Source organism: Podarcis pityusensis (genome assembly GCF_964106645.2).
Source record: "Podarcis pityusensis genome assembly, chromosome: 17".
Taxonomy (NCBI): Eukaryota; Metazoa; Chordata; class Lepidosauria; order Squamata; family Lacertidae; genus Podarcis; species Podarcis pityusensis.
Genome location: NC_138042.1, coordinates 4211198 through 4434971, shown reverse-complemented (window position 1 = coordinate 4434971; position 223774 = coordinate 4211198). Strand labels below are relative to the sequence as shown.

The 223774-nt window shown below is 46.5% G+C and overlaps 5 protein-coding genes, 3 long non-coding RNA genes and 1 pseudogene across 46 annotated transcripts; 5 read left to right on the top strand and 4 right to left on the bottom strand.

Moving 5' to 3' along the window:
• Positions 1 to 2509: 2509 nt before the first annotated feature.
• FAM3A (FAM3 metabolism regulating signaling molecule A) lies at positions 2510 to 21062 on the top strand. Of its 5 annotated transcripts, none has more exons than XM_080987502.1 (11): positions 2510 to 2690; positions 6090 to 6211; positions 6459 to 6569; positions 9318 to 9341; positions 10371 to 10484; positions 11555 to 11678; positions 11917 to 11975; positions 12077 to 12127; positions 16981 to 17065; positions 19715 to 19841; positions 20134 to 21062. In XM_080987502.1, the coding sequence occupies exons 2-11, from the start codon at positions 6199 to 6201 to the stop codon at positions 20227 to 20229; spliced, it is 804 nt and encodes a 267-aa protein (XP_080843628.1). In that variant the 5' UTR covers positions 2510 to 2690; positions 6090 to 6198; the 3' UTR covers positions 20230 to 21062. The 5 variants fall into 5 exon arrangements, with proteins under 5 accessions (XP_080843628.1, XP_080843632.1, XP_080843631.1 ...); XM_080987504.1 differs by having other exon boundaries at positions 2551 to 2570; XM_080987503.1 differs by lacking the exon at positions 2510 to 2690 and adding an exon at positions 2780 to 2877.
• On the bottom strand, positions 2884 to 5127 carry LOC308466610 (adenosine 5'-monophosphoramidase HINT1 pseudogene; annotated as a pseudogene). The gene has a single exon. The product of its transcript is annotated as an adenosine 5'-monophosphoramidase HINT1 pseudogene (transcript).
• A 103-nt stretch (positions 21063 to 21165) lies between the features above and the next one.
• On the bottom strand, positions 21166 to 28333 carry LOC308466613. Its single transcript, XR_013980913.1, has 3 exons — positions 27588 to 28333; positions 23020 to 23160; positions 21166 to 21506 (listed from the first exon to the last, which is right to left on the bottom strand). It is a non-coding gene; the product is annotated as an uncharacterized lncRNA (long non-coding RNA).
• Positions 26234 to 30473, top strand: SLC10A3 (solute carrier family 10 member 3). The gene is made up of 2 exons (XM_080987501.1): positions 26234 to 26569; positions 28554 to 30473. The coding sequence occupies exon 2, from the start codon at positions 28756 to 28758 to the stop codon at positions 30046 to 30048; it is 1293 nt and encodes a 430-aa protein (XP_080843627.1). The 5' UTR covers positions 26234 to 26569; positions 28554 to 28755; the 3' UTR covers positions 30049 to 30473.
• Positions 30474 to 33740: 3267 nt separating this feature from the next.
• On the bottom strand, positions 33741 to 39921 carry LOC308466611. Of its 2 annotated transcripts, XR_013980910.1 has the most exons (3): positions 39783 to 39921; positions 37220 to 37408; positions 33741 to 34015 (listed from the first exon to the last, which is right to left on the bottom strand). It is a non-coding gene; the product is annotated as an uncharacterized lncRNA (long non-coding RNA). The 2 variants fall into 2 exon arrangements; XR_013980909.1 differs by having other exon boundaries at positions 33741 to 37408.
• A 130-nt stretch (positions 39922 to 40051) lies between these two features.
• Positions 40052 to 47797, top strand: UBL4A (ubiquitin like 4A). The gene is made up of 4 exons (XM_080987508.1): positions 40052 to 40246; positions 43896 to 44001; positions 46206 to 46411; positions 47525 to 47797. The coding sequence occupies exons 1-4, from the start codon at positions 40199 to 40201 to the stop codon at positions 47633 to 47635; spliced, it is 471 nt and encodes a 156-aa protein (XP_080843634.1). The 5' UTR covers positions 40052 to 40198; the 3' UTR covers positions 47636 to 47797.
• A 9310-nt stretch (positions 47798 to 57107) lies between these two features.
• Positions 57108 to 122605, top strand: LOC308466563 (uncharacterized protein). 30 transcript variants are annotated; one of them, XM_080987391.1, is made up of 7 exons: positions 57110 to 57630; positions 58011 to 58166; positions 59704 to 59823; positions 60233 to 60288; positions 77028 to 77085; positions 77487 to 77604; positions 78323 to 78723. In XM_080987391.1, the coding sequence occupies exons 1-7, from the start codon at positions 57607 to 57609 to the stop codon at positions 78457 to 78459; spliced, it is 669 nt and encodes a 222-aa protein (XP_080843517.1). In that variant the 5' UTR covers positions 57110 to 57606; the 3' UTR covers positions 78460 to 78723. The 30 variants fall into 30 exon arrangements, 9 of the variants coding, with proteins under 9 accessions (XP_080843515.1, XP_080843517.1, XP_080843514.1 ...); XR_013980899.1 differs by lacking the exons at positions 77028 to 77085; positions 77487 to 77604; positions 78323 to 78723 and adding exons at positions 59551 to 59609; positions 60368 to 60439; positions 67122 to 67250 and having other exon boundaries at positions 57108 to 58166; XR_013980882.1 differs by lacking the exons at positions 77028 to 77085; positions 77487 to 77604; positions 78323 to 78723 and adding exons at positions 59551 to 59609; positions 120624 to 120681; positions 121079 to 122605 and having other exon boundaries at positions 57109 to 58166; positions 59704 to 60017.
• A 113-nt stretch (positions 122606 to 122718) lies between these two features.
• On the top strand, positions 122719 to 125015 carry LOC308466565. The gene is made up of 2 exons (XR_013980903.1): positions 122719 to 122769; positions 124628 to 125015. It is a non-coding gene; the product is annotated as an uncharacterized lncRNA (long non-coding RNA).
• A 21499-nt stretch (positions 125016 to 146514) lies between these two features.
• Positions 146515 to 218919, bottom strand: PLXNA3 (plexin A3). Of its 4 annotated transcripts, none has more exons than XM_080987383.1 (32): positions 218642 to 218919; positions 210425 to 211663; positions 209727 to 209909; positions 200888 to 201016; positions 199595 to 199695; positions 197816 to 197939; positions 196288 to 196438; positions 194231 to 194330; positions 191386 to 191500; positions 188217 to 188417; positions 175761 to 175857; positions 174506 to 174696; positions 173870 to 174015; positions 171800 to 171920; positions 171414 to 171550; positions 170293 to 170466; positions 167782 to 167875; positions 166601 to 166840; positions 165642 to 165785; positions 164743 to 164977; positions 163279 to 163421; positions 162200 to 162456; positions 161539 to 161605; positions 160713 to 160859; positions 159745 to 159934; positions 159357 to 159460; positions 158493 to 158589; positions 157032 to 157225; positions 152818 to 152987; positions 150900 to 151112; positions 148983 to 149133; positions 146515 to 147496 (listed from the first exon to the last, which is right to left on the bottom strand). In XM_080987383.1, exons 2-32 carry the CDS (start codon positions 211604 to 211606, stop codon positions 147401 to 147403), a joined length of 5694 nt encoding a protein of 1897 aa, XP_080843509.1. In that variant the 5' UTR covers positions 211607 to 211663; positions 218642 to 218919; the 3' UTR covers positions 146515 to 147400. The 4 variants fall into 4 exon arrangements, with proteins under 4 accessions (XP_080843509.1, XP_080843510.1, XP_080843508.1 ...); XM_080987384.1 differs by lacking the exon at positions 218642 to 218919 and adding an exon at positions 217709 to 217732; XM_080987382.1 differs by lacking the exon at positions 218642 to 218919 and adding an exon at positions 217218 to 217321.
• Between the last annotated feature and the right edge of the window lie 4855 nt (positions 218920 to 223774).

The following is a 223774-nucleotide window of genomic DNA, read 5'->3' as shown; positions in this document are numbered from 1 at the left end:
TCTATAGGGGCTCTTGTGTACCCCATAAGGAAATAAGGCCAGATTTTGTTTACAACACCATAAATGGTAATGGACAACAGTGTTGCCACTACTTTAGGGTTGCTATACGTCCAGATTTTCATTGTTTGAAATATAGCAACCCTACACTAGCTTTGGATGTGTGCTTTTTTTTTTACTGCGGCTCTGCCCTCTCTCCACTTACGTGCTGGGAATATATATAGTGCATGTTGCAATACCACTATTGTGCTGGCATAAATGTCCCTCCTCCATTGTGTAAGTGGAGTAGAAGAGCCTGTGCTTGTGGCAAGGTGAGGGGTGGGGAATGCACAGATGTTTAGACCTTATGCCAAACCAGTGATGGGGATTCTGTGGCCCTGCAGATGTTGTGGGACTAAAACTCCCATTGTCAGAGATCATTGGCCATGCTGCCTAGGGCTAATGGGATTTGGAATTCAAAAATATTTAGAATGCCACAGGTTCTCCATACCTGTGCCACACCACAGGTAAATATGGTTACTTTTCACCTTGCCCACCAGCAGCTCTAGCCTTGCACACTGTCAGTATGCTGCCTCCAACATATTATCCCTGAGGGAATGTGGCCCTCACTGGAAAAAGAGTATCCTACCCTTTTAGGAACTAAATCAGAACTGCCTCTTCCCTGTACAAACCTACATGAAAACTTCCTTTCACTTTGGAGGCTCTCTTCCCTGCCCCCTGGCCATCAAAGATGCAGTAAGTGAACAAGGGACCCCCCCTCCTCAGCTGTTGCAAACTGGAATCCACATTGTGGAATAGCTGCCCCTGGCCCTATTACTGGTGACCCCTTAAAATATGGTACTGAAACTGAGCTTGCAGTGAAAAATGAAATCTGAAATTTGGAGGATAAAACAATGCAGCTAACACCAGCTACAGTACCAAATGCATGTGTATAATAAAGCTACTTTAACTTGCAACACCCTTGACAAAGTTCAGCATGAGTCACCCAGATGTCACAGTGCAATATCTTAGGTAGGTAGCACTATAAAATTTTAGGTTGCACAAGCATAGCAGATACACACTCCACAGAAAACCAATTCTTCACCCTTCAAAATTTAGGAAATGTTCCCTAAGAAAATTGTGTCAGCATCACCCTTGAGCCAGTGCCACCAACTGGACTCATCCACTTCAGCCCCGACTGGGCGAGCTGGGTAGCACTTCCAGAGACCACCTTCTGCATAGGAACAGGTCAAAGTGCTGTGGACTCACAGCTTAGAGCTGTGAGCACCGGATTCACTTCTACAAGAAGACAGTCGTCGCACAGCAGAGTCTAGCAGAGTATATAAACAACTCGGAGAGCAGCTCTGTAGAATATCTTCTTTATTCTATCCACAACTATTATACAACTATATACAGAGCTAAATAGGTCTAAGCATAAATGAATGCTGCACTGCACTGAGTGTCTGCAGCTGCTCTTAGCAGCAACCTTATCTCTACACACGATTTCTAACACTCAGTCTCTCTCTCTCTCTCTCTCTCTCTCTGACACTGACTGACTGACTGATTTGGTGCTGGAGCAGAATAAGTAGAGAGCAGAACACGCCTCCTCCTCTCTGGAGAATCAGCAGACTCCTCAGGAGATTCTTGGATATGGGAGGGATGAAATCTCCTCAAATTGCACCTTATTTTAACACACAGAACAATCCCAAAAAGCCATCTTGGCTCTCCTGATGACTCTAAATATTTCCTCTATAGAAGAGAAACCTTTTCCAATAGTTCTTTCACTTACAAATCCCACGGGCATAATTGTGGATGAATAGGGTAGGCCTGTGACCTGGATTCAAGAACTAAAGCATTTACCATCTCAAAAGAATGGTCAGACTGCCCAGGTAATGTAATGTAGACCATGTCCAGTGATGTATGCATGATGCCTTGACGGTGGTCTTTGGCTAAGGGGTTAGGCAATGTCTTTAAAGGTTCCTGCACACTTTTGCTCTGGGTTGCTCACCTCCTTGCAAGAAGGTGGGGGGACTCTGTTGCAAACAGAAAAAATAAAAGATCTGCCTTGCTTTCTATGGATCTTGCCGCCATCCATTCATCTCTGACCCATCATGGACTTAGGGGACTCAGTCCCTTGGAGAATTGGGCAGCAAAAGCCACCCCCCCCTATTTTCCCTGCAAGAATAGCTATGCGACTTATCAACATTTATTTATTGGATTTTTTTACTGCGTTTTTGCCAAGGCACCCAAGGCAGTTTACCATTGTAAAGCACTGGTTATATATACGTTATATAAAACGTCGAGAGACGGAGACCTCTCATGCCAGCATTGGCGCCCTCCCTGCCGCCTTCCCTCAGGGCGCCAGGTAGCGGCAGCCTCAGGTGAGGTGGGGGAGCAGCTGCCCCGGGACTCCCGCGGTTGATGGTCCCGTCAGGAGCAGGGGGTGTTATGGGCGCCGCTCCGTGGAGCTGCCGCCTCTGCCTGCGCCGGCTGCCCCGGGGCGCTGGGCGGAGCCGGCGGGAGGAGCCGCTGCCGCTGCCGCCGCCGCCGCCGAGCTCCAGTAGCAGGAAGATCCTGCTGGAGGCCGGATCCGGGTGAGGCGGCGCAGGAGCGGCGGGATTCGGAGGCCTCTCGGAGGCGCTTTTCCAGGCCGGCGCTTCAGGGCGAGAATCGAGGGGCGCCATGAGGAGGAGATCGCTGGGCGGAGGAGTTGAGTATGTGGGCCGCTGGACTTGAGAGACGGGGGGGGGCTGCCTTGGGGTTTGGGGGCGGGCGGAAGGGACGGGGGTGCGCGAGGGGTTGTCGGCGGATGGTCGAGCGAGAGCAACGGGGGGAGCCGTCTTCTCTCACGACGAGCGCCCGGCGTCCTTTCCAGCGGCGCGGCAGGCAGAAGTGCAACAGGTCTCGCTTCCCCGCAGCATCTTCTGCGTAGCGACTGGCGGGCGGGAAGGAAGGAGGCTTCAGGAGCTGCGCCGCTGCCGCCCGTGCAGCTGTTAAAGGCTCGGGGCCCGCCTGTCACCTGAGGGGAGGGAGGGAGAAATTTTTTTAAAAGGTTGATTTTAGAGTAACGTGGGGAGGGTTGAAGAACAAGATGGGGGGTTGAGCTCCGCTGCCCCAAAAGGTCCAGATTGGGGGGAAATCCGAGCAGCTTTAAATTCTCTCTCTGTGTGTATCAGATTCCCTTCGAGGGATGAGTGGATCATTGGCTCCCCAGCCCCAAGCTGTAGGGAGAGAGGTGATCCAGGACAGGTTAAAAGGAAAAGAGCCCCAGGGTCAAACAAGGAGCGGTTCACTCATGGCAATTGTGGCAGGGCAGGCCCCACCACCATATCCTGGGCTCAGGAAAGATATCGAGGTCAATTCAACTCCATAGAATTCAGGGGGTTGTTATTAACTACAGTACTGTGCAATTTCTTTGAGGTGATTACCTTGTTTTGCCCCTGTGGCTTTTGAGGACAAATGATGATGTGGAGCAAGAGAGGAACAGGATTAGCCAAGATCCCGTGACCAGAGAGATCATAGTGGAGTAGGAACTTGAACCCTAGGCCAATGCTGCTAATATACAGTGGAAGCCACTTCAAGCCTGGTCTGCAGACAGGCAGCAGAATGAGAGGGTGATAGAGAATTCTGAGGTTCTGCAATGCATTGTACCACTTCAGTCACTAGGCCAGAAGCCACATTCTTTCCCCAAAACTCTCCATTGTAAACAAGCATGTGAACAGAAACCACCTAAAAAAACTAGCAGAATGGGGGGGGGGCGTTCTAGCCCAGGTCTCCCTCACAGTCTACTGTGCACCTGTTTTTTGTTTAATGTGGGAGAGCATTCAAAACACTGCTCCCGCCAAAAAGGGTACAATCCATCCTACCACCTCGTTTTGCTGTAGACCAGGCCTCACTGCTGTCCAGTGCGTGGTTTGACAACATTTCTGGGACATTCCTCAGTCACGGTATCTCAATTGTAAAACATCTTTACCATGGTGACTTGCTGAAGTTGTTGGATTTTTAAACAGGACAAAGACATGTTTAAAACAGAACACAGTTGTTTGCACAGCTAGCCATAAAGATTCCTGCTGTGTTTACTTTGAGATTGGAAAGTGTCCAGTAGTTACAACCGATTAAAAAATGTACCGGTAGGTGCAAAACTCTTGTTTTGTAGTATAATACCTACTTTGAAGGAGTTGCACTGGTTACAGATAAGTTGTCAGGTGCAATTCTTGCGCTTATGTTGACCTTCAATCCAAACCCACTGATATATGACTAAGTCCCATGGAACGCAGGGAGACTAGCTAGGGTCTTGGGTATCTGGAGACTGGATGTATCTGGATACATCCAAACCTGCCTTACAGGTTTAAGAGGAAGTCCTATTGGACATACTATTGTACTTTTTCAGGTTTGTTCTTTTTGGATGAGCTAGCATGCCTGTAACTTTATTGACCAATAATTGCACAACTTCAATTGTACTCACAGGAAAGTTTCAGTTACTGAAGTTACTGATCATAGTTGGGTTTTGAAAACATTTGTTGAGGGAGTTTGGGGGCAACATTCTTTCTTGCCCACCTTCTTAATCTGGAGGCCAACCCATCTGACATGTCCAAGGACATGGAGATGCACTTGTTAGACAGACTGACCACCATCTGACCCTTCATTCACCACTATTCGGTATCCCCTCGTCAGCCCTAATTGAGTTGCACATTTATTGCCCACAATAATTAAGTATCCAAGAAGAGCGTCATCAAAATTTTGATCTTGAGAGAACTGAGCAATAAGATTCTTGGGAACCACTAGGAAATGGGTTGGAGCTTGTGGGGAAATGTCACGGAACGCAAGGCACTTATCGTCCTCGAAGATGATCTTCCCTGGGATCTCTTTGTGGGTGAACTTCCCAAAGATAGTGTTTGTGCCTGGCCGCACCACATGTGCTTTGCTGATCTTGTCGGCCATCGCTCTCCCCACCGCCTCACCTGCTCACTTTTCGTATGTTTGATTGAGGAGTATTGCAAATGTTGGCTTAGTAGCTCTGAGCTGGAGAGAAAGAATTCAAAACTCATTTCTGTCATGCTACCTTTAGGGGTGCAACAAACGCTTCTGACGCTAATACAAGTCCAAGGATAAACACCCCCCCCCATTTCGGAGCTGGGGTAGAAGGCAAGGATGAGACACTTCATCCTGTTGTAACATAAACAAAGGACAGCATCTGGGACTAGAGTAGGCAGGGGTTTCACCCTGAATTTTTGTCTAGCTCCCAAGTCACTCAGAAAGCAGTGAGATGCTAGGTGCCTCTGAGGTCAGGGAAAGCCAGGTCTGTTTGTCAGTCATACACCATTGAGGAATTGGCAGGTATAATTGTGGTCCCTTTATGGTTGGCAACAACATGATTGAGGGTTGTGATGTTCCAGAAATGGAATTCCCCTGATTGGTCTAAATACTTAGGAAGTTAATGAAAACTATTCATTTTTAGAAGAGGATTTGGATAATAGGTTTAGCACAGGGTTGGGGGAGTTAGTGTCCTCCAGGTGTTGGACGCCAGCTCCATCATCCTTACAGCAGCCAGCATGGCCAGCGGTCAGTGAGGTGTAGTGGTTTGCGTGTCAGACTATGACCTGGGAGACCAGGGTTCCAATCTCCACTTGGCTATGAAGCTCACTGGGTGACCTTGGGCCAGTCTCTGCCTCTCAACCTAACCTACCTCACAGGGTTGTTGGGATTAACTGAGGGGGAGAACCTCTTTGTGATATAAAAGCAATAAAGCAATAATGATGGGAATTGTAGTCCAACTACACCTGGAGGGTACAGGTTCCCCTTCCCTGTGGGTTGATGGGGTTTTTTATGCAGTCTGATGTTGATATATTTTATTTATTCATTTCATAAAATTTATATATATATACCACTTGATTGTAAGAAAAAGCCTCAGAACAGTTTTAAGTAAATGAGGGTTTTGTTAGTACAGGATTGTTATCTTGGTTGTCTCGTTGGGTGCTGTGAAAGTAGTACTTTAATATTTGTTTGACATTTTTATGTTTATGTCTTTTTGAGTAGTGCAGACTACAGTATGGGCTGTTTGCATTTTAAAAATTCTTTGGGCTGATTCAGATTACCATTTCTGATCTTTGTAGTTTGAAGGGTGCATGTGACTAACCCATCTCAGAATCCCTCACCTGCCCTGGCACTTCAGGAGCCTAGTAGCATTGGATTGTCGCTGGTTCCGGACACCCTCAAGGGGCCATGAGACTAGCAGGTGAGTTTTAGCTTGAAAGAAGCATTGAAAGTTTTAGCTTGAAAGAAACATTTAGATTTGGTTAAGACACAGAATTGCAGCACTTAGCCAGTGATATCAGATATGCCTTTTGGAGCCCTTAAGCTCCTGGGACAACAAGGGAAAGATGTAGTAAGGAGGACTGCATTATGGCGGCAGTTAGGTTCAATCATTCAGGGGTTTGCTGGTGTTGTTGCAGATCTGACTTTGTCTGTCTTAACCATCTCAGGTCCCCTTCGTGTTGTTGTGATCGTCTTGACAGCAGGACTGACCTGGATCCTTGTCAGCGTCTTGTTGGGTACCCAGAGTGGCTTCTCCCGCCTGCAGCAGTTCCTCAGGAGTAAGAACCAGAACAGCTAGGAGTGGGGATGGGGGCTATGGTGGGGAAGGGTTGGAGCACTGGGTCATGGCGGAACAGTTGCCTTTGCAGCTGCCACTGCCTTACCTGTGCCTGTTTCTCCATGCTTCACTCCCAGCCATGTTGTTGGGTTCAGGAAAAGGAGAAAGTGGACAACTATGGTTGTTAAACCTGGAGCAGGGATTGGATCTGTGGCCCTCCAGATGTTGTTGGACTCTGATCATCTCTGGCCATCTGATCATCTCTGATCATCTCTGGTTGAGGCTAATAGAAGTTGGAGTCCAACAGTCTCTGGAGAGCCACAGGTTCTTCATACCTGATCTAGAGGTGGCTGTGTGGAACTGGCAGCAGAATAACTGGAAGGCTAGGGTGATTTTTAGATTAGCATTGCATAGGTCTAGTAACGGCTATTAGCCATGAGATCCAAGTGGATCTTTTCAGACAGTGTAACTCCAAATACCAGCTGCTAGGGACGGACAAGGGGAGAAGGCCCCTGCCTTCATTCATTTCATGCTTGTCATCTGCTCCATGAGGGCTGCATGGTGAGCTGCAGAGAAAGTTCCACTGTGCTTTGAGCATATTGTATCTGTGAGTGTTTCAGTGTCTTGGGCTAGCCCTACATGGCCCTAAAAAAAGAAGTGAGATTAGAGACCTTTATGGAGCCCAGTCGCAGGTCACTAAAGTCTCTGTGCCTATAACATGTGACTTTAGAAGAGTAATTAGGCTTAAAACAGAAGCTCCCTCATGGCAAAATCTTCTGACATTTACTGAGTGCAATTTATTTTCTGCTGATGTTTTCACACTTACTTCCTCAGACATGAGATGTTACTCTAATGAATAATTCCAAGAGTACTAATTATGTAACTTCTGCAGAATTTGCACTTACTGTTCCAATGCAGTTTATTTATTCCCCCCTTTCCCTGCCTTGCTAATTTTTGTAACCCAAGGGAGTTGAGGGCCATGTACATGGGCTTTAACACTTCCCCCCCCTATCAATGTCCCTGTAAAGGAGGTTAGGCCAGCCTTGTATTTAAGCACTTGTTTGTTAGCCATAGCATGTAGGCTGGTAGAAGATGGACAGGGTGCACCATCACGCCTCTGAACCTAGCATGAGATCCAAGCAGGCTGCTGAGGTGGGGGGCAGCTGTCTCCTTCATGCCTAGTGCAGAAATGCTGGAGAATATACAGAGCTTAATAATATAGATAGATATAGATAGAGATATATCCCAGCCATCTGGCTGGGTTTCCTCAGCCACTCTGGGTGGCTCGCAACAGAATTAAAAGCATAATAAAACATCAAACATTAAATACTTCCCTAAACAGGGCTGCCTTCACATGTCTTCTAAAAGTCAGGTAGTTGTTTATTTCCTTGACATCTGATGGGAGGGTGTTCCACAGGGCGGGCGCCACTACCGAGAAGGCCCTCTGACTGGTTCCCTGTAACCTCACTTCTTGCAGGGAGGGAACCGCCAGAAGGCCTTTGGAGCTGGACCCCTCAATTCCTCCACTGCAAACCCCCAGCAGGCTACTAAGAAATTTTGAATGCTTCTAACTTTTTGTGAGCTTGTTTACTAGTCTGGGTTGGATCAGACAGAAAGTGATGGACTTAGGGTCACTGAGTGAGCTTTGTGACAATGTAGGGGAAAGATGGGGAACCTGTAGCCCTCCAGATGTTGTTGGACTCCACCTCCCATCAGCCTGAGCCAGCATGGTCAGTAGCCAAGCCTGATAGGAGTTGTAGTCCAACACCTGGAGAGCCACAGGTGCCTAATCCCTGAAACATAGATTTGGACTCTGAAGACCCATGTTGAAGTGGATAGTGTCAAACTTGATCACATTTATTTATTTATTTATTTATTTATTTATTCATTCATTTGATTTATATACCGCCCTTTATCACAGCTTATAGTGTGGAAATGCAGGAGCCATCCCATATGGTGTTTTTTTAACTGACATAATTAAATTTTACTAGTCAGAGTAGGGGTGGGAAACCTGTGGCCCTACTGCTGCTGGACTACAACTCCCATCATTAGCCTGGGGCTGATGGGAGTTGTAATCCAGCATTGTCTGGAGGACCACAGGTTCCCCATCCCTGAGCTAAAGTGTGATCTACATTTTTTTCTGGCACCTGAGATTTCACTCCTGTTAAATGTCTAGACCCTACATCTAAATCCTCATTTGCCTAGTTCTTATAGTGCTTTAGAGATGTTACACATTTATTTCTTCAGTGATGGAATATATGTATGCTCAGGTAGCCTTTGGCACCCTTGGTTGCTTGGCTGGGAAGTTCTAATCTACTTTTCACCATAAAGAAGCTGATTTTTCCCCTGCAAAGCATTACACTGTTATTTTAATGATGAAATGGAGACTTGTAAAAAGTGATTTTGCAAACTGGATAGCTCAACTTAGTGATACAAGCCACATAATTTCCAAGTTTGCAAGAAGAGTGTTTCTTTTCTTGCTTTTTGAGTATCGCCTCCAAGCCTTAGAATTTTATATATATCTCCTGACCTAGTATTGCATTGTGATGATGGGTGGGATAAAATACTTTAAATAAATAAACCGAAGAGGATTTAAATCAGTTCTTTGGCACCTGTCCTGTTGGGGTGTTTTGAGGAGTAAAAGAATTTTAATCTTGACATATTGCTGCTACATCCTTGAAGTGATGAGGCAATGCACAAGATCTGGAGTGGATTTTGCTAATACTGCTGTTTCTTTGCTTCCTTGCAGGTCCTGAGAATCCTCCTACATCAGGTAGATGGCTTTGGCTACATTCTTATGGGGTCTACACTAACACACACCCGGTTTGCAAACCCATCGTTCACTCTGACTTTGTTGGAAGCAACACAGGTTTTGGAGCTTGGGCACTCTTAAACTGTGTTGAACTGTTCTGCCACTTAATGGAGAGACTTTTTAAACTTCCCATAGTGTAACTGAGATAAACCAGAGAGATCCTGCTTTTTTCACAGTGCTGATTGTCACTTTGGATCAAGGAGAAGGCAAAGGGAAAGAGCAAGGAAATCCTCAGGGGGAAATGGGGAGATTTATCTCATCATAGTCCATCATACAGCATCACCAGCTGAGGGATATACAGTTTGTCATGTAGCACCAACTACCAAGCAGTGGTGGGAGACCAAACAAAATGCACACAGAAATTAAGGGGGTGGCAGAAAGAAGTCTTCATTGGCTGTCTAGGACAGTTCTGTGCTGTATTGCAGTTCTCAGTAGCTGTCTGATAGAGTGGGGTTCAGTTTGGGGTGGCTTTGTGGTATAGCTTAAGATAAAGTGGAATCATTAATTTCCCTTAGCAGCAGATGTGGTGGTAGTGACTCCCTGCCACTCCACTGTGGTAGGAAATGAGTTTGTGGTGACCAGTTCAGGAGGGATTATGTTGTACTGTGAACTCCAACTCCCATCATCCCTGGTCGTTGGCTATACTGGCTGGGGTTGATGGGCATTGGACTCCAACAGCATCTAGAGCAGAGTTTTCCAAACTTTTCATGTTGGTGGCACATTTATTACATGCATCATTTCACGACACAGTAATACAGTTTTACTAGCAAACCAGAGGTTAAACTAACCCCTTTCCAGCCCTGGGAGAAGCACAAGGAGCATTTGTACGACGCGCTGACACACTAACTTGTCATGACACACAGTTTGGAAAGCTCTGATCTAGAGGGTTTGCCCATCCCTGCTTGTTTGGGTAAGTGGGAAATGAGGGTTCCACATCTCTTTTTCTTCTGCATCTCCTCTGGCTCTTTATGTGTGTTTTGCCATCCCTAGAAAATACTGGTTTACCTCAATGTCCTCGGGTTATTCGCCAAGAATTGGCCAGCATGCTTGATGAGATCAGAGTGGTCACGGCAGAGAAAGCAGGCAGCAACAGTAGACACCGCAGTGAGTTCAGATGAGCTGAGAGAGTGGAAGTAGAGGATAGTACAGTGGAGCATGTGAAGGCCTGTTCAAAGCAATACTTATTCCCAGCTTTCTGCTTTTGGTCATGCTGGCTGGGGAACTGATGGGAGCTGGAGTCCCAAAGGAACACCCAGAAAGCCTCATTCCTACTTTAAGAGCAGGTTCTGGCCTGCCCTAGCTGTCAGAAGAAGAAGTGTTATCATAGTTCAGTCATAGAGCACGTGCTTTCCATGTAACTTTCTGCCGTCTTTGGGTTTAAAATAATGTTTGCTTTGATGTCAGGAAAATCCACAACCCGGCCTCTTGGAGAGCTGTTGCCGGTTCCATGCAAAAGTCTCCTTTAGTTCCTGGCAACAGCTTTCCTTCAGCTGGTCAAAAAGTGGCTATCAGTGGAAGGGAGATGTCCAGACATGGGGTGTCTTCCTCAAGACAGGCAGGGTTAATTGATGCAGCTTTGAAGACTGTGGCAGGTAGAGAAGGCTTCACCCTGGTTCCTTCCCTGCCTTGCCCAAGTTCAGATTAGTTACACTTGCCTCTCTTGGCCTTTTTTTTTGCCTGGTCCACTCTTAAGCCTTTTATCTTTCTTGTCTAGTTTTACCTTAAAACTTACTTGCCTAGTCAGCCTACCTGGGGAGGAGTGAGACAAAAAGCATCACTTAGCCCTGTGGCATTGGCAGCCATCACAGAATCTCCCGCAAGGCATTCCCAGAGAGGATTGCCCCAGGAATTCCATTATTATAATGTATAAGGTGGGCAGGATCTTTTAGGTGACGTTCACTGTTGTAGCTTGGGGCTGGATGACTAATCACTGTTGTGCCTCTCCTCATCACCGGCAGTTAAGAGCAATGCAGCAGTGTGGGGTTGGGGAACCTGTGGCCCTCCAGATGTTGCTGGATTCCCATCCTTGACCATTGACCCTGTTGGCTGGGGCTGATGGGAATTGGAGTCCACAGATTGCTCAGCTCTTCACAGGACAAGAAAGCATCCTGTTTGGCGCAAAATGGTACTTGTAACGATGGGGCTTTAGGATTTCTTCTTTGCTGTCTACTTAGAACCTAGGCCTAAGAAGTACAAGTGTGGCCTTCCTCGGGCCTGCCCAGACAATTCGTTCGCCTTCCGGATCATGAGCGGTGCAGCTAATGTCATTGGGCCCAAGATCTGCCTTGAGGATAAAATGTGAGTCATTGCCACTGAGGAGGACTGTGGCTCTCAAAGCCTTTCTGTAACCAACCTGACTGGAGGTGGTGATGCTCATGGGCTGCATCTACTTGCTCAGGTGCAATCCCCTATGGGTGGCTATTGGAGTGGGGGAAGAAACTAGGGGAAAGCCTTACCAACCAGATGTGACCCCACTCTAGCCTCACTTAGATCTCTTGATGGGACATTTTCTGACCAGCCCTGATCTTCCTTTCAGGCTAATGAGCAGCGTGAAGAACAATGTAGGCCGGGGCCTGAACGTTGCACTGGTGAATGGTAAGGTGGGCTTTTGAGAGGGTGGTGGCCATGAGTGATGTTGTTGTAGGGCAACATAAAAACGAGTCACCAACACTGTCCTGTTCTGCTCTGCTTTGCAGGAGTGAATGGAGAACTGATTGATGCAAAGTTCTTTGACATGTGGGCAGGAGGTGAGTGTGCTGTGTTGGTAGGAGTTTGGTACTCAAGATGGGGCAAAAAGAAGGGGAGATACAGGGATTATTTGAGAAATCTTAAGGATGTGTTCCAATATGGTTATGGGGGCACAAGCAGACTTTGGATTTGGAGGAAGGCAAAATAATTTTAATAATAATAATAATAATAATAATTTTTATTCATTTTAAAACATATTAATTGTCATACATTCCACAAAATTTCACCTCTTATACAATCTTTTGGACTTCCATCAGCACCTCTGATGATCTCCCATTTTTATGATTTCTTCTGCATTTCTTAAATTCATATTGCCTTTAATTATCATAACTAACGTCATCCTTTTCGTTCAATAATTCAAATTATTCCCCTTACAAAACTTCCTGCAAACCTACAAATGTAATCTGATCATCACAATTACTTTTCAAATAGTCCATAAATTTACGCCAATCTTCTGTGAATGTCTGGTCCCGCTGGTTTCGAATTCTTCCCGTTAGTTTATCTAGTTCTGCATAGTCCATCAATTTTAGGGGGAAGGCAAAATAATTTCAAGGAAGGTTGCTGTAGTGGTTCTAGGGGTTGCTCGTGCGTAAGCCGGTGCAAACACCTGGCTGGGTTGCCTGAGTGAACCTTTTCTGTCCGGACAGCCACTCACCCGTGGCTGTCTCAATCGCTGGCAGAATCCATCAGTGGGCGTTTCTTAAACTTCTTCCAGCAAAGAAGCTCTTTGACGCCTAGTCTCCTCCTACTCTCTCTGCGTGAAAGCCTTCTGCGCAAGGAGGGCGTAGGCAGCAGAGGACCTCTACTCTCCCCGCTGGTCCCCGGCAAGGAGTCATGGGACCGCCTCGCCGCTTCCCCCATCTGCCCCCCTTCTCCACTGGTGCTACGCTGATTCTCTTCCCCAGAAGATGGGTTGCCTCTCCCATTCCCGGGACGCTCTCTGGAATCCCTCTGGATTTTGCTCTCTCCCTCTGGCACTGCTGGCAGTTCCCTGACATCCACCTCCTCCTCAGGACCCCCACCCCACCCCTGGCGCGATTTTCCGGTACAACCTCCTCTCTCTCCTCGGTCGACGATGCGGGGAATCCCCTGAAGGAACTGTCATCATCTTCTGAGGATTCAAAACCAGCCTCCCATCCGCTCGGATTTCTTCCCGCTGGTTGAACCTCCCAGTCTGATCCTTCTCCCTCGGACACCTCCCCTCCCTCCTCTTCAGAGGCAGGAAAACCCACAAAGTCCCCTTCGTCGTCTGTGGGTCCAAATTCTTCCTCCCAGAATCTAGCTAATGGTTTGGGCTTATCCGGGAACAAACCGTGGAATTCTTCCACCAGATACCCGTCAGTGATTGATTCAGCAGGGACCCAAGTGTTTTCAGACCTAGGTTCCCCCTCCCAGGCTACCAAGTACTCTACCTGGCGACCTCACCACCTTGAATCGAGTATTTCCGTGGCTTCGTTACAGTGTTCCCTCTCCTCTACCCGCGGGTGGGTGGTAACCCCTCCCTCCCGTCCCAGGAATTCCCGCCCCTCCCTGTAAGGTGAAAGTAGGGACCTATGGAACACCGGATGTATCTTCATGCTGTCAGGCAACTTGAGTTTAAATGCCACTGGGTTAACCTGCTGTATTACCTCAAAAGGCCCTAGCCGCCTAGGCTGCAACTTCTTGCACCCTCCCTTTAGGTGCAACCCTTGGGATGACAACCACACCCGGTCTCCCACCGTATGGCCTCCCCCTCCCAACGGTGCCTGTCCGCCTGCCTCTTGTAAACTTCCTTGGCACGCTCCAAGTTCAGCCTGAGTTGCTGGTGTACGGCCTCCATTTCTTCCACCCATTGCTCAGCCGCAGGTACACTCCATCCTTCCTCCCCCCGCCCCGGGAAGGCCCTGGGGTGACACCCGTAATTGGCCATGAAAGGGCTCATTCCCGTGGACACGTGTTCCGCGTTATTGTACGCAAATTCAGCCAAAGCTAATTTCTCTACCCAATCGTTCTGTCTCTCGCTGACATAGCAGCGTAGGTATTGCTGGAGCATACCGTTCGCTCTTTCGGCTTGTCCGTTGGTTTCTGGGTGCCTCGCCGTCGAGAAGCTCACCTCGACCTGTAGCAAGCTCATGAGTCTCCGCCAGAACCGGGAAGTAAATTGTTTCCCGCGATTCGAGATGACCCTCAATGGAGCCCCATGCAGTCTAAAAATGTGATCCACAAACAGCCTGGCTATCTCCTCTGCCGTTGCTGCATGTGAGCAAGCTACGAAATGGCACATTTTAGTCAGTAGATCGACCACTACCATGACCGCTGTCTTTCCCCTTGACTTGGGCAGATCTGTCATAAAATCAATGGACACCACCTCCCAGGGCCTTTCCGGTGTAGGTAAGGGTCCCAGTAGCCCTGCGGGGGCAGCTCTTTCCCCCTTTGCCCTCTGGCATCGGTCGCACCCTCGTACATATTCTCGTACGTCTTCCCTCACCTTTGGCCACCAGAACTGCCTGGTGACAAGTAGCATGGTCTTGTGCTGTCCAAAGTGCCCAGCTGTTGGGTTGTCATGGAGTTGTCTAAGTACCTTCCCCCTCAAAGTCTCCCCTGGTACATACAGCGCCCCCTTATAGTACAGTAGTCCTTCCTTTTCCTCAAACCCTCCAATGACTTCCTTTCCGTCCCTGAGTTCCCTGATTTTTGTCTGAGCAAACTCATCGTCTTTGGTGAGCCCTGCCAGTTCTCGTTTCCCAACCAACGCTCCCCCACACACCCACCGGTCCTCGGGGAACACGTGCCTGGTCTCTGGTGGCCCCTCTCCTTCCATGTACTCTGGTTTCTGGGAGAGAGCATCTGCCCTTACGTTTTCCTCTACCAGCACGTATCGGATCTCGAAGAAAAACTTGGCGAACTCCTGGGACCATCTGATCTGTCTCTGGTTGAGCACTCGCGCGGTCCGCCAGTATTCCAAGTTCTTGTGGTCAGTTCGGACCTGGATCTTGTGTTGCGCCCCTATTAATAGATGTCTCCATTGCTGAAATGCCGCATAGATTGCAAGCAGTTCTCGGTCATACACCGTGTAGTTTTGCTCCGACTTGCTCAGCTTCCTAGAGAAAAAGGCACACGGCCTCCAGTTCTGCTTGGCCCCGGGCTTCCCCGGGCAAAAGGACCGCTCCAATCGCGCGGTCGGACGCGTCCGTCTCCAGTCTCATGGGCTTCTCTGGATCCATGTGCAGGAGCTGCTCTTCCGAGGCGAACGCCTTCTTCAGTTTTTCAAAGGATTGCTGCGCATCCTCTGTCCACGCGAACTTCTTTTTGCTACTAAGACAATCCGTTATGGGCGCTGTCAAGTGAGCGAAGTTCTTTATGAACTTCCTGTAGAAGTTGCTGAAGCCTAGGAACCTCTGCACATCCTTTCTGTTTTGGGGGGCTTTCCATTCCAGCACTGCCTTCACTTTGCCTGGGTCCATGGCTAGTCCTTTGTCTGACAACCTGTACCCCAGGAACTCGACCTCCCTGGCGTGGAATTGGCATTTTTCCAGCTTGACCCACAACTGATGCTTCTTCAATCTCTGTAGCACCTCCCTGACGTCTCTGACGTGTTGCTTTTCATTGTCCGAATAGATTAAGACGTCATCCAAAAAGGCTACACAATTCTTGTACAGCAGGGGCCCCAACACATGGTGCATGAAGGCTTGAAAGCAGGCGGACCCCGATTGTAATCCAAATGGCATGACTAAGTACTCAGAAGCCCCCAGGGGGGTGAACATGGTCATTTTCCATTCGTCCCCCTCCCTTATCCTAATCAGATTGTATGCTCCCCTGAGGTCCAGCTTGGTAAAAATCTTCCCCTGCCTCACATGTGTCAAAATATCGTCAATCGCCGCTTCCCCCATCTGCCCCCCTTCTCCACTGGTGCTACGCTGATTCTCTTCCCCAGAAGATGGGCTGCCTCTCCCAATCCCGGGACGCTCTCTGGAATCCCTTTGGATTTTGCTCTCTCCCTCTGGCACTGATGGCAGTTCCCTGACAGTTGCCATGTTGACTAACATGCACTGGATTACAGAAGATAGAGGCTGCCTAAGAAGAGGCTGTAGCATAGGGTTGCTGTCACTCTATACTGCTTTTTCACCAGGCCAAGAGCTCTGGGCAGGAGGCGGAACAACAGTGGATGGATTTGCAGGCTAGGTCTGTGTGAACAGGGGCGCCTGAGGCTGTGCAAATAGCTTGTGGTGCTGGTGCATACTGGACCTGAAAGGAGACCAGAATGTGCTTTGACACCCAGCACAACTCCGGATGCTTGATGGGGGGAATGGGCCCTGGGTCAAGCAGAAGACCCAGTACAAATGCATGTGCTGAAGGTTCCTCAAAGGTCAAGACACTGTAAATGCATCAAGAGGGCACATCCAGATTGCAACATATTGATGGTGTGGAGGGCATCCCTTGCAAAGGAACAGACTTTAGGGGTCATGGCCATAAAATAATTGCTTTGCACATTGATCACGCTTGCATATTTTCTGTGTTGATACTTACACCCTTTTTTGCACAATGTATTCCTAATTTGTCTCTGCTAGTACTGGGGAAGGGCTAGAGGTTAAGCAGATTGCTGAAACCTCACACCTAACCCCTGAGAATTGTGTCCAGCCACCCTTCTATCATCTAATAATTCAACAGGCATTTCCCACCTGCACTTTGGAGCAAATCTGCCCCAACCACTTTAAAAACCCCAAAGTTAAGTTTTTCATAATGCTGAATCCTACACCCTATGCCACCATCTCTGCAGAATTGTAGCATTTATGCAAACCTTTGGTCTATGACACTTGGGAGGAACAGTTGTTCTGAGATCTTCCATTCTCCTCCTCTCTCCCTACCCTTCCAGATGTGAACGAGTTGTTAAAATTTATCCGGCCACTGCATGAGGGGACGCTGGTGTTTGTGGCCTCGTACGATGATCCTGCCACAAAGTGAGTGTTAACGGGGACAGCCAGCACAGGTTATGCTCAACTCATGTAGTAAAAATGTACTCAGCCTGAAAGAAAGCTACCTAACTTATATTAAACTAATGGAAAGCGGGTGTTGGGGAGCCTGGGGAATCCCCCTCTTAACAGGTACTCAAGTAAAATTGGGAGTGTATTGAGAAAAGACAGCCGTCCGTGGCATCTGTTTTTTGATGCCTAGCATTTGAGACTCTGAGATCCAAAGTTGGTCTCCTTCAGATGACTGAGAGGGTGGTCTATCCTGTATCTAGCATGGGGGCCACTGAGGGCTTATTCAGACCTGCATGCCCATGGCTTGATTGCTTATCCTTTGGTTACTCAGCCTTTTGTGTCCTGAACCACTGGCCCAAAGGAGGGATCATGGGAGTGGTTGAGTGCAGGTATCCTGAAGAAGGATGTCAAAAACACCAGAGTGCTTTATTAAAGAAAGGAGTAGACTTATTGCCTGCCAGGTCTCCTAGCCGTTACATGTTCAAGACAGACACAGCAGCAGGGAGATGGCTTGTCTGCACCCAAGCAAATGTGCACACATTCTTTATATACAAAGCAGTACATCACTTTGTCTAGAATTTCCCATCACTTCACCAGCCCTGATGAAGGCGTAGCTTGGCAAATATCCAAGTCTTACAGATAGCTCCCCTTTCTGGGCTCAAAGCCCAGTACCCTAAACCCACAGATAACGAGAGCATCAAAGCAAGCCAATTAGCTTATATCAAAGCAAGTGAATATAAACAGTGCTTTTTTCTATAAAAACAGGTTCAGGAATGCTGCCCTGTCCTTCCTGCTTCTGCACCAGTGGAAGAGGGAGGGCTGCTGTGTGAACGGGCAGAGATAATACACAGGGAAGAAGCCTCCCTGTGTGGCTGCTCTGCAAGCTGCCCTGTCCCCCCTGCTTCCGTGCACAAGCAGGAGGGGCAGGGCAGCTCTATGGAGGGGGAAGAGCAGATGAGCAGAGAAGCTTTTTCCCTGTGTGTCTGCTCTGCAAGCTACCCTGTCCCTTCTGCTTGCTCGTGCAAGCCGGAGAGACAGTGCGGCTTGCAGAGCTAAGGCGGGGAGGCTTCTTCCCGCGCATCAGCTGTTAGCCTGGGAGGCTGAAGAGCCTCATTAAAGCCCTGGTGCGCCTCTGGCTCATGAGAAGACCCTCTCCATTGCCCATAAAGGATGTCCTCTTTGCGCTCCAGGGAGAATCTTCTTGTGAGACAGAGGTGTGGCAAGAGGTGCCAGAACAATTTTTATTTATACCCCGCCCATTTGACTGGGTTGCCCCAGCCACTCTAGCCATATAAAAAACATAACGAAACATTAAACAATAAAAAGTCACTATACAGGGCTGCCTTCAGATGTCTTCTAAAGGTTTTTAAGTTACTTCTCTCCTTGGCTCGGGAGTTGCATAACTCCATATCGTCCAACATGTGTTACTTTGTCGACCACTTCACCTACCCAAATGACAGCATAGGTGACAAATACCCAAGTCTTACAGATAGTTCCCCTTTCTGAGCTCAGATCCCAGCACCCCAAGCCCACAGAGAAGGATAACATCAAAGCAAGCCAATTGTTGTTGTTGTTTAGTCGTGTCCGACTCTTCGTGACCCCATGGACCAGAGCACGCCAGGCACTCCTGTCTTCCACTGCCTCGTGCAGTTTGGTCAGACTCATGTTTGTAGATTCGAGAAAACACTGTCCAACCATCTCGTCCTCTGTCGTCCCCTTCTCCCTGTGCCTGCAATCTTTCCCAACATCAGGGTCTCTTCCAGGGAGTCTTCTCTTCTTATGAGGTGGCCAAAGTATTGGAGCCTCAGCTTCACGATCTGTCCTTCCAGTGAGCACTCAGGGCTAATTTCCTTAAGAATGGATGCGTTTGATCTTCTTGCAGTCCATGGGACTCTCAAGAGTCTCCTCCAGCACCATAATTCAAAAGCATCAATTCTTCGGCGATCAGCCTTCTTTATGGTCCAGCTCTCACTTCCATACATCATTACCGGGGAAACCATGGCTTTAACTATACGGACCTTTGTTGGGTAATGAGATAAGTGTTGGAAATATGAAAACATGAAATATGAAAGTTCCATCTGATTGGTAATGACTCCTCCACACAGGCAATGTGTGATACTTGATGCTGCAATTTTCAAACAATGGGCATGCACGTATGAATAAGCTTATAAGAGAGAGGGTTTGAAAATTAAGATATTGTGACTTTATATTATGCTTTAGGACAGAGATGGGGAAGCAGGGGCCCTCCAGGTGTTGTTGGACTCCTAACTCCCAGCAGTCCCAGCCAGCATGGCCAGTCGTTGGGCATGATGGTAGTTGTAGACAAGAAACATGGTGGGGGCACTGGTTCCCCATCGCTGGATATTGGATCAAAGGGAGATTGCCAGACTTGGTGCAGGCCAGGGCTTTTTCACCTGAAGGAATAACTTGTGTTTAAGTACAACTTCTCACAACACTACAGCATTTGGATGGGAGAAGAAATTCCAGTTGAAAGTCTTGTTCTGTACAGTAGTTTCTTGGCACCACACTGAACTTTTTCCAGAAAGAAGTATGTTTTACTGTGTTGATGGGACCAGAGGAGTGAATAGTAGAGGTTTGTTTACTCACATTTTCTGTTCCCTCTAGGATGAATGAGGAGACCCGTAAAATCTTCTCAGAACTGGGCAGCAAGGTTGCCAAAGACCTAGCTTTTCGAGATAGCTGGGTTTTTGTAGGAGCCAAAGGGGTGCAGAACAAAAGTCCTTTTGAACAGGTACTGAACCATTTTTCCTTTTCACAGATATCACCTTGAAATGTCTGTATTTCAGAGAAATCCTGAAATCACTAGCTCACACATGAGGGAAACTGGAGCACTCCAGATATTGTTGGTCTCCAACTTCCATTGATTCTGACTTATTGGCCATGGTGGCTGGGCTGATGGGAGGTGGAGTCCAACAATATATGGAGGGCTGGAGGTTCTCTACCTCTGCCTTAGATAAAATCTGGGAGGAGAAGCAGAGGAGTGTGAAATATCCATGTAAACCCTGATTTTGTTATTTTCATAGCACGTCAAGAACAAAAAGAGCTCCAACAAGTATGAGGGTTGGCCTGAAGCACTTGAGATGGAAGGCTGCATTCCACAGCGAACTGCTGAGGTCTAGCGATGACCTGTTTCCTTGAAGCCTGCGGTGTCTTTTTGTGGTGGGGGAAAGGTCCTTGCTTGTCCACCTGTTGTTGTCTTCCCATATGGTGGCAGCTATCCATTCTCCTTCTCTCCAGCAGCCTCTGCCTCAACTAGGCAATCAAGTTTTCCTTTCCACAAGGCACGTCTGGCCCAAACCCTGGGAAAGGAAGTGAGGTATATTTGAGGCCACCCCCCCAACTCTCCCCTAGTGCCTTATTTTTCTCTTGGTTGGAAGAGCTCATCCTACTTCCCCTTTGCCTGTTGCTCTGAATGTGATGAGCAGATTGGTGCCCTTTGCTCAGAACCTGTGCTCAGAGGAAGCAAGTGTATTTATGTGACAGTCTTTCTTTTTCCACAGTGATCTGCACACATGGTGGGGAACCTGTGGCCCTTTGGATGTTGCTGGACTCCAGCTCCCATCAGCCCCAGTCAGCCCTGCCAGTGGTTATTGGGTGATAGGAGTTGTAGTCCCAACTACATTGGGAGGCCCACAAGTTCTTCATTCCTGCGTTAAAGGGACCACTACTTTTCTACAATAGTTTATGTGGTTAAAGTTAGTTCTTCCACTACTACAGACACTAATATATAGGAGGAAGGGGATTAAGGACAATCCTTTTTTTGGTTTTGGTGAATCTCTTGAAAAATGTCAAGTTGCTGTTTCCTGAAAGACAATGTTGGTACTTCAACTGTGATGGGAATTGGAGATGGATCACTGTTCATACATTGTTGTGGAAAGGAATCAAAGCTGAGTTACTTTTTTTCAGAACACTTGTTGATAAACGGTATCTCCAATAAACAATGTGCACAGCAGCTGTTGGTTAATTGTTGTTCTTTCAAGAGCAGAACCGGTGCTGTTCCCTTGGGATCCGCAATTAGTGGCCAAGAGAGCGATTGCACTCTTGTAAACTCTTCCATTCCTGCTTTAGGTAGAGTCTGCAACTAGCATTTTGGCCTTCCACTGCAGATAACGCCTAATCTGCCCTTGGGGAGTGGGATCCTAATTTCTTTCCTGTTGCAGTAGGAGGACCCAGCTCACACATTCTTGGAAGGAAAGGATGCTACCTATGTCTGAACCTGGGCTACTGCAGCTCTTTTAATAGCTGGGGTAGGGAACCTTAGGGACTGAAGACAAATGCTTCCCTTGGGACTCTTCCCAGCCCTACCCCCTCCTAGTCTTGTTTTGTGCTCTCCTTGAGTGTTTTTGTCTAGCCTGGCTAGAATGTGTCCTTGACTCTGATAAAGCCTCTTGCTTCCCTGGATGGAGGGAAAACAAAGAAGAGTGTGAGTAGAAACTAGCCTAGTGTACAAAGGTAAAACTTTACATTCTTTGCTCTGCTCACCTTTGCCTCTGGCTTTGCACACAACTGAGTTGCCTAGAGCTGAATACAGCTGGTAAGGTTCTCTAGCCCTTTTCCAGGATTTGGGCTTAATATCTTCTCCCTCACCTGTTCCCCTGCTTTCTCCCCAGCATGTACCTTGTCCAAGGTTTTTCATCACTGCAAGCATAATGTAAGACTGTGCACAGAGTTATGGTGATCCAAATCATGTTGCCACCAGATGGGCTTATCCACACCTTAGTTTGCCCCAGCACTTTCCTCAGGAAAACCCTCTGTTTAGCCCTGAATTGTAACAAATGGCAGTCAGGTTTTCTGTGGGCTGCCTTTGTTCCAATTGAGCGCTAAAGAGTAGGATTTCCAGGGGAAAGTGGCAAAGGCAAAACTGCTCAGACTTGTGCCTAGAAAGCACAGGACAAGCAGCAGGGTGGACAAGCCTGTTGTCCTCTGTAACTGGGAGCAACATCCAGAAGGGGGAAGCACTTCTACCAATCTCACAATCACCCTGATGCTAGGGACATACCTGTGTCTCTGTGCTGAAGACTAAACTGGATTTTACTCACACTTCTTTTTTAAAAAGCTTCAACTAGCCACTTAAGTTGAAGAAAAAGTAGCCACTGCCCCACTCCAGTATTCGCTTCTTATCATATCGTTTTTTTCCTCAACATCACTGTGCCCTTAAAGGTGCTGTTTGCATTCATTGGCACCTTTGAGCGTAAATAGCAGCTGAGGAAGGTGACTTAGGTTAGGAAACTGGCATGGGACCTTGTGAACTGCCCTGAGATCTACAGCTTAAGAGCAATATGCAATTTTAATAATAATAATAATACTGGGGCCCCAATCCAGATCAGCAGCTGCTTTTTCTTTAAAATAGTGGCCACGACACATGTTTCTAGAGTGTGAATAACATGTAGTTTTTCCTTGGATCATGTCCATAAAAGCTGGGCTGGCTGCATCCTATGACTGTTGTTGTGCAGTTTTAATAGAGCATTTAGGGAAGCCTAGCTTAAACTAATCACTTTTGCCTGTTGAACAGAGAGCAAAAGGTGTCCGCGGACAGTACCTACAGAAGAAGTTCCAGGTAATCTCAACTTTTGCCTGCCCGGGATGGTGATTCTTCTGGATCCATAGGTAGCCATTCTTTCAAGTATTGCCAATACCTGGGGCAGCCTTCCCCAGCCTGGAGTCCTCCAGATGTTTTGGACTCCACCTCCCAACTGGCCAGTGATCAGCAATGATGGGAGTTGTAGCCCAATGATCTCTGGGGAGTACCAAGTTGTGGAAGGCTGACCTGGGTCAATCACTTTCTGCTGGAAAGGGGGGAAGGAAACAAAGATATGCTGCCTTGGGTTTACAGGTGCTCTTCACATACTTATGGTCATCTAAGGCACAGATTTGCAATCAGTTTTCGTTAGTAAAGAAACAATACCTACCATGCCATGCCTTGTGCAATAAATTCCTTGTGGGATGGGAATGGTTTGAGGAACAGAACTTAGACAAGTTCCTTGAGCTGCAGAAAATCAAGATGCATCAGAGGAGCAAGACACAGGAGCATGTCTCATGGTCAGTGGAGCCTGGTGCAAAAAACAGAATTAAGAATATGCTGGCTCTGGGCCACTGCTGAACAAATGGATTTAGTTTAAGTGCCAGAACTGAGCTGAGCTCACAGTCCTTCCATACAAAAATCCATTGTTATTACTGTTAAACAATAGGGAGTCAGAAACCTTGCCAACTTCTCACCCAGTGATTTACCAATGGAGCTCGCTCTGCCTTCTGCTGGTGTCAGTGACCAAAGTAAGCACACTGGAGAGAAGGAGCTGCCTTGTATGGAGTTGGACAACTGGCACATCTAACCCCTAGAACAGTTGATCTACTGACAGGAGCTCTTCTGGGATTTGACCAGGGGTTTCTCAATTCTGCTTTCCAAGACTAGCCACAGGCTCTAGGGTGCTCAAGGCACCCCTAAGCTGTCTCCCTCTCTCTGTCCCTTCACACTTTTTGCTATTGACACGTACTTGGTAGTCTCCCTCAACTAGGCTTTGTTGCAGCTTTGTGACTTCTGAGTGGGCACCAACAAGCAATGGATTGAAGTAGTTTGTCTGCATGGTAATATTCCTTTTGTTCCCCTGCCCCCTTTCCCTGAAAGCAATTTTAAAGCAATTATTTTGGCCCACCAGAGTCCCTCATCTTTGCTCACAATTACAGTGATCATTACCATGCAGACAAAATACGTAAGAAGAACCAACCTAGATCAGACCCAAGGCCTATGTAAGCTGGCATCCTGTCTCCACAATGACCGCCTTTGGCAGGAGGTGAAACTAGGCTTTATTTCACCTGAGCCAAAGACCCTGTTTGGAACAAACACACCCCATGTGCATTTGCACACACACAGGCTGGGAGCCTCAATAGAGTCCCTCTGGAGGCTTCACCCAGGGCAAAAAAACAACAACCTGGCTAGCCTCCCCATAGTAATGGCTCTGCTCTTGGGAAGTCCACAAGTGGGATTTTACATGCAGGCTAAACTCCTGAGTGGTATGAGATCTCGGGGATACCAATACCTTGAGTGTGCTACCCTTAGAAATAAGGATGCTAGAGACACATCTTTATAGTACATGGTTTTATTTACACACATCTACAGGTTGAGTATAAGATGGAAAGGTTCATAGCATTAGCACTCAAACACATCATGCTCCACCATTAAGTTTCCAGACTTCCACAAAAGCCAAAGCTGACCTAGCTGATGATCAACTCTCCTCCGACATTCACTGATGACATCACCTCAAGGGTGGGGCGGCGGCAGGGAACCTGTCCACTTTTTGCTCAGCTTCTGAAAGCATCTCCAGTCATAGTTTCTGCAGCAAATTAGTCACTTGGACTGCCTAGTCATGCAAAGAGATGCTAAACAGGCCTGGCTAGAGCTATTAAGAGACTGGTTTGACTACTTCAGTAGCCTTTCTTTCTTCAGAATATCATTTTACAGATATAAAACTACAGGCTTGGAGGGAACCTACAGACAGGGTCATACCTAGGGGTCTGCTAGGTTGGCCCCCACCCAGGAAAGGGTGCAAAAATCACACCTCTCCACACCCAAACATCTTGCCAAAGGTGCACATGACTGTGTGTGTGTACCAATGCAGTTCCTTGCCAAGGACACAAGGGAGCCTAGGTATGCCTCTGCCCACAGATGATATCCAGACCACCAGTCCCCCCAGTCCTATGACAAGGGGATGAGGGCAATCACCCCCTCCTGCTGTTCTTCCCCAGTGACTGGAACGCAGATGCACAAAGACTAGAACTGCAGCAATCAAGCTTGCCAGTCATTAAGGTGGTTAAATTGGTATACTTGTTACATCTTTTGAAGGCCTAATCATAGGAGCTTTTAATAGGTGATGGGACTACAAAGCAGGAGGGAAATATCTTGAGCTGGAGCTATAAAACAAGGAAAATTATGATTGCAGTCCCAATCATAATCCCTACAGATGTTAAAATTTAAAAAAAACACAGACAGGTAAACCATGTGTTTTGAAAAAACCTCCATTGTTATCAAGTGCCATTTGTTCCACTTTAATGTGGTGGTTTGGAGTGAGTTACATAATTTAGCAAGTTGAAACAATACAGTCTTGTGGCTAATAGTACAATCCTATTTCATATCATAGCTGTCAACTTTTCCCTTTTCTTACGAGGAATCCTATTCAGAATAAGGGAATTTCCCTTAAAAAAAGGGAAACGTTGACAGCTATGTTTCATATATATTTAGAAGCAAGCCCTGTTTAGTAAAATAGGGATAGCACCCAGGTAAATACGTACAGTATTGCAAAAGACATGATGAGTAAAGTGCTTTGAGCAATCTGAAGTGGTATATAAACCACAGAGAATCTTAGAGTTGGAAGGGAGTCCCAGGATCATCTACTCCAACCCCCTGCAATGCAGGAATCTTTTTGCCGAATGTGGGGCTCAAACCCAAAACCCTAAGATTAAGAGTTTCATGTTCTACCAACTGAACTATCCCAGATCCTAAATATTAAATTCCATCCATTATCTTCTATCAACCTCTGCTTAGCACATCCTCTGGTGCCATATTGTCACTGAGCTGACAGGAAATGGCATTGGGAGGACTCTGCTTGCTTTTTGGTTTTCTTCCTTGCAACATTATCTTCCCCACAACATTGCACAAGGGGAACAATGATTAAAGTCCTCCCTCTCATCATCCCTGAATAAAAATAATAATCCCAAACCCTCTGCTTGAGCACAGGAAATACTCTAACTAAATGCATTTAATTGATACAAGTGAATCCGTAATCCCAGCAGAGCAAAAAGCCTCTCAATCCCATCAATCCGAGGATAGAAGGCCTTTAAATTGCCCAATCGAATAAAAGGATGAGCATAATCCTTTCCATCACATCACCGCCTAATCCCATTGAGATAGTTAGCGGTGGAGTGCATCCGTTTCTTCCAATCAGCGCTCAGCGAGTTTCTGATCCAGCCAACCAGGCAAAGGGTTTTTGCTAAACGGAGCAGAATGTAACTATTAATCTCCCATTTAGGACAGACGTGGTTGTCCACTTCCTCCAATCAGAACCCAGAGTGCCCCTATGATCCTATTTATCGAGGCACAGAGGGAGCTTAATGCCTCCTGCTGCTCTCTGAGATTTAAAAACACACACAAGCCAGCCAACCAGCGCATGGCAGGGAATTCTTCTTGCTTATACCAGATCCGAAGTGTTTTTCCTGTTGTTCTCTGCGCCTAAAGAGCATTTATTTATTTTTTGCGGCGGAGACTACAAATCCCAGCATGCCCTGCTAAACTCCCGGGGTGATCCAGCCATGAATTCGCATTCAGTTGGTGTGGGCGGGGCTATGATTGTGATGCGCCGCCACCCCCGGGGGGCGGAGTCGGAGAGGAAGGAAGGAAGAAGGAAGGAGGAGAACGCAACCAAATCCAGCGGCCAGTTCAGCTCTGGGCGGCGGCGGCGGCGGCGGCAGGTGAGGCGGTGGGAGCGCGATAGAGGCGGAGGGGTCAGACCAGGGCAGATTTTCGGGCTGAGGATCGCGGCTTCCCTGAATGCTCCTTTGCAGAGGACTTGTTTAACTGACGGCTGGGCAGATAATCGAGAGGGGGGCAGCTGCCCAAGGCTGTTGCTGGATCGTTGCTGACTTTGGGGGGGTCTTTCTTTGGTAAGACTCTTGTAGCGGGTTTTTTGGCAGGGGGAGGGAGAGAGGGAGATAAGAGGACGCACTGGGGGGGGTGTGAAGGGACGGGCCGCCTCCCTTTCAGGGAAAGTGGAATCGGTTTGGAGGAAAGTGTTGCGAGAGGGCGGCGAGCTTTTCCTCTTGCCTAAGAAAAAACGGGGCAAGAGAGAGAAAGCAAGTTTTGTGGCCAGCGGGCTCTTTCCCAACAGGTGTTTATGGCTCGGAGAGAGAAGTGACTCAGCTGAACTGCAGGGGAAGCAGGCGAGCAAAGCGGGGGGGCTGCTCGTGCCCTGCGCCTCCTTCTCCCCGGCATCTCCCTGCCCCCTTCTCGCTCACACGCGCGCCCTCCCTCTGCCAAAGGGGCCACTGAGTGCAATGGGTGGTGGGCCAATTCCTGTGGGAAACACCTTGCCCTCGTGGGCTTTAAAAATGTTTGAGGAGTTGGAAACACTTCAGGCCTGGACAGAGCAGCTTAAAAACATACACACCTCAGATATAAAGGGAAATTGTAGGAGGTCAAGCCAAAACAAATGGAACACACCTAGAGCGAGTACATTTATGGCAAGCCTGGTGCTATTTAAAACAATCCTGAGATGGGAAGACAGGGGAAATCATTGTCTTTCTCTGCATAGGGGAAGTGGCAAGGTTCTCTCTTTTTAAAACTATCTGCTGAATTTAAAAGGGAGGTTAAGGGAAAAGGTACTTCCTTGTCAGGTTTTTAAGAAAAGATAAATTTGGGGCTGCCCCGTGTATTATCGCTGCCCTAGGCAAGTTGAAATGTTGACACACTGATTGTTATGCTTGTCTTTACCTTTAACACAGGGCAGCCAATGAAGGTCTGAGGGTTACTGGGCTGCTGCCTAGCTTGAAAGTGCAGGCAGGTGCTTCTTCATACCATTGTTTAGCTATGTGGGGCAGGCACCCCTGAAATTTGGGTGCCCCAGTGGGTTGCCCAGCTTGCCTTTTTATTGGATTAGCTCTGCTGAGCAAAGGGTTGCATAGACTGGGAGCACTCTGGCAATCCCTCTGCCCCTCTCATAATCCTGATTATGTCATCCACCCTCCCGTATTCAAGCCAGCCTGTGAAATTGCCCCCAGATGGGGTTTCCTGGCCATGCTCATTGTCTCAGCACCCACTCTGTGGGCCTTCCTGCCTTAGGGTCAAATGAATGAGAGCCCTCCTTGTTCCAGTTGTTGGGAATGGAGGGAACAGTGGAACAGGAGGATCTGTGGCTGCAAGACTGTTAAAGATTAGAGGGTTCTGCAGTTTGTATTATGACAACCCTCACTTGGGATGCTCTAGGCCAAGAGTAGCTAAACTCACTGGCCGTTGGCTGGGGCTGATGGGAGTTGGAGTGCAGCAACGTCTGGGGGGTGTCACATTGCTATAGGCCCAGAATACCCTTCCTTGGGTTAGGACATGGGTAGGCAAATTAAGGCCCGGGGGCCAAATCCGGCATAATCGCCTTCTAAATCTGGCCCGCGGACGGTCCGGGAATTAGCATGTTTTTACATGACTAGAATGTGTCCTTTTATTTAAAATGCATCTCTGGGTTATTTGTGGGGCATAGGAATTTGTTCTTTTATATATATATATATAGAGAGAGAGAGAGAGAGAGAGAGAGTCCCCCCAAGAGGTCTGAGGGACAGTGGACCGATCCCCTGCTGAAAAAGTTTGCTGACCCCTGGTAGGAGATCAGATGAAGTGGTTTACTTGGTCATGGTGTGTGTGCCTCTTAATTTAATTCTTAATTAACCAATGTTTATTTCCTTGTAGGTGAACACTGTGCAGTGTGCTTGAACACTCTGCCTCCTTATCCACTCCCTGATTAGGTTGGATGCTTCTGCGCCATCACTGTTGCATCAGCAGAGGGTGCCCTTGGACCGGAGCCCAAAAGGAGAATGACCCCTGCCCAGTGAATCCATGTTTTGTCCATGCTGGAGAGGGAAAGAAGTTCTGCATGGAATGAATCCTTTACATGACTTTGCCAGCCAGCTGCGCCATGGGTGGGGCAGCCCTCTTCTTTCTCCACCTGCTGGTGGCTGGTTGGGCTCAGGGAGCGACTGCTGACAGCCCTTACCTTAGTGTGGGGGACGGGACAGCGTTGGAATTTGACTTCCCTGCAAACAGCCGTGGTGTCTTGCTGGTTTCCTGCCGCTATTCAGGGCCCAACGCTTGGCTGAGCGCGGAATCTCTGGAACCTACCGTTGTTGCCATTGAGAACGTCAGCGCTTCCTGGGGAGGAGGTTTTATGGTTGGGTTTCAGTCCAGCTTAGCTGGCCTAGCTCCTCTGCAGCTGCAGCTGCTGGAGCAGAACCGACTTATCGAGAAAGCCGATTTCCAGATCCGTGTCAGTGCTCCAGAGCCGGTGGCATCGTCGGGGTTGGGCCACTTCTCTGAGAACCCCATCCTCTATGCTCTCCTGCCTCTCATCTTCCTCAACAAATGTGCATTTGGCTGCAAGGTGGAAGTGGAGGTTCTGTGGAACTTGGTGCGCCAACCCCACCCAGTCATGCTAGGCATATTAGGCCAGTTTGTGGTCATGCCACTGTATGGCTACCTCATGTCCGTGGCCTTCTCCTTGCCTAAGCCGCTGGCCTTGGGACTGGTCATTTCTTGCTCTTCACCTGGCGGTGGCGGCGGCTACCTGTACAGTCTGCTGCTGGGTGGCGACGTCACCGTGGCCATCTCTATGACCCTCCTGTCCACAATTGCAGCCACGGGGCTGATGCCGCTGTCCTCGACATTCTACGGCTGGTTGCTGGGTGCCCACGAGACTCTCCACGTCCCCTTCCTCAAGATCTTCATCACCCTGCTCTTCATCGCTGTGCCCATCTCCACTGGCATGTTGGTCAAGTGCAAGCTGCCTCGCCTCGCCCGCCTCCTGCTGCTCCTGATCAAGCCATTCAGCTTCACCCTCATTATAGGAGGACTCTTCATGGCGTACCACATGGGCGCCTTTATCCTGGCGAATGTGCAGGCCCCGATTGTGCTGGCGGGCGTCACTGTGCCCCTCTTTGGCCTGTTGTTGGGCTACTTGCTAGCTTGGTGCTTAGCGCTGCCTGGGCCACAGCGCCGGACGGTTAGCATTGAGATTGGGGTACAGAACAGCCTGCTGGCTCTGGCTGTGTTGCAGCTCTCCTTCCAGCGGGCCCAGGCTGACTTTGCCTCGCAGGCTCCTTTCATCGTGGCCCTGAGCAGCACTTCAGAGATGTTGTTGCTGGTTTTGGGGAACCTGGCATACAACAGACTCTGTTCTGCTGGCTCCTGAGTGCTCCTGGGTGAGGGGAGGCAGATACCAAAGATGTCAAAACATTGGCTGTGGCCTGCAAGAAGAGACGGATACCATAGGCCTTAGAAGCTGGTCTTGGGGTGCTTTCCCCCATCCCTGGGGTGTGGATTCCAAGGCCTCAGCCTCTCAACCTTCCAAGGGGTGGCTTGGGTACCAAAGGGGCCCTTTGAAGTGAGAAGCACACACCTCCCAGAGGCTGCTTGTGTGTTAGGAATCCACATCATCTGGCCTTTTTGTTTTCTTTTTTCTTGTCTACTTGTTTTTCTACACAGCGAGTGGTGCCTCTGGAGCTTAGAGCTAGAGCTGTACTGACTGTGAGGTGGAAGATGGGGGGTGGAACTGACCCATTTCTTCTCTCCCATTCACCAGGGATACAGGGTTTGAATAAAACGAAAGAGATAATATGTTCTGTGTGGCTGTCTTTCTTCTTCTTATTTCCTTCCAGGAGCTGCAGAAATGGGGCTTTGTGGAGTGATGGGCAGACATGGAGGCAGCCTAGGAGGATTTTTTCACATTTTTTTAAAAAAGCTAGTGCCCCTGAAATGTGTTTGAAGGCTTGGCTGAAAATGTCAGAAACAAATAAAAACTCCAAAATCCACACTTGTGTGATGCCTTTTATTATGGCCAACCAAAATGTCACTTGTAGGAACTAATAAAGGTGTTGCCCAACTGTGGATTTTGGATTATTATTATTGTTTTCTTATAGACTGAGATAATGAAGTAAAAAAAGTTTGGAGTTGGGTGATTGTTTTTTTCCAGAGAATTACAGGGAATATGAGAGGGACATTGTAGTCTCCCTCCCTGTGTGTGCATAAGTGTGTGTAAGAATATATATGCATCCCCTCTACTGTTGTCTCTGATAAACAAATTTCTTATTAATATTTTTGCAGTGTTAAACAAGTTTTTTAAATGGAGGCAGTGAGGAAGAGTATATGCAGACCATTCTGTCACTCAGCAGTCTGAACAAAAGGAACTCTACCTCTGGCCTGTGAAGAGCCAGCTCTGCTGCGTCAATATTCAGTATCCTCCTAGTACAGCAGGCACTAACCTGTTGGCCTCCGGCTCCAGCATGGCCAGTGGTCAGGGATGAAGGGAGCTAAAATCCAACAACAGTGGGAAAACCACACGTTGGCCACCTCTGAGCTAGTTCAACTTCAGCTCTCGCTACTCATGCGGAATGCCTGCTGAGTATAGATCACAGTCTGCTGCCTTTCACTATTTCCAGGCTGGCTGTGTCTGGCATACCACAGGGGACATGGTGGAGAGTGGTGACATTTGTGCCCAGTCCTCTTGTCCAGCACAGTTTGTTCTGAGGGCAGTGATCGTTTGCTGCGTTGAGTGTCTCAATTAAAGGTGTTTGATCTTGTGCCAGAGGAAAACAGTGACTTTACTACTACTAAACTGCCCTTCTCACCCGTCAGCTTAAAGAGTTCAATCTACTTTTTCAACTATGGCCCCAAATCCATTTTGTGGACCACTTTCCCTTTCATCACCCCCCTCACCCTCCCCTGCACTGCCTGGTTGGGTGGACAGTGCTGGAGATGGATTAACAATCAGGCAGAGAATGGAGTAGAGTAGGACACACACACACACACCCCTAAACTGAGAGCCCCTTCTGTGTTGTAAGTATTAAGGAGACGTAAGGAGACGCCTGTTCTGTTCTACGCTTGGTGGGGAGAGGCATGTTCTGCTCCAAAAGTCTTCATGGAATGGTTTGTTTCATTGTTTGATAGGGCAGTAAGAATGAGTACTAGCTAATGTTTGCGATCCTACCCGCACTAGGGAGTAGGTCTCATTGAAATTCAGTGGGAATTGTTTCTGAGTAAATATGCATAGGATTACATTGTAAGTTTGAGTCATGGTCGGGGTGTGCGTGATGGAAGTTGTAATCTAGCTTTGAAGAGGAAGTTAAATGAAAAGGAGAAGTGGTATCATAGATGCATTCTGGAAATGGTCAGGGGGGTGGGGTTTCAACTAATGAAAATTGTGGGATTAGCAGGATGTTCATAACGGTTCCACATCTGTGGATGAGGGTTGCCTAAGGGCATCAGATGTATAGAATTCAAATTCAGTCGTCGTAGAGCTCCCGTATCCTTTAATCCATTGGTGGGCATTATCTTTGTCGATTTGCTTGGCTATTTCCATTACTTAGAGGTGGGTGTTGGAGGACGGTTACTTTCCACTCTCGAAATAACTTCTTTGTGGTCAGGTGTCGTGTTTTTCTCTCCTCCTCGCATATCCCATGTCAGCCCAGATAGAGCTGCTCTTCCAGGATGTCTGCATCAATTTTACCAACACCTCCACTCAGCAGCCCCGTTGGGTAGCCGAGCTGGAACCTGCTGACCTAAGAGCTTCTGGGCAATGTCTTTATTAACATAGGCGTCACAGATTAAAAAGAAAAAAGTGTTGGCATGAAGGCCACTTGGTAGAGCCCACCTACAGTGCCAAGTGTACCCAAAGGTAGGCTGTTGAAGGGGCAGAACTAGCAGGACTGCCATATTGTGCTTTGCGAAGTAGAAGTGGTTGACTAATACTTCCCCACCCCTGCTGATAAAAGAAAAATCCCATATCCTCTAAACTCCTCTACTTCCCGTGAAGGGAGTATGAGATAGGGCTTGAAAGGCAAGATGGGGGGACACTCATGTGTTGGAATAAAAGTTTTTATTGGGGAAGTTTTTATGAGGCCGTTTTTATTGGGGAAGTTTTTATGAGGCCTTTTTGCTTATTTCCCCCCTTTGATATCTTTCTTAGTTCCCACAGCGTTAGTGGTTGTGATGTGTAGACAGCCATTCAAAGGAGGTTGAAATTTGTAGTTTGGCTTAGGAGTTTCTGTGACTATGTTAACACAAAAACAGTGGTTCCATATAAGTATATTATTATTAATTCCATATCAGCATCTGTTTCTACAAATAAATAAAATGTGTAGATTAGCAATTGGGAGTAAATGGCTGAAGGGCATAAGCGGCTCCTGCCAAAGCCTCTGTGGCTATTTACACAGGGGAGCTACAAAGGTGAGGAGTTCTTCTCAGGCAAGATATTGCCCAACTCATTTCAGGAGGAATACCTTTGAAAGCGCAGGTCAGGGCTGGGTACACACCATATATTCAAAGCCCCCACACCCCAAATCCTGGTAACTGCAGTTTACCCTTCGCAAAGCATCTTAACAAGCTGCAGTTCTCAGGATTCCTTTACATGCAGCCCAGTTTGCACTTTCAGAGCACTGGACAGCCTCTTAAATGAGGTGAGCTGACTGAGGGTACTGATCAGACTGGCTGACAGCCAACCTGATTCATGTTTTCAAATGTGTCCCTCTGGCCACTGACCCATGGGGGTGGGGAATCAAAGCTCCTCATTGATTTTTCTTCTGTAGGTTAAGGAATAAGACTTATTTATCTGAAGATAAGCATGCCCACATTAAAAACTCTTGCTTCTCTCCCCATATTCTACACCCACTCCTAAAATCTTGAATAATGTGGAATATCCCATAATCAGATGATGACCAGTGGATGGTTGATAGATTGTGGGGGAGTGGCTCATAGTTTTAGAATAGTTCTACAAATCTCTTCATCTTGTACTCCCCACATGCATAGAGCTTCAATGGTCTTTCTCAATCCCCAGCCTACAACTGCTGAGCTCTGATTTTTCAATAAATGAAAGCAAAAATATAAACATTTTGTGCAAATACATTTATTATGCATTTGTAAAAGGTGCAAGAAACCCCATCAAGCTTTTCTTTGGGGGAAGTTATAGAACCGTAATGCTTATTTCTGAGAACCGGACTTCAAGGTGGTGGAGCTTTACCTCAGATGTTCTTTGGAGTGGTATTGCCAGCCAGGCAATTGGATTGGACGTTGTATCGTGGCAATGCCTCCACTTGTTTTTAAAACTAAGAAATGCAATCATAACATGTCTAAGTCTGGCATTTCTTTTTCTTTTGTTGCTTTGCCTAAGATATTGAATCCAAAAATACAGGCTATTCAGCACATGCTCCCATCATGCACACAGATAAATTATCCACAAATACCTATATATTATTATCCTTTGAGTCAGGTCAGAGGCAAAAAAAAGGAAAGAGAGACTGATAAGTGGAAAGGAATGAAGAGAACTAATTTGAGGGCAAGGTTAATCTAACTTGACAGGGCAGGTGGAATGCAATCCGCTCGACACACCTGTGCGTGCATGTACACGCCTGCCGTGGCACTGTAGACAGGAAATTTCCATGAGATAAGATCACACTCCGTAATTACCTCCAGTTTACAAAAGAAAAAACACCTTATCCCTCTGTAACTAGAGACATATATGCCACAACAGTGGAAGATTATTCCGCAATATCAGCAGCACTAATGGATGGAATACAGTGAGACTCACAAATAGCAGATTGGCTTTATTTCTGAAAGAATAAAAACACTGTCCCTGTCTGGCCACTACAAGCATCTCCTAACACATGAAAAAAATACAAAGGGGGGGGGGGACATTTCACTAGATGTGAAACTGGTTAAATATCAGTCTTTACAGAGGTTGCCAAGCTTTTGGAGCATGTGGACACATTTGCAAAGTGGAGAAACCTCGCATACAAGGCAGCCTATTGGGGAAGGACCATCGCTCAGTGGTAGAACATCTGCTTTCCCAAGTTCAATCCCCACTGGCATCTCCAGGTATAGCTGGGAAAGAACCCTACCTGGAATCCTGGAGAGCAGCTGCCAGTCAGTGTGGACAGTACTGAGCTAGATGTACCAAGGGTCTGACTCAGTAGAAGGCAACTTTCTGTTCTATTGACCACAATGAAGTGATTGTTTCAAGGTTAATTTCAGCAGGGAGAGGGTAGGTGGACACTGGGCTCCAGAGAAGGCCTGGGTGGTCTTAGAGGAGTACTGGGAGGGCCCAAGTTGGCGACCCTGCAGGTATTTCAAATATCAGTTTTAAAACTCTTATTCCTCTGGCACAGGTATTTATGTGCAATGCTATTTATTGATGTTGAAACTGTCTCGATTGATTCACTTGTCAATTGAATCAGATCAGAGATGTTTGTTTTTTAATCACAATAGATGTGTTAATTAGCTGATCAATATGCTACAATGTCTGTGACTGAAAAACTTTGTGTTTCAGATTCCAGTATCTTTTGTTCCAGCCCAAGTTTCACCCCTCTGCAGATATCTTTCTGAAGTACTACCTGGCTGTGCCTTCCTGGCAGACAGCTGTAGCAATATCCCAAGGGACATGGCTAATTGTGGTAATAAGATTTTACCTGCCTCAGATCCCAGTGCTGTTACCTTCCTGTTGTTCAATCCATGTGTTAATTAGCTCGCCATGGCAGACAGAATAGGCTTGAACTGGTGAAATGCCAATTCAAATCCTCACATAGCCATGAAGCTCACTTAGGGCTCATCTACACTTACTTTTGCTATGCACTTTCCAGACAGAGGTCTGGGCTTTCCAGGTCTGCGTCTGAGCAGGATTTCCCCCCGGTGCTTTCCCCAGGAAAACCAGCATTTCACTGCTGAATCATACCAAATGGCAATCCATGGAAACATGGCACAAAAGGAAGTGTGGATGAGCCCTTAGTGGGCCTTTGATGACCAACCAACTAGAAAACTACAATTTAAACAGCACCACTAGTTGTTCTGCTGGGCTTGGGATTTATGCAAATAAAATGTTTCCTAGGCCCTCCTTTATATCTATGTTGTGAACTTCTCAAAACTGCTGATGCCATGCTGACAGCAAAGTATTTTCTAGAACATGGCAGTAGAACTGGCAATGGCAATTTGAAAAGTCCAATATGAAGAAAGGAAGGTCGTAGGAAGTTGCCTTATACTGAAGCTGCATACATGTCATACTTTTGAAGCACATTTATATTACATGGCTTTCCCCAAGAATCCTGGAACTGTAATTTGCTAAAGGTGCCGGGAACTGTAGCTCTGGGAGGGGCACATTACTGTCCCCAAGATTCTTCAGAGGAAGCCATGTGATTTAAATATGCTTAAAATGTATGGGGTGTGTGCAGTCTCGGTATAAGGCTGCTTCCTATGTACCTATGATCCCTCCTTCCTTCTGTTTCAGTCTGGTATTCAGAAATGCTGCTTGTGTGCAGTGTGTGCTATAAGGGGACTTGAACCCCTGCCCCTGTAGCAACTGGGTTACTGCTGCCTGTTCCACTGGACTCTTGGGAGGGTTTGATTTATTTTTTAAAAAATGATTTTTATTGCAATTTAAAATTCCAGGTACACATCAACTTTTTCTTTACATTGACATACATCTTCTACTTTATTATTCTATACATCTTTGAATATTCTAAATAATTATTATTGATTCCCCTCTACCTCTTAACAGCTTGTGAAAAGGATCTGGGGGCCTTAGTAGACCACAAGCTTAATATGAGTCAATAGTCTCATGCAGCAGCAAAAATATCTTCTACATCAATAGAAGTATAGTGTCAAGGGAAATCATAATAGCACTCTATGCTGCCTTGATCAGCCCACACCTGGAGTACTGTGTGCAGTTCCAGGTACTACAGTTTAAGGATACACAGGTAGATGCAGAGATATAAATAGAGACCATTATTTGTTGCTCAACACCCCTTTTGCTTGTATTTATTTTTGATTCAGATTTGTCATGGCCAATGGCTAGTACAATAAAGTTATTTGGATTAGATTGGATATCGATAATCTGAAATAATAAATCAAGATAATAAAGGGTCTGGAAACCAAGCCTTATGAGGAATGGTTGAGGGAGTTGGGCATGTTTAGCCTGGAAAAGAGGAGATTGAAAAGAAATATGATAGCCATCTTCAAATGTTTAATGTGGTGTCCCATGGAAGATGGAGCAAGCTTTTTTTCCTCCAGCTCCAGAGGATAGGACTCAAACCAATGGCTTCAAGTTAGAAGAAAGGAGATTATGTCTAAACATCAGTAAGAACTTCCTAACAGTAAGAGCTGTTTGACCAATGGAACAATCTCCCTCAGGAGGCTGTGAGCTCCTTTTTTATAAAGAAATACTGTATTTACATGACCCAATCCAAAAGGAAAGAATTAGGGCCATTTAAGTGTGGTTGTCCTGTTCCATAATTAGTGTTCTCTCGACTGAAGCCAAAGGTAAGATACGTATTTCCAGAATGGCACACTGACCAAGGGAAATATATAATATACAGTCATACCTCGGGTTTCAGATGCTTCGGGTTGCACGATTTCAGGATGCGCACCATGCCAAACCCAGATGTACCGGAACGGGTTACTTCCAGGTTTCGGCGCATGTGCAGAAGCGCCAAATTGCAACCCATGCGTGTGCAGACGCGGCGCTGCAGACGTGCTTTCCGTACGGATCATGTTCGTAACCCAAGCGTCCACTGTACAATATATAAAATACAAAACCAGCTCACATTGCCAGTCTAACAGCAATTGGCTATAAATAATGTATATAACAAATCACCTAACAAAGCAAATCAATTAGTAATATTACAGATTCACTTAGAGCTATTACAAATTCCTGCATACAAGTTATCACACAAACATCTGCTTTACAAAACATAAATCAGGTTCCCACCAATGATGGCTTTGGTGGAAACCAAAATGGAAAGTGGAATTTTTATTTGACAGTGTCCAAAATTATGAACAGGAGACATACCCAGAAAATGAAACCACTAACATGGACATAGGTATGTTCCTAGTAGTTGCTCCAGTCTTCATAGACCAAGTTGTTCTGGTTACCTGTATCTAGTTCTGGATCTCTGTGATCTCGTTTCTCTGCTAACCAGTGTCTTAACGTTATTGGAGAGATATAACAATCTTGCCAAGTGTTCCATGCTGCCCATATTTCCAGTGCAATTAGCACACTCAGAGTGAAGGGGCTTAGGAAACGAAGCAAACTTTTAAAGCAGGGCTGAGTTATGTTCCCATTTTGTTCAAGTGTTTTGAAATAACCATGCCCGTTCACTCCCAAAAAGTTGTATCGCTTGCTAGAGGAGCCTGCTTCATCTTTGGTTGTTAAGAAGAAAAGGTTTTACGGAGAAAAAGGCAGCCCAATTTATCAAAATGGAACACTTCCCCATGAAGAAAGGCTATATAGGTGTACTTTGGATCCTGAACGCCTTGCAAGTTGAACGTTTTTGCTCCCGAAAGCCACAAACCTGGAAGTGAGTGTTCCGGTTTGCGAATGTTCTTTGGAACCTGAATATCTGACGTGGCTTGCTGCAGCCAATTGGAAGCCATGCCTTGGTTTCTGAACGTTCTGGAAGTCGAATGGACTTCCGGAACAGATTCCGTTGGACTTCCAAGTTACCACTGTAGTACCTTTTGGTTTATGAAAAGTAAGTAAGAGGGGTTGGGATGGATGATAACAGCATGAGAATCATAGAACTGTAGAGTTGGAAGGGACCCCAAGAGTCATCTAGTATAACCCCCTGCAATGCAGGAATAAAAAAGCCTTACCGGATCATGCTAATGCCTTATCTAACACAACATTCTGTTTCCGACAGCCACTACATACATGCCTATGGGAAGTCCGTAGGCAGGTTATGAATACAACAGCTTGCTGACAATGCTAAAGTTGGTATTATTTATTTATTTATTTATTTACTTACCTGCCTTTTTCCCTGATGGGACTCATGCATGAAAACTTTAAAAAGAAGCACTTGCCTGGCCAGCAAAAAGAGCAGATGGCTTGTAAAGGCAAAATTATAGATATGATACATGCTTTCACAAATTAGAACCACCAGTTTTGTAGGCAAGTGCACAGGCGAGTCCACTGAATGTGCTCTGGTGTGTGTGTCAGGGACCCCTTTGTATTTTTTTGTTTTTTGGAAGGGAAAAAAACAAAACTCAATGTTTTGCTCTCTCCATAGCAGAGGAAAGAAAGTCGGGACCAACCTACTGAAGTTCATCATTAGTGTTTTATAGACACATGACAGACACACGATGTAAAGGAGTGTCAGCCTGGCTCTGTGAGTGCTGCAGCGTCCATGGTCCTGGCACTGAAATTTGTGGGTTCCCGGCCCCTTCACGTGGAATTTTATGGGTGCTCCCAGGACATTGGCACCCCTGTGAGTGAGTGAGCCTGCCCAGAGAGAGAGAGAGAGAGAGAGAGCGACACAGTGACATTTTCTAGCTTCTTTTGTGCTTTGAGAGGCAGCACACAGGCCCAGACGGAGGGGTGGCCATATGGGCCACATGGCCCGGGCCTCCGATTCCAAAGGGGGCCTCGGTCAGCATATTTATCTATATTTTCCATTTTGTCTTTATATGCAGATACGGTTCAAGCCTTGAAAGAAAATTATTTGTCAGAATAACTCTTGTGAAAATTATTTATATACTTACTTATTTATAAGACTTCAGTTATCCCCAGGGTGAAAAAAGGGAGGGGGCACATTATCTGGCTGGCTCGGGCCTCTGCCTGGCTCTGCAAGGCCCTGGCGGCACAACTACTGGGTTTATTTCAAAGCACTTCAACGAAGGAAAGCTTCGAGTCCGCCTGGATTTCGGCCTTTTGTATTGGCTCCTCCTCCTATTGGCTTCATTTCTACGGATTTCGCCCCGCGCTTGGCAGATTTTAAGAGCCGCGATCTACAACCTGAAATCAATCAACTAATTTTCATAAATTTTACACACCCCAAAAACCCTCAAAGCGGTTTACAAAAAGATAAAACAACAGAATCGGGGAGGGGGCTCACAACCCTACTTTAAAACATACACAAGTTAAAATACCGAAAATGAAAATAAAATTACCTCCGCTTTCTAAGCATCTTATTAAAGTCTCTCAGGCCGCGACCCCGAGTCGCCCTTATTCCCGCTCTACCCCACCTCCACTCTATGGTTAATCACTCCCGGGCACGTGAGCCTTTGCATCATAGAGTTTCATATGACGTGAAAGAGGTTGGGTTTCGCCGCGCCCGCCGCCTTCCGGTCTCTCGGATGTTGCGCTCCTCCTACAGACTCAACTTCCGCCTCTCTGGCCGCTTTCTCTCTCTGGCAGCTTCATTGCGCGTGCGGCCCCCGTCGAGATGAGAGGCCTCGGCGGCTTCCTTTCGCCTACGTAGCTTCCCTTCGCCGCGCCGCTCTGTCTTCCGGACAGCTTCTTCCGCGCGTGTCTATGGTTCAGTTAAAGGGGCCGCTTCTGGCTTTCCGAGCTGCGGGGTCCCGAGATGCTGCTTACGGTGAAGGCGCTCCAGGGCCGGGAATGCAGCCTCCAGGTATCCCTCGTCCTGCTGCTCCCGGGCGGTGGGATGCTGAGTCAGGGGCCGAGGCCCGAGCTGGGTGTGGGCTGCTGCCTGGGTGTAGCCCTCGCCCGCCCCAAGCCCAGGGGCGAGGCGGAGAGGAGCCACCGGGAGGACCTGGCCTGGAGGAAGGAGGCCGAGGGCGGCAGGAGCGGGTGGGGGGTCGGAGGGCAGCGAGGGGTCCCTTCCAGGATGAAGAGAGCACAGCACAGGCTAAAATAACCTCTCAAAGGCCCTGCTGATGGCATTTTACCATTGTACACTGTGGAGAGGGTATTAACCTAGGGTCTGTGTGTGTGGTTTGGGAGCTGCACGGTCAGGGGGAAAACAGTGCTGTCCAGGGTTGTAAAGACTGCGGAGAGAATAATTGGGTGCACTCTTCCCACCCTGGATCAAATCTACGCTTCCAGGTGCCATAAGAAAGCTGCAAGATAGCGCAGGATAGTGCGCACCCTGGAAATGATCTCTTTCAGCTTCTGCCTTCTGGAAGAAGGTACAGGGTTTTAAAGACTAGGACTAGCCGCCTGAGAAACAGTTTCTATCCAAATGCGATTTTGGTTTTAAACACAGTGTAAGGCAGTCTCTAAAGGAGTGTATTGTATTTAATTATGCCAACCTAGCGGTTCGAAAGCATGTCAGAGTGCAAGTAGATAAATAGGTATCACTCTGGGGGGGGGAAGGTAAACGGTGTTTCTGTGCGCTGCTCTGATTCGCCAGAAGTGGCTTAGTCCTGCTGGCCACATGACCCGGAAGCTGTACGCCGGCTCCCTCAGCCAATAAAGCGAGATGAGCGCCACAACCCCAGAGTCGGCCACGACTGGACCTAATGGTCAGGGGTCCCTTTACCTTTACATTTAAGGCAGTCTGTGAAGGAGTGTATTGTATTTTATTATGGGGTATGGAGTTTTTAGGGGACTAACAAGGCTGGGATAGCAGGCTTGTTGGGTTTTGAATGTTTGATGTAGATTTTTTTCAATTTTGTTGTTCTGTATGGAACAATGACAAAGATTATCGTATCGTATAGATGGCTGTGAAGGGATCTCATGCACTCTGGGGACTCCTGGGCAGATCTGACACCTCCCGGCCCTCAGCTGTTTCTCCTGCCGCCTTTTCCTTTCTCTGTTTACGAAGTCGAATTCAGCTCTGCCGCTGGAATATTTATTTTCATAGAATGGTAGAGTTGGAAGGGACCCCGAGGGTCGTCTCGCTCTTCACCAGGCTAAACATACCCAGCTCCTTCAACCGTTCCTCATAAGGCTTGGTTTCCAGACCCTGGATCCTCTTGGTCTCCCCCCTCTGCGCATGTTCCATCTTGTCAAATATCCTTCTTAATTTATGGTGCACAGAACTGGACACAGAGGTACTCCAGGTGTGGTCTGACCAAGGCAAAATAGAGTGGTGGTATTGCTTCATTTCATAACATGTATACACAGCTTGGTTGTAATAGACAAACAAACCAAAAACCTCAAAAATACGAAATGGCAGAATCAAGTTAAAATGCTAAAACGGATTAAAAGTGGCATCAACTTCTAAGTATCTGGGTGGGGTAGGCTTGTCTAAACAGCCTGTACCTATTTGAGATCAAGCAGGAGCCCTCACTATAACAAAAGGAGTACAATGAGGGCTCCTGCTTGAGCTCAGTAGGCAGGGAGTTCCAAAGTGCAGGCGTGGGCATGCTAAACAGCCAAGTTCTTACAAATGTGGAATGGGTACGGCACCTGTAGTAGTGCCAATTCCATCCACTGGATGAGTTGATTAGGGTAACGCGATCTTATAGGTAAACTGGTCCTAAGTTCTTAAGGGCTTTATAGTGTCTGCTATCACTGGGGCTCACACCCACGATCTGGATAGAGGAAGGTAAGTGTTTCTAACCATGCATTCTGTGCCTTCCCTTTGCAGGAAAGTAACCACATGCCTTCGGGTCAGAGTTAAGGGCTCTTAATACAAGGTTGGGGTACCTGTGGGAGTTGGGAGACCAGCAACATTTGAAGGGTCAGAGGTTCCCCACCCCTGATTTAGCACGTTTATACCCCACATTTCTTACATAACGCTCAAAGCAGACCAGACCTAAACCACCTCAGCTTCAGCAAGTGGTTGCATCATGTGGGAGGGTTGTTGTACTCGTGTTCTGTTTGCAAACTTCCCACAGGCATCTGGTTAGTCACTTTGGAAACAGAATGCCGGACTAGATGGTTCTTTATCCAATCCGGCAAGGTTCCTCTTGTGCTTTTATATCCCTTCAGATTGTACCTTGAAAAAAGATTACTTCCTTCCAAGGTTGGAACATCCAGTAATGTTAGAAGTACATAAAAAATGTGTTTCATTTTTCATAAATCTCAAGGGATTTAACAGTAAAAAATCAACAACTAAGACAGTTTCTCATATAAGAGCAAAACAATCTCCACTTAAAAGAACTGTTGAAAAATCAGAAGGTCTTCAGCAACACCAAAAAGACAATAGAGATGGTGTCTGTCTGATGTGCAGTAGGAGGGAGTTCCAAAGGATAGATGCTGCCACACTAAGAACTCAGTTCCTACATGGTATGGAACAGAGATAAGTGTTGAGATAAGTGTTCGCAAGAGGCCCTCTCCTACCGAGTGCAGTAGTTCGTTGGTTATATAAAGGGTGAGACCGTCTTCTAGGACCAAGCTGTATAGAAGGCTTTGAGCACCAGGACCAACACCTTGAACTTAATGTGCATAGCTCTTCCTAAGCATTGCACACATGTGAACATGGTTGTTCTTATAACAATTGCTTAAGGCATCCCTGTATTTATAAAGATATCAATAAATGATAATAGTATTATTGTCATGTTACAGCTGGGGGAACAGACTTTCAGTGGTTTCAAGGGAAAACAGAGATTTTAACTATGAATTTCCAGTTCATACCTTATACAGTCAAACTTTGGCTCCTGAACGCTTCCATTTTGGAACGTTACGGCTTCCAAACACCAAAAACCCAGAAGTAAATGCTCCGGTTTTCAAACGTTTTTCAGAAGCCGAATGTCTGACACGGCTTCCGCTTGAGTGCAGGAAGCCACTGCAACCAGTCAGAAGCCGTACCTCAGTTGTCAAACATTTCGGAAGCCCAGTGGACTTCTGGAACAGATTACTTTCACCAATGAGGTTTGACTGTACTTTCTACCTTCAAGTGATATCAGCATTTTCATGCCTGGGAGAAAAAGGGGCCAACACTAACTTAAGTTGAAAAACACTATATGCCTACTTAGTAATATTATTTAACAACTACCTGGAAAGCAGAAAATATTCATGCTGTGAAAAGCTGCACTTACTGATCTTCTACCTTTCACAGGAGCTTTGCCAGAAGGAGGAAGATAAAATTCCAGCCATTAATTTAGCATAGAACAAAATTATTTCCTGTGGACCAATTTGTCAATGGGGCAAGCTTCTTAGAGCAACTGGAGGGGGGTGGGAATTCACTCTGAAAAGGACCTGAGAACGGACAGGTACAGTAAGTGTAGTGTATATTACTGAACAAAAGGTTTGTTCAGCTCTTCTAGTTCTGTGCTTGACCAGGGTCTATATTCTCCAGCATATGAAAGCCCTTGCTCTGAGCCTGTCAGCTTTGGGGGGCAGCCCCACTTCATCACATTCTTCCTTCTCAGGTCTCCCCAGATGAACGGATCTCCTCTCTCAAACGCTTGGTCTCCGAGAAGTTGAATGTCCCAGTATCCCAGCAGCGCCTGCTTTTCAAAGGCAAAGCTTTGGCAGGTGGGTGCTGATGGCGGTTTGGTGTGACTGTGTTGCTGGGCCTCTATGTTAGAGTATGGCAAGGCCAGTCCTATCATTAGGTAGAATAGCTGCCAGGTGAAATCGTTCCTCTTCAACCAGGCCTTTGGGTAATTGACATCTGATACCCTTTTAAAAGGGACGCGGGTGGCGCTGTGGGTAAAACCTCAGCGCCTAGGACTTGCCGATCGTCAGGTCGGCGGTTCGAATCCCCGCGACGGGGTGCGCTCCCGTTGCTCAGTCCCAGCGCCTGCCAACCTAGCAGTTCGAAAGCACCCCCGGGTGCAAGTAGATAAATAGGGACCGCTTACTAGCGGGAAGGTAAATGGCGTTCTGTGTGCTGCGCTGGCTCGCCAGATGCAGCTTGTCACGCTGGCCACGTGACCCGGAAGTGTCTGCGGACAGCGCTAGCCCCCGGCCTCTTAAGTGAGATGGGCGCACAACCCCAGAGTCGGACACGACTGGCCCGTATGGGCAGGGGTACCTTTACCTTTACCCTTTTAAAAGTGTGGTGGGAGAGGGGTGTTATTGGTTTGTTTTTCTTCTTATTTTTATTATATATTTTGTGTTTTTTATATTGCAATTTTATGTTGTGGGATCTGCAGATGAAGGGCGGTATACAAGCTTAATAAATAGTAATAATAAAACAAAGCAGCTGTCTCGGGCGGCAGAGTTTATTGAAAGGGTAGTAAGAAGTTTATTTATTATTATTGTATTTTACTCTCAGAGTGAGGTGTTTGTGGGATTTCCTGTCTTGGACCAGACCTGACTGTGTGTGAGGGAAGGAGGGCATCTTTGGATAGGAATCAGTGGGATTGGTTTTGGGGCGTGTAAGTGGGGTTGTAAATGACCTGTATGTATATGTAAGAGATTTGCATTGATAGAGGAAATGCAATGTTTGAAATTCAAGAAAGCTTTTATCTGTACTGAAAGTATATTTTCTTATGCTTGCAACCTTTCTAAAAAAATTGCTACCTACAAATGGAGCTTGATGACTTCCTTTCATTTCCCTAATGTCTTCCCGAAGCATCCCAGCTATAGCTCTGATTTGTGCTGTTTTTTGTCTAAGCCTTTTCAAATCTCATTAGCCCTTATTTCATTTTGAGACTCATGGCAGTGAGATTTGTGACATGTTTCATAGAAAAGAATAGTCTCTTAAGATTTGCCAATATGCCCGCAAAAAACCCTGCTGTGGGGACTGTGGGGACTGGATGTTCTGTGACAATATGAAATAACCTGGTTTTCATAAGCCAAAACACAGATTTATTTTGCAGCAGATATTAAGAATCTATAATCTTTGCCTTTATGGGGGGCATATATTTTCTGCTGTGAACTCACAGCAAATGATGTTTTGACTTTTAATGCAAATGGAGATGTGACTAGCTAGGATTGTTGGAAATTTAGCACTCAAGATGAACAACTCCCATAATAATAATGATATTAATTCATTGCATACCCTGCTCATCTAACTGGGTTTCCCCATCCATTCTGGTCAGCTTCCAGCATAATAACAGCACAGCAAAAACACCAGACAATAAAAACTTCCTGATACAGGGCTGCCTTCAGATGTCTTCAGAAAGTTGTGTAGTAGCTTACTTGTTTGACATCTGATGGAAGGGCCTTCCACAGGGTGGGTGCCACTACCAAGAAGGCCCTGTACCTAGTTCCCTGTAACTTCACTTCTCGCAGCGGGGGGGGGGGCACACTCCTGATCATTGGCTATGCCTGCCTGGGGCTGTTGGGAGTTGTAGTTCAGCAGCAGGGATACCAACTTGAATAAAATATTGGGGTGGAGGGAGCTAAGCCCCACCCCACATAATTGATCACATAACACAACACACACACACACACACACACACACACCCCATTTGAATGACAATGCCCATGAACTTTGTGGGGGCGCCAGGCCCCTCAAATATTTTATAGAGGGAGCTGAAGGAACCTCGGCCCCTAAAAGTTGGCTCCTACATACAGCAGCATCAGGAAAACCAGAGGTTCGTCACACCTGCACTAGCTGGATGCTTTGCCCTTTAGTTTTCTGTAATAAATTGTATCCTTCCAGTCCGTGCAAAGCTATGGCTGGTGTGAGACCATAGCTTTGTGGCCCTGTGGAAGTTCTAGTTGCCAGAGTGAGGCCTCTTGCTGGCTGGCACCTGGCCTTTCAGCAGCTTGTGCTTCCTTCCCAGATGAACACCGTCTCTCTGATTACTCTATTGGACCCGAGTCAAAACTGAACCTTGTGATCAAGCCGCCAGAGAAGGCATCGCCTGAGGAACCTGGCCGCAGAGCTGGACCCCCACAGAACCCTGTCATCTGGCACACACTGGCCCAAGTCCTAGGCAGGCATTTCAGCGTAGCTGATGCTGAGAAGGTGTTGGAGCAATTGCAAAAGGTAACTTTCTAACAGGAGTGTCAGGGCCGTCTTAAGCATATCCGGCGCCGTGGTGCAAAGCTCCCTCTGGTGCCCCCCCCCCCCGGTTTCCCAGAGTTTTTTAGGGAGGACGGTGCTGCCGGCGGGACTGGAGGAGGCGGGCAGTGTCTGGAGGGTGGCTCCGACGGGGAAGAGGTGGAGGCTGGGTGCGATGCTTCTTGGCTCAGCTGGCCGCTTTGTGCCGTGGTGGCCACCGCAGATGGAGGCTCTGGAGGCGCGGCATGGCGGGCGAGGGCGGTGAGCTGATGCCAGGAGGTGCCGCATCCAGCCTCCACCTCTTCCCTGGTGCCCTCCAGAACTTGGCATCCTGTGCCAATGGCCTCTATGGGTAAGACACCCCTGAGGAGTGTAGGTGGGAATCCCTCAGGTTTGGCTTATTGGTTCCTGTGACCCTTGTGCAGCCTGATCCTAAGTGCCTTTCCTTGGAAGTAATTCCTACTGAGTTCAGTGAGGCTTAAGGTGCAGTCCTAACTATGTGCCGTGGAGGGGGGCGGGAATCTCATTAAACTCAGTGGGCTTACACCCAGGCAAGTGGGGTTAGGATTGCAGCCTTGATCTTGACTGAGTGTGCTTGTGTTTGCAGTTTCAGCCTGCAAAACATTATTGCTGTCTTTATCTTATTCAGGCTGCAGTTCTGTACCCAGTTATCTGGGAGTAAGTCGCATTAAACTCAGTGGGATTTACTTCTGAGAAGACATATATAAGCTGTTGTACTGCCGGTGTCCCAACAGCTCCTTGGGAATAACCTGCTTTTATTTGATGGCAGCGGGAGCTGAGAATGAGCCAGGCATCTGATTCATTCACACACATGCATCAAGTGTGTATGAATCAGACTCCAATGACTTGCCCAAGATCACCCAATAAGCAGGATTTTTAACTTTTGTCTCCCACATCAAAATCTGTCACTGTATTTTAAAAGATTGCATTGGCTAACCTCCTGCAAATCTACACACACAGCAGTTTCTCATTGGGACCCTTTTAACTACAAAATGTCTGACTATCTGGCAGGTGTGCTTCTGAACGCTGTGTTCAATTCTCTCTTTCTCTCTCCTCTCCCCCTCCCCCCCATCCCAGGATTATGAGCGGAGCCTTCGATTACTGAGCTTGGATGACATTGAGCGCTTGGCCACACGCTTGCTTCACCCTGAAGTGGCTGAAGCTGTAGAAATGGGCTTTCTGGATTAGCTGGTGAACTTGGGGACTGAGCCTGCCTTTTTGGACAGAGAGCCCCTGGGCAGGGCCCAGCTTGGGGCTTAATGGGAGCGATCCCTCTGGACTGCTGTTAAAGGGGCACAGAGCATCTGTAGCCACTCCCCGTCCATTAAAGGTGGTGATGGGTGAGACTGATCTACTCTGTCTAGTGTGTTCGTCCGAAGTGGGGGAATGACTCTTGGGGAAAGATTGCTTGCCCAGTACTGAGAGATGCAGCTGCCATTGGGGTTGGGTGCTGCTGTGTTTAATAATATGGGGGGTTTCTTTTTCATCACCTAAGCCTGGTTGCATCTAATAGATTCATATTTATTGTTGTATCCAAAGGCCATCCTAAAAATAAAGTTTACCAAAATTTTCAGATGGAAAATCAAATCTGAATAACCCAAATTTAAAATACAAGTTTTGAAAACCTTAATATTGATGCTTTTGTGTGTGTGTGTGTGTGTGTGTGTGTGTGTGAGAGAGAGAGAGAGAGAGAGAGAGAGAGAGAGAGAGAGAGAACCAGACTTGCATTGTGCTGGGAGCAGAACGATGTTGCCTTTTTGCTAGTAGAACAGCCACTGAATCCAATCCAATATATGCTCATTGGAGGAGGAAAAACGCACAGCCCAGAAAACACAAAAACAGGAAATCAACAAGAGATGCTTACAGCATTCCTGGACACCCTACTAAAAACCATTAACCAGGGACTGTGCTGGCACTGCCGCCTGTATAATGCTTACCAGAGGATAGAGGCAGCCATTGAAATCACCAAGGTGCATACATGTTCTCATCACACAGCCCTCCATCACTGCACACATAATGTCAACAGTAATGCCAGCGTGCCCACTTTCCATCAGTTCCTGTAGCACAAACAGCAGTGGCCCCAGCAGCACTAGTCCGTGGGCATCCCTATAATCAGAGGTTTTAATATTCTGATGCTCCTTATGAACACAACACACAAACGCACAGAGCGGAGAGAGGAGGACCCACATAATGAATGTAGCACCTCCATAGTTCCTTGGGTAGGGGTCCTGCAGGAAGTATACTTGGCCCTCCTATGGACAAGGGTTCAAGACCTGCCCAGGGTGGAGAAGATTCCTTTGCCAAGCAGCCAAAGGCAGGGGCAAAGACACACTGGTAGTAGCCCCCATAGGCTCACTGCATGGGCCAGAGGGGCTGAGAAGCAGGAGCCAGGAGTGTGAGCCCCATTAGGAGGAAAGGATAACTATCGTCCTAGTTGCCTTCTGAATGCCTGTGAAGCAAGGGAAGTACTGTATTTTTTGCTCTATAAGACGCACCTAGCTTTAGAGGAGGAGAACAAGAAAAAAAATATTCCCTCCCTCTCTGCGCAGCGCCCCTTCAGCGAAGCGGCACCTCACGCATAGAGTTATAAATGAAGTATTCAAACAGCATGGTAGATCCTCCATCTTCAGGATGCCACAAACAAACTCTCTGAAGATGTTTAGTTGTTGCTTATGTGGCTGTCAGAGGCAATTGCTAGTATTTCTTTGTGTGGTGTTTCTGGATGGTGGCCAGATAACCAGCTCAAGGAAACTGGATCTGCCTAACGGAAAGGCACCCCAAATCAAGGCTGTATAATATATTCCAAGATTGTGCAGAAGAAAGAGACACTGTTCACTACTGGCAGGCCGAAATGGACATGATGCAGGAGATCTGGGACTGAACCTCCAACATTTTCTTTTTCACTTAAAAGCAGCTGCAGAGAGCTATGCATGTCATCAGAGCCATGGCTCTGGGGAGGGGAGAGAGTGACCAGCCCCTACCCCACCAGCAATGCTGTCAGTTCTAAATCTCCCTGCCCAAAACGTGCTTTGAGCATCCCTAGCAAGAAAAGGCAAGCCTCTCTTTCTCCCCTCTTCAGCATTGTGGGGATCATAGCATCTTTGGTGTTTGTGTGTCTAGATAGGGTAATTTAGATCTGGGAAACAATCTCCTATTTCTCCCAGTATCTTTGCTTTTTAAGTAGGTGAATAAACACACAGGAAAGTCCAGTCGTTGATCTCTTTGTTTCAGGCCTTACTTACAAGTTCTACTTACTTACTTACAGTGTATAGCCCAGGGGTCAGCAACCTTTTTCAGCCGTGGGCTGGTCCACCGTCTCTCAGACCATGTGATGGGCCACAAATAACCCAGAGATGCATGTTAAATAAAAGGACACATTCTACTCATGTAAAAACACGCTGATTCCCGGACTGTCCGTGGGCCGGATTGATAAGGCAATTGGGCCGCATCCAGCCCCTGGGCCTTAGGTTGCCTACCCCTGGTATAGCCCATACTGCAGTGGGAATCAGGGCTAACATCTGCCACTCCAGATGTTGCTGGACTCCAGCTCCTATCATCCCTAACCATTGGCCTCATTGGCTGGGGCTGATGGAGTCCAGCAACATATTGGGGGCAGAGGAGAACCGATTCCTCACTCCAGATCTACGCCAAGATGTTGCCACTTGGGTAATCAACACCATAGACGGATGTTGGCACAATATTATTAATCTATGCTCTCGGACTTAGACAATGAACAATCTGGATTCTGCAAGGTATTCATGAACATTGTTCCTGTGAAGTGAAAAGGCAACAGTTCAAGTTCAGATTTATTTGGATTAAGGCGCAAGCCAATTAACCATGCCATAAACTTAAAATATAGCACATTTCACATGAAATACTTAACTCTCAGGCATAAGGTCAGGCCAAGAGAGCCTGAGAGGAGGAGGAGGGGGTGGTGGTGGTGGCTAGCAATAACATAATTTACAGAGATGTAAGATTAGGGAGGCCGGATACATCGGGGTGTATGTGAAGCAGCAGCAGCAGCAGGCTGTGTCTGGGAGCTATGGACTGAAGAGAGATGTGCCAGCAGTGGCATCAGGGGTTATGGGAGAAAGGGCTGGTGGGGTTTCTCTTGGCCCTATGACCCTGCAACTAGTTTTAACAGGGATTATATTTTGAGTTAAATAGAAGCTATCAAAACAGTTGGCTCTGCCTCTTCATTCACTCCCATCCATGTGAACTAGAATGCAAACAGACAGTTCTTTAACACCTTTCTTCCCAGTGTTGGTAGCAAACATCCTTGTTAGAAAAATAAGCTTCCTTTAATTTTGACAACTCTTTTCCCTTTTTTGTTGTTGTTCATACTGGGCGGGTGGGATGATCAAGTGCCCTTTGCCAGTAGGCTTTGGAAGAAGCAGCTGCTGTGTGTGTAATAAAGTCAGGAGATGCTCAGGGCCAGTTGGAGGCTCTGTGCTCGCCCAGCAATTATTTTTGTTACGTGGCCTTCAGTGGTTCCCTTCCAAAGCAAAACAGCCAGCTGTTCAGTCCTGAGTTGCTGTCTTTGTGATTGCTCTGCACCCTGATTTCTGACGTGTGCAGGCAGGCTCAGCCTAAACAATGGGGAGGGAAATGTGTGCTGTGTACATTCAAAGGCATATGCTTGGCTGCTGCTGTTGTTTGGTGGGGGAGGTTAAAATCATATTCTGCACTGAGCCCTGCATCTCAAGGTTAGGCACTGTTGGGCTGGCATCACTGCAGATATTGGAGTCTAAAGGAGGGAGGTAATTCTGCACTAGTAACAGAAGGCAAACCTTTGCACAGCTCAATAGTGGAAGAGAACTGGGAATGATGGTTCTGCTAATGGCTAGAGCAGGGAAGGGGAACCTGTGTCCTCTAAGATGCTGATGAGCTCCCAACGGCCATCAGCCCTGCCACCATGGCCAAGTGGTCAGGGATGATGGGAATTGCGGTCCAACAACATGTGGAAGGGCACAGGCTTCCTCACTCCTCAGCTAAATGGAGCCTCCCTATTCAGTGGCAAAATACCTCTGAATACCAGCGGCTTGCGGAGCAATGGTAGGAAATTGGTGTTGTTGGCTTCATGCTTTGCTTGCAGGCTGCCCAGAAGCAGTTGGCTGGCTGCGTTTGGGAAGAGGATGCTGAATTATAGAGAGCTTTTGATCGGATCTAGCCGGTCTCTTCTCATCATTCTATTTCTGATGTTGCATGCTGTGAGTGCTATTGTTTATTGTATCCTAAACAGCATCTCTCCCCCAACTAAGAGAGAGGTAGCAGCAGCCTTTTGGGAACCCAAGTATTGCAGAAGTGCACAAACCAGGGACAAAAAGGCTTGGGAATCCAGAACCGTAGGACAGAGCATGCTTTGTGGCCACATAGGACTGACTAATTGTTGGGGGAGCTGAAAGCCAGTGTGGGGAGAGGGGGAAATAGAATAGAGTGGCATGGATGAGGGTGGGGGGGAGAAAGAGACACAGTCATAAAAAGTTTAGAGAGCACCATCTCATTGTCTGGAAAGGTCAGTTCCTGATTCACACTGAGATGCTATTTACAAAATTCCCCAGGGAGGAACGGATGCGAGAATTGCCCAGTGGCGTAAGTGGAGAAATGAAATGATTGTACCTGGCGTTGAGGACAAGCATGTCTATCACATACAGAGAAAATTAAAACGCAGAGAGAAAACCCAAATGGAGACGGGGAAATCCCCCAAACAGGTCAAAGAGGATTCAGCATGCCCAGTGGCCACGAAATGCCAGCTGAGTGTAGGGGAGAAAGGGAATTCTGGGGCCTGGGAATTCTGAACAGGGAATCCTCCACAATTAAATGTGTGCTCTTCAAATGAATGAAACGCCCTGGCTGCAGAGGAAGTGAATGGAATTTTCTTCCTTGTTGAGGATCTAAATGAAAGGAAGAGCTATAGCACCTACACAGCCATGTTTTTTTGCAAGCTTGCTTTGAATACTGAAAACCTTGGCTTTCGTTATACAACAGTGAGCTCTAAAACGAAACTTCTAGCCCAGCCCAGACGGCTTAAGGAAGGAATAAACGAAAAACTTCAAATGGTATGCAGCATGATGTACCCAAAGCTGAGTGGGCAACTCCATTTTCTCTAATGAAAATGGTTAAAGGCAAAAATCTAGCAAACACACGCTTCCTTCTGATTGCTGTACTTACGTGTTTTGCATACACACAGTGCATTTTTCTGGGGATACGCACACCCCTAAACACTTTGTGAATCTTTGTACTTTTGTCCATTTGCTGTATTTATTTTCCCTGATTTGAACTATAAAATGGTGATTTTCTTGAGTCAAAATGAGAGTACCCCTAAACATTTTTAGGGGGGAAAGCACTGCATACACATATTGCAAGGATGGCATATCACTGACTATATGAGCCAAGGAGGCAAGCAGATTTCTCCTGGAAACTCATTTACTGAAAAGCAAGTTTCACAATAATCAATGGAGCCTCCAGGTACAGGTTGGCACCAAGTACAGGTTGGCACCTCTGTGGCATCCACTGTGAACTTGCATACAGAATAGAATCATAGAATTGTAGAGTTGGGTATGTGTCTGCACCCTCACAGATCAAACTCTACAGGCAGAACATAATTATTTGCAAGCATTTAAAGCACTTTAACAGTCATAGCTTTCCCCCAAACAATCCTGGGAACTGGGAATTTGTTAAGGGCACTGGACTCTAGCTAAGGGCAGGGTTTCCTAACAATTCTCAGCGCCCTTAATTCCTAGTATTCTTTGGAGGAAGACTTGTTATGGTAGTGCCTTAAGTGTACAATGTAAATGTGACCACTGCAGTATGGATTAGTGATTACATGTGAAGAGCTGTCGCAGGCAGATAATCACAGACGAAACCTTTTTTCCTGTAGTCATCCATGCATTCTGCTGTAAGGCCTCAAAAGCTGGGGCATACGTGTTTTCCATTTGAGCACTACCGCATCCCGTCATAACTTGCATGTATGAGAATAAATAAGAATGCAGCCAGAACTTGCATATCACCTCCACCACAATGCTTTCAATAGAGGTGGGCAGTCAGCTTATATCTTCAGCTGCAGAGAGCTTGAGTTACCCACCACTGATGTGTATACATGTGTGAACTGAGTATACAGTTAGGAATGATGTGTAAGGCATTGTCGTAACTTTAACATCCCCATTATGAATCTAATGCTGAACTAAAGATGTTAAGTTGTGGGCGAACATATCAGACACAGCGATTCTTCAAACAGCTCTTGTTTATTCAGAGGCCAGAACAGAACTGAACTGAAGAGCTCAGTCAGCATGCTTATATAGAGCTCCAGAACAACGTAACTGTAGCAACTTTCTAAAACTATCCAATCCCTGAACGTCACTTTCGATCCTTCATTTGCATACAAACTATCCAATCACTGAACGTCACTTTCGATCCTTCATTTGCATAACTATCTACAGTATCCCCCTGCTGGCCCAGGGTGAGAACTTCAGTACATAACAAAAGATATGCCAGTTCTCGTGCCACACCTAATGCTGCCAACCACCCTCTTCCTGAACAACTACATGCCATGCATAAATTCAGACAAGCACTGTTTTCTTCACTGGCACATCCCTATGCCAGCAAACACTGCCTGTTGGATTGCTGCCTGCTGTACAGCTGTCAAAAGCTCAGGACGTGGTGGCAATTCTGTTGCCTTCCCCATTGGTTCAAAGAGTCCTGATGATGAGAAAGGACTTGGCACATCTCCCAACATGCCGGGAAGTGTTTCTTGTAATACAGAAAAGAAACCAAGGCACAGAGTTATAGATAGTTTGGGCCCAAAGGGGAAAACAACAGATGGCATTTGAGGGAAGGTGGATTCCGGTTAGAAACAAAGATAGCACATTGCTATGTAAACTGATGATGTTTTATTTATATCGTGTCCTTTCCCCAGGTCTCAGAGCAAGTAGTAGCATATTTGTTTGTTTCAGGTGAAATCCGTAAAAAGCAAGTTTTGACAAAACAGAAAAGCCCCCATATTTCTACACTATCAGTCCAAAAGAAGATGTTACCATGTCTAGGTTCATGTGGTGGGGACTTGACTCCTGAAACAAGTATTTAGTTTTGTAGTTTGCTTTCAGGACTGGTACACACACAAATATTCATCACCAGATCACTGCAACGCCCAGCAATAAATTTCACCTGTGAATGAACACCACAGACTGGACTTTTACCACGCTTCAAATGCAATATTGTTTCCCCTCAATGAAATCTGTTTGCACATTCAGCAGGTAAATGCAGAGAAACCAAATTATGGAGAGGGTTTTTATTTTAATTATAAAGTGTCTAATGTTTTCTAACATTTTCTAAAACAATGCAAGCCCTGCTCACAGACTTACGGTCTTTCCTTTGTTTTCGCATGTCTCATATATGAACTTAAACCCAAGACAGCTGATTCACACAAGCAATTCATCCTCTAATGTTACAGTGTCTAGCGACAAACATTGTGGGAACAAAACCACAGTATTCTGAGGTGTGAGTTGTTGTTGTTGGCCTACAGCTTCCCTCATCCCTGCTGCCTGGGGCTGATGATGGGAGTTGGCTTCCAACGTCTGGAGGGTCACAGCTTCCCGGCTCCTGCATTAAGGACCAACCATGCACATGTTGTGTGAACAGGCCTGCCAAGAAGAGGAAACAAAAATGACTGGTTACTTGTCTCTCCGTTGGTCCAATGGTTTGCAAAGCCCCATCCCGGTAGGGAAGAAATGGTGCAAAAAAACTTGTGTACCATTTTGGCAAAATAAACGACCAAATAAATAAATTAATTCTGAAATCATTACAATTGGTTATAAACTAAACAGGGATCTGGGGCTCGCATTTTTTGGTTCTTGCGGGGGGGAGGGGGAATCTGAACCCCAATATTCCATCTTTGACCATGGTCTCTTTTGACAGTCACTGCCAGAATGGAAATAGCTGTCAGGTGGGAAATGGGGGGAGGCCCTCACTTCACGATCTTGGTTTTACCCAGGTATGGGAAATGGCACAATCTGGGAGTTTGAATCAACACAGCAGCGTGATGATAAATGGGCAGGGTAAGAAGGATAAATTTCTAAGTTCATGGTAATTGTTCATTGATTATATCAACAAATTGGCACTGTTGCTATGACCACCTGCCATGGGTGTAGCCAGGATTTCTTTTGGGGGGGGTAAGTTAGGGTTGCCATATTTCAAAGAGCAAAAAAGAGGACGCCATGAAGATTCTCATTTTAAATACTCCTACTATACGTAGGCTATAGAAGCTGTGATATATTGCTGGGGGGGGGGCAGGAGAAGAGAAAAGATGGGGAAAGCAAGTCTTCACTCACCAGTCTTGTCTGGGACTCATCCAGAAAGTATAGCCAGAGACATTTTGGCAAATTTTTAAAATGTTACCCCTGAAAAAGAGGATGTGTCCTGGAAAAAGAAGACACACGGCGACCGGGGGGGGGGGCAGAATGGAGTTACCAGAGACACAATTGGTCAGTTAAGTATTTTTTTTATTTACTTGATTGGGGGGCAGTTCCCCCCGAACCCCCGGCCACACCATCTGCATCCAGGGGCGGAGTAAGGGGGGTGCGATAGGTGTGGGGCCGCCCCAGGTGTCCCCACTGAGGAGGGTGACAAAATGCCGGGCGGCACTCACCACGGGGCCTGCAGTGGGCCCAAGGCTCTGTGCTGCCCAAACGGTCCGCCCACTGCCTCCCCCCCCCAGCTGTAGGGCGACTGAGCAGGAGGAGGCAGGCAGACTCTGGAGGCCCCACGGTGCGCCCTGCCCCTATGGATGCCTCACCCCGCCCTCACCCAGCCCCATAAGCAGCTTGCACCCCAGGCGCCCAAGCGGCTTTCTCCGCCGCTGACTCTCCCTGGCAATAATACTGGTTTTAGCCCTCTCACTGGTCAGAGCTGAAGTCGTTATTTACAACTTTAAAACGAGATGCAACAAATTTTCCCTTGTGATCTCCATAGTTGGCAATTTTAAATGTTGCTGAGAGAGAGAGAGAGAGAGAGAGAGAGAGAGGTAGATAGCTTTAACAGTTTCTTAGCATTTTCTTAAAGCGATAGGCTATCCATTTTGGGGGCCCTGGGGCCCCTCCCACAAGGAGAATCTCCAAAAAGGCACCCTGTGGAGGAGAGTTTCCTGCTGTCACTCAAAGAAGAATTCAAACTCAGGCTGCAGTGTCTACCAAAATCTTTAATGTTCAGATCAGTGCGATACTTGGGGAAAATGTCATTAAAAGGCACAGCACATTCTACAAATAGCCAAGCAAACAAAGACATGGATCCAGGAATGACACATACCCTGGCTTAGGAGCTAACTTCTCTTAAGACCGCACCCCAAAAAATATTTGAGGGGCCGGGAACATCCCCCCAAGTTGATGGCCATCGCCATTTAATTGTGTGTGGTGTGTCATGTGACTATGTAGGGCAGGGCTTAGCGCCCCCCCACCCCCCATATTTTATTCAAGATGGCCCCCAAGCAACCCTGTTATTAGGGAGTGATGCCGGCACTAATTTCTCATCCATGCGCAGTGATCCCATGTTGAAAACAAACCCATTTGTATCCACTGTATTAATACGCCAAGGGACTATTTTATGTGTCCTTATGACTGACAGGTGGTGGAAGGAGCGAGCCAGAGTCTAGTGAGTGAGACTGTCCCTGGCTATAATACTGGTTTTAGCCCTCTCACGGGTCAGAGGTGAAGCTGTTCTTTACAACTTTAAAAAGAGATATAACAAATGTTCACTTGTGATCTCCATAGTTGGCAATTTTAAATGTTGCTTGTAGATGATAGACAAAACAGACAGACAGAATATAAATAGATTCAGCAACTCCCTAAAAGGTGTTAGGAGACGCAATACATTTTAAATTTAAAGGAAACTGAAAGAAAACAAGAAGACCAACAAAGAATTAATCATAGTAAAACAGGGAGAGTAAATTGTGGACAGATGCTGGACTTTGAGAAAGGCCCCAAAAGAAAGCTTAGCCAAGCCAAATTTAAACTGAAAACTCATAAAAAACACCAAGATGAAGATTATAAAGAGAATCAAGAAAAGAAGATATACCTGATGACTAGAAAGGCCAAGGGAAAGCAAAGATACATGAAAGAACGTGAGGGGCAAAATCAAGTTTATTTCCCTTTCGACCAACAAGTCTTTGGATGTACAAAGGAGCAGAGGAAAGGGTAGGTGGATATGAAGCCTGCTTCAAGCCAAGTGAAGAATAATTGCAGAAAATAGAAGGCTTTTCTTTTAAAAGGCAACTGGAGAAGCCATTTCATAAAAAGAAGGCTGGCGTTTCTGTTGCCGAAGTTATCATTATCATATTATTGTTATTATTTATTGAATTTCTATACCGCCCTTTACCCAAAGGTCTAATGGCGGCTCACATAAAATATCAAAAACACCAAATCAAAACCAAAAGAACGACCCAAGAACGGGTTCCCAGAGCAGAGACAGCAGGAGTCAGGCTATCCGTGTCCAGAGAGGGGCGTAGCTGGGCCACCAGCCGAAGCTGATGGAGGGCACTGGGGGTCACTGAGCGCCTTCCCTTGTCTCTCGACAGAGGTGCAGGGAGACCAAGGCCGTTTCCGGGCCAAAAGCAGGCCTAAACCCTGATGGAAATGGATCCAGAAAAGCAGCTTCTTCCAAGGGCCCCTGGATCTGGTCTGCAACCACTCGCTCCAGAACCTCGCTCCAGAAGTTGGAAAAACCAAGACGGGTAAGATTTTAACACAGGTAAGACTTAGAAGTGAGAAGGGTAGGGGGATCCAGGGGGAAGGAAAGCTGTGCATGTGATAAGGAGCAAAGCAGAGGCGCAGAAGACAACATTGTTCCATTTAATTTCATGTTAGCTCAGGTTGCCTTGTTGACAAAAATGCTTTGCAGCCATTTTGTGATAGCTTTTTGGCGACTATAGATAAGCTCCTTTGCTAATGGGCAGAACTTAATTTTATGTATATTGTGGCTTCCAAGGAGAAGAATAACAAACCCTCTTGAGCAGCTGCTTAAAAGTGGTGGCATTTGGCATATGAAGCCAAACAAATTGTACTTACTGGGCAACTGCAGAAGAGGGTCACCAAAATATTGTTGAGTTTTTGTTCCTTCTGAAGTGTATAAATCCAAAAGGTTCCAAACATACCAGCATTTTGCATCCTCGCCAGTAATTCTGTTCCTAAGGTAGAATACCGATTAGAATACCCATTTTAAAAGCTGATGCATCAAACTGCTTTTTTTGTCTGTAACAGTTGCCTTGCTGATTTCAGTGTGAAAAAGCAAATAAGGCATTTTGAGGGTGAATCTACTGATGGCAATGGGAGAGGCATCGGAGTGAGTAGAGGTTTTCACTATTTTGCCAGCCATTTCTAAGCAAAAAAAGTCCAGCAAACGTTTAAGCACAAACATATTCACAAATTAGGAAGGATGAGCCGTGACCATTTTTTCCTGTACATAAAGGGCAGAAAATGTTGTCTGCTAATGGTAAGGCTGAAATGACACAGAAAATATTTGAAATCTTATGAATCCCTGCTCTCTGGCCATTTTTACTCATACATAAGGGGGTGGCTGATTGTTCCACTAATGACCAGAGCGGGGCCACACAAAATCATAATAACCCACATTTGTGAAACGTTTTGGAATAGGGGTCTGTACCCTTCAATCCTGTAGATAAAGGAGGCATGTAGCTCCCAATTTTCTTTGCCTGGGGTACATGTATGATTGTTTAATGCAGGGAACATATCCATAAATGCTGAGACTTTATTAGAAATTTAATTTGACCCAAATTGTATTGCTGACTTTTTGGTGAAAACTTGCATGATAGGGTTGCTGGGTTTCCAACAAATACTAAAATCAGGATCCTCACCAGTTCATCTGTTCCTAAGGCAATATATTTAAAACCTGGTGTGGCAAACTGCTTCCTTTGCCTGTAACCTCTCACTTGGTTACCTTCAACTGCAATTGTAGCTTCTATTAATAAAACTTTTGAATTACCAGAGGTGGCGATAGGCACTAATAACTAACAAGTGATCTCTAAATGCTCCATCGTAATTATAGCAGCCATGCAGTTGTGTGTCTTTTGTGTTCTGCCTGCAACTCTTTGTACAAAGATTCTTTCAGGTCTCAGTGAGGGGGACCATTCAAGCACCCTGAGCCTGTTGGAGAAAAGGTAGGCTCTAAATGGAATCACACATCAAATATGCAAACTAAATCTTCCAAAGAGCTTGTATTTAACAATGTTGGTTATTCAATCCCTTTTTCAGAAGAGCTGCGAACTCGAAAGCCTGATGCAGTCGCTCTGCGTGCTTCTACCTGGAGGGACTTCTCGTGTCGGGACACCACTGCAGGGGAGGCCCCTTCCTGTGCCATCACCACACAATAAGGTACATCTTTGGGTGGGACAGCCAGCCTTGTTTTGTTCCAGCTCTTTTTTTTACAGACCTCACAGAGCTACCGGTGCCGGGAGCAGATCTGCTCCATTGACAAGTAAGAGGCAGGGTCAGAGCTCTTGATACATCAAGTGAACATCTGCAGTGCAGGATTGACAGACACCTGCGTCTTGACTGCGCTGCTTTAGGTAACTGGCTGTTTTTGCTCCTGTGTCTGGAGGGGAGGGCTGCTGAAGACCCTAGTCTCTTCCAGGTGCATCTCAGTGACACCAGAAATAGAATTTTGCAAGCCTTCAGGAAACTTAACGGCAAGTGAACTTCACACTCCACAATTCAGTGATCTTTTTCAGTACAATCCTTTTGTGCTGGCTTCTCCATTTCCCCCCGCTTGATCTCTTCACAGTTCTGTCCCAGAGCCCACCACACTCAGGTGAAGCCAGCTCTTCCTGCAGAAGTCAGGTCAGTCAGAACAGCTGTGTTCCAAAAACATTTCTCTGGAATTGGCGGGAAAGGGCCGGGGACAAACTAATGAGTCCAGATTGCTTTTCACAGACCAGCAGAAGGACCTTCCAGGCCCATGAATTCACACTTCAGAGGGACAAACAAAAAGGTGATCATAAAGGCAGAGTTTGAAGACTGGAACCAGTCTCTCTGTTCTGCCCTGCAAATTAATGGCAGTCAACATGGCACTCTGTGACTTAAACACATCAAGGTGAATATCCCTTGCCAATGGCGAGGGATAAAACCTCGATTGTGTTCTGTCTGCAACTTCATAATTCTTAAGGGTTTTCTTTTTTCCTGAGAGAACATTCTGTATTCAGAGTGTTCTCTCAGGTTTTGCTTTTCACCTTGTTGCATTGGCCAAAAAAAAGCAAAAGACGCTGGTGGTTGGCGCTCCTGGTTTCCAGGACGGGGTTCAAGCCCCTGCGGTGTCCCTGCTTACTTCCAATGCAACCTCTCTCTCTCTTTCTCTCTCTCTCTCTCTCTCTCTCTCTCTCTCTCTCCCCCCTTAAGAACTAAATGAAGCAAGGTGCTCCTCTAATGCTGGTGTGTCACAAGGTGGATTACATGGATGCTTCCCATTCTAGCACTCCTTGCCATAGGGAACAAAATACTTACTTCTTTTATATACTGTATAAAAGACTGCCTCTTAATTTTGCATTGTTTGTTTAGAAAGTAACCTAAATATACAAGCAAACGGATCCTATTTAGATTATTCAGAATGTGGAAAAGGCCGGGATAAAAGAGGAAATGGCATGACATTCACTCATTAGCAGAAGAGGAAAAGCAAATATAAGATGCTCAGGTGTCCTATTTTACAGAAGACAGTCATCAATTTTCAGGGCTATCAGAGGCTTAAGATGTGGACAGGTGACAGTTCTCTGTATGAAGATGTCCTCTATTTGAATGGCCGGGCATTCCAGGTCTGGCTGAAAGATACAGAAGGAAGAGCAGGGGCACTGAAGTTGCCCATCAACAGATAGCACTTTGGCAGCAGACTAAGCACAGCCACCTAGGCCACAGTCTTCTCCACTACAGTGAGATGTATAATATTCCCATGTAGAATTATAGGGTGACCTAACACATCAGTCATACTCAAGGTAATATATTTTCAGCTAAGTCAGTGGTTCTAGTGACTATGACTTAGTAGGATACAAACTACTAATATTTTTATATGGGCATTTACACACAGCATATGCAAATTGGTGTCCATTCCTTTGGCCAAGTGTCAATGGCCACTCTAAGCAAAGACGTGTCCAATTTCTGCAATTGGGGTTATCTAGGTTTAGGCCCTTTTGTTTTCTCCTGATCATGAGGAATGCAGTTTGACCCTAAGTAGGTTTACTTTGAAGGAAGTCGGAGTGCTTCCATAGTCTTACTCCCTAGTAAGTGCACGTTGGGATAGGGCTAGAGCTCCATTTCAGAGTGCATGCTTTGTATGCAGGAGGTGGGGTCCCAGGCATTTCCAGACAGGGCTGCTAAGAAAGATCCTTCCAGAGCCACTGCAAGTCAGGGATACCCAGGCATTAGAAGATCTATCCACCCAGATCTTCAGGAGGGCCAGAATTGCATTTTGCAACGTTTTCCACATTAGTTTGTGGAAATTTCTTTCTTTCTTCAGGGCGGTATGTTGCTGGAGGGAATGGCACACCTTCCCCTACAGCGAGAATTCCTACAAACACACCACACACACACACACACACACACACACACACACTGTATATTGGGGAATGGAAGCAGCAATGACTCACAATTCCTCTTCCAATATTTATTTTAGTGTGTGTAATTCCCCTTTGAGAAAATTCCAATACTACTGCATTAGAATGAAATGCATATGACACTAAATGTGACACTCATTTGGTACCAATGTTCTGGGCCTGGTTACATGCCACAGAAGTGCTCTGGCCTGGCCAGAGAACAACTTGGAAAGTTATACATGATTCTATAAACCATCATGTTCACCATAAATCTGCAGCAGTACTCATAAACTTCTGTTTTGTTTTTACAGCTTTCTCAGAAAATCAAGCATGTGTGAAAGGTCATAGCCACGCCATAGATGCAAAGCACATTTAAAGCACATGGTCCCACCCCCACACCCAGAATCGTAGGAACTATAGTTTATCCCTCACAGAGCTACAATGCTCAGCACATTTAAGAAACTACTGTTCCCAGAATCCTCTGGGGAAGCCATGTGTTTTAAATGTACAGTGGTACCTCAGATTAAGAACTTAATTCGTTCTGGAGGTCCGTAATTAACCTGAAACTGTTCTCAACCTGAAGCACCACTTTAGCTAATGGGGCCTCCTGTTGCTGTCGTGCTGCCAGAGGACAATTTCTGTTCTCATCCTGAAGCAAATTTCTTAACCTGAAGCACTATTTCTGGTTTAGCGGAGTCTGTAACCTGAAGCGTCTGTAACCTGAGGTACCACTGTATAGGGTGAATGGGACCAAAGTTCCATCTGCATTTTCTTGTGTCCCTGACAGAGGACAGTGGTTTCCTTGCTGCAACCCGTTTCACTATGCAGAGGTCTAAAATCAGCAACAAATTAATTACCATTATGTGACCCCCACCCCCGCCGCACACTGCAAGACTCCCAGATTACAGGTGTAAAAACTGGGGAAAGTGAATTCAAGTTAAAAGTGTATGCAGATGACCTAGTGATAACAGTGGAAGAACCTAAAACTTCACTCCCTAAAGTAAATTCAGAATTTTGGGGTAGTGGCAGGATTTAGGCTAATTAGGAATAAAACTAAATTATTAGTTAAAAACATGAAGGAAGAAGAAAGAACCGAATTAGAACAAAACATTGAGATTGAAGTCCATAAAAAGGTTAAATATTTAGGGATTTGGTTAACATCAAGAAATATAAACCTATTTAAAAATAACTGAAAAAATTTGGCTTGAGGTAAAAAGAAATTTAGAAATATGGAGCAGAATGAATCTCTCAATGTTAGGAAAAATATTGGCGATTAAAATGAATGTGTTGCCAAAAATGCTATTTCTTTTTCAATCAATACCAGTCATGCTGAAAGATGAATGCTTTAAAAAATGGCAGAAAGAGATTTCAGGATTTATCGGGGGGGGGGGGGGCAAAAGGCCAAGGATAAAACATAAAATACTTACAGATGTAAAAGATAGAGGCGGGTTTGCCCTCCCAGACCTTAAATTCTATTATGAATCTGCTTGTTTGGTATGGATCAGGGACTGGATGAGATTGGATAAGCAAGAGGCATTAGAACTAGAAGGACATGACAACAGATTTGGCTGGCACACATACTTATGGTACAGGAAAGGGAAGGTTCATAGAAGTTTTTACAACCATATAATCAGGAAATCACTAATGAGAGTATGGGAGAGATACAAAGACTTATTAGAACAAAAGACCCCATCGTGGCTCTCACCACATGAAGCATTACTGCTCAAACCACTTGGAAAGAAAGGAAAATGGCTCACATATGCTGATTTATTAAAGGAACATGTTGGAAAATGGAAATTAAGAGATTATGATGAGATCAAAGACCACTTTCAGAGTTGGTTGCATTATCAACAACTATATGAAACACATAAAGAAGACAGCAAGAAAGGATTTAGTTATACTAGATCTAGGTTTCAAACGGAAGTGATTGAAGGGAAAGTGAAACTACTGAAGGCCGCATACAGCAGACTATTAGAATGGGAGACGAAAGATGAAGAGGTAAAATCAGTTATGATTAAATGGGCACAAGATGTAGGTCACAACATTATGATGGATGATTGGGAAAAATTATGGAAAACTGACTTAAAATTTACAGATTGTTCCCTATTGAAGGAGAATTACATGAAGATGATGTACAGATGGTGCACAACACCAGTGCAGTTAGGGAAAATGTACAAAACTAGTTCAAATATATGTTGGAAGTGTAAGGAAAAGGAGGGGACATTTTATCATGTGTGGTGGGATTGTAAAGTAATTTTAAAAATTTGGGAAATGATACACAATGAATTGAAGAAAATGTTCCATTTAACATTTGTTAAAAAACCCGAGGCATTTTTGTTGGGGATTGTAGGGAAAGACCTGCCCAAAAAGTTGAAAAACATCTTCATGTATGTGACAACGGCCGCGAGAGTTCTGGTAGCACAAGGATGGAAGACTGAAGAAACCCCACCGAAAGAATCATGGCAAGAAAAATTGATGGACTAGGCAGAACTGGCAAAACTGACGTATAAGCTACGGGACAAGGATAACTGTGACTTTAAAGATGAATAGGAACCCTTTACAAAGTATTTGAAGACGCAACAAAGCGAACTGGACTCCTTGGCTGGTTTTGAATAAACATTCACAAACTTTTTATTGATAATAATCAGCTAAATAGTTTGAGCATCTATACAACTTTGTAACATGCAGAAAACAGCATTCTTAGAGAAACCAAAGACTGGAACTGAGGGAAGTCGGGGGGGGGGGGTTCTGTGTTTGTGTGGGGGGGGGAAATAAGGATGTTATGTTTTTGGATAATATGTCTTGTTATAATTTTGAATAATTTTTTTTTTTTTTTAAGGAAGACTCCCCCGTTGCCCAGCTCAGCCAGAGGAGGGTGCCTTCCACAAGGTGGCAGAAGGGGTGGGCAGAGCGCTGCCTCTTGGTTTTTTGCCCCTGAAGCGGGTGCTTTGCCCTGCCTCCGCAGTGGGCCGGCTCTGATTATGTGGACCAGAAAGCCCGCAACTTAGGCGGGGCTTGTGTTGCGTGTAGTCAAAACACGCACTTAAAGCCAAAATCGCGTGTAGTCAAAACACATTGGGTGCAATGGTGTGCCAGATTGCCAAAGTCTTTCCCCCCAGATCCTTTCAAACCCTTTTATTAAACAACAACAACTGATGAGCGTAGAAAGCTGAATACATGCAAATTAAATGCACTTAAATCGCGGGATTGCTGTACTTTATACCAAAAGTGATTGGCCGATTGGCAAGCTATGCTCCCGAGTTTTGCTTTTGTGTTTATTGCTCTTCTGCGGAAAAACCCCAACCCTCCACACATTGGGCGTATTTCCCTATAATATTCATAAGCGCCTGTTGCTCGTCGCCAGCTCCTCTCTGACGCTGCTACAGCTAAGACGGGTGGATTCCGAAGGATCCTCCCACGTGGGCCGGCCGCTCCCTGGGATCCACCCCCAGGGGAGGATGGGGAGGCGGCGGCGGCGATGGAAGGAGCGGCGGCGGCGACCGGAGGGAGCGCTATGTCCCGGCCAGGCCTCGCCTTGTATCCGGCGGAAAAGAAGCAGCACTGCGCCCCGGAGGAGGGGGCGGGCTGGGCTCTCGGACGCCTGGGTCCCTTGGAGGGAGGCATCGCGGTCCCCCCCCTTCCTTGTTTTCAAAAGAGGCGGGCATTCCTGCTGGGGCCTCCTTTCCTGGGGGGGGGGGCAGTAGTTTCCCGGACTAGGTTGGGGGGGAGGACAGCGCCGGGATCGCGGGGCGAGGGGGGGGGGTCAGGCCCCCGGCTGCCTCGGTGCGCCCTGATCCTGCCTGGAGGAAGCGGGAGGGGCAAAGGCGCTTGAAATGGGTTTCCCCGCTTGCAGATCGAAAGGGGATTTCAGCTCCTGCCCAAATACCCGCCTCTGACGTGCCAGAAGTGCAAAAGCCTCGCCCAGTCCTGCAACTGAAACCCGGATGGACACCGTAAAAATAAAATAGAAACGGGTCCTGGGCTGTAGGTTCATATGAGAAGTGCGATTAGGATCCGGAAGGTTGAGCACTCTTGCTGGGGGGCGGGCGGGCGGGGGCCGGAGTCCCTGCTCACTTGCAAGGGTGTTGCTGAAGGGACTCTAAGCGCAGACCCACCACATGCATTTGAATGAATTGCACATGTGCTAAGTTGCATTCTGAATGGGACGCGAGTGGCGCTGTGGGTTGAACCACAGAGCCTAGGACTTGCCGATCAGAAGGTCGGCGGTTCAAATCCCCGCAATGACGGGGTGAGCTCCCGTTGCTCGGTCCCTGCTCCTGCCAACCTAGCAGTTCGGAAGCACGTCAAAGTGCAAGCAGATAAATAGGGACTGCTCCGGCGGGAAGGTAAACAGCATTTCCGTGCGCTGCTCTGGTTGGCCACATGACCCGGAAGCTGTACGCCGGCTCCCTTGGCCAATAAAGCGAGATGAGCGCCGCAACCCCAGAGTCAGCCACAACTGGACCTAATGGTCAGGAGTCCCTTTACCTTTCCCTTTACCTAAGTTGCATTTCTAGAGCTGCTGGGAAATCAAGGTGATGGGTTGCTAGGGTTTCACCCGCATAGTATTATGGGCGCTTTGTGAGGGGTAAGCTACAGTGCCCAGGATTCCTTGTGAAGAGAGAAATGGGGATAAGTTGCCCTTTAATGCTTTTTGACCCCTAACTGCAAATAGGACAGAATGGTGACTGAGTGGGGTGAAGGGAAAGAGGTAGGAAGGCCTTGAATGAAATCCACGTGCCCTGGGCCCCTTCCTGTTCTAGTTATAACACATTTCCCCCTGCTTCCCCCTCTTAAAAAAGTAAACGAAAGAGGTCGGCACAAAAGTGGCCCCCTCTGCCCTCCACCCTGCAATTTGAACATTGGTCTTGAGTTTTCTCCCATCCACAGTCATGGATAAGCAGGGATTCTAATCCGTGTCAGAGTTCCACAGTCAAAAACCAGGGACTAGAAGCTCTCCCAGAAATATTAAACATAGAATACAAAGGTGACTTTGAATAAGAGAGAGTGTCTCTTGTTGGAAAGGTGGGCAGTGTGTGCCTGTGGGGGGGGTATTGTACATTTTATGCTCCTTATCGCTACCCCCAACATCAGTGAGCTGAGGATCCCTTTCCCATCATCATCATTGGCCCAGATTGCGCTGGGCTCCCTGGCCCCTGACCCTGAGCCCCGCAAAGAAGGGATCAGCAAGGAACTGGACGTGACGGAGGACATCTTGCATGTGTGAGTATTGGCCAGGCGCCCCCTTCTACAAGAGGCAAGGTGTGGTGGCAGTCAGGGCAGATGGTGGGCTCTGAGTCCTGGGTGCAGCCTGCTGGAAGGTCTCCTGCACAAGCTGCAGGAGGATGAGAGACAAGGTGGCGCCGCAATGGATGGCATGCTGGACTTGAGCCAGGGTTTAAACAACAGTTTTATTATTTGTACCCCGCCCATCTGACCAGGTTGCCCCAGCCACTCTGAGCAGCTTCCAATAGATATAAAAATATAAATCTATACAGGGCTGCTTTTAGATGTCTTCTAAAAGTTCTATATTTATCTTCTTGACATCTGATGGGAGGACGTTCCACAGGGCGGGCGCCACCACCAAGGAGGCCCTCTTCCTGGTTCTCTGTAACCTCATTTCTCACAGGAGGGAACTGCCAGAAGGCCCTTGGAGCTGAACCCTTTTGAATGAGTCTGTTTCTTGGCCTGACCTACCCTGCAGGGCTGTTTTGAGCATAACTTGGAGGAAGAGTGGGGTGCAAGTAACAGGAAGTGGGGTGCTGAGCAAGACCTGCGTTTGGATCCTTGTGCTTCTGCACACAGGACAACTTCCTGGCGACGTAGGAATCTGCCTACCATCCATTTAGCACCATCTGCAGTTTTTCAGGGGGACAGACAGGCGTAGCTCCCAGACCGACCAGGGATTGACCATCTGCATGCAAAGTGGCTGCTCTCCCGCTGAGTTGGGCCCCTTCTGCACCCCGACCTTCTGTTGTCTCCCCTTGCTGACTTAGCTGCCAAAATCATTCATCTCTCTCACCACTCCGATAACATGATGCTCATCCCTTGGATGTATCACAAACGCCTTGCTCTTGCCTTCAGAGCCCTTTGTGGCCATGCCCTCCCATCCTTAGGACAGCATTCTTGTATCCTGATATGTCTCTGCCTGTGATCTTTGCTCCTCAACATCTAGACGTCTTCTGTTCCTCGAAACAACTCTGCCTTTTCCTCCCTGGTGCCCCATATGCCTGGTACCACTTCTCAGAACCATTCTGTGCACCCTCCTCGCTTATTTCCTTCAAGCCCTCCCTCCCATCATCTTTCCCATGAAGCCCTTGGAGCAGGGACACTGCAGCAGCCAGGCCTCTAACTAAAGCTCACTGAAAAGGATATATCAAGAACTCTGGCCAAAAGTTTCAATATAAGGAATAATTCCTACTCAAGAGTTGAAATGAAAAACGTGTGTATTCTGCTAAGAATAACAGTTTGAAGCTAGTAGTAGATTTAAACACAACGTATAAGTATGATAGTTTTAAAGTAATGGTAAGTTTGGATACAACGTTTAAGTGCAGAAATAATGTCGTTTCAAATATACAATGATATAGTACAAAGGTACATGAAATACCAGTGCACAACAATTGTTTTATACAAGTCTCAATAGCAGTCAAAACGAGTCCACATTATATAAAATTAGAATAAAGAATAAAGAATGAAGGATCAAATGGGGCCAAAAAGGAGTATCCGGAGTGTGAATCAGATGTACGGTTCAGTGGTGGTAACCAGGACAGGGCCCTGTTTCGGAGTACACGCCTTCTTCAGCTGGTAATATCAAAAAATATGTCAAGATAGATCAAGGTGCTTCAATCCATAGATAATAAATATAATAAATATAATAAATTATATACATTATAAAGTATGTTAACACATATTATGATATTTGGTTCCATACCTCGGTTTTTTGACGACTATAAATCTGTTGGGAGTCTGTATCATTTAGTTCTTTTATGTTTCTATTTCGACATGCGTCTAGAAATAAGGATTTCCAAGAGTTATTATTTCCAGTCAAAATATTTGTGAAAAACGGACATCAGTTCAGTGTTTTCTCACCTTAGATAATTGCATCCAAGTTTTCTTGCGTTTCTCTGTGCGTTTTCTATTAGGGAGTGAAATCATTGTCTTATATGTGTGTCTGTGGGAGAGGGAGGATAGGCTCTCCCTTCTTAAAGGTGTAAACAGAGAAGGGATTTAAAGTCCAAGGCCATCTATGGTGGTTGATTAGAGAAAAGAACTGTAGTCTTGATGTTCATTCAAGCCCTTGGGGGACATCGTTTCAAACGTTGATCTAGGTTGAATACTAGTGTTCATGGATTTCTGCATCCATGGGAACACATGATCTGATTCGTAATCCCTACGATCGCGTTCAAACTTCCTTAGTTTCTCAATATTTATATTATCCAAATAATTCTTAAGTTCTACTTGTAATTGTTTAAATTTAGATTCAAACGTCTCCAAATCAAATTGTTTATGTAATTCCTCAGTGATTCCAACAGCTTCTTTGTCCAAACGTTCAGTCTCTTTAATTGCAAATTCTGTGATTAAAGTCATCAGGTCAAAAGAACATCTATTTACAATGGACATCCATTTAATTTTAAATTCTTCATTATTGGAAAATAAAGTTGGAGCTTTTTGAATGCGTAATCCTCTGGGTATCCTCTGAACTTTAGTGTAATCGGCCATGAGTCTGGCGTGTAGGTTGTATCTAGTTTGTCTTTTTAGAATATTTAGATAAGTGTTCCAATCATTGTTAGGTTTGATAGGAGTTTCATTTGTAATGTATATAATTTATTATATTTATTATCTATGGATTGAAGCACCTTGATCTATCTTGACATATTTTTTGATATTACCAGCTGAAGAAGGCGTGTACTCCGAAACAGGGCCCTGTCCTGGTTACCACCACTGAACCGTACATCTGATTCACACTCCGGATACTCCTTTTTGGCCCCATTTGATCCTTCATTCTTTATTCTTTATTCTAATTTTATATAATGTGGACTCGTTTTGACTGCTATTGAAACTTGTATAAAACAATTGTTGTGCACTGGTATTTCATGTACCTTTGTACTATATCATTGTATATTTGAAACGACATTATTTCTGCACTTAAACGTTGTATCCAAACTTACCATTACTTTAAAACTATCATACTTATACGTTGTGTTTAAATCTACTACTAGCTTCAAACTGTTATTCTTAGCAGAATACACACGTTTTTCATTTCAACTCTTGAGTAGGAATTATTCCTTATATTGAAACTTTTGGCCAGAGTTCTTGATATATCCTTTTCACTCTAACTAAAGCTCAGCATTTGTCAGTCGAATCATCGCCTCCTTCGCCTGCCCCCACGTCCCTTTCCTTTCTCTGTTGTGCCAAATTTTAAACTGTAAGCCTGTCAGGGCAGAGATCTACCCCCTCGTATTTTCTGTAAAGTCCTATACAAGCTGATGATACTATATGGAGGAGGAGGATAATAAGAATAATTCCTCCCTTCCTCTCTGTTCTGTACTTTACATTCAGGTAGTGCTATAATAATAATTAAGTGAAACAGTATATTTTCTGGCATCCAAATGTATTGGACCAGGTGCCCAGTGTCTGCCAAGAGTAAAAGGGAAGCACAAGGACTGGAATAGAATGAGGATATTGGCGGAAGGAGTGGCATGTTCATTGGACTCTTAAGTGTAGTGCAAGTGTTGACATTTTATGTTCCAGTCTGCACAATATATATATATATTATATATATATATATAATTTTTTTGCAGTCGATGGAGAGCGGATGAAGCCCGGATTCTGCGTGTGTCCATCAGCTCCTTCCTGGAGCATCTCTGCTTGGTGGTGGAAACGATGGACCTCTTTGGGCCTCCTGTGGCTTGACAGATGGTTGCAACAGGAAGCTTCCCAATAATCTTGGCTGGACTCTGGACTTGCCCGTGGGCTACTGATGTCAGAGGAGGCGCTGAACATGCCATCTTTAGAGCCAAGATGTCACTTTGTGTTCTGGACATACTCTTGGACATTGATAGATTTTGTGTGCTGAGAAGCAGGCAAGCCTGGGACTGCCTTGATATAAGACAATGTACATAGAATCTGTTGCTTTAATAAATTGTCCAGTGTGCTTTACTTTTAGTCTGCATGTGTTAACTGATTATATATATTTGAGCCAGCTCACCATATTGATTAATCAATTACACAAACACAAGCAAAATCTTAATCATAGTGTTTCTCCAGGTGTTGCTGGACTCCAGTTCTCTTCAGCCCCATCCAGCATGGCCGAGGGTCAGGGATAAAGGGAGTTTTAGTCTTTGCAGCACCTGGAGAGACACAGGTTCCCCATCCCCCTTGCTGCGTCTCTCTGTCTCTCTTGCCACCAGGGGGAAAGCAGCTAATAGCTGGCAGTGAGGAAGAGGAGGGGGCCAAGTGGCAGAGGAGCCAAAACGGATGGCATGGCCTTGAAGTCCTATTTATATAGTAAGATTTACTTTCATTTTTTCTTTCTGGCATGGCTCCTACTTGTTAAACAGCAAGCAAAACTTCCCCACCTCGGTCACCATCTTTGCATTCTGGTGAAAGCTTCACCTGTTGGATTTCTGTTTGGCATTTGTCGTAAGTTACACTTGTAGCTTGCAGCTCCCTCTTGAAGGCACACCTGCTGAAACCTGGGTTTGTGCTTGTGTAAAAAGACCCAAGAGCGCTTCTTGCCAGCCATTGCTGTTCCTGAACCAGGATCGTCTTGCCCAGTTATCCATGCTCTGGTAACCTCCAGAGTGGGATTACTGCCATGCGCTGTAAGTGGGGCGGTCCTTGAAGACCGTTTCAGAAATAACTAGTGCAGAAAAATGTACTTAGTTTTGTAGTTTGCTTTCAGGGCTGGTACACACACAAATATTCATCACCAGATCACTGCAATGCCCAGCAATAAGTTTCACCTGTGAATGGACACCACAGACTGGACTTTTACCATGCTTCCAACGGCTTCCAGCGTCTGGAGGGTCACAGCTTCCCGGCTCCTGCATTAAGGACCAGCCATGCACATGTTGTGTGAATAGGCCTGCCAAGAAGAGGAAACAAAAATAATTGGTTACTTGTCTCTCCATTGTTCCGATGGTTTGTAAAGCCCCATCCTGGTAGCGAAAAAATAGTGCAAAAACATTTGTGTACCATTTTGGCAAAACAAACAAACAAACAAATCCTGACATCAACATAATTGGTTATAAACTAAACAGGGATCCATGGCTCGCATTTTTTGGTTCTTTGGGGGGGGTGTGGATCTCAACCCCAATATTCCTTCTTTGACCATGGTCTCTTTTGACAGCCACTGCCAGAATGGAAATACCGGTAACTGTCAGGTGGGTAATGGGGGGAGGCCCTCACTTTACGAACTTGGTTTTACCCAGGTCTGGGACATGGCACAATCTGGGAGTTTGAATCAACACAGCAGCGTGATGATAAATGGGCAGGGTAAAAAGGATAGATTTCTAAGTACATGGTAATTGTTCCTTGATTATATCAACAAATTGGCACTGTTGCTATGACCACCTGCCATGGGTGTAGCCAGGATTTATTTTAGGGGGGGCAAGTTAGGGTTGCCATATTTCAAAGAGCAAAAAAGAGGACGCCAAGACAATTCTCATTTTAAATACTCCTACTATATGTAGGCTATAGGAGCTGTGATATATTGCTGGGGGAGGGGGCAGGAGAAGAGAAAAGATGGGGAAAGCAAGTCTTCAGTCACCAGTCTTGTCTGGGACTCATCCAGAAACTATAGCCAGAGACATTATGGCAAATTTTAAAAATGTTACCCCTGAAAAAGAGGATGTGTCCTGGAAAAAGAGGACAAACGGCAGCCGATGGGGGGCAGAATTGAGTCACCTGTGACACAATTGGTCAGTTAAATATTTTTATTTACAGTGGTACCTCGGGTTACATATGCTTCAGGTTGCATACGCTTCAGGTTACAGACTCCACTAACCCAGAAATATTACCTCGGGTTAAGAACTTTACCTCAGGATGAGATCAGAAATCATGCAGCGGTGGCACAGCGGCAGTGGGAGGCCCTATGAGCTAAAGTGGTGCTTCAGGTTAAGAACAGTTTGATGTTAAGAATGGAGCTCCAGAACGCATTAAGTTCTTAACCCAAGGTACCACTGTACTTGACTGGGGGGGCCCCCAGCCACACCACCTGCAACCAGGGGCGGAGTAAGGGGGGTGCGGTATGTGTGGGGCCGCCCCGGGTGTCCCCACTGAGGGGGGTGACAAAATGCCGGGCGGCACTCCCCACGGGGCCTGCAGTGGGCCCAAGGCTCTGCGCTGCCCAAACAGTTCGCCCGCTCCCCCCCCCCGAAGGGCGACTGAGTGGGAGGAGGCAGGCAGACTCTGGAGGCCCCACGGTGCGCCCTGCCCCATGGATGCCTCGCCCCGCCCTCGCCCTGCCCCATAAGCAGCTTGCTCCCCAGGCGCCCGAGCGGCATCCTCCGCTGCTGACTCTCCCTGGCAATAATACTGGTTTTAGCCCTCTCACTGGTCAGAGCTGAAGTTGTCATTTACAACTTTAAAAAGAGATACAACAAATTTTCACTTGTGATCTCAATAGTAGACAATTTTCAGTGTTGCTTGTAGATAGATAGATAGATAGATAGATAGATAGATAGATAGATAGATATAGATATAGGTAGATAGCGTTAACAATTTCTTAGCATTTTCTTAAAGCATTTTCTTAAAGCGATAGGCTATCCATTTTGGGGGCCCTGGGACCCCTCCCCCAAGGAGAATCTCCAAAAAAGCACCCTGTGGAGGAGAGTTTCCTGCCTGTCACTCAAAGAAGAATTCAAACTCAGGCTGCAGTGTCTACCAAAATCTTTAATGTTCAGATCAGTGCGATACTTGGGCAAAATGTCATTAAAAGGTACAGCACGTTCTACACATAGCCAAGCAAACAAAGACATTGATCCAGGAATGACACATACCCCAGCTTAGGAGTTAACTCCTCTTAAGCCTGCACCCCCCAAAAAATATTTAAGGGGGCTGTGAACCCCCCCAAACTGTTGATGGCCATCACCATTTAATTGTGTGTGGCGTGGCGTGTGACTATGTAGGGCAGGGCTTACCGCCCCGCACCCCCATATTTTATTCAAGATGGCATCCCGGCAACACTGTTATTGAAGAGTGGGGCCGGCACTAATTTCTCATCCATGCGCAATGAACCCATGTTGAAAACAAACCCATGTTTATCCACTGTATTAATGCGCCAAGGGACTATTTTATGTGTCCTTATGACTGACAGGTGGTGGAAGGAGCGAGCCAGAGTCTAGTGAGTGAGACTGTCCCTGGCAATAATACTGGTTTTAGCCCTCTCACGGGTCAGAGCTGAAGCTGTTATTTACAACTTTAAAAAGAGATACAACAAATGTTCCCTTGTTATCTCCATAGTTGACAATTTTCAATGTTGCTTGTAGATAGATAGATAGATAGATAGATAGATAGATAGATAGATACCTTAATTCAGTAACTGCCTAAAAAGTGTTAGGAGAGGCAATCATAGTAAAACAGGGAGAGTAAATTCTGGACAGATGCTGGACTTTGAGAAAGGCCCCAAAAGAAAGCTTAGCCAAGCCAAATTTAAACTGAAAACTCAAGAAAACACCAAGATGAAGATTTTAAAGAGAATCAAGAAAAGAAGATACATCTGATGACTAGAAAAGCCAAGGGAAAACAAAGACACATGAAGGAACACAAGGGGCGAAATCAAGTTTATTTCCCTTTCAACCAACAAGTCTTTGGATGTACAAAGGAGCAGAGGAAAGGGTAGGTGGATATGAAGCCTGCTTCAAGCCGAGTGAAGAATAATTGCAGAAAATAGAAGGCTTTTCAACTGGAGAAGCCATTTCATAAAAAGAAGTTTGGCATTTCTGTTGCCCAACTGAATATTATCATTACTGTTATTATTTATTGAATTTCTATACCGCCCTATACCCGAAGGTCTAAGGGCGGCTCACATAAAATATCAAAAACACCAAATCAAAACCAAAAGAACGACCCAAGAACGGGTTCCCAGAGCAGAGACAGCAGGAGTCAGGCTATCTGTGTCCAGAGAGGGGCGTAGCTGGGCCACCAGCCGAAGCTGATGGAAGGCACTGGGGGTCACTCAGCGCCTTCCCTTGTCTCTCGACAGAGGTGCAGGGCGACCAAGGCCCTTTCCATGCCAAAAGCAGGCCTAAATCCTGATTGAAATGGATCCAGAAAAGCAGCTTCTTCCAAGGGCCCCTGGATCTGGTCTGTGACCACTCGCTCCAGAACCTCGCTCCAGAAGTTGGAAAAACCAAGACGGGTAAGATTTTAAGACAGGTAAGACTTAGAATTGAGAAGGGTAGGGGGATCCAGGGGGAAAGAAATATGTGCATGTGAGAAAGAGCAAAGCAGAGGCGCAGAAGACAACATAGTTCCATTTAATTTCATTTTAGCTCAGGTTGCCTTGTTGACAAAAATGCTTTGCAGCCATTTTGTGATAGCTTCTTGGGGACTATAGATAAGCTCCTTTGCTAATGGACAGAACTTAATTTTATGTATATTGTGGCTTCCAAGTAGTAGAATAACAAGCCCTCTTGAGCAGCTGCTTAAAAGTGGTGGCATTTGGCATATGAAGCCAAACGAATTGTACTTACTGCAGAAGAGGGTCACCAAAATATTGTTGAGTTTTTGTTCCTTCAGATGTGTATAAATCCAAAATGCTGAGACTTTATTCAAAATTTAATTTGACCCAAATTCTATTGCTGACTTTTTGGTGAAAACTTGCACGATAGGGTTGATAGTTGCTGGGGTTCCAACAAATACAAAATTTTAGATCCTCACCAGTACTTCTGTTCTAAAGGTAATATATTTTAAAACCTGCTGTAGTGAACTGCTTCCTTTGCCTATAACCTCTCACTTGGTTACCTTCAACTGCAATTGTAGCTTCTGTTAATAAAACATTTGAATTAACAGAGGTGGCACTAATAACTAACAAGTGATCTCTAAATGCTCTATAGTAATTATAGCAGCAATACAGTTGTGTGTCTTCTGGCTGAAGGTCAACTACGTGAGTAGCTTGTGCTTGGCTGAGGGGAAAATCTCTGTTGTGTTCTGCCTGCAACTCTTTGTACAAAGATTCTTTCAGGTCGCAGTGAGGGGGACCATTCAAGCACTCTGAGCCTGTTGGAGAAAAGGTAGGCTCTAAATGGAATCATCCATCAAATATGCAAACTAAATATTCCAAAGAGCTTGTATTGAGCAATGTTGGTTATTCAATCCCTGTTTCAGAAGAACTGCAAACTCAAAAGCCTAATGCAGTCACTTTGCGTGCTTCTACCTGGAGGGACTTCTCTTGTCAGGACACCACTGCAGGGGAGGCCCTTTCCTGTGCCATCACCACACAATAAGGTACATCTTTGGGCATCCTTGTTATGTTCCAGCTCTTTTTTTTACAGACCTCACAGAGCTACCGGTGCCGGAAGCAGATCTGCTCCATTGACAAGTAAGAGGCAGGGTCAGAGCTCTTGATTCATCAAGTGAACATCTGCAGTGCAGGATTGAGAGACACCTGCGTCTTGACTGCGCTGCTTTAGGTAACCGGCTGTTTTTGCTCCTGTGTCTGGAGGGGAGGGCTGCTGAAGACTCTAGTCTCTTCCAGGTGCATCTCAGTGACACAAGAAATAGAATTTTGCAAGCCTTCAGGAAACTTAACGGCAAGTGAACTTCACACTTCACAATTCAGTGACCTTTTTCAGTACAATCCTTTTGTGCTGGCTTCTCCATTTCCCCCCGCTTGATCTCTTCACAGTTCTGTCCCAGAGCCCACCACCCTCAGGTGAAGCCAGCTCTTCCTGCAGAAGTCAGGTCAGTAAGAAGAGCTGTGTTCCAAAAACATTTCTCTGGAATTGGTGGGAAAGGGCCGGGGACAAACTAATGAGTCCAGATTGCTTTTCACAGACCAGCAGAAGGAACTTCCAGGCCTATGAATTCACACTTCGGAGGGACAAACAAAAAGGTGAGCATAAAGGCAGAGTTTGAAGACTGGAGCCAGTCTCTCTGTTCTGCCCTGCAAATTAATGGCCGTCAACATGGCACTCTGTGACGTAAACACATCTAGGTGAATATCCTTTGCTAATGGCAAGGGATAAAACCTTGATTTGTTCTGTCTGCAACTTCATAATTCTTAAGGGTTTTTTTTTCCCTGAGAGAACATTCTATATTGAGTGTTCTCTCAGGTTTTGCTTTTCATCTTGTTGCATTGGCCAAAAAAAAGCAAAAGACGCTGGTGGTTGGCGCTCCTGGTTTCCAGGACGGGGTTCAAGCCCCTGCGGTGTCCCTGCTTACTTCCAATGCAACCTCTCTCTCTCTCTCTCTCTCTCTCTCTCTCTCTCTCTCTCTCTCTTTCTCCCCCTTAAGAACTTAATGAAGCAAAGTGCTCCGCTGATGCGTCACTGGTGTGTGTCTAAGACAAGGTGGATTACATGGATGCTTCCCATTCTAGCACTCCTTGCCATAGGGAACAAAATACGTACAGGTGAAACTTGGAAAATTAGAATATCATGGAAAAGTTAATTTATTTCAGTAATTCAACTTAAAAGGTGAAACTAATATATGAGATAGACTCATGGCATACAAAGTGAGATATGTCAAACCTTTATTTGTTAGAATTGTGATGATTATGGGATACAGCTGATAAAAACCCCAAATTAACAATCTCAGAAAATTAGAATATTGTGAAAAGGTGCAGTAGCTATTCAATCCACAACACCTGCAATGGGTTCAGTAGGAAGCACAATCATGGGGAAGGCTGCTGACCTGACAGTTGTGCAGAAAGCCATCATTGAGACCCTCCATAAGGAGGGAAAAGCCTCAAACGGTAATTGCAGAAGAAGTTCCCAAACTTTGTTCCCAAAGTGCTGTATCAAAGCACATTAATGGAAAGTTATGCGGGAGGGAAAAGTGTGGAAGAAAAAGGTGCACAAGCAGCAGGGATGACTGCAGCCTGAAGAGGATTGTCAGGAAAAGACCATTCAAACGTGTTGGGGACTTTCACAAGGAGTGGACTGAGGCTGGAGTTAGTGCATCAAGAGCCACCACACACAGACGGATCCTGCAGATGGGCTTCAAATGTCGTATTCCTCTTGTCAAGCCGCTCCTGAACAAGAAACAACATCAGAAGCGTCTTGCCTGGGCTAAAGAAAAAAAAAGAACTGGTCTGTTGCTCAGTGGTCCCAAGTCCTCTTTTCTGATAGGAGCAACTTTTCCATCTCATTTGGAAACCAAGGACCCAGAATCTGGAGGAAGAATGGGAGGCACACAATGCCCGATGCTTGAAGTCCAGTGTGAAGTTTCCAATGCCAGATGCTTGAAATCCGGTGTGAAGTGTTGATTTGGGGAGCCATGCCATCAGCTGGTGTTGGTCCACTGTGCTTAAATGACCTCGCCCCGTTACTAAAACTGGTGGATGCTCACAGCCGTAAACTAAATGCATAAAAATTACCATTCTTCTATATGCAGATGATATGATTCTGCTCTCACGAACTAGAATTGGCTTAAAGCGTTTGCTAATTGCCTGTATCGACTATTTGTCTAGCATGAAAATGAGCATGAACTTCAATAAAAGCAAAATAAAGGTCTTTGGAAATTCTTGTAAGATATATAGTTGGGTTTTTGGTGGGAAACACATCCAGCAGGTATTCAGATTCAACTGTTTGGGGATCACTTTCCATCACAGGCTCTGGTGCACTGCGCAGTGGCAGTAAATGCCAGCAAGCTGTCTATGCAGGCCATATTGCGCTTTTTTGCAACAAGAGGTAACCAACACATCCCTTCTGCCCTAAAGGTTTTTAATGCTAAAGTTAGAGCCAAACTGCTCTATGGAATTTAATCTGGATGTCAGGGTTTACCCAGTCACTGGAACGAGTGCAGGCAGCCTTTCTATTGAAGATTTTCACTGTCCCATGCTATGTACCTTACGCAACCTTGAGTCTAGAGGGAGGCCAACATAAGCTAGAGACAGTTGTCTGGACGAGTTTTCTTTTATGCTGGCTAAACATTTGTTTTTCAGCAGACAAAGATACTTTACTTAGCAAAGTTTTGTCAGACCCCTTTCCTTCCCTTCTCCAGGGCTACAACTGTTTTGCACAAAGTTGGGGCAACTTGGGCTTTCAGATGATCTCCTGGGTGCTGGGGCTTTTCCAATGGCCAAGGCCATGTTAAAAGTTAAAGAAAGTGAGCAGTTGGGTCCCACAAGGATCAGAACCGCTATTATTTCATTCATTTTGTGATCTGGAATTAGTGCTGGAGACTATTGAAAAAGGAACTATAAGAGGGTAGCAGACATGACAGAGGTTAGAAAATTAAATAAGATAAAGTGGTTAGAGAGAACTTTTCATCACTCTCCCAAAATACTGACCTCAGGGGCACCCAGCGAAAGGAAGAACCACTTTATTCCATGAGAGATGAAACTGTGGAGTTACCTGCATGAAGATTTGGTGATGGCCACAGGAAAAAAATATTATTGGGACAAAAATTCTGGCCCACTGGTCTTATGTACCCGTTTAAAATTAACTTTGGGAAATTATTCCAATAAAAGAAACCATGCCAATATCTAGAGCTTTCTTAGTGACATTTCTGAGCAATTGCACAGAAAGGTAGAGACAGAGACACTGAATTAAAGCCGATCATTTATCATTTTCCTGTATAATTTTATATACATTTGTGCCAAGAGAAAGGCAAAATGGTTAGAACTAGCAGGATACACACAGGTGAAGGAGAACTGAGAAAATCAGAGCTTGGGTTCGATATTAAAAAACTATAATTTAAACATTTACTTAACAGTCACAAAGATCAAATATGCACAACTTTCTTTTGCAGAGGTCATCCTGCAATTAACTCATGCAGCCTTCTCCTCTGTCTGTCCACATGCTCATCATATGGAGACCTGAAAGCATAATACAGAGAATTATATGCTGAACATACATTCTTCATTCCTCCTTTCATAACAACTTTCCCTAAACATTTGTCTGAACTTTTAGGAAGATATTTCAGGCTTTAGGTGCCATCATAACACTAATGTTTCAAAAGTGATAACAACAGGGCACTTTTGACAACTGGAAAAGGCACTTCAGGTGTGGTGTGGTGGTTATGAGCGGTGGACTCAGTGGCAAAGCTGCAAGCTCTGGCACTGGGGGCGGAGAGCAGGTGAGGGCGTGGCTTGCACGCATCCCAGGAGGCATGGAGTGCGTCCCGAGGGTGTGGTGCGCCGCACGTGGGGGTGTGATGTGCATCCCGGGGGCATGGCGAGCATCCTGGAGACGTGGTGTGCCGCCAGTGGGGACGTGGCGCCTGGTGCGCCAAGGGAGCGTGGCACATGTCCGGGGGTGGCCATGATGGCACCTCAACAGAATGGTGGTGCCTGGTGTGGTGGGTTCACTCCACACCCCTTCCTCTGCCAGTGGGTGGACTCATAATCTGGTGAGCCCGGATCTCTTCCCGGCTCCTCCACATGCATCTGCTGGGTTACCTTGGGCTAGTCACACTTCTCTTGAAGTCTCTCAGCCCCACTCACCTCACAGGGTGCCTGTTGTGGGGGAGGAAGGGAAAGGAGATGGTTAGCCGCTTTGAGACTCCTTAAAGGGAGTGAAAGGTGGGATATCAAGTCCAAACTCTTCAGGCTGCTATTATTGCACTAAGATACACTGTGGGACGAACAGATACTTCACTTTGTTAACGGAGAAATCTGAGGGCTCCCTTGGACAAAAAACAAGGATACTAGCCAGGAATACCAGAGCAAAACAGCAGCCGGTAGGCTTGGTCTTTATTGTAGACCGTCACGACAGGACCCCCACCTGCCACAAGGTGGAACAAGATGGAGGCCCCGAACAAAAGAGCCTCCAAACTTTTATTAGCTGCTAATCTCCATGTTACACCCCCCAAACTACACCTCTAATACATCACGGTTACATCATGAAAGGGGAGGTCTGGTGGCAGTAATCTAAGCATCTTAGACCCTTCCCCATGGTTCTCCTTGCCCTCCACCAAACACCCATCAAGTGAAGCAAAAGAGATATTTGCATTTCCCTGTTTCCCAGCCAAGTTAATCACACCCTTTTCTCTTCATCTGGATTTGTTATTTCTGGAAGGGCTACCGGTCTGGCACTCAGGTTGCCAGGAATTATCACTCAGGCAGAGGGGCTGCTGTGTAGCTGAGCTCACATGTCTATATGAATTTCTGAAGTTTTCCCAGTGAGCCAGTACATAGATACATTTATCAGTGAATTGTTACATTTGGTATTGTGCAGCAGAGGCCCTTTGAATAGATAGGAAGAAACTGTGAGGAAGTGTTTTGTGGGGACAAGTCACAAAAGTGATTGTGCTGATTTTGGTAGTGGGCTGCATGTGCATGATATCTGCTGGAGGGGCAACCCCCCCCCCAACCTATGCATAAATTCCTGCAACAACTTAGACTGCACTCTTCCCCAAAACTGGACTGGAAAAAGACAACTGCAACATGCTTAGGTCACAAGATGATGCAGGTGTTTCCCCAAAACCATCTGCGTTTGGGTGACTCAAGTGGACTCAAACATTGACATGAGACAGCCATTGTAGCATCAGAGTGGAGGTAACTAAAGAAAAGATGATCCTTAATTGGCAGAAATGACTGGCAGAATCCGAGACCAGGGAGAAGAGTCAGTGAAAGAAGACTGGAAGAAATTTAAAGATTATTTACAGAAATATTGTAAAATTAAGGAATCTTAGAAGGATGTTGGATAGAAACTAAGTGGTTTCCAGCTGTAATGCTTTAAGAGATACGAAGAAAGGCTTACAAATGGGTAAAAGCTTAATGGTAAGGATTTGCTGAACTAACAAATTGAACTGGAATACAAAAAAGGGAGGTACGAGGAGGTCCGGGGAAATAAGAGCAAGGAAGATAGGTTATGGAAAATTAACGTGTTTTTAACTGTTTTATTTTGTATGTTTTTTGTTTTTTGTTTACTTTTTTGTTATATCTTAAAAACTTTATACTTTTTTGTATTCTGTATTTTCCTGTATTTTTTGAAACTTTAATAAATATCATTAAAAAAAAAATAAAGAAAAGATGATCCTTGTGGGGGGGGCTAACAAAATCTGCCCCCCTTCCCACGCATCTATCTGTGAAGATGTTGGTGTGCTGGCAATCAAAAAATGTGTGGGGAGGTGAGACAAGGTTTTTTCTTAGCTATACATGCAGGGAGGGAGCAAAACTCCAGTAGAATCATGCCAGCACCTCAGTGGGCTTCCCTCAGCCCAACTGGCTGCAGTGTAGGTCTGTGAGGCCCTCACTTCATTTATAGTCCCCTTTCTCCCCAGTGGGGACTCCAAAAGAAACACATCCTTCTCCTGACCTCTACTTGGTACTTACACCATGCCGCCAGTTCTAGTGGTGCGTCCAGCACCTCAGGGGCTCCCCTTGGTTGCTTATGAGAAGAACAGGCTCTACATTCCAAACAAAATGGTGGTGTGCCTGCTGTTAGCTACAGGGACTGAAGATACTTCCCCCCAGGTTTTGTCCCTGATCAAGAATCAGTTAAGCACTTCCATACCCCATGCCTTTAAAGTGCAGAATAAACTTGGCCCTTCCATGAATCTCATTGAAATCTATAACATTACTTGGTTGTGTCCCAGCATATTTTTGGGAAATGTCACAATTATAAAGAGTTTGGAAGAAGAGCTTGGACTTGATATCCCGCCTTTCACTCCCCTTTAGGAGTCTCAAAGTGGCTAACAATCTCCTTTCCCTTCCTCCCCCACAACAAACACTCTGTGAGGTGAGTGGGGCTGGCCATGTCAGGAGTCCTTTGCTTATGTGTTCCAGCATGGCAGGGGGTTGGACTAGATGGCCCTTGTGGTCTCTTACAGCTCTATGATTCTATGATTTTTATGGTTCTATGACACTAGCTAGTACACTGCACTGTTCCATTAGATCAGGCATAGGCAAACTCGGCCCTCCAGATGTTTTGGGACCACAATTCCCATCATCCCTGACCACAGGTCCTGTTAACTAATGATCTTGGGAGTTGTAGTCCCAAAACATCTGGAGGGCCGAGTTTGCCTATGCCTGCATTAGGTAGATATTGTTGCTATTTTTTAAGTTTAAGGTTATGTATACAGTAGCTGGCATCTATTCGTCTTTGAGCTAGCGTGGTGTAGTGGTTAAGAGTGGTGGACTCGTAATCTGGAGAGCCAGGTTCGCTTCCCCGCTCCTCCACATGCAGTCTGCTGGGTGACCTTGGGCCTGTCGCACTTCTTTCTGAACTCTCTCAGCCTGACCTACCTCACAAGGTATCTGTTGTGGGGGTGGAAGGGAAAGGAGATTTTTAGCCGCTTTGAGACTCCTTAAAGGTAGAGAAAAGCAGGATATAAAAACCAACTCCATGAATAAGAATTCTATGGAAAAGGACCATCCCTGCCATGATGATGAAAACTATGTGTTTAGATTTTGCTGTATTATACCAACCTGTGGAATATGACAGTTCGCATTTTCAAAATCTCTTTGGCCACAGTGGATTGACAATCTGGACACACAAAAACCTCTGGAAGATCTTTTGAATCAATGCCTATGCAAAAGCAGTCCTTGCAGCTTCCTTCACAGTAAACCATAGATTGGTCACACTCACCACTGGGCTTCCTGAACCCTTCCTTCAAAAAACATAGTGACCAGCTGCCTTCAAACAAGGTAGGTAAAAGATCTGAGCAATAGGTTAGTGTATCCTTCCATCCCTCTGGGCATGATCTAGACCCAGTAATGTGACTCTCTTTCAAGCTTTGTCTCTTTGTGGGAGGAGGAGTGGCAATTTCAATTGGAATATATTTTTCTCGTCCTTCAAGATAGGTTTTCCCAGTGTAATGTATTATTTCTTTTGCAATCCAGGGTCTAATGGCGGTCATATCCTTTTGTGTGTACTGTAATTGGGCAGCAGAAGCAATCAGATGTGCAATGGTACATGCGAAAGGACCGCAGTCACTGGAATTACCTTGCCTGGTTATATCAGTTGGTGCAAAAAAATGACCAGTCCGCAAAACTATAGGGACAGTCTGAATCCATCTTATACAGACATGCTAAGAAGGATGTTATTGCATCAATCACAGAGTGGTTCAATCCATGGTTGGAATCTAGGTAGAGCATGGTCTTCCTTTTAAAAATGATTACTACCAGTATCCAGTGGACTCCACTGTCATTTACTGGAATAATCCAAACAACTTTCTTTAGCACTCCAAATTTCAAACAGGGCTTTCACTGACAATTTTTGACACATGAGGGTCTGAATGAAGAGGCAACTGAATGGGAAAATTGTTCCATCGTGACCTAGCTCTTTGGTCATGATCACCCTGGAGGCAAGAAATGCATCTATTATGCGGTCATTTATCCAGTTCGATCCTTTCAGTGTGTCTATGTCATAACCATACACACAGGTGTTGGCAACTGAACCCACAAGTTCCTTGGTTTGTAGACTGAGTGTGTTGAAGGTACAGTTGTGCCATGGGGGAACTGATGTAGAAATCATTGATTTGCCCAAACACTTCTAATTTTGCGTTGAGAATATGGGGCTTCTATCAAAAGAATAAATATTGGTCACTGTCAAATCCTCTTTCCCACTTTTTGGAGTGGAGGTCATCTGAGGAGCAATCTTTGGGGAAAAGACGGACAACACAAGGCTTTTCCTTACTACCCCTTACCACAAATACACCAAGCTATTAAATTGTTCAGTACCGTAAAGCCCTCTAGTACCATTTGACAAACTGATGGTGCCTTCTCATAGCTTTCATCTTTCTTAGGCCGCGGAAGTTCTCCCCTTTGTACAAGATCCATGATTTGTGATGGATCACAAGCTATATGAGGAAAGACTGTATGTTCTGGTGATCTTGAGTGTCTGATAAACTGAGGCCACAAATGAAGGTTTCCAGTGTTACATAGTCCACGCAAAGTTTCTCTCCAGTAAAAATTTTGTATTGCATATAAGGATAACACCATTGCTTCCATCGTCATTTCTTTCCATTGTGAAAGTCTTTTTAGAGCTGCATGAAAACTCTCAGAGACATTTGTGGTCATTCCACTTTTTTCTTTATATATGTTCAGTCTCTTTAGAATCCAGGCCCCAGCATGATTTATTATTGCTTGGCGCAGGTCTTCCTGAAAGTAGTCCAAGAATGCTTTGCTCCAACCTGTACTGAGTTTATCAAATTTGAATGTGTAGTCTTGCTCAGAATTTGACCTCAGAAGATCAAAAAAGTCAGCAAGGTATGCCTTGGTATCCTCTGAACTGGCCCCATGTTTTTTCAGCCAAAACACGATGTCTCTGCGGATGTGACTCCACTCTGTGGCTCTTGAGCAAAACATAATCCAAAGCCTTTTCTATTCCTTTTTCTCTGTCAGACATTATGACAACTTTTTCTGAATTGAGCAATGGACACTGATTTGGAAGGGTTTCCAAAAATCTCCTGTGATTGTCCTCTCGCCTGCTGTCATGCATCATGAACATTACAGGAATCAGTGGTGATTCAGCGAAAAGCACATTTTGAAATAATAAAGTAGATAGGAAGAAGTCTCCAAGTTGAAAAGTTGTGTCATATGAAAAAAGCATAGGTAAATCTCTCTTCAGTGATGTTATTTTCCCAATTTCAGACAAAATATCCTGTAGGCCCATAACAACAATCACTGTAGGAGAGAGAGAGATATCATGGATGAAGCCTTCAAGGAGTTCTGTTAATTCAAAAACACTGTACAAATCATCACGACTGATTTGTGAACGTTGTCTTTCAAGCTTGTTTGTTTCTTACCTAAGGAAACAAAAATCAAAATTATATGGAATGCTTGTAAAGTACAGTGGTACCTCTGGTTACATACTTAATTCGTTCCGGAGGTCCGTTCTTAACCTGAAACTGTTCTTAACCTGAAGCACCACTTTAGCTAATGGGGCCTCCTGCTGTTGCTGTGCCGCCGGAGCACGATTTCTGTTCTCATCCTGAAGCAAAGTTCTTAACCCAAGGTACTATTTCTGGGTTAGCGGAGTCTGTAACCTGAAGTGTATGTAACCCGAGGTACCACTGTAGTCATGAGAGGTCATTTCATACAACAAAATGCTGTTTAAAAAAAAAAAAAAAAAAAGAGCCAGGGAAGCAAGGAAAAAAGAAATTTAGGAAGCCATATCAAAGAAATAAACCGAATTAGGAAAAAACCCAAATAAACAATCCATAAAACAGGCAAGAAAATGATTACAATCACAGCATTCAATGATAATCAATGAAGAAATAGCATGGAAAGTTAAAAAAATGAAGCCGAAATTCTTTGAGCATGCAAACAAACCCGGAAAGTTGTTAGCATGGCAAGTAAGGAGAAATCAACAGATGAATTATATATATAGGTAAAATTCATTCCAAAGGGAAATTTCTAGATAAAACAAAAGAAATAAGGGAAGCCTTTTAAAAATATTTTCAAAATTTATACAAAAGAGGAAATGAAAAAGCAATCAACATACAGGAATATATAAAAAAGAGTAAACTGCCGAAGATAAAACAAGAAGAGATAGTATTCTTAAATACACAAGTAACAGACCAAGAAACCTCCGAGGCAATAAGGCAAATAAAGGTGGGCAAATCACCAGGAACAGATGGATTATCTGCAAAGTACAATAAAAAATTTAAAGAACACCTTGTAAATCCAATGAAAGATATAATGAATGAAATATCAACAAAAGGGGAAATTCCAGAAACATGGAAGCAAGCTTATATTACCTTGATTCCAAAACACGATACAGATTTGACCTTGGTCAAAAACTATAGACCTATTTTATTTTTGAACAATGATTACAAGATATTAGCTAACATCTTCGCTAATAGATTGAAAAAGGTCTTAAATGTTTAAATACACCCAGACCAAGCGGGATTCCTTCCAGGTAGGCAGATGAAAGATAATATAAGAAATATTTTAAATGTAATAGAGTATTTAGAAGTAAGAAATGAGAAAAAAGCAGCAGTGATGTTTATAGTTGTGGAAAAAGCTTTTGATAATGTATCTTTGGACTTTATAAGGAAAGTGATGGAAGAAATGGAATATGGAGAAAAGTTTATAAAAGGGATACAAGCTGTATACACAGAACAATGTGCAAAACTAATTATTAACCAGGTGATAACGAATGAATTCCAAATTGGAAAAAGGAATCATACAAGGATGTCCGTTATCACCTTTATTATTCATTCTGGTCATGAAGGTTTTGAACAGAAACCTAAGAGCAGACAAACAGATTATGGGAATAAGAACGGGGGGGAATGAATTTAAGTTGAAAGCATTTGCTGTTGGCTTGGTAATTACAATTGAGGAAACAAAACTATGTCTCCCTAAAGCTTGTGAGAAAATAAAAGTTTGGGCGAGTGGGAGGATTTAGATTAAATAAAGGAAAGACAAAAATACTAACCAAAAAAATGACGGAACTGGAGAAAAAAAATATATAATAATTATAATAATAATAATAATTTTTTATTTATACCCCGCCCTTCCAGGTTCAAAAACCGGTCTCAGGGCAGCTAACAACAAATTTAAAACACTTAATTATAAAAGCAGCATAAAATACAGTAAAAAAAAAAGGAATAACAATAAAATTCAAAATTCAAAAATCAGTTTAGGGGAAATAAGCATTGGATAATCCCCAGGGCTAGCTGGCTGAATTGGTCCTACTTGGGCCTGCGAGGAGGCCAGGGGAGAATTAGCTGTGGGGTCTCAGAGCAGGTGATCTTCATAAAAGGGGAGGGGGAGGGAAGAGAAGGGAAGGGACATAAAAGATCAGGCTGAATTCAAATCAAAGGTCAGGCAGAATAGCTCTGTCTTAGAGGCCTGACGGAAGGAGGTTAAATCCCGAAGGGCCCTAGTCTCATGGGACAGAGCATTCCACCAGGTTGGAGCCATCACTGAAAAGGCCCTGGCCCTGGTGGAGGATAGCCTGACTTCCTTAGGGTCCAGGTCCTCTAAACTATGGTTATTCATGGACCTTAAGGTCCTCTGCGGGGCAGACCAGGAGAGGCAGTCCCATAGATACAAGGGACCTAAGCCACAAAGGGCTTTAAAGGTCAAGACCAGCACCTTGAACCTGACCCTATACTCCACTGGGAGCCAGTGCAACTGGTAAAGCACTGGGTGAATATGCTCCCATGGCAGGGACCCTGTGAGGAGCCTCGCTGCAGCATTCTGCACCCGCTGGAGTTGGTGGGACAGTTTCAAGGGCAGCCCCATGCAGAGCGAATTACAGTAGTCAAGCCTGGAGGTGACCGTCACATGGGTCACTGTAGGAGATTACAAAAATAGAAATTCATTAAAAAGTCAAATATTTAGGAATTTGGCTTGATAATAAAAAATTAAATTTATATAAAGACAACTATGAGAAAGTTTGGAATGAGATGAAGATAGATTTGGAAATTTGGAAGAGAATGAACCTCTCCTTGATGGGAAGGATAGCAGCAATAAAGATGAATGCATTATCAAAGATGTTATTTTTATTTCAGTCAATAGTGACAATAGTGACAAAGCAACCTTGTCTGATATATAATGAATCTGGAAAAAAATGTTTAAAAATACTTTTGGTAAGAAACCAGAAGAATTACTCCTATAAATTGTAGATCAAGATATAAAAAAAGAAAATCAGAAATTATGTATGCAGCAACAGTGTCAATAATTATATTAGCACAAACTTGGAGGGCAGAAGAAATACCAACAAAAGAACAATGGCAAGGGAAACTTATGGAAAATGGAGAACTTGCAAAACTATCAGATAAACTACATGAAAAGGACAGCAAAGTCTTTAAAAGAGAAGGGGGACCATTTTCAACATATACGAAGAGGCAACATAAAGAAATGCACTCCTTGGCAGGGTTTGAGAAAACAATCACAATTGTATGCAGCAAAAAGTAAGATAATATGCATTCTGTGAAATTTGGGGAAAACAACATGCAGGGTGAACAATATGGAAAAAAAGCAAAATAGGCGTATGAGGGAAGTCCAGGGGAGGAGGGTGAAAATATGAAAAATTGTTAAAGATATATCATTAGAAGAAGTATACATGGAAAAATCAATTAAAATATTTTTTAAAAAAGTTTGTTTCTTACCTGCTCCAGGTTTCGTGGCTGAGCTACAGGTATATGAGCTGAGCTGGTTACAGGGTCATTACAAAGGTCTTTATAGATTTTTGAAGGCTTAGCACTTGTATCTGAAATCTTTCCTATTACTGAAGGCATTGTCCGTACATGTGGTCTTAGCAAATTTCTCTTTCTGTCACCATGAGGAAGTGCATGGAATTCCCTCTCATTTCCAATATAGTGTTTCAGAACCATTTCACAAGAAGGCTCTAGCAGTCTATAACTGTGCCTTATGAAGTTGTCTGTTCTTGAACAAGTTTTGATTTTATGGTGAAATTTCCTCAGCTTTGGGTTAATTCTCGGCCATCGTCGGACACCACAGTTGATCCAACAATATTGATCACAGCGCCAATCATTTATTTTCTGAGGAGAACCTTTGAATGAATACAGAAAGACATCATCACCAATAGGCTTGCATGGTGGATCATTTACAATCTTCTGATAATCAGGATGAGATAGAATATGAAGGGCTTCTTCCACCGTAAAAGGAGTGGATTTCCTGCAGTATAAGATCATTGTGAAAAGTCCTCCACTCTACATAATTGTGAAAGCTTGTTGCATAAAATATTTTTTAAAAAAACAAACATGGACCACGCAGCTCCAGGTCCTTGGGGGGACTCTGTGAGTCCACTAGGTAAAGAGGATCCCCTGCGTTCAGAGATTAAAGAAGCAGGCACTACCAAGGCAAATTGTATAGGAAAGAAGTCTGACCTTTACTGTAAAAGCAACTGCTATAGCAGGGTCCGCACTCCTCTGGCAGCGAGATGAGTCAGACCTCGAACAGAAGGTGCCCCCCACTTTTATTAGTTCCCCAAATTCCCAGTCCCACCTTCAATATTTCATCATTGCTACATCATTGATGCATCCCACAAGGGGAGGTACGGGGCAGTAGCTGGGTAGCAGATAGCTGTCTTTTCCCACCCTTTCCCCATCTCCTGACACCCGTTAACACAAGACACTAAAACTATTTACAGTTCCTGACCCCTCTGGTCAAGTTCCTCACAATTCTTTTGTCCCCTGGAGTCCAACTCCATTTCAGGGTTACCCATCTTTGTGATCTGCCTGGCACTTGGGTTAGGTGTTTCCTCCTGCGGTGAGGCCATTTGCCTACTGACTCCTGGTAAATGGCTCTCTTTAGTCGCCCTTTAGGCCTACCTTTCCCTGTACAGAACAGGACTCATGGAAAGAACAGCTGTTTTCTAATGGATTCCTAAAGTGTCTTGTACAGTTTTTATTATACAGTGAACTTTATTATACATGAACTTTCACACTGTAACATTCTAACTGCCTGGGAGGATACCTGCATTCATAGAGGCTAGTTACAGGTAGGTAGCCGTGTTCTTAGAGACCAACTAAGTTTGTTATTGCTAAGAGATTTCATGTGCATGCACACTTCAGATACTTAAGGCTGTCACTGAAGTGGATACATTACATTTGGCTGTGGCGCTGTGGGTTAAACCGCAGAGCCTAGGACTTGCCGATCAGAAGGTCGGTGGTTCGAATCCCCATAACAGGGTGAGCTCCCGTTGCTCGGTTCCTGCTCCTGCCAACCTAGCAGTTCGAAAACACGTCAAAGTGCAAGTAGATAAATAGGTACCGCTCCGGCGGGAAGATAAACGGTGTTTCTGTGCGCTGCTCTGGATCGCCAGAAGCGGCTTAGTCCTGCTGGCCACATGACCCGGAAGCTGTACGCCGGCTCCTCGGCCAATAAAGCGAGATGAGCGCCGCAACCCCAGACTTGGCCACGACTGGACCTAATGGTCAGGGGTCCCTTTACCTTTACCAGCTTTACATACTCTAGTTGGTGCTGTTTGCTAACATTCATTGGTTGGAGCTTGACAGGTCATTTAAACAGACAATTCAAAGCACCAGGTCTATTCATTCACTAGATGTGATAGTGCAGTTTTCTCGTTATTCTTTGGCTGTCTTTATTAAAAGGGCCAGTAATGCTTTTTACTGTGTACACTCTATCTAATGGTTTCAGGTAAGTAAACATGAAATAGCCGATACCAGAGAATTGTTTGATTGCACGCACGGCAACTGTACTGACCGTGCGCCCTCGGCCGCTCTACAGCTGGGGGGAGGCAGCGGGCCATCTTGTCACACACACCCTGAGGTGGCCCCCGGGGTAGGGGTCACACTTAGTACACCCCTGCAGCCAATCAAATGTACTGTGACCAATCTGAAGTCATGCTGGGCACAATTCACCACTGATCCTGTCCTGTCCACTTTCTGAAAACACGTGGTGGATTCCAGGAAAGTTGTCAGCAGGCCCATGGGCACCACATTGGAGACCCCTGATTTCCATGTTTGCACTGTTGGCAAGAAAACTTGCAGTTAAACCTCCATTTATAATTCCCCCCCCCCAAAAAAAACTTTTGTCACAAAACCTTTTGTAGTTTAATTGACGCAAGACACATTATTGCTTTTCATGGTTACTTTGGTGGTCTCCATCTAGTTGGTTTGATATTTTACATTCACAGTTAATATCATCACCATCTCTGCCTTTGATATTCTTCAAGGTTGGCAGCATCAAAAAATTTCCAGGTTCAGTTCTTTACAGTGGAAGCTATGGATATGAATGTCACTTTAATACAGTGTTCTTGCTAACGCAGAACCATTTCAGTTTTTATTTCACACATTCCATGGACATTGGTGTGATCTAATTTGGTGGAGTCTATTTAACAATCATGACGATTCCTTAAGGATCAAAGTATTTCATATATTGTTTGTTCCTTGGCTGTGCTCTGTGGTTTTTGTGGTTCATTCTGTGGTCGGTCACATACATGGTTACAGGAATTTCAGACATTAATCGTGGGCGGGACGGGAGGCCAGGAGGCCCCATGAGTACACACTTACGATGAAAATAGCACAAACATCACCCACCCACCTAAATGCTTTTCCATGGCCCGACTAAATTGTTACAATGTATCCAAATCAATAGACCATGTCTGATTAATCAACTGTTTCCGCTTTTGAGTGAAAGTGTTTTTCTTGCTACATAGGACCCCATAGCGTTTTCAAGTATTCATATAAAATAAACCACACCACGCATCTGCACCATTCCGCTTTTGATTTACAGGAGGAGGGCTGCCAAAGGAGGGAGGTATGGAACACGTGACTGGCAGCCATAATCCTTTCTGCAAGAAGTCATGTTTGCAGCAATCTCCCCTTCCTGAAGATAAGGTCACACGCAAGTGCCAGACTGCTCCTCATTGACTTACTGTGCTGGTCCCGTGGGTTACCCGAGAGGTGAGGTCCAAGTCCAGTCCGTGGTCAAAGGTGCAACGGGGAGGCAGTCCATAGTAGCTGAAGCTGGGTGCAGGGCAGGGAGTCGGGTGAAGTCAGGAGCAGGCTTGCAAGCAGGGATCCAGGGCGGGTCAGGAGCTCAGGCAGGCACTAGCAACCAATAATGTTGCTCCCACAACTTGGGACTGGGGCTGGCCGGCTTTTGTCTGCCCTGATGCATAGGGCGGCCCCGGTCCTCTGGTGACTCGCCTCTCCTGGCCTGGAGGCAAGCACTCCTCCTGCGGGAACTTAGTTCCCTCTGCCTCTCTGCCCTGAGCCTCTGCAGCTCAGGAGAGGCTGGAGGGTTACCGGCCCCAGAGGCAACCCAGAAAACTGTGAAGCCATTATATATATATATATATATATATATATATATATATATATATATAAAATTTGTATATATATATACAAATTTAGGAGGATAGGGAAGTACAGAAAGGGAAAGGGAAAAGGGGGAGGGGATAGATAATATTGATAGAGAGATAGAGGGATAGAGAGATATAGATAGGTAGGTAGATTAGAAATTTAAAAGACCTATAAAGATTATCAAATCCTACAAAGTACTGAGCGCAAATATAACAGTGAATCACAATGGCACAAAATAACTCAGCAAGCTGACATTTCCCAAGAGTTAGACAAAGGTTAGTGTACTAAATATTATTTACAATTCTTGGTAGTTTGCTATTAGAGAAATACCAGATATTTCTTCAACACCTCAGGACGGACATATTTTCCACTGGATTTTGATGAACACCAGTTCGCTTATAGGAGAAAGAGGTCAACAGATGATGCCATAGCCACAGCTTTTCACCTTGCACCGAGTCAACTGGAGAGACCGGGGAATTATGTTAGAATGCTGTTTATTGATTATAGCTCGGCTTTTAATACCATTCTTCTGGACATTCTTATTAAAAAGCTGATGGACCTGGACCTTTCCCCTACCGTCTGTGGTTGGATTAAATACTTTCTGAGGGATTGCACACAAATAGTGAGGATTGGGCCTGTTACATCTACCTCTCTGAAGCTCAGCACTGACACCCCACAGGGATGCGTGCTGAGTCCCTTCCTGTACTCGTTGTCTACATATGACTGTATTTCATCTGATCCATCAACTGCAATCATTAAGTTTGCAGATGATACCACCATAATGGGTCTAATTACAGGTGGAGATGAATCAGCGTATAGGGAGGAGGTTCAAAAAGTTTCCACATGGCACCTAGAGAATAACTTGCACCTAAATATCAGCAAGACAAAGGAGATGGTGTTGGACTTTTGGAGGAAGAGAGGGGAACTAGCCCCGTTGTATTTCAGGGTGGGTTGTGTGGAGAGAGTCTCTTCCTTTAATTTCCTGGGAGTTTACCTTAGTGAAGACCTCACTTGGAAAATCAATACAACCCCGGTGGTTAGGAAGGCCCAACAGAGACTCCATTTCCTCAGGGTCCTGCAAAAGAACAAGGTCAAACAAAAACTGATGATCTCCTTCTACCTGGCCACAATAGAAAGTGTCCTTTCATACTTTATTACAGTGTGGTACTCTGGTTTGATATACATCTATATCCTCTGCAGCCAAAGATGGAGAAGCTCTATACAGTCAGCAAAAGCAAGACCTGGAGCTGACTGTGGCTCAGATCATCAGCTTCTTATAGCAAAATTCAAGCTTAAACTGAAGAAAGTAGGAAAAACCACTGGGCCGGTAAGATACAATCTATTTTTTTTAAAAAAAATATTTATTACTTTTCCAACAATTTAAACACTACAAAAAAAGAAATAAACAATACAATACAATATCAATCAAAATGTTTATTCGGCTTTACGCCCATCATAAAGCACAACACACAAAACAAATCAAATAAAACAGCGGTCTCGTACAAGCCACAAGTAATATAACACAATTCACAGCTCACAAGGACAAATATTGGCAAATCAAAACAGAAATTTAAGATTAAAGTTAAAAATTTAGGCACTACGCTAAAATCAATATCTGATGTCAATATCAAAAATTCTTATAACTATCAATAATCAGCTAACATTCCATTCCGTCTCTTGTACGAGAGAACGGCTGTTAGGAATTTAGCAACCTGTAGAGTAATATAAGGATCTACATCTTGAAGAACCCAGGCAAGCTGTAGGTCTACTGGTTTGTCAGCCATAGGCTGGATTATGGAGTTTAGTATACTAGCACGAGCTGAACTGTACATAGGGCAGATAAACATAACATGATGTAAAGATTCAGATGTTTTCATTTCACAAGCACACATTGAAGGGACTTGGCCCTTAGTGAATCTATGTCTCAGCACGTTTGTTGGAAAAACATTGAACCTGGCTCTAATGAAGGCATATCGGTGAGATGCGGCTATAAGCGATGTTAAGTAGGACGGAGCACGATAGATAGGGGTTATGCCGAGATTTAACGGCGAGCAGGCTCCACCACCAGCTAAGAAATTTTGGTATAGCTCCACATCATCCAGCCTTTGATTTATACACCTTTTTGCCGCGTTTAGATCCAGTTTGAGCAATTCCGTGGGCGAGATCTCATAGGACAGCAATTTGGCATGGATTTTTCCTGACCACAAATTTGTGAAGTCATCCCGCCACATGCATTGAATGAGATAGTGGTTCGGGAGTTTATGCCATAGGGATATCCAATAAATCAAAACTCTCCTCCATAAAACTAACTCCACTGAGGGGATCTTCATTTCTAAGCGAATAGCCGCATTACTTACGCATGTTGGTAGTTTTAAAAGTCGGCGTAAGAATTGGCTTTGAAGCGACTCTAAAGGTGAGAGGTTTGCAAAGGCAGCCCATAAAGGTGCAGCATAGGCCATTGTGGCCATCACTTTGATGCTATACACTTTCAAGGCCGCAGGGATGAATAAGGCCCCCTCAGAGTAGAAAAAACGGAGGAGGGAGTGTGATAGGGCTTTTGTCTTGTTTTGAAGATATTCAACGTGCGCTTTCCACCCTAAATTATATTGAAAATAAATTCCTAAATATTTAAATTTATGTACTTGTTCGATTTTCGTGCCCTCCAATTTCCATGAATATAATTTTCGACTCCTTGAAAATATCAGTACTTTGGACTTGGTGTGGTTGATAGACAGATGATTAGAATGGCAATATGATGCAAAAATCTTTAGTGCCCTCCTTAAACCCACTCTGGAGTAAGAGAGTAGTACCGCATCATCTGCGTAGAGAAGTAAAGGACAACGATAATCTGCTATACGGGGGGTGTGGATAAATTTTTGTGAGTCGATTAATGGGTTCCTCATATCACTGATAAATAAGTTAAAAAGAAGAGGCGCTAAAATACAACCCTGGCGTACACCCTTATTTACTGGCACTGGGTTAGTTAGGTCTCCAGCAGGGGATATTCTTACCCTGGCCACGGACCCGGCATGAAGTTGGGAGATAAGCCACAGGAGCCTTCTATCTATTCCCCAGCAGGCAAGTTTATCCCATAGTAATTGCCTCGGAATACTATCAAACGCAGCTTTCAAATCTATGAAGGCTGCGCAAAGTTGGCCCCGTCGAGGTGTCGAGTATTTCCGGGCTAAGTGATAAAGAATAATTGCCTGATCTGTTGTGGATCGGTTTAATCTAAATCCAGCTTGCTCATGCCCAATCAGGTCAGCCTCAGCTGACCACTTCATCAGCCTTGCCAGCAAAAAACGGGCATATATTTTCCCAATGGACGATAGCAGACTGATATTCCGGTAATTCCCTGGGTCACCGGGAGGGCCTTTTTTGTAGATAGGAATTATAATGGCCTCCTTCCACGTTCCTGGTATTAAGCCCGTGGCATTTATTGCGTCAAACGTTTTAGCTAAAATCCCTGCCCACCATGCAGAATGTAGCTTTATAGCCTCAACAGGGACCAAATCTGGCCCAGGGGCCTTACCAGTTTTCAGCTCAGCTATCAATTCTAGGATTTCAGCAGGGTCGGTATTGGGCCAGACGGGAAGGGGATTAGAAGGTCTCCAGTGAGTGGCCGGAGCTTCTGCCACTGAGAAATATTTTCTCAGGAACTGCTCCCATGTAGGGGCCGGGATCACCGTTAAGGGGTATTTCGTGTTTCTTCCCTTTATTAAGGACCAAAATTTCCGGGAGTTATGAGATTTTGAGGCAGAAATTATAGTCTGCCAGCGATTTAAATGCCATTCCCGTTTGGCCGATTTCTGGGCCTGTTTGTATGCTTTTTTAGCCAGGGAATAAGATGGAGGTAAGGCCAGAGCGCCGGAAAGTTTATAGTCATTATATATTGTATGTAGATGGAGTCTGGCTAGTTTACAAGCAGAGTTGAACCAAGGGGCGCCAAATTTAAAATAATCGTTTTTAACTCCATAGCTTGGAGAAGTAAAAAAGCGAGTTAAAACTTCTATCAGGCAAGAGAAAAAATTCATACAGGTAATAGGATCACGCGGGACTATTCCTACGTCCGGCTGATCACCAGGAAACTTTTCTCGGATAAAATCCGTATATCTATGGGCGAGGGCAGGGGACCATCTAATCCCCTTTATTTTAGTGGACGGCTCCACAATCACCGGGATTGGGTGGGAGCGCTCGAGCAGGTGCCAGTCAACACATAACTTGGTTGTCAGGGGAAGATGGTCACTAAATTGGGCATTATCAATTTTAAAAGAGGTGACATTCAAAAATAGATCCCGGGAAACCAATACATAGTCAAGAACACTGTTTGATTTTAACCCCAGATGGGTGAACTCTCCTGGTATATCTGGAGGACACCTGCCATTTAATATAATTAAATTAAGGCGTAAAGCCATCTGGTAAAGCATCACTCCCGCCTTATTGACTTTTACATCCTTTGATATTCTAGTGGGGATATATACTAGATCGTAGGTTTGAGCGCCGGGGTCGACCCACCATTTAGACTTTATAAGAGCCTCCCGATTTGAGGCTATCCGAGCGTTAAAATCGCCTCCGGTAATGGAGGGGACATTAGGATATTTAAGATAACAAGAAAGTAAAAAATCCTCTAGGGATTCCCATCTAGAAGTAAGATCAGCTGCTAACCCTCCCGGGGGGAAATAGACATTTGTAACCAATAAAGAGAAGTCTCCACCAGAGATCAGTCCGGTAATAGCATAAGGCGGAAATGCGTGCACTAGTGAAAGTTTAGCCCAAAGTTTAAGGGAGATACCAATTGTAAGGCCACCTTTAGGGCGGCCACCATTCATTGACGGGCTAGCAGGCAGACATATAAACTCAAAGCCATTTAACTCAATTTCCTCCTCCACCCAAGTTTCTTGTAATAGTATGATAAAAAAGGAATTAATATATTTTTGGAATTCTGGATCTGATTTTTTACTTTTCCATCCAGCAATGTTCCAACTTAATATTGAAGGCTGGGGTTTCCTCGTTCCTCCAATTGACTGTCATTCGGAAGGTTGGCTCAACTTTAATACGGGAAGAGGGGAGCCAATAAAAAAATCAGTTATCTTCCTCTGATGAAAAACCTCTCGTAAAAGCTGAGTGGGAGGATTTACAAGGTTGTCTGACTGTTGAACTTGGCCACTCGATCTACTAGGAGTAGGACCTTGAGCAGGGGCGGCCCCCTTTTCCAAAAGAGTTTGGTGGGCCACCCGGTGTGGTCCATCTATCTTGTCAGAAGTTTGGTCTCTCTGTAGTCTGCTACTGGTCTTTTGGGCTACTTGATTTATGTGGCCTGTTGGATCTTCAATCAGTTCCGTCACTGGTCTTGCTGTTGAATCCATAATACTCCGCAAAGAGGAATAAGGCTGGGCGAGTGGGCTATTTGGGAAGGTTGGCAAAGGCACCTCTTCTCTTGATTGGTCAGTGCTATAAGAAGGTTCCAGGTCTGGCATCGATGAATGTGTAGAAGGGGATTTTTCCTGTTGTGTGCTGCTTTCTTCAGGTATGTTTATCAAGGGACGGTCATGTAAATCTATTAAGAGCACGGAGGGTTGTTCTGGTTGGAGGGAAGGACTGGTAGTTGCTTCTTGGGGTTGTATCTTATCCTCCATTACCGACATACATTTAGCATTAGATATTGCAATATCCATATGAACTGGTTCTTCTAGGATGTCATGCTCGCTGTACATAGGTATTCTGGTGCTGAGCTTCCTGATAAGTTGGGTTTTAAGCGATTCGAGTCTATTAATAATTTCTTTTTGTTCCACCGCTGGTAAATCTGCAAAGGAGGCAATGAGTTCGATCTCTTCTGGTGGTGTCAGGCCACTTTCCGGATGGTCATTGTTCTTTGCTAGGGGAGTGGAGGCCACATGACTCATCTCCTGGAGGAGAACACCCACTCCGGTGGCCACTGGTGGATCGGGTTTAGCAGATTTTAAGCCCTCTTTGGTTATTGCCTCCAACAGTAGGGGTTTAGGCGTAGGGTCTATAAAGGCTCTCGTTGGTGCTATACCACAGCGAAACAAAAAAGCTTTCCTTCGTAATATGATAGTGGGAATTTTTGTGGATTGGAACGCAAGCAGGACTCTCTGTGATTTATGATGATAGACAAGGGGGAGGACTGCACAGAGGTCAATCTGTGTTGCCTCCATATTTAAAAGCACCATTAGGAGTTCCTTGGCACCGCCCAGAGTTCTCCATCTTGGGTCCCCATTTTGTATAGTTAGGCACACTTTCCTTGGTGTTAAAATCAAGGATTGATGACCTAATTGAAGGTTAAGGTTGTATTTAAATTTGTCAGTACGTTTGTTATTTAAGGACAAACTCCTCGTCCCCTTCCTCTCTTCAAGAGACTTAACACCGGCTGACGCTGGAGAGGTAGTAACTAGCTTTTGTTGGAGGCTGTGCAGCTGGGACGAAAGATCATCTAGTCTTTTGAATATACAGTGCAAAGTTTTGATTATTAAATGGGACTGTTCAAATGTCATATGATTGGCTGTGCCAAGGACCAGTTCCTCCTTCTGAGGAGAGGCTACACTCTTACTGTTGCCCACATTGCTTGTTATTTGAGGTATTATTCGCTCTTCGTCTTTAAGTGCTGACACGCAATCAATCAGAGGGTTAAATCGGTTCTGAGTTTCTACCGTGTAGGAACAATCCAGTAGATTACTCCCTTCCTTAAAGTGACATGGTTCCACCCTTGTTTGCTTTGATCTCGGAAAGGGAATGGGGACTGTCTCCTCCGAATCTCTAAGACGTTTCCCATATCCCATAATTCAGATATCGAGTAGAGGGGGGATAGTATTTTAACGTCAACTAAATATTTCCTTCAAGCCTGCCAGCACTTGCAGTGGGGGTATATTTCACTGCCTGTTCATATGAAAGTCGGCGTCTTCACCTTCACCCTCACAGTCCGGCAATTTAGTTCGACAAGGAGACTACCGGTAAGCAACACAGACCATTCCTTTGAAGTCCTACTGAAGCCTTATTTACCTAGGGATCCATCAGCCACGCCATCCCCGGACCTTGGAGGGAACAAAAGTACCAGGAAAGCAAAAGCTTCTTTGGAGAAAAAGTTTATTGAAATCTGTGCACAGAAACAATATCTGTACACAGAGACAACCAGCTGGATAGCTCCTGAAAATATACTGGCTGTAAAGCAAGACACTTCAGCAAACTTTCTTATACTCTCTGAGCACTCTTCCCCCCTCCCATACCTTCTCAAATTATTCCCTTACATGGCACATCTATATTGCTTGCTAAACACATTTTATTGCTTGCTAAACATTCCTTCCCCTCTCCTTCGTACACGTGTCTTTTCTCATCTTTGCATTAGTAAGCATAAGACAGGAAAAGGGGCCTCTTTAGCAGGCCTGGTTAAATCTGCACTTTTGACCCGCCAGCCAAATTTAGCAGGTCTGGTTAGTTATTGCTAACAGCAGCGGTTTCTTGCTAGCTGGCTAGGCAGGAAACGAACTTTTGACCTGTCAGCCAAATTTTGCAAGCAGTCACTGTCGGTGTGCTAACTGTCTGGCCAAAATTTGCAGAAGTAAGATTAGCACAGGATTAGCACAGGAATTTACTGCAGATAGTATTTGAGAGCAACCTTTCTTAGGTACAGAGTTCTAAGCACAGAAAATATTGAGAGAAACCTTTTCCCATCTCCCTTTACTCCCTCCTCTTCTTTTGAACAATCTATTACTTAGATTCGTTCTGGGGTAGGGGTCTATATTCTCTCATTACAGCAATCACGCGAGGTCCCATCATGCGAGACATCATCTTTCCCATCATATTCTGCAAGCATTGCATCAAGCAGGGAATACAAAAGCAAAAAAGCAATAGAAGCATTATTGGGCCTATCACCATACTAACCCTGTTGGGTGGATTGAACTCTCGTGCTGCCTCCCTACTGACCAGAGCATATGGAAGCTGAAATCCTGGGGTGGCAATTCTTACTGGCACTTGTTTAGCAATTTCAATGCACACCTGGTTAAGGCTCCCACCCCTGCAATACTTGCATTAAGATAGGTTCCGTCCCATCTAACGCCTGGATTAAGATTAGAACCTGGTCCATCAGATGAGGTTGGTATAGTAACCTCATCAAACCCGTTTCCAGTAGTCAATGAGCACGCCATCTCTTACCACCGGCAAGACGAACCAGTCGTAGCAGAGGCCAGCAGGCCAGTAAGGGCGGTATGGCTCGGTAGGGTCAGGGCTGTGGGGCATAGAGCAAATCAATACAGAATATAACAGAAAAAAGGAAAAGAGAAAGTCCTTATGAAAGTATTAAATGTCCTGGTGGACTTCCTGGATCAGTCCCGGCACGGGTTTTCACGTTGGGGACGCTGCCCGCGGGCGTCCCTCCCATCCATTTCTTCAGCTGTGCGTTGAGATATCAGCTTCCGGTGTGATATCAGCAGAGCGGTCCTCAGCGGAGGGTCTGGAGATGGTCAGCCGAAGGGGTTAATCAGGATTTAACTGCACAGTTCAATCTGTAGTGGTCACTCTGGTGTGGTGGACCCAAGGGGTGATGCCGGCGAATTTCACGGCGGTGGGTGTGGAGAGCAGGACGGTATAAGGTTCCAGCATGGTTGTAGCTGCGTCCGTGCCCAATCGTTTACCCACACTTCATCACCTGGCTCGAACTGATGCAGCCAACACACAGGGGTTGCGAGCCTGGGTCCACCTGTCGAGACAAAAGAAAACTCGGAAGAATATCTGGACTTAATTATTCAATTGCATATCCTGACCAGCATGTGGGGACAACATTCTGACATATGGGACCGGTCTCCCAAGCACAATTTCAAAGGGTGACAGGTGGGTTCGCTTTGACGGGAGACTGCGGACCCTGAGTAATGCCAAGGGCAACATGGTCACCCAATTAGACCCGGTTTCCTGTGTCAGCTTGGACAGCTGATTCTTTAGAGTCCTGTTCATTCTCTCTACCTTTCCAGAACTCTGGGGTCTATAAGCAGTATGCAGCTTCCAGTTGATCTGGAGCGCTTTTGCCAGTCCCTGTAGGACTGCATGAACAAATGCTGGTCCATTGTCAGATCCTATGGACCTTGGCAATCCATAGCGAGGGATGATTTCCCTAAGCAGGCACCTGGTTACTTCAAATGCCTTTTCAGTCTTTGTTGGCCATGCTTCGGCCCATCCGGTGTAGGTGCACACTGCCACCAGCAGGTAGCGATATAGTCCACAACGGGGTAATTCAGTAAAGTCCACAACAAGATCTTCCATAGGTGCAGTTCCACTATGCTGAATTCCTGGGGGAGCTAGTGGTCCGGTTCTGGGGTTATTCTTTTGACACAGCAGGCATTTCCTGGAAATCTGGGCTGCCAGTTGGTAGAGGTGGGCTATATAGAAGCATTTCTCCAACTGCTTGGTTGTAGCATCTGGTCCTATGTGGGTTGAATCATGGTATCTCTGAGTAACCTGCCGAGAAAGGGACTCTGGAATTCATATCCTGTCATCAGGGGTAAGGTACCATCCTTCTTTGGACAATGTCAGCTCCTGAGCGTCTGCAGTGTCCTTTTCCTGCTTTGTGTAAGCTGGCTTGTCAGTGGTGCTTAAAATTTTTTCTGGGACCAGTGCTCCAATAACCGAGGCGGGGGCCAGTTCTTGGGCTGCTTCCTTGGCCACTCTGTCTGCCAATCGGTTTCCTCTGGCCACTTCTCCTGGTCCAGTCTTGTGTCCATAACAATGGATAACTGCCACTGCCTCGGGCTCCCATACAGCATCCAGAAGGTTCAGCAAGGCTTGTGGGTGGGCCACCTGGCTTCCTCTGGAGGTAAGCAAACCTCTTTCTTTCCATAAGGCTCCATGGGCATGTAAAGTCAGGAATGCATACTTAGAATCTGTATAAATGTTTATCTTCTGTCCCTTTGCCAGGCTCAGGGCTCTGGTAAGCGCAGTTAGCTCTGCCAGCTGGGCCGATGTTCCAGGCGGGAGTGACTTTGCTTCGATCACCTGGTCTTCCAGGGCTACCACTGCATAACCTGCCTTCCGGTGTCCAGCCTCAATGAAGCTGCTTCCATCCATAAACCATGATGGCCACTGGGGGTCTGCTTCATCTTTAAGGTCAGGCCTGCTAGAATACACCTCATCCATTACTTCAATGCAATCATGCGTGGGCTCCTCACCTACTCCTACCGGTAATAGGGCAGCTGGGTTGAGGGTTGTGGTGACTTGGAATTTCTAACGCGGATGTAGTAGCATCTGACATTTCCTCATTTTAGCCTGGGAGAGGAAATAGGTGCCTTTCGGCAGATGGCACGCTGACTCTTTCCTAAGCGGCCTCGCCCTCCTCTTCTTCTTCTAATGGTGGACCTCCCGTCTTCAGGGCCATCAACTTCTTTGCCTGGTACTTCTCCTTTTTTCTTCTGGGCCTCTTCCTCTCTCTGATTATAAGTGGTTTGGGCTATTTTCTAACATCCATTTCAGGGTGTGGCCCATCTGGATTTTTCGGCAAATATCGGGCGCTGCTTGGGCTACAAAGGCAGTTTTTATGATAGGGGCATGGATATACTGGCGGTAGGCTTCCTTCAGCTTCTTTAAGTAGGCTCCAGGGGCCTCCTCTGTTCCTTGCACTATTTCTCTGGCCTTCACAAAGTTGGTGGGTTTTCTGGCTGCCCTCCTCATGCCATTTAAGACATTCTGGCGATAAGTGGTGAGGGTATTTTGCCCTTCAATGGTCTGATAATCCCAATTCAGTGTAGTTTCAGGATATCCTGTTGCAACAGCTTGATCTCCTGCCCCCTGCGCTCTCATGTGTGCTCGGGCTTCAGCATGAATTCGCCTATCCTCCTCTGTAGCTAGCAGGGCATCCATCAAATATTGCACATCATAAAAAGTGGGGTTGTATGTTTTAAAAAAAATTCCCTCAAACAGCTTAATGATTTTGGCAGGGTTTTCTTCAAATGAAGGGTTTTGGTTCTTCCAATTACAAACATCTGCACTAGAGAAGGGGACATGTTGAACTGTATAAGTTCTATTGGGCACCACCCCGTTAGGTCCCGCGGGGGCCGGAGGGTCATACACTCTATGGAGAGGCATCACTCTGGCCGCGCCCTCCTCCTGTGTTTTATGTGCCCTATGGAGGGTCACTCTTTTCACTGCCTTCCCCACTCTTTCTGCCACTTTCTTCTCTGTTCCCCTACACATCCCGCTGTTTTTAACATATGGGGACTGACGTCCACTTCTCCTGCATAAGGTTCCACATACTTTCTCAAACGTTCTGCCTGTTCTTATTATCACCTATCAACTTAACTAATCTTTTTACAAATTCCTCATCCTCACCATCCTCTTCTCGTTCCTCCCTTTCTCCATCCTCGCCCAGGTCTACCAATGCATTGTCCACGGGATTGGGGCTGGGCCATCTGTTCCCTGTGGCGGGGGTGGTGCCAGGGCTGTTGCCGGGGCATGAGGTGGTGGGGCATCAAAACTTTTATCTTCTTCCCTCTCTGAATCCTGGAGGACTGGGGGGTTGTCCTCCTGTCTTCCTGACTGAGCAGATACGGCTGCCTGAGACTTTTTGGCAGCATGACTTCAGCCAGGAGGGGGGGGGGGTCTGTTCCACATTGGTCTTCCATGTGGAAATGTAGGGGATTTGATCAGGGTGGACATTCAAAATGTTCTGATATAATGGATTAATGAGTTGCAAATCAAGGGTCCTGATGGACGGCCAATTTGTTATTTTGGGGTGGGCCAATCTAATTTACACAATGTCCTCATCCTCCCCTCTCATCAGCTTGAATCCCCAAAAGCATTTCAAAGGGGTACTTTTACTTTGGCCAGAACCCATTTCTTCCAGATACTTCACACACAACAGACCTACAATCGCTCGGCCAAGGGGACACTAAGCCCTGGCCCACACTTGACAATTCAGCCACTAGAGTATCTTGACATGCAACATACAACATACAAAACACACCAATATAATTTCAACATGTAACACACTAAACACACCAAAATAATTTCAGCATGCAATACTCAAAACACACCAAAATAATTTTCCCTCCTTCTTCTGTTCCAAATTTTTTTGCTGGTGGCACTCTCCTGCACAACCAGTCCCCTTTATTCCTGGTGGCTGGCACTCTACTGCACAACCAATCCCCTTATTCCTGGTGGCTGGCACTCTACTGCGCAACCAATCCCCTTATTCCTGGTGGCTGGCACTCTACTGCCCAACCAGGTGAGGCTGATCAGACCTCGCCCCCCTTTTCCTTGGGGGCCCACGCCCTTTCCCTTGGGCTTACCTTTTTCCGCTGCGGACCTGTCCCCTCGGCGCCGTCCTCTTTGTTTTTCTCCCTCAACAAGATGTCTCCACTGCAGGACAGTGTGGCTGGCTCCCCCCACGAAACAGGTGGGGTGCGCACGGGAGCCTGCAAACGCTGCTGAGCTGTTCACCTTGGTTGAGCCTGGCCCTCCGGTCCGTATTGGGGAGAGGGCTTATCCCGGACGAGCCCCCAAAGAAATGAAGCCTTATTTACCTAGGGATCCATCAGCCACGCCATCCCCGGACCTTGGAGGGAACAAAAGTACCAGGAAAGCAAAATCTTCTTTGGAGAAAAAGTTTATTGAAATCTGTGCACAGAAACAATATCTGTACACAGAGACAACCAGCTGGATAGCTCCTGAAAATATACTGGCTGTAAAGCAAGACACTTCAGCAAACTTTCTTATACTCTCTGAGCACTCTTCCCCCCTCCCATACCTTCTCAAATTATTCCCTTACATGGCACATCTATATTGCTTGCTAAACACATTTTATTGCTTGCTAAACATTCCTTCCCCTCTCCTTCGTACACGTGTCTTTTCTCATCTTTGCATTAGTAAGCATAAGACAGGAAAAGGGGCCTCTTTAGCAGGCCTGGTTAAATCTGCACTTTTGACCCGCCAGCCAAATTTAGCAGGTCTGGTTAGTTATTGCTAACAGCAGCGGTTTCTTGCTAGCTGGCTAGGCAGGAAACGAACTTTTGACCTGTCAGCCAAATTTTGCAAGCAGTCACTGTCGGTGTGCTAACTGTCTGGCCAAAATTTGCAGAAGTAAGATTAGCACAGGATTAGCACAGGAATTTACTGCAGATAGTATTTGAGAGCAACCTTTCTTAGGTACAGAGTTCTAAGCACAGAAAATATTGAGAGAAACCTTTTCCCATCTCCCTTTACTACTCCCACCAGGACTAAGACTAATATAAAATTCTCCTTCGGAGCTTATCACAGGGCCCACCGTGGGTCGGTCTCAGATAAAAGGGAAACTCCCGAAGGCCTCACCAGTAGTGTTGGTTTGACTTTCTTCCTCTGTTTGGCCAGCGCTCTGTTCGGAGGTAGATAGTGGCTTCCCTCGACCTGCTCTGCTCCGCCGTACTCCAGTAAAACAATAAAAACAATAAAACAATAAACTAAAAGCAAAGGGAAGCGAGGAGGTGATAAAACCGCTGATAAGACGTTAAAACTGAGAGTTTAAAACCAGGAAGTGGCTAAAAACTACTTTAAAAACTACTTAAAAGCTTAACTAAAAGCAGAGGAGTCTGACTAGGCTGCTGTGTCCGTCGCCATCTTGGCTCCTCTGACAATACAATACAATACAATACAATACAATACAATACAAAAACAATACATAACACTAACACATTAAACTAACAAAACAAAACAAAAACAGTTTAAAACACATCAAACGGTTTCAATATCTTATCTTTCATTCACTTATTTCAATGACCTCCTCACACCTCCCTTTTTGTATTCCACTTCTATTAATTGTTTCAGCAATTCCTTTCCATCTTCCTCTGCTTTCTATCCTATAATTATCCTAACACATTCTAACCTTATTTTTCCCTTTAATACTCTATTAATCTATTTATACTTAATTCCTTATAACATTTCTACTAAAGCCATATAACTTCATTCCAACATTTTTCTAACATTAATTAATTTTACAGTATTTCTGTAAATAGTCTTTAAACTTTTCCCAGTCTTCTTCCACCGACTCTTCTCCCTGGTCTTGGATTCTGCCAGTCATTTCCGCCAATTCCATATAGTCCATCAACTTCATCTGCCATTCTTCCCGGGTGGGTAAATCTTGTGTCTTCCAATACTTCGTGATGAGTATCCTTGCTGCTGTTGTTGCATACATAAAAAAAATTCTATCCTTCTTTGACACCAATTGGCCAACCATGCCCAGGAGAAAGGCCTCTGGTTTCTTCAGAAAGATATATTTAAATACCTTTTTCATTTCGTTATAGATCATCTCCCAGAATGTCTTAATCTTTGGGCATGTCCACCAAAGGTGAAAGAATGTACCTTTAGTCTCATTACATTTCCAACATTTATTGTCGGGCAAATGATAAATTTTTGCAAGCTTGACTGGTGTCATGTACCACCCATAAATCATTTTCATTAAATTTTCTCTTAGGACATTACATGCCGTAAATTGCATACCTGTGGTCCATAACTGTTCCCAGTCAGCCATCATTATGTTATGTCCAACATCTTGTGCCCATTTAATCATAACTGATTTCACCATTTCATCCTGAGTGTTCCATTTCAACAGCAAGTTATACATTCTTGACAAATTCTTGATTTTTGGATCTAACAATTCTGTTTCCAATTTTGATTTTTCCACCTGGAAATCAACTTTTTTGTCCAGATTGTATGCCTCCATTATTTGATAATAATGGAGCCAATCTCGCACTCTGTTTTTCAATTTTTCAAAGCTCTGCAATTTTAATCTGTCTCCATCTTGTTCCAGAATTTCCCAATATTTCGGCCATTTGGCCTCCATATTGAGTTTTTTCTGTGCCTTCACTTCCATTGGTGACAACCATCTTGGGGTTTTCTTTTCTAAAAAATCCTTATATCTTATCCAGACATTAAACAATGCTTTTCTAACAATATGGTTTTTAAACGCTTTATGTGCTTTTACCTTATCGTACCACAAGTATGCATGCCAACCGAATACATTATTGAAACCTTCTAGATCCAACACGTCAGTGCTTTCAAGATACAATCTAAATCAAATCCCTTATGAATACACAGTGGAAGTGAGGAACAGGTTTAAGGATTTAGATTTGGTGGACAGAGTGCCTGAAGAACTATGGATGGAGGCTCGTAACATTATACAAGAGGCAGCAACTAAAACCATCCCAATGAAAAGGAAATGCAAGAAAGCAAAGTGGCTGTCCAACGAGGCCTTACAAATAGCGGGGGAGAGAAGGCAAGCAAAATGCGAGGGAGATAGTGAAAGATACAGGAAATTGAATGCAGATTTCAAAAAAATAGCAAGGAGAGACAAGAAGGCCTTCTTAAACAAGCAATGCAAAGAAATAGAGGAAAACAATAGAATGGGAAGAACCAGAGATCTGTTCAAGAAAATTGGATATGAAAGGAACATTTCGTACAAAGATTACCATAATAAAGGACAAAAGTGGTAAGGACCTAACAGAAGCAGAAGACAACAAGAAGAGGTGGCAAGAATACACAGAGGAATTATACCAGAAAGATATGGATGCCTCGTACACCCCAGGTAGTGTGGTTGCTGACCTTGAGCCAGACATCCTGGAGAGTGAAGTCAAATGGGCCTTAGAAAGCACTGCAAATAACAAGGCCAGTGGAAGTGATGATATTCCAACTGAACTATTTAAAATTTTAAAAGATGATGCTGTTAAGGTGCTACACTCAATATGCCAGCAAATTTGGAAAACTCAGCAGTGGCCAGAGAATTGGAGAAGATCAGTCTACATCCAAATCCCTACGGCAGTGCCAAAGAATGCTCCAACTACCACACAATTGCATTCATTTCACACGCTAGCAAGGTTATGCTTAAAATTCTACAAGGCAGGCTTAAACAGTATGTGGACTGAGAACTCCCAGAAGTGCAAGCTGGATTTCGAAGGGGCAGAGGAACCAGAGACCAAATTGCAAACATGCACTGGATTATGGAGAAAGCTAGAGAGTTCCAGAAAGACATCTACTTCTGCTTCATTGACTATGCAAAAGCCTTTGACTGTGTCGACCACAGCAAACTATGGCAAGTTCTTAAAGAAATGGGAGTGCCTAATCACCTCATCTGTCTCCTGAGAAATCTCTATGTGGGACAAGAAGCTATAGTTAGAACTGGATATGGAACAACTGATTGGTTCAAAATTGGGAAAGGAATACGACAAGGCTGTATATTGTCTCCTTGCTTATTTAATTTATATGCAGAATTCATCATGCAAAAGGCTGGGCTGGATGAATCCCAAGCCAGAATTAAGATTGCCGGAAGAAATATCAACAACCTCAGATATGCAGATGACACAACCTTGATGGCAGAAAGTGAGGAGGAATTAAAGAACCTCTTAATGAGGGTGAAAGAGGAGAGCGCAAAATATGGTCTGAAGCTCAACATCAAACAAACAAAGATCATGGCCACTGGTCCCATCACCTCCTGGCAAATAGAAGGGGAAGAAATGAAGGCAGTGAGAGATTTTACTTTCTTGGGCTCCATGATCACTGCAGATGGTGACAGCAGTCACGAAATTAAAAGACGCCTGCTCCTTGTGAGAAAAGCAATGACAAACCTAGACAGCATCTTAAAAAGCAGAGACATCACCTTGCCAACAAAGGTCCGTATAGTTAAAGCTATGGTTTTCCCAGTAGTGATGTATGGAAGTGAGAGCTGGACCATAAAGAAGGCTGATTGCCGAGGAATTGATGCTTTTGAATTATGGTGCTGGAGGAGACTCTTGAGAGTCCCATGGACTGCAAGAAGATCAAACCTCTCCGTTCTTAAGGAAATCAGCCCTGAGCGCTCACTGGAAGGACAGATCGTGAAGCTGAGGCTCCAATACTTTGGCCACCTCATGAGAAGAGAAGACTCCCTGGAAAAGACCCTGATGTTGGGAAAGACTGAGGCCACAAGGAGAAGGGGACGACAGAGGACAAGATGGTTGGACAGTGTTCTCGAAGCTACCAGCATGAGTTTGACCAAACTGCGGGAGGCAGTGGAAGACAGGAGTGCCTGGCGTGCTCTGGTCCATGGGGTCACGAAGAGTCGGACACGACTAAACGACTAAACAACAACAACAACAACAACAACAACAACGTGGAGGCTTTTCCGCAGAAGAAAATAAACACAAAAGCAAAACTCGGGAGCATAGCTTGCCATCACCTTTCCCATGAAGCCCTTGGAGCAGGGACACTGCAGCAGCCAAGCGTCTAACTAAACCTCAGCACTTGTCAGTCAAATCATCGCCTCCTTTGCCTGCTCCCACGTCCCTCTCCTTCCTCTATTGTTTCAAATTTTAAACTGTAAGCCTGTCAGGGCAAAGATCTGTCCCCTCGTATTTTATATAAAGTGCTATACAAGCTGATGATACTATATAGAGAAGGAGGAGGATAATAATAATAATTCCTCCCTTCCTCTCTGTTGAGTCCTTTGCATTCAGGTAGTGCTATAATAATAATAATAATAATAATAATAATAATAATAATATAATAATAATAATAATAATAATTAAGTGAAACAGTATATTTTGCGGAACCAAAATGTATTGGACCAGGTGCCCAGTGTCTGCCCAAGAGTAAAAGTGAAGCTCAAGGACTGGAATAGAATGAGGATATTGGCAGAAGGAGTGGCATGTTCATTGGACTCTTAAGTCTAGTGCAAGTGTTGACGTTTTATGTTTCAGTCTAAACAAAATAAATTTTTTTTATTTTTTTGCAGTTGATGGAGAGCGGATGACGCCTGAATTCTGCATGTGTCCATCAGCTCCTTCCTGGAGCATCTCTGCTTGGTGGTGGAAACGATGGACCTCTTTGGGCCTCCTGTGGCTTGATAGATGGTTGCAACAGGAAGCTTCCCCATAGTCTTTGCTGGATTCTGGACTTGCCCATGGGCTACTGATGTCCGAGGAGGCGCTGAACATGCCATCCTTAGAGCCAAGATGTTGCTTTGTGTTCTGGAGACAGCGGGGAACTCTCTGCTCTCGGATACTCTTGGATATTGATAGATTTTGTGTGCTGAGAAGCAGGCAAGCCTGGGACTGCCTTGATATTAGACAAAGGACATAGAATTGGAGCTTTAATAAATTGTCCAGTGTGCTTTACTTTTTATTCTGCATGTGTTAACTGATTAAATATATTTGAGCCAGCTCCCCATATTGATTAATCAATTACACAAACACAAGCAAAATCTTAATCAGAGTGTTTCTCCAGGTGTTGCTGGACTCCAGTTCTCTTCAGCCCCATCCAGCATGGCCGAGGGTCAGGGCTAATGGGAGTTGTACTCCTTGCAGCACCTGGAGAGACACAGGTTCCCCATCCCCCTTGCTGCGTCTCTCTGTCTCTCTTGCCACCAGGGGGAAAGCAGCTAATAGCTGGCAGTGAGGAAGAGGAGGGGGCCAAGTGGCAGAGGAGCCAAAACGGATGGTGTGGCCTTGAAGTCCTATTTATATAGCAAGATTTGCCATTTTTCTTTCTTTCTGGCAGGGCTCCTACTTGTTAAACAGCAAGCAAAACTTCCCCACCTCTGTCACCACCTTTGCATTCTGGTGAAAGAGGAAACAAAAATAATTGGTTACTTGTCTCTCCATTGCTCCAATGGTTTGTAAAGCCCCATCCCATAGAATCATAGAATCATAGAGTTGGAAGAGACCACAAGGGCCATCGAGTCCAACCCCCTGCCAAGCAGGAAACACCATCAGAGCACTCCTGACATATGGTTGTCAAGCCTCTGCTTAAAGACCTCCCGGTGGGGAACAAAATGGTGCAGAAACACTTGTGTACCATTTTGGCTAGCTAGCTAGCTAAATAAATAAATCCTGAAATCTCCATTGTAATTGGTTACAAACAGGCATCCGTGGCTCACATTTTTTGGTTCTTGAGGGGATCTGAACCCCAATATTCCTTCTTTGACCATGGTCAGTTTTCTGATAGCCAATGCCAGAATGGAAATAGCTGTCAGGTGGGAAATGGGGGGAGGCCCTCCCTTTACGATCTTGGTTTTACCCAGGTCTGGGACATGGCACTATCTGGGAGTTTGAATCAACACAGCAATGTGATGATAAATGGGCAGGGTAAGAAGGATAAATTTCTAAATACATGGTAATTGTTCATTGATTATATCAACAAATTGGCACTGTCATTATGGCCAGCTGCCCCGGGTGTAGCCAGGATTTCTTTTTTTGGGGGGGGGGGAATTAGGGTTGCCATATTTTGAAGAGCAAAAAAGAGGATGCCATGAAAATTCTCATTTTAAATACTCCTACTATATGTAAGCTATAGAAGCTGTGATATATTGCTGGGGGGGGGCAGGAGAAGAGAAGAGATGGGGAAAGCCAGTCTTCAATCACCAGTCTTGTCTGGGACTCATCCAGAAAGTATAGCCAGAGACATTTTGGCAAATTTTTAAAATGTTACCCCTGAAAAAGAGGATGTGTCCTGGAAAAAGAGGACAAACTGCAGCGGGGGGGGGGGGGGGCAGAATTGAATTACTTGCGACACAATTGGTCAGTTAAGTATATTTTTATTTACTTGATTGGGGGGGCAGTTCTCCCCCCGAACCCCCGACCACACCACCTGCAACCAGGGGCGAAGGAAGGGGGGGTGCGGTAGGTGCGAGGCCGCCCTCAGTGTCACAACTGAGGGGGGGTGACAAAATGCCGGACGGCACTCACCACGGGGCCTGCAGTGGGCCCAAGCCAAGCGTCTCTCCTGGGAGATGTGGTGGCTTGGGCATGCGCAGGCTCCGTGCTGCCCTAACAGTCCACCCACTGCCTCTCCCCCCCCCCCAGCTGAAGGGTGACTGAGTGGGAGGAGGCAGGCAGACTTTGGAGGCCCCACGGTGCACCCTGCACCTATGGATACCTCGCCCCTCCCTTGCCCTGCCCCTACGGGCAGCACCCCAGGCGCCCGAGCGGCTTCCTCCGCCGCTGACTCTCCCTGGCTATAATACTGGTTTTAGCCCTCTCACTGGTCAGAGCTGAAGTTGTTATTTACAACTTTAAAAAGAGAGACAACAAATTTTCACTTGGGATCTCAATAGCAGACAATTTTAAATGTTGCTGATAGATAGATAGATAGATAGATAGATAGATAGATAGAGGTAGATAGCTTTAACAGTTTCTTAGCATTTTCTTAAAGCGATAGGCTATCCATTTTGGGGGCCCTGGGGCCCCTCCCACAAGGAGAACCTCCAAAAAAGCACCCTGTGGAGGAGAGTTTCCTGCTGTCACTCAAAGAAGAATGTCTGCAGTGTCTACCAAAATCTTTAATGTTCAGATCAGTGCAATACATGGGCAAAATGTCATTAAAAGGCACAGCAGGTTCTACAAATAGCCAAGCAAACAAAGACATTGATCCAGCAATGACACATACCCCGGCTTAGGAGCTAACTCCTCTTAAGCCCCCCAAAAATATTTAAGGGGGCCGGGAACCCCCCCCCCAAGTTGATGGCCATTGCCATTTAATTGTGTGTGGTGTGTCATGTGACTATGTAGGGCAGGGCTTACCGCCCCCCACCCCCCATATTTTATTCAAGATGGCCCCCAAGCAACCCTGTTATTAGGGAGTGGGGCCGGCACTAATTTCTCACCCATGCGCAGTGATCCCATGTTGAAAACAAACCCATTTGTATCCACTGTATTAATGCGCCAAGGGACTATTTTATGTGTCCTTATGACTGACAGGTGGTGGAAGGAGCGAGCCAGAGTCTAGTGAGTGAGACTGTCCCTGGCAATAATACTGGTTTTAGCCCTCTCACGGGTCAGAGGTGAAGCTGTTCTTTACAACTTTAAAAAGAGATACAACAAATGTTCCCTTGTTATCTCCATAGTTGGCAATTTTAAATGTTGCTTGTAGATGATAGACAAAACAGACAGACAGAAGATAAATAGATTCATCAACTCCCTAAAAGGTGTTAGGAGACGCAATACATTTTAAATTTAAAGGAAACTGAAAGAAAACAAGAAGACCAACAAAGAATTAATCATAGTAAAACAGGGAGAGTAAATTGTGGACAGATGCTGGACTTTGAGAAAGGCCCCAAAAGAAAGCTTAGCCAAGCCAAATTTAAACTGAAAACTCATAAAAAACACCAAGAAGAAGATTTTAAAGAGAATCAAGAAAAGCAGATATGCCTGATGAATAGAAAGGCAAGGGAAAACGAAGATACGTGAAGGAACGTGAGGGGCAAAATCAAGTTTATTTCCCTTTCAACCAACAAGTCTTTGGATGTACAAAAGAGCAGAGGAAAGGGTAGGTGGATATGAAGCCTGCTTCAAGCCAAGTGAAGAATAATTGCAGAAAATAGAAGGCTTTTCTTTTAAAAGGCAACTGGAGAAGCCATTTCATAAAAAGAAGCCTGGCATTTCTGTTGCCCAAGTGATTATTATCATTACTGTTGTTACTACAGTATTTATTGAATTTCTATGCCGCCCTATACCCGAAGGTCTAAGGGCGGCTCACATAAAATATCAAAAACACCAAATCAAAACAAAAAGAACGACCCAAGAACGGGTTCCCAGAGCAGAGACACCAGGAGTCAGGCTATCCGTGTCCAGAGAGGGGCGTAGCTGGGCCACCAGCCGAAGCTGATGGAGGGCACTGGGGGTCACTGAGCGCCTTCCCTTGTCTCTCGACAGAGGTGCAGGGCGACCAAGGCTGTTTCCGGGCCAAAAGCCTGGTGGAAATGGACCCAGAAAACCAGCTTCTTCCAAGAGCACCTGGATCTGGTCTGCGACCACTGGCTCCAGAACCTCGCTCCAGAAGTTGGAAAAACCAAGACGGGTAAGATTTTATTTTATTTTATTTTTAAAATAATTTTTATTAAGTTTTCAGTAAAAGATTAAACAGAAGAACATAAAAAAGAAATACACAAATACACAGTACATAATCCAAAGAAGAAAAAACACAGAGAACAAAAAACAAAAAAAGAAACAGAACAATTAAAAACAATCACCTTTTCATTTCCGTGTTTAAATTTACTGATTTTCTGGACCTCCTCATACCTCCCTCTTTTGTATTCCAGTCCAAATTGTTTGTCCAGCAATTTCTTTTCCACTTTTTTAATCCCAATCTTTAATCTTAATATAATATAGCATTAAAATTTTACCTCTTAAAATACCAAGTTTCCATTTCCTTAAACTTCTTTAATCCTAATCTTTAATCTTAATCTATCTATAACTTTAAATCCTGTACAGCTGGAAACCACTTATTTTCAATCCAACATCACTCTAGCATTCTTTAATTTTACAGTGTTTCTGTAGATAATCTTTGAATTTCTTCCAATCTTCCTCCACCGACTCTTCTCCCTGGTCACGGATTCTGCCAGTCATTTCAGCCAATTCCATATAGTCCATCAGTTTCATCTGCCATTCCTCCAGCGTCGGAAGTTCTTGTGTCTTCCAATACTTTGCGATAAGTATTCTTGCTGCTGTTGTTGCATACATAAAGAAAGTTCTATCCTTTTTTATCACCATTTGGCCGACCATGCCCAAGAGAAAGGCCTCTGGTTTCTTAGGGAAGGTATATTTGAATACCTTTTTTAATTCATTATATATCATTTCCCAGAAAGCCTTAATCTTTGGGCACGTCCACCAAAGGTGAAAAAATGTACCTTCAGTTTCTTTACATTTCCAACATTTGTTATCGGGCAAATGATAGATTTTTGGAAGCTTGACTGGGGTTATGTACCACCTGTATATCATTTTCATAATATTCTCTCTTAAGGCATTACATGCCGTAAATTTCATACCTGTGGTCCACAACTGTTCCCAGTCAGCAAACATAATGTTATGTCCAACGTCTTGTGCCCATTTAATCATAGCCGATTTTATCGTTTCATCCTGAGTGTTCCATTTCAGCAGCAAGTTATACATTCTTGACAAATTCTTAGTTTTGGGTTCTAACAGTTCAGTTTCTAATTTTGATCTTTCCACCTGGAAGCCAATTTTCTTGTCCAATTTAAATGCCTCCATTATCTGAAAATAATGAAGCCAGTCTCGCACTTTGTTTTTTAGTTTTTCAAAACTCTGCAATTTCAGTCTATCTCCATCTTGTTCCAAAATTTCCCAATATTTCGGCCATTTGACCTCCATATTAAGCTTTTTCAAGGCTTTCGCTTCCATTGGTGACAGCCACCTTGGGGTTTTATTTTCTAACAAATCCTTATATCTTATCCAAACATTAAACAGCGCTTTCCTGACAATGTGGTTTTTAAATGCTTTATGTGCTTTGACCTTATCATACCATAGATATGCATGCCATCCAAATACATTGTTAAAACCTTCTAAGTCCAAAATGTCAGTGTTTTCAAGAAGTAACCATTCTTTCAGCCAGCAAAAAGCTGCTGATTCATAGTAAAGTTTGAGGTCTGGCAGGGCAAATCCACCTCTTTCCTTTGCATCTGTTAGTATTTTAAATTTTATTCTGGGCTTCTTGCCCTGCCAGACAAATCTAGAAATATCTTTCTGCCACTTCTTGAAACAATCCACTTTGTCCACAATTTGCAAAGTTTGAAACAAAAACAACATTCTAGGCAATACATTCATTTTTATCGCAGCAATACGGCCCAGCAGTGAAAGCTTCAAATTTGACCAAATTTCTAAATCTTTTTTCACTTCCGCCCAACATTTTTCATAGTTATCTTTAAATAAGTTCCCATTTTTTGCTGTCATGTTAATCCCCAGGTATTTAACTTTCTTAACCACTGTTAAACCTGTCTCATTCTGAAACCTCTCTCTTTCAATCGGTGTTAAATTTTTCTCTAAAACCTTAGTTTTTGACTTGTTCAGTTTAAATCCTGCCACTTGACCAAATTCTTGAATCAGTTCTAAAACCCTTTTAGTACTAGATTCTGGCTCCTGTAACGTCAATACTAAGTCATCTGCAAATGCTCTCAATTTGTACTGTTTAGTTCCGACCTGTATACCTTTAACCAACTGGTCCCTTCTAATCATATTCAGCAAAACCTCCAGGACCGAAATAAAAAGAAGTGGGGAAATTGGGCAACCTTGTCGTGTCCCTTTTTCAATTTTAAGTTCTTCCGTCACAACATTATTTACAATTAGTTTAGCCTTTTGTTCTGAATAAATTGCACTTATACCATTCTCAAAACCTTGGCCTACCCCCATACCCTGTAGATTCTTCTTCATAAAGTTCCAAGAAATGTTGTGAAAGGCTTTCTCCGCGTCTACAAATATCAAAACTGCTTTAGTGTTTATGTTCACTTCTAGTTTTTCCAAAATATCAATTATATTCCTCAAATTGTCAGACAAATGTCTTCCTGGGAGAAAGCCCGCTTGGTCTTTGTGAATCTCTTCCACCAACACTTTTTAAAATCTCTTAGCTAAAATATCTGCAAAAATTTTGTAATCCACATTAAGTAATGATATAGGGCGGTAGTTCTTAAGCTGTGTCTTTTCAGTCTCTGTTTTCGGTACAAGTGTAATATATGCTTCTTTCCACGACTCTGGTGCTCTTTTCCCCTCCATTATTTCATTGCAGACCTCTTTCAAAGGTTGAATTAACCATTCTTTCAAAGATCTGTTGTATCTAGAAGTCAAGCCGTCTGGTCCTGGAGATTTACCCAGTTGCATATTTTGAATGGCACCTTCTATTTCCTGTTCAGTTATTTTATGATTCAAAATTAATTTATTTTCTTGAGATATTTTTTGTAATCCATTTGTTTTCAAAAATTGATCTAAGTCTGTTTCTTTCAATGGCCCTTGAGTATATAATCGTTTAAAATACCTCTGGAAACAACTTCTAATCTCTGCAGGGTTCTGTATGTTTCTTCCTTCCACTTCTAAGTTCGTAATTGTATTTAGTTTTTGTCTCTTTTTCATTTGCCATGCCAACAGTTTACCACATTTATTGGCCGACTCAAAAGTCTTTTGTCTCATTTGTTTAATTTTCCATTCTATTTCCTGATTCATCATTTTCATATATTGTACTTGATGTAACTTTAACTCTCTCAGAATCTCTTGAGATTTTGGGTTTACTCTCAGTCTTTTTTCACTTTCCTTTATTTTGTCCATTATCTTATCCTTCTTCTCATTTTGAATTCTTTTCTTTACTGCATTCTGTTGTATTAAGAACCCTCTCATAACCGCTTTACTTGCGTCCCAGATTACTCTTTTCTCGATGTTGGTACTGAAGTTTATCTCAAAATAGTCTCTCAAGGTTTTTTGGGCCTTCTTAAGTACTTCTTCATCTCTAAATAAGGTGTCATTCATTTTCCATCTGAAGGAGCCAGTTGGTGTTAGTCTCATTTCCATCTTAACAGCATTGTGGTCGGAGCAAGTTTTTGGGCAGATTTCCACCTTTCTTGTCTTTGGTGCCATTCCTCTAGTTATCCAAATTTGGTCAATTCTTGCCCATGTCCTTTTGGCTTCAGAAAAGAAGGTTCCCTCTTTAGCCATTGGGTAAGATTTTAAGACAGGTAAGACTTAGAAGTGAGAAGGGTAGGGGGATCCAGGGGGATCCAGGGGGAAAGAAAGCTGTGCATGTGAGAAAGAGCAAAGCAGAGGCGCAGAAGACAACATAGTTCCATTTAATGTCATTTTAGCTCAGGTTGCCTTGTTGCCTTGTTGACAAAAATACTTTGCAGCCATTTTGTGATAGCTTCTTGGGGACTATAGATAAGCTCCTTCGCTAATGGGCAGAACTTCCTTTCATTTATAATGTGGCTTCCAAGGAGTAGAATAACAAACCCTCTTGAGCAGCTGCTTAAAAGTGGTGGCATTTGGCAGATGAAGCCAAACAAATTGTACTTACTGCAGAAGAGGGTCACCAAAATATTGTTGAGTTTTGGTTTGTTCAGATGTGTATAAATCCAGAAGGTTCCAAACATGCCAGCATTTTGGATCCTCGCCAGTAATTCTGTTCCTAAGGTAGAATACCCATTTAGAATACCCATTTTAAAAGCTGATGCATCAAACTGCTTCCTTTGTCTGTAGCAACTGCCTTGCTGATTTCAGTGTGAAAAAGCAAATAAGGCATTTTGAGGGTGAATCTACTGATGGCAGTGGTAGAGGCGGCCTGGTAGAGGCCTTGAAGTGATTAGAGGTTTTCACCATTTTGCCGGCCATTTCTAAGCAAAAAAAGTCCAGCAAACGTTTAAGCACAAACATATTCACAATTAGGAAGGATGAGCCGTGACCATTTTTTCCTGTACATAAAGGGCAGAAAATGTTGTCTGCTAATGGTAAGGCTGAAATGACTGAGAAAATATTTGAAATCTTATGAATTCCGTCTCTGGCCATTTTTACTCATACATAAGGGGGGGGGGCTGATTGTTCCACCAATGACCAGAGCGGGGCCACACAAAATCATAATAACCCACATTTGTCAAACATTTTGGAATAGAAGTCTGTACCCTTCAGTCCTGTAGATAAAGGAGGCATGTAGCTCCCAATTTTCTTTGCCTGGGGTACATGTATGATTTTTTTAATGCAGGGAACATGATCCATAAATGCTGAGACTTTATTAGAAGTTTAATTTGACCCAAATTGTATTGCTGACTTTTTGGTGAAAACGTGCATGATAGGGTTGACAGTTGCTGGTTTTCCAACAAATACTAAAATTTGGATCCTCGCCAGTTCTTCTGTTCCAAAGGTAATATATTTTAAAACCTGCTGTAGCAAACTGCTTCCTTTACCTGTAACCTCTCACTTATTTACCTTCAACTGCAATCGTAGCTTCTATTAAAAAAAACTTTTGAATTCTCAGAGGTGGCGATAGGCACTAATAACTAACAAGTAATCTCTATATGCTCTATCGTAATTATGGCAGCAATACAGTTGTGTGTCTTCTGGCTGAAGGTCAACTAGGTGAGTATCTTGTGCTTGGCTGAGGGGAAAATCTCTGTTGTGTTCTGCCTGCAACTCTTTGTACAAAGATTCTTTCAGGTCGCAGTGAGGGGGAACATTCAAGCACCCTGAGCCTGTTGGAGAAAAGGTAGGCTCTAAATGGAATCATCCATCAAATATGAAAACTAAATATTCCAAAGAGCTTGTATTGAGCAACGTTGGTTATTCAATCCCTGTTTCAGAAGAGCTGTGAACTCGGAAGCCTAATGCGGTCGCTCTGCGTGCTTCTACCTGGAGGGACTTCTCTTGTCAGGACACCACTGCAGGGGAGGCCCTTTCCTGTGCCATCACCACACAATAAGGTACATCTTTTGGTGGGACAGCCAGCCTTGTTTTGTTCCAGCTCTTATTTTTACAGACTTCACAGAGCTACCTGTGCCGGAAGCAGATCTGCTCCATTGAAAAGTAAGAGGCAGGGTCAGAGCTCTTGATACATCAAGTGAACATCTGCAGTGCAGGATTGAGAGACACCTGCATCTTGACTGCGCTGCTTTAGGTAACCGGCTGTTTTTGCTCCTGTGTCTGGAGGGGAGGGCTGCTGAAGACCCTAGTCTCTTCCAGGTGCATCTCAGTGACGCAAGAAATAGAATTTGGAAGCCTTCAGGAAACCTAACGGCAAGTGAACTTCACACTCCACAATTCAGTGATCTTTTTCAGTCCGATCCTTTTGTGCTGGCTTCTCCATTTCCCCCCGCTTGATCTCTTCATAGTTCTGTCCAAGAGCCCACCATACTCAGGTGAAGCCAGCTCTTCCTGCAGAAGTCAGGTCAGTAAGACCAGCTGTGTTCCAAAAACATTTCTCTGGAATTGGCGGGAAAGGGCCGGGGACAAACTAATGAGTCCAGATTGCTTTTCACAGACCAGCAGAAGGAACTTCCAGGCCCATGAATTCACACTTCGGAGGGACAAACAAAAAGGTGAGCATAAAGGCAGAGTTTGAAGACTGGAACCAGTCTCTCTGTTCTGCCCTGCAAATTAATGGCAGTCAACATGGCACTCTGCGACTTAAACACATCTAGGTGAATATCCCTTACTCATGGCAAGGGATAAAACCTCGATTGTGTTCTGTCTGCAACTTCATAATTCTTAAGGGTTTTCTTTTTTCCTGAGAGAACATTCTGTGTTCAGAGTGTTCTCTCAGGTTTTGCTTTTCACCTTGTTGCATTGGCCAAAAAAAAGCAAAAGACGCTGGTGGTTGGCGCTCCTGGTTTCCAGGACGGGGTTCAAGCCCCTGCGGTGTCCCTGCTTACTTCCAGTGCAACCTCTCTCCCTCTCTCTCTCTCTCTCTCTCTCTCTCTCTCTCTCTCCCTTAAGAACTTAATGAAGCAAAGTGCTCCTGTGATGCATCACTGGTGTGTGTCTAAGACAAGGTGGATGACATGGATGCTTCCCAGTCTAGCACACCAAGCCATAGGGAACAAAATACTTACTTCTTTTATATACTGTATATATATAAAAGACTGCCTCTTAATTTTGCATTGTTTAGAAAGTAACCTAAATAGACAAACAAATTGATCCTACTTAGATTATTCAGAATGTGGAAAAGGCCTGGATAAAAGAAGAAATGGCATGACATTCACTCATTAGCAGAGGAAGAAGAGCAAATATAAGATGCTCAGGTGTCCTATTTTACAGAAGACAGTTGTCAATTTTCAGGGCTGTCAGAAGCTTAAGATGTGGACAGTGACAGTTCTCTGTATGAAGGTGTCCTCTATTTGAATGGCCGGGCATTCCAGGTCTGGCTGAAAGATACAGAAGGAAGAGCAGGGGCACTGAAGTTGCCCATCAACAGATAGCACTTTGGAGCAGACTAAGCACAGCCACCTAGGCCACAGTCTTCTCCACTACAGTGAGATGTATAATATTCCCATGTAGAATTATAGGGTGACCTAACACATCAGTCATACTCAAGGTAATACCATATATCCAGCTAATTCATGCTCAGAATCACTCAAATCAATGGGTCTAGTGACTATGATTTAGTAGGATATAAACTACTAATATTTTTAAATGTGCATCTACATGGAGCGTATACAAATAGAGGTCCATTCCTTTGACCAAGTGTCAATGGCCACTCTAAGCAAAGACGTGTCCAATTTCTGCAATTGCGGTTATCTAGGTTTAGGCCCTTTTGTTTTCTCCTGATCAGGAGGAATCCAGTTTGACCCTAAGTAAGTTTACTTTGAAGGAAGTCAGAGCGCTTCCATAGTCTTACTCCCTAGTAAGTGCACGTTGGGATAGGGCTAGAGCTCCATTTCAGAGTGCATGCTTTGTATGGAGGAGGTGGGGTCCCAGGCATTTCCAGATAGGGCTGCTAAGAAAGATCCTTCCAGAGCCACTGCAAGTCAGGGATACCCAGGCATTAGAAGATCTATCCACCCCGATCTTCAGGAGGGCCAGAATTGCATTTTGCAACGTTTTCTACATTAGTTTGTGGAAATTTCTTGCTTGCTTCAGGGCGGTATGTTGCTGAAGGGAATGGCACACCTTCCCCTGCAGTGAGACTTCCTACAAACACACCACACACACATACACAGAGTATATTGGGGAATGGGAGCACCAATGACTCACAATTCCTCTTCCAATACTTATTTTAGTGTGTGTAATTCCCCTTTGAGAAAATTCCAATATTACTGTATTAGAATGAAGCGCATGGGACACTAAATGTGACACTCATTTGGTACCAATGTTCTGGGCCTGGTTACATGCCACAGAAGTGCTCTGGCCTGGCCGTGTCAGATCTCCTCAGTCAAAAACCAGGGACTAGAAGCTCTCCCATAAATAGTAAACATAGAATACAAAAGTGGCCTTGAATAAGAGAGAGTGTCTCTTGTTGGAAAGGTAGGATGTGTGGGCCTGTGTTTGTGATTTTCTTGTACATTTTATGCTCCTTATCGCTACCCCCAACATCTGTGAGCTGAGGATCCCTTTCCCATCATCATCATTGGCCCAGATTGCGCTGGGCTCAGCAAGGAACTGGACGTGACGGAGGACATCTTGCATGTGTGAGTATTGGCCAGGCGCCCCCTTCTGCAAGAGGCAAGGTGTGGTGGCAGTCGGGGCAGATGGTGGGCTCTGAGTCCTGGGTGCAGCCTGCTGGAAGGTCTCCTGCACAAGCTGCAGGAGGATGAGAGACAAGGTGGCGCCGTAATGGATGGCATGTTGGACTTGAGCCAGGGTTTAAACAACAGCAACAGTTTTATTATTTGTACCCCGCCCATCTGACCAGGTTGCCCCAGCCACTCTGGGCAGCTTCCAATAGATATAAAAACATAAAACATTTAAAACTTCCCTATACAGGGCTGCTTTTAGATGTCTTCTAAAAGTTGTATAGTTACAGTCATACCTCAGGTTAAATACACTTCGAGTTGAGTGCGTTCGAGTTGCGCTCCGCGGCAACCCGGAAGTAATGGCGCACGTTGCTTCCGGGTTTCGCCGCTTGCACATGCGCAGACGCTCAAAATGACATCACACGCATGCACAGAAGAGGCAAAAAGCAATGTGTGTGTGCGCAGACGTGCTGTCGCTAGTTACGTTTACCTCTAGATACGAACGGGGCTCTGGAATGGATCCCGTTCGTATCTAGAGGTACCACTGTATCTCATTGACATCTCATGGGAGGATGTTCCACAGGGCGGGCGCCACCACCAAGGAGGCCCTCTTCCTGGTTCTCTGTAACCTCATTTCTCATAGGAGGGAACTGCCTGAAGGCCCTTGGAGCTGAACACTTTTGAATGAGTCTGTTTCTTGGCCTGACCTACCCTGCAGGGCTGTTTTGAGCATAACTTGGAGGAAGAGTGGGGTGCAAGTAAAATAAAGTGGGGTGCTGAGCAAGACGTGTGTTTGGATCCGTGTGCTTCTGCACACAGGACAACTTCCTGGCGACGTAGGAATCTGCCTATCATCCATTTAGCACAGGATCATCTGCAGTTTTTCAGGGGGACAGACAGGCGTAGCTCCCAGACCGACCAGGGATTGACCATCTGCATGCAAAGTGGCTGCTCTCCCACTGAGTTGGGCCCCTTCTGCACCCCGACCTTCTGTTGTCTCCCCTTGCTGACTTAGATGCCAAAATCATTCATCTCTCTCACCACTCCGATAACATGATGCTCATCCCTTGGATGTATCACAAACGCCTTGCTCTTGCCTTCAGAGCCCTCTGTGGCCAGGCTCTCCCATCCTTAGACAGAATTCTTGTATCCTGAGACATCTCTGCCTGTGATCTTTGCTCCTCAACCTCTAGACGTCTTCTGTTCCCCAAAACAACTCTGCCTTTTCCTCCCTGGTGCCCCATATGCCTGGTACCCCCTCTCAGAACCCCTCTGTGCATCCTCCTCGCTTATTTCCTTCAAGCCCTCCCTCCCATCACCTTTCCCTTGGAGCAGGGACACTGCAGCAGCCAGGCCTCTAACTAGAGCTCAGCACTTGTCAGTCAAATCATCGCCTCCTTTGCCTGCTCCCACGTCCCTCTCCTTCCTCTGTTGTGTCAAATTTTAAATTGTAAGCGTGTCAGGGCAGAGATCTATCCCCTTGTATTTTCTGCAAAGTGCTATACAAGCTGATGATACTATATGGAGGAGGAGGAGGATAATAAGAATAATTCCTCCTTCCCTCTCTGTTGAGTCCTTTGCATTCAGGTGGTGCTATGATAAGAATAATGAAGTGAGACAGTATATTTTCTGGCATCCAAATGTATTGGACCAGGTGCCCAGTGTCTGCCAAGAGTAAAAGGGAAGCTCAAGGACTGGAATAGAATGAGGATATTGGCAGAAGGAGTGGCATGTTCATTGGACTCTTAAGTCTAGTGCAAGTGTTGACGTTTTATGTTTCAGTCTACACTATATATATTTTATTTTTTTGCAGTTGATGGAGAGCGGATGAAGCCCGGATTCTGCGTGTGTCCATCAGCTCCTTCCTGAAGCATCTCTCCTTGGTGGTGGAAACTATGGACTTGTTTGGGCCTCCTGTGGCTTGATAGATGGTTGCAACAGGAAGTTTCCCCATAGTCTTGGCTGGATTCTGGACTTGCCCATGGGCTACTGATGTCAGAGGAGGCGCTGAACATGCCATCCTTAGAGCCAAGATGTTGCTTTGTGTTCTGGAGACAGCGGGGAACTCTCTACTCTCGGATACTCTTGGGCATTGATAGATTTTGGGTGCTGAGAAGCAGGCAAGCCTGGGACTGCCTTGATATTAGACAAAGTACATAGACTCTGGTGCTCTAATAAATTATCCAGTGTGCTTTACTTTATAGTCTGCATGTGTTAACTGATTAAATATATTTGAGCCAGCTCACCATATTGATTAATCAATTACACAAACACAAGCAAAATCTTAACCATAGTGTTTTGGGGTGGGGTTTTTCTTTTTGAGGCTCATGAACTGAGATGATATCATAAGAGAGAAAATTCTAACAAAAAGACAGATGCTGATGTTCATTGTTTAGAAAAGGGAAAGCCATCTGTTTTCTAGAAATAGAAACAGGAAAACCATCAATTCTTTTTCGTCAAATTTGTCAAGAAGGCAGTGCTCTGAGGCTTGAGTTTATAAATTGTGACTTTGGAGTTAAATGAAGCTGACAGATCTATGCTTCTCTTCTTCCGTTCTGTTCTCTCCTACATCAGCCATGGAAAACCACATGCACTCCAGGTGTTGCGGGACTCCAGTTCTCTTCAGCCCATCCAGCATGGCCGAGGGTCAGGGGTAATGGGAGTTGTAGTCCTTGCAGCACCGGGAGAGACACAGGTTCCCCATCCCCCTTGCTGCGTCTCTCTGTCTCTCTTGCCACCAGGGGGAAAGCAGCTAATAGCTGGCAGTGAGGAAGAGGAGGGGGGCCAAGTGGCAGAGGAGCCAAAACGGATGGTGTGGCCTTGAAGTCCCATTTATATAGCAAGATTTGCCTTTTTTTTTTCTTTCTGGCAGGGCTCTTTTAAACAGCAAGCAAAACTTCCCCACTTCGGTCACCACCTTTGCATTCTGGTGAAAGCTTCACCTGTTGAATTTCTGTTTGGCATTTGTCATAAGGTACACTAATCATAAAGATGCTTGCAGCTCCCTCTTGAAGGCACACATGCTGAAACCTTTTTGCTTGTGTATAAAGACCCAAGAGCGCTTCTCAACAGCCATTGCTGTTCCTGAACCAGGATCGTCTTGCCCAGCTATCCATGCTCTGGTAACCTCCAGAGTGGGATTACTGCCATGCGCTGTAAGTGGGGCGATCCTTGAAGACGGTTTCTGAAATTACTAGTGCAGAATGCAACTGTCAGGTCCCAAATTATAATAGAGCACCAGACCTGACAGCCTTGCACTGGTTGCCTTTGTGTGCCTGACCCCAATTCAAGGGGTTAAAATTGACACATAAACCTTAAAAGACTTGGGACCCAGATAACTGAACGCACATGAGTCTCTTTACCAACTTGCTCATGTGCCTAGATTGGCAGGAGAGACCCTGGACTGGACATAAGGAGGCCATAAATCAGGCAGGCAGGCGGGGACTGGCAGAGTTTGGGGGGCAGAACCCTCTTAGCCCCAGTGGACCAGCCTCCACTTTCTCCCTGGGCTTAGAAAAACAGGGAAATAAACGGACAACATGGCCCAGAGTGACCCACCTTGTAGGAGGGAAGCTAAAATCAAAGGCAGTAAAGGAAGCCGCATTCTTGGGCCGTCTAGCATTTTTATTTGCCTTCAAGATGCTAAGCGTGGTCTGAGATGACATCAGCCCCGTCCATCGGAATGGGGCGATGATGGCATTTCTTGAGGGGCGGAGGGAGGTGGCTGATCTGGCTTGTCTGCGAGATCGCCCTCCCCGGACCCGCCTCCTCTCCCCTCCCTTTGGCCTCCTGCCACCGCGCACAGCTCCCTTTGGCCCATTCCTAAAAAGGTTTCGTTGCAGAGATATCAGGATTCCAGCCGTGTGAATCATCCCGCACCGGGTCTCTCAGGGGTGCCAATTATAGGCTCTTGCCCCCCCTCTTTTCCCTTCATTTTTGGTGAGCCAATGAAACTCCCTCGCTTTCCCCCTCCCCCTTGTTTATTTCTCTGGATCCTGGCATTGCTAGATGTGCGGCTTGGGGGGAAAAAAGGCATTTTCCATTAATCGCTTTTGCGCCTCCATCAATTATCCCCATCTCTGGCAGCGCCGCGGTTCCTGGAAGTGGGGTGCGGGGGTCGGGGGTCCAGAAAGGGATTAGAATTGGGGCTGGAAGATCCGACTTCTCCCTTACTATAAAAGGAGCGTGCCAGGGAGGGCAAGGCGGCTGCACGATGGTTCTCCAGCGACAGATGAAAGGGAGCAAGACGCCTGCCGGGGAAGCAGAAGATTAGCTCGGCTCTGCGCGAGTGGAGCGAGCCGGCCACCAGATGGCGCCCTTCCCCCGCCCTTGGCCGCTTCGCCTCGGCTCTCCAAAGCCCCCTTTTATTTATTTATTTTTTTCAAATTTCAAATTAATTTTCCAAGAATTTTTAAGACAAACAAACATGCATCCTACTTGTACCGTAATTAAACCAATCTTAATAACATTGTTAAGTGACTTCCTCAAATCGCCCTGGTTGAGTTTCACTGTATATCATTTTAACAGTTTTCCAAAATCAATTTTCTCTAAAAATTAACTTGATCACTTAACATCTTTCATTCTTTCTAATTTAGCTTTAAACATCTTAATTCCTATCCTTACATATTTAAATCCTAAGCCTATCTGGTGTTTGCAAGCTTCCAAAGCCCCCTTTTAAAGGAGACGGAGAGATCATTCCGGGCACATTTCTTTGCCCACTGGCCTCTTGCACCCCGCCCGGCCTCTGGCGCTGGCCTTTGCTGCTCCGGCGAGTGGCTGGCAGCTTCTCCTCTTGCTGGTCCTTCCCCAGAAACAGCTGCATTTCTGCATCAGTACAGACGGCGATTCCCACTCCATCCCATCATCACCCCCAGTTCTAAGCAGCTGCTGAAGCTCTTGCGTGCCTCTGGGGAACCATGAACGCTCTCTTCTTTGCGATGGCTAGCTTTTCTCTCCCCCCCCCCGCCCATTTTTTTTATTTTAAAGGGGGAGGAATCAATCACATCTGGGCTCTGCAAAACCTCACCCTGAGTGGCTCTTTATTACCCCCCAGGGATGAGGGGAGGCCAGGGCAGATGGTCAGGGAGCACGTGTCTGTGGAAGCAGGAGAAGGGGCGCCCCAGCGTCCTCCAGACATCATCTGCAACCCATTTCCTCAGGCTGAGATCTCCGATTGTGGATTTGAGGATCTGGTGGTGGGGAGGAATCGAACTGCTACCCCCTTTCTTCTGCTAGACCACTGAATTGCCTTCCACCCCCCACCCCCCGGCTTGGCAAAGAACCCCGGAGTCCTGGCTGCAAAGATGGGAGAAAGTTGGGAGCAGAGAAGATGCAAACACCCTCCTCCCCACCTTGGGCCCTGATTCTTCTTACTGATGCACCTCACATACTTCAGCACGGGGGGGGGGGATAAAAGGGAAAAACAGGGTCCAGAGAGTGATCTCAGCTACCTGGCCTCGTTCTGAGGAACTGCACTGCCAACCTGCAGTCCAGAACCTTTGGTTTGTTTCAGTGGGAAAGACTTTTGCCTGGGAGAGCTGATTTGCTGATGGCATTTCTACCTTTTGCTGATTATTTTCAGATCTCCCAAAGCAGGGGAATTGAACCACGGGCATAGCCAGGATTTTGGGTTTGTTGTTTTTTTTGGGGGGGGAGGCCTTTTGTTTGAGGAGTGGCCGAACCTATGTATTTTTATTGATGGGGGGCTGCCCCCCGGCTACGCCCATGCATTGAACCCATGCATCCTAGCAAGCTCTGCATTCCACCCCTGCGCCTCCAGTGATGCCACAGATATCTTTCTGGCTCAGAAGATTGAGCCTAGGCATCTCTACTGTGCTCTCCCTGGTCTGAGGATGCAGTTGGCATACAATGCCACTTCCGTACGCGATTAATGTGCTAAAAGCCCCCTGATCGTAATTAATCTTTATGAGGCTGCTCTGAACTTCTATCCGATTCGCATTATAATCTTCCTTTCTCTCCACCCAGAGGCAGAGGGTGTGTGTGTGTGTGTGTGTGTGTGTGTGTGTGTGTCAGGGCTAAAGATTTACAGGCAGACACAGGCAGGCTCAGTGGAGTATGGCTGTCTGAGGCCTGGTTCTTGACTGGCTTTAAATGAGAGGGGAGTGTTAAATGCTGCTCAGGGCTCCTTGAAGACCACACCCAGGCCCCCCCAGACTGGTGCTGCTCCAGCAGGGTGTGCGGGTGTATTGTGACTCAGTAATAACGCATTGGTGGCAGATTTATACTGGAGCATCCACATGTCGTTTTGCTTTATTAGCTGTTCTTTGATGCTAACCCAACATTACTGCATGATTGCCACCCAGAGGGGCACAGGAGTGAGTGCAAGAAAGCAACACAAAACCTTGGAACCTTTGTGCTATGAAAAGTTACAAAGATTTCAGCAGGAAGCTGGGGAACACACACGGAACGGAAAAGAAACTGGAACTTTTGTAGGTGAAAACAGTATTCAAAGCAGGATCAAATAATCATGAATGCACAGTCAAAATGACTCTTGGAGAAGCTGCAGCTGAGGATGGGAGGAGAACAATATTTTTGAGCACTTCCTTACTTTTTTAAAAAATCTCCCTGCAAGTAGAAAATTAGCACAGTGCTAATTGCACCCCAGCTTCTGCAACCTGCAACCGTACAACTTGAGTTCTGAAGTCACCTCTCCCAGAGCGCCGTGTTCGACTGAGGCACTAGAATTCTGGACGGTGCCATTTCCCAGAGGAAGGGCTGTGGCTCTGTGGCAGAACAGCTGCTTTGCATGCAGAATGTCCAGTTTCAGTCTCCCAAGTGGGGCTGGGAATGTCCCCTGCAGAGTTGCTGCCAATCAGTGTAGATAATTCTGCACTAGATGAAGTAACGATTTGACCCAGCATAAGAGCTTCTTAGGTTCCATACTTCAGGGGGCACCAGAACAAGGCTGCAGAACGGAGCATGAGAAGCGGGGGCGTGCCAAATTTTGACGTTACACCGAGTGCTGCTGAAATTTGAGAGCCCCGACTGCTACTGCAGGAGCCCAGAAGTATTCCACCATGTCAGTCTACCACTTTGCTCTGGGTTATGTGCACAACTGAAGGGACTGAATGGGGAAGCACACAGGAGAGAGGGAGGCTCCCAGGATTCTTGCTAGCCAGAAGTGCTCTCTCTTCCTGGATGGGGTGGGTGAGCGGCCTTAAGGGGGCTGCAAAATTATGCCTGTCTCCTTTAACAAGCACATGCATGTTCACATGCACACATGCACACATACGAAGCAACTCCTTTTATTGCAGAATCAATCCTTTCAGTGTTTGCTGAAAGGGATTATTATTATGGAAATTCTGACCTGTGTTAGGGACGTGGGTGGCGCTGTGGGTTAAACCACAGAGCCTAGGGCTTGCCGATCAGAAGGTTGGCAGTTTGAATCCCCCCGACGGGGTGAGCTCCCGTTGCTCGGTCCCTGCTCCTGCCAACCTAGCAGTTCGAAAGTACGTCAAAGTGCAAGTAGATAAATAGGTACCGCTCTGGTGGGAAGGTAAACGGTGTTTCTGTGCGCTGCTCTGGTTCGCCAGAAGCGGCTTAGTCATGCTGGCCACATGACCCGGAAGCTGTACGCTGGCTCCCTTGGCCAATAAAGCGAGATGAGTGCCGCAACCCCAGAGTCGGCCACAACTGGACCTAATGGTCAGGGGTCCCTTTACCTAACCTGTGTTGATGGTTGAAAAATGAAGGAGTAGTTCTTCCGGCTGAACTAAAGCAAAAGGTACGAACAGGTCTCCTATGTGGAATATGTTTCTTCAGAAATTATTCCTCCATTAAAAAACACCAGGCAATACCATTTGAAGGTGTTGCATGTGCGGCTGTGACTTAAGGTGTGTTGACTGTGAGCGTGAAGCCTGCAAGAACATTTTCTTGGCTTAACCAACTGCATCCTGCTTCCCCTTCCCAGATTTGGACTCCAAAGAACCTGGAAATTTTGATACATTTCAACACAAGAAGAAAACAAAACAAAAAAACCCGAAAGTAATAGGAAATAGGAAAAAGAAAATTATGTATTACATATTCTATTACATTAAAAAATAAAAACCCCTTTCCAAACTTTTCATGTTGCTGACACACTTTTTAGACATGCATCGTTTTGAGACACAGTAATTCAGTTTTACTAGCAAACCAGAGGTTAAACTAACCTCCTTCCAGCCCTGGGAGGAGCGTTTGCCCAACACACCTACACCCTGCAGCCGACAGGACACCGAGTTTGGAAAGCCTTGAGCTACAGCACAGGCAACAAGTTCTGAGCAGCATCATTAACCGCCGCTCGCTTCGCTCTGGCTGCTGCCCCCAAGCCTCTTCTCAGACAAGGAAGCAATTAACAATGTTAAAGGCTTTATTAATGCTGCTGGAAGCCCACAAGGTGACGCCTAATGAAGCAGGAAGCAGGCGGGCGGCAGTGGCAGCTGTGGTGGAACTGGGGGTTAGTGGCAGGTTTCACTAGCAAATCAACAAGACTTCTTACCGCACAAGGTCATTTAGAATTTGGGCTGAGAATCAATAGTTGCTTGAAAGCTTTAGCTGCAGAATCCAAGCTTTCGTTTCCTGGAGTGAATCCTGGGAGCCCAGTCAAATGGGTTTGGCGTCAGCATGCAGACCCTCAGGTGGGTGTTGGGCCCATAACATGTGCCCACCCTGCAGCTCTGCCACTGTATTTCACCCCCTTCAAGAGCCACCATTTTAATTACCCACAATGCCTCCAATGTATCCTCACTCTGGAGCACTATGGGAAAAATTAAATGGCAGCTTTCAACCACCGAGTGCAGGTCGAGCATGCTCCTGTGGCCACACGTCATCGCTAGTGGCTAAATTTGCTAGGGTGCTGGATCTGACGTAGGCCCAGCATCCTGAAGTCAGCCCTGGATCAGATCCAGCTCTAAAGGGCTATGGCCCTTTTGTGGTTGCTCATTCCATCAGGGATGCTTCATATACAGTCATACCTTGGGTTGAAGTAGCTTCAGGATAAGTATTTTCGGGTTGCGCGCTGCGGTGACCCGGAAGTAACAGAGCGCGTTACTTCCGGGTTTCGCCGCTTGCACAGACGGTCAAAATGATGTCACGCGCATGCACAGAAGTGGCAAATCGTGATCCGTGCACGCGCAGACGCGGATTGCATTCACTTCTGGATGCGAACGGGGCTCTGGAACAGATCCCTTTCGCATCCAGAGGTACCACTGTACTGTATTAGGTCTGTGTGAAACCCACAAGTGCCTCTCCCTGGGAGCAAAAATGCAACAACACTAAATAACCTCTTCATTTGCCGTTCTTTCATGAAACTCCAAGTCTACCACCTGAGGCATCCATCCACCTCACACTGCCTGATGGTAGCCCGACCTGTTGAGAGTGAAGAAATATTCCCAAATAATTTCTTTGTTTTCTGAATTCTGCCGCATTTTGCCAAACCTGGGCAAACACTCGCTGCAGCTTAGTGATGGTCTGTACTCTCATAACAGCCGTACTCTCAGGGCATTACTCCTCCAATCGTACAATAGCTTGTGACACGACTGTTATGGCGTGAGAGCAAAACTGCATCCACACGGTATCAGCCAGGGTACGGTTCTCTGGGATGTCTAGACCTTCAGTCTGATGCCAGGAGCCTAAGGAAACAGTACGGCAGATGTATCCAAGATGCGCTGTGAACTGGGGTGCGCGTGGAAAGGTCATGTGCAGTCGCAGATGGGAAAGTGTGAAAAGGAAGAGAGACGCACCCAGCGCCAGTCGGAGCAATAACATATGTGTGCAGCAACATGATGACAACTGCATTTGTTTCTTCTTCCTTCTCATGTTGGGTTTCTGCTGTGTTGTTTTAAAAATTTTTCAGCACATGTAACTTCATCTAATCTCTCTGCAATGCAATTTGTTTGTAATTGGTATTTTGCTTCATTTTGTATGTTAACTTTTGAGAACTACTTTGGGGGATTTTGTGCACAAAAATCAGCAATAATTAATAAATTAAAAATAATAATGTTTTAATATGACATCATCCTCAGGAGAGAAAATTTGGGCAGGCCAGGCCCTAATGTGAATTAAACAAAAAGCACCAAAATTAAATTAAAATGCAACTGCCCCTACAAAAGGCCCCTTTCCCAGGCTCCGTTAAACCTTTTCCCTCAAGGGCATCCTGGAACTCCCAGCCTGGCCAATGGTCAGAGGTCACTTCCAGACCTGTTTATCAAACTTTTATCCTAATTTGTTTGCACAAACTTTGCGATATGATTAGGGGATATTAACTCTCATTCAACACACATTCTAATTTGTTTGCGGGGAGGTTACATGATAATGTCTTAAGCAAGTGTTATCCCACACTTCCCAGTGTATTTCCCCATCACTTTCCTTATTGCAAAAAGGCTGACCTGGCTGGGGAAGTGTTGTGGAGAGGTTGTTGTTTTTTTTGCACAGCCTGAATTTGCCAGTATGTGATTGAGCCTCACTCATAAACACAACTGCCTGGAATCACCCAGAGAGAATATAGCCCAGCAACATCCATGAAGGCCTCTAGAGAGCCAGTGTGGTGTAGTGGTTAAGAGCGGTAGACTCGTAATCTGGTGAACCGGGTTCGCTTCCCTGCTCCTCCACATGCAGCTGCTGGGTGACCTTGGGCTAGTCACACTTCTTTGAAGTCTCTCAGCCCCACTCACCTCACAGAGTGTTTGTTGTGGGGGAGGAAGGGAAAGGAGAACGTTAGCCACTTTGAGACTCCTTCAGGTAGTGATAAAGCGGGATATCAAATCCAAACTCTTCTTCTTCTTCTTCTCTGGTTTCCCATCCTTCCACAAGATGCCTGAAGTCAAAGAGTTGTCCAGTTGTTTCAAATCAGCACATGAGCTTCATCTGATCTCTGACTTCCACAGCTCCTGGTCACACAGTGGTTCTCCGCACCACTCAATCCTCTTCCACTGTACAGCACGTGAATTGGGGCCACTGAGCCTTCTCCTCCCAGACACAGACTGCGTCTGCACTATACATTTAAAGCGCATTCGAAGCACATTTCCCTCTCAAAGAATTCTGGGCACTGTAGTTTGTTAAAGGTTCCTGGAAATTATAACTCTGTGAGGGGTAAACTACCACTAATGTGAGAGCAAACCCCAGTGAATTCAATAGACGTGGCTGGGATTGTGCTGTAAATCGTTTTTCCTTCCAGTACTGGTCCAAGATGTTTCGTTGCCTCAAGCAAACCTCTGAGTGCCCCCTCTGCCCACAGGCAAGGGCCAAAAAATTAAACATCCCACTGCACCATTCCAAAAAGCACTTCCTGCCTTCCTCTCATCCCCATAAATTTCGCAGTCACCTGCTTGGGCCGGCCCCAACAACGGCCAGCAGTTAAGATGTTTTAAATGGTGCGGCAGCTTCCCATGAGCGGCAGCCTTTAGTGGCCCCATTGGCCTCTTCCAATGAGGCCAATGCGGTTTCTACCACCTGCTTCCCTTTAAGGCAGGAGTGGGGAGCCTGGAGCACTCAAGCCGTTGTTGGAACTCCAAATCCCATCAGCCTCAACCAGCACACCCAATGGTGAAGGATGATGGGAGTGGTAGTCCAGCAACATCAGAAGGGCTGCATGTTCTCCATTCCTGCTCCACAGCTCGTTCTGTCTTAGTCTCTGCCACTGCAGGTGAGAGAAGATGCAAGACCAGTTAAAGGCACTTTCCAATTTCCTTGTAGGTGGTGTTGTGTTCAACACTGTTTCAGACAGTGGGTACCCACAGCTGCCCTTTCGCAGCTCCCACACCTGCCCTCTTCCCTTGCCCCTTTGTCCTTGGCCTGGGTTGAAGAGGAGAAAGTGACCCTCACTAGACAGATTCTCCTTCCCGGGGAAGGAAATGGTTGAGTTGCAGCTGCAAAAAGTGGCATATGCAAGTCAGACAGGAGAGGGGAGGTCAGGGGAGGGGATGTACAGAATGGCAGAGAAGAGAAATAGCCTAGGAAACGGAGGCGCAGCCACAGGGAGGGAAGTGAGTGCAGTGTAGTCAATAGGGTATTGAACCAGGGACCCCTGAGTCACATCATTTATTTGGTTGGCACCAATCAATCAGAAATCATGACATTTTCTCTCTCTGGAAATGGTGTCCATCTGACTTTTTGGCCATCTGGGTTCCTCCTTCCCTGCTCACAGCCACCTTTCCTTTTCCTTTTTTAAACATCAGGCAAGAGGGTCTTGCCTTTGTTTCGCCCACCTCACTGTAGGGAACTGCTTGATCATCCCAGGCTGGGCCTGGGAGCAGTTAGCGCTGCCAAGCCTCTTGCTGGCTTAGATGTGCATTTCCCAATGGGTTGCAAGGACTGGCTTGTTGGGTTTTTTAGCTGCGTCTGTAGTAATCTGAGCCTCTTTGGGGTTTGGATCGCTGCTCCATTGGTTGGAGCCTGTCGCAAAATCAGGCTGCCTCCATTTGGGGTTGATTTTGAGAGCCTCCTGTGCTTTGCACAGAAAAGAAATTTCTTCTAGCAGCGAGGTTTCCACTCTGGCCCACTTTAACCCATTCCTCTCCCAGAAGCGAGACTTCTGTCCCCTTGCTGAACCGGGGAGGGTTCCTTAATCCCCTCTCCTCAAATGAGCTATGTCTGAAAGGGTGGGAGAGAGAACCTTTCCCTTCCTCACCCCCCCCGCCCCCCTCAGACTTATTCTGAGATCATTGCCCCCCTCCCCCTCCTCAGGATTTATATCTTGGCTCTTTTTCTCTCTGGACTTTTTTGAGACAGAAACAATAAAATTTCATTTACGAGGCCATTAGCGGCGGCTGGCGGGTGAAATCACCAACTTGCGGAGGGGAGAGGAAGGGTGGCTGTGACAGGCCCTGGGTAGGATTGATGCTCCCCCCGCCCGGCACTCTGCTCTTGATAAAAATGTTATGTGGCGCTGCCAGCCACTAATGGACACCAGTGACTGGTGATGGCATGAATCACACATCGTGGCAGTTCGGGAAATGTTGTAACCGCACAGCAACGCCCCCCCCCCTCCACTACTGGTGATGTGTGGGAAGCCTATTCTGCGATGTTAGGGGGTTACAGCAACCCAAGTCATAGGAACTGAACCCACCAACCATTACGCTTTCCTTGGCACCCCCCATGCCATTATTCTGTTGTCTGCACCTCCTTGGGCTCTGACCCCTAAAGGAATCTATTCCTGCAGGTACATTCAGGAGTGGGAGTAATTAACCTTCCTGCAGAGTTTTCCGTATGCAGGCCTAAGCTCATGAAGGCTGGAGGGGTACTTGGGGGGTATGACAGTGTGCCTTCGCCTATGGGTGCGCATGCTCATGCAACCCCCCCCTCCAAGAGCCCAAATAGGTCTAGTGAAATTTATTTGGCGATTACACCTTCCTCCGATTCAGATCGCATGCAAAGTAGGCCAACAATTTGGTCAGACCTGCAAATTCCCAGCTGGATGGTAGCCCCAATTTCTCTTTCTCAATTTTTACAGGAGCTCTGTTCTGTTTTCAAGTTACCACATGGCCTAGGGCTGAGGAGGAGAGCGCTCCCTGCGCTACAGCCCAAAATGACTGAAGCTCCCTTCCTGCTTATGCTGAATCCAGGCAGCTTTTAAGAGAGAGGTAAAACCTCCTTTGGGCAGACTGGCTGTTTGTTTTACACTCACTAAAGAACACATGTCCAGTTTTAAAATGGCTGCCTCCTATTTTCTATTACAATTTAACTATTTTTACACAAAAAGAAGTCAAAAGATTAAGTACCCTTTTAGTGTGAAAATGTATGAAGACACCACTCCCAACTGGGGCATCCTTATTGATCTGCAGCATTTCCTCCAAATAATGGTAATATTTGAAATCTGTTGCATTTGCTGGTTAGAGCTTGGAATTTCAAATATGCAAATAGGGGAGAGTAAAGGGAAAGGATTGGTCTACTGGTTGGTGACATCACAGCAGCCTTTCAATAGCTTCTGGGTTCAGCCATGTTCTTAGTGGGGTGGTAAAGTTTTGGGGACTCCCAACCAAAAAGGAAGAGTCAGATTCTCTAAACATGCAGATCAGTATTCAGTCTCAGAAGAGGTCAAATATCCCATCCAGTTTGCTTCATACACTAGGCGAGCAGAGAGTTTTGAATCTGGCTTTCCCACAGGCGCCCATTGCCCTACAATGTCCAGAAGAGCATTCTCTTCCATCTAATACAAAATTATTCTGTCTGGGCTTTTTAGACTGTCAGCATATGGGTGGGGTGGACACAGACCGTGACTGGAACAGGTAGCCCAGATGACAGATTCCTCACTCCATGTTGCTGAGGGATCTTCTGTACTTAAACCACCCCCAACCCTAAGCACCTTACACTAGGCCCTGAATCCAGCTAAAGTAATCCTTACTAAGTCCCATTAAAACCAATACAAGAAGGTATTAATGAAGCTGATCAGGGCTTTTTCCAGGTGGGTGCCACTGCCATTATAAGAGAACAAGGGAAGGGTTGACAGTTTCAGCACCTCTTTTTCTAGAAAAATAGCGCTGAAACTGATGATGATGTTTGCAAGCCCATGTTCAGCTTTCTCGTACCATTTATTGCGTCCTGGATTCTTGGGGTCTAGCGTGAGCATGTTCATCCCCTTCCATCTCTCCACCCTCACATGACCCTGGCAGATGGAAGCAGCAGAAACGGAGGCACACACACAAAGAAGCCTCTGGCCACTGCCTGCTCTGCTTGATTATTCATTATTCATCCCCCTCTGTGGGCAAGCAGCTGACACAAGGTTAATGGATGGAGTCAGCGGTGGGATTCCCTCACCTTCCTCTCCCCACAACCTACATAAAACAATTGCCAAAGAGTCAACGGTTTGTTGGTACTACACAGTGTGGCACACCTGGGAGATGGGACTCCCAATTATTACCAAATCCTCAATCCCCGTTTTCACAAATATTGCTCTTTGGCAAATCACCTGTAACATAACATTTGGGATGGAAATGTTGGGCTGGCCTAGTTAAATTCCAAGTGGCTAGTTAGGAAGACCCTTCCCAACTGTGGCACATATAAATCATATGCAAAAACTCAGGGATGGAATTGGAAAATGCCACTGCACTTCCCATAGCTGTCAACCTTCCCCTTTTTTGCGGGAAATTCCCTTATTCCAGCGCCATTTCCCGCTGCTTCCCGCTGCTATCCCGGATTGTTAGATATCCCGTAGACTGTCCCTGGGACAGTTGAGGCTGCTGATCCCTTATTTTCAAATCTGAAAGTTGACAGCTATGCGCCTTCCTTCCACCCAGCAGAGAACCAGTGGAGTGGAGTGCCAGATTGGGAGGCCAGGGTTCAAATCCCTACTTAGCCATGAGGCTCACTGGGTGACCCTGGGTCAGTACCTCAGCCTAGCCCATCTTGCAGGGTTGTTGTGAAGCTGAAGTACAAAGGAAGGGGGAAAACCACGTAGGTCTCTTTGAAAGAAAGAGACATAAACAGAAAGAAAGTAAATAAATCCTTCTGCCATAAAGATCTAGTTTAGATTTTTTTCCTGTGAATCAACATGGCTTCTTTTGCTTTTTGTGTGCCTTGGGAGAGTACAGATCCAGAAGAAAATGTGAAAGTGTTTGGAGTTGCAGCTGCACTGTAAACAAACCCATTGTGATTAAAGCCTATTATAATGACCTAAAAAAGAATCTCAGGGTGTTTCTTGGGGTCAGTTTAACACAAAGCAGGCAGGGGAGGCCTCAATAACATGTAAGGATTGTGTATTAGGTGTCTTGGGGCAGGGGATACTAGCAAGCATGGGCAAGTCTGTACATTTCAATTTTGTTCATTTTCTCATTTTTCCACCCTTTGCACTTCCGTGCCAGCCTGTGATTATTATTTTTTTAAGTCTGCATGAAAGTTCATCAGCATTTTAGGGCAAATTTATCCATATGCGCACATTTTTGTATGCTGTTTTGCCTAATATGATGCATCTGCATATCTGAAGAAGTGTGCGTGCACACGAAAGCTCATACCAATAACAAACTTAGTTAGTCTCTAAGGTGCTACTGGAAGGAATTTTTTTATTTTGTTGCATCTGTATAAGTTACTTTCACTAAATATATGCATTTTTAATGCAAACTGTACCCTAGTATAAGCATTTTCTTAACTTGGCTGGGTAAGTGTATAGGGGGAATGTGAATTGTGAAGGACGGCTGTTTTTCAATTCTTTTATGGTTTCAGAAAGTGCAAATATGGGTAAATTTGCCTTTAAATGCAACCTGAATCGCCTTGCTCCTCCATCCCTGGGTATAGACCAGACATTGATCCTTCCTGTGGTCCCTCTTTTTGTCTGTGGAAATGTTAAAAGGGCATGGCATTAACAGTTCCTTACATTCACCATGCAACATAGGTTATGTTCTAGTAAGAAAGGTTTATGGCTTGCCCCTTAATCCATAACATAGGCTAGCTGTAGTTACTCAGCAGAGAAGGAAGAATACTTTGCCTATGTGTAGGGGCACTCTCTCCAAGGCCAGGCTGGCTGGGGGAACAAGGTCCCAGAGCTCAGCAGTGACCTCTACCTAAGGTGCAGTTTTGCTCTGCTGCCACGAGGCAGGAGGCTTCACCAACTGCGTAGAAAATAACTTCAAAGGGTCCGGATTTAGACAGCTCCCATGGGATTAAAGGCAGAAAGGCTTTTTCCCCATAATAAGGGATCATCTTGAGGGTGGCAGGGGTGGAGCTGCAGAGAGACGGGAGGAGAGGGCCTGTCAAGGATGGACTGGGAATGAGAAAGAAAGCAGAAGAATTTAAATTTTCCCTGCTCTGAAGATTATATATCATGGATGATGGGGCAGCCAGGGGGGTGCATGGAGGGAGAGACAGGCAGACAAAGAGCCCTTAAGCAAGAAAGCAAGAAAAGAGCTGTGAAGAGGCCAAGGTACATGTGGGGGGCACGGATAAGATGTGGGGAGAGGCATTGCAATGGGAAGGGCACACTTGCCGCTCGACAGCAGGATTCAGCTGCTGCCTGTCAGAGAAGCGAGTTTAATGGGACCGGGCATTTCATTTCCCTGAGTGGCCCTTTGTGGGCTGCGCTGTCAAGGCTGATGGATCCAGATTGAATTAGCTGGGGATGTAGATGTGGCATTTACAGCTCTCCTCCCCCCCCCCTTTCTTTTTGAAAGCCCCAGGGTAAGAACCACCAGACACTCCCTTCTTCGCTTAGCCTTTTTTTTCCTGGGTGGGGGGTGGGGAGACCCCAATTACTGCCCTCTGCCCATGGCTGAGTGACTACTAGACAATAAGATCAGCGCTGCTGCCAACTATGAGCATCTTACATCCCTGCTAAGCCATCAGTTGTGCTGCAGTCAGGATGCAGCCCCAACCAGCCACTAGCCCTATTTTGGCCTGCCATTGGCAAAAAGCGCAGGAGCAGTAGAATGCTGGAGAGAACTAGATTCAGCAGAAGGGGCAATAGCTTCTCAGCCTGTGTGAAGACTTTAACTTTGCTATATTATCATTTATTATTCATTGCATTTATACCCTGGCCTTCCCTCAAAGGAGCTCATCGTTCTTCCCCCATCACCATTTTATCCTCACAAAAACCCTGAGAGGGAGGTTAGACTGAGACACTATGACTGGCCCAAGGTCTCCCAGTGAACATCGTGGCCAAGTGGTGATTTGAACCCCCATCTCCCAGGTTCCAGCCCAACACTACACCTCTGCTATGTGCTGATGGTGTTCCCTTTTAAGGTCTGCTCTTTAAACTCCTATTATAGTTGTTCCCAAACTTTCCCTCCCCCCCACTACAGAGCACTTGAAAATTGCTGAGGGTCTTGGCGGACCTACATTATTATTATTTTTCTTCCAGCTGTAGCAACTGTAATGCACCATGCACGATGCTATTTGATTCTAAATTATACTTTTATCACTTCTTTTATTTCTTGTATATCATATTACAATTTGAATTTCAGAGAATGCAAACTGTAATACAGTAAAATACAATCCGAGAAATAAAAAGATGCAATAAAAATACAATTAAAATCAAAATGAATATTTAATGTGATGGATGTGCCATCTCTCATCTCTAAGCAGAAATGCAGAGATGCCACAGACCACCTGCATGAACCTCTGCTCTATTGCACCCGGCTAAAATCAAGCTTCCTTACCTTGGTACCTATTACAGGTGACAGGGCAATCCTTTACATGTCATATATACCAGTTTCTATAACCTCCACCAGTTAACAGTTAAAATAAACAAAATACACGGATTATTGCTCTTGTGAAAGGTGACTGTGCTGACTTTGTATACATTTAAGCTCTACTTGAATTGTGAGACTACTTCTAATTCTGGCTTCTACTTTCCCCCCTCCACCCCATTGCACCCATGTGTATATATACGCCTCTCAACTGCATTCAATGAAGTCCATGAAAGCTTATGCAGTAAACCAGTGCATTAATTTTTAGGTTGCACTAGTGCACTTCTGTTCTTCCGCCAAGGATCCTTACTAGCTGAGGTGCCCCATCCGCCTTAAAAGACGCTGCTGAGGGTGGCTCTCCAACTCCTATGGGTAAAGGCAAGTGCCATATTGTATTGCCTTGAATAAAAACAACGAAATAATTAGAATTTATATCCCTCAGCAAGTTAACAGTTGACAATGAACTTTGGCAGCTGCACAATCTGAAGTGGCAAACTCGGGCACACACTGATCATGTTTGAAGAAGAAGAAGAAGAAGAGGAGTTTGGATTTGATATCCCGCCTTTCACTCCCTTTAAGGAGTCTCAAAGTGGCTAACATTCTCCTTTCCCTTCCTCCCCCACAACAAACACTCTGTGAGGTGAGTGGGGCTGAGAGACTTCAGAGAAGTGTGACTAGCCCAAGGTCACCCAGCAGCTGCATGTGGAGGAGCGGAGACGCGAACCCGGTTCCCCAGATTACGAGTCTACCGCTCTTAACCACTACACCACACTGGCTCATAATTTGTTCATAATTATTATTCATAATTATTAAGGCAGGGGAGAAATTCAGTGTAGCCGTATGGCCATCGTTCTGTCCGCACAAGCGTCTCATATCCCGCCCCCCCATGCACTGTTCTGGGGTTTTCCTGAACCAATTTTTTATGGGGGGGGGCGTTCACAGGAGAGGAGGGAAGCCCATTGTTCTAGCAGGTCCTTGCACTAGCTCCCACTAGTTAGTAGGACTTGTTAGCCCCAATATTCCCAGCTGACTAGAGTTTATCAGGAACGAACATGGTGCTGGTCAACACTGCCCAGTTAATCCCAAATTGTTCATCCCTTGGCAGGGGCAGGAGAAACAGACCAGTATGCTACTGTTAAGCTTGGCTTCCTGTTGCATCTGAAGATGGAATCACAGTTTGTGGCTCCCTATCAAGTCATGATCACTAGCCACAGCCTCAAAACCAGAGTTTGTTGTTAGATTACAGATCCCGTCATGTTAGGAAATGACAAACGATGACCCCAAGTTTGGAGATAACAGGAAGTGATGCTTAATTGCACTTCCCTGGTCTGATTCTCCCAATCATGCTGGGGTTTGAGGGGAGTGAAGAGGGAGCGATCAGGCAGTGTGCATGGCAAAGTTAAACTAGTAATCTTTTGCCATTGAGCTATGGGAACTCTATGACTGCCCGTGCATGTTCCTATACACATGCCTTTATGCACTACAGCTGAATCAGAGTGTCTCAGAGGAAGGGGCCGAGATCTGAAGAATGGGAAATTTCACGAAAATGTCTGTAAACTAAAGTTGGCAAAGAGAAGACAGGGAGCAGTGGTTTACAAAGAGAAAGTACCTTCAAAAATGGAACAATCCCTAGTAAATTGGTACCAATGGACTCTGAGTTATCTGTCAACTCCAGACTGTCACTATTTTGTGGGCGGGATTCCCATCCTGTATTGGAAGTGTAGCTGTGTATAATTAAAGTGAATTAAAGTACTCTATTGCAAACGGATCCGCTTTTTAAAAAGACAACTTTTTGCAGTTAGGGAAGTTACAGGGAAATTCACTAAAAAGTGTGGGATAATGATGGACTGACAGGAAGACAACTCCCGTCACCACAATTAAAATCAGGGCAAATGCTCAATATATAAAATCATAATAACATGAAACATTAAAAAACCTCCCTATACAGGGCTGCCTTCAGATGTCTTCTAAAGGCTGTATATTTAGCGCCTTGGCTCGGGGGGGTCACATAAATTCATACTCTCCAACATTTCTCTGATGAAAACAGGGACGTTCTAAGGAAAAGCGGGACATTCCAGGATCAAATCAGAAACCAGGACGGCTTCTGTAAATCCAGGACTGTCCCTGGAAAATAGGGACACTTGTAGCAAACATTTAAGAAAGTGCTTTCTCTGTACAGTGGTACCTCTGGTTGCGAACGGGATCCGTTCCGGAGGCCCGTTCACAACCTGAAAAGAATGCAACCTGCGTCTGCGCGTGCCATGATTTGCCACTTCTGCGTATGCGCGTGACGTCATTTTGCGCATCTGCGCGTGCACGAGCGGTGAAACCCAGAAGTAACCCTTTCCGGTACTTACGGGTCGCCGCGGGACACAACCTGAAAACGTGCACCCTGAAGCAAATGTAACATGAGCTATGACTGTACAATGGTACCTCGGGTTACAGACGCTTCAGGTTACAGACTCCGCTAACCCAGCATTAGTACCTTGGGTTAAGAACTTTGCTTCAGGATGAGAACAGAAATCGTGTGGCGGCGGCAGCGGGTGGCCCCAGTAGCTAAAGTGGTACCTCAGGTTAAGAACAGTTTCAGGTTAAGAACAGACCTCCAGAATGAATTAAGTTCTTAAGCTGAGGTACCACTGTATTAGCCTTCCCTAACCTGGGGCCCCGTGATGTTTCGCACCACAACTCCCATCAGCCCCAGGGGTGGATCAGGCTGCCCTACATTACAGTCATGCAGACATTTTTTGACCTACATCCCTTCTCTCCCCCCCCCCCCTTCCCTAGTTTATTCTGGCAGTTAAAAAACTCCTCAACTCGGTAAGTCATATTGATGCTTAGGAGGCACAAAACAAAGCCCCCTCCTCCCCACAGCTACTCAGCACCCGGAGCTCCTGCTAATGAAGGCCCCTGATGCAGCCATGACTTATTCATAAAGCTGCCACCAAAACTTTCCTTTTATCTTATTGCTGCCTCCCCTCCCAGGCGCTGCTGGTTTGCCTCACTCCCACATCAAAACACACACACAGGCACACAAGACACACACGGTTCTCTCCCCACCACCAGACAGCCACAAATGCCTGGGGAGCCCACAATGCCTTCTTTGCTCCAGCCCCTGGGTCCTTTCCTAAACACCAGAGTCTGAAGGGTGGGGGAAATCTCAAGGCCACAAGAAGAACTCCCTCTCTCCCTAAGAGGAAGGAGGATGCTGACTGCTCACAACTCCAGGGGACCAAACCTACTTCGAAATGAGCACCTTAAAAAAATGCAGTCCAGCTTAATGCAGGTCAGTTGCTCCTCTTCTATGCAGTTTAACCCACATCTAGGCACACAGGGCTTATCAACTCTTCCTGCTTTCCCCAGGAGAGGGGGGACCGCTGTTTAGCGCATAGTCAGGTTTCCTCCAGATTACTATTTGTTTCAGACTACATGCTAAAGAGGAGGTTTTCCCTTGGAAAGGAACAGATCAAGGGGAAAGCCGCTCGGATACCCATGTTTTCTAGGCATGGCACAGGAGGAAGCGTGGACGAGCCCAAAGTCAAAACGCTCAGAGAAGAGTGGAAGACCTGGTTCACCCTTTCCCAGCCACAGTTTTCTATGTATAAAAGTTGGAATAAAGTGGAGATTTTAATCTACATAATTGCAAATATGGAAGCAGAGGGGGTGGGTGTTGCAGAATAAGCTTCTTGTGCAAGTGCAATTGCTAGCTGACAGGCAGGGAGGGCAGGATAGACACATAATTTGCTTTTGTCTTTTTTCCTTATTAGAAAAAATAAGCAGCAGTGATGTTTCTCTTCCCCTTCAGCCATTTCTTGGGGTGGAGTGTGGTTTTAATGCACTCTTAGGTGAATAGACAGCTGAATGGCTGGGTTTTGCCCCAGAATCCAGAATATTTCTAGAGAGCTGTATGTAAAAAATGGAACATCTGCTTGTCTGGTCATTAGTGTGTGGGATGTGTGGGAAGGCAACCCCCTTTGACCAGCACTTCATTTATAAAAACAAGCCCATAGCTTTGTTCTGCATTTTTCTCACAGAAGCTACAACTTTACAGCTGCCCCAGATCTTTGGATCTTCAGTGCTGGGATGCACAGTGAAATCCCCAACCTTGGGTGAAGAAGAAATAAAGTGTGGGCTGTTGTATTTATGTGGTGCTCCAGCTAAGGCGAACTATAGCTAGTAGCAGCTGTTTTTGCCAAACCTTGCTCTGTTGCCATTGCATTCTCTCCTCTCCAGCTATCAGGTTGATATAAGAATGCTCTTTGGTTTGGGCACCCAATCCTCCTAGATGAATTGAAGGAGACCCGGCCACAGTACAAGGAGCAGGTGCATGCAGGAGGAGCAGCATTTGGTCAAATGGCATGGAGGCATGCCCAACACATTGGCTCAATGAGATGTTTATGCCCAGACAATTGAAAACAAAGGGTTATTAGTATACAACAAACTAAAGCGTTTCCACGATGTTTAATTCAGTGGAAACTGAATGGGCATAGGAAGAGTTCTGAGCATCTGCTCAGAGTGGAAAGGGACCACAAGGCAAGAACATCAACGTGTGCAACCAAGACCGCAATATGCTGATGCTAGAAAGTCCTGGGCTGCTTCCATACTTGATATTTTCAGGACTCCTGGTGAATCAGCAGGTTTAGAAGACTCCAGGCCACCAGATTTGAAGAGAGAAGCGGCAGCCTAACATTTTTACAACTGGAGACCTAATCTTATGGGGCTGGCCTTTAATGGAAGCAGGGAATGGAATAGAAGTTGCACCAAGTTCCATAGAACTGGGGAGAGGAACAAGTGAGATTAGCCTAGCTATGGCAAGGACTGCTGTCTGCTTGTGTGGTGCATGCTGAACTTTGACTAAGGTAGGACACTAGTTGCTGCTTACGGTCAGCTGGGATTGGGGGAGAACAGGGACAGGGGGCTGGACTAGATGACCCTTGGTATCCCTTCCAACGCTACAATTCTATGGAGGAGTAAAAGAGTTTTTAAATTTTTGGTTGACTGTGAAAAAAAATGGCCTTCCGCTATCTATGATTCTACATTTGTCTTAATTTGTCAAGGGGCAAGGCACTTTTCTTGCAGCAAACGTATGTGTGAATATCACATTTGCCTTCCCAAGAACCAGGTACACATGCCCAAGAATCCCAATTGTACAACAAAATCACGCACACAGGTATTTAAGGATGTGCACATACGTTTGCGGCATGTACTGCAGTGTTTTTCAACAGCAAACAAGACTGCTGGGTAAAAGGTGCTGCTCCTGAAAGAAACTAAAAAATATGATGTGGGCTGATATATCTGCTGGAATACCAACAACCTGACTGTTAAAATACAACAGCAACACACACACACAATTTATTCCATGTGAAAAAAGAGCCAGCATTAGCCTGAGCTTGGGGTGCAATTCAAAAGAGAAACAAATATTGATCAGAGGGATTGGTTCTGTAGACAGATGGACAGAGGACTGCCATAGGGGTGCTGCAAAGACCAGACTATCCTTGTATCAAAGTGAAATGCAAGTGTTTGCCCACTTACACAGGATTCTTCTCTTGGGACACCCCCCACCTTGCCGATCCCCACATGACAACAAGAGGAACATTTTTCCACGCTTTTATTTAGCAAAAGAAAAATTAATTATAAAATGAACCAATAAAAAGCCCATGCAGCTGCAGGGACATATCCCCCACCCCAGCTCCTTAACCCCAGTGGGGGATTTAAAAGTGTAGTTTTCTTTTATTTTTGGGGAGGAGTGGGGGACCGATTCCCTCCAGGCTGCAGTGCAAATATTTACACAGACTCGAAGGATGCGGATGGGGCAGGGAGGAATGGAGGACTTTTTACACTGAAATCTCTACACCCAGGGAATGGAATCATTTACAGCCAATAATCTTAACGAGATGCAATAATAAATTAATGAGTAAGGCACTGCACCCGGAGAGGGCACAACAGGTGGGGTGGGGGTGAGAGGGTGGGGGGGTTTGTCAGGTAAGGATTAAAAATATCTGATTGCCATGGTTACCAAAAGAAAACAGAACAAGGGCAAATTCCACCAGCTACCAACAAGGAGTGGGGGGCTAGGGAATGGTCTGGATGATTAAGGGGAGGGTCCACAAACATTTGGGGTGAGGGGTCTCCATTTAGCTGCCAGCTTGAGGGGGGCATTATCTGGCTGCACCCCAACCTTATTGTTCACTCTGAGTTGCTCCTCCCAATTCAGATGCTGAGGAAAGGGTGCTGGTTATTGCTTCCGGGCTGAAGGTAGGGAGAGGGTGGGCACCACAGCCTCTTTCTGAAACCCCAGGATTTCAGCCTTACAGGGCAAGAGGTCACACGTCTCTTGTTGACAGGGAGGTTAAAAATGTCAAGTCTGTCACCCTTGGGGGGCCACAAGTCAAGGCTGGAGGTAGAGTCCTTTTTTCTGATACGTCTATCCTGGATGCGTGCCCCCCCTGCCCACTCTCCCTCCCCCCCCCCCATCACTCTCAGCTATTTCCAGAAACGAGAGTGATGACTTGTTCAAGCTTCAGCCTCAATTTGTGTTTTCGGCAGGCGGCATCACGTTCCAGCGCTGTCAGGATCTGATGGGTGGACAGGCCATGGGTTGGGAAAACATGAGGGTCCGGAATAAAGGGAAGGAAAGAGAAAGGTGAAAAAAAAGGTCAGGCGGGACTAAGCCCCAAACTTCCAGGAGCAAAACGGGAATAAGAGATGGGCCCTAGGATGGAGAAGTACCTGGTAAAACTGGGAAAGGGGCAGGAGACAAAGAGAAAGGCTTATGGGGTCTGTCCTGTCTCCTGGAATCAGGCAATAGTTTTAAATCAGAGCTTGCCGACGGCGTTCCCGTGGGAAGGGCTTCGGCTAGAGCATCTGGCTTGCATGCAGAAGGTCTGAGATTTGGTCCTTGGCATCTCTAGGTAGGGCTGGTAAATATCCACCAAAACATTGCAGTGCACCAGAGTTTTTGCTCTTCCTGCTCAGTTCCTGTGAACATTTGCTCAGTCTCTCACCTTGGAATGTGTCCCCTTTAACATGGACACATTTTGTGGGATGCCAGGATTGAACACCCACCCATCCACTCCAAACAGAGGAGAGGGGTGAAGAGCTTGTCTCTATGAGTGAGTGCAGTGGTGACCAACTTTTCCCCACTAATGGGAAGGCATGCCCATGCGATTTTGTGGTTGTTTCTTTTTCCTATGCAGTTGCCATGTTTTGTTGTGCCACCCCCAACAGCAGCTCAGAATTCCATATGTGCTCAGTGGCTCAAAAAGGTTGGCGACCCATGTTTTAAAGAGTGTCATAATGCACTTTCAGAGAGACACGGTTCTTTTGCCCTGCCCACTGCCACTTCTGGTTTCGGAAATAAAAAGCAGGAAGAGCGGACAACACTTTCTTATTGAAGGTGAGAGTGCAAGGGGTGTGCATACAGACACACAAGCAGCAGTTCCTCTCAAAATGCCTTCAGTTCTTGGTGGCGGCAGCAGGGGATCTCTGTTTTCTCCAGCATGCTAGGTAAGGAACAGATTTATGGCATGAAAGCTCCAAATGGGGGAAATGTGTAGGTGAGAGGGATAAACATGGAGCAGAGGTCTCCATTTGTCATTCTACCTTCTCTGGAGTCCTAAGCCAGGTGTGGGAAACCCGTGGACTTTCCAGATGTTGTTGGATTCCAACTCGTCTTCTGGAACCACTGGCCATGCTGACTGGGTCTGATGGGAGCTGGAGTCCACCTACATCTGGAGGGTGTCCAGATTCCCTATCCCTCTCATACACTACCCCCGGCTATTGAGATGTAGGGTGTTATTAGGAGAGTGTCAAGGGCTAAACAGAAGGGAACAGGATAACCAATGAGGCAGTAGACGGTGGTGCCTTAACTTATTACGGTACCTTAATTTCCTCCCCATGAGCAATTTAATTACAGAGGATCTGCAGTAGGGTCCAAATTAGGCTCTATCCTCATCAGATTTATAGCATAGCTGAATAACAGGTTGAAAACAATGTGAGAAAATTGTGGTGAGAGAGGGGGGAAAAACAAATAGGAAGGAAAGAGTTGGGCTGGAGCCTCACCTCATCACGGTACCTCCCCACGTAGCTGTAGAGCTCCCCCAGGGCACCCAGTGTGTTAAATTCGCCTGCGTGCTGCCGTGATTGCTCCACTAGATAGGCATCCATGTCTTGGTCACTGATGGAAGCCATCTTGGTGATATCCCGATAGTACCTGGTAAACATATGCATAGCTTTTGGATTCCTTGGAGAGAAGATTGATCAACACTCCCACGTCAGCAGAGGATTTCCACACAAACCAAAGTGAATAAATGTGCATGTTTATTGCATTGCAGTCCCTCCTATGAATGGAAGCTATAAATGAAGGCTCCAGATTTTGCCATGTTGAATACAGAGCCATATGGCTCCTCCAGATGACCTAATTAATTAATTAGTTTTATATCCCACTTTTCCTTCTATAGGAGCCAAGGGGGATATTTACTGAGCATTCATCCTGATTTGCTTGCACAAAGCTTACATGGTGATTAGGCTACAACTGGTGATTATTGAGAATTTGTTCTTTCTTGAATATTTGCGTTTCCCTGCCACTTTCCAAATGGCAAAAATGTTTGGGTTTTTTGTTAGAATTGTATTTGTTGCACCAGGATGACAGAGCCCTTTGATCCACTTTGTGCAAACTTAAAAGTTTTGGTACGTACTTGAACCTCTTAGGCCAAATACTTACAGCGTGGAGGCATAGACAACTACATAACCCCTGTCTTATCATGGCTTATATGGGGCTTCAAAACGTGAGCTGTGTTCACTTCAACACTGAAGGAACCCATGTGTGGAGGTCAAACTCTGGCTTGGGAGAAGCCGTAGCTCTACAGCAAAGCATATGTGCTTTTCACACAGAAGGGCACAGGTTTAATTCCAGGTACCTCCAGCTAAAAGGATTTGCTAGCAGGTGATTAGAAACACATCCTGGTGAAATGATTAACAGGTGGGTATGATTTGGGGAAAATGTGCTTGCGGGCCAAGACTACCCCTCAGTCTAGAGTAGGGGTCAGCAACCTTTTTTAGCTGTTGGCCGGTCCACTGTCCCTCAGACCATGTGGTTGGCCAGACTGTATTTTGAAAAAAAAAAAAATGAATGAATTCCTATGCCCCACAAATAACCCAGAGATGCATTTTAAATAGAAGCACACATTCTACTCATGTAAAAACACGCTGATTCCTGGACTGTCTGTGGGCCAGATTTAGAAGGCGATTGGGCCGCATCCGGCCTCCGGGCCTTAGGTTGCCTACCCCTGGCCTAGAGGTTGATGAACAGGTCCTTGCTTCCTCCAGGAGCACCCTCCATTGCCTAGTCAAGAATCAGCTAGTGCTTTAAGGAGACTGGCAATAGATTAGGGAGGTCAGTTTAGAGACAGAAGTGGCAGACTCACTATGCTAGCTTCATTGCAGACCACTGTTGTTTACCGAGGGAGGCAGCGTGGAAATCAGTCTGGTGCAAACACACTGGCAGGAGGGCTGATTTGATTCTGCCAGTGCTTTTGCGCCACACTGCCCTCCCCCACCCCCACCTCTCTCCCTCACTGGTAAGCAACAGCAACCCACCTTCAGGATGCCAGCACAGCAGCTCTGCCCCATCCAGCGTGCCGCTTGTGTGTGTGGAACAGCAGCAGTGGTGATTTCTCCTTTCCAAAGATGCTAAGAGAGGCCGAGGTAACAGAGTCCCCCCACCCTCAAAGACTCCTGCCCTTCTGACTGTCCTGAACTCGTGGAAAGCCACAGCATTCCTTTTTCAACCTGTTGGAGGATGGCCCTCTTCCAAACACCCCCTCATTCAAGGAACCAAGTTTCAGGCAGGATCTTGTTATCCTCGTACAGTAAAGACCTACCAACATTATAATGCCATGGGATGATGTGCTGAGGTCAATCCCACCTCTGCAGTTGTACAGGCAACACAACTTGACGTGACCCCTCTCTGTAGCTCACCTTTCCACCCAGCCTTTGTAGACAGGGATGTCCTTGGCATAGAGCAGCTTTGTTGAAGGGGAATCCTTGCCCAGGCGGTGCTCAGAGGTGGAGCACGAGTCCATGAAGGTCTGGGCCACCACAGAGAGGCAAGCATCTGTAATGCTGCTTTTGTGGATATCAAAAACAAATTGTGGGTTCTTGATGACGTTCACCCAAAACCTCAAGGGCAGGCTGCAGTGGAAGAAAGGAAGAAAGATGAAGCTTCAAAAGACCCACTGTCACACATGAGAGGCAAAGGGTTAGATAGGGATAGGGCAGTGGTGGTGAGGAAATTACAGAGGTTGAAGCTCAATACTCATGTTTTGTTGAGGGTTTTTCATTTGTTTGTTTTGATACGCTGGGAAAACACAGAGATCAAAGCCAATGGGTTGTATCCTGAGTAGTGCTACGTGAAAGCTCATGTCAGTGCAAGGATTTCTGCACAAAAGAACATTCACCACTAGATCCAAATTGGTCTAGGGGTTTCTTCAAACCTCTGGAGCAGATTTGGGAGAGTATAGGGTGCAGGGGCGCTCCTCTGTTATTCTTGTGCAAATGGAGCGAGTGAACTGGATACTGCCCCTTTAAAGGACTCCTACAGCCCATTTCCTGTAGACAGCACTTCCTTGTTTGCCAGACTGTGCTCCACGAAGGTAACATCCCACAGCTGAGAGTCATCATGGCCTTCCTCCATCCCGGTCAAGGGTGCTCCCCAACCAAAGGAATGCACATGCCAAAGAGTTAACTCTTTGTTGTCAAAGGTAACAGAGTCATTTCTACAGCTCTGTAGAATAAATACACACACCAGTTTAGCATCTAGGCAGCTATTCCCAGATCCGTGCTCTAGGGAGCAGTTGCAGCAATGGGGGAACATTCCCCCTCCACCCATTTATGTACCTTCCCCTGACAGGCTGCGCAAACGTAGCTGGAGACTACGTCTGCATGGAAACTTCCTCTGCTGCTTAAATTATCTTCTGGTTCTAGGAGATGGTGGTGCAGAAGAGGATGGGAAAGCACCCGGCCCTTCACTTGCCTGGCCTGGCTCCTCCTCCAGCTCTGAAGCTTCCCCTACCTCCTATTCTTGCCTCCTGGCTGGTACAGGTCTCCACAAACCACTGACCCCACCCTCTCCTGAGCCCCACTCCAGCCCCCATTCCCTTGGTGCACACTCATCAGTGTCCTGCCAGCCCCTGACAATCCCTGAAGTAGAGGAATGGAGCATTAGCAAAGTCCTTGGGGTCATGGGAGGTGGGGGAGAGTTGGCTGGCATCAAACACTTAGGGGTCATGAGCACTGGATTCCTTGGGGCGAAAATTTCTTCCTAAAGAAGATTTGTTCAATCAAGGAAGGGTAGGACAGAGCCTGGAAAAATGAATGGCTGAAGGCTGGCCAAGAGCAATACACAAAGCCAATCTGGTAGTAGCTGTGCAAAGATTCCTTAGGGCTAAAAAATCTTTCCCCATCTGCTTAAATATGATATGCCAGCACCAGCTGTCAGTTACCCACAGCCAGGATAGGCACATTGGTTGCCAGATCCCTACCATTACCGACAAGTGGGAAACACTGGCCAGCGAGGGCTCCAACTGGAGAATAGCCTCTGCCAAAGGTGTCATGGACTTTGAAGAAGCACAAACTCAGGAAGAAAAAGAAAAATGAGCTAAGAGGAAGGCACATTTGGCGAATCCTCAACATGATCAACACCCGCTCAGAAACCTATGTCCCCACTGTGGAAGGACGTGCAGATCCAGAATGGGCCTCCACAGTCACTTACGGACTCACTGTTAAGACCACATTCATGGAAGACAATCTTACTCGGCTACAAGTGATCACCAAAGAAGATGATTTATTACTTTAGGGTACTGGCTGGTGGCCAAAGGGCCAAAGCCAAAGGTCTCACCAGTTGCTTTTCCAGGTATGTCGCACGTCAGGGTCCCCAATCTGCCTTCGCTCTGCCTGCTCATCCAGGAAGTCAAACATGTATTTGATGGGCAGGGGGAGTGCACTGGCCCGGTGTGCTGTGCTGAACACAGTCTCAAACAGGTCGTCTACAAACTTCTGCAATGTGCCCTGAAGAAGCAGAAGAGAACAATTTCTGGGATGGATGGATGGAGAGAACAACTGCCAACATTTGGAGATCATGGGGAGCACTCCCACGGAAAATAGCACCACCCTTCCATCTTGCAATTGTATACATAATATTCACAAGCACATCTAATCCCTTTTGTTTCCCTAACTATTCTGCTCCAGACACTGTCCCTGATTTTCTTGAACTCTCCTATTGCAGTAGCCTTCCAAATCATCTCTGCCATAGTATTCTTGATTTGGGACACAGTCTCAAATAAGGGCACATCTACACTTCATTTTAGGCCAGTTTTACACGAGTTTAAATGGTTGCCACTTCTCCTGAGGGGACCATTCAATTGGAAGCTTGACACCAATCTCATTTGCAGAATGGATAAGCCTTAAGAGATACAAGCAACGACCATTTTGCGCCAGGGTTCTGTTCCAAGCTCACATGTGCCAAGCCCCATCCGCCCTGCCCCATTCTGCCCCCCCACTCCACCCCCGTTCTTCCCTCTTCTGGGTCCAAAAGGACCCACACCTCATCAATCGCACGCCCTGTAGATGCAGTGCTGGATTTGCATATAAGCTAAACAAGCTGTAGCAGAGGGCCCCACTCTCTTGGGCACCCCAAAAAAAAATTAGAAGAAAAAAAACCTACATACAACAACAGTGGCAAATGGCTTTAGATACCTATTAGGTCCATAAATTACCATATAGAATATATTCCAACACAAAAAACAACAATTTGTTGTTGTGAGTCGAGGACCTGCCACCCGCTTAGGGATAAATAAGACACAAAGACACATGTATTTTAGGTTAATGGGGTAAATAAGGCCACAACTTTGTTGGTTACAGCATGTGAGTGGTATTGGCTTAGGCATTGGATCAAACAATCTATACATGACTCCACCCCGCTCAGCGGGGAGTCATTCAAGGGTTAACAACCAGTGGGAGGAGCTTGTTGATGCAAATACAACTGGAAGCTTCCCCTTTCCCCGGGGTAATGCCATGGCCCTAGCCACCAGTAGGGCATCAGACAGGATCCACGACCGCCGGATCCCTTTAATGGAATACCCAAAAGGTGAGGGGTAGGTGATGGCCACAACCTGCCCTCCAACACACCACACATATTCCAATGCCTAACTGCCAATACCCGAAAAGTTGTGACCATTTGCTACGAGGTAGGTGAAAAACCAAGAGGCTGGAGCCAATTAGCCAAATGGATAAAAATTCCTACCAGGCTTCTTGGCCAACCAAGGCAACCAACCAAGGTCCATAGCCATGTCAAAAGCGTAGAGATGACCTAAAGGGAGGGTGGGCGGGTGATCCGTCAAATTCTGGAAGCAAAGTGAGGGTGCAGCACTGCCGCGGCTGCTTAAGTGTGGCTAGACCCTGCCCCCAAGCCAGGCCAGTTGGCTGGCTGAAGGGGCGCGGGAGCTGGAAAGTGGATGCAGGGGGCTGAAACGCCCCACTGTCAACATGGGAATTGGGTCCCACTCACAACCCCTCCCCTCGGGTAGGAGGAGAGGTCTTGACAAAGGACAGCTGGACATATAAAGGGCCCCATTACCTTCAGTAGCTTAGGGCCTCATCAAACCTAAATCTGGCCCTGTGTAGATGCGCCTAAAATGGTAGCTGCCTGTATTTGAAAGACTGTGCAAGGCAACTATTATTATAATGTGAGCAGATGATGTATTGCTGAGAGACAGTCGTTGCTAGGGGGGAATTATTATTTGCCTCTTTATGTTCTTCATTCCGAGTAATATTTTTTGTTGTAATCTAACAAAATCAATGAAAATATTTTTTAAAATAAGAATTATGCAAGCAGACCTGCAGAGCTGAAGGGACGCACCCTCCGCCCTCTAACACAAGCCAGGGGAACAAGGGTCACTTGGAGGTTGCATCTTCTGGCTCCCAGGAAAAACATGATGAAGGGGAGACAACTTGGCCCCATCCATTGGCCAGTGAAGAAGCAGCTGCTCCAGTGCTTTTCTCTTCCCTCCTCATTCCTTTTCCTTTTGTATCTATTCAATTGTGAGCCTGCAGCCAGTGACCCTCTTATCTTTTAACATAGGTACAACTTATGGAAATCTTAGGCACTGGGTTTGTTTTTATTATAAATAAAAGGGTACTGATCGCCAGTTTAAAAAGGAAACTGTACACAATAGTAATATTACTACCACTTAGAAATTTTGATAATTAAGTGGTCTATAAATCATGTTCATTAAATTACAACTGACATTTGTATTTGTACTTTATCTCAATAATCCCTGTAATTACTCTGTAAAGTTGTAACAACATATCCCCATTTTGCAGATGTGAGGACAGTGACTTACCTTACACCATTAAAAAAATTCATGGTGGAGACAAGATTTGAACTGAGGACCTCCTGGTTTAGTGTTTCTTATTACCATAAAAAGATCAACACCCCACTCCCTTTTTAAAGGAAACCAGAGCAATGAAATTAAATCACAACAATAAAACCGTGTCAGCCCACTCTTAGCCACTACACCAGAGCAGCACCACAAAATGCTACTAAATGTATTACAGTCAAATACTGGAGTAACATGATTAGAATAGAATGAGCAGAATGGTAGAATACAAACAAAAATCACATGTGTATGCACATCACATTACACAAACAATCTCACACAACTCAGACCCCAAATGACACATTCTCTGCATTCCTTCCTCACTGTCAGGTAATGTTTTGGTGACAGTGGCATCACATGCCATGTCCATAAAGTATCTGTGCTGTGCTTAGATGTCAGCTGGCAGACACTGGAAGCTGCAGTGAGTTCGCCACAAGGCCCAGGCCAGAGGCACCAATGATCACACCCCTGCAATCCAGACAGGCTGTGGTTCAAAGCATGCCCTGCCCCAGGAGACGAGTTCAGGCCACCTCTGTGAAGGGTTGACCGCTGTCGGAACACAGGAAGCTGCCTTGTGCAGAGTCAGACTATGGATCCATCTAGTTCAGTATTGTTTACACTAACTGGCAGCAGCTCTCCAGGGTTTCAGGCAGGGGTCTCCCAGTCAGACATGAAGATGCCAGTGGGGACTGGACCTGGGACCTTTCGTATGCAAAGCAGAGGCAGTGCCACTAAGCTACAGTCCTTTTCCAAACTAAACAAGGCCAGAAACATGAAGAGGACTGTGGGGAAATGTCTCCCCCAAGACAGTGTGAGATCTACAGAATTTGCCCTAGGAGGCAAAGGCTGCACTGCTGCCTTCTGCTCCCTTCTGCAGGCTGCTGTAGAAAGGTCTGCCCTCCTTGTCTGCCCCAGGAAGAGGAAAGCAAGGAGCAACCCAGGAGGGACAAAGGGAGAAACTCTCCTTGTGTCATCCCACTGCCGCTGGGCTCCTCACCTTTCTCTTCCTGGGGTGAGCAAGGAGGTGCCCCTTTTACAGCCAGCCTCCTCCTCCTAGAAGTGGTGAGTAAGCTGCAACTGGCCATAGAACAGCTGCCCCTCAAGCACACATTCAGTGACTCCTTGCATTCCTGGCTATGCTTTACTTATTGGAAGAGGTGGTTGGTTGGAATGCAAGGACTTGCCATGCAAGTGCCCGGATGGCTGTTTTGGATGCTGTTTTGTGGGCCCCCTGTACCTGCTGCCTGAAGCACGTGCCCCCTCTCACCTCACTCTTAACCTGGGCCCACTCCAATAGGGCTTTGTTGAAGACTAGAACTACAGAGATCTGTAGGTTATATAATGAAAGGTTGGAAGAAGAAGCTCAGTGCGTTTCATATACCAAAGAGAAAATACCAACAAGGCAGAGGAAAATAGAGTGATAATTCTTCAATTGTTAAAAAGGATATCAGGGAGAACTGCAATGAGGTTCTTTTAAAACAAAAACAGGAACAGGAAGTCACTTTTAGGTTAAGCACAAAAAAAAATCTTTTCCCTGGCAGTTTTCAAGGAAAAATGTCTGCCGCGGATTGATTTACAGATTGGTACAGAATCTTCTGCCTGCCTGGTTTGGGCAAGGAGCTTTTAAAACTAGCCAAGCCCCCATTTCAGTGATTCAGTTCCTTTCATGACATACCTTGGTGGCAAGGAGCCTTGTGAGGTAGATCTCAGACACCATCTTGCTCCCTCGTTCCCCCTCCTTAGGGTCTCCAAGATGCTCGTGGTTCTTGACTAAATGCCAGAGACGGGTACCCGAATCTTGATCCGGAGTGAGGATGGGGGCTCGTGAGCGCAAGCTCTCTGGACTGCTAGAGGTGCGGAGCAAACTCTCTGTGGAAGATTGGGGGGGGGGGATGAGCAAGAACTTCTTATGAGCTTTCCCCATGTCAGCCCTCAAGACCAACCCTCAAGAGCCTGGGTTCCATGCACCTCCTTTCAATCTTTGCTCTACACCAGAAGCTCACCTGAAGGACAGGTTTGCATTTATTCAGCCTTGAAGAGTGCCTGCACCCAAGCAGGCACTGGTAATACCAAAACCACCAGGCTCCATAGGCCAAGTGAACCACTCCCCGTTCCCCTCCAACCACAAAGCCACAGAGTGGGAGTGGCAGTAAAATTACATGCATTCCAGGCTTGGAATAGCAAACATAATTACAGCCAGGCCAGGGTGGTGCTGGAAGAAAGCTTAGGGATAAGAAGTTTGGACGTGGCAATAGCCCTCCTTGAAAGGCCACCTGGCTTAGGTGATAATAGGGCAAGCCACAAAAGGCCAGAGGCTTGCTGTGTCACACAGTAAGAAAGGACACTTCACTTGTGAAGGACAAATCTTCTTACGCTCCAGTTCACATTGTATACAGCAGGGAACCAGGTCATATAGATGGACAACAGGAAAATGCTGCCTGCACAAGGTTGCATTCTCGGCTCAGGAGGGCTCAGGTGAAACACTGACAGATGGCATTGCAAAAGAGCCAACAGGTCAGGAAAGAGCTGTGACCAGCTCTATGGACTCTGAGAACAAGGCCAAGGACACAGCACCCCTGTGTGCATTAATTCCAGCTTCGTGGACCTGTGCATGTGCTGTGATTCAGCAGGAATGAAGAGGAAGCACAAAACAGGCAACACGATGTGCAGAATTCAGCATCAGCTTTTAATAATAATTATATTGAGGAAGTGCAGCTGAATAAGAGTTCCAGTGGTTGAGGGCAGTGACTAAACCCATGGCTAACAATGAGAAATTATGAAAAATGGAAGAAGTATGTAAATTTGCATAAATTAGTGTATATAGACTGAATAATCCAAAATATGGATTGTCTGAGCACAGAATTAATTTGGGGGGGGGGGGACAGGAGGTTGAAGATTCTTGTATAGAGTGTACAGAAGGATGGAAGATGCATTTTCATCCTCTCAAACTTTAGGGGCAATGGGGTGGGGGGTGGGGAGCTGAATTCAACTCCACCACCACCCAAAAAACACAGCATAACTTTGCACAACATTGTGTTACCTTGTCAGAGAGAGAAAGGCAGGAGCCATTGGTCACTTAGAGCAGCCAAGCATTAGAGGGAATGGGGAGTGTTGAGCAGGATGTGTCATTCCTTACCATAGCGGCTCAGCGAGTGGGTGAAAGTGAAAGAGCTGGCTATATTGTAGCCCGATGCCTGCCTAGGAACCAGCGCCACTGCAGAGCCATCTGCTACCTGCACATTGAATGGCAGGGATGGCAGGGGTGGGACAGGTAAAGATGGGGTTAAAAGGGGGGGGGGGAGAGAACAAAAATTGACATAATAATAATAATAATAATAATAATAATAATAATAATACATTTGCCATTTTCAATGCATTTTACCTGCATTATCTTTGTAACAGCCTTGTAAAGTAGGCCAATATTATTATTATATGGGAGGGTGTGCAAGCATATGTGTTTGTGAACCTGAGAGAACAGTGGCTTGGCTTAAGTGGCCAACATAGTGAATTTATGATGGAGACGAGATTTGAACAGGGATCTTCCTGCCTTGAAGTCTTAAGCCATTATGCTACAATCAGCTTCTTTCTACCTCAGCACACAAGAAGAGAGCTAGGATAATCCCCCAGAATACAGTTTGTCACTGAAGCTTCCAAACAGTACGGAGTATGACTCCTCGAGTTGTATTCTTGAGGTAATCCAGTGTTCTTTGCTTGGTCAAGACACTCACATGCACGGCCCCCTCTTCCACCCCCCTCGCAACCTCCTCTATTCCACTCCTCAAATCTTCTATGGCGTGCAAAGCATTATTTATTTCCTGATTCCTGCCAGAAATATTCCTAAGGAATACAGAACAGCCCTCACACCTTGTACTGCTCGGAAGCGGCTTGCTCCCAAACTCTACCGCGTTTTCCCATTTTCCCCAGGCTATGGTAAACATATTAGGAATCCAGGGTAGTTCATCTAGATGGCCCTGAGCTGGGTGGAAGGGAAACCGGTTACCTGATAATGCCCAAGTGTATTGAGCCGCTTCCAGTCTCCTTCAATCTTGCTTGTGGCATCCTCATCCTGCAGAATGGTTCGCCCCCCACTGCCTTGACACCATTCTGGGGTGAAAAAGGAGGTCAATGAGGAGAGAGCTGGCTTGGTATTATCTCTCCCAGGCTCCCCCCCCCCCCAATTTTGTTACAACTTAAGCCAGGGATGGGGAGCCTGTGGCCCTCCAGATGTTGTTGTTACTGAAATTCCCATCAGCCCCAGTCAGCATGGCCTGTGGTTAGGGATAACGGGACCTACAGTCGAAGAGCCTATGCTGGAACCAAGGTTCTCCACCCCTAGCCTAAGCCCAGTGGCTAATAACCAAGGTGTCCATCCATGCTCCCAGCCCCACCTGCTTTCTCCCACGTTCCTGCCTTCATACCCAGCTCCATGTCTTCGGCACGTGGGCGTTGGGAATAGGGCACCCCACGGTACACAGCGTCCAGCAGCTTCTCCTTCACTTGCGTCACTGAGTCACAGTTTAATACCTTGACAGGCACAGCAGGGCCCCCAGGGGGCTCAGGAGGGGTACATAACAGAGTCTGGAAACAGAGAAAAAACCTGCTAACGTTGCAATCGTCACAGTTTCAAGGCTCATGCATCCCTAGTTACATGCGCCCAGGGTCATACCTGGAACATTTTTCAGCTCTGGTCATTCCTCACATCCCCAACAACCATTTGTGAGCAACTGCAGTTCCAGCATTGCTGCATTTGGGGTCAGTCCAATGTATGAAATTGGAGATATTTTGATAACCTTTTTATTGCCAAACTAACATGGAGGTCCAAGAGCAGGTTGCCTAATCTACGCCAGGATGGAAACAGGGGAAGGCCAATTCTTTTCGCGGTCAGCCAAAAGTAAAAAACAAACAAACCAAACTTTTATCCCTACATAGAACTGTAGGAATGGAACCCTGTTTTGCCCCTCCCCCAGCTGCCTGTAAGCAGAACCTAGTGCCTCACCTTAGCCAAAGTCCAGCATGCACCACACAGGCACACAGCAGTCTTTGGCATCACTGGGCTAATCTCACCCTTCCCTGTTCCTCTCTCCAGTTCTATGGAACTTTGTGGAACTTTCTTCCTTTAAGGCAGCCCCATTTGAGGCTTAAGTAGGTCAGCCCTATAAAGTTATGTCTCCTGCCATTAAAATGTTAGGCTGCTGCTTATCTCTTCAAATCTGGTGGCCTGGAGTCCTCTAAACCACCAAGACTGCAAGCCAGACTGGCCTACGCAACAGCAACCCCCCCCCCCCTTCACAGAGCGAACTAAACTGTTCTCTCCCCAGACTACGAAGAGGCGTGGCACAGCCCCTAGCATCCTCACCAAGGTCTTGTAATCTATTTGCTGGCGAATGAGCTTGTCCTCGCTCAGCGAGTAGCGAGCCTCGCCTGTGATGGAATCTATGGGTCCTTTCTCCATCTGCTGCTTGATGGCACAGAATAGCATAAATAGCGGCTCCCCAGCACATTCCTGGGGTGGGGAAGAAGAGAGAGGTTCATAGGCAAGGAACATAGGAAGCTCCCTTATCCCAGGGTCAGTTGATCATCCATCTACTTTGGCATCAGGGCCTCTGGCAGAGAAAGGGGCTCTCCATCACCCAGGAGGCAAGGAGTCCAGCAGTAGGCATAGGCAGTGACAGACGCAACCACAGCCAGTGAGAGGCAGAGCCAACACATTTGAGTTCCTCCTCACTCCCATTCCTCCTCCCTGCTGAATAAGGAGGTGGCAGGCGGCAGGCAGGGCCACACACTCCTCGACCGGTTGTAAGTAAGGAGGGCAGGCAGCAGGGCCAACCAAGGTGGTAGGGACGCAAATTGCTTGGCCTAATGGACCAGCCACGGCTGCCATCCCCTGCTACCTGGTCATTTTTCAAACTACAGATCCTAGAGATTGAACATGGAAGCTGATGCATGCAAAACATTTCCTTCCCTAACCACATAACTCTCATTCCCAACTCCGTATCCCCAGGACAAAGACCATGGGTAGAAAATTCTGGATCTTTGGCCTCTAGTTTCCCTCAGCCCCCTTTAGATTCCTGCTCTCTGCCAGAATAAGGGCCAGGACCCAGATGTCAGAGGCCCCGTTCCATCTCTCTCACTTCTCTCTCTCCCCCTGCCTGCCCCCCTCTCTTTCGCTTGCATGCACTCACCTTGAGGAACCTGTGCAACAGGAAAGTAAACCAATTTGTCAACATCTTCTCAGCTACGGACTCCGTCCTGGGAAAACAGAAAAAGAGAGAGCACAGACAGCTGAGTTCCCCACATGTGGGAGGTGGAGGGAATCCTCAGTGCCCCCCCCCCCACACAGCTGTGAAGAGAAATACACATAAATCTGGGAACCCCTTTGCCATGTCACAGGGGCTAGAAACTTGACCTCCCTACTTCCTCTGCCCCAACAATGTTCACTCCAACAAATGGGATGCTGCTGCCCCCAGCCCCTGGAATTACAGGGACATTTGGAGGGAAGGAAGAGACACACAGCATCAATTCAGTCCACCAGACTGGAAAGATGGGGAGAAATTCAGCAGGGAGCAGCACAGAAGTTTGCATGTTAAGAGGTGGAACATGGCAGGGCTAGCAGGGGCTGAGGACCCATAGCAGCTCTGTGTGGAAGTGCTGCAGAGGGGCAAATGTAGCTGACTGTACCAGCACGATGCTGATACGTGGTTCCCAGCCTTAATGGGGTCTGGCAATCTCTTGTTTAGAAGATGGGGAGGCAATTGAGGGTGTTATGGCACTTGTTTGGTGGCAATGTGAGGGTTAAAGGCTTATGGCATTAAGTGGTGGGGAGGAGCAAAGAAGGCCTCTCACCGGCGGAGCAAGAGCTTGGGGTGCGCACGGTTCTGCAGGTTCTTTTCAATGAGGTCTGCCAGCAGCTGCTTCAGCACACCAGTAGCATAGTCCAGCCTGCCTTGCAGAGCCACCATAGTCAGGGAAGCAACAGCCCCCCGGTCCCGCATGGAGAAGCCACGCTGTCCCTCCAGGGTGTGGATGAAGGTCAACAGGAAGGGCCGCGTGTGCAGCAGCTGCCCGAAGAGGCGGAGGCCTTTCTCTGTGCTCGGTGGCGTCTGTGGAGGGCAAGAGAAGCGAGAGAGACACACCCCTTGAGCTAGCCAGGACACCTGGAAAATGGTCATGCACATTAAAAACATTCCCATGGAGGGTCCTGAAACTTTGCACATGTCTTTGAGATGCTGCTGCTCACAAGATGGCCACTGGGAGAGGAATGTTGTCATCTGCACTATTGACTCTTGTCTCTTCTGCATAAGAGCATTAAAAGAATAGGAACATCCTTTGCTGCTAGATCAGAGCAAGGACCCACCTAGACCAGTTTCTTGTTTCCAACAGCAATGAGATAGGTGTCTTTGGGGGCTGACAGGCAGAAGACCCTTGCTGGATGAGGCCAAAGGCCTCATCATAGTACAGCGTCCTGGTCTCACAATGGCCAACCATGTGCCTATAAGGAAGGCCAGAGGCATGACCCGAGTGCAACTGCACTCTGCCCACTTGTGACTGATTCCCAGCAACCCATCTACAGAGGCACACCTGCTTCCGATTGATAAGGCAGGACATAGACATTATGGTTAGTAGCCATTGATAGCCTATCCTCCATTAATTTGTCTAAGCGAGGCCAAACAAGTAGTTCAAGAACATGTACCTCAATGGAGGAAATACCAAAGTGGGGCAGGGGACTGACCTGCACCCAAAAGCTAGAAGGCCAAGACTTCAACATGCAAGAACCCCACCACTATGGACTTGGTGGTTCCTCCATGACTTGGTTTGTGTCATATGGAGATCACAAAACACCAGCTTCTGATCTCCCTTTTCTGCCACCTGTAAGGCAAAAACCTTTGCCAGGTCCCTGTCTCTCCCCCTGCATTGCAACTTACACTGGTCTCCTGCAGCGCTGGGTGCTCATCCACCCCTGGAAAAAGCACACGCCTTGCATAGGTCCGATAGTCCAGGAAAGGGATCTTCACACCATCCATGTTGTTTGTCAGCTCGTTAATATCTGTCTGCAGCTCAGCAAAAGCTGAAGAAGGTGGAAGATGGTCAAAAGTGTTGGAGACCATGCATAACGGGCAACCTTCTCCACTGTAATTCCCCCCCCCCCAAAAAAAAACCACCCCTAGGCTTTTGAAACCTAAGGGAGCCAAAGAATTTACAGACACCTGGGTTCCTAGGGTTCTCCAGAAGCTGCCACATTTCTCATTAAGGACCATTCATGGCAAGTGCCTTTTCTCTGAGCCCACCAAGCTGTATCAAGCACAACCTTCTCAACATTTCACACAAAGGAATGCTTTTGTGGATTTTTGACACATATTTACACCAGAAATTACTGCCTAAGATGACTGCACTCTTATTGCTGAAGGTTCTTCTCTTTCTGCTCTTTGTTCTAAACTGTTTTCTAAGGCAGGGAATGTGTGTCTATTGGGACAGATAGTCATGGTGTGCAGTAGTGGGAAAATGGGGGGGCGGGAATCGTACCTTGGCATTTTGTGCCTATGCCCATGTCTTTGCCATCTAGAGTTTAGGTGGACCTTCTCTGCCCTTCTTGCCCAGCCACCCCCAGAGAAACACCAGAGATTTAATTTCGAGACACCCAAGGAGGGGCTGAAACCTAAACAAATCTTCTGTGAATTAATACGTTAACAGAAAACTCCCAACACTCAACTATTTCACAAAATGGGAACAAAATAGGCATGGTTGTGGGATAAACTGACAACCAAAGACTTTTGTTACCTATAAACCAAATACATTTTGTTACATGAAGCATAACGGCAAATCCCACCCCCAATCATGGCCATCTTGAAGCTGGCCAAGTTATTCTGGCAAATGAGACAGAAAATCCCACAAGCATCTTTCCTTGCGAGTGGAGATACTATCAGAAATACCTTCAATAACTCCTGGGTTCCTGTCCCTTCATGACACCCAGAATTAGCTGTCTGATGCAGCCATCCCACTCTCCTGAATGGTTGGGCTGGCCTTGTCGCAGTGTTACAGGAACTGGTGACTGCCACAAACTATTTGCTGTGAAAAGAATATGGAGCCCATAATGGCTGCACATCTTTCCAATCTACAAAAGGAACTATTCCATACCCTGGGAACCAGTCCTGATGCATCCCTCCCCAGAGGGAGCTGGACCTCCACACTCCATGTTGGAGGCTACAGATAACAACTAGAGAAGGCACCTTTGTGCCCAAAGACCTACATTGGCACCAGTCTCCTCCTTAGAGAGGAGATGCCAAAGATTACATTAACACGTTCCAGCAACAACTACCAACCTTGGGCCCAAAAGGCAATGTTGCTGCCCCCTACATTCACGTCCCTTTATTTCCCAGCCCCCTAAATACCTTCCTTGCACTCCAGGGCCACGCGAGACTCCAAGTTGTCCATCTGCAGCTGCAACCGCTTCAGAGTACGGTCAGCGTCCCGAGTCTTCCGCTTGTAGGCCACCAGCACCCCAATGATAGCGCCCAGAAGCAGACTTCCTCCTGCACCTAACCCAACAAGAGCCGGCAAAGGCAGGGCTGTCTCAGGGTAAATGTGTAAGGTCCCAGGGGAGAACGAGAGACCCCCCACCAGGATCTACAAAAAGAAGAGCAAGAGATTAAAGCCAGGTCACACAGGAGAAGCACCCCTGCTGCATCAGGCCAAGGGCCTATTAATACAGTCCACCATCATTAAGACAACAGCTCTCCCATCCCCTTGTACATTTAACTAACTGGCATCTGCTGTTCAGGATATGTGCTGTCTCTGAAAACAATGAGGTCCAGCAGCTTAGCTCAGGGGAACAGCCCTCAAATGCACATAGGGCATATCTTTTTGGACATCAGGACTTGTTCTTGGAACATTGTTGACCTCTTTGTTGGTGGCAAGGGGAAAAAAGGAGAATTCCTAGATGCCAAAATCCAGGTTTGGGGTAAGTACTATTTGGTGAGAGAACCCTAGCATATCCCACACTCTTCAACCTAGATGTATGGCGTGCTCTGTTCTGCAATTTTTTTCTTTTAGTTGGGCAGGATGGGCAGGTCTACCCACCAGCTGTGTACCTACACTTGCCGGGGAGGGGCGGGGATGACATTACTCAGGCTAACACATGCATACTACTATGTCACATCACCAGGACAAATCACTCACTGGACAACCCCTTACATGTCCATAGCATTGGCAGTTCTCCCTGGAATGGGCAGACTGGTCCCATCTGCTCCACATCCCCCCTTCCCTCCCTGACTTCCAATGATAGGTGTACCGTAACTGGCTGTTCCCCGGTTTGGCTTGGTGAATCACACAGCAGTTGGGTCTCTGAGATGGTCAGGATGCAGGGCTCTCCGCCGATTAGGACTGTATAGTTGAGTCGTGCGCTGCCCGATACTGCTGGGATCAGGTTCCTGCCCTGAAAGACACAGGAATATGAGTGAAGATATGGGAGCATTCTGTCACAGGACCCTGAATCTAGGCATGGAGAAGAGTCTCTTGAGTCCAAGCCCAGGGCTCTCAAAGTGCAAATTGGGTACCCACTCTGCACAAAGTCCATTCAACATAGCACCAAAAAGCACATTCATTCTCTGCAGCCAGTACAGAATTGTATATTTCTCTTATCCATGGAGAAAGGCAAGGATCTAAAACTAAATTCCTTAATCATTGGGAATCCTCCTCAGACCACCTCAACCAGATTTCACCAAACAAGTCCTATATTTACTCACACCTACTTTGCTGTCATAAGGTCTAGAAAAAAGTTTTTAAAATATATATGAAAGAAAACTAAATTCTCAATTTCTGATCGAATTCTGTACAGTGGTACCTCGGGTTACATATGCTTCAGGTTACAGACTCCACTAACCCAGAAATAGTACCTCGGGTTAAGAACTTTGCTTTGGGATGAGAACAGAAATCGTACAGCGGCAGCAGGAGGCTCCATTAGCTAAAGTGGTGCTTAAGAACAGTTTCAGGTTAATAATGGACCTCCAGAACGAATTAAGTACTTAACCCGAGGTACCAATGTATTTGAATGCCACAACCATAAAATAGGCACTCCTTTCTTTTTTGGAATGCTTATCTCTAACCAAAAGGTAAAAAGCTACATCATGCTGGACAAAATAATTCTGTCATGGTTTTTATTCAGTAGGCTTTGAGCAGGCTATCATTTGATTGGCTTGAGGGTTTCAACCATTAACGTTTTAAAAGCCCTGACACAAACTGCTTCAGTACCTTGAGGACTACATGGGATCCAGGCTTAATCTCCAGGATGCCGCTGGGACCAAACGGCTCAAAGCTGGGGTCAGGGTAGTAGGTAAAGGCTGAGCGGTTCAAGGTACGTGCGGCTGCCACATCATCCAAGAGGAAGCCAAACTCGTCAGGGTGAGCACCTGCAAGGGGCAGGGCCTGCTCCCCAGGTATGATGCCAGGGGCCTTGCACAACATCACCGAGTCATTCTGCACCTGGCAACTCTGCAAGGAAGGAAAAACAGACACCCCACAACTGAGGGGGAACAAAGAATAATCCGCTACACTTGGCTTCTGACCTTCAACACCCAACCGCGCATACCTACTCTGCTGTCTCAAAGACCAGCAGTCCTTACTTCTGACATGCAGAGTCTTGGCTTTCACAATTAGCTCAAAAAGTATGTTGCCTTTTAAGGGCTTGGAAGGGAGGACTATTCCCTCCCTCCCTCCCAGAATGCTTTGGGCCTCCTAATCTTTATCTTGGATTCAAGACAGAGACAGATATGTTTAAGAACCATTTCATGGTTTTACTTACAATTTTATGGTTTACATTTTATGGTTTTTACTTACAGAGTCTTGGGAGTGGAAATACATGATTAAGAAAATATATATCACATTATGGAGTTTCCTTCTGAACTTCACCATCCAGAATGAAAGTGGGAGATCATATGTCTGAATAGTTCCTTAAGCTACAGACCTTCTCTCAGACGGTGGAGGGAGAATGTGCAGTGAGTTTATATACAGTCAACTCGCAACTGGTGTGCATTCAACTTATGCAATGACAGCTTTACACACTTGGCGGCTGGCCAGCTACAATCACACAAATTTAATGCACAAAAGATGGACAGTTTCAAAGCGGAAGTGAAAACCTGGCAAAAGTTTGAAGTTAAGAACTACAGGTGCAATGGACATTCTGCTCTTGAACTCCAGGGTATGGAGGACTGATCTGTAGATCAACAAACATGTTTTAAGCCAAGTGATAGTACTGGTTGATACACAATATGGGTGAGTGGTATATTGTTTCTTAGAGCAGAGTAGCTAACCTGATGGTGCAAATCCCTTCTCTCTCCCTCCCTCCCTCCCTCTCTCCTCTATGTCTGTCAATTGCCTCTTTTTTGCAGCACACTCAGTCTGCATCAGTTTAGCCCACTCCACAGAAGACTCACATTGATGGTTTCTATTCCCCCATAGGCAGCTCGAACCCGGGGCTCCTGGATCGTCAGCAGGTGGGTCCCACTCACTGTGAGACTGGTACTACCACTGTAGAGTGGGGGCAAGAAAAGACAGAGGGGGAGGTAAATGGATTCAGCCCACAGACACTGTGGTGGTGCAGATGATAAAGAGAAGACCTTGCCAAAGAAAGGGAAACTCATGACTTTGGTAAGACCCCATTCTCATAATGGCACCCACCAGGCATGCGGCAATGGCAAGGAGACCAGGGATACAGTTGCATGGAGAAGACCAGGTATGCTCAGAATGTCACAGGTGCCTTCCTATGCAGATGAGCCAAGGGAAGTTCACACAGGATCAAAGCTAGTGCGCTCCCTATGTGTGTTCCCCCTCCCTTTCCAAAACTCAATTTCCCCAGTGTTCACCATTAGCCTTGAGCATAGAAGTCAACTCCTAGGGGCTGAGGTCCCTTTGACCCCCCCCAAAAAATATACAGTTCGTAAAATTAAAAACATGCATACATATATACTAATAAATCAGTACAGTGGTGCCTCGCAAGACGAAATTAATCCGTTCCGCGAGTGTCTTCGTCTAGCAGTTTTTTCGTCTTGCGAAGCAACCCTATTAGCGGCTTAGCGGATTAGCGCTATTAGCGGTTTAGCGGCTATTAAAGGCTTAGCGGCTTAGCTGCTAAAAGGCTATTAGCAGCTTAGCGGCTTAGAAAAAGGGGGGGGGAAGCGAAAAAAAATCTCAAGACTCGCAAGACATTTTCGTCTTGCGAAGCAAGCCCATAGGGAAATTCGTCCTGCGAAGCAACTCAAAGACGGAAAACCCTTTCGTCTAGCGGGTTTTCCGTCTTGCGAGGCATTCGTCTTGCGGGGCACCACTGTATCTCTTTTTGGCTTAACTCCACTGCCTGTAAATGTTGTCCTCTCCATGCTTTTAAATTTGGAAGATGTTTCTATAGTACAGGAATATCATTTTTCATACAGGCATCACCCCACTTATGTGGTGGTTAAGTCCCGTCCCCCCCGCACATAAGTGAATATTGCATGAGTGAGGAGCGCCCTCTAAAAAGCCTTGGAATACCTGTTTGTTCCAGCTCTCCAGCTCTCTCTCCCCACAACTTTCTCCAGCTAGAATTGAAGCCCTGGGACCAGCTGGGATGATGCCTGGGTAAGTGGTGGCTGCAGCGGCTGCTGTGCTACCCCATGCGTCAGCTATTAGGGAGGGAGGCTGAGCAGCTTAAACAAAGCCCCACTGTGCCTCTGGTCTCTTTGGGGCTTCCTCTGCTCTCACTGACGTCCTCTTCAAGCTACTAGAAGGGTCTTCTCATGAGCCATGAGGACTCTCCAGCTCTCTCCTGCCATTTCCTGGTTTGAATCTATCTATTTCCCAGCACCACACATATACACGGTTGTGTGTGATTCAATCATGTGTATGTAGGGGATAGGGCAGGGCGATATATTGATATATCGTCCAATACCGGTTTCTAGATCACATCACAATAACTGTCTAAAAATAATTGACATGGCAATGCGTCATGAATCACAGTTTGTGTGAGTCTTCAGTGTGGATTTATCTGGAAGCAGCTGGGAGAAAGCATGGTTTCATGAAGCCACTGATGCTGAGACGCTGACTTCCCTCACAGACGCCACGAAATAAAAAAACAAAAACCCACCACATTGCCCTGTGTTCTTCAAGCCTCTTTCCTTCCTTGCTCCCTTCTGTGTGTGTGTATGCCTGATTTGCTTCCTGCAAGCCTGATCTCCATGCTTCTTTGCTCACTGGCACACCCAATCTCCATGTTCCTTTGCCCAGCCACACACCCGATCTGCACCCCCCCCCCAACCTGCATGATCTCCACAGACTGCTCCTTCACCCAACCTTCACCCCCCTACATAGTTCCAAGTTTCAAAAATCATGATATATCACTAAATTGTGGTGTTTAGCTGGTGATATATCACAATGTTGAAAACCAGGTATCGCCCAACCCTAGTGGGGGGAATGCCTGTATTAGCAATATTGTCCTTGGAACAGGGTAAGGTGTGCGTGTCTCTAAATATCTGTCTATCTATTGGAATCTAAACAAATTGCTGGCCTAGAAGATGAGACTGTGTTGGTCAAACATGGGTCCCCAACTGTAGTTGGACTACAACTACCATCATCTCTGACCACTGGTCCTGCTAGCTAGGGATGATGGGAGTTGTAGTTCAACAACAGCTGGGACCATAGTTTGAGAAACACTGAGATGGGAGACAGATTGAATAAACGAGACAAAGCAGAAGTGTCTAAAGTAAAACTTTTTAAATGTGGAGGATGGAGGGCAGCCCCCAATTTTCCTCTCTGAGTCATGAGGGGGCGGGGAAGCAGTCATGGGGAAGTTGGGGGGAGAGCCTTATTTCCTCAGTTACTCCCATCTACCGATTTGGGGCCTGGGCACCGTCCTGTGGGAATGAGAGATGCTTAGTCAAGAAGCTTAGAGCTGTCACAGGCTCATCACTTACTTGGCAATGCTCCAGGCAGGCTCTATCCCTGTGACAACCGGGTCAGGGCTGTAGCGGAAGGAGACTGTGCCGTTGGTGCTGATGTTAGCACGGTCAATGCGAAGGCTGAGCTCAGCGAGGCCTGGGCCTAGGGCTGAGGGGGGAGACAGGCAGACAATCTCCCCTGCGCTACGCCTTGGGAGAGGGAAACTGAGAGTTATTGCCCCTAAAGAAACAAACACAGCCTCCTCACAAATAATCTAACCTCAAAAATTATGCTTCCTCCGCACCCCATCATTCAACACCTTCCACTTTCCCCTCACCCACGTTGCACTGTCCAACGTAAACACAGAGCTTCCCTCCTCTGTGCCTGGCCACCTTAGGTCTCAGGCCATGGACTTGTTTCATTTTTATCCTGCTCCAGGGCAGCACACCTGATTCTCCCCACCACCACCACCGCCCTATTCTATTCTGAGGTAGATTAAACTGAAAGGCAGTTAACAGGGTCTAGGAGCTTCATGGCTGAGTGGGGATTTGAACGTGGCCCTCCTCAATTCTGGCTGGATACTCTGCCTGCTGCACCATGCTGACTCTCGGTTCATAGCTTCTCCATACCAAGGAGCTGCTATGCAAAAAATAAACAGGCCTAGGGATCATCCAGACTTGTGCTTGTCCCTTGCCTAGAAAGCATGGGGCCAAGCAGATTTCCACTTGTCCAGTGCTTTCTAGGCAGTTTTGCGCCCTTGCCCATGGTGCCAGGGACCCCCTGCATGGGTGAAACAGACCTCTGGGGTCTGCAGACTACCAATTGGTAACCACTGACCTAAAGAGTCCTTTCAGCCCAAGGGCTTCTGCTCGCCCAGCGGAGCTTTCCCCTCATCTCCTCCACTTGCGCCCACCCTCCCCCCCCCAAAAAAAAGGCTTGGAGGGGATTTCAGGTCAACTCCCAGAACAGAGCTTGGGGAAGGAGATGGGGGGGATTGTTCCGCCTGCTGCAATGCTTGTCCTGAATGGACAGTCACCTCAGCGCGATGCTGACTTCCACCCAATTCCTTCCCCCACCCAAACCCAATTTAATATTGAGCCTGTCCAAGAGCTCCCAGCCAACTCCACTGAAAGCTGAATGGCACCCCAAACAATACCTTATCAGCTGACATGGGGCTCCCCGGATCACAACACTGACATTGCTCCCAGCATCCAGATGCGTTCCCAGGAGGCTGATTTTCGTCCCGCCTGAGGCAGGACCTCGTTCTGGGTATACCCCATGAAAACTGGGGGTCTACATGAGGAAACAGGTAGAAATTAATAATGAAGATACACTTCACGAACAGTCTCCCCCTTCCCTCAAGCTGATTAACATGGACACCCCTTCCAGAACCAGACTACTTTTTGGGTCTGGGGCTCAGAAAACACCCCTTCCCACAAATAAACCCGCCCACAGTTTGCAAGCAAGACTTCTACCATGTACTTCATTGCTTATCATATAAGCTAAATATGCCTATTGAGCCCTAACCCCCACCCTGATTACCACAAAAGTGAAGGGAGTATCTGACTGGGTCCGGTAGTCAGCACTGCAATCGCCTACGCACAGCTCCACAGGCCCGGGGGGAGGGTCAGGCAAAAGCGATGGCTCCAGTTCGCATACCAGCCTGAGGGGAGAAAGGATGATTTGTCAGAAGAATATGGCTTCCTCCCCATCCCATCGCCACCACACCAATCCCTGCAGCCCCACTGAGTCCACCACATCCCTTCCCTTCGCAAGGCCACCACTTGCTTCTAATTCTTCATTCCACAATGTTATAATTTATTTTTGCACAGCTCAGCTCTCTTTGTCTTGCCCCAGACTGCAGGTTTGTTAAGGCCTTGCAAGAAACACTCCTTGAACAGAATGACGTTTGCCTGGTAAACCTTTTAGTCTGGTCAGTGCTCTTCCCTGGGGAGGGAATGACTCCTCATTTCCTCAGGAGTGCCTGTTGGGTCAGCAGCATTAGCCTTGGTCAGAGAGGCCTTCAATGCAATCGTCTAAATTTTCCTGGCATCTCTCCTAGCTGCCCAATGAATACTTTTGGCCTAACCTATCTTTCCCCCTCAATCAAGGCAGCACCAAAATCCTTCTCAGCACAAAATACAGTGGAGCCTCGGGTTACGTTGCCTCCGGCTTACATCACCCTCGGCTTGCAACTGGCGCAAACCTGGAAGTACTGGAACGGGTTACTTCCAGGTTCGTGCCATTCGCGCACATGCAGTCGCGATAAATCGCGTCTGTGCATACACAGAAGCGCTAAATTGTGCTGCGCACATGCGCAGACACAACACTTTGGGTTGCGTCGTTTTCAGGTTGTGGCGGGGCTCCCCACCGTAACCGAGGTTCCACTGTATAAGGAAAACTCAGAGGTTTCTGCAATAAGGGACTAGGGACACCATTGGGAAGGCCCCTTCCACCCACCGCTCCGCCCAAACAAGATGCACAGAGGAAGCAATAAATTCATGATCATGGCAGATCTGAGCCTCCCACCTGTTAAGCCTGAAAAAGTTACCCATCCATGTGCTATTGAAATATCAAAGTCAACTTTGGCCTACCTAAGAGCTTATCTACACTTTCCCTTTTGCCCCTCTCTTTCCAGGCACGGTCCACACTTTAAAGTTTTGTGTCCAAGTCCCCCTCCCTTTTTTTGCTCTGGATCTTTCCCCAAGAAAACCCTGGAGCAAACGGCAATCCATGAAAAAGCTAAACTGAATGCTAAAGCACAGATTTTTGCAGGGAAAGTGGGAAATAAAGCTTAAACACAGAGCTCTTTCCTGGTGCCTGGAAAAAACAGAGCAAAAGTTAAGCGTGGCTAACCCCCAAGAAAACCCATTATTGGTAGTTTAGACCAGTTTTACCAAAGTGAGAGAATCTGGGCATGGGAACCTTGTTTCTGGAGTTTAAGAGGGAAACATTTAGACAAACATGTCTAAATTCAAATGAGTGGAACATGCAGGGATGACACTGGGGGCGTGGGGGGAGGAAATGACTAATTTATTGTCCTTTCTTGCAACATAAATCTTTCTGGTCTGATCAGAAAGTGTGAAGATTAAAATGATAGCTTCATCAAGTACAACTGTGTGCTCATTAGCTCACTGTATTGGCTCCCTTTCATTCTTCCGATTTTGCAACCCTGCAGCCTCCCTTCTTAGATATTATTTTGTTTTTAGTTAATATGACAAACCTGCCTGGAAGCCCTGGCTCACAAATGCACGAGAACCAAGTGCTATAACTAAAAGGCACTCTGCCATAAATTGTACTTTATGATCCTGGGCTTGTTCCAAAGCTGCTGATCAGAGTTTCTTCCATTCTGGGAAAAAGGGATACTCTGGTTAACTGGGGACTTCCTGGTGTAAGTACAAAGGGAGGAGCGAAGGAGCTGCATTCACAGAGTTCTGCCATTAAATGCACCACCAGGTCCAGGAGGTGGTGTTAAGTGAGAGACCATGAACCACACAGTTGTTTTTGCAGTTTTGCTCCTACTCAGATTCCCTGTTCTATACCTTCCCATGACAGCACCCCACAGGCTCCTCCTCCACCAGCACCCAGTGTTTTCAGAAAACCCTCACCAACCTCTCAGCGCTGATGTATTCAGCAGAGAGAGAAGTGCAGCGCACGCCTGCCACACGGACCCCCACCTCGAAGAAATGAAGCCCCAGGTTCTCTCCCCAAACTGTCACTCGTGTCCCACCTTCCTTGGGGCCAGTCAATGGCAACACCTGCAGAGAGATTGGGGTGGGAGGGGAAGAGAGAGGAAGGCTGCTCATTGGGGGGAGGGAACCCAGCGAGGTTTGCAGGGGTTCCAAAAAAGAAGGAAAAAACACCACAGTGAGAGAATGCGGATGGCGCTGTGGGTTAAACCACAGAGCCTAGGACTTGCCGATCAGAAGGTCGGCGGTTCGAATCCCCGTGACAGGGTGAGCTCCCGTTGCTTGGTCCCTGCTCCTGCCAACCTAGCAGTTCGAAAGCATGAAGTGCAAGTAGATAAATAGGTACCATTCTGGCAGGAAGGTAAATGATGTTTCCGTGTGCTGCTCTGGTTTGCCAGAAGCAGCTTAGTCATGCTGGCCACATGACCCGGAAGCTGTACGCCGGCTCCCTTGGCCAATAAAGCGAGATGAGCACCGCAACCCCAGAGTCGTCCGCAACTGGACCTAATGGTCAGGGGTTCCTTTACCTTTAAGAGAACCGCTAAGCAGTTTTTCTTACCTGGGTGATGCGGGGGTGGGTGCAGCGGGCCCCCCGCCGTCCGGGTGGCACCCAATTCTGCCGGGAAGTAGGGCAGTGAGGGCGCAAGAGACAACGGCGTTCTGGAACACACCAACCACACTCATAGCGCGGGTCTGACTTGAGGCAGAGCCCGCAGCTGGAGCGCTGGGCTGAACACTTGTACAACAGAGCTGGGGAGAGGGAAGAACAACATGGAGATGAAATGAAAGGAACTTCCTCTCTTCTCAATGCACCAGATTGTCACCTCCCTCAAAGATCCCTCCACCTATGCTGGCAATCTAAACCATGCAGTGTGGGCCAAGATTCAGCTGCATGCTTAACATGGCAGAATCACCATAAACGTTTTAGTAGGTTAGCTTCTTGATGCTACTGTGTCTTTGAATGCACCCGGGCTGGAAGTTATCACACCAGGGTCAACCAAGATGCAGGGCTGAAGCTCAGGGGTACAGCATCTGCTCTGCGTGAGTAAAGTCCCAGGTTTAAATCCCCAGCAGGTCCAGACAGGCTAGCGAATATGTCCAGTCTAAGACCCTGGGAAGATTCTAGCAGGAAGTGTGGACAAAACTAAGGTAGATGGACCAACAGTTGGATACAGTTTAAGGCAGCTTCTCTATCTTCCAGAGATGGCTTTACCATACATACATCAGGGTTAAGTCACTTGTTTTAGGCAGCACCGGAAGTAGGGAAGGAGTGACAGATGAAGGCAGGAAATTGGTGACTGAAGAGTGTAGTAAGACTTTAAAAAAAAAAAAAAAAAGGGTTGGCCTTCGCAGTGCTGGTGGGTGGTGTTGAGAACAGAGGTGGAGCAAGGTTGGGGGGGGGTCCGCCCTGGGTGTCATCCCTGGGACGCACACCGCCACTAGCTCTGCCTCTGTCCATCCCTATGGGTGCTGCGCAGTGCACCCCGTCCTTAGCCCCTATGCGTGCCATGTGGCGCAGTTCACCCTGCCCCTATGGGCGGTTTGCCCCACCCCTGGGCACACCACCCCAGGTGCCCAAGAGGCTTCCTGCACCACTGGTTGAGAAGGGGCATTTCTGTTCTTCAGGCTGCAAAAAGTTTTGGGACGGCACTGACGTGCCCTGGCGCACTGCATTCCAACTATCACTGTGTAAGGTTTCTCCGTAACAAAATGTTCATTTTAGAAAACTGGAAAGTGATTCATGAGAAATCAGACCTAAGGCACCCCCATTAGCACAAACGGTAATCTACACACTCTGTATCTAGAGCTCATACCTTTGAACCCTGGTGGCTTGTCAATGGCGAAGTCTCCATCCCAAATGACATCAAAATCCAGCGGCAGTTCCCCCAGGTCATCACTGTCATACCAGTACTGTGGGAAAGAGATGGGTCACAAATGTATGAGAGGGCAAAATACTAGGAATTGATTCACCTGTCAATTTCCGTTTCTCATTTTCCCAATCTTAAATTGAGTTTTCCACATTTTTGCAACAATAATTTGCATTTAAAAATGAACCATCGTGAAAATTTGTCAGCATGTTAGGGTGAAATTCTCCTAAAATATACCTTTTTGTATGCAGTTTTGACAAATATACCAATTTTTAAAAAGCAATTCCCCCAATATAATGCATTTTTATATGTTGTTCTTTAATGTAAACTTTTCTCTAATATATGAATTTTCACACACACTGGTTGCTAGGGAATGAAGAAGAAAAAGAGGAGTTTGGATTTGATACCCCACTTTATCACTACCCTAAGGAGTCTCAAAGCGGCTAACATTCTCCTTTCCCTTCCTCCCCCACAACAAACACTCTGTGAGGTGAGTGGGGCTGAGAAACTTCAGAAAAGTGTGACTGGCCCAAGGTCACCCAGCAGCTGCATGTGGAGGAGCAGGGAATCGACCCAGTTCACCAGATTACGAGTCCACTGCTCTTAACCACTACACCACACTGGCTCTCAATGGAGGCACAAACTTTGGAGAAGGGTAAAGTTCAAAGGATATTTGTGTGTTGGTCTGTACATTAGTCTGAGAAGTGCAAATCAGGGAGTTTCTCATTGAAATGCAAACAATATCAAATCTCTCTCCCATCCATACTGAGTATGACTGTAGTGATGGGAATCCCTATTCAGAAATACACATTGGGAAAACCTAAAAGAGGGCCCCTCCCCAGAATCAGACAGAACACCAACTGCCTTGCCACCTAGGAAGCATGAGCTGTACTTAAGAGCCTGCCAGTCCCCCTTAAGGCTCAACTTTCAGACTAGGGCAGCAGCCACACACCCTACTTTACAGAGGGTAGTCCTCTGTCTGAAGGGCTGCCTGCTCTGAGTTCTGCTTAAAGACAAAGACCTAGATGAAATCTCCCTTCATATGCATCTTTAAATTGGACTTGGAGAGGAATGGCCTTGAAGTTGCCCATCAACAGCGAGCATCTGGACAGCACACTGAGCAAGCACACAGGTCAACCCGGCGATCATCTTCCCCAGTATGGAGACATGCATTGTAGTTCTATTTAAACTGTAGTGATCATTTTGATATTTGCACATTTTATTTAGGTCTGTGTCCTCCTTTACCCTCTTTGTTGGCGTTGAGTAAACAGTCACCCTAGGTGGAAAGGACCTACCGTATTTTTTGCACCATAACACTCACTTTTTTCCTCCTAAAAAGTAAGGGGAAATGTCTGTGCGTGTTATGGAGGGAATGCCTACGGGTGGCATGCCTACGGATTTTCCTCCTCTAAAAACTACATGCGCGTTATGGTCAGGTGCGTGTTATAGAGCGAAAAATACGGGTACTTGCTAATCTACTGAATCTGGATCATAACCCCACTTCTTGCACTGTTAGCACTTCCTGGGTTCTCAGCATGTGAGTTGGCCTCTGTAGGGATTTATCGACAGCTGCCAAAAGAAGCAGAAGCTTTTCCATAATCCCCATATTACATATTTATATTGCACGCATACACAGAACCTACAGGCACAAACCAGGAAACCTTGTTTGGAGCAGGACCTGTAGGTCCCTCCAGAAGTTGGTCATGCTGGCTGGGGATGATGTTAGTTGGGAGTCCAAAAACATCTATAGAGCCTAGAGCAGGAGTCGGCAAGGTTTACCTCACCTGGGCTGGTTCACTCCAGCAGAAATCCCTCTGTGGGCCGGATTGCGCATGAGCGCATGAATGCGCACAGCCGCAATTTCCGGTGTCTGCGTAGACACAATTTCCGGCATCTGACCATGCGCAGATGCTGTGCCAGTTTAGCACAGCGCACGGGGACTCGCCGAGCGGGCAGCTCGGTTCGGGGGCGGCTTGTGGGCCGGTTAAATGACCCCTGTGGGATGCCTTTGGCCCATGGGCCTTAGGCTGCTGACCCCTAGTCCAGAGGTATGAAAGCCCTAGTGGGAGGAATGGGGAATTTGTTAGGGGCAGGTCCTCAATCCCCCCCCCCCCGCAAGCTTTTGTTTTCTTTTAAAAGGATAAAAACAATGTTTAAGCAAAGGTGTTCATGCATTTAATAGCCCCAAATGATTTCTAGAACTGTGTAACAGAAAGACTTTTACATAAGACTATGTACAGTATCAGATCATTACAATTTCTGTACACTGAGGACAAGCAATTGCTGAGCTGTACACTGAGAGTACGACCCTGAAATGCAAGAGCCAGACACATTTATGTTTCTTGGAGGGAACTGCCATTATCACAAGTGACAGAAGGAAGATTTAATTCCTTCTTTACTTGTTGCCTTCCTCTTGTTGGCATACTTGCTGGCTCTGTTTCTATCCTCCCAAAGGATTGGAGTGGCAGAAACTATAGAGCAGGCATAGGCAAACTCGGCCCTCCAGATGTTTTGGGATTACAACTCCCATCATCCCTAGCTAACAGGACCAGTGGTCAGGGATGATGGGAATTGTAGTCTCTAAACATCTGGAGGGCTGAGGTTGCCTGTGCCTGGTATAGAGCAAAAACGTTTTGCTGCCAAGCTTCGTTAACTAAAAATCCCAAAATATGGGACCCCCTTGAAACTGGTGCCATAGTTTTTGCAGTCGTTTTGCAACACACACACACGCACACACCACACCCCCCCCCCCCGCTTTTTGCAGTGCCCCACAAATTGAGAAACTGATACATCAAACCCATGGGTCAAAGGGTCACCCAAAAAGCCAACGTCACTTGATTCACTCCAAATCAGCGCCAAAGTTTGGCAATGTTTTGCAGCACCCCACCAATGGAGCAAAAGACCCTCAAACCCAAGGGTCACTCCAAAACCCATCACTGTCAGATTTACTCCAAACTGGTGCCACTGTTTGGCAAAAGTTTTGCAGCAAAAACCCTGTGTTTTGCAGCACTCCATAAACGGAGTACAGTGGTACATCGGGTTACATATGCTTCAGGTTACATACGCTTCAGGTTACACACTCCACTAAGCCAGAAATAGTGCTTCAAGTTAAGAACTTTGCTTCAGGATAAGAACAGAAATCGGGCTCCGGCGGTGCGGCGGCAGCAGGAGGCCCCATTAGCTAAAGTGGTGCTTCAGGTTAAGAACAGTTTCAGGTTAAGAACAGACCTCCGGAACGAATTAAGTACTTAACCCAAGGTACCACTGTAATAGACCCTCAAACTCGGGATTCATAGGGTCTTGCAAAAACCCAAAATTCATTGTCTGAATCAACTAAGCTTCTCATATTCCAGGCGTGATAATTCTATAGTAAACTAAGTTATACATAACACATTTCCCCCAATTTTTTCCAGCCCCGCTCCATATTTACCCCCATAGCTTCAGAATTTCCATAAATGTTATTTTTTTACAGTTTTAACAGTTTCTTGTCGAGGTGTTGAGCTCCGTCAGCCAAACCATCTCCCTGCCTAGCAGATGAGTGATGAGGACTGGGGAGGGCAAATGGTTCTTTTCCTGACTTGGGAAGGGGAAGATGGGGCTTGCTTTGATCACATCAGAAAGCCAAAAAGTCCTTTCTAAGATGCGCTGGCCAGAACTCCACAGGCTGTATTGTAATCCTACAAAGACCCAGCAACGAAGGGATGAAAACTTTTAAAAATCAAAGCAGGGGTTTTCCCAGCTCCTGTCTGAACGCGCTGCTAACAATCTGAACTGAAAGTAAAACAAAGCTAAAGCAACTGCTTTGCCCCTGACCGGGTGCTGTAAAACTACCGTATTTTTCCGTGTATAAGATTATGTTTTGTTGCTTAAAAATTTAGTAAAGCATTGGGGGTCGTCTTATACACGAATGGTTTTTTGGCTTGGGCTGGCTGGAGCGCGCATTCGGCGGGGCGATTGGGGGTTGCAGTTTGCCCGCTTGGACAAAGAAAGCTTAACAACTTTCATGGCGGTCAACCAAAAAAGCTCAAGAACTTTCCGCCGCCACTGACCATCCCTGGACATGGCGAGCGAGAGGAGCCCGGCAAGCTCAGGCCAAGCTCCCCCGGCGGCAGGGCCCTGCGAGATGAAGATGGTGCTTCCCCAGTAGCTGTCACTGTTTGTTCGGCAGCAGTGAGGCGATCAGCTCCACCATTTAAACCCCGGGTTGCAGCAGCAGGAGGAAACAACAATTTGTAGCAAAACCCACCACCAACCAAAGCACTGCTGCTGCTGCCGCCACCAGTCTCATCAGCCAGCCAAGCATGGTTTTGGCAACCCTAGTTTAAAATATTGATTTCTTAATTTGGGGTTAAAAAAAAACACTGGAGTTGTCTTATACATGGTGGTGTCTTATACACAGAAAAATACGGTATGCAGTTCGGCAAGGGAATAGCTTGACAGATATTGCCCAGGATGCAAAATGCACAGTATTCAAGTTCTGGCTGCTTCACTGTGTTCATAATACTTTTTATCCCTTTCTCAGGATTCTCCGGCAGTTTTTAGCAGCTACAGCATGTTGATAATTTTCCTGAGTACAATCTCCTTTCCCCAGTGGGAAAACATTAGTTTTAAACTAACAAGCACACACCTAAATAAAACAACAATACCCAGGCATGTAATTTTATTGTGTGCACTTGTTTTATAACTTTAAAATTTTATTTATATTTTGATCAATTGTATGCCTATTTGTTTGTCGGAGGGTTGATTTTATTGGTATTTTCTTATGTAAATTCCATATTGCTTTATGTGCACCACTCATGGTTTTTTGTTGTTGCTGATGATATAAGTGGTATATAAATCTTGTTTAATAAAATAAATGAACATTAGGAGTCCGAAGGTGGGGGCATCCCTTGCACCATATCCAGCCCCCACAACTGCCTGTCCTGAGGTAAGAGGGAGGCATGGGGGCAATGGCCACAAGTGTCGCTCCCCAGTCTTTTCTCCAAGTACAGTGGTACCTCGGGTTAAGAACTTAATTTGTTCTGGAGGTCTGTTCTTAACCTGAAACTGTTCTTAACCTGAAGCATCACTTTAGCTAATGGGGCCTCCTGCTGCCAGTGCACTTCTGCATTTCTGTTCTCATCCTGAAGCAAAGTTCTTAACCTGAGGTAATATTTCTGTGTTAGCGGAGTCTGTAACCTGAAGCGTCTGTAACCTGAAGCGTATGTAACCCGAGGTACCACTGTAGTTGAAGTAACTTGTTGACTAGGACCACAGATGTAGAAAAATAAAATATTCCCTGCATCACATATATAACTTTGCTGCTATATCAGCCCTCTGTGTTCTCAGACATCTTGTTCCTCAGCCACCTGGTTTACTTTTATTTTTATTTTTGACACATCTCTGCAGCCTTCTTTGTACTTTGCCAGCTGGAATTATTCTGCATCGCCTGCAAAACATTTGAGCCTCTTTAGAGTCGGTCCATCCTCTCTCACATCATTAATGCATGTTAAAAGTAAACAGAACAAGTGCCAACACAGATCTTCAGTAAGTCCTGCTGTTTATTTCTGCCCCAGCCAAAAGAAGAGACTCTTTAATCCTTATTAAAAAAAAAAAAAAAGCAACGTGGAATCCTTCATTCCATTCCGTCAGTGTTTCCATACCACTTAACTTATAGAAATGCAACAGTGTTAATTAAGTGGAGGGGAAGGTGCGAAGGAAGATAAAGCACCCAAAAACACCATTAATCACTCCTTCTAGACTTGCTGCCCTGAAATGAGCCAAAAGGAAGGACATCCATTCACCACCTGCCTCAGACTTCCATGGTACCCCAATACTGAGAGCAGGTGAAGCTCTGTGAGGTGCCTGCAGAGCAAATAGCTTAAATTAACTCAGACAAGCAAGCCAAGCCATGTACTGATGCAGTTAGCATGCTACAGTTTTGGAGGAGAGTTGTAAAGGGGTGGGGAGGGAAAGGAAGGTGGCTCCCAACTTACAACCATTATAGGTAGATTCTCACCATTCCTACAGAAGTAATTTTGGCTTGTGGACCTGGCTTTGGGAAAGCTCTGACATATTTGTATCTCAGTTCACCATGTTCCGAGGTGGGGGGGACCGTCAAAAACCAAGGCCACAATTTGGATACAAGAGCTCCATTTTGCCGGCATAAACAGGGGTGTACGACTGCACCTGATAGCCTAACCCTCAGCATCCCCACTGAGTCTACCCCAAAATTCTCAGCATTGGGGACTAGTCACACATTCACCTGAACATACAAACAACAATAATCCTCCCCACATGTTCAACCAAACATTCAAAGAATCATCCATCAGACTTTCCTGCTCCACATGGGAAGGCTGGTGGTGGACATGGAGGCAGACCCCAGTGGCCACAGAGCCATGTGGGGTGCTGCTCACAGTTTCATGCCACCTCCATCCACCTTTATGCCCATACATGCTCTTTAAATGTATGAATAAGGCAAAAATATCATACATACATCATGCACACGGCCTAGGGTTTGGGCATAGCTCCATTCAAAGGTGTGCATTGTAGGACCCTATGTCTGAACCAGGCAATCATGAATTCCAAATGGTTTGAAAACCACCTATAATTATTATCTATGAATTTTTATCCAGATTGGAGACCAGGGCGAAAGCCAACACAGCACTAAGTTTTTGTTTTGTCAGCTCCTTTCACAACCAAACATTCTCCCAATCTTCCCCCCACAAGCAGCCCCTAAATCTGTTCCAACCCTCTGGAACAGATTTGGGCAGGGTACTGGGTCTGCGTAGGGGGACAGAGGGCAAGTCCCCTAGTGCAAGAGGAATCCTTGTGCAGATGGGATGGAGTAGCTGGTATCAGACTCTGATGAAAAGCTATCCTCCTGAAATTCTCTGCGCACATATACTACCACCACCACCATCCAGCTGCTGCCCAAAAGTGTCTGCGGATCGGATATAAGTCAGTTTCCCAACAGTACTCAACACCTGGCACCAAACCAGCCCGTGTTCCCTTTACTGCAAAGCACCACAGGGATCAGAACCTAACCCCAAATGCAAAACACACATAAGCCCTCTCAGTTTGATCACCATCCCTCAGGCTGAAAATGCTACTTCAGCAGCTACAGCAGAAATGTATGCGTCACCGCGAAGAAGACTGTAAAACCTCACCAAAAAAATACATGACAGCCTAATCTCACGACAATGAAATGTGCAGAAGTGAGGTAGTTTCCTGCCAAATGCCAATATTAATAGAAACAGAAGTCACCAGGAGGAGAAAATGCCAAACCCCACAGAAGCAACCCAATAGGAGAGCAAAGGAAGGGGGAGATCTTCCCCACAAACACATACCAAATAATCCCTGATTATAAGATGATTGTTTGTTTTTCGTCTGTCTGTCTGTCGCTAGAAATTCCAATCTAAAAGCCCAACTTCTAGCACTTACACTGGATCTAAAGTGTCATCTAAGTTGGAGAAGATGAGAGCAATTTTTACTGGTGAAGTGCTTGGCAGATAAATCTCAACAGGCTACCAAGGGTTCATTACAATCACCCTGGGGACCTAAATGCAGAAGATTTCTGTCCACTCAACACTGGCTCTGCTGAATGGCTCAGCAGAGATACAACAGTGGCAGAAAAGTAGTTTTTGTTTGCTGCCATCGCTGCCATGAGGGAGCCTCTAAAATGAGCTGTAGCCTGGATTTGCTCAGTCTCATTCCAAGTTCCTCTCCACTCACATTCCAGCAAGCATCCCTATTGCTTCATCACCCCAACCTCCTCTGTATTCCAGGAGAAGGGCTGTCATGAAACTGCTTGGATTCATCAGCTTTTGGAGTTGGCCCAACCTCCTTGCCCCCTTTCTCACTCCACTCTTGCAGAGGACTGGAGTCACCACCAGGTAGTGATCTGCCCATGGCTGGGAAACAGCCAAGAAATCCCTCAACGCGAGGACCGCTATCAATTCACCCTCAGCAAAGAACATCACATGAAGAATATCAAATGAATTGGGTACAAAACATTCTGGGAATAGCCTGGTGGTTCTTACGGGTGCCGTAAGGTCCTGAGCCTCATCACCAAAAGTCCAAGACTACCTCTTCAAATCAGGCAAGGCAAATATGAGGCAGCAAGTTGGGTGGTCAGTACACTAATAGAACCTTTGTTGTGTCCCAACCACCCAACAAACACTCAGAATGAAGGCTCTGCAATACATGAACCTGGAGAGGAAGATGGAACTCTTATAGACTGCAATAAATCCTCCTATTTGACCTCCTTTTGATACTGAAACGAGATTCTAGGAGGACATAATTGAGATGAGCTAGCCTAGCTTGCCTCATCTGGATTGGAAACGCAAGCCAGGTTGGTCCTTTGTAAGAATATAAGAGCCCTGATGGCCAATAGCCCATCTAGTCCAAGGGCTCACAAGGGCCAACCAGATGCCTATGGAAAGCCTGATTGCAGAACCTGAGTGCAACAGTTCTCTCCCAGGAACTGGTATTCAGAAGCATACTACTTCCAACAGGTAGAACCTGTGGTGGTCTGTGCCCACCGAGACTAGTAGGGTGGAAGCCAGGGAGACCAACAGTGGGTGGAGATAGCACCAATGACAGACAGAGCCAGCTCATTCTAGTTTTGACGCCATCATCTTCCCTGCCGGGTTCTACAAGGGCAAAACTGAGTCTAAGGAGGAGGAAACTGACTAGCAGAGCCACCCCCTGAAAGAACGCCAAATAAAAAGGCAGGCAAAGAGGGCAGACTGAGTATAGTCTTAGATCAAGTCTCAGATGACAGCTCCTTCTCCATGGGTCAACTTTAAGCATTTAATTTCAGCAATCTCAGACTCAAGGGCACGTTGATATGGGAACCTGGGTGGTCTTGGATAGGAAAGGGGCAGCGGCTGGGGGGGAAAGAGGAGTAGCTGGACCCCAAGGAGAAGCAGTGAAAAAAGGAGGATGCTCACCCTGTTTCCATTGCACAGCAGCCAGAATCCCCTTGACCCTGTTTGCAGACCGAAATCATTAATAGCCCAGATGTTTTTGATACTTTCAAGGTGTTGGGGCAAAACACACACACACATTACCCCAAAGATGGCATTAATCTTTGGGACAGGTAAAAATCCAGAACTTTCAGCTGGGTGGGTTATCGTAAGCATGAAGTGGCCAAGAATTTGTTTTTTGTTTAAGCTTTGCTGCTGCTTCAACCAATAGCTCTCCTGCCCTCAGAAGCCCAGCCCGGCAAAGTCTCTTCTGTAATATGGGATTCATCATCTATAGGGTAAGCCCACACCCATTGGGAAAGTTCTTCCAATTTGCCCACTCACCCAAATTTACCAATATTCCGCTCCTAATTTTTGTGGAAGACAAATGGTCCAATATGCGGGGGGGGGGGGGGGAACCAACCTTTGTTAATAATAGCCATAGGGAAAGGATTACAGAGTGCAGTATTAGCTTATAAACAGCAGAGGGAAACCTCGGTGGAGCATCCAGTGGACGCCCCACATAAACACAGCCAGTTTTGATTAGGAAGCAAAGGTGAGGGTGGTGGGCCTGACTCTGGCCAGCTCTGGAAGTGGGTCCTACAAAGATTGTTGGAGGATAAATCTTCATGCTTCTCTTCACTCTTTTAGTATAGCTAGTTCAAATCATTATTCATTTAGATTTACACTTCTAAATCTCACAACACAGGAACTACTCAACAGTGGCCAGCCAGCCAGCCAGCCAGCCAACCTGACAGATGCTTCTGGGAGTTCAAAGGCACTCCATGAGGGCAGCAGCTCATTAGGCACTGAAAGCAAGAGTTCTCTCCTTTCGCTTCCGTCAAGCACCTGGCACTCAAGAGGCAAAAGCCCTGCTGGATTAGACTAAAGGTCCGGCATCTTGATTTAGCCCAGCACCATCATCCCCATAGTGGTACAACTTATGGGAAGCTTACAAGCAGAGCGTGGAAGTAATAGCCCTCCTGTGCAGTTGCTCCCAGCAACTGTCATTCAGTGGCCATTGATAAATTCATGGAGGATAAATCTCCCTAATCCCCTTTCAAAGCCATCTTAACGTAACTGCTATCACCACATCGTGTGGCAGCAAATTCCACAAGTTAATTATGCATTACACAAAGAAGCAATTCCTTCTGTTTGTCCTGAATTTACTGTCCATCTATTTCATTGGATTACCCTGAATTCCAGTATTACAAGAGGAGGAGGAAACAGTCTCCTTCACTCACCCCCACCCCCACTTTCTACACTCTCAGGGCGTAATATGTTCTTGCAGCTGTTTGGGCTGCCATTTAATCTGTGTAGTCCACTTGACATTACCCTCAAATAATGTCATTCTCAACGCCTTCCACCTGTAAAATTTGGGCTTACTCAGTAAGGGAAAATCTGGCAAGTTGGGGGAAACTGGGCTCCAAACTGCTTCACTTGGGTTGCAGATTATTCCTTCTGATGTTTTGGGTAGGTGGATCAATAATCATCTTCTGTTCCCCTTCCCATGCCTACTTCTGCCTCAATATTTTCGCGTGCTTTCCAGCTGCGCTTGTAACTACTTTCACTCTTGAGCAGAGGACAAAGCAGCCAGGCACACACACACACACACATACACGAGGCTAAGGCTATTTCTTTTGATCCCTCAGATTTTCAAAATAAAACCCAGAGTACAACAGAAGTGTTCACTGAGAATTTACAACTGCCTGTGTGCTTTTGCAACTTCTTGCTGGGGATTTAAACAACAGCAGCAGCAACAGCATACCTGCAGCTATCTATGTACATGCCCTGATGGTAGTTAATTGGCATAATAGAATCAAGAAATTAGAAGGCAGAGACAAACACCAAAAATGAGAACACCTACAGGTATGAACAGGAAAGACTAAAGTTGCTTCTCAATATACAAACTCAAGTAAGTGTAGGTATGAACTACTACAGTCTAATTGAAAGAAGGGAAAATGGACTAACAACTAAATACTGCTCAAATGCTGACAATGCCCTGAATTTCATTGGGTTCTAAAATTATTTGAGAGCGAAAAGGGAAATCTCACTATCCATATGCTTTATAGTTAGCTTTATAAAGCTCTTCCGTAAATCCCCTTTAGCTTTGTGCTTCAGTCAAGTTAATGTTTTAGTTGTCCTTTCTCAACCTTTTCCAGATGTGTGATGTCCTTTTTCAGATGGAGTGATAACTCCACACAGTATACTACAGTAGTTGCAGACTTATTTTCAGTCCCTTTGCCAGTTCTTAACATCGAATTAGCCTTCCCCCTTTCCACTATTTCTGTACACTACAGTGAAGTATTAAGTACATTTTCCCACTGTGATTTTAAATCTCTTTCCTAGATACTCACAGTCAATTTAGTCCATCATCATTTATGTGGTTATATTTTATTTATTTATTTTGACCCAACATGCATCTCTCTAGCTACTCACCCTAAACTGCAGTTCTGCTTGCAGCCCATTTTGTTAAATTTTGTTGAGAGTTCACCCTGATTTGGTTTCACTGGCAAACCTTCCTACCTCACTGAACATACATGGGTTTGGGCAACTCTACTCACGGGGCAAGAGCAGGATGGTGAGCCTGTGGCTCTCCAGATGTTGTTGGACTGCAACTCTCTTCATCTCCTGCCAACATAGCCAATGGTTAGGGATGGTATGGGGGTTCACAAAGGAGAGAGTTACTGTCTTTTTTTAAAAAAAAAGAGGGATGCTTTTTATACTTTGGGAGCGTGCTAAAGCTCATATGCAAAAATGTAAGCAATCTAACGCTCAGTGTACAGAACGCTTTGTGTTTTGCACCTTATTCATCATTACAGGAGTACAATACTGTTGATTAGGCTACTATTACCAACCTAGCAGTTTGAAAAGCACGATGTGCAAGTAGATAAATAGGTACTGCTCCTGCGGGAAGGGAAACGGTGTTTCTGTGCGCTGCTCTGGTTTGCCAGAAGCAGCTTAGTCCTGCTGGCCACCTGACCCAGTATGCCGGCTCCCTCGGCCAATAAAGCGAGATGAGCGCCGCAACCCCAGTGTCGTCCGCGACTGGATCTAATGGTCAGGGGTCCTTTTATCTTTATTACCATTATACGAACAGACAACTGAGGCCAAGAAAGTTAGTCATTTGATGGTGTGTCAAAACAAGTCAACAGCAAAGGCTTGAACCCAACACTCCAACCACTGGGAGGGGTTCTGCTGGGATGGGTTCTGGTCGTTGCCCTTAAAACCTGTGTGCAGATTGTGCCACAGTTGCAGAAGGAGGCATTTTACAACTGTTAAGAAGCAGGGGAAGTGAAGCACAGGGAAGAAAAAACGGTGGCAGCCCCAGAACAGCGAGACACTGAATCTCCTTTTTCCATTCCAATGTTTCCAGCCTTCGCGGCTGCAGAATGCTGTGCAACATGGGAAAGAGGTATTCAAAATACGTGCGTAAAATGTGCGGCTGCCTCACCGAGGTGTTCTGGCACTGCACACTGCTTGAATTGAAGCGCACGGCTGGGACTCTCTGCTGCCGGCCTTGGATGCCCAGGACGCACTCGTAGTTCTTCTGTCCTGACTGAGGCTGAGGAAGGTTCTTGGCACGCAGGGTAATGGGTTGCAACACTCCCACTGGGATCAGTATCTCACCACCAGGAAGCAGCTCAGGGCAGCCCTACAGGAGAGAGGCAAGGCATTTGCATGTGGTATTAAAAATGACACATTGACTGACACCCCCCCCCTTCTTGTACTGTTTCCATGCACTTTTGAACGTTCCCAGTGCAGAACTGAAAGCAGAGGAGATATATGGGTCTAAATCAGAGGTCGGCAACCTAAGGCCAATGGGCTGGAAGCGGCCCATGAGGGTCGCTTAACCGGCTCATGCGCTGCCTCCAAACTGAGCCACCCGCTCAGTGAGTCCCCCAGTGCTGCGCTAAACCGGCACATCACAGCGCGGGGACTCTTCTGCAGCATCGGAAATCGCTTCTGCACATGCCCAGATGCTGGAAATCGCGTCTGCGCATGTCCGCAGTGCCGGAAATCGCTTCTGTGCATGCCCAGACGCCAAAAATCGCTTCTGTGCAGGTGCAATTTTTGGCATCTGGGCATGCACAGAAGCGATTTCTGGCATCGCAGACATGCGCAGATGTGATTTCTGGTGCCACGCTGTGCCGGCCCAGCCCACAGAGGATCTCCACTGGAGTGATCCGGCCCATGCCCGGTAAGCCTTGTCGACCCCTGGTCTAAATTATAACCAGTGTACATTTGAAACAGCAGACATGAGAGACTGGGGCGTGTGGGAGGGAGAAAAGTAGCTCCCCCCCCCCCCGCCTGCTCCAGGCAGGCTTACTTACAAGTAAGCCCACTGGCTTACCATTCCACTGATTCCCAAGTATTACTAGGGGCACAACCTTGGCTCCACACACAACCTTTTCCACGACGAGAACTGAGGCTCTTTCTGCCCCCACCCCAAAAACATGACCTTTCCCACCCCCAGAGACCCCTGTCCTGAGCACAGGATAAAACCCAGGAGTCTGGCTTCCATCTCCTCCTCTTGCCTGGGGCAGCCGCGGGAGAAAGATGGAGATGAAAGAGCCTGCTGGGCGCTCTGAGTTGCCATGGAAACCAGAGTCTAGTTAATTGCTCCTTGGTACCAAAGGAAAGGGGGGGGGGGCGTGCTGCTCTGTTTACATGGCTAGCAGGGAGGTGGGGGGGGCAGTGACGCCAGGAAGCAATAGAGGAAATGTGGTCCTGACCTAGAGAACAATCAAGCCCTGGGTGCAACTTCCTGTCCAGACCCAAGACAATGGGGTCAAGACAAAAGGCAGGGCCAGCAGAGAAGAGCGAAGCACTAAGTTCCCTCCCCGCTCTCTCGCTCAGTTCTAGTGTGCAGCATGCGCGCGTGCGCGCGCGCACACACACACACACACACACACACACACACACACAGGTCCTCCCGAGCGCACACCCGTTTTGCCAGTGCTAATTCAACCCCAACTGTTACACTGAATGCTCTGCTTCCCAGAGCCTCTGAGATTGCTGTCCAGGCCACTCCCAGCTCCAGCCACCACATCCGACCGCAACCCGAACGCTGGCCCCTCAAAGGGAGCTGCTATCAATTACCTACCCACAAAGAGCCCCGGGCGTCTCTAGGTCTATTGATCCCGCCGCCTGGGCCAGACGATTGATTATGAGCGACTGGCCCCACTCCCAGCAAATACCCTGGTCCTTCCTGCCCCCCACCAGCATTGATCCAGACCCCCGCCCCAGCACAGGCACTTTAGTGCTATTATCGGCTGCCAATGCCGTCGATCTGCCACCTGCTGACTTTCCTCTGACTGCTTGGGATTCCCTGGTCTGTGGAAACGTACATTTGTACCAAAGATCCCATGGCAGAATCATAGAATTAGAAGGGACCCAATGGTCATCTAGTCCAACCCCAGCTAAAGAATCCATGACAGGCAGCCATCCAACGTTTGCTTTAAAACGTCCAAGGAAGAACAACTCTTCGCTTGCATGCTACAACACAGGAAACAGCCTAAAGACAGTCTAGACTTCCACAAATCTCGGTTCTCTGTTCACATTTCAAATAAAATTTCTAGAGCTCATGTCATCTGAAGATATGTTGTCTTGCCGGGGCAGCATTCAGCGGTCAGGTAAAAGGATACCTTTACCTTCCTGTCCCACCTCACAACTCTTATTCCTCCTTTTTTCTGCCTGCACTACCCCAAGCAATACACTCTGAATTCTGCAAAACTCCAAAATATTACAACGTTGTTAAGGTGAGCTGGGTGGTTATTTAATGTATGCAAAACTTTGCCTGCATTCCATATGTGTCCATACATTTGAAAGCAAAGCATCACTTGTCTTGCAGCCATTTCTGCTATTGTGCAGAAACACAGAACCCTCAAGAGAACAAGGAAAGCAGGTGATATTCCGGGTTGAAGCCACACGTGGGGAGACCTCCCCTCCCCTCCTAACCCCTCAGGCAGCAGGTATGGGAAGGGAGAAGTCCCTGCCTATCAAATTGAGTCTTGAGTATGTCTGAAGGAGTGTCTCCACCCCCATCATTCTACCTGGACACTGAGGTCCAGCTCCGAGGGCCTTCTGGTGGTTCCCTCACTGCGAGAAGCCAAGTTACAGGGAACCAAGCAGAGGGCCTTCTCGGTAGTGGCACCCTCCCTATGGAACACCCTCCCACCAGATGTCAAAGAGAACAACAACTACCAGACTTTTAGAAGACATCTGAAGGCAGCCCTGTTTAGGGAAGCTTTTAATGTTTGATGTATTATGGTATTTTATTATTTTGTTGAAGCTGCCCAGAATGGCTGGGGAAGCTCAGCCAGATGGGCAGGGTATAAATATATTATTATTATTATTATTATTATTATTATTATTATTATTAAGGAAGCTTCTGACCCACCATACAAACTCCTATGGATTTCTCCAACAAGCAAAGGGGAGGTTGCAGGGGACTACATTGAGTGGGGAGGGTAAAAGGGGGCATGGCTTGGGGTGGGTGGCGTATTGGTATCCCTGAATGAAGAATGGAGGTTCTCTCCAGGGCCTGGCAGGCATTCCCACAAGGTGCAGCGGGGCAAGAGGGAGCAAAGAACACCTTACACTGCCAGGACTGCTCTCACCTCCGTGGTGTTGACTCGCCCTTCCAGGAAGAAGCACTTGGCAACGTTGTGGGTGCAAGTGTGTCTATATTTACACCAGTGGCAAGGGTAGTGGCTGCTCACACACGACAAGCATCTGCAGGAAGAATGGAAATAAAAAGTCAATACTGTAAAGGGAAACAGCAGCAGAAGAAGAAGCAAGAACAACAACAGGTGTGTACCCACATGTACCCTGTCCCACAAAAGCCACCCACCCCCTTCTTTCCTGGACCTTTTATTCCCTGTTGCCATTGTTCTGCTTGAGGATATGGAGTTCATGGGAAAGGGGGGGAGGGGGGAGGGACACTGATTGAATCAGCTCCCAAAGTCCTGCCAAAGCCATCTGCTTGCTGCAGAGACAAGCCCGGGGGGCGAATGTTGACTGAAGCCATTGCCACAAATGGACTTGGCGGTGTATAAGGCTGGGTGCCCCAGAACCGAGAGGGGAAAGCGCTTCTTCAAAATTAAACAAGAGATTGTATGTGACTTCTTATTTTAGAACGGGGGGGTGGGGGTGAGGAAACAAGGAAGGAAGGAAGCGTGTGCCAAGCCATGAGAAAGGACAAGCAAGGCGGCAGATCGAGAGCTGCTGCACAGGCACCTTCAGTGCTTTGTTTCTAAAAACAAGAGGCGAACAAGGCCCAGACTCGCCCAGCCGCTCTCACCCTCTGCCACCCACCACCACCAAACCCCTGCTGCAAATAGAGCTGCTTATGGGTCCTGGTAAAGGGGAAAGCACTCTGCACATGCTCAGACATCCTTTGCATTGGTTCAGATGCCCCAATTCAAGAGGAGTTCTGAGACTAAAGCCTAGAAAGTCTTCCTGCCTCTCCCCTGCAGAAATATTCTGAATTGGCTCTCTTTGGGGCTGTGTGTGAGAGAGAGAGTGTGTGTGCGTACATACTGATGTTATTGTGTTCAGCATCATGTACAGTCATACCTCGGGTTACAGATTCTTCAGGTTGCGTTTTTTCGGGTTACAGACCGCCAAAACCCGGAAATACCAGAACGGGTTAGTTCCGGGTTTTGGCGCTTGCACTTGCGCTTGCACAGAAGCACTAAATTGAACTTTGCACATGCATAGAAGCACCGAATCACAACCCGCACATGCGCAGACACGGCGCTGCAGGTTGCAGACACTGCGGGTTGCAAAAGTGCATCCCGCATGTATCACGTTCGCAGCCTGAGCGTCCACTGTACTCTGGTGACACTCTGTAAATCAGAGGTTCCCAAACAAAATTGTTTGGAGTTCCCCTGGAAATCTATCTTCTGAACAAACTGAACAAACAGAAAGATGCAGTAACAAATGGGCGTTCTTTTATGTATCTATATTTCTACCTACTTCCTACAACATAGTAAAAAAGATGTCGTAAGTAAGACACCTTGAAGTCTGTAATTATAAATTTATTAAAATCAACCATAGTAACATTTGCATTACACACACAAAAATTAGATAACGAAGGATAATATGAAAATAAAAATTACAAATAATATTAAAAATAATAGTAATGAGGAGGCTGAACCTGGTGCACTGCTATCAATTTATTAATGTTGGAGTCTATTTTTGTCAGCAGCATTCTTAAATTACCATGATTAGCTATTTGAAGTCAGTTTCATTTTTTTAGTTAACAGATTTGTGACCACACTGAAGCCATGTTCCACTAAATATGATGAAGGAAATGCAATTAAAAACGTTTGTACTATAGCTGCAATCCACTTCCCAGGCCTGGGTGAAGCCAAAAAGTGTTTAGCCAAGCCCAGGAAAACCCCGCTGGATCCAGGGGAGGCGTGGTCGCCATCCTGCAACGGTGCCCAACCTGGCGGAAAGTGCCATGTACAAATCATTTTTCAAAATTCTCTTCTTTCTTTATGCCTCTACCACCCTTATTTTTATTCAATGCCCCCCAATAGCATCCAAGGCTACTACCACCCCGCCCCCTGGATCATTCCAGCGCCCCCCAGGGGGCGATATCTCCCACTTTAGGAAACACTGCTGTAAAAGATGGTAGAAGGAAGCCGGGGGGGGGGGGGCGGAGCACTTGCTGAAGAGGGAAAAGGTAACAACTCAGCCTTTACATTAGTTTTCCTCCTTGTTTGCAACCCACCTTTAACCCAAACATGCATTTGGGGATCCACTGATTATTTATTCACCATATATTCAAATTTTTTATTATTATTATTATCATCATCATCATCATCATCATCAATACCCCAGCCACTCTGGGTGGCTTTCAGCACATATCAAAACTTATTATGTTAATAATTTAATAATAATAATTTATTATTTATACCCCGCCCATCTGGCTGGGTCGCCCATTTTAGATTAGCCCATGATGCAAGTCGTGGGACCTGGCTCCCCAGCTGGAGTTCACAGATTATTATTATTAGTAGTAATAGTAGTAGTAGTAGTATTTTATTTATACCCCGCCCATCTGGCTGGGTTCCCCCAGCCACTCTGGGCAGCTCCCAGCAGAATACTATTATTATTACTATTTAGTAAATTTATATACTGCCCTTCGTCAGAAGACCACAGGGCAATTTACAACACAAATGTAATGTCATATAGACGTCCTTAGCAAAAGGCATGCAACATGGGTGCTTTATGGGTAAGATAAGACTTAAGCACTCCTAGGAGCGTTTGAGTGGCCATTTTGGGCAGCAGGATGTTGGCTGGATAGGCTTTTAGTTTGCCAGATCAGAGCTCTTCCTAAAGGGAAGAAATAAAGACTAAGGAGCGTTGTCTTGGGGCGAGGGGACAGTTGCTCAAAGCTGGGACCAGGTCTGGGGTCTGAAGAAGGGAGATTATGGCCCCAGGGTCAAAACTCACGTGCGCAGAAGGCTGCAGTCGTAGAAGACAAAATTAGTGCTGGCGAATTCAACCCCCGTCTCCTTTGAGAGAAGTCGGAGTCTAACAGTGCGAACATCACCTGAGTTGGTATTGGGTGGGTGGGGGTTGGAAAGGAGAGAGATCAGTAAGCATCTGTTTGCAAGATCACATTCTACATTAACTTGAAGTTACACACTCAAAATTAGGAAAGCAGATGAAGCTCCTCTCTCATAAGCATAAGCATCCGATTTACAAAGTTTGTGTCTGGATGCGGGCGGAGACGGAAGAATTCTGTTCAATTACCATTTTCTGAACACCTCTAGCTGCAAATGGGAAAGGAAGCACCAGAGTGGTAGCCAGTCTGTACTGAGTGATCTTGACAGCTCAGCCCATGAGTGCAAGCTCATGATTTAAAGAGGGTCCCCTGCTGAAGTCATAGAATCATAGAGTTGGAAGAGACCACAGGGGCCATCGAGTCCAACCCCCTGCAAAGCAGGAAACACCATCAGAGCACTCCTGACATATGGTTGTCAAGCCTCTGCTTAAAGACCTCCAAAGAAGGAGACTCCACCACACTCCTTGGCAGCAAATTCCACTGTCTAACAGCTCTTACTGTCAGGAAGTTCTTCCTAATGTTTAGGTGGAATCTTCTTTCTTGTAGTTTGGATCCATTGCTCCGTGTCCGCTTCTCTGGAGTGCTGTTTGGGTCCCAACCTTTCCTCCATTTTAGCAGCAGCAGCAAATGCAGCACATTCTGAAGTGCTTCACATACAAAATAGTGTTGTAATCATTATGACACTGTGGTCACAAGCACACCATACATTTAAAGCACTCTTATACTACTTTGAATAGCCATAGCTTCCCCCAAAGAATCCAGTGATTCGTTAACGGTGTTGAGAGCTTTTATGAGACCCCAATTTCCCTCACAGAGCTACAATTCATAGAGTGATTTAACAATCAGTCACTCTTCCCAATGAACTCTGTAAGCTGTAGCTCTGCAGGGAATACGGTCTCCTAACAATTCCCACCACTCCTTGGAAACTTGGGGGAAGCCATGACTGTTTAAGGTGGTATAAGAATGCGGGTGGCGCTGTGGTCTAAACCACTGAGCCACTTGGGCTTGCCGATCAGAAGGTCAGCGGTTCGAATTCCCGCGACGGGGTGAGTTCCTGTTGCTCGGTCCCAGCTCCTGCCAACCTAGCAGTTCAAAAGCATGCCCAAAAGTGCAAGTAGATAAATAGGTACTGCTCCAGTGGGAAGGTATCGTATTTTTTGCTCTATAAGACTCACTTTTTCCCTCCTAAAAAGTAAGGGGAAATGTGTGTGTGTCTTATGGAGCGAATGCAGGCTGTGCAGCTATCCCAGAAGCCAGAACAGCAAAAGGGATCGCTGCAGTGATCCCTCTTGTTCTGGCTTCTGAGATTCAGAATATTTTTTTTTCTTGTTTTCCTCCTCCAAAAACTAGGTGCGTCTTATGGTCTGGTGCGTCTTATAGAGCGAAAAATATGGTAAATGCCGTTTCCGTGCCCTGCTCTGGTTTTGGTGTTCCATTGCGCCAGAAGCGGCTTAGTTATGCTGGGCACATGACCTGGAAAAACTGTCTGAGGACAAACGCCAGCTCCCTCGGCCTGTAAAGCGAGATGAGCGCCGCAACCCCAGAGTCATCTGCAACTGGACTTAGTTGTCAGGGATCCTTTACCTTTTTAAGAATGCTTTAAATGTCTTGCGTGGATGTGCCTTGTAAAGCAGGTCAGTGTTACTGCATATCACAGTGAGAAAGGGTGGGGAGTCAGGGGCTAGGATAGACAGTGGTTACTCCATAGCCACCTGTTGTTATTATTAATATTATTTATTTTTTTGTACTGCCTTTCATCCAAAGATCATGGGACAGTTCACAACATTAAAATACAAAATGAGAACCAAAAAATATGTAAGAAAACAAAAACAAACCTAGGTAGCATGTTCATGCAGATTAGAAACTTCCTCCCAGCTCATAGCTCAGTCTCTTAGAACCACTGTGCTTCACCAACTTTCCCTCCCCACCTCCAAGCGCTCACCGTATTCCCCAGGGGGCTCATCTCTCAATGTAGGAGAAAGGCATCGGATCCCTCCGTCCACCTGCAGTTGCCCCTCGCTCTCTCCAAGGCTCTCAAAGGAGCAGATCACACCGGCCGTCAGGTCTGGGGCATTGTGGACAGTAAGCTGAAGCTGGAAACACAGCCCAAGAGAGGGCAGTCACTAGACAGTCACTAGACAGATTAAAATGTTTGGGAATTATATCCAAGGGAAGGAGGAGGGCACCATGTGTGTATTCTCTACACTAGGGGTCACTTTTCAGCCCATGAGCACATTTGCAAACTGGATAAACTGGCATGGGCACCACGCAAACACTGCAATCAAGGACATTCTGCCCCCTGTTCTATTGGCTACAACAGAATGCTTCGTTCAAGCTGAATTTCAGCAGGGGAGGGGAGGGGAAAGAGATCTTCTGGGTGCCAAGAAAACCTTCTGTGGGTGCATGTGTTGCATTGGTGACCCGTGCTCTACAGGCCCCCTGACACATTTTATGCCACAAGATAACTCTGCAGCATGCATAAATTATAGTGGTGAAGAAGAAATTTCCATGTCTAATTATCTTAGTTCGCAAAACACTTTCTGCAAACGTTAGTATTTTGCAAAATTAGTTTTGTTTCTATGAGCTGGGTTGGGTGGCACAAAGCAAGACGCTATGCAGGGCACTGAAGGCCTGCCCTCCGACTGCTGGAAACCTTATTCAGTGACTCACCTGGAGATCCTTATGAATCTGAATTGCATGGCCAATACCATGTTCTGCAGTCCCAGCAGCCTCACGGCCTTGGCCCCAATTGGCATAAAGCACAGAGTGTCTCGGGTACAAACCTGAACAGCTGGTACCAGAGCTTGGAATGGTGGTGAAGGAAAGTGGTAATTAAGCCACACACCAGTTGTGGGGCTCAACCAATTAAGCTAGCTTACTGGTGCAGTTTGCAAATAATTCTGTAGTCAATGTAGTTGGTGAGTCATAAAAGAAAACAATTGCCAGCAGACTGTCTGATGACTGTCTTCAAAGGGCGTCACGAGTACAACTCCAGGCTAGGAAATTGAGCCTAGTATTTACATTGGCCATTTTGGATATCTTGGGCCTAAACTGTGAAGTGCTTTACAGGTCCTAGCCAGCACTATGAATTGTGCCCAGAAACAGACTGGTAGGCACTGGAGCTGCTGTAGAACAAGGGAAGGGTCTGCGCCCTCTAAACACCTCTGGTCAACAATCTAGCTGGAGCTTTTTGGGCCAGCTGGGAGTTTCTTAGCACTTTTCAAAGAGAGTCTCACATACAGCAGGTTACAGCAATCGAAACGGGATGTAGCTCAGGACTGTGTCACTGTGGCATATATTATTCAGAGAACACAAGCCTAAGGAAAGGACCCCTCCTTAGAAAGAGGGGCAGGATCAATATCTTCCCACTTCACCACCTGCAAACACAGAAGAGGTTCCTTGCCAAAGAAACACAGGAGAACGGAAAGCCAAAAATCCAGGCGGGCGCAAGGGGTGTACACAGGACTCACCACAATGCTGGGCTCTGTCACCGAGATGTTGTTGGGCTCAACAAGCAGCCGCACACATTGAGTCAGAGATGCTGTGAAACGGTGAGGCTCTGCGGCACGGGGACACTCGCTCTCTCTGCAACACCTGAGCGGCAACAGAAACAAGGCAGCTTGGGGAGGAGGGAAAGCAAAGGATGCTTTCACTGCCTTGCATTCTGCCCCTCTCCATAGCCTTCGGCCACTGATGCCACCAATGGGACTGGGCTGAGTGTGGGGAGAAAAAGCTCACAGGGACCCGCTACTAGAGGAACAGAACTTCTTATCAAAGCACTCAGCGGAGCAGACTATCTTCTGATCTGGCAACTGAAAGCAGCACACATGGAAGGAGCTTTTGGCAGGGGAAAAGTTGGCAAGGGAGATGGGGGTGGAAACAGAAGCCAGAGAAGGCTCAGCAGTTCAGGTGTGTTAGGTGTGCACACGCGTGCGGGGGGGTGGGGGTGGCGAGGAAGCTACTGCTTCCCCTCCAGGGCTCTGGAGGCTTGTTAGGCTTGTCAGTGCTGGAAGGAACCAAAGGAGCTTGGGGAGCTGGGGATGGAGATGCCTGCCTTGAGGAAGGGTTTGTTTGTTTGTTTATTAGATTTATATCCCGCTCTTCCTCTCCAAGGGGCTCAGGGAGGCTAGAGTGAAATGCTGCCCACCCCCCAACAAGGGTTGGCAGGAGGGAGAGTGAAGCGAGCGAGCAAGCAAAACTCACACTGCCAGTCAAGGAAGAGAGAGACCATGCTGGGTAGTGTGGAAAGAGGAATTTTCTGCCCTCTCCTAACTCCCTCCGTGGCTGATTCAGAGAGCAGAGGATTGCAAGTGGAGGGAAAGAATTGGCTCAGGAGTGGAGAAGCAGTCCTAAGAGAATCAGCAGCTCCCACTACTTCTTATTTCTCTTTCTCTCTCTCCCTCTCCACTCCCCAAACCCAATACTACTGTGTGTGTGGGGGGGGTGTCACCTCCGTTCTCACTCTTTCTTCACCCCCTCCAAGTATTATCACATAATTCTATATTAAGCTAGGAGGTGCAAGTTGCTGCGCCAGGTGCTGAGGCAGTGATAGGGAATTGGGAGGGAAGAGGGAGGGTAAAGGCAGGAGGGAAACATCTGCTAGCAGAGACACAGCCGTGGCTGGCAGGGTGGGGTTGCCCTCTGCCCCATCTCCTCCCCCCGCCCTGCTCTGGCTCCGCTCTGCCTCCTGCAGGGTGGGGGGATATAAAACGCAGGGGAGACAGGAGGCATTGTTGCTGCAGGGAGGGAGGATGAAACTCAAGCTTGCTTTCAATGGGGGTGGGGGCTCAGAAGACACCCCATGCTCTCCCCCCTGCTGCCTTGCTCAATATGCCATGGAGTGATGGGTTGTGGGAGTGGAGGAGAGCAGGAAATAAAACCCACCACCTCCCACTCTCTTGGAGGGACAACCGCTGCTATCTTCTTCTTCCCCCTCTCCCCCTCCCCAAAACCCCCTCTAACTCTTCCTCCTAGTCAGCTCAGTGCTGGCAGATTTAATAGGATTAAGGCTCCTGCAGAGTCTAGATAAGGGGGAGGAGGAGGGAGGGAGGCCACAGTAGGAGGGAGGAGAGAGGGGGTCTCACACTGGGCTGCCACCTCCCTACTTGATCCCCCAACATCGGGCGGGAAAATAAAGCAGCATTTTTGAGGGAAGGGGGTGCTGGTGTCAGATCATGGATTCTTCGCCTGCCAGCCTGTACAAGGCTTCTTCCGGGGGGCCGGCAGTGCGTGTTAGGAAATTCTCTCACCTGTTGTGCAGGACGCACCAGCCGCAGTGTGGGTCTCTGGAGCCCAGGCACTCAGCACAAGACGAGTACTGTTCACAGTTTTCCACGGGGAGCCGGACCACCTGAGGGGAAGGGCTAAGTAATTAGACAAGGCCTTCCTTCTCCTCATCAGAATCACTAGGTATCAGGGTTGCTATTCCTCTCCACCGCTGCCTCCAGCAAAGCGTCTGTGCCTTGAGCAGATCCACAACAAAGTCAAAATCCAGCAGGTGCAGGTTTCTGGTACTGGGGAAGGCACCTGTTGAATTTCTGCCTGCTGTTAAACTGCACAATACTCTGATAAAGAGTGGGGGAAGCTGGCAGCTCTGCACAGCACCCATCCTCCCAGTAGCCCTAACCCCAACTCCTACAAGGCTCTTCCGCAGAAATCATACTCTTAACCTCAGCATCTGATCCTGTTTCACAGGCAGCATTGTGATTCCATTCCAAATGTCAAATTTCACAGCTCCCTCCTCCACAAAAAAAGCAGGTTTTGCCTCTTTGCACTTTCAGGGATCTTGTCTCTCCGGAGAAAAGTTTTGCCAAGAACCACACAAACCCCAAACACCCCTTTTCCACCTGTTGTCCCTAATAATGCACTAGAGATTTCCCCTCCCCTCTTAGAAGGATAAAATACCAACTAGTTCCTCTTAATAGGCATGTTTTAAACACAGTGAAATATATGCAGAGTCAAATTGCCCTGCTCTTAGCACTGAGTGCAAAAAAATGTGTCTGGGATGTGTGCCTTTTATAAGTGGGAAGACCCATTTCTCTAACCCCAGAAGTGTTGGGTGCTGGTGGCTGTAATTGCTCAGAAATGACTCTGATGGAAAATAATTATTCACAAGCCTTCTTGCACTCATCGCCTAATGTTCCAGCATAAGGCCTGGATCAAATTGAAAAAAAACAGTACCAGTTAGATCAGGAGTGGAGAACCTCAGGACCAGGTCCCAAACGCAGCTCTGCAGCTCTTGCTCTCCCCACCCACCACCCCTCCATGCCGTCCTTGAGGGCCTCTGCCCTGTTGCTGAACACTGACAATACCTCTTCCTTGCCTGTGATTTGAAATGTAGTAGGAAAGCAAAAGTCAGGCCTGTTGCCCCACCCCACTTTCCCCCCTGACCGCACCCACTTTTGCCTCTGGCCCCGCCCACCACTGTCACGTGGCCCCTGGAAGTTTGCCCACAAGAGAACGCGGCCCCCTCAGGGGTCTGTCCTCTCAGCTGCAGTGCAACAGAAGCCACTCCATCCCTCTCCCCTCTCCCTGAGGCCGACCTGTCTCTGGCTGAGCAAGTAGAGATGGCGCTGGTCCGGACTCAGGACCATGTCGCGCAGCAGTGGCTCCCCAGGCATCACAGGAACAGACTCGTAGAGATGTGCCTCCTTGGGGTTGTCCACACGGACCTGAGGAGTGCAAGCGCATGAGCAGCTTTAAGCCAAGTCTAAAGGGTATTCTTCTCTTCTCACCACCACAAGCTTCCTCAGGTCACAATCCAGTATTTGAGGGGGTTTGGAAAAATTGGGCTTTGTTGGCAAAGGAAAAGGTGTGGTAGGGTAAAGCCTGAAGTTGGGTTCAGATTGCAGCTTGGCATTCTTCTGATTCGCTGGGGGGCACTGTAGCAAGTCATGCTCTCAACCTCGCGTTTTTATCTGTTATAAGGGCAACAGACAAATATAGTGGAGTATTTTGTGCCACGGGGAGTTACAGAGCTGATAAGGAAACGTTTTGTATGTGGTGTCAGAAGTGGGATATTGTTTCCTTTGAAGAACTGTGAACCATGAGATTGAAGGAATTAGCAACATAATATTATGGTACAGGACATTCAGAAGTCCCCCACCCCACCCCAAAAGACAAAAGCCTTTTGCAGGTTTAGCTGCTAAACCTGGTGGTCAAATGTTTATTCCAAACCATGGAGCCTGCTGAAAAGAGCACTGCATCTGGGTAAAAATTTCAGTCATACACTGGCTGGATAAACCACCGTCTCCAAGATGGCTGCATATTTTGGGTGCTGTATGCTGGTGCTGGTGCACATATACCACAGACATTCATTTTCCTGTGAAAGTTATGAAGGCTGCATGCATTAAAAATCACAGCAAAGGTTCACTCTGTACACACACACACACACACACACACACACACACCTGAAGGGTGCACACCCTTCATCACTTGAAGAGTGGTTTAAGAACAAACAAACAAACAAAAACCCCAGAGCTAATTGTTACCCTAATCCACAGTTCCCCATTTGTCAAATGAAAATGGTATTTGCTTTCATCTTTGTAAACACCCCTCCCAGTGTAGTATACCTGCACAAAGTGTGCCTCACTAATGCCAAAGGAAATCCACTAGCAACATGTGGCAGGCAACCTTGGACTCAGTAAAGCACCTAGCTTGCAAGCTGCTTGGAATGGCAAAAACTGGAGGGAATGAATGAGGGAATGGATGGAGGGATGGACAAATGAATGAATGAATGAATAAATAAATAAATAAATGCGCCTAGTTGACTACATGCCCTGAAGAATAAAGTTTATGAGAAATTTTGTGCTGAAAAAGCAATCAGGCACCACAAGAATGTTTTTTGAAGGGTCTGGATTACATAGCTGCTGAAATTCTCCGTAATCTAACAGTCTGTGCTATGCACAACACCCCACACCGAATTATACATTTGGGAGTCTCCAAAGATTAACAGCTCTGCCTATTTCAAGGGAGGTGGCGTACTTTTAAGTTTGCAATTTGGGAGGGGCAAAGCAAAGAGATCCAAAGGTGCATCCACTGCTGGATACCTTCAAGACGATATTGCAGCATATATATTTAAGCACGTGTATTTGAATCTTCTACAGGCATGTCAGTCCTGCTGAAGAGGGTCAGTGTAAAGGATGCAAGGCCAAATCTAGCCCCTGAGATGAACTAGTGACTACTATTTGCCCACAGAAACAATGTGGGCAGGTGGTGGTAGCAGCAATGGCAATAGGACTTGGAACTGGGGAAGGAGAGGTGTTGTGTGAAGCAATTCAACTATTTTATTTTTTTTACACATTTTCTATTTGTTAGCAAAATTGATAGAGTGGTGCCTCGCAAGACGAAATTAATTCGTTCCGCGAGTTTTGTCGTCTTGCGATTCTTTTCGTCTTGCGAAGCACGGTGTCGGGAAAGTTTTGGAAAAGCTTCAAAAATCACCAAAGTCTTTAAAAACCTCAAAAAAGGCTACCACACCGCGTTCTATGAGTTGCTCCTCGAAGTCAAGTTGCAACTGTATTAACGGTGTTAAGAAAAAGGAAACAAACTTGCAAGACGTTTCCGTCTTGCTAAGCAAGCCCATAGGGAAAATCGTCTTGCGAAGCAGCTCAAAAAACAAAAAACCCTTTCGTTTAGCGAGTTTTTTGTCTTGCGAGGCATTTGTCTTGCGAGGTACCACTGTAGTGCAATCCTAACCCTGATGAAGTGAAAGCAACCATCCACTGGAATCTGTAGGCTCTGCCACTATGGAGGCCCACCCATCAGCAGAAGTTCTCCATCCATAGTAGAAGAAAACCACAAAATGGAGCAAGGCACCAGTGGTTTTGGATCTGCAGGATCCAAACCCCCATGCATCCTCTGATGGGCCAGATCTCACACAGCCATTCAGCTGTGTGAGCTTGGAACTGATGCAGCAAAAGAAAAAGGAAATACATTTTTTTTTTTAAAGCAGCCCCCACCTGCTGCCCCGACCAGAGCTAGCTGTTAGGGCTTCCGATGGGGCAGAGGATCAGCCACTGCTGTGCTGCTACCGAACTAGTAATTTTGCTCTATGAAAGCTTGCTCTTTGCAATTTTGCTCTATGAAAGCTTGCTCTTTGCAATTTTGTCATTCTGCTTGCCTTTGCAAATTAAAAATAGGCATAAGATTTGAACACAAGAGGAGAATTGCAGAAGTTAATCAAAATTTCTTCCATGCAAAAGGGAGTTTGTGATTAATGTTCCCGTTTCTTTGTCTTAGGCTGTTTTTCCAAGGGACATTGTTGCTTTTGCAAGCTAAAATAGAGACTACTATCTTGGTTTTATTTCGATACTTCAAATAATAAAGTCAACAACAAAATCTGAATTACTAATATGGTTACTGGTAAACTCAAAAGTCATACAGCAGAACTTAGTACAATTTCTGGAAGTGAGTCATAAGACCTGAGAATTTTCATAAATCTAATAACCCCTTCCTCACAAGCTTCCTCTGACCAAGGCACAGACCCATTTAATCTTCTGTATTAGCCACTGTGCACAGAACCCCCCATTAGCACTGGTTTGGACCACTTTGTGCAAAAATATTTCACTTCCAGCTACTAGCTGCATATCACAGGGGAAGTTGTACAGTATACATTGGGCAAATTACCCAGGAAATACTCTCTCACAGAGCCCAGATGGAACTTCCAAGGCACTTTCCAAAATGGCCCCAGAGCCTGAATGTGGCCTAGAGCCTAATGTCACTTTGCAGACCGAGCATGTTGTCCCTCTCTTCAACCCTGTAGTGTCCCAAAGAGCTTCCACTATGTTTTCTTAAAATCCACATTACTAAAAAAAACCACCAAAAGTCATTGATTTTGACAGTTACTCAACTATTTGACATTTCCATTTTTGAATGGGTAAAAGGAAAGACATGTTACTTTGCAGTACATACAGTATTTAGTGGTATGACCTTTAAAGATAGCATTCTGAACTTTTGGGACAGGTTGGCGAACCTGTGACCCTCCATATTTTGTCAGATGACATCTCCCACCATCCCGGACCACTGGGGAGTCGGGAGTCCAACAATATCTGGCAGGCCACAGGTTCTCCACCCCTGCACTGAATGACGCACGGGCAAAACACCCCTCTCTTTTAAAGAAAAAACATTCAGTTATTCTGCAACAGCCAGAATTGGTTCCACAACCATCAGGATGCATGCTTCTTCCTTAAGAGTTTCAGAACACTTCTGAAATTGATAATGGGATGTGGCCTTTTATGGCTTGAGCCACTTAACTGCCCAGCACCTCCATGGTGAAGCCAGCCCAATATTAATGGTTTCCAAACTGATCTTAAAACGACGATAACTTTGAAACACTGTGCAAAACATTAGATATAATTGATTCACCTATGACCTGGATTTCCCGTGAAGTGTTGTTAGAATTCAAAGACAGCATCAAGAAGGCCCAGCGGAAAGAGAAGAGGTCAGAGGAACAGGGCAGAGCACTGCTCTTCAGCCTTGGGTCCCCAGATGTTGATGGGCTACAACTCTCATCACCCCGACTGTTGGCTAAACTGGCCAGGGATGTTGTGAGTTGTAGCCCAACAACACCTGGGGACCCATGGCTGAAGAACTCTGGGGGTAGAAGTTGACTCCAGGTGCTTTTCCCCTACCCCACCCACCATGATTGTTTTTCTACCTACCTGGGTCTTGAAAGATGTTCCAGGCTTGGATAGTGGCCCTTCCCCTGACCAGTAAATCCCACGCAGGGCTGCTTCATTTCACTCTCTCCCTCCCTCCTTGTAATGTTATTTTGAATTGTTAACATATTTTATTGTATCCGTACTTCGGGAATCTGACAGGACTGAAAAGCAGTCTAAAAATAACCTCGATAAATAGCCTGGCCTGCACTGGCTTCCAAAGCGGTGTGTGAATAAACTGAGCAGAACCATTTCCTCCTTCTAAAACCCAATAAAAGTTCAATCATGAAATAGATCTGTTTGCTGCTATTCTATAATGAGGAGAATGTACAGAGCAACCCTAATGAAGTTTACTCAGAAGTCAGACCCACGATATCCCCAAAGGATTGCAGCCTTAATCGCATTCAGCAACATTTATAATCTGGAGAGAGAGTAATGGGAGAGGGATGGAAGAGGTTCGGCAGCTCTGTGTGTGTCCCTCTGTGCAGAAGCACACATGTATAAACACAGAGAAGTGTAAACACAGCTCCTAGAGACCTGGGGCTGGGGGGTGAAACTTGAGAGACTCCGCTGCTTATTTACAATGTTAAAAAAACACACACCAATGAATTGCCAGGAACAGGTATAAAATACCACATTCCCAATAAATAAGGACAACTGGGTCACAAGCATCTATGTTTCCAAAACAGACACAGAAACAGAAGGGAAGGAAACATAGATTGTCTTTATTTGAAGCTCTCCTAAAAAGTATGAAGTAAAAAAGGGAAGACTACAGTCAAGGGCCAGATTTAGGTTTATGAGGCCTTAAGCTACTGAAGGTAATGGGGCCCTTTACATAGCAGGCACGGCCCATGACTTACATTATAGGAGCCTACACAACACAAAACACTGTTGCTGTATGTAGGCTTTATCTTATTTGTTTTTTATCTTATATTTTGGAAATGTACATCCAGGGTTTTTTTCTTCTTTCAATTTTTTGGGGGCCCCCAAGAGAGTGGGGCCCTAAGCTATAGCTTGTTTAGCTTATATGTAAATCCGGCACTGAGTACAGTCCTTGGAACCTGTGCAAACTCTACAAAATCACCTCATAGGCATCTGGCAAGTTTGGGAGGGGAGAGAAGAGTGGGCAGTGGAGAGGCAGCAGATGGAAGTGAATCCCCCCCTCACAGGTTCATAATGCTCAAGATTTGCCACCACACTACACAACCACAACTCCATTAGAAGTGCCCATTGCGTGTGGTCTGGGAAAGAGACAAGTTGCCCCTAGGACAGGTGGTGGGAGACTGAGTGGAACTATCTTCTAGAGTGGAGGAAGCCTCCAGATGTTGCTTGACTACAACTCCCATCATCTCTCACTAGTGGCTATGCTGGCAGGCCGCAACAACCAAACGGGCACCACACTGGCTACCCCCTGCCCTGGAGTGATGTGGTAGCCTCATGGGCTTAAGGTGGAGCCCAGGGGCTGAACGGAAGGATGCTTTCTTTTCCACATCTGAAGAAAATACCTACAATGGGGAAGATTCTCTCTCTCTCTCTCTCTCTCTCTCTCTCACACACACACACACACACACACACACTTGCCCCCAGGAGATTGCTCAAAGGAGCTTTCATCCTGGCCAACAAAGCCCCATTGAGCCTCCCCCACAAACCAACCAGGCCCCTGGGGGTCAGTGCAGTTGTGGAGCTGGAGACTCAGATAGGAGTCCTCCTCCCTTCCCCAAGGAACAGGATAATGGTCCTTTTCAGACTTGACTGGGGGAACAGGCAGGTCACCCCTGGGTGAGGCTCCAGGCTGCACAGCAACAAGGCAATTAGTGTACTGAAGGCGGCAGAGGGGGATCTGGGAATGGGAGGCAGACGGAGGGGCTACCTCCCTGCCTCCTGCCATCCTAATTGAATCGCCACCGTTTGCATGAGGGACAGAAGGGGGTCGTGACCTCCCTTCATGCCCCCTGCCAGGGGTTCAAGAGTTTAAACAGCATTTCTCTTCTCCGTCTTCCCCCACCACAACAAGCTGTAACTCAATTCCAGGCCACCAGCCCCAAAGACCAGACGCCCCGTACGCTCCCAAGGACCCTTCCACTTCAAAACTGACCCCACAGCTGGTGGGGGGTGGGAGGCAGCACGGGACAGAGAGAAAGCTGGAATGGGCAGCTGGGGTTGGGTTTTCTCCAGAATCAGAGTAGTCAGGAGGCTAAAACACCCACATTGCACCTCGAAAAGGCCCACCTTTTGGGTCAATTTAAAATGGTAGGTAACCCAAAGAGCGAGAAAGAAAGGAGCCAAATTGTCCGGCAAGGACTGAGGCAGAGCAAGAAAGCGAGAATGAAACCAAAGCCGACATACAACCAAGGCACTGTTTAGGGAGGAAGGGAGAAAATAACAACATAAAATAAAAAGAGAGATGGACAGATGCAGGGGATGCAGACAGATGATGAGGGGAAAGCATTCTGTACAAGCTAGGAAACACATTATGACTTCACATGCTCCAGAGATGGAAGATGTTACCTTAAGTAAATTATGGGGCCACATCCTGGTGACAAAGGGAACCCTGAACCTAACTGAGGATAATTTATGGCTTTAGGTCGCATGCCTCCCATCTGCCAGCAACATCTCCTTCCCACCAACCACGCACACTTGCTGCAAAAGGCAACCAAATCAGGTTGGAACATGTGGAAAAAGCAGGGAGGATTAACCCTGGCGCATCTGCTCCACCAGGCAACATTACCTGAGCTTCAGCCTCTGCGACCCCAATGCCTGGACACTCCCCTGACCCCTCCAGCTCTTTTACAGTGCACAATTACAATCTCCATCTGGCTCTGCTGCTCTCTCAGACTTGGAACCCCCCCCCCCAGCTAGACGGAGGAGGGGTGCGCCAGCTCATGCGCCGCCCGGTTAATATTTAATGTGCCAGGTCTGTTGGGCACAAGCCTCTGCAAAGTGGCAACTAATGGCAAAGGGTGGGGGCTGCCAGTAACAACGGCTTCTCTCCCACCCCCACTGCACAGCAGGCAATGCTTGGGGGGTTGGGTTGAGAGAAGAGGTTTTCCATAAACAGAATCATAGAATCATAGAGTTGGAAGAGACCACAAGGGCCATCGAGTCCAACCCCCTGCCAAGCAGGAAACACCATCAGAGCACTCCTGACATATGGTTGTCAAGCCTCTGCTTAAAGACCTCCAAAGAAGGAGACTCCACCACACTCCTTGGCAGCAAATTCCACTGTCGAACAGCTCTTACTGTCAGGAAGTTCTTCCTAATGTTTAGGTGGAATCTTCTTTCTTGTAGTTTGGATCCATTGCTCCGTGTCCACTTCTCTGGAGCAGCAGAAAACAACCTTTCTCCCTCCTCTATGTGACATCCTTTTATATATTTGAACATGGCTGTCATATCACCCCTTAACCTCCTCTTCTCCAGGCTAAACATGCCCAGCTCCCTTAGCCGTTTCTCATAAGGCATCGTTTCCAGGCCTTTGACCATTTTGGTTGCCCTCCTCTGGACACGTTCCAGAGACTGGAAAGGGCATTGCATACCAGTTCAGATGCCCCTCTGGAATATTTTGCTAGATCTAGAATGTCAAGGCTTATGGGTTGTTGTTTTTTTTTTGGGGGGGGGGGAGAGACAGTAACCAGCAATTTACCTGGACCTTTGACACTTGAAATAGAAGGACCCACCCGGTTCTTCTGATTGAAAATTGTTCTAACTGGTTTTAATATTGTATCTTTATATTGTTGTATCCTGCCCTGAGACACGGAGAGGAGGAGAGTAAGAAATCCAATGAAATAGAAGTCTGTCCAGTGACCACCACTGTTGCCAGATATGTTTCCACACTGCAACCCCCTCCCCACCTCAAAGTGTAATTGCGAGAGGTGTGGGACAGTTGCCTGGCATCCCATGGGGCACGGCCCAATTCCTGAGCATGCAGCTCCTAGAATAAACTAATTTTATTCTCTTGGCACTTTCTTGCCCAACTCTCAGCACAGCAAGTGGAAGATGTGATACCAGAAGTGTGAAATTAATTAAAAATAAGAAATGCACGCGGGTGCCTAAGATTTCCTGGAAGCTGCTTCCACCCTTGCCAGCCCAGGTGTGTGGAGCCCAGCTAGGGAGATTGCAGTGATGAGAACAGGGCACTCAGCACATAGACAGAGGTACTCAAAATATGTGGCCACAATGCACAGAAAAATATAGTCTCAGCCAATGCATCACTCACATTCTACAGCCTGACACTGACTTTTGTTTAAAATTCTAACAGTGACACTTAGGAGTTCTGAATGAGATTACACAAGATGTGCCCTTCTGTTCTGGAAAAAAGGAGACCACCTGACCACATAAACCGTGTTGGAGAATGCATTTTTATTTTTCCTGGTGAAGGTAAAATGATAGCATACCCCCACTAGAAACAGAAAACTCTTCTAGAAAATACAGTAGCTGTGCCAGAGAGGATGGTCCCGATTAGGGGAGGCTTCTGAGGAATTTTAATTCATTTACACAGACCCAGCTCAGATTAAGACCATGATGTCTCATAGGAAGCTGCCTAAATCAGAGTTGTCTACACCGAGAGGAATCTCTTCAGGATTGCAGGCAGGCTCCTTGCCAGCCCTGCCTGGAAATGCTGGGGACTGAACCAGGGAATCCAGCCACACTCGTGTGGAGACAACCACTTCTGCCCTCCCACATTCTCCCTCCCCACCCCTTTTCCATACACCGGAGAACATCTCACCTTCTTGAGGTTGCCCGCACGCGTTCCAATGAAGACAACCGAGTGGCCACGGTAGGTGTAGGCAGCAACGCTGGCCATCCCCTCAGCCTTCTCCTCCAGCAGCGGGAGCCCTTCAATGACCTGCAGGCCCCCTAGGGGCTGGTTCAGCACCAGCCCACAGAAGTTCCCATTGATCTGCATGGGCTGGAGACAGGGAGACATGGAGGCGAGAGTCAACATCAAACGGGATTGGGTGCCCTTTCCCTGTATGACAGAGCTAGAGCTGGGTACACAATGGCACTCTATTCCCCAGCAACTCCTATATTCTAGAGCAGAGATGGGGAATCTGTGGCCATCCAGAGGATGTTGGGCTCCATCAGCCCCAGCCAGCAGTCAGAGATGATGGGAATTGTAGTTCAATGACATCACGCAGCCACAGGCTCCTCACCCCTATCCTACAGTGTGTTTGTGCCTCAATTTTCAGAGGAAATGTAACAGGTTTTGTTCACAAGACCCAAAACAAGACTTCCTGGGCTGTTACGTGTGAGTTCTGGGGCAAAATGGGACCAAGGAGGTTGAGAGAATGGCAGAAAAGGCCCAAACATCTCTCAAGCACCAAAATTTTGGGGAGGGGGTGTCCTATTCTTGGGGGGGGGGAGACACAGAAACTAGCAAGTAGGAACTGGGGGGGGGGGAGTCCAAATTGCGCAGCATCGTACCGTGTTGATGCAGGGCAGCTCTTTGTTGAGAAGCCAGGGGAGGGAGAGCCGGCCTTCCCCTCGGTAGCAAGACTGGATGCGCTCCCGGATGCGCTGGTTGACCTCATCCAGCGTGAAGAGGCAGAGGAGGCTCTCGCGGGGCGGGGCAGCGCGGTTCTTCTGGCCTTGTGAAAAGGCGGCGTAGAGCACATCCTGGCCTTCCGCGATGCCTAGCGACCGGGCCAGCTCGCGGCCTGCCTTGGCCAGCTGCGCAGCCTGCACAAGGCGGTACTCCACGCCATCCTTGGAGCAGCCCAGCGGGAACTCCACGTAAGAGTAGAACTCTGTGTCGTTGGCACACAAGCGCACGATCTTGGAGGAGAAGAACCGCTCTCCGCCAGTCACGCCCGGACCACCTGGGCCTCCCGCCGGCTCCAGCGGGGTCTGAGCTGTGTCCAGCTGCAGGGTGAGGAAATACACAAAGCCACCGGAGACAAATGCAGAAACGTAGTAGATATCGAAGGCCGGGTAGAGCGAGAGAGTGTCCGAAGGTACTTTGATCTGGGAGGAGACAAACTCATCCTGATAGACTAGGCTGAACATCTCGGGACTGCTGGCGTCGGGGGTCAGGCGGCGGCTGGAGAGAGTGGGGAAATACTCTGAGCGCCCGCCAATGGATGTGCCCACAAAAAACTGGCTGGGCTCCCTTGGCTGCTCCACAATCACACCAACCATGGCGTCTGGCTCGCGCCCGCCGGAAAGATAATGCTCCTTGCGCTGGTGCGGCTCCCCCAGCTTGGCCAAATCATCCAACCGCAAGAGCTGACACACCCCTTGCCAGATGCTGCCACAGGCCACCAAGCGGCTGCCAGCGTAGTCAATCAGCAGAAGCTTATTGACGTTGTCGGCGGGGGCCAGGCGATGAGCGCAGAGTCGCACGCCGGGCGGAGGGTAGCAGCGGGGGTCGTCGGGCACCGGGCCCGTGGTATGAGCCCGCAGCTGGGTCAGGTTGGCCGAGAGCTTGAGAATGCGGTTGATGGCCCCAAGGTAGACCTCGCCCGTGTCATGGTGGACAGCCAGGTGTGTGAGGGACAGGTCCGAGACTGTGAAGGCGGCGCGTGGGGACAGCACACCCAGGACAGGTGGCGGCGAGGAAAGGAGGACCACAGCTGTAGTGGTGGCCATAAGCAGCAGCCGCCACATGATCACCAGGGAGTTGCCTGGGGTCAGGCAGGGCCAGACACAGGCAGGTCATTCAGCCTGCAAGTGGGGGGGAGGGAAGAGAAGAGGAAACGGTGGTTAAGCACCAGTCCAACATTGTGCAGTCAAAAGGCAAAGCCTCTAGCAGCAGAGCAGAAATGACATGTTTATGTGTTTTTGTGTGTATAATCAGCTGCCATCCTACACATCAGGAATGAGGAACTTGTGTGGTCCTCCAGATCTCACTGTACTGTGCCACTCCCATCCTCCCTGGCCCCACTGGTGGATGGGAGCTACAGTCCAGCAACATCTGGAGGGGCAAAGATTCCCCCCCCCCCATCACTGAATGGAATTCTCCTCCCAGGAGGAATGCAGGAAGGATTGGGCAGCCAGGTCGCGTAGCACTTATTTGGAGGGTTGCTAATAAAGGGAGTCTTCTGGAATTAGGTTTACAATTACTAATGCCAATCTGAAAATCTCCCTGGAGCCCCTCCCGAAAGGGGCTGCAAATGCGTAACAGCACCTCTTGGCTAGAGATCCACACTTCCCACCCGCCGCCACCCCAAGTAAAGAGTCACAGCCGCCAAGGAACTCGTTTTCTTCCTTCCAACACCCTTGCAGCTTCTCATTAGCACCCGCCATGCACAGCATGAAACAGCACCCACAGAATTGAGAAGCAAGCACAGCATCTTGCATCACATGCACAAGCAGACACACACACACAGACACACACACACACACACACACACACACACACCTGCAACAATGAAGAAAAGCTGAAGGCAGCAATGCCACCTGTCACACAAAACAAACAAAGATGGCACTAACCAGAGGTGGCTCCCTTCTCATTCCCAAGGATTCTCTCCATGCAAATAACCCAATATCTACAGCAGGAGCTGCAGACTCGGGCCCAGGGGCCAAATGTGGCCCTATAAGCCTCCCCTGGGCCACACAACCCCTGGCCTGCTCTACACCATTGTCAAGCGCTTTGCCTAACGAGAATGTGTCTTTGAACTGAGGCAATGCCTCTCGCTTGCCAGGGTGGAGGGAGACATGAAGTTTGTGTGTGTGTGGAAACCTCTGGCTTTTGCATGGCGGCTGTACGAAGGTCACGTCTTACCCCTTCACTTTCACTTCTGTCTTGGCCCACCATTGGCATGTGGCCCCAGGAAGGCTGTGACTTGTATTCCCTTTGGTATTGACTGTGGACTTGTCCCTTGGCCTTGCCTTTCAATGATACTTTGAACCTGGACTGATTCTTAGGGCTTCAGAGCTTAGCTTGCTTTGGGCACCATCATCCCAGCTCCCCTTGGAGAGTGTTTTGCATAGGTGTCTTATACCTCCCTGGACTGGGACACTGGCCCACAATGGCACCTGCTGGAACATGACAAGTCCACCACCCCGATCCTTGCTATGTACAACATCTCCAAACAAATATTGTGGGGCCCCACTGAAAAATGATACGGGCAGGCAAAAAGAACTTGCCCATGCTGCACTGCATGTTAACGGGAGTCTCATTTACATAGGGCCCTCAGCCACTGCATGCCACTGCAAAACCTGCCTCAGCTACAGATCCCTAGAATGTTCACAGAAGACATGCAATGGCTCAGGGCCCCAATTAAACTGACTACTGGGCATGTGCAATGCTTCAATGGAAAGTTCTTGCCAGTTCACCTCATATTCAAATGGGGCCTTATGGGCTGGTTCGTAGATGATGGCTCCATCATCAAGGAGCCATCTGCACACCTTGGAACATGTGCAGAGAAGGGCAACTAGGATGATCAAGGGTCTAGAAGCCAAGCCTTATGAGGAACGGTTGAAGGAGCTGGATATGTTTAGCCTGGAAAAGAGGAGACAGAGAGGAGATATGACAGCCATCTTCAAATATCTGAAGGGCTGTCAGATGGTTGTTTTCTCCTGCTTGTTTTCTCCTGCTCTGGAAGGGAGGACTTGAAACCATGGCTTCAAGTTGCAGGAAAGGAGATTCTGACTAGACATATGGAAAAACTTTCTGACAGTAAGAGCTGTTTGACAGTGGAACAATCTCCCTCAGGAGGCCGTGAGCTCTCCTTCCTTGGAGGTTTTTAAGCAGAGGTTGGGTGGCCGTCTGTCATGGATGCTTTAGCTGAGATTCCTGCATTGCAGGCAGTTGGACTAGATGACCCTTGGGTTCCTTCCAACTCTTCTATGATTCTATAATCAAGGCAATACTCTGCATGTCTGAATGAGCTAGGAAAATAGAGAGCTGCCTTATAGAGATCAACCTTCAACCAGCCCTGCCTTGTTTTCACTGACTGGCAGAGATTCTTCAGGGTTTGGCAGTCTTTCCTAGACCTTCCTAGACCTACTAAGGACTGAACATGGGACTTTCTGTAGGTCAAGCAGTCTTCCTTCCACCCCCAACTGTAGGCCATAAACCACATTTCCCCATCACTTCAAACACAATGATTTTCACTAGACTGGCATCGCACATTCAGCTTAAAGAGGCGAAGTAACAAGAAACCAAGCGCTGTGGTTTTGTGTGTGAACTAGATCCCTTGTGCCTACAGGCCTTCAGCCGCATGTTGCACACCATCCAGGTTTCAGAAAGCTCCCATGCTTCGCTGGGGTTTTTTTAATTCATCTCCCCAACTTGTCAATATGCCATCCCCAAAACAGCTCTCTGAAAACATTTGTGGTCACTTCCTGCCCTTCATATGCAAGATCAGAGTTTTCACACTTCAGGTGAACACATACGGTACTATCCCCACGCTTACAAATTCAATGGCTCCAGCCATTAGCAAGCAATGCAAATCTATCCTTTTACCACTGGCTGCAAGTACGAACTGGTGGCTAAAGTATGCATTAAAGCAGGAATGGGCAAACTGGTAGCCGTGGGCAAAGGCTGGCTGATGAAGCAATTTTACCTGCTTCCCAGAGGCCCTACCAAGCACTATTCTAAGGTGTGGTATAAACACAGATCAGTTTCTCCTAAGAAAATGTTTTTAAAATGGAGAGAAATAAAGAGCTACTCTACACTTTGATGTTATAGCCTTGTTTTGAGCCTAACACCCTGTGATGGTACTTCCCCACAGGGATAGCTGTGCTAGTCTTCTGCAGCCAAAACCATTATCTTGTGGCACCTGAAAGACCAACGCTTTTAAGACAAATTTGTTAGTCTTAAAGGAACTACAAAACTCTTTGTTGATAGAGACTTGCAGAATTTATCATAGAGTCTAATCTAGAGAACAGAGTAGCTCGAGATAATGCAGACACACAGCTTCGAATCTACATCTATTACACAGTAACACCTCCCAATATCCCTACCCAACTTCCCATGCTATTTTGGACTTCTTGTCCACAGATCACAGAACTGTAATACACACACACACACACACACACACACACACACAATGCCTGCAAGCGCCCCCACCTTAGCTTACATAGTGAGGGAGGCCAATTAGATCATCAGTCCGCCTAGCCCAGTGTCATCTACTTAGACCACTGAGCATACTTTAAAATAGGGATGTATATGGAGCTGTATGTGGGCATGGAGAAACTATGTTTCTGTGGTTTCTATTGAGTGTGGTGGGAAGGGATCCCCCCCCCCCAAATTAAGGGTCACCCAGCAACCTTGCCCCCCATTCTTCAGCTGAACTGGAACAAACATGCAAACCCTATACTGCAATAAATAAGTGTAATATTCAATCACATCTTTACACACTCCTGCTGCCGATACACACATTCCAGTGGCTTCCCGCTGCCACCTTGTCCCTTCCCACCACACTAAGGCACTGAATCAGCCCCACCCACGATGGTGGCCCCACAGCAGACCACCTCATAACATCAGTACCCACCAGCCTCTCAGCCTGTCGCTCCAAATATCCTAACCAATGTGCATACACCCCCCCCTTTTCATTCAATGCAACCTTCTGCAACCCAAGCAAACCACAGACCGCTGGGTTCGCTCTTCATTGATATAGCTCCTCCAACAAGCTATTTCATTCCTCCTCCTCTCCCCCCAACCCAAATGCTCAGCCTCTCAATCTTCCACCTCACAGGAAGGAGAGAGAAATCTTCCATCCCACATACCAAGCTTCTCCCCCTCCCCAATGCCTTTTTGTCTACTTTTCCCTCCTTAACAGGCATGAATTATAAGCAGACCCCTCCCAGAAAGAGGCCTGGAAGAAGCACTGGGTGGAACAGCAACCATAACCATTCTAAGACCCAATACATTATTACGCCCGCAACCAGGGAGGAAAGCACAAGTAGGAGGAACAGTCTGGGATCAACCAATCTTCCTGCCAATAGAGAGAGAGACCAACCTGTTACACACACATTTCAGAGTTGTCCATCAAATACAACACTGGGCCTCGGAAACCAGGGTTCAAAACAACATCACAGGCATAGGTCCTCTAGGGGTAAGCCTAATCTCAGTTTTCCCACTCTGCAAAATGGGAACAATTGGATTTCACTCACAGATCTTTTGTGGGGATTAACAAAATAAGGAAATGCTCTTTTTCCCCTTCTCCTTTTTCTAAAAAAGCAATGCATTCAATTAAAGGTACATGAGAGCCTAGAGCTCCTTCCTCTCTTCCATTCCAGAACACACCACCATCAATCAAGTTGACCCAATTCCCAGAGCTTGGAGACCCCTCCTCGCAAAACCCACTCCCTTGAACTCCAAACAGCCATCATAAAGGTATAGCAGGAGGAATTCTGGCCCCTCCAGCAGAATCCGCATCCTCACCAGCTCCACTAAGATAACATGCTTGGAAATTCCTCCAGTACAAATGCCTAATTTTTTTTGGTTCCAGGAATGACGAGACGGGAGGGGGGGTTGTTTTTCGTTTTAACAAAAGCAAAGAACCAGATGCAAACAAGTCCACCGGCAAATCGCGTAGAATCGCCAGATCAGGGGCCAGCGAGGTGATGTCTCTGTTACCTACTAAGCGACCCCCCCCCCAATACACACACACACAGGCAAGTCAAGCCCAGCTGGAGTGTGATGGGCGTTAGCCAGGCTCCTCCACTCGGGATCGGGCTCTTCCAGGATAAGGAACCAAATCATTGTGTGGCGGGGAAGAAGGAAAGAGTTGATCTCTTCCACCCAGACACACACCCAGCTGGTGCCATCTCGAAACGGCCAGTCTTCTCTGACTTGGCATTCTCGCCCCTATTCCCTTACCTGTTCGTTTCGCCTCCCCCCTTCTCCCGGCCCCGCTTCCTTCCTGTGACGGCCGCCCACTTGCTAGGAAGCCCCTTTCGCAAACCGGAGAGAAAAACCAGCGAGGAACCTCCCTGAACGGTGGGCTTAAGAGAGCCGGCGGAGGGGGGCGAGCAGTGCAAGAAGCGCCACCACAAAAGAGGGGTGGGGGCAACAGATGGGGCGTCTGCTGCTGGCACAGACCCAGGCAGGGGCTCCCCCGCCCTGTCTAGCAAAGACCCCAGGGAAGGGAGGGGGATCCCGCGCCATCCCCCCCGCAGGACCAAACCACCCTTTTCTTTGCCTTCCTTGTTGCTCGAAAGCGACGGAGGGGGAGTGGGGCGGCCATGTGTGGGGTGATGCCCCCCTTCCTTCCTCCCCTCCGGGTCCCCCCAACCCCTCGGCACTTTGCGCGGATCCCGGCTGTACCTGCCCGCCGTTCGCTCCCCGCCTGCTGCCTCCCTCGCCTCCGTCTCCAGCCGCCGCTCTTGCTCAGCGTCTGCTCCCGCCCCAGCCGGTCGGAGCCCTTTAAACGCGGCCAGAACCATTAAAGGCATGGGGGGGGGAGAAGAGAAGGGATGGGGCTTGGGGAAAGCGGCGCCCCCCGCGCCCCCTCCCCGACCCCTTCCTTGCCCGGTCCCCGAAACCTCTCTTCCCCGGTTTTCCTTTGCGCGAGCCCCCGTCCCGCTAAGGGCAGCGGGAGAACCGTCTCTCTCCTCCCCGCCAAGGAGTCGCCATGCACGCGCACCCCCGGTCCCTGGAATGGTTCCGCCCGGGCACTCATTCATCCAGACCCGGGAGCGGCGGCGGCGGCGGCCAGTGCGAGAATCAGGGGCGTTCGGCAAGCGCTTGGCTCCCGCTCTTGCACGCGCGGAGCTGCCGCTCGGGTTTGTTTGGCTTTTTGTAAATAAGTGCCCAACCTGGAGAAGGAAGCAAAGGCTTGCCAAGCCCACGAGGCAGAAACTGGCTGCAAAACTGAACACTCCCCAGGCAATCGGTGCAAGGAGCGCACGTGCGCAGCTCCCTCTCGCCCTCCTCTGCTTTTGCACTCCTCCTTGCAAGGGACAGTTTCACGCGCGCCCCCCCCGCCCCCCCACCCTGGAGAAGATGCCAAGAGTTAAGAGGACGGCTCTTTTGAGAGCAAAGGAAGATGCTAGGATAATAAATCCTCCATCTCTCCGCTGCTAGAATCCTCGAGCCTTCTTCCATATTTATTTTTGGGGGTGGAACCTCGTGAAAAGAAGTGAAAATCTGCTGGGTGGAGGGCAAAGGGGCTGACCCCCCCGGTTTATAAATTCCCAATTACACCCCTTCCCGGCCTTAGGCAACGTTGCTGTGTGTAAGGCGCCTCCTAGTGGAGAAACCGGACTAAGACTCCTGTCCTCCCCCCACCCCTGCCTAAAAACAGCGGAGGGCGGGGGGAAACACCAGTTGCACGCCTGGAAATGAGCTCGCCCCCCAATGACACCCCTAAGAACAGCTCTGCCAGTCCTAGCCATCTTCTCGCCCCCAGACCCCCTCTCCAGCTCCCCGTGCCCTTTCCCCGCTCCAGACCCCAGATCTCTCCCCGCACCCTTGTTTTGGCTGCCGCTGTTGCCGCCGCCACTGTACCAGCCAAGGCACGTTGTCATGGCAACGGGAGCCAGGAGATGAGAGATGATGGACGCCCCCTTGGGTGGCGGGCGGGAGGATGATGGAGAGACCTGGGCGGTGGGATGGGTCAAGGAGGGAGAGGGGAGATAGGGGCGTGGGTGGGTCCTGGGGACGGGCAGGATGGAAGCACGGGCTCCAGAACCATTGCACCCCGCCACTTCTCTCTCGAACTATATCCCGGGCTCGGTCCGGTCCTGTACCTCCTCCTCTGCCGGCTCCTTCCGTCTAGGATTCGCTCGCTCCGGATGAGCTGCAGAGCGCGCAGGCTCGAGGGCGGGGGCTGAGTTAGTGTCCCGGCTCAGAAGAAACGGGGAAGGGCTCGTCCCGTCCCGGGCCGGGATCCAAGGGAGGGGGGGCCGAAGCGGGGCCGTGGCCGGCCGGCCGGCCTGCGATGCTGCCGCTGCCTGGCACCGCCAGCGCCCAGAAACCGCGGAAACTCAACCCGCCCGAGGCCTCTGATGAGAACCAGATGCCACCGCCGTCGCAGCTACCGAGCCTGGCAAGGGCCGCGTCCACGTGGGCTGGGCGGGCAAGGCGGCCGGGCAAGCGGAGGGCTCCGGAGGGGAAACGTCGCGAAGGACGAGGGGCCAGCAAGAGAAGCGGGGCTGGGGGGGGGGGATCGCGCATCAAGGAGACGGACGGGGCGCCTCGCTCTCTTCCAGGTGAGGAGGCGGGAGTGGAGGAGCCAGACTTCATTCGAAGCAGAACCGGATTTCAATCCGAGGTGTCTGTGTGGCTCAGCCTAAGAACGCACAGGGCCAACTCCCAGGGGCCGAGATCCCTTTGGCCCCCCAACAAAATATTTGAGGGCGCCCCCAAGTTGATGGACATTGCCATTCAAATAATGTGTACCGTGTGAAATATATTCTGAGTCGAGTGTGGATTTCATGCTCTTTATTCAGCTCATAGTGGTGAGGAGGGATGGAAGTTCCCCAGAATGTCTGCTTTATATGCATTATTTACACAATGGGCCCCACGTGATTGGCTAATTCAGGGATTCTCCTGTAGGCCAATCAGGTTGTGGATTCACTTCCACCTGGAGTTGGATTGGGTGGCTCCTGTGGACCAATCAGACTGCTTCATTCTGGATCCTATTGTTCTAAGACCAATCAGACTGCTGCATTTTGGATCCTATTCAACTCAGTACATAACACCGTGTTATGTGATGGATTATATGGGGCGGGGCTTACTTGCCCCCCAATATATTGAAGTTGGCACCTGTGGTGACGGGAGAGTGCCTCTGAACATATTCAGAGTGCGCCCCTCATCCTCTTTTTGTTTGTTTGATGGCTACAGTCCACCCACACAGATCAGGAGCAAGGCAGATATTTTAGGCGTTAAGCACTCAGGGTAGGTGGAAAAAGAGTAAGTGCTGTATAACATTAAAAAAATTATTGCCTTATGCAAGATTTGGTTATATAAGTTAGTTGATCTAAAATAAGTTTAGATGAAACAAAAGAATAGAGAAAAATCAGAATGGAGCCCTGAGCAGCTGGAGAAAAGGGGTTTCTTGCATGACAAGATTCTTGGGATTCGCAAATGTATGAGTAGATAGCAAATCCTTCTGGCTCTTCTGGAAATAGGGACACAATAGCAGAGTAGCAATTCCCACCCACCTACACTTAGAATGAATTGCTCCATAAATTGGGTTGTTTCTCCCCCCTGAAAGTTTGTTTTATCCTCCATATACCACAAAAATGGGAACTCACTCTCAAAAGAGTGTTTTAATATCTAGGGTTGCTTGCTATGTTCCTGGTTTAGGAAGCAATTCTGTCCAAGATCAAAAGGTTTCAGCTCATTCCAAACCAACTATCAATAGGCGGAGGCCTGTTTTTTCCGTCGTACATACTGCTCCCAGCTGAAATTTCACTGCAATTAATAGCCGAGGTAGAAGGTCCTTTCTCAGAGGCCTAATGCTCTCCGAGATGGTAGACATGGATCTGTACCTCTTGAGACTTCAAGTGGGCTCCGTTGATGGAAGGCACATAGGGGGCTCTAGCCTAGGCTTCGCCCTTCTGATATTAAAGGTTCACAGAATCAAAGAAACATAGAATTGCTGAGTTGGAAGGGACCATGAGGGTCATCTAGTCCAACCCCCTGCCATGAAGGAATCTTTCACCCTGAATTATTTCTGCGGACACCCCTTCCTCCATCCTCACCCACTTCACAGATTCCTTCTAAAACACACCCCACAATATTTTGTTTATATATTAAATTTGTATATTGCCCTTTACTTGAAGCACAAAAGTACAATACAGTGGTACCTCGGGTTAAGTACTTAATTTGTTCCGGAGGTCCGTTCTTAACCTGAAACTGTTCTTAACCTGAAGCACCACTTTAACTAATGGGGCCTCCCGCTGCCGCTGCACAATTTCTCTTCTCATCCTGAAGCAAAGTTCTTGAACCCGAGGTACTATTTCTGGGTTAGCAGAGTCTGTAACCTGAAGCGTATGTAACCTGAAGCATGTGTAACCCGAGGTACCACTGTATAAAAACAAGAACAAAACAAAACAAAACATAGTCTTTCCTGGTAAGGAAAGTGCTCCACAACTACATGGCCGCACCAAACCTCTAAAGTCCTGCTCGGATCGTGGTAGTTTTATTTCAGATCCCTCAGAAGCAGCGGCACATCTACTATTGTTTATTTTTCATGCACAAGGATGATAATAATGATTATTAGGAGCATTCAGTCATGTGAGCTCCTAATTGCATCCTGATGTGGTATAGCTCTGACACAGGTTTACTTTTTCACTGAGAACTAAGCCCTAAAACAGAGATGGGGAACCTGTGGTCCTTTTCAGATGCAACTGGATTCCCCTCAGCCCACACCAGCACGGCCAAAGGCCAGGGAGGATGGAGTTGTAGGCCAGCAACATATGGGGAAACACATGTTTCCCCACCTCTCAGAGGGAGAGAGAGAGAGACTGTTCTGGTTTTTCAAAATCAGGAGTTTGGCTCTATGGAGAGTTTGTGACTGTTGTTGTTGTTTCCCTACATTACATTGTCACTTTTCCACCAATATAAATCTTTTTTCTTTTTTTTAACAGGTGACAGCTGTTCAAAACTTTCTACATCCTTTCTTTATAGTGCTACATTTAGGTGTTAACACTTGTGGCAGTATTCCAGATGTTGTTGCTTGTTCTAGGCTTGCCACCAGTTCCTTATTTCAAGAAACAGTTGCTAAATGTTAATAGGAAATAAGGAACCATTCCCTGAAATAAGGCACAAGTGACTAGGGCAATTTGTTTCCTCAGATCTTGCTCCCATGGCTACATTTTTATTCTAATCTTTATAATCCAAAAGGTTATTGTGGTAATGAGCCATACCTTTAACGTATGTGAACCACTGTAATATAACTACCTCAAATGGAGTGAGGAAACTGCGATTCTCTAGCCCAGATGATGTTGTACTCCAACTCCCATCATTCCTGGCCATTGGCCATGCTGACTGCAGCTGATGGGAGATGGAGTCTAGCAATGTCTGGAGGGCCATGGGTTCCCCATCTCCTTTTCCTGCTTAGTAACTTGAGCTTAGAGAAATGGTGAACCGAATAGACTGCAACAAGGCTAACAGCTTCCAGAAGGGTAGTCCTGTTAATCCATTGCAACAAAAGCAGCCAAGATTCTTGTGGTGTTTTAAGGATTAAGATCCCCTCCCCACCCCCACCCGAGAAAACCACTTATGGCCTGGAGTCCACTTCATAAGAAACATCAATCTGTGACATTTCTATCTATTTGCCTACTGCCTATTTTCTGAGATTGCTCCTCTCCGGTCATTTTTTCATTGTTTTGCCTTATCTCTCACAACCCATTTCCAAAGCAATTTGCCCCTGAGCCCTCAATTGGAAAGGCGAATAAATTCAAAATAGAGAGAACCGTGAAATGTCAGGCCCTGGAAGCCAAGGTTTCCCTCCAATCTATCCCACACTCCCAATGTGGCGTTGATATCCTAGGAAGACCTCTGGTGCCTAGAAACCTCAGGCAGCTCAGTAAACTGGCCGATCCCCTTTAAGGGTGTGATCCTACGCATGTTAGTACAAGAATGGGCAACCTATGGCCCTCCAGAGGTTGCTGGACTTCAGCTTCCATCAGCCCCAACCAGCATAGCCCATAGACAAAGATGATGGGGACTGTAGACCAGCAACACCAGAGGGTCACCAGATCCCGATCGCTGAATACAATACTGCTTACTACTGAGCGGACTACATGCATAGTAGGATGGTGCTATGATGTTTCATTTCCACCCACTTGTTCCCAGACGGAAACCCTATTTAACTTAGTGGATTTACTGGTGAGGAAGCATGCTGAGGACATTTCCAGTTCAGAACATTTTGACCTACTGAGGCTTACCGCATGTTGCCTTCTCATAGTTCATGCCATGTTAATTTGAATGTATATCAGTGCTAGAACATAGTTTAAATACAAGATGTGTCTCTACACAATTGTGTGCACCCACAAACATTGGGGGGGGGGGTAAGGGTTCTGTATTTGCAAGAGTGCCGGCAGAAAATATGGAGGTCATCATGACATGTATATGGGGTGTTCACAGGTGTTTCTATGGGCGAGTGAGAACTTACCTGTGTGCCAAAGGTATTTACGCACAATCTCTGTGTTAAGCATGCATAGCCTGCACATCTGCACTGCACACAAAAGCCTGTAAGAAACAGTTCAAACCCAGCTTGGGGGGAGGATGTACAAGCTCCAGCAAAATATAAAAAGAGATGTTGCTGAAATTGCCCCAGATTTGGAAGTCCCTCGGTTGTGTTTTTACGATGTCTTTGATTGTTTTAAAATAAAAGGAGTCTGGTGTAGACCAAGACATCATAATCATCATCATTAAAATTTGGATACAGTGGTACCTCTGGTTAAGAACTTAATTCGTTCTGGAGGTCCATTCTTAACCTGAAACTGTTCTTAACCTGAGGTACCACTTTAGCTAATGGGGCCTCCCGCTGCCGCTGCGGCACAATTTCTGTTCTCATCCTGGAGTAAAGTTCTTAACCCGAGGTACTATTTCTGGGTTAGCGGAGTCTGTAACCTGAAGCCTCTGTAACCCAAGGTACCACTGTACTATACTGCCCTTCATCCGAAGATCCCAGGGCGGTTCACAACATAGAAATACAAAATGAGAATACACAATACATAATGAAACAAAAACAAACCGATAACCCTCTCCAATACATTTTAAAAGCCAGAGAATGCTAATCAACCAAAGGCCTGGCTGAAGAGGAACTATTTTGCTTGGCATCTAATGGTATCTAATGAAGGCACCAGGCAAACCTCTGTGGAGAGAGCATTTCACAAACAGGGAGCCATGCCAGAAAAGGCCCCATT

Excerpts from the sequence above, each read along its gene's own strand:
- FAM3A (XM_080987502.1), top strand. Across the intron at positions 9,342-10,370 it reads TGAGAATCCTCCTACATCAG|AAAATACTGGTTTACCTCAA; the intron begins GTAGATGGCTTT and ends TGCCATCCCTAG. Across the intron at positions 12,128-16,980 it reads CTTTGACATGTGGGCAGGAG|ATGTGAACGAGTTGTTAAAA; the intron begins GTGAGTGTGCTG and ends CTACCCTTCCAG.
- SLC10A3 (XM_080987501.1), top strand. The coding sequence starts at position 28,756 with ATGACTTTGCCAGCCAGCTGCGCCATGGGTGGGGCAGCCCTCTTCTTT.
- UBL4A (XM_080987508.1), top strand. The coding sequence starts at position 40,199 with ATGCTGCTTACGGTGAAGGCGCTCCAGGGCCGGGAATGCAGCCTCCAG. Across the intron at positions 40,247-43,895 it reads GCCGGGAATGCAGCCTCCAG|GTCTCCCCAGATGAACGGAT; the intron begins GTATCCCTCGTC and ends CTTCCTTCTCAG. Across the intron at positions 46,412-47,524 it reads TGTTGGAGCAATTGCAAAAG|GATTATGAGCGGAGCCTTCG; the intron begins GTAACTTTCTAA and ends CCCCCATCCCAG.
- LOC308466563 (XM_080987386.1), top strand. The coding sequence starts at position 57,395 with ATGCTGGACTTTGAGAAAGGCCCCAAAAGAAAGCTTAGCCAAGCCAAA. Across the intron at positions 60,289-77,027 it reads GCTCTTCCTGCAGAAGTCAG|ACCAGCAGAAGGAACTTCCA; the intron begins GTCAGTCAGAAC and ends TGCTTTTCACAG. Across the intron at positions 77,086-77,486 it reads TCGGAGGGACAAACAAAAAG|AACTTAATGAAGCAAAGTGC; the intron begins GTGAGCATAAAG and ends CTCCCCCTTAAG.
- PLXNA3 (XM_080987383.1), bottom strand. The coding sequence starts at position 211,606 with ATGTGGCGGCTGCTGCTTATGGCCACCACTACAGCTGTGGTCCTCCTT. Across the intron at positions 159,461-159,744 it reads AGGAACGTGGGAGAAAGCAG|AATGGTGTCAAGGCAGTGGG; the intron begins GTGGGGCTGGGA and ends TTTTCACCCCAG. Across the intron at positions 157,226-158,492 it reads CCACTCGCTGAGCCGCTATG|AGAGTTTGCTCCGCACCTCT; the intron begins GTAAGGAATGAC and ends AATCTTCCACAG.